The sequence below is a fragment of the Hyalella azteca genome, unplaced genomic scaffold (genome assembly GCF_000764305.2).
Source record: "Hyalella azteca isolate HAZT.00-mixed unplaced genomic scaffold, Hazt_2.0.2 contig4353, whole genome shotgun sequence".
NCBI lineage: Eukaryota > Metazoa > Arthropoda > Malacostraca > Amphipoda > Hyalellidae > Hyalella > Hyalella azteca.
In genome coordinates this window covers 244,764-484,155 of record NW_025934572.1, presented here as the reverse complement: position 1 = coordinate 484,155, position 239,392 = coordinate 244,764, and the positions used below count along the sequence as shown (strand labels likewise).

The 239,392-nt window shown below is 37.9% G+C and overlaps 14 protein-coding genes across 23 annotated transcripts; 8 read left to right on the top strand and 6 right to left on the bottom strand.

Moving 5' to 3' along the window:
• The first annotated feature begins 5,080 nt into the window (after window positions 1–5,080).
• LOC108682183 (protein spinster homolog 2) lies at window positions 5,081–20,141 on the top strand. The gene is made up of 12 exons (XM_018171311.2): window positions 5,081–5,245; window positions 8,575–8,778; window positions 9,636–9,797; window positions 12,883–12,993; window positions 13,738–13,792; window positions 15,001–15,108; window positions 16,243–16,402; window positions 16,747–16,935; window positions 17,681–17,874; window positions 18,727–18,811; window positions 19,176–19,373; window positions 19,629–20,141. The coding sequence occupies exons 1-12, from the start codon at window positions 5,226–5,228 to the stop codon at window positions 19,712–19,714; spliced, it is 1,572 nt and encodes a 523-aa protein (XP_018026800.1). The 5' UTR covers window positions 5,081–5,225; the 3' UTR covers window positions 19,715–20,141.
• A 1,505-nt stretch (window positions 20,142–21,646) lies between these two features.
• LOC108682174 (CYFIP-related Rac1 interactor B) lies at window positions 21,647–42,531 on the bottom strand. 2 transcript variants are annotated; one of them, XM_018171296.2, is made up of 8 exons: window positions 42,375–42,531; window positions 35,629–35,726; window positions 29,008–29,129; window positions 27,132–27,234; window positions 26,372–26,508; window positions 25,904–26,128; window positions 24,872–25,149; window positions 21,647–24,060 (listed from the first exon to the last, which is right to left on the bottom strand). In XM_018171296.2, exons 2-8 carry the CDS (start codon window positions 35,711–35,713, stop codon window positions 23,994–23,996), a joined length of 1,017 nt encoding a protein of 338 aa, XP_018026785.1. In that variant the 5' UTR covers window positions 35,714–35,726; window positions 42,375–42,531; the 3' UTR covers window positions 21,647–23,993. The 2 variants fall into 2 exon arrangements, with proteins under 2 accessions (XP_018026785.1, XP_018026786.1); XM_018171297.2 differs by lacking the exon at window positions 42,375–42,531 and adding an exon at window positions 41,199–41,329.
• A 4,317-nt stretch (window positions 42,532–46,848) lies between these two features.
• On the bottom strand, window positions 46,849–54,573 carry LOC108682175 (merlin). The gene is made up of 10 exons (XM_018171298.2): window positions 54,337–54,573; window positions 53,998–54,120; window positions 53,302–53,459; window positions 52,433–52,611; window positions 51,774–52,069; window positions 50,965–51,092; window positions 49,961–50,383; window positions 49,086–49,590; window positions 48,419–48,531; window positions 46,849–47,804 (listed from the first exon to the last, which is right to left on the bottom strand). Exons 1-10 carry the CDS (start codon window positions 54,559–54,561, stop codon window positions 47,774–47,776), a joined length of 2,181 nt encoding a protein of 726 aa, XP_018026787.1. The 5' UTR covers window positions 54,562–54,573; the 3' UTR covers window positions 46,849–47,773.
• Window positions 54,574–59,860: 5,287 nt separating this feature from the next.
• LOC108682147 lies at window positions 59,861–73,854 on the top strand. The gene is made up of 4 exons (XM_018171264.2): window positions 59,861–60,012; window positions 67,904–70,889; window positions 71,168–72,253; window positions 73,067–73,854. The coding sequence occupies exons 2-4, from the start codon at window positions 68,036–68,038 to the stop codon at window positions 73,786–73,788; spliced, it is 4,662 nt and encodes a 1,553-aa protein (XP_018026753.1). The 5' UTR covers window positions 59,861–60,012; window positions 67,904–68,035; the 3' UTR covers window positions 73,789–73,854.
• Window positions 73,855–79,405: 5,551 nt separating this feature from the next.
• On the top strand, window positions 79,406–118,000 carry LOC108682145 (gamma-1-syntrophin). Its single transcript, XM_047879985.1, has 11 exons — window positions 79,406–79,538; window positions 80,416–80,469; window positions 103,410–103,553; window positions 106,515–106,674; window positions 106,894–107,022; window positions 108,206–108,526; window positions 111,554–111,738; window positions 112,194–112,352; window positions 114,322–114,546; window positions 115,082–115,282; window positions 115,747–118,000. The coding sequence occupies exons 1-11, from the start codon at window positions 79,446–79,448 to the stop codon at window positions 115,867–115,869; spliced, it is 1,794 nt and encodes a 597-aa protein (XP_047735941.1). The 5' UTR covers window positions 79,406–79,445; the 3' UTR covers window positions 115,870–118,000.
• A 3,999-nt stretch (window positions 118,001–121,999) lies between these two features.
• Window positions 122,000–124,093, top strand: LOC108682157. Its single transcript, XM_018171277.2, has 4 exons — window positions 122,000–122,096; window positions 122,472–122,629; window positions 122,897–123,152; window positions 123,493–124,093. The coding sequence occupies exons 2-4, from the start codon at window positions 122,473–122,475 to the stop codon at window positions 123,683–123,685; spliced, it is 606 nt and encodes a 201-aa protein (XP_018026766.1). The 5' UTR covers window positions 122,000–122,096; window position 122,472; the 3' UTR covers window positions 123,686–124,093.
• A 2,136-nt stretch (window positions 124,094–126,229) lies between these two features.
• Window positions 126,230–128,442, bottom strand: LOC108682158 (amyloid protein A). The gene is made up of 4 exons (XM_047879980.1): window positions 128,388–128,442; window positions 127,319–127,452; window positions 127,092–127,202; window positions 126,230–126,641 (listed from the first exon to the last, which is right to left on the bottom strand). Exons 2-4 carry the CDS (start codon window positions 127,429–127,431, stop codon window positions 126,497–126,499), a joined length of 369 nt encoding a protein of 122 aa, XP_047735936.1. The 5' UTR covers window positions 127,432–127,452; window positions 128,388–128,442; the 3' UTR covers window positions 126,230–126,496.
• A 6,584-nt stretch (window positions 128,443–135,026) lies between these two features.
• Window positions 135,027–136,854, bottom strand: LOC108682153 (integumentary mucin C.1-like). The gene is made up of 3 exons (XM_018171269.1): window positions 136,719–136,854; window positions 135,929–136,075; window positions 135,027–135,598 (listed from the first exon to the last, which is right to left on the bottom strand). Exons 1-3 carry the CDS (start codon window positions 136,852–136,854, stop codon window positions 135,027–135,029), a joined length of 855 nt encoding a protein of 284 aa, XP_018026758.1.
• Window positions 136,855–140,361: 3,507 nt separating this feature from the next.
• LOC108682152 (glutamate receptor ionotropic, delta-1) lies at window positions 140,362–147,156 on the top strand. Its single transcript, XM_047879984.1, has 9 exons — window positions 140,362–140,405; window positions 140,668–140,826; window positions 141,144–141,226; window positions 141,933–142,006; window positions 143,136–143,356; window positions 143,640–143,798; window positions 144,430–144,533; window positions 145,251–145,417; window positions 146,583–147,156. The coding sequence occupies exons 1-9, from the start codon at window positions 140,382–140,384 to the stop codon at window positions 146,675–146,677; spliced, it is 1,086 nt and encodes a 361-aa protein (XP_047735940.1). The 5' UTR covers window positions 140,362–140,381; the 3' UTR covers window positions 146,678–147,156.
• LOC108682146 (serum amyloid A-5 protein) lies at window positions 147,152–151,831 on the bottom strand. Of its 2 annotated transcripts, XM_018171263.2 has the most exons (4): window positions 151,749–151,831; window positions 151,005–151,139; window positions 150,430–150,540; window positions 147,152–148,217 (listed from the first exon to the last, which is right to left on the bottom strand). In XM_018171263.2, the coding sequence occupies exons 2-4, from the start codon at window positions 151,133–151,135 to the stop codon at window positions 148,076–148,078; spliced, it is 384 nt and encodes a 127-aa protein (XP_018026752.1). In that variant the 5' UTR covers window positions 151,136–151,139; window positions 151,749–151,831; the 3' UTR covers window positions 147,152–148,075. The 2 variants fall into 2 exon arrangements, with proteins under 2 accessions (XP_018026752.1, XP_047735939.1); XM_047879983.1 differs by lacking the exons at window positions 151,005–151,139; window positions 151,749–151,831 and adding an exon at window positions 150,909–150,998.
• Window positions 151,832–155,401: 3,570 nt separating this feature from the next.
• On the top strand, window positions 155,402–182,857 carry LOC108682163 (ATPase family AAA domain-containing protein 2). Of its 4 annotated transcripts, none has more exons than XM_047879969.1 (28): window positions 155,402–155,661; window positions 159,861–159,963; window positions 160,659–160,724; window positions 161,300–161,413; window positions 161,819–162,214; window positions 162,496–162,607; window positions 166,708–166,757; window positions 167,075–167,620; window positions 167,885–168,075; window positions 168,628–168,772; window positions 169,120–169,208; window positions 169,371–169,525; window positions 169,762–169,964; window positions 170,266–170,414; window positions 172,520–172,768; window positions 173,239–173,451; window positions 173,946–174,092; window positions 174,366–174,593; window positions 174,861–175,046; window positions 175,331–175,450; window positions 175,920–176,089; window positions 176,358–176,554; window positions 177,098–177,282; window positions 177,480–177,737; window positions 178,089–178,224; window positions 178,660–178,734; window positions 178,839–179,047; window positions 180,971–182,857. In XM_047879969.1, exons 1-28 carry the CDS (start codon window positions 155,551–155,553, stop codon window positions 181,025–181,027), a joined length of 4,860 nt encoding a protein of 1,619 aa, XP_047735925.1. In that variant the 5' UTR covers window positions 155,402–155,550; the 3' UTR covers window positions 181,028–182,857. The 4 variants fall into 4 exon arrangements, with proteins under 4 accessions (XP_047735925.1, XP_047735924.1, XP_047735926.1 ...); XM_047879968.1 differs by having other exon boundaries at window positions 161,816–162,214; XM_047879970.1 differs by lacking the exon at window positions 161,300–161,413 and having other exon boundaries at window positions 155,403–155,661.
• Window positions 182,858–184,601: 1,744 nt separating this feature from the next.
• On the top strand, window positions 184,602–190,284 carry LOC108682168 (peptidyl-prolyl cis-trans isomerase FKBP1B). The gene is made up of 4 exons (XM_018171292.2): window positions 184,602–184,750; window positions 188,239–188,286; window positions 189,085–189,197; window positions 189,390–190,284. The coding sequence occupies exons 1-4, from the start codon at window positions 184,714–184,716 to the stop codon at window positions 189,516–189,518; spliced, it is 327 nt and encodes a 108-aa protein (XP_018026781.1). The 5' UTR covers window positions 184,602–184,713; the 3' UTR covers window positions 189,519–190,284.
• A 1,894-nt stretch (window positions 190,285–192,178) lies between these two features.
• LOC108682167 (mpv17-like protein 2) lies at window positions 192,179–199,355 on the top strand. Of its 5 annotated transcripts, none has more exons than XM_018171289.2 (4): window positions 192,179–192,312; window positions 196,581–197,088; window positions 197,735–197,876; window positions 198,381–199,355. In XM_018171289.2, exons 2-4 carry the CDS (start codon window positions 196,938–196,940, stop codon window positions 198,955–198,957), a joined length of 870 nt encoding a protein of 289 aa, XP_018026778.1. In that variant the 5' UTR covers window positions 192,179–192,312; window positions 196,581–196,937; the 3' UTR covers window positions 198,958–199,355. The 5 variants fall into 5 exon arrangements, with proteins under 5 accessions (XP_018026778.1, XP_018026777.1, XP_018026779.1 ...); XM_018171288.2 differs by lacking the exon at window positions 192,179–192,312 and adding an exon at window positions 192,489–192,542; XM_018171290.2 differs by lacking the exon at window positions 192,179–192,312 and adding an exon at window positions 192,968–192,986.
• A 30,530-nt stretch (window positions 199,356–229,885) lies between these two features.
• Window positions 229,886–234,204, bottom strand: LOC108682179. Its single transcript, XM_018171303.2, has 4 exons — window positions 234,123–234,204; window positions 232,739–233,239; window positions 231,897–232,215; window positions 229,886–231,758 (listed from the first exon to the last, which is right to left on the bottom strand). Exons 2-4 carry the CDS (start codon window positions 233,228–233,230, stop codon window positions 231,403–231,405), a joined length of 1,167 nt encoding a protein of 388 aa, XP_018026792.1. The 5' UTR covers window positions 233,231–233,239; window positions 234,123–234,204; the 3' UTR covers window positions 229,886–231,402.
• Window positions 234,205–239,392: the final 5,188 nt, after the last annotated feature.

The window sequence follows — 239,392 nt, the reverse complement described above, 5'->3', positions numbered from 1 at the left end:
TAAGAAGTTTTGACAACTATTATAGATCCATGAAGTGGGTAGACAAGATACCAATACAGCATAAGAATTTATTTTAATAACGGCATTATACAATAGAATAGTAGGGTCTATGAGACAATTAGGAGATTATCCATGGCTTTCGAAAAATTTGACACCAAGTCTCACACGCTTTGCTGAAAAAGATGCTTATAAAAGGGGTTCATCTGTATTCGCTTCAACTTACAAGAGATCGTGGAGAACATGACATCCTATTCAAAAATCAACTTCCCGGTGTGAAAATGATAAGAATCTAAAAATGATTCGAGACTTTGTTACAAACAAGGAAACCAATTTGCAATCAATCTTCTAAAACCAAGAAGAATCGGACGTACGCTTCGATGACGAGCCGCTTGTGGAACTGCAGATGAGATTTCGAGGTCCCGAAGAAGAATTAATTGTCCAAGAACAGATGAAAGTGCGTCTATCCGATATACCGTAACTAAATATTTCTGTTAGGTAAGTTGAAGTTCAGATTTTGTCACTCAGAAAGGCCGAAGTTAAAATTCAAGTATGGAACTCTTCTAGGCCAAAAATTAAATCCACCAAAACTTTATCATGGAAAACTGGAGCGCCCAAAGAATATGTAATCGAGAGTTTATACCTCAAAGTGTCACTCATGGTGCTTTCATTTGCAGATGGTTTGGAAGATCTGGAAAGATTGACGAAGTTGAAATTGAAATCACTTGCTTGGCCAGATCCAGTTTGTATCGCATCATGCAATTAACGCCCAGTGAAATAGAACCCGGAGGAACGATTCGTTGAGGCTGTGCCAGAGAATTTTGAACAGCCACACTATTTTAATTGTACCTTTGACAGTCCGCGTAGTAATTCGTAGTCTTGCGATTATTTCCGTTCATCGTTTGCTTCTATATCTTCAGCATCCTCCTCGAACTAAGTGTAGATGCATCACAAGAATAAACGCTTTAGAAATGTAGAACATCGAGTGTCTCATCAAATGAAATTTTGCGTATAACGTAACAGCTTAGAAAATGAGCCCGAGGACTGCGCGACTTCGGCATTTGAGGACCACCGGGATCATGATCCTTATGAACCGAACTTCCACCAAGGTTATTTTTCTAAAATCAAATAACGTTAATAATCTACTCTAAGTAGCAATGAAGATGACGCCTGTTCTGCAATGAGTGGTAATCACAAGAACAAAAATAATAACTTTTTTCGGCGCACGGAGAAATGCCAGCACGATAGGAAATAGAAAGGCAAATGTAGAAACCAGGCGGTTTATTATCGACATGGTTGTACCATGCATGAACCAAGCAAGAAATAGTCGAATTAGTAGATTGCTTCAAAAGTTTTCGAGAAAAACAAAGGAATAAATATTCATTGCGGTCCGTAAAAGGACAACAGAAATAATTGTGAAAGTAATCAAATCGATTCAGGAATCATCTATGAAGAAAAAATACCCAGTTAGAAAAAAATTGGTTCATATGAACCAGTGGTGAGCTTGACCAGTATTCCTTCATTGCAAAGATACAAGGTCACCAGCAACCCAAGATTAGATTAACGATGTCTTCACAACAGCGGCGGCAGTGACTTGACTGCTGCAGGTGCTGCTGAATCAGCAAGCGGGTTGGCTGATGAAGCGGAATCTGACCGTAACTTGTCGTTGCCTGCTCTGCTCGATACCGTCTTGAAACTCAACGCGATGAAGTGAAACTTTGAATATTCATGACGTACAGTGATAAGTATGAGCCTCAAATAACTGAAAATAGTGAGAGATATGCGTCTTTAGATTGGATTTTCAGTTTTTTTTCTCTCGGTAGAAAGTCGGCAAAGTGACAAAATTACCGGCCAATTTGGTCTCGTTCATTAAAAAATACCGAGCTGTTCATTGATTTGAGTAAAATTCTGACCTTCTCGTTGATAAATCTGGGCATCTCTATATTGAAATGAACTTTTCTCTGGTTTTAAGTGACTTTGGAAGCCATGTTGCCTTGTAAATTATTCTATTCATAAGCAATGAACAAACTAAGCAATGTGGTGTTCATCTAAAAGTGTCACGGTTGTTGTGAATTTCATAATACACTTTTGATGCAAGCCTACCTTAAAATTTACGAATGCTAAGACTTTCCAATTAAATTCAGTTTCAAATGTGTTTAATTTATTACCGAATCTCGTATGAGTGGCCTTCATTATCGATTTGGCAATTTAAAATTTCAGCGTATGCTACTTAGATTTTTACCACTAATCACAATTATGCCATCCTCATGAATTGTTAATACGTGTAGAAAAAGGTTTAACTTAGGAATAAATTTTTTATCATAAACGAAGTTTTTCGGGTTTTCACCCGAAGAATTGGACTTTAAAGAAGCACTGTTTATCTGACATTGATTGATCATTATCTGGCATTAATTGATTATCATTGATTATTATCTCTGACATTGATTTCTTACTGTTGCCAGTCAACTTCCATCATGTCAGGTCCTTGCATACTCCTCTTAAATCAAGAAGTACACTAACTTAATACTCTAATTAGCAGCGCATTTAGTACTATATATTGCAAAAATTGTACACAGCATTAGTAGTATGATGAGATACCTGATATATCAAGCGCCGTCTGTTCTGTATCTCAAAGTAGTACTCGAACACAAAAAGTTTGAGAACCACTGTCCACTGCCATGGACGCTTCTTATTGATTTAGCCTTATAGGGAGTACATGAATGAGTGAAGCATTAAATTACTTCCTATTGATTGAAAACAGCCTCATGAAAAAGGTACTGTTGGTACTGTTTCTTGTAATTCCGTCGAAAAAGTGATAATTCTTATTATAATAAATAACAATGAAATTAGTGTAAAATGGTTACAAGAAAAACGGCTGCAGTCGGCACTGCAACCGTCTGTGTTCTGTGAGACTGTGACGTTGTCAGTACTCAGAGTCTCAGTCCGTCAGTCGTGCGCTGACTGCCATGCTGTCAGCAGGTGAGTTTTGTTATCTGTGCAATGCGAGAAACTTGTCCCATTTCCTCCCTGGCTGACGTTGCAATGAATGCCTGTGAATGGGCGAAGTAAATAAACCAGGAGAATAGAAGCTTCTTTGACTTGAGCCTCAAGGTTGCTGATACTAGGAAAGTGCATGTTATGTTAAATCAATATTTGGTAATGAAGTTAGCATGACGGTATGTGAATTGAGTTCCATTATTCTGTGGTTCGAATTGCGGAGGAAATAAACGCAAATTTGATTGCGGCGACCGTAATTGAATCGAAGGTATGAGATTTTGCTCTGTATCTGATATTGTTCAGCTTTAGTTGGCTTTGAATCAGTTTCCATTTGGTAGCCCGTAGCCGTAGGTAGCTGTAATGAAGCTCAGGAAGCTGCGTTGACGAATCATGCTGACCAAAATACATCATTAAATTCACCCCGTAATGGTTTTTTATGTATCCTTTACTCTTACATGAGACTATAATAACTACATTATGAGCATTTTTTATTATTCAATTTCAATCATAGGAAGATTTTCATTTAAAAAATCCTTTAACCTTTCATTTGACATTGAGCAAGAAAAAATCCGGGCAATGTGCATATCTTATGAAATGAATTACTACTGTGGTAAAGATACACAGGCTTTCAAACTAAAACATAACAAATTGAAAATCCATATCAGCGACGAGCAACGTTTCCTGAGTCTGCCATAGCTTCTGAGCCTTATTAAAAATTAGAGACAGTCTGCCGATAATGGCCATAGTAGACAGACAGTCGACTTGAGTCGATCATCCCTTCACCGGAAGGCTCAGTTTGCCGGTTATAGAAAACACGACCGCTACCAAATAACAAGGCTCATTCAGTCATTGCAACTGCAACAACGACGGCATCGTGATTATTGTTTGTTATACAATATTTCCGTACAAAGTATTGACGGATCACAGGAAGCGCCAGATTCAATGCTTGCTTATGAGGATCCACAGCTAAGTAATTACCTACTGGTGTTATTTCGCTCTTCGTTAATTAAATGATTTTCCTCCCAACATGCATCACGAGTCAGATTCTCAATGTCAGTGGATGACAAACTATTTCTGTCGAGACAGCTGTACTATAAAGAATATTATGCCAGTTTTATGGACGATAGAGAATCTCCGCCGATATGGCGACTAATGTTCCTAATTACGTAAGTCTAGCCACGCTTGTTGCCAGACAATGCCAGTCAAAAGACTCACGCACTCACACGAGCTGGCGGTCCAATGTGGAGCATGGATCATTTGTTCGGCATAGTCAATATGAGCTCAGGCCGTCTCATTTATCAGCCTCAGCTTAATTGTCTTTAGATGATTCCATGAACACAAGTTTGTTTGATGTTTGTTCGTACATCATATCTCTTGTTTGTTCATAATATCTACGTGGACAAGACTATAATTTTAGAAGGGTTGAAAATTCCAAGATGCTGCCAGGATGGACGTCCGAGTTCGAGGTCGCATGACATCTTACGTACTTACGTAACCTCGGATACGCATGATTACATTGCACATTGTTTAATGAGCGATACGCCTTTGTTACGCATCACTATCTTTGCACTTGGTTGGAATTTCCAAATTTCGTTACAAATATATGTGAAGAGCGAACGAAAAATATCAATACATACGTTGTGAGATTTTGCAAAAAATATTCAGAACATATAGTATGAATGAAAATGCTGCTAATGCCCGTTATTCAGCTGTACGATTCTTGAAACTAGTTCATCATCTTCTCGTGTAAAGTTAAGTATCTAATTGTAGTCTGTGCATCATTGCATACGTTGCAGATCACCTCGAAAAAGTAGTATCAAAACTATGTACATGCCTCACATTGTCAGAGAACGCTCAAGGTCGACGTGCTTGTTTTAAATAGAAAAACCTGCACCAGTGAAGTTGTTACCCGTACCCTGTGCATGACTCGCCCAAACTGCAGCGCATGTTTGTAAGCTTTGCCGAGGACGTAGCGCTTCTTCCAGTATTTTTGCCTCTAATTTATGAAATCATTTTAATTAGAGTACGGCGCACCGTGAATGTATTATAATGTTCACTAATTGTTGTCCTCATTATCTCATTTTTCTCAGCGTGTATTTTCATTGCAGTGCTGAGGTAAATCATTTGTATATTCCAACCAGGCGGTGTCTGCAAAAATTATGTGAATAGCTAAATACTGAATATATACAAATACACCTGATTTTTTTAAGAATCGCCAACGACTCCCAGACATGTTTCCGCGCCCTGCCAGGTAAGAAAACAATGATATTTGAAAAAAAAGTTAAGCATTACCGACAGATTTTTGTAGTAACATATAGATATATATACATATATTTTCAGACGCTGTGTTGTTGATCTTCAAGCCATTTTTATGACACTGCTGTTTTCTAAGTGAATGATGTTTTTTTATTACCAGCAATATGTATGCTAAGACTCCAACAGAAAACATTGCGAACCAATTGATATTTACACGTATTGATGTACACAGCAGTGTCAACATCGATGCTCAAAGTACATCTTCGAAATAAATACAAGTATTGCTTACTGATCTATAGCATGCAATTTTTCCCCCTAAGGACCTGCCATCCTATTTTGTATAATCATTTAGTTCTATTGTGTTCATACAAGTTGTTGTATATATTTTATACAAGTATGTAAAATTCTGTGTTAAATTAATAGCCCGGGTAAAGCTATTCTGTTGTGTATACTCATCCGTGGTCACGCCTGTTCAACAATTATATGATAATGATGCACTCGATTACTTCTAAATTATTTTAGAATCATCTGAAGAATTAACGTTTTCGACAATCGATTATAAATTTATTTTCGTTTGAAGTATATTCTTTCTCGTTCTCGGCTCTCTCTTGTACAATGAACTGTGTTTAGGTAACTTAATTTTTCTTCACCTCATTTGGAAATGAATCTTTGGTTGTCAGCTGTGTTTTTCTCTTCTGTAGATGGTCGAAAATTTTAACGTAGGAAAATAGCTCGACTGCACGGCCAGCTGCACTGATGTCTTATCCATTTTATCAATTAACTGTTCGTTATCGCGGTGAATTTTCTCCGATGTTGTGTGCATGCGACCAATCTAGATATCCTCTTAAAGTTTGTCTCAATTTCATATTGAAACTGCGTGTTATGAAAAACATCTTGAAAATAATTTCCAGTAAATCATTTTACGGGGTTTATTCGCGTTCATATTTCAGGTTATTTTGCACTTTTTCTTGTCTTATATTGTCGCTTGTCTTCAACTGTAACGAGACTTACTTTACATGTCAAATTTTACAAAAGTTCTCTTTAAAATATCATACTGAAATATTTACACATTATGAAAACAGATAATTCATTCAAATGTTAACAATTCAATAATCGTCTCTATTAGCCAATAGTCAAAAGTAATCTTTTCTAAAATATTCTATAGGATTGTTAATCTTATATATAGTAAATAATTTATTCGACACCGTAAACTTCATTTCTTCGCATCGAGAACCAACCTTGAGCCTCGCAGACTTCTTTGTCCTCCGGCCGACTCCTGTAATAATTAACAATATCGATCGTCTGGCCATGCAGGTTGGCCCAGTTTTTGCACTTAAGAGTGCATCTGTTTGATACTGACACCATCCGTTGTGGCAACAACTTCATTATCTGTTGATAAGTGAAGATAAAGGGCATCTATACTCGCGTTAAGCATCATGATCTTCTAATGTATTTTTACTGCCTCTGTAATTTTTTTATTAATTTGATGCGTTTTTATAGTTATCTTTCAGTAGGCATCCTAACCTTTTTATAAGGATCACTTGATCCCTGACTCCGTCATAATCTTTGTAATGAACATGAGCAATAATTTAGCGACTATTTTGAATCCAATTGCGATATCAAAGGCAAAAGCTCACTTCAAGATTTTCTCGAAAGAAAAGAAATTAAGTTAACCATCAGTTTGTTCCGAAAAATTATTAGGTACTCGATAGGAATATTGCAAATATCATCGCTAAAACTTTTAGAAGAAGTAACCAAATGAAATCCCGGTCATTAAACAAATAATATAAAACAAATATTTTCGAATGAAGATATTTTTGTACAAATTTGTTGTTCTACATACAGGGAATACCTGCCATCTTTACCATGCAGCTATAAAATATCAAAGAGAAGAGTAGTTATTAGTAGGATACTGAAAAATCGAATTCACATGAATGGGTTCACTAATTCAATTATTAATCTACTGCATTACACATTCTTCGTTTTACGTTTTGTTTTCAAGGCCCATTTACAATGTGGGTGCACAGATATATTGCACACCCTACAAAATAAATTAAATGGGCCCCACATTCATTCCATGTGTTGTGATTAATTTGTCTATGTATAGGAACAATTACTGGCAGTCGTACGCATTGCATTCAAAACAGTCTTATGAATTGTGATAGGTTTTGTCTTAGAGTTCCCATTATTATTCAATGCTGCTACCGTCAGATGGCCAGAGAATAATAATGTGCTAGTTTTATTATCGTATTTTCAGACGGTTGCAATTATTATGTGCGCATTAAGAGTCAAATTAGGCGAAAATAGCCACACCCGTTCCTAGGAAATTTCGCTGCATTAGTATGCCATGCAAAGTACGTCCCATCACGCATGTGCTGATCATTATAAATTTGGAAACATACGTTTATATTGTATTATATTTGAATCCTCGCTTCTAGTTGAATGTCATTTTTTAATGCACGGCTAGTCAATATTTAGGGATGATTTAATTCGAATTCAGATTGATAGTTGTCTTCTCCACAATTGAAACCTAATTGAGTACAATCCTAGATGGAAGGTGGTTTTAACATAATCGTCTTCTAAATATTTATACGTTCATCGTTAAATTCTGCCACAATTTTTCAGTCGCTCTGTTACTCCACTAAATTCATTTTTCTTTTCTTCTTTCTTTTACAATTGGAAATCGGGAGATTCGGTCGGTTGAGGACTTGAAATATGGCTAAAATGATCCCCGAGCGATGTTTATTAAGATAATTGATTGGATAATTTTCTTACCTTTATTTTTGAAAAGATAATTGAGGTCAAAACTTACGCCCTCGTGACTACTTCCCATGCAATGTGACTTTCATGTTTAAAATTAATAACTTAGGAGTTTTTTAAGTATAGGTACTTTTTATATACCAACATCAATCGAGCTCGTAACTTTTAATCTCGAAACTATTTTTAAGCTTTGCGACATTACATGAGTTCAAACTTCCTTGTCTCTTTTGCATATTATTCGCTCAATTATGATAAATGAATAAATTAAAAAATACGTCGTAAGTATTTTGTTCAAGATTCGCGGTTTTATAACGTCTGTTTAGGACGTCGAAATGGGTGCAACTATGCTGAATAAATCTATTAAAAATTATAACTCAGTACTCACTGCAGTGAGTGACAGAGAGCGCATTTTCTCGTCGACGAAAACTTGAGGTCACGGACAGACGGACGGACGGACGGACGGCATGGCGAGCACAATAGTGCATTTTATTCATAAATGAGAAAATGCGCTAAAAACGTCGTAAGTATTTTTTTCATGATTCGCGGTTTCTTAACCTGGTTTAGGACATCGAAATGGGTGCAGCTGAGCTCGCTGTCGCTGCTGTACGTGGTGGGGGAGCTAGCGCACTTCCTGCTAGGCGTCGTGACGACACCCATGAGCCAGGAGCTGCATTACGGTGACCATGGCTGCCTCGTCAACCCAGACCTCGATACTGACGAAGACGTGCCCGACAACGTCTTCTGCTACCAAGGCAACTCTTCTGACGTGTGAGTTCTTGTAAACTCAACCTATTTTTTTTTGTTGAAGACATAATTACGTAGTTTGCTCAAGAAGTGTGACGGTGTGAACGGTAACTTTATTTTTCAGCATGTGCACCATTTCTTATTCACCGTGAAGGCCGTACAACGAATTTACGCCGTATATATGAATAAGTTTAATATGAATATATGATATACGTCCCTGCAGGTGTCGAGAAATTGTTCGGAGCAATGAAGTCTATTAAAGTAGAATATTTGTAGCATTGAACATTCTGCTATGAAAAATGTACTACTTCATCTCTAAAGTTGCGACCCGGACACAAAAATATTGGGTTTTACGAGGTGTCTGTAATGCATTTTCCCAGTAATTTAGGCTTGAAAGCGCAATTTAGTAATTAAATGCATAAAAAAGTATGGCCTGCCAATTATTAATATTCTTGGGAAAATAAAAATTGCAAGGTATCACTTTCCTAGCATTAACGTTTTTATTAAAATTCAAACAGTGAAGTATACGGTAATTAGGGTGTGCATCATAAATTGACCTAACTCATAACTACCAGTGGTGGGCACAGTCCCGCTAATCCACAAACCGCTAATTAGCGAAGCTGACGTTTTCCTTAGCCGGTGTGCCACACTCGTGGCTGACTACGTCAACCAATCACGTCTTGTGTAACCTATCACGTCTTTTCTTACACAAGACGTGATTGGTTGACGTACATATGTTGACGTAGTCGGCCATCGGTGTGACACACCAGCTAAGGTAAACGTAAGCTTCTCTAATTAGCGGTTAGCGGATTAGCGGACTGTGCCCACCACTGCTGATACTACGCATGCAAAGAAGCACTAATGAACAAAGTGCCCACCAGGTGCACCGAGATATGGGTGTCGAGCACGAGCAACGAGTCTGCCTGCGTGTGGGACTACAGCGGCCTGGGGATGCAATATCAGCTCCTGGCAGGCCCTTCCTTCGTGGCGGTCTTCACCATCTCAGGAGTCTTCATGGGCTTCGTGTCGGACCGAGTCAATAGGTTGGTTGATGGTCTGAGCCCGCAGCTGCGCAAATAGCTATTGGCTGCAATATTATTGACGGACAGCATAGAGCGGGCCTCAGACTCTGGCAAAGGTTGGTGGGAAGTACGAGGGGATCAAACGAGCGACAGAAAGACCAGTGTAAAAAAACGGCACTACTGAGGTCGGGCGAGCTGTTAACAAAGTCACGCAGGAAGCACTAGAGTTTAGACGCTATTAAGGACTTACCTGTCTTCGATGTTCTGGATGCTGAACCGTCAATCGATGAGCTAGACAAAGCCATCGACGCACTTTCCTGTAGGAAGGCGGCTGGTGAGGATGGAAAACCCCCAGAGGTCATCAAAAGTGGTAAGCAGGCCTTACTTGGCCCCCTTCACGAGCTTTTTTTGTATTTGCTAGAGAAAGGGCCAGGTACCGCAGGACATGCGTGGTGCCAAGATAATTACTCTATACAATAATAAAGGCGATCGCAGCAACTGCAACAACTACAGAGAGATATCAATGCTCAGCATTGTGGGCAAGGTCTTCGCCCGTGCGGGGCTCGGTCACCTACAAGCCCTTGCTGATCACGTTTATCCGGAATCCCAGTGTGGTTTCAGGGCCCAGAGTTCCAAAGCAGACATGGTTTTCTCCTTATGCCAATTGCAGGAGAAATATCGAGAGCAACAGAGGCCTTTGTACAATGCATTCATCGACCTGACAAAGGCTTTTGATCTTGTCAGCCGGAGAGGTCTGTTCTTGTTGCTGGGGAAGATAGGTTGCCCTCTCGTCTTCTTAACATCATCTCCTCCTTCCACGACGACATGCAACGCGTAGTCAGCTACGATGGCAATACCTCAGAGCCTTTTAGTATCAAAAGCGGAGTTAAGCAGGGCTGTATATTGGCCCCTACTCTCTTCGGCATCTTATTCTCATTGTTGTACAAATTTGCGTTTAGGGACTCCAACGAGAGCAACCATCTACATACCAGGAGCGATGGTAAACTTTTCAACTTGACTCGTTTGAGAGCAAGAACAAAGGTCCACACTGTCCTTATCAGAGAGTTGCTTTTTGCTGATGACGCAACTCTCTCTTCCTATATACTGAAGAGGATATTCAAAGAGGATCTTCTTCAGGGCTGCTTTGCCCACGCCTACAGAAAGTTCGGCCTGACTACCAGCATCTGGAAAACCAACGTCATGGGCCCGGACGTTTTAGCGCCCCCCTCTATTATCGTTGACGGTGAGCAACTCGAAGTCGCCGAGCATTTCACCTACTTGGGTTCCACTATCAGCAACAACCGTCCTTCGAAAGTGAGATTGACAGGAGGATTGCTAAAGCGGCAGGTGTGATGGCCAGACTGAACAAAAGGGTGTGGTCAAACAAGTGGGTGACGCTTCACACCAAGCTTAAAGTGTGCCAGGCGTGCGTCCTTAGTACCCTTCTGTACGGCAGCGAAATCTGGTCTACGTACGCATAACAGGAAAACCGCCTAGAGTGCGTCCACCTTCGCTGCTTTCGCCGCATCCTTAACATCACATGGGAAGACAGGGTAACAATACATCTGTTTGGAACAAGCCGGCACAATGAGCATGCATCTCCTCCTGTGCCAGCGCCGTTTGCTGTGTGGCTCGAGCACGTGCATCGCATGCAGGACGGTCGCATTCCTACGGACTTGCTCTACGGAGAACTAGCTACAGGCGCACCCCCGACCGGCCGCCCGACATTGTGTTTTAAAGATATCTGCAAGCGCAGCCTCGGAATTGCAAATATCGACCGCTCAAACCTGGGAGCGACTTGCCAACAACCGATGCGGTTGGCGACGGGCCGTTCTGCATGGAGTCCGGGTGCGAGGAGCTAGGTAATCGGAGGCTTGAAGACAAGCGTCGTCTTCGGAAAGCTAGACAGCAGGCACAAAACATCGTCGCATCATCTGACTTCATCTCCGCCAACTGCGGTCGTAACTGCCATGCCCAAATGGGCCTGGCGAGCGACTCGAAGCGCTGCCAGCAGTGAGTTGTGTGGTGACAGACGTGGCGCAACCATCAACTTTCGAGATGGATGCATGCCAATGATGATGATGGCCTTACCTAGTTTGATATTTATCTTTTGCCAAATCACTGTAGATTTCTCGTATTCTGGCAGCTACTTTTCACTTGCGAACATGGCTGAGTCAATTGGTTGGTTGTTTGTCTGGCCGATTTGATCGGTTGGTTACTGTTCTGGCAGACACCATAGGTTGGTTGAAAGGATTGCTGAGTTGATAGGTTGGTTGCTGATCTGGCAGAGCTTAGTCTGTTCTCATCCAAAGCCCATCAAAATAGAATATATATTAGGACGAGGATTGTTTTGTACTCATTGGAATACTTTGGTAACTTAGGTGTCCACTCCCTTCAAAAATCTGCATCTCATTAGTATACAATTTGGCTTCGCTCCTTCAATGCCTCCACGGAGGAGGTCTATATATTAAGAAACGCAGTGACAAGAGCGCAGAAATGCTCAAAGTTTTTTATCAGTTCCTCAGGAAATAGTTGCTTGTTCTTGACCGCAATGAGTTACGGTGTTGCAGACCTTCATTATGATCTGAGACTATCGTTGAGGCAGAATTCTCAACTTATGAGAAAGGCAAGGAAATCGAAGATCGTAGTCCAGAAGATCCATTCCCACACAGCGGTGCCATTCCGAGGACAAATTCTTGTGTTGAGACCAGGTACTAGTCTTGATTAATAACAGCACTCGGTACCATATCAACCCCCGCACAGAGCATCTTACATGATATACACTATACACTGTTAGAAAAATTACCGTTAACGGTATTACCGGCGTTTCAGTGGCCGGTCGGCACGTGAAAAGAAAAACGGGGCCGCCGTTTTTATTCTAATTTAACACTAGAAATCCGTAAAACATCTGATAAAAACGGCGAAACAGTTCATTTTCACGGGGCGACCGGCCACTAGAACGCCATTGGGACCGTTTTTTCATCGTTTTTTTTTCTAACAGTTTAGCTTCCTAAGATGAGTTCCCTCTTATTCACCTCGTTTCAACTATGGTGAAAGTTTTATGCTAGGTGCAGGTTATTAATCGCTCGTGCCGGTCTACGTGCAGGAAGAACGTGTTGGCGGCGTGCTTGGCGCTCATCACGCTCGCCACGCTCCTCATGGGCACGGCCACGCAGTACTGGCACCTCGTCGTGCTCAGGATGATGATTGGCGCGGGGTGAGCAAAAAAGGGCACGGGTGATTGGCGCGGGGTGAGCAAAAAAGGGCACGGGTGAGCAAAGAGAAGGGCGGGTTGAGCAAAGGGAATTGTGGGGTGAGCAAAGAGAGGGGCGGGTTGAGCAGAGGGAATTGTGGGTGAGCAACGAGAGGGGCGGGTTGAGCAGAGGGAGGCATGGGGTACGAGGAGGTTGCGGTGTGTACAGAGTTAAGAACGGGGCTGGTGGGTGAAGATGAAAGAGAAATTTTCTATAAGTAAGATGTGAAGGCAATGTGCAAGGACCGCAAAGAGGTTATAAAATGAATGAAAAAGCAATAGCTGGACGTTAATCGCCGTTTGCTTTGTATGGTATTAGTTGATTCAATGGGATAAAAGGGGTTGCATTCTGAGCTCGCTGTGAAGAGGAAGGCAATGTGCGTGAAGACTGAACTACAGCAGCTAGAGCAGAAGTGAAGGGTTAGAATTGGACAAATTTGTAATTTATTATTGAACTTTCATATTCGTTGATGTGTAGCCTCAAAGTTTTCTTCGTAACTTCGTGGTAATTTATATAACAAAGATTTCGGAGGCTAAATGTGCGACCAACTAAACGAACCGAAAAAAGTTTGTATATTTTTCAAAATAAAAGCAATATTGAATGATGATTAATGCTTACAAGTTTTTATTTTCTATGAAATTGCTATGAATGGTTTAAATATGAGTTAAGTACGCCTAGAAGTTGTTGACAAATTGTTTGCATTACAGAGAGTCATCGTTCGCTCCCTCAGCCAGTAGCATCATATCGGATTTGTTCACAGAGGTGACTAAGTTATGAAGAGATATAAGGAACACTCTGCGAGTTCGAATTCAAATTTTTGATAAGCTTCTTGAAATATTGTTTTATTCTATTCTATTTACAAATACGTCTGTTCTCTTTATTCTATGTTGCTTTATAAACCAGTTTATTATAAGCGTGCCATGATAGTTATTTTTTCAAATTTTAACAGTTATTAGTAACTAATTCGTGGAATCTCTTCTTGATTGTACAGTGTGATTCGCGGAAATTTCCTTTTTTGTATTTCGCGTTAATAGCCAGGTGTTGCAGGAATAGGGCGGAGAGTATTGCGCATGAAAGGCAACGTCATGAAGTTTTGTGTCCCACCTAGTCAGTTGCCACTATGCATTGGACAAGTGAGCAGCATGCGTTTGCTGTCGAGGCATACTTTTCTAATGGCCGTTCTATTATCACTACTCAACGAGCATTACATACTCGGTTCCGTATTCGTCCTTCAAGTATGCCCCATATTTCGCTCCTATTTCTTTAAGATAATCCCTTATTTTTTAAGGGATTATCTTAAATAAATACTTTACAATGACTGTCCAAGGACCCTACTTCATTTGAAGAATAACATACGCCTAGCATCGCCAACATATCCGGCAATTTGCTTCAGCGCGTTGAACAAAAATCGATTAACTGAATGCATTGACAATCGGGGCTGTCATTTGTTCGATATGATCTTAAAAAAATTGTACAAAAAGTCAGGTAATGTATTTTTTAATAAAGTTTAGATTGTAATAATATCTTTACAATTTCTTTCTATATTGAGATTTCGAATCAGGAAGTTTCAGTGAATCACCCTGTATATTCGCCTGTAATATTTTGATTGCACGAAGAGAAGTTGTCCCTTTATAAAGATCCTACTCGTGATGCCCCGCCTGAAATCTTCGTTGTAACAGAGCAGATTCGATGAAGGAGGCCAATCAATTCATTTGTAATTTTAGCATCTCAACTAATCAACTATCTGAATATAGCCACAATTGCCTTAAATGAATCTTAAATTAAATATTCTATCAAGAGAAATTTATAATATTATAAATTTTCATGCCTTTCGATGACAAAACGAGATCCTCAATCTTGCTTGCCAAGCAAAAAATTTCTCATTTTTAAAAAGAATAAGCAGCCGTGTTACAAAGCGGTGGTGCATTGTCAGTGTTGACAGTGTTATGACACAATGAGTGTTGTGACAGAGTGTGCGTGGGTTGGCATTGGGCATCTTCAATTGGGGCATCTACCTGGGCTACGGCCTCTCCTACATCATCGGCAACTACGTCACAGCCGCCGACATACTCGGCATGGTCAGTCCTGTGTAGAGAGCGAGCACAGATATCGCATATTAAATAGATCGTCATACTTGAAATACCAAGTGTACTGACGAATAGTTATTACAATAGCAATTACAATTGACAAAATTATCAACAAATGTAGGATAGATGGCATAAATGTAATTTAATTTTAATATATGTAATTAATTTCCAAATTTTATAATGAAAACGAACAAAAATAACGGATGTTAATTAGATATTACGGTAATTACAGCCAATTATTAGCTGACTGATACGATCAAAAATATAGACTAGACACTATAATACAATACATTTATTGTAATATAATAATACAATAAACCGAACTAAAAAGCGTCAATAGTTGCCAAGCATATATCGTATTTCTATAAATTAAATAACTTAGAAATCAAGTAGGGATAATGGTGACAAAAACTGCATTGGTTCTTTTTCTGGTGCCACAATAAAGGGAAAATGGAAACAGATTAAATGTGCTAATTCTATCACAAATTTCTCATAAGTATATCCTCATTTTATGGTAGCAAGATAAAATTGTGCAAGCATTCAGGAATATTTGAAAAATGCTACGATATAAGATTACACTGCTGAAAAATTAGAAAGGCCGCGACGTATTCACATTTAAACTGTACATTTGATGTTGAGTTATAATTAAATATATCCTTTGTTTCCCAACTCAGTAAGAACATTAGTAGGAATGAAATATTTATTTTGCGTTGCCTAATGTGGACACTTCCTAAAGTTTATAATCTAAGGAACCTGCTTCCGAAAGATAACCTGCTAATTATTTCTCATGTTCCGTTGCTAGGACAGGCATAATAATTACGATCGTCATGAACGTTTTAGCCGACATGATACTAACGGCCGTGACGGTTGTAGTACTAACGGTCGTGACGGTTGAAATACTAACGGCCGTGACGGTTGTAATACTAACGGCCGTGACGATTGTAATACTAACGGCCGTGACGGTTGCAATACTAACGGTCGTGACGGTTGTAATACTAACGGTCGTGACGGTTGTAATACTAACGGTCGTGACGGTTGTAATACTAACGGTCATGACGGTTGTAATACTAACGGCTGTGACGGTTGTAATACTAACGGCTGTGACGGTTGTAATGTTGTTGGTAGGGCTGGCGCTGGTCCTACTACATCTCAGGGATGCTGGGGGTGCTGGTGCTGGTGTACATGCTGGTGGTGCTGGAGGAACCTCCTCGGCTGGGGGGGCCTGATGATGACAAGCCTTCACCACACCCCGCACCACTCACCGACACCACATCCATTGATTCTGGTGTGGTGAACCAGGCGATACATAGACAAAAACCATGATATATATTTCGTCTTGAGTTTAATTTTGTATTTTTAATGTAACTATAGTCATCTATTTTTTCCTATCTCTCTTCTATTTCAATACTTTTTTGAATTGTTTGAAAGCACGTCAAAGCTCTTAGTCGGGTTATAATTTCACAGGTAGTTTCACAGCTACAAAATTGGGATCATATTAACCAATGTTGGAGCTAAAGATGACATTTTCTGGTCAAAAATTTCGTGCTCAAGCGAGCATTCTAGATTTGACTCGTTTTTAATTCGAACATTTTACCTAATTTTGCCGTTGACAAATGTAACACATCACAGACACGAGCTACGCCATGAGTGACATGCAGCTGCCACCACGCTCTCCCAGCGTCAAGGACCAGGCTGCTCAGACGAAGAGGCGCTCAGTCAGAGCAACTCTGAAGGCAGCGCTCAGCTCTGACTTTGTCTCTGCCATCATAAAGCCCTCGTACATCTTCCTCTGTCTTGCTGCCTCCATCCGCCATACAGGTTATATCATTACCATTTATTTCTCATTTACCATAGCATTTTCTCAATTATGGAAAAAGGCGCTATTGTGCTCGTCATGTCCGTCCGTCTGTCTGTCCGTCTGTCCGTCTGCCTGTCTGTCCGTCTGTCCGTGACTTCATGTTTTCGCCGACGAGAAAATGCGCTCTCTGTTACTCCCTGCAGTGAGTACTGAGTTGTATTTCTTCCTCTTATTCTTTTCATTGCTACGTGTGCGTAACTGCATTTTATTTCGTAGTTCGTATGTCGTTATTACATATCCACGTGTATTATGAATTCTACACTACTAATATATAGCTTATCTCTTTGACGTAGTTCGATATTTTCTGTACAGATACTATTTGAGTAAGGTTGGACGAAAAAATATATTTCAAGGCCATCTTTGACGTATTGTACTCGATGCACAACTAAAATTTATCTTTACTTCTAGAATAAACCTTACGTCCTGTTTGATTTATTTAATTTTTTATTTTACCCAGGAATTAGGTAAAAAATTAACGTTTTCTTTTTATATATAAATCTTAGCTGACGATTACAATTTTTAGCGCATTTTCTCATTTATGGAAAAAATGCACTATTGTGCTCGCCATGTCCGTCTTTCTGTCTGTCTGTCCGTCCGTGACCTCAAGTTTTCGTCGACGAGAAAATGCGCTCTCTGTCACTCACTGCAGTGGGTACTGAGTTATATTTTTTACAATTTTTACCTTTACATTTTTTTCACCCGCAGGAGGGTTCACCTGGGCATACAACACGCAGCTCTACTTCCAGACGTACTACCCTCACTTCAACGTAGGGGCGTGGGTGTCGTGGGTGAGCATCGTCGGGGGGACGGTGGGGGTGGCGGTGGGAGGCTTCGTGTCCGACAGACTCGTCAAGAAGCTGGGGGTTAAAGCCAGGCTCTACGTACTGGCCGCGAGCCAGGTGAACAAACATGCAATATCAGGGATAAATTATACAATGTTCTATCCTATCCAATTCTCCAATATAGCCAATGTATAAGAGGACTAGCCTAGAATGAGTAATATATATGTATATATTAATTGCACTTGTCCGGACTATGATTATTTTTGACCCAATGAACTAAGTAAAATTGCGAAAAAAAGTAAAAAGAACCTAACCTGGCTGGGCCCAACCTTAGTAGAAAAGTGTGCAGCAATGTAAAGAAGGGGTTTATACACACCTAACCCTAACTCTAACCCTAACCTAACGAGATTGGCGTTTTTTAGAATGTCCGGTAGTGTAGTTCATTTATTTTCGTGTATTCGGTTTTTAAGGATAGAATAACTTAAGAAACAAGTCATGTCGGAAAGAATATAAGTTGTAGTAGTAAATTCCCCAAGTCAGATTGATTTTAGAAGTCATTTGAATAAAATGAACTGCAGGTAGAACTAGAGTATTAATATAAAAAAGTCAGTTCTGACTTGGCTTGACGCGAAGGACAGTGAAAACGACCAAAAGCTGCTTCGTGAATGTGAATGTATGGCTTCTTGAATGCATGGTGTCGTGAGTGTATTACGCAATTTTTAATCAATATAGTGACTTGAAACCTGTAATGGGAAAGAATAGGCAATTGATAGAAATAAACTACAAGAGTGGAAGACATGTTTGATATTGTTCTAATAGCTTTGTGAGTGTATTACACAAATTTTAATCAATATAGTGACTTCTAAGCTGTAATGGGAAAGAATAGGTAATTAGGAAAAAAACTACAAGAGTGAAAGACATGTTTAATATTGTTCTATTATCGTCTGTTGGCCGTCGGCGCATGCGCAGTTCGCGGCGACGCCGTTCGCTGCCGGTGTGCTGTACCTCGCACCTCCTGCTGCCATGTACAGTCTGCTGTGTGCCTACTTCTTCGGTGGGTGACTCGTGCATTCATTTCTTGTACTGTCTTCGTCTCAAAAGTTTTTTATAGTTCTTTAGCACTTTTAAAAGGAATACAATAAAAATGGAAAGCCCGATATTATATTACGATTTCAATATTTTACTATGTAATGTTTATTGATGAATAATTTTTTTTGATCGTCAAGTAACATTTGAATAGTTTTCCAATGTATGAAATGAGCAACTATATCCGAACAATATTGAAATAAATAAACAAAAAATTAATAAAATTGTGTTCTATGGAACAATTAATAAATGGCTATTAAAATTCATATTTCATAATATCCAATTGAATCCATCATTGTACTAACAATTGCACCTCTTCGTGATGGTGGTAGCCGAGATGTGGTTCGGCATCCTATTTGCGGTGCTGCTGGACATCGTGCCTGGGACGGTTAAGGCGAGCTCGCTGGCTTTCTTCTTGTTCGTTATGAACAACATCGGGGGTAACGCTCCTGTACTGGTCGAGCCTCTACGTAATGCCTTCTCCTACAGGACTGCACTCTACATCATGTACCCTGGCTGCTTCCTACTCAGTGAGTTGACAGCTCATGTGCACTTCAAAATTATTACATACTCGCTATTACTTATTACATATTTAGACTCTCAGCTCGTCAGTCTATATAATGACATATATGAAACACATTAATTATGAATGGTTTTTCGTTTACACTAGTACAGTGCTTCTTTTTGTGAATATTTATCGCAATTTTTACTAATTATAACTTTAATATCCAATTCTAACCTCAACATTTTCGGTTTTCTCCGTCACGACGCGTGCGTTTGTTCAGGTAGCGGCGTGTTCCTGTTCACAAGCCTCTTCGTGCACGACAAAAAAGTCCATAAAGAATCCACCAGCGAGCTCAACCGTCAGTGAGGCGTACCTATGAGACGCTCTCAGCGTACCAATGAGACGTATCTTGCGTACCAAGGAGGCGCACTTCGAGTGTAAATGGAAGAATTAATCGACGATGATGAGGTAGCCCGCTACTTCGACAGTACTTAACGTAGACAAAAATTTAGCATATCAGGGTAATGTACCATAAACTTACAGGAGTATCTAGCCGTAATAAAAAAAACCCTCATACGCAAATATAATTTAATATACGCCTGTATGAGGACTGCAGCACCTACGATATAAATGTAAAACTTAATGTGACGACCGTAGAGTGTAAGCAACACGTTCTTCCTAAATGTTTTATACGTGTGGACCCTAAGACACCAATGATAACACATTGGTTGTGTCAATTTAGTCAATGTTTTTTAAGGTGCAACCCTTTACTTTATTTGGAATCGAAGTTTTTCATGAAAATGAAAAATGGACGCGTAAATTACGGTTGTATTTTGTTGTAAATACGTTTAACGTCATGAGACTGTATTTACGTCGTAACTTTTATCAAAGTAATGAACGAGTTGACAGTAAACATGAGAAAATCACTGATGTATTTTCGGTTTCATGTTGATTCATAGTATGTATCTACGTAATGAATGAAAGTTGGAATAGCTGAGCTCTTTAGTTATTTGTAAGTTTTTACTCTATTTTATTAGGTAATTAAGTGGCATCATAGATGCGTCTAGCATGTAAAATATTTTCTTAAGATTCTGTGATGTACAAACCTATAAAGGAATACTATGTTTAGTGTGTTTTAGCCTGTGTTTAATAATTTGATGCGTGTTTATCATGGTAGTTAAATACTAAATTTTCACAGGCACGTCCGAGACGCGAGTGTGTGAAAATCTTATAAACCGATAATAGATTTTATTCATGTTATTTCTTTATTTCTGGATACTATCACCAAGAATTTCATTTTCTACTGGCATACCCGCATAATATTTCTCACTTTTATCAATATATGCATCAATAAAAAGCCTCTCGAGTAGTTCCTTCTCAGACTTCGACTATCTCAAGCTAGACGTTCACCGTCGCAGTTGATAAATACAGCAACCGTTCTGAGAAGTCCCTCTACGGGGACGAGATCGCAATTGTTTTCTTGCTCTTCACCGGAGTCGAATCCAGCAAACAAACATTAAATTATTGTAGTTGGCGAGGGATTAGCTAAGATAACGCTTTCAGGGAAGGCTACTTTCGCCCATGTTAGCTAGATCAAACTTAATGATAGGCCATGAGAAAGGAAGAATTTGTTAATTTGTTACTAGCACCTCTACTGCTGCACGAGCACAACGCTAATCAGTAGGAGTTGATACCCGTCTCGCCGACAGACAGGTACTCATTTCTTGACCTTAACAAATATTATTTAGGGAATATCAAGGTGCGTGCGTTCAACATCTTTCGACTCGTGTCAGGCTAGTTCAAACCCATTGAAACAATGAGGTACGGTAGTCGTCTGCGATGAGTAGCATTCAAAGCGTCTGCCTGCAACCGCTGACATGCGCGTCTGAACACGCGAGTTGCGTCAAACTGTCGTGATTCGATCTACCAGGGCCATAACGACATAAGGTTCTAGACGTCTTAGCCTATGACACGCCTTCCCTCAACGGCATGGGCAGAGCGGAGAGATGGGTTTGCAAGCGCTTCAATCGGGTCGATCCTTCAAGATCTTAGCCATCTGCTACATAGCAACAGATCGAAACTTCAAATGGTCACTAAATTAGGGAAGAATCTTGAGAATAAAAATATCAGGATTAATGTTACATGTACGGGAGCGATCACTGTATGTAGTATATACAAAAGAGATGCGAACCGAGTTTCGAGATAAAAATTAAATTAATATCTTTGAACCAAATTAACTTGACATCGAAAACGCGAGTCTAGCATGCTGATGCTCGACGCGAAAAATAACAGACAGCAGGAGTTTCAGGAGTTTATTAACAAGTGCAGAGAATTAATCACTTTGGTTTCATGATCACGAATCACACAGCAAGACATCGACTTACTTTATACAACAAACTTATAGAAGGCGTCACCACATCAGAGATGAGCACCCCGCAGCACGGCCCACGCGGCATTATGAAATAAAAACCCTCAGTTTGACGCTAAACAATTTGTTAAAATGACTCTTCGATTGCAGCCATTTATTACATGCAAGTGATGGTCAGGCGTGCGACTGACTTCACTGAGAAATCGGGGCTCAAGTGCGCGTGCAGAGCAATAATAATACAAAATATTTTCAATAATTTCATAAAATGCTAATTGTCAATACTTGGTGATTATCGAGTACATTCTGTCACTTAGTGAGAGAAGTATAATTTAGTAAAATACTGAGCATATCTATGATTTTAATGTTTCTAGACAGATACAAGTAAAACTTACTTCTGGCGAAACAACGCCCGATAGAAAATATCCAGAGAAGTCGATTGCTTAATCGACCTCAAAAGGAACTTCTACAGAAGCCTAAAAATCTTAATGATAGACCATCTGGAAAGCTCGAACTAGGATAATGCGGCTTCAGCCACAAGATTTGAGACGCCAAAAAGTTGTGGTCACTTTACTACACTTCAGACACGGGACGATCGGACCTATTGTAAACCACACAGTCACCGGACACAACAGGGCTCAAATAAGGCAAAAAGAAAAACAGAGTGAGAAAGTTTTCTATGATAAGGCTCTGTCAAAACTCCATGCCATCAATAAGTAATAAAGCCTCCAAGACGCGATTGAATTACCTTCTGTACAAGCTGGTTTTTTGAACAGCATCTCGAAGTTCCCCACAACGGCAACCTTAGGCACATAGTGACTGGCATAATAACAGAACAAACAAGTAAAGCATTTTCATCAAATTTAAAGGTTGTCTCGAGTACAACGATCTCGGGCTTACATCTCTAAATGGTTACACGTAACTTCACACGTAAGGTACAGGGCCCATACATTTACGGGGTGGTATGTTTTCCACATATGGGCAGAACAGTAGGATGTATCGTAGATGATACAACCGTAGAAATAAATAGGAAATGACTAGTAAGATACAGAAGATAATGATATGAACTCGTCTGATTTGTCACGAGTCTCGAGGGTTTAAATAAAAGCTTAGGAAAAGTAAGCCAGGATGTACATGCAGGCAGAGAAGAGAATAAAATTCATGGTACTAAAATACAAGTCAGAGATCTGGTACCAACAGGAGCCGCTAGTGTCTATATAAAGTAGATACTCCACCTCATATCCCATGAATATTCCAATGAATCCCTTCCACTGTAAAAAGAAAACAATCGCAGTTAGACTCGGTGCGCCGATCGCGCTCAAATTAAAGTTTACAATGAACATTCTGAAAGAGTTATGAAGAAAAATTTAAAATAACTTGAACTACCAAGTGTATTGACGAATAGTTATTACAATAGCAATGACAATTGCCGAACTATAGCTTACACAAACATGGAACCCTGAAAAATCCACATAATTTTATTTTTTCCAGAAACGAATTTATAACGAGACAAATAAGAACCAACTTGGCAAAAGACATTTAATATTTGTTATAAAAGTAGGTAGTAACGAGTGCGTAGAAAGTAAAAAAAACAGTATATGCTAATTATGTGAAGACTCGGTAATATTGTTAATGTAATACGCAAGCCGCTTCATTCCAGTCAACCCTGCTAAGAAATAATAATATACTAAGCCAGAGGCGACATCGAAAATTGGAATACAGCTCAGCGATGAAAACATGCGCATGAATAATACAGACGAGGAAATTCATCGAGAAATTTTTCGTGGAAAGTAAAAGAATATCATATTAAAATAAGGATGGAATGATATGATGGCAGTGAAGCAGTTCGGACCCATTCAACAGACATCTAGTTCACTAAGCGGATATACCGTAGTATCGGTACTACGAGACACTATCTAGAGCATCAGCTTCGACATCTCATGGCCAGCCATCATCCAGTTGTCATTATTATCCACACTTCGATTTTCAATGATGAAATATACGAGTTTACCGACACAAAAAGCAGATATGCTATTCACATAAAAAAAACAGAAGCACTGTTTTCTTCAGCAGAAAAGCATTTCAATGAACTACAAATATGTGCACCCATTTTACAATTCCTATAAAAACTCATTACAACCTTCATCTTCTTACAACACCTAGCATCCCCATCAGGGCCCTGCAATATAAAAATTCAACTAAACGTAATGTACAAAATAAAATATGAATCAAAATGCAAGGGAATTATCACGCGACGGAATTGGACAAGGAAATGTTCCCTCAGACCGCCAGGAGAGTGCGGATGTGTTTAGGCGTCGAGTCGTCGTTGAGGTGCTTCGTGGTGTACCTGAAAATATCATCAACATTAGTGACGCTCATGGAAAAAGTGATCGTAGACGGGTAGATCATTCGGAGATGTTTAGCAGCGCAACCATGAAAACTGACTTCTTGTGCACCTCTTTTAACACTGAAAGCAGCCATATCTCTCAGCGTAACACCAGAAACAGTATACGGTAATATTCCATTAAATTACAGTTGAATAGTTTTCCTCTATTTGTCCATACTCAATTTCCCAGTAAACAGTATGCTGGTCTTGGTGATAATATATTGTATACATTGTAAATATTCAACAACTAATTTGACTTGTCAAAGAATCGATTAACATTTTGTCCACTGCCAACTATTATAATTTTTATGTAGATTAAAGCGAACTGAAAATGTTTGAAAACTTGAAATTTATCAAGAACCGACATTGCATTGAGTCTCATTCAGAACCTTGTCTTAAGGCATAAGTAATTCAATGACCAAGACTGCAACACGTTCTGCCTAATTAAATAAAGAACCGCAATTGTTAGGACTCCTTACTTCAAACGTCTCCATCCAAGAGGCATTATAACTTTCATCGAGTAATGAATGGAAGTAATTAATATTGTAATATCACTATCTAATAATTATTACTCTTAGTGTTGACTCCCTAATTATTTCACCTGATATAGCATACCTATGGACAATAATAAGAATCAGGACTCAGAGACAATTCAAATAGTTTATCTTATCTAATAGGTAATAAATTAATAAACGGATGTCATGAAAAAGACATGAGCCTGAATTAATTAAACCAGACAATTTCAAGAACCCGATAACTTTATACACCATACCTGAGAGCGTTAAGCAAGTTTTCTGAACTGGACGCGGGCTGCTCCTTGAGAACTTTGATGCATCCCTTGACGTCGACATGGCTGGTCTTGGCAAAGGCCCCCACAGGATGCACGTGGTCGTAGAGGATCACAAGAGCCACCATCACGCGCAGGATGAAGAGCTGCGTCTCTTCGTGCTTGAAGCGCGCGATCAGGTCCGGGTTCTCGAGCATCTTCTGGCACACCTTCGCCATCGTGCCCAGGGTCTCTGTCGTCTGCTCCAGGGGGATTTCTTTATGCTATTGAAAAAAATCATGAATTAATAAAGGCAACAAATGCATTTAACTCAGACAAATAGCCCAAACATTTGTTCAAAGACAAAAAAAAAACACCCCCAATTACCTTACATTAGAACTAAGTTACGTAGAGAAATGAAAGTTAGTGGACAAAAGATCAAGGGAGTAAACAACTGCTCTCATATGGTTCCTGGCGCGCAGCAAAAAAAGACAAAGAGTTATCATGTCAAGTGGAGCATTTATTAAGGGCGCTTCATTACGCATTCCGAAAGCGCAGGATAAAAATAAATTAACAGTTACGCAGAATCGAGGGATGATTCTTAGAGAGAAGGCAAAATTGAGGGCACGTAAGTGGAGAGAGTACAGGATTGACCGAGGTTTATAGAAAGAAAGGGCCGTATAGATTATTGGTCGTTAAAGGGACCGCGCGAGTAACTTCAAATTACAGAAAATTTACAGAAAGGTTCCAGCGAATCATGTGTAGGTTAATAGAGTGTTCGAGAATAATTTAAAGAAATATAGGAAATATGAAAGGTAAAGAGTAAAGAAGCCAAGAAGAGCGGGAGGTCATTAGACAGAGCACACGACTAACGGCAAGCGACTAGAAAAAGCCCAAGATAAATTGTAGGTTATCAAGTGCACATGAAATGAGCCGAGAAAGTAGATATGAAGTACCCAGCTTCCATCAGAAAAAAACATTAACTTCGTAGAGGGAGCAATCAACCACAATGTTTGTGGGGAGGAAAGCCAGACGAACCTCTGCTACAAATTTGGATGTGGCTTCGCTGATGACGCGCAGCATTGGCGTGGGGTAGGCGTAGAAGAGGCTCATCTTGTTGGCGGTCTGATGGTCGAGTTTTGAGATGTCCTCTTCAGAGTCACCATTACAGCCCAGGTCCTGGGGGGTGGTGTGGTCCAGACGCGTGCGCATCATCGTTCGTCTGTAGTAGCTAAAGTCGTTCTGGATAGCAGGTGTCGTCATCTGCCAATAAGAGGATTAATTAATCTTGACGATATCACTTGATTAAGAATACGCCAACAGTATTAGAAGCTATGTAGATAATGTACGTATTTAACGTGCATTATTATATTTAACGTGCATTATTAACAGAATATGCCAGCACTATTAAAAGGTATGGAAATATTGTATTCAACGAAGAATTTGCTTCGTATGAGAGAGCTTTAGGAGCACAAATTGGAATGAATAACGGTTGAAAAGACTTGCTTTAAGCTCGTCGAACTTGAGCGTGAACTCGAGAATATCGGCGAGTTGCTTGACGAGCGCCTGCTGCGTTTCGAGGTGTTGGACGGGAGGTATGGATGGAGAGCACAGCTCCAGCAGCACACGGGGCAGAATCTCCTCTGCACATGTGAAAATAAAATTTAAAAACAAAGAAAATTCCACATAAATTCATGTCTTTATAGCAAATGTGAAATTAAAATTTATAAACAAAAAAAAAAATCTGCAGAAATTCATGTCTTTATAGAATACGTGAAACGAATTTGTAGAAACCAGCGACAATTAAGTATAAATCAATGGTAGAAGTTAATTCAAGTAAATTCAGTCGAGACACCGGGCACTAGATACATGCATGTAGAATTTAATGATACGCTAAGATAGAAGGGCTCGTTGCTAGTTTAAAAAAAATAGGTTTGTCGAAATTCACCGCTGGCTTGGCCCTGAAGCGCCAAGAACTTTTAGAATTATTTGAATATAAAGTTTCTCGTATAAAATTATAGAAGCCCTCCAAGCGCGAAAATTTCTAATTACTACATACTGAAAGAATGTACATATTCGTGGACATGCATAACAGTTATATCAGAATGTATGTTCGTTTCCACGGAAATAACCCAGTAAATTCGTATTGAATAATAATGAGCCTTCCAGTCATTTCACGCAAGAAATAAGGAATATTGAAAGAAACGAGAATTTAATACGACAGGGAGATTGTGCTTACGTGGAGGATAGAAAAATCATGACTCACCGAGCTGGTGGGAGAACTGGTAGAAGTCGAAAAGTTTTTGAACTAAAGGTATGACGACCTCCCACGCCCGCCTCTGGCACTCTCCGCCGGAATCACTGATTGCCTGTACAGGCAATATTATCATCATAAATGATTGGGGAAATTAAGGGGGTTCGGAGATATAAAGGAACAACGAGGCATGTGGCTGAATAACTTGCGTACGTATCAAGGAAGGTGGAATTAAGAAAAATTAGCATTCACTGTGCAGTTGGTATAATGACATTAGTATAGATTTGCAGCAGAACTAGTAACACTGCGCTACTCGTTCTTAACAACTTGTACGACGTAATCTATACTACGTCAGTCTGTGTCTCGGCTTGTATCTTCTTGCTCATTTGAATAAACTACGAACTACTCTTTAATTCTTCAACTACTCTACTCTTCAATTCCAACCCCTACGGAATTAACATTCACCTAATTGAGATCTGAATTATGTTCTTTCATTGCATGTATCGATACATTGCAGTTGGGCGGTATGTGAATTTATATTGGTACGGTACCGTGGGTTCGACATTTTCCCGAATGAGTTATTACAAGTTCTTCACCTAGAGATCACATTTCTACATGGACAAAAAAGATAAAACGAGCAAAAAATACGATTTATCGCTTTTGTATAAGAGCAGCGTTTGCACGATACGGGAATTGTAGATGCACGGGAACATCACAATAGCCGTTTCTTGCAGAGGTTCAGCTTGTACGATCCGTTTGCGTCGTCGATAAATTTTGCTGATACCTTGCTGTCGATGTCTCGATACAGTTTCTTCCTCGGTATACCGGCGTTAAACCATCGTGCTGGAACACGGAGAGACTATGCCCGGCAGCGATACGTTACTGAAGTTGAACCGAACACTCGTACCTGCGATGAGAACTACAAAATACTTCGTAACACGCAATATGCTGTTTACGTCGTAGTCGCGTCCGTCATTCGGTGCGTTTAACTTTATTAAGGCGATTTGTCAGGGTTTACTCATTAGTAGCGAAAGTTTACACTTTCACTCTCACTTGTTCTACTACTGTCTTAAATGTGACACGTCCGCTACTCAACCGAGCCGTGGACTGCTCGCTCTAACGAAGCTCCGTCAAATGACCGGACTCGCTAAGCCAACACTTTTTATGTGAGCTTCTCAGACTCCAACCGCATACACGCGACGCTTCGTCTCGCTAAATCCTAAGTTGGGAAATTTAAAACTGGTTTACTTATTTCTTCCGAAAGTTCCATTTTGCATACCTAATCACGCAACCAATTCACAATAGGAGTATGAATAACATGGTGGAGCAAATTAATATACATCAGTGTTGGTATATCAAACCATTATATTGGTCGCAGATGCTTTCAGGTCTCAGAGCAAGAACATGAATATTGGTTGAATAAAAGTAAATGTTGGTGAGAATAAGTTATAAATTAAACTTTCCCAATTTTCATATAATTTCTCACGCTGGTAGCCTGGTACATACAAGAGCCACATGGATACATTGAAACTCGAGTCGTCATGTTATTTGATAACAGGAGGTTAATTTCCAAACATTTATTTAAAAATCCCTTCACAATATCATCTCAGTTTGAACGAAGCAAATTCATCGTCATATAACCAAATTGGTACGTTAATTGAAATTGTGACTAAGTCGTTGGCTCGGGTAGATCTTTTGATACTTGGTGAGTTCGGTGAAGGCCTGAACTTTGGCCTGTTCATCCGCCGTAGCGCGTTCAGGCTGTTGGGACTTATGCTTATTTGATTGTAGTTGGCGTAGCCTAGAAGGGTTCTTGGTCGTTCAAAGGACGACGCAATAATTGTCATTGTTTTTGCGCTAACGGATCCATTAAGCACTGGCTACTCACTTCTCTGATTTCTTTGGCGGCGCCCTTGTACTGCTGTAGATTTTTGAGGATGTCTCCTGAAGTCTCGAGCACCTGGCTTACCGCCAGGAACAGCGGCTCTTCGCTCTCCGACGGCACCGCATCTGCACAAAAAGTCATACCACTGAAGCGGGAGGAAATATGCCTGCAGGATTGAATATAAATTTACAATATCAATTCATCTTGTTTGTCTGGTGAATATAATGATGATCTGCTTTGTTTGCAAAGAAAAGTTCGGATTTTTGATACAACAATGAATTTTAATGTAAATGAAATAAACATTTACATCAAGCATTGAAGTAGAATTGGATTTGTACGAAGGCAAAATAATACTGATATAAAGTTACTGTTGAAGGTACGGAAAGTTGCATGGTTGATGGAATAGAAAGCAGCATGATAGATAAAAAGGAAGATTTCAGTAATAAAGAAATCAATGCATGAAACCATCATTTGAAATAGCCACTAACATGTTAGTCACAATGTAAATATACAAGTTACGTGGTAGAGTAACTAGAACTTCGAACTGTCGACAAGTTGGAAAGTTGCGTGACCAAAAAAATTCAACATTGCGTAGTTAATGAGCAGAAATTGAAATCCGGGGCAAACAGAAATTTATTTTGCTGATGAGACAGATCAAAACATTGTTGACTATATTGCAAGATTCCATTATAAAAAAGAAAAAGTACCTATAGTGACTGAAGCTAAACAGTGGATGAAACGTAAACGAGGAAAATTTATTTTTTCTTATTCTTGCATGCCTTAAATACAATTACCAAAAACGTACAAATGCTAGCACGCAAGCATAAATATTTCATCAGTTTTAATGAAAAATAGATCTAAACCAATTGGTACATTTAAAATTGAGAACGTCGGAATGCGTCGCAGCCAAAAGTTGTAAAAATAAATGCAGCCAAAAAGTTGAACAAATTTTCATCGTGCAAACTCGTATTTTTAGTGAAAAAATTACTATAATACTTCATTAATGGAATATTAATTATAATAAAGTAGCTTGTCATTCGATTGTACACCAAAAAGTGGCAGATATCGGACGCAGTCCACGTGGGCAACGCGTGTGCCCAGACGCAGCATAGCAGCAAGGCTAGAGGCGTCAATTGACGCTCGTAATGAAGGGTGATAGACCAACTCTAACTCGAGCATTTGAGTGTAGTCGGTAACGGGAGTTGTGATGCTACTTTAAACGCACTGTAAACAGGAGAAAGCAAGGGAGAGCGAGTGCGGTCAAAAGCAACGACATACATGAACGCTCCAGTTCAGATGGTCGTATAGAGCTTGAGAAAATCAGCAGTACCGAGACGGCAGTGAGCATTGATTTTCAACTCACAAGCCGTGTTAATACCGTGAAAAATCGGATAGTTATTTACCTGAAGCTTTATAGATAAGCTATTTGCGATATTAGAATGTTGCACAGCGCCGAAAATAAAGGAACTCTTCAATGGAACCCGTACTTTCGAAAACTTTTTTTTTGTTAATTCAAAGAGAGAACAATTCAAATTCATTTGAAATTTTCAAGACTAACACTCACGACGCAGTTAATACAGAATGAAGGAGGCATTTTTGGCCGTAGTATAATACTCGTAGTTACGAAGTTACCAATCACCTTCATCACAAACTAGGAATACCTTAAAGAATGATAAAATCAATCAGCATTAATTTCTCAAATTAAAATCATCACCTTCATCGCCAAATCAGAGGCAATTGAAATAGCGAACGCGCTGGAGCTGGCAAAATAAAGTCGTTAGCATCTCAGAGACTAAAACGGAGAAGTTATAGGCGGGCAGTAACAGCAAAACACTTGTAGGAGAGATCACTTCCACGAGACATTGACTGTCTGCACGACGAGACATTCGATCTAGTTCTAGTGCAAGGGCATCCTACGAGGATTAGCCAAGTTTCTACGTAAAAAATTTCCTTCACAATTGATACAAAGCAACCCATGCTGAAAATTTTGTTGTAATCGCTCTGCAAAAATGACCTTAGAAACGCGTTTTCACGTAAGTATAGGGTTAAAAGTAGAATTGCTAAAAAACAGCAAAACGATAATATCTCAAACATATACTCAAGAGAAGGAACTCACGCATTTTTCGTCATTTCTTACATAATTAACCGTGATATAACTAACGTTGGTCGGTTACTGGCGGCCACCATTTCCAAAATTAACGTTTCAAGATGAACAAGAGATATGCAGCATTGGGGCAGTTGAACTACAGTGATAACAGTGATATTCGCTTATGAAGGTCAGGTAAAAAGACAGAAGAAAGTTATCTTATGTCTACCGCGCCTACACGTAAGATTTCTTAAAGAGCGTGTTTAGCTGACGTCACTTTTAGTTTATTACAACTGTATTCACGTGTTTTAGGCTATATGGACCAATAGTTAAATGGTTTTTCGTTAAAACAAATGGATATTGCCACATGGACCTAACCAGAGTTTATGATTATCAAATTAGCGGTTAATTTTTTTTTCTTTCAACGAGAACAGTTCGTCATTAAGTTGATCGTTTAAATTGCGAATGACGTAGAAATCTAAAAAAGCACGACCAAAACGCCAGCGGAAAGGTTCCACATGAGTCAGTGTGAAAGGTTTCATCGAAATACAGCCGCAAGACTAGAACGAAAAGCGGAACTGTTCGGCTGGTTATTGCCAGCAAAGTATTTCCAACTGCTAACGAATATAAGTAACGAGTTCAATTTCTTAATCCCTCACCTGCACGTTTGGAAAGTTTTGTTTTTACTTCAATCGTTGCGGCACGTCTCATTTCATGTCCCTTGTAACTTCATAATGGGAAAATGTTTTCATAATCATGCGCTTCCTGTTCATCTTTCGTCTCGTTGAAATGATTTACTTCGATAAAATGGATCCAAGTCGTGAATGTTTTATTAATGAACTATGCTCACACAACGCAAACATTTCTCTCGGGATGTCGAGAATTCGAGGAAATGAGTCTCACACACGTCAGGAGCAGCCAGGAGAGGACGAGTCAGGCTTCCCCTGATAAGATTCATCGTCATTCATTAATGAGACCAAAATCAATTTGCCGGGGCAGATAGCAGTTTCCTTTCACACGAAGCGCCCATCGGCGGCCGCTTCAAGTAAATGAAACAGATTGCATGGCTTTTTAGGTATTCTTTTCTTAAACGAAATATAGTTATTGATATAAGTTTTCTAAAAAAATAGCATCGTCTTTGAATGAATGCCAGTTGCAAGCAAATGTTATTCCTATCGCGATAAATTTTCTAAATTCTCTAAGCTAAGCAATATTGTTCAGGCCCGCTTCTTTTTCACTCTACGGACCCAATGATCTTGAGCCATAGGGGTGAAACTTTAAAACCATTGAGCGACCTCTAAATATGAACCGATTTGAAAGATACTTTAGGGATATTATTTATGCATCTATAACGAACCGGTTTTTTGAGTTAGGAACTCATTGAAAAAATTTTTTTTAAGACCACCGACCACCTTACTAAGGCCAATTACATGGAATAACGGGCCAATTTATTTAAATGCACATAATGGGGAGTTATGATTTTCTAATTTAAGAAATTATCTTTAAACAACAACTTCTTAATTTACAATTTATCAAACAATTTATTCTACCAATAAGAAGGGGTTATTCAACTCCTTAATAAATCGACGCGACACTAATCAAAATAAAATTAGCGTGCAGCTGAAGTTTTTTAGCTGCTATATATATTTCTAGTTTACCATTCCTGGCATTATAAAAGACGCTTGATGACGTCGGCCCTGACGTCATCATTATCACGCTACGTTGAGCTGTTCTTAGAGCGACAATTGCGCAACATTATAGGAAGACAATCTTTCACGACGCTGCCTTGATTGACCCACCTAAAAACGCACGGCCAAGTTGAAAAAATTTACCTTAATCCATTCAGAATCCGTTTTCAGAATAATTTTTTACGACATACGTGAGAAGAATTGGCATTACTTTTCTTGGAAACTATTAGGTTAAATTGAAAACGTCGTTATTTCTATCTGAAGAACCTGATGGCATGAATGAAACGAATAACAATTGCTTTCGCGGAATCCGATAGCATGAATGGAGCGCGTAGAAATTACTTTCTGAGGAACCGAAAGGCATGAATGTAACACGTACTTATTACATCTGTGTAACCTAATGTCATACAAGCAAGACATTGTCATCACTTTCTACATAGGCTCATTTCGAAGCCGCAACCGTAGAGGCAGGCAAGCTCACCCAGCCCCGAAGTCAGCACAGCGGCGTGAAAAAGAGTATCGCATCCGGATGACAATATTGGAGGTCACAGGAAAAGCCAGTTACTTGCAGCATCGGGTAAGCGACACCAGAGCAAAGGATGCGCTATATATTGATTTTTATAAAAAAAAATATTGACATGCTAAAAATATTATTTTAAGTTAAATAACTGAGCGTATCATCAAGCTATACTGTCGTTAATAGGTCGATGTACTCAAAAGCACAAAATCTATTAATTAATAACACACCAAGTAAGCGTGTTTTGACCGTGCACTGTTACAGACATGAGGTTCAAAATTGCAAGATACTACCAAGAAACTGTCAGTATTGAGGTGAACTTGGGTGGAGGCCAATAACAATAAAGAAATATACGTCGCCAGCAAACTGTGAGGAATGACGCATGGAGGCCGTTATACGAAGCAGTGAAGCGGCATGGGGTCCAGATCGATATTACCAAGCCCGCACGGACGCTGAACCTAGCACGCTATACGATCGCTAACGGGAATACGAGTAACCTCAAAGAGAAGACTCTCGGAACAATAAAAACTTCTTTTCATGCGTCGACGGAGAATGATATTCCTATCGCGCAAGGTTACATTCAAGAGGTAATACTTGGTATTATTAATACCAAGTTAATTAATTAATTATTATTAGCATTAATTACTAGTGATAAGACTACGGTATTGCTAAAATCGTTATGGGCATAATCGTTTATTTATGGAGTTACTCGTATCGAAAGTTCGAAACACAATTAAAACCGTCACTTTTCCAAAACTGTTCAAAAGGGTTCATCAATGAAGATATTCTTGCGTTTGATGTTCGGTTTAGCGTTAAATAATGCGTACTAATTCAGCCTCCTTTAAGAGTATAGGGAAAATTCATTCGATATGTATTTCCTGTTTTACGAGTAGAGCTTCAATGGCCACATTTTGTGTTGAACAAAGGCACCAAGAAACTTTTACGGTGATTGTTCGACTCCTAATAAAAAATAAGAAAACCTAAGTCGCTTGCCGCAAATGAAAATGGACTCGTCACGAGGTGCAACAGTAACAGCACTAAAAATTACCCAACAAGAAGAAGCTTCTTAAAACTGAAAACACAGGAACTGAAAGGTGAAGGAAACTATGGAGAATAAGAACAGCTAAGAAGCACAGCGATGCTCAATACATTACCAATACCAATGCATTACCGATACCAATACATTACGATACCAATGCATTACCAATACCAATGCATTACCGATACCAATGCATTACCGATACCAATACATTACGATACCAATGCATTACCAATACCAATGCATTACCGATACCAATGCATTACCGATACCAATACATTACGATACCAATGCATTACCAATACCAATGCATTACCGATACCAATGCATTACCGACAATAATGCAATATCGACACTCGTGCATTACCGTCCATAACACTTGAAAAGTATTAGTTTTTTTAATGCAGTATTTTCTTGGTATTGGAAGAGTAATGCGATAACAAAAATAGAAAGTAACTCAAGCTGTAATATTTTTTTGTAAAATTTATCTCGACAAATACTAGTGCAAAAAAATGTTTTCATCAGTCAAGCATCAAATACCTCGACATTTGCAGTTGTAGCATTGTAAGTGCATAAAAAATACAACAGCAACGCCATGACATAAATCGGTACCGGTTACACAGGGCAGGTGATTCACGGAAACTTCCTGTTTTGTACTTCGCGCCAAGCGGCCAGATGCTGTAGGAAAACGGCGAGGAGTATTTCCAATGAAAGGCAAGGTCGTGAAGTCTTGTGTCCCACCTAGTCAGATGCAAAAGTCAATTGTTTACAATGACTGTCCAAGGACCCTACCTCATTCGAAGAACAACATACGCCAAGCCATCGTCAACATACCCGAAAATGTGCTTCAGCGAGTTGAACGGAACTTCAAAAATCGACTAACGGACTAACTGAATGCATTGACAATGGGGACGTCATTTGTCCGATGTCATCTTTAAGTTAAAACAAGAAAGTTATAAAAAATTCAGGTCTTTCTCAAAAAATTATGTGGTAATGATATATATACTAGTTAATTTTTATTAGGCTTTCAATTCAGGAAGTTTCCGTGAATCACCTGCGTTTTAGAATTGGCATTTACTAGTCTAGTATTTTAATCATGTCTATATTGCTGAAAATATGTCTCACTATAGGAATATTTTGATTCTGTGGTAAGTTTTTACACAACATTCAATCATCACGTGACCACAATCGACGTTTGTGCTATTAAACAAATATAAACTCTGTATAAACCGAGTCATATTACTAGGATATGAAGTCTGAAAGTGGGCAAAAACCTGTACCACACAAAACTCACTCTCAAAGTCGAGAAAGAAGTCGAACTTGTTATGGGAGCAGCAGCTGTTGTCCTCTCGGGAGAGCAGTCGGAGAAGGTTACCCATTACCTCTGCTAGCCTGCAACAAAAATTGTTACGACTTGAATTTCATGAAGCTAAAACGAGACATGGAGACATAACCAATTATAAAGTAAGACGATGCTGGAGAAAATTCTTGTCTCACTGCAGAGGAGACAATGCACAGTTGCATGAAAGACATAACTTCATAAGCAGAATCATAGCATTTATCAAGAGAACATGAAATTTTGAGTGGTAACAGGAGAATTTCATTAACATGATTTCAAAATTTGAAAATAATTGTCCACGATGTAAATTCCAAATGAAGCTCAAAATCATGCTGCTGCTCCCTGATGCAGTATTTTTAAATTAAGAATGGCAATCAAACGACAAGAAAACCAAAGAATATTCCTTAATTATTTTTTTTCATTATTAGGCGCATTTTTTAGCCGTTAAGTACCAACGTATGCTCGATAGTTTCGTAAGCGTACAGAAGAATGGCAGCGAAGCAAGAATGTGTTGGTGCAGATAAGGCAGCAGATAGCACGGAAATCTTTCTACTATCATGCCTGCCCTCATATGTGACACCATTAGCATGTGTCCTAACCAACACTGTAGACTTGCAACACTTTGCATACATTGTACGTCGACGGCAACGTTTCTTAATCCCTCTGTACAAGACGGAAATCCTATTTACCTGGATCCTCGATGCGAATAACACTGAGAACAATTAGGTTAGTGTATCCATAGATGATGGTCGAAATCGATTGCCAGGGTAGGTTTAAATTTGATCAGCACCGAAAAGAAACTGGATAATGCGTCAGCGTCGAGGCACAGACTTTTTAATGCTAAATGTTTCGTACCTGAAGTGTTGTGGGGTTGGTAGTGATATAAGCAAAGAAGGCAATTCACGAGGAGTGGAAGGATTGTTGAATGATTCTGGCTTGATCTTCAACAAGCGTGTAAGAGGTTATGTATATCCACAGTACTGCTCGAGTTCGTGGTAACAACTGAGTGTGCACAGAACCGCAGGTGCAGTAGGCACGCACTTTAGTGCAATAATGTGGTTTCCAGACACGGAAGTTTATAGGAGCGAGTTAAAAGTTTAGCGGCTTTAAAGCAGTCGTCTAAAGCTAAGTTTGGTAGCGCAACGTCGGAACAGGCGAGGCACGAGACCTAAATACTACACACTGCGTATGCATTCAATCGATGGAGCCGCGACGACGACTGGCGAAGTGCGGCACACGCAAGAAAGTTCACATCATTTGTTCTATGACAAAATAGTTCACCTTCTTTACTCTTTGAAGGCATGTAAGCCTAACACAAACCGGAATATGTTATTTTCGGTTCGGTGCTTAAGATTTTTGTAACAACAAACATTGATCACCGAACCCTCGAGCTTAGTGACTTCATCAGAAATAACTAAGTGTGCGGGTGATTAGAAGTCAGACGCCTTCGTACATGTCCTGAATTGTGATTAGTTTATGGGTAAACAGAACTTGCCTTCTCCTTCAACATATAACCAAGAGGTTAGAAAATACCTAAATGAACAAGTTAATCCCAGAACCAATACCGTAAATAACAAAAATGTACAATCCAATCCACGCGGCACTCCCAAACTAATATTGCCACTAAAATAATAATATTGCCACTAAAATAATAATATTGTCACTAAAATAATAATATTGCCACCAAAATAATGCGATTTCCTCCATGCATGTGGTTTGTGATACAATTGTGTTTACGCCGATGTTGAGATTAGTGTACCTTAATGTGCCTACTTTTTCAGTTGTAATATTTCACACGTTTGAAATTAACAAGTGCTGTCATTGGTAACTGATACGAAATATATTCCATACGGTTGTTCTTTTGTGTATTACTGTAAATGAATTTAAGGCCAATTTTTGCAACATTTACGAGCCAATTGATGTTTTCGATTTCGATTTCGATCGATGCCAATTTATATTTTGCACTTTACGATTTGAGTTGCATTTCAATTTAAAAATGATCATTCATTCACTTACTTATACGTATTGCTCGATAAGTATTACAACGTAAATTAGCAGCAGCTGATTACTAATTCAAGTTAAACTGTCTGTGCTTTGCTAGCATTTGCAATATTAAAGACTTGTTGAAACGGACCGATACTAATAGTGATTATTTTATTTACTAATTATGGTGCGTTCAATCATATAATAATTTCATGATTAAGAGGCACATGTAGAATTATTCAGACGCAATCTGTGTATTGGACAAATTTTCATTGTTAAATGTTTCTCTGATGTTGAAGGATAATTACTAATTCAATAATATATTCTCCATCTATAACAATGTGACATTCCTTCAATTTAAGATATATTATGCGTATAATCCAGTGATATAATTCAAAGTGCAGTGTTCTAACAGCATTTCCCCAAACCTGATGGGATCAGTGTGCAGTTGTAACGCGGGAAATTGTAGGAACAATTTTCTCTGGCGATGTGGGGGAAAGAGAGAATGATCTTAACCTTAATTAACAATCAACTGCTTTGATTGTGGCAAGATTTAATAATTTGATGTAGAACGTAGCGTTAAATACTAAAAGGTGTTTTTCTTGTATCCCCAGTTTGGATTTCTTTGGAATTGCTCTGAAGGTAGACTTGTTTGTTCAAAATGATCACCTTCCGGTTTCCATACTATGTATCAAGTGAAGGAAATTTATCCTTCTATATTGATCAATTATTTTTACGACTTTTTATCACAGTATCCTCAAGATATGAGATGTGATTTGAAGTAGAAGATCAGAATAAGATGTTCTCTTGATTTTATAAGCAAAGATGCAGATCGAGAACTGTGCCTCATCATCCTCTTAATCATTATCACATACCGAACCAACCTCAGGCCATTTATATGAATATTGAGAGAGAGGTGTGACAGGAAAAGCACTCGCATACAGTTATGATCTCCGCAAATTTTGATCGAGAATATAACTCCCGAGATGTAGTTCATCGGCACCAACTAAATTCCTGGCAGAAGAAATTCGTGAACGAAAGCCTTAGGAACGCGCTCGTTTTAAATAAATTTACGGTCATGTATTTCTATATGCCAATGCCTGAAAATAGTGGGCATCACGCAGAACATTACTCGAGTTTGTTTGTAATGTATTGCTGCATCTTGAGGCCATTAAAATGAAGCATTATTTAGGAGGAACCTTTACCGGTTTGAGTGCGCGGGAAGCGGCATAAATGAATTGACAGATTTAAATAAGATTATCTATTCAACGAAGTCCTAAAATCATCACACCCATCATCAAGTTGTATCAGGTTGTAGCATCAAAATCATCATCATCATCATCAAGTTGTAGCGTGTCGTTTGCATCTGAGACGATTATGTTGAACAATGTTGGTGGTAGCCTGACGGGATATGATTGATTACAATACGGTTGGTCGACTGCTATTCGATAACATGAATCCTCACACTCTTCGCTACAAAGTTTAAGCGGAGCCTATATGGAACATATTTTTGTTGGCGTCCAACAAACTTTCGCTATCATTAGCACTACCGTGAAAGAACTCGCTCTAGTGCGATGGGAATATTCACCAAAATAACGGTGGTGACAACTTATTCAAATTTTAAATATAGTTCACAACTCAAATCGCAGTTCGAATGATCATAGGTACTAAACAAATGTGTAGACTAAACAGTTAGGACTTGGGATCTTGTGATATTTTAGTAGTAATTGTACTGAATATGTAGTTACGAAGTAATGACAAACGGATTCATCAAGTACAGTGACACCCAATCCTACAAAAGTGAAATACATTTAGAAGCCGAGTGCAAAATTCATCCATCCTATAATCGGTCAGTTGTCTCCATTTTCACAAGGAGACGAATTGCAATCATCTATTCTAAAGAAAGAAGTATTTATATCATAGTGTGTGAATGTACAACATTCATAACAAGTAATGGATGAAGTGCAAAATGCAAAATTAAGGTCGTAAGCAAGTCCGAAGTCCACAAGCAAGTCTCAAGTAGAAAAATTCGAGAACGGGCAAAATAACCTCATGACTGGAAGGAATACGTTCTAAAATTGTGACCGTTTTCAAATATTGGCCGCTTTCTGTAAATTGATAAAAAAAACTATCAACAATGATCATAACATGATTTAAAATGAACTTTATAACACAAATTCTTCAAACTCGCCAATTGAAAAGCATAAAGGAAACGCGCACGGAATAACTGTTCACAGTCATATACAGTTACTGACATTATATGAACGGTCATTAAATTTCTGGATAGTGGACTACTTAATTTCTGGCTTTTAGACGTTGTGCGCACGGAATAGCTGTTCATAGTCATAGGCAGTTACTGATATTATATCAACGGTCATTACATTTCTGGATAGTAGACTACTCAATTTCATTTCTGGCTTTTAAACGTTGTGGTAAAGCATGTGACGCAGTGTCGTGGCAGAGCGAGAATCACGCGCAGTCCATGCAGCGACAAGTACAATATAAGATAGATGACTATTTAAAACGGCGACTCAGGCGCTAAAGTCAGAGGTGACAGTTCCGAAAACTGCAATCGTAGAAATCTTCCGACCACGAGTTCTCAAAACTTATCGTTGACACCTCGTGTTAGACAGAACAAATCTCATAGTCAATTCGCCAGGACAAATTACGGAGCACATTCTGCAACCAAATGCCAAATATTGTAGTTATCTAAAGTAACCACTAGAGCGACGGCTGGTCAATGGCCCTAGTCATTAAATTCCTCGTATCGATTGAGACAAATGTAAACCAAATACGTACATAACTTTACCAGTATGGTATCATTAAATATATTGTTCTTACACATTCAAAACATGTAAACATTTGATTCATGGTTGTTCGCACGCGGGCGCACAGTGCCTACAATACATGAACACGCAATGCTAATCTGCTATGAGCTGTTCTCGATTGTTTGTTACTGTGAAACAAGCGAAAATCGATCAAAGTACGATACTTAGGCTGCGCTGGGAGGAATGCAAGGATCCAGTGATTTCTTTGTTGTTTAGTTTTTCTAAGGTATATATAGCCATACATATCTTATCAATAACTATAAACGTTTCCGTTTGCAACTTACTCCTAGTGAAATCTTCTAGCTGGTAACCAACTATTTGCCGCTCCTCGTACGTGTTAGTGCGCGCAACTAGCTACCGCTGCTCCTAGTGCTGGCATCCAATCAGAAGCAGCTCCCAATACTTGCTTCCCACGCGCACACCTTTCCCAGTCATCTTAATGAGTCATCCCGTCCCCGTGCGCGTTATCAGCAACTGCAGGCTCATAACTACGGTGAACACCCGTCTGATTATACCAACGACTGTAAGTTTAAAGAAGAAAATTTGAAAGGTTCATAAAGCGTACGTAATAAGCAGGAGGAAAGCCTAAAGCAAATGAAGATGATAGAAAGCTCGATTATGAAAGTGGGTATATGTCGGAAGTTATTTATCGTAGTTATTTTTGATTGAACAACGGAATCTCGCGCCGCCTGTCTTTATTTCATATTATCTTACCCGTGGTCACCGGCGTTCGTTTGGCGGTGGTCGGCCTGGTAGTGTCTTATATGTATAAATTAGGACGACTAGCCTACCTCAAAGTCACAGTCTTCAATTACCTAATCATTTCAGGGCACTGTCTACGAATGATCAAATGAAGATTTTAAAGGATTTCCAATTCACAGTTACTAAATATAAGATGCAAATCGAAACTTTGCGTTAGATGTCATTAGGCTTTACGCTTTTTAATTTCATTTGCAACATATAATATTGATGACCGTTATAACTTCGTCAAATCACATCTATGCATCTCAAAGCCAAAGCACGTTCAGTTCAAATAACGCGTTGCATACCTTGTACGTACAGCATACCATGGCATGTAGCATGTACAATCACAGAATTATGTAATGACCCAAGTTCAACGCACTAAAATGAAGCGAAACCCAATACTTGGTTCGAGGTTTCAGTGGAGTAACGTTCATTCGTCACTGTAGTCTGTAGGACTACCACAACTTTCCCTTACTTGTACTAGACATTTCCTGACCTACTTACAGCAAATTCGTGATTCATTTTAACGTCAGAGCAGGATAGTGATGGGATCATAGACTGATGATAGACATGCAACTGATAAATATTACGAAACCCATATCGTACCTTATATAATTAAAAAAATGGACTTTCGACGAGTGATAATAAGCTAGGACTCACTCGGGATATCATTAATTATTTATACTCAGCTGATATCATTGCAACAAAAACAAACGGTGATTGTATGCCTCACACGCGTAGTTTCTTACGTGGTGGGATGAATTTGAACGTTTTACAGCCAGTAAACTTACGATGCTCAGCTCAGCGTATGCGTAATGGCGCCGTATATACGGTATATATAAATTCAGTTCCATGGTATTAAACACAATAAATTAGGGGAAGAATGTAGCAAAGAACTTATTAGTCTATCTTAGACTGTATGAGCATGAAGATTTCAAACTTTTCTCAATAGGCGAATTATCCGCGCATAACAGATTATAGTGCAATAAGGGATTGTGCTTTGTAGAGGAAAGCAATCATGACAAAACCTGACAGCACTAAACCCCTTATCTGTCACGTGAGCAACAGCATCCCTTTAGGTCCTTCACTGGCAAAGCCATACATATATACTAAAATTTCCATCAATAACTATTTCTTTATTATTACCTGATCTTATACGAAGTACGTAAGAATATTCAGTTCTTATTGTCGCAGTCATAAACACGTCTTTGACACAAGTCACAATAACGCAGATAACGGAACGCACAGCAACTGCACGCCACACAACCTTTCACCACCACAGCTGTAGCTGTACTGCGGCTGCGTTTCCGCTAACCGCTTTGCTTACAAAAATTATTCTTCTCCATCACGCATGGAATTATTGGGAGAAAAATGAAATAATTAATCAATAATTACATGCCGAACATTTATAATCAAAGAACGCTTCTATATAATTATTTATTTCATTCATTTCCATGGATAATTTTTTTCAATCTATCTCAATCAATCGACAGCAATGGACAAAGGCCGGATCCCTTGTGAATCAAGTTACGGAAAGTACAAGAATAGGCACATGCCATGGGCATATTTCTTCAGTGCCGACATTTCTATTTTATTCTATTCTAAGATTTGTAGCATTACCATTATATCATAGGATCCTTTGCCACTTATATACGGTAATGCCAGGAGGGCTAATAGATGTTCTTTTCTAAATAATGTGAAATATTGGCATATCTTTGATGAATACGTTTACAACGAGTAGGAATCTTTGTAACCTGAATCTGGAAGCAAGGAGGTTAGGAGTGAAGTGCTGAGTCTGCATGTCTCGAACGAATGTTCTGCATGTCTCACTATACCTGTAAAACCTCAAAATTTTGGGTGCTGCGTATTGTACTTATTCGTTATTCCACTATTTCAAATAGTGATCAAAATATAAAATCCCTAAGGATCAAAATACTGTTTATTTAGGAGAAATTTCTGCACAAAGTATAAGTTGATTAATCACGCAAAATATAGGAATAAATTATCAACAGATATGCAGATGACAGTCCGTTATAATGTGACGACCCGCCCGAGGGGCAAGAGAATGATGACATCAAACCTGTCACGAGACCGCAGTGCATCTATATGAGGCTCAAGTCAATGGTGTCAGTCTGAGAAACTGTCCACTTGAACTGAAGTTAAACATTAACCGCGGATCTTCAACGAGGAGAAATGCCTAAGAACGGACGGCTACGGTTGTCGCAACGTTAGCTGCAATTTCCTTGCATGCTATCTAGCATCGAATAACAAATTTGCTTTTTCTAACTAAAAATAAATAGTAGAACCGCAATAAAACTATTATAGTGCAACTAACTATTAACTAACTATTATTATTAACTAACTATTATTATTAACTAACTAACTATATAACTAACTATTATAAAATAGTAGAACCGCAACATAATAAGAATAGAATAGAATAGAAGTGTCGGCGCTGAAGAAATAGGCCCATGGCCTGTTGCCGATTCTTGAACTTTTCGTGACTTGATTCACAAGGGATCCGGCCTTTGGAACCCGATCTTTCCATAGCTGACTATTGATTGAGATAGCTGCTGGACTTATCGGCTTAGGTGTTCAAGGGAAGAGCTCGGCTAGGAAGAGGTAGGCGCGAGAACAAAGGCTTATTGTCCCGCGTGGGCCAGGGTGTGGGCGTTACCCTCGCGGCAACCCTCTACTGACTCAACAAGTCCGCGTTATTTAAAAATGAAAACACTTTCACTTGTTTGGCTTGTTCATTCAATTTGCACTCTCAATAAACGTTCTTTAAAATAATTATCAATAAACCGTGTTCTGCAAGGTAGACCAATTAAAATCATGTCGTTCAGCGGGTGCTAGAATGCGTTATATATAGGCGTCGCAGTCCATATGGCGGACATGAAGGAACAAACTACCAAACGCAGACGTCCGGCAAGGAAAGAAAATGTAACACTAAATTGTAAGATTTATTTTAAATACAAATGACTTGAAAATACTACACAAAGACGAGTATAGAACAATTTCGTACAAACACTAAGTTAAGATAGTACAAGGCACTATATACTTATACTGTTTAAATCATTATAGAAGTAAATATGTGAAGTGTAGACATAAATATGCAATGGTTTAAGGCCACGTAAACCGCGACACTGACTAATTCTGCTGGCGCCTCCCTCTAAATAACTTAAAACGAAAGCTTGTCAAGCGAGAAACTTTCCCGCTGATAGAAAAGAATAACATCTCAACAGTAATTAAGTCACAAGTATCGAATACATAAGCAGTTAGAACGGTGGTCCGTGTCAATAACGGTTAAGTTATACAAGAATTACCACACTAAATCACAGTGCCACAAAAAATAGCACTGCATCGCACCCGACAATAAGTTTTAGAATATTCGTTCGCCGCCGTGGCGATGCAGGAAGGCTGTAACTCGCATCCTTTACATTTTACGCCTAAGATCTACTCTAGATTAAACGAGGAAACCAATTTTGGTACCAAGATATTGACGTAACAATAAAATACTGACAGTTAAATGACATTAATAGAAATATTACCATAATAAAATAACCAATGCTGGAATACTGGCAGGTGACACATAGCGTGCATAGATAATTTTCTTGGCAAACATCCTAAAAACATTCCTATCACTACTGAACTAAAAAAACACAGTTACTGGGCATCGTAGGAAAAATATAACTCGGTACTCACTGCAGTGAGTGACAGAGAGCGCATTTTCTCGTTGACGAAAACTTGAAGTCACGGACGGACAGACGGACGGACATGGCGAGCACAATAGTGCATTTTTTCCATAAATGAGAAAATGCGCTAAAAAGGGTTCATAATTAACAAGCCCTGCTGTGCCATGATCTGAACGGCGTTAGATGATTCAATCACCTCCTTGCTTCAACATCACCATTTGTAAGAACTTGTAAGCAGAGTTTTCGAGGCAGTGTAAGTAACGGATCAGATCCAATTAGACGAGTATTATATTCAAGGAATTTGAATCGTTAATAAAATTAAACCCTCGCCATGTTAACCAAACATCAGTTTGTACCACATTAGAGTTTGTTCTGAAATTTGATTTGTTCCACAATTACTTCTGAGTCGTATTATTCCATCAAAAAATCAACAGAGCGATTATTTCACTACTGAGATGGTAATAACATGTCGCTATACTACAAATACTTTCACAGCTCTGCATCTTCTACATTTAACACATCACATAATATATAAAAAAAAAACATTTTAATTTTTTTATCTTGTTGATTGATTCATGCATTGTCTCCGATTTTATCTAAGGGTGCAAAATTTCAGATCAAATGGCCAGGTGTGTTATAGTGTGATCAAGAAAATAGAAGTGTGATGAAGAAAACAAAAAGCATGGTCGATTTTTTCGGAGACCAAATTTTCAGTGTGATCTCAATGACGCATCAAATTGAACTCCATGATTATCTCAACAAACCGACAAATGTCGCAAGCTTAACTTACCCTAACTTCCAGATAGAAACCGAATCCTCCCTGCATGCTCAAGAGTATACGAATATAGAGGTAGTTATTTTCTAAACTTCTTGAGTAAGAAGAGATCTACTAGCAGCACCAAGAGTGTTACACCTAGCATGCGAGACTCGACGTATGTTTATCACAGACAAATAGCTGCCACGCAACGAAACCCGCGATGGAAGAACTAATCTGAAGCATTTGTTTACTCAGTTTTTGCGACATCCGCCCTAAGCGTGAGTTAGTAATTTTAATATGCTCGTACAATCTTCAATAAAACCACTGAAATAAAATAAGCCACAAAAAAAGTAAAAGTGGAGGGAATATTCACTTTATACTAGAACCAAGTCTATGGAAGATCTCGGATACTTGGAATAATAGTACAATTAAAATAAAAATGTTGGTACTTATCAAGTTAAAATTCAAGTAGCAACATTCAATGCAGAAGAAAAGAAGTTCGCTAAATACGAACTTTCATACTTTACGACTGGTAGCAGGGAACAAGCATCAACATATGACAGACGGACGACACAAGTAAACTTAGAACTTACAAAATGCGTCCTTCCTTCGTGATAGGCGCAAAAAATTGTCAATTCATAATAAATCATGAAATTGCTACAGCCTTTTTTGAAAGAGAAATGCTCATTTTAATGATCCGTAGACGACATCTTCATCACGACCTTTTGAATTGGAGCAAGAATTTTCCACGACCTCCATGCGTGAGGCTTAAACACGATCTTGTTCAGACTTTCATAACAGCCTTGCTCTTGCATTAGTTCTAAAAAAACTCCAGTCAGCTCTGCACTAAATATAAGTATAAGCCATTGAATTCAGAAAACTAGAGCTAAAGGAAAACACATAAAGTTACATAAAACATTGGAAGGCAATGCAGAAGATCTTGAGATGTTCCATAGTGGAAAGTCATTCTTGTATGAGTTACATCTAATATTTACTTGGCCAGTAATTTTGTGTTTCCCTGATCTTGATGCTGACAGGCATGCAAGAAATTTTAATGAGTAACAAATTCTTTTCATCCATGGAAGAATTAAGTTTAGTACCGTTAAGTCTCGATGAACCGTTTTCCAAGTTTTTCTCTGGTGTGAGGGAAACTGTTACAAAAGTTTCATCACAATGTGTTTTTAAACCTTCTTAAACTTGTAACTATCGCGGTACCCATCCTGTATTCTAAAAATGACGCTTAAAGGAGAATGTAGCTTGGTTTTTGATCGCTGAAACTTGCAGGAAAAGTACACTTTTCCCGTTTCTACACGCATTACATATGCAGTAACACATAGCACTGGCTGAAACCACAGACTTATTACAAAAATAAAGCATCTTATAAGAATTTTTCCGCGCTTTCCAAAAAACATATACAATTAAAGAGAAAAATTCGTATCAATATAAATATTGAAGTCGCGTACTTCTCAATGGTAACATTAGTTTAAAAAGTAAAATTTGTCAGTCTCTTAACATTTAAAAGTTAACTGTATAAAAACCGAAATTTAACTTACAGCGTCAGATCCTGGAAGTTATTAATTCAATTCAACGCCTAATACAAAGCAAGTGATTCAGTAATTTGTGACTAATACAACAATTGTTAATTTGATCATTAGTTTGAAGGGAGCTCGAAAGGGACAATTGGTGTTCATTATGAAATTATAATTTCACTTCACTGTAAATTAATTAAGAAGCATGGACACTTAGATACTTTCTTTGATCTTTCACTTGAAGAAATGGTACAGGACGAAGCTCTGTTGTAAAAGCACCCAAATTGAGCGTAGTCATTATATGTAGTTGTTTGAAGGCACAACAGTGAAGTCTGCAATCGATGCAGCATTTGGAAGACCTTACGAAAGACAAAAATTTCAATTCTACCGAAGACGTTTCTCATGAAAACCATCGCTAATATCGGTTTCAATGGGCGTGTGTTGTGAAAGAATACTTAAAGCAATACCTATCTAATTGTCATGAGTATACAAGGTAAATTAATCAAGCTTATAGCTTCGATATTTGTGAAGGATTTGCAGTGATGAGGAGTTGTGCGTCAATTTCTACAGGTCCTCAAAGAAAGCAACGCGAGACCTGCAAAGTAGAGCTTAAGTGAAAGCCTGGCGTAGAAATATGATTAAACTTCACTTAAAAGTATGACAAATTTTAACGCAGTGGCGTTAGGATGTAATTAAAAAAATATCTTGGAAACCGATCATCAGCCAATCACTTTCTGTTAAACTAATCAGCAAATAGTTTGGGCGGAGATAAATCTAAAACCATGGTTCGTGACACAGGGTTTCAATTGGCCACGGAACATTTTTAATGAGGGGAATGGTTTTATAGCGGATGGTATAACCCGAGACAAAAAATGGCTTAAAAAAAGACCTTGTACGCTCCTTCTTATTTGTCTGAAAAGTACAGTCTTTAGGAAGAGAGTGACAAGGTGTAGCAATTTTCATTGTTTTAACAGTACTTTATCGTGATTAAAAGTGAAATCGTTTTTAATTTCCAGTATACCTTGTATTTTGTATACAAAGTTCTGAGCAAACTAACTAGCACTCAAATGATCTAAATAGGCCTGGTGCCCAGCGATGTTCATTGATCTATCCGTACTTTCTAGACACCTCATTAATTGTTTAGAAAAGTTTATCAATTCAGCGTTTTCACTTGTCAATTTCCCTTTATAAAGCAATAATATGACTCACTTGGTACAGCCAGACCGCGTGCGCTGCAGCGTTGAGTACTTGGTCTCTCCCGCCCGAAGCTGTTCTTCGTACACGCTGTCCAGGACACTCGACACGTCCTCCACTCTGAGCTCCTGCACAGGGCATGCGCTCATTAGGAAGATGTAGAGGGAGCATCAACAATGATGGTGGTCAGTGCTCATGCTTACCGTAGGGTTGACGTTACACTGATGCTATTATTGATAGTTTACATGCCTTGAAATCGATCACTGTCACGAATTCTTTTACGCCAATGCCGGAGAATAGGAACGACCACTCATGGAATCGGCAATGTTTAGTTATTAATGAGAAGTTAATAGTTGTGGCTCTTAGGTTATGATCTGCTGCCTATGTTAGCCATCGTTTTCCGGTAGTGGATAGGATTAATTGTGTTCGTGACTAAAATTTACTTTTACTGCTGATGTAAAAACGAGCATTTTATGAAAACAAAAATTTCCAATTGTAATTGCGACTGTGGTTTCAAATCCGATTTAAATCAGATGGAGTTGAATTTAATTGATCAATTGAATTGAGAATCTAAGGAACCTTAACGTAGAAGCTTCATTCATCGCAACCAAGAAGCATCCATAATAAATAAATAATAGCATCCAGAATAAAATTAAAATAAATGTTGGATTTCTAACCAGACCTGTATTTCATCCTTTAGTTCTTTAAGTTGAGACTGCAAAGTGCGAGACTTTTCAAGATAGTGAGCTCTCTCCTTTTCAATTTCCAGATTAAGATCTTCGACGTTCGTGTCGTTTAGAAGGTTAATGTCAGCCTGAAGAGCTGTAACGTCTATAGAAGACTTGTTCATGTGTGTGGTGTCTGCAGCAGTTCTGTTCAGCATAGTCGTGTCTGCAGTAGACTTTCCAAGGATTGATGCCTCCAAGTTTAAAGCGGTTTCCTCCAGTGCGCTAAGGTTAATGACAGGTGGGCTGACCATTTTGGAGCGGTCGTGCGTGTGGTTGACGCTCGAGTAATCCAGTAAATGGGAGTCGAGACTTTTTCTCAGCAAGTTAGACCGGTCGAAATTGTGTGAGTTTTTCAAGCGGGACTCGACGGGCGTTGACAGCACTTCATTAGATCCGTGACGGCCGGCGAGCAAACTGAAGTCCATTGAGGCGCTGTTTGCAGCATTCACGGCATTTAACCTTTAGGCGAGGGAAACAAAATTAAATGATGGGCGCAAAAAATTGATAAGCAAGGGTTACGATTTGCTTAAACGTGGAAACTTTAAAACGGTTTCATATGCCTGATGGACTATATCAGTCAATATTTACCCTTGACAACGCAATCCAAAAATAGTTTTCACTTTTATCCTGTAACGTTACGTTATAAAAAATAAAATATGTAGATTGTACATCCAAATAACAGCAAACATTGATTAAGGAAACAATGAAAATATGTGTGGCCAGTGGCCCACACTTTTCTGTCATTAAATGAGTAAATCAGAATGCAAATAACTCAAGTTGTCTCATTACGGAAACTGGTAGCTGGCCATACAAGCCAGGATGTACGTACCGTTCGTATGACTTATAGGACGGAGGGAGAATGTAGGGCGTTGATGAGTATAGTGACTGAGAACCAAAGCTGTTGACCCCAACACTGGAGTCGCTGCGCTGAATGGAGCTGTTAAAAGTTTCAACAAACTCGAGAAGTTTTTCCTTGGCTTGTTTCTCTGCAATACGAGAGCCAATCAAATAATTCTTCAGGCGTTCGGATTCATCAGATCGCTTCTCTCCTTCCTTGAGTAGCTTCGAGACCAGCAACTCCGTCTCCTTAACTTGCTGCTCAAGCATGAGCTTCTCTTCTTGGGTCTTGGCTGACAATAACTTCATTTGCTGGAGTTCTTTTTCAGCCTCGAGAGCCTTTTGCGTCAGCAAGCGCGACTCCTCGTCGGCTATATGCGTCTTCTCAAGCAGGAGCTCACTGGACTCTTCAGATCTGTAATGCACAGAAAATCAGCACGCAACGAACATTCTCTAACGAAGCAACAGTTTCTTGACACTTCCAAAAATTCTTTCCATTTCGATTATTTCTGGCCACTCTCTAAAATGCGGTGAGTACTAATTAAAATTATTCAAAGGTTCACATTTGGGACACTTTTTTCCGAGCAAAGAGGACTAAACCGAGGACAACAGAGGCTTGTTCACCTCACTATCTCCGATGGCTTCCGAGGAAGTGTGGCTCTCGCGCCTACCTCGCGTCTCACAAGTTTACAGTGAGACACTCACCAACTGGGCCGCTGCCCGCGTATGCATGACTCCCGACGCAGGAAACACTGCCAGCTCAACTACATACAAAGCCGTACTGAAACCTAATCTCACTTATTTCAAATGACAAGATTTCTCACAGCAGAAGGTATATTGAAAAGTTTACTGATACATAGAGGTACCTATGCCATAGTATTGATCGGTGTTGTGAAGCCGCACAAATACTTTTATGAATGTCATTTGACTCCAGAAATGTACGCCCATGCCATGCTGGAATTTCATATAAAGTTAATTGGAATATCATAACATTACCTTTTGAGAGCCTCATTAGCGACCCTCATCTCCTCCTGGTATTGGTAGAGGCGGCGCTCGAGCTCCGCCTTCTGCCGTTCGGCCTCTTCCCTTAGCACCTTTTCTCTTGCCAGCTTGTCTTTTTCTACCTGGTATTGTAAGACCATAATTGTATGAACAAGATTATATCATCCATGTAAAGGTGACTCAGAGTGCATTTAGCTTCAAAGGCCAAGGACACAAGGCGAAAAACAGCCACACAATCATCTCGAAATGAGACATACTAGCGCGTAATTTTAAAATTGTATTCCAAAAACCTACGATAAACAATATACCTGTAGCTATTTTTAATTAAACAAAAAAAAAAACCTTCAAAGCAACAAATTTACTCCAGATTATGCCCAAACTCAATTGAAGGACACATAATCTCAGAATATTTATCTATGTCGTGCTGCAGGCTCAACATCATCTCAGATACAGCGCAGTCATTTAATCAATACCGTAAGCCTGGAGATGCTCACCTATGATCTAAAGGTGTCGCCTGATCTAAAAATCGATTCTTCAGACGAGTTTCAAATTATTAGCATTAACAATGCCTATAAAAATAAGATAGCTAGGGAAACTGAACATTGTCAAGTTTCTCAAGTTGACTGTAATAATTATACTATGAAGCCTGCCTAAGCTATACAAAACATGAAATACAAGAATACATATAACACTTGAATTCTAAATTAAAAATTAGGACAGTAAATCTAAGCTGACAATAAATAATAAATAAAATAACAACTGATATGAGTTGAAATTATTCCACAATAATATTGGAAGCATACTTGTCTCCTGGCTTTCTCTTCCCTCGCAACAGCCTTCATTTGTTGGACTTCTATGGAGTCGGGCTTCCGCCGCCGTTTGAATAGATCGTGGTTGCCTATGCTCAGGTCGAGAATTAGTTTGTTCATTCGGTTGTTCTTGGAGAAAAATACGAAGTTGGTTGCAGATTTGTCCGTAGGGCGGATATTGAACTTCTTGTCATCAACGCTGATGTTGCGAATGTCAGACCAAGGGAAGCTCACTTTGGGCTCCAGTTTGTTGTCATGCTCATACACGTTCAGACCAAGAGCAGTAACACCTAAAAAAACAATTACTTTTACAGGAGAAAACAATACCGAAAACATTAAATTTTTATTGATGTCTGAACTTGGACAGAGGACACAGGCTAAAAAAATAGCAAGGTATTGTATGTTTTACACTGACTTTTGAAAGAGTCTTGTGAAGTCAAAAGCCAATACTAGGTACCTGCATCAATGCTAGGCAATGATGGAAAAAGTGTCAGCACTTTTATTCGAATGATTCATTTTGCATTTCACAGAAATCTCCTGGGAATACATGGATCAGGGCATATTTCTGACAGAAATCTAGATTACTTGCATAATGTTTGCAGAACAAAATGATATAAACGAAAAACTCCCATTCATAAGTTTACTGAACTTACCAAGCCATAAATGAGTGCCTTTTTTATTAGTGATGCTGAAGTAATTGACACCATACATGCCAAGGTCCTGGGTGATTTTAAGGTACTCCATCTCAGCTTCATCTCTGGTCATGCCAGCATGGTCGGCATACCAGACTCCAATGCGCTCCTGCCACATCTCTGGCGTCATTTGATACTGGCTGTGAACAGAATGATGGTCAGTCTTTTGGTGGTCAATTGTGTTGTGCTACTACTACTCGTACTTGAAATGAAACTTAGCAAAAAACACATTCAAGATAGGGGCATTGTACTTTAATAATTATAGAACATGGATGATGTGAAATCAACTAAGAAACATCAATGTTAGGTGACAGGACCCTACTGGTGTGAATAATTGAATGTCTCCTCTCTTTTCTGTTAGTATTTTAATTTAATAAAGCTACTATTTCAGCTAAACATTGTTTGACACCTACAGCCAACAAGAGGTTAATTTAATAGGAACATATTTTAAAATATAACAGCATGGTGATACATAACAACGTTTTTTAAATGAAAAACTTCTCTGCGGGAATAATTTCCCATATACAACTATATATAATATATAGAATATATATCAACACTAAGACTTTTGAACAAGGAATGAGTACCGATGAGTATCAATAACATATAATAGCATCTAATAACGTATAACTCCACTCAATTGCAGAATGTTTTCTAATCTTTACATGATTGATACAGTCCTACAAATTTTAAATGGTGTTAATAATTAATGATCCCTACAAAAGTACCGTAAATTGAAAAAAATCATTATGTATCATCCATTATCATCACTGTGCTGTTGGTAGCTATAGACATTATTAGCCATAAAGAAACAATGCACTGTAACACACTTGATGACTCTCTGAGGCAGGAGCTCGTCCATCACTAGAGGGTTGGCATCTGAGTGCGGGTCGTGGTCGCCATAGCGCGCCTGCACTGCATATGAAGCTAGTAGAACTGACATCTCCGGGGGGCAGTAGATGTCCATGTTTAGGATTGCTTGTTTCACCTGAAATGTATGAAAGTATGTATAGATGACATTGCAAAAAGACATATTTTGTAATGAAGTAAGAATTTCATAGATTTTATTATAAAAAATATAGTTAATAAGCAGAAAAAGTAATAAATTCAGAATTGGTGCTTTAAATGATTTACCTAATAGGTGGTGAATAGAAAATATTCTCATGGCAAGGTAATGAATTGCTGACATCCAAGTCATACTTTACCTTGTCTACCATAAGCTATGAACATTCAGGATTATCCTTGATAGCAAATACTACGGTACCTCAAGCGTAAAAAGCTTAATACATCTTACGTTAGCTTCCTATGTTATACATTTGCAATCATTTTTGGGCGACAACTTCATTTCTAATTTCAACAATAAAAGTTTTTTAGCACATAACTACTGGAAGGAAATACCTATATCTTTACACTCTTGCTTTAGTGTTTATGTGTTCCACACAATGTTCTGAACATTTATATAAATAATTAAGATCATTCTTCATGAACAACCTTAGGGCAGAAGTTGACATAAATATTAAACAGACCTGCAAGAAGAAGAGGTGTTGTGTCACTTCTTGCACCAGCTCCTCACTCACATCTTCTGGGTAGAATTTTGCCAGCAAAAAGAAAGGCATTGGGTTGTGGCCTGGTACATCTTGATCAAGAACCTATGGAAATTTCGGTCAAAAGTGTTAAGATTATCAAGGTAAAAATAAAACAAAAACAGCTACATTTAATTAAAAAATCTCTACTAGCAACTGAAGAAAAGGTTAATCATCAAGTTTTTAATGGTATAAACATGGACAATGGCAACTAAGATTTTAAATTACAGGAAGAAAATTCTTCAAACAAACAAACAACATAGCCTAACTGCACACATTTACCTTTTTCTCCATTTTGAGCCATGTTACCAAACCTTTGGTATCAATGAATTGTAATCCAAAGTACCAGGTTTCTCTGAGTCCTATAGTCCGGCAAACAAGATCAAATAAGTCCCGACCAGTTGCCTTACAAGGAAGGCTAAATTCAAGCTCAGCATCAAGAGTGGAAATTTTAACAGGGAATACTTTTGGCGAAGCTTTGCTTCGAAATAATTTTTTGAGGGGCATGTCTTAAACATCTGCAAAGAAATTCAAAGATTAATTGATGAACAGTTAGGCACAAATCAAAATTTAATAAAGAAATCAAACTATGATATTCATGGATATTTCAATACCTTTTGATGAATTTTATATTCATGTGATTATGATTCCTGATGAATGCAGCAAAGGTATTATGTTTCTGAATGAAAGGTGAATTCCCACCTTTCCCACATGAAAGGTGTTCTACCACAAGGTGAATTCCCACTTGGGATTGGGATTTTTTCCAACTTGCATTGGAGATGGACTTCTTTTTTTCTAAGAGTGCCATACTCCTGTTTTTTAATGCTGTGAAGGAACTATATCCTTATATATCAATCAATTACAATACAACCTTCATTACTGAATATTTAACACTTTGACTGCAATTGCTTCATCTCATACTATTATTTCATTTGTTGTACTATTATGAAACAAGATTGCCAGACAGTCTTTTTTTCTGGACAAATTCCGCAATTTAGTTTTTTGTCAATTGTGTTTGCCGGCTAAAATTTATGATAGGGGTACTTCCTATTTAAATTTAAATAAGAGGGAATTGGAATTTTTACACCAGAACCTAAAAACGTACTAGTATATATTGAGTTATAGACATTTTTTGGTGTTTTAGGTTTGCAGACTTGGCCATATTTTAGGCCAGCTGGCAACCCTGAATTATGCACCACTACATCCTGAAGAAATACATTTCAAAGTACACATATGGCCCAATACATGGGGAACGTGTTAAGGTATGAGATACAATCTGACCAGAGGTTTTGAACAAGATGTTTTTTGATTTTGTGTTCATATGATCAGGACAATCTTTCCGGGAAGAGGGGAATAGGAGATCTGAAAATGCAACTAATATTTATTTAACAGGAAGACAGTCGAGAACCGTGCCTCTGGCAACTGAACAAGGTAGCTGCGACCGTTAGTCAGGGCTGCGAGTGGAGTCAAAACGATCCAGTACGTGGTTAAGTGGTTTGACAACAAGCTCTCGACTCCTGACTCCCGTGTTGTGAAGTGTTATTATGATATTTGCTTGCAAATTATAGATTCGATTGTGACGTTGTGCATATTTTTGATTGTGATATTATCAAAATTCTTTTCAACGGTGGTATGAACCGTAAAGCTTGAAAGGGACGGACCTCAATCATCTCATGCTGGGAAGGGAGCCTGGGCCCTGAAAGATGACTCGCCGACTCAGCAACCGATGAAAGTAAGTAATTGTCATTTTTTCAATCATTGATGGAATTTGGCAACCGATGAAAGTCATTAAGCAAGTTTACAGTTCAAATCTTATTTTTTATTGCTGCTGCTGCTTGCTGCTGCTGCTTGCTGTTGCTTGCTGCTGCTGCTTGCTGTTGCTTGCTGCTGCTGCTTGCTGCTGCTGCTGCAGACAGTGAGTGCTGCTGCTTGCTGCTGCTACTTGCTGCTGCTGCTTGCTGCTGCTGCTGCTGCTTGCTGCTGCTGCTTGCTGTTGCTGCTGCTACTTGCTACTTGCTGCTGCTGCTACTTGCTGTTGCTGCTGCTACTTGCTGCTGCTGCTTGCTGCTGCTGCTGCTTCTTGCTGCTGCTGCCTGATCTCCTGTAACAAAAGCTTCAAAATTGCAGATGATTTGCGGAACGGGAGGTGCCCCCCCGGTCTTCAGTACCTGCCTGGGTTGGAAACGGACCTTCCCCCCCTGCCGGAGCCCCCCCTCCCACCCGGAGCGCCATAAGTACCTCTCTTGTCAGAATTCCACCATGGCTGACACAGCAAACGGAATTTGAACACGTGGATGACGGCATTACGTATCAGTAGAATTTGAAGCGCGGACGGAATACGCCTCAGTGCCTCACCACGTGCTGAATATTGCCACACACAGTGACGGAATATAGGGATTTGGTAGGTTTCCATTCTAAAGGCTTTTAAATAAATATGGCAACATTATGTGACGTTTCGTTGTTGCTGACACGTAGTGCGGTGTGTTAAGAGTCACATAAAGCAAACAGAACTTGAGTAACGCATACGGTTATTTTTTTATAGTTTTTCATTTCTCGATGCGTCCTTAATGCCACACTCAGGATGATGTATGTTTTCGGTGAATTTTCCCGTGCATTTTCACTTTTTTAAAGCTATTGCTGTGCACAGTTGGCGCAATGTAATGAAAATTGATTAGGGTAAACGCGGTATATTTGGACACATTAAGGACGCATCGAGAAATGAAAAACTATAAAAAAACGTATGCGTTACGTAAGTTCTGTTGCCTTCACATGACTCTCAAAACACTTCACTACGCGTCAGCAACAATGAAACGTCACAAAATGTTGCCATATTTATTAAAAAGCCTTTAGAATGGAAACCTACCAAATCCCTTTTGACATGACCGCAACTATGCGCGATCTTCAACAAACGTTTTGTTTATTTGTTTACATTACGATGTTTATGTTTTTTCTGCAAGATATTTTTGGCAGAAACGGTAAAGCAATGCGGATTGCGGAAGTTGAAAATTTTATGAAATGACATGTTTGCAGTTTGCGAAGTGCAAACCGCAATTTTTTAATCAAACAAAAATTTATGACATTCGAGCCACGAGATTTCATACCTACTGAAATTATATGATATTACTTTATTAGAGCTGCGATATTTCAGACAAAAATAGGACTTTTCCAGACTAGGCGGCTATTATACATACAAAATGTAAACAGATGGTGTTCAGTGTTGCCAATGACAATCCAGCATTATCATATAAAATATATAGGTTTAAATCTTGAGTAGAAGTAGATGAGGAAATTAAAAATGAACTGATCCTAAGACCTAAAATAAATATCCCTGCCCTTCTTCCAACCCAACTTGTGACCCAAGTTTGTATTTTATCCCTAGACACTGAATAGTAATTATAGTAATACTAAATACAGTCTTGAAATAGATCATAAAATTCAAATTAAACAATAAGTATCAAGTACAAGTTTTCATTTGCGCCTAGGCTAGTTGCTTTGCTGACATCTGTCAGGCCTGAGGCTGAGGGCTGAGACTACCGAGCAATCCGCTGACTCCTCACTCCAGAATGTTGTACAAAACAAAGAGTCAAACCGCAACGGCCACATTCCACACATACTTTCCGTTTCGGTAAAGATTTCCTTCCCGCAATTTGATGGCCTTCCTTTCCATTTTTTCATTTACATCAGACAAAAAATTGAACTAAATATATCAGGTGGAGTTTGTAAATTCCTAATTATTATTCGAATTATAACTGATTTAATTCTAATTTTCTTTCTCTTTGATTAAATTTCTTTAAAAACTTGTTTGCACAATCATACCTGTAAGAAATTAAAGTTCAATCTCTCATTAATAATGAATTTCAACAACTATAAAATAATTTTGAGCACACAATTCTGCGTATTTTTCTATAGTCACTCGATAATGCAATAATATGAACTTCACAGATACTAATTTTTTCAAAATTTGTCAAAATAGCTGTGCATCCGGTTCGATAAGGTTGGATTGATCGGCTATACGACATCCTGAAATTTTGATTGCAACCAATCCATTTAAGAACAATATTCAAGCCAGGAAATTCATTCAGCCAATTTTAAGTAATTTAGTTCGTTTGTCAAGTATAATTATTTGTGCGAAATAGACTACATGTGAACCGACAAAAAATACTAAGAAAACCTTTCCGGCCGCGGGTCCGGCCGTAAATTTGTCCGAGACCTCAAAAAATGATAGGTCAACCTGTTCCCAACTGGACCTACCCTGAGAGGTTTTCGTTTCCGATTCGACACTTCAGCGAACTCGCCTGCGAACTCTTAATTGGCTAGTTTTTTCTAATTTTGGAGTCCGGCGGCCGCGAGACCGGCCGCGGGTCCGGCCGTAAATTTGTCCGAGACGTATAAGTGATCAACGATTTGTGATGCTCAGCTCCTAGAATCATATCATATATTGCGACGAAACCATATTCGACGGTTACAGCCAAATGGTCTTATTATTATTTTTTCTTAGCATTATCGTGTATATATTATGTGATGATGATTAATTAATGATAAACGGAGATAGTCGTGCTCTAATTTGAAAGTAAACTTGGTTCTCAATCGGAATGTTTAATTTTTAAAACTAAGATGTAGCAGCGTTATTTTGGGATAAATTTCATTTTATTTGTTTTCAGAAGTGACAGAAAATATTTGCAGCGGAAATTAATCGTTTCTAACATTGGAAATATTAAAAGTTGTCTGCCTCATGCGAAATTGACTACCGTTTATCAACTCCAGTATTGCGGATCATTGGCCTCTTGTTTCTAAGGACATGCGTGAATAATGTACAACATCGATTGTACGTGATTAAATTGAACTAGCTTGAAGTTATCCATCATTTGCGGAATCATAAGGAATACTGGAATAGGGCTTCGTTCCCCTTAATGAGTGCAATCATGCTTACGGAGTAGGTAATGCTTCTGTATCTTCGTCAAAGCAATTTCGTTCGCCAATCTCTATCCTTCCTGCGTCCATAAGTCGAATATGATTTACTATAGTCGGAACAATTGCTTCACACGAGTTTGCGAATCCTTTGTCTGATTGTGGGTTTTGAGAGCGTCTGTTTATCGGCAAGATGATCAATATGTTGGCTCAAATTGTTTTAATGTGATTGCTTTGTAGATTAAAGATGTGAGCAGTTGTAGGCAAAATTAATATAAATTATTAACAACTTGTCTCCATGGGCATAAATTTCCATTGCCGCCGCTCTGCTGCATGCATAGTCTGCTAACGGATGCAGTTGTATGCTGTATGTTGTTTGAGTCGTACTTCCTGGGTGTCTCGGACTCTCAACGTAGAGTTTCACTCGTAACGATAATGACATTGTTATGCATCTTATGAGCTTTTTTCGGCTTCATTTGGACATTCATGAAAATCATTTCATATGCACCGGAGAATAATGGATGGGCAATGATGTTCATATTACAACCACTCATAAAATGTTAAGATTGAATTGGAATTCAACACTTGGGCTAAAACCTACGTTTTAAAACATCTCGACTTAATAAGTTGCCAGCTATCCAGAATTTTGAAAGCAAATGCCATCGAGCAAAACTTTAGAATAATGTGATGAGCTCCCAGGCAGCGAATGTTTCAAAGGTAGACTACGAGGTCGCATGTAAGACTGATAAGCAATACCTAGTAATTGTTTCTATGATAAGACATGATAAGAGACAAGATAAGAGAGCCAGGGTCTTCGTTATCATCAAGTTACATGTTCATCAACAGCCTCTGTTAAGTCCGGCACCACATCATGACTTATTCAGAGTTTGTTGGGACAAGTGTTAGCACAACGAGTTGGCTTTGTGAGCTCTGAAATTACATCAATTATTCGATTTTCATTTGGCTCGGCCAAGGCGCTTCCTATGGACTAAGGAGGACACTCGGCCCATGGAGCGTCTAGAGGTGTCTTTGTCCGTCGTAGCATCGTAGGTGAGTGTCGTTTTTGAAGCCGAAAAACGCCCTGTAAAAAGTTATTTATTTTGCAGGTGAATTTCAGGTATTTATCGGTGCAGTTGTTGTGTACATCTATTTCAAATAGAAAATCTGTATTTATCTAGGTCAAGTATACAGGTTCTTTCTCTTTCGAAAAATTTCGAACGGAGAAGTTTCCATTGAAAGGAAGTTAGACTGTCAAGAAAATAAGTTGCAAAAATGTAAAAGATTCCATGCAGGAAACAAATTTTCCTTGTTTATAATCAAAAACACATTAAATCTTTCGAAACTCGAGGCAATATTTATTTAAATAATAACAGATGTGGCATTTTTAAGCTGTTAACATACGATAGCTGACAACTTTTGTAAGCTATGTAAATTATGACTAACGACAGCGTAACGCATTTTTAAACTGTTAACGTATGATTGGTGACGACTTATGTCAACTGACAATTATTAGGACTCCATGTCACAACTTACGACATCGTCTCTGGAGAGGATTGACGTGTACGACGTCTGTCGATGCATGACGTACGACATGTTCAACTGTCACTTATCCACAATAAAACATCTTTGCGCCCGCGATTAGTAGAGTGTCACGTAAATTATTGCGGCAACATTTCGAGGAGATGGGCTATGGGCGAATAGACGCAGCCCGCCAGTTTATCATAGAGAGTCGGAGACTAATGTTGATACGTCGATGCTTCACTGCATCGCCTATGTGTCCGAATTACTGCTGTGAGTGTTTTATTACTAGAATCCTTTCATATTAATTCTGTGTACACTTTTTACGTTCAAATACCTGCTGAATGCGTCACAATTTTCTTTTATGATTACCCACAATGAACCTAGTCGAGAATATTGGCGCAACATTTGTGTTAGTTGCGGTGTTCAATGATACGCAACCTGTCAGCATCTCCACGCAAACATTCCTATTTCTCACTCATGCAGCTCACAAGAACAATGAAGGAAAGAAAAACCAAAGTTCGCTTGCTCTTGATGCCCAAAGGGCTTCATGAAAAGGCTGTGCCGCGAAGGCAGTTAACAGACGAACTTCGGTTTTTTCTTTCCTTTATTGTTCTTGCAAGCTGCAAGAGTAAGAAATAGGAAACTAACACAAATGTTGCGCCAATATTCAAGACTCGGTTCTTTGTGGGTAATCATAAAATAAAATTGTGACGCATTCAGCAGGTATTTGAACGTAAAAAGTGTACACAGAATTAATATGAAAGGATTCTAAAGGAATTTAAAAGCAAAGAAAACGCCAAGAAAATTCACCATATCGATATTGAAAACGTTTCGGAGTCCAGCTCCATCATCAGTTCGACTAAACTAAGAATGAATAAAATCACTTTAAAAGTCAAAATTCAAAGACGGACATAAAACCTAAACAAGACCTAACATTATAACATTATTTAGGTTTTATGTCCGTCATTGAATTTTGACTTTTAAAGTGATTTTATTCCTTCTTAGTTTGCCGAACTGATGGAGCTGGACTCCGAAACGTTTTCAATATCGATATGGTGAATTTTCTTGGCGTTTTCTTTGCTTTTAAATTCCTTGTGAACTTGCGATATAAACAGACTAATAATATAAGTACTTATATACGATCTGAAAGGATTCTAGTAATGAAACACTCACAGCAGTAATTCGGACACAGCCGATGCAGTGAAGCGTCGACGTATCAACATTAGTCGGCGACTCTACACGGTAAACTGGCGGGCTGCATCTATTCGCCCGTAGCGTCTCCGCGAAATGTTGCCGCAATAATTGACGTGGCACTCTACTAACCGTGGGCGCTAAAATATTTTATTGTGGATAAGTGACAGCAACGATTGTTGACAAGTTGATATATTCAAATGAGAATATCTGTCAAACGGTAGTGGTTGACGTGTGACATGTGTTTATGCATATGAGAGACTTGTTCAATAATGAAAATTTAAGCTGTAAATTTTTTGCTCAGAAGCTTCCGGTAAATTCATGCATGGTAGATGAATATAATATACATTGTACGATCTCCTTGAGTCAAATGGCTTCCTTATAAATGAGGGCATATTGTTTTTGCAAACAATTTGCGGCAAATTTTAACCGAATAGGGATATTTTTCGTCCAATGATACTAAATATGAATTGTAAATAAATTTGTTCAGGCCTATAAAAGTTTAGTTGGTTATTTACAAGCGAAATCCATTGGCCATATATGGGTATTGCAGAGTCAAGTCTGTATGGTAGTTACATAAGAAACCATCGTGCCCAGTATGTGGTTCTGATCAACCCTTTCCCAGCCACACATAATGTAAATTTGTTATAAATACTTTGTTTAAATCCGCATTTCTGCTTCGATATTAATTATCGGCCTCATTAACAATTTAATACCAATAATTATGGCCACGATTCTCTTACCGAAACACTCCTTGATATTGCACGAAAGACCGTAAAGTTCGTGAATTGATCGCGAGGTCTGCCCCACTTTTTACCTTATAAGGGTATTATATAAATATCAAATTGCTTCTATATTCAATTCATGATTAAATATAACAAGTTTTATTAATTCTTAGCCGGAGACCTGTTGATACCAATGAACGAGCTGCATATCACCGATCGTTCGAGCTAGAGAGTGTCTGCGTGGTGTGGCAGGTCAGGCTGGTGCCGAGCTAGTATAGTTCAGTAGGCGCTGGAGTCGAGTGCACCCGTCGTGCTAGCTCACAGTTGTCAGTGAGTAAGCAAGAGGGCAAGGATGCTTCACTGTCTTCCTGAGATAACACGTTTCCTTCGAGATAAGAACATCCTTTGCAGCTGTGTAAGACAGGGTCAGTTGCCGTGGGTCCGGTAAAATGGTGTAGCATGAAGAGAAGAGTGGTCACTCAATTATTCAAAGACTAGGGATCTTCGTGAGCTCGATGACTGCATATCTATTGCATTTATTGTGTGTGGTTTGTAAAGTGACGTTATTTTTCATGAAAAATTCGCTAGTTTTTTTTAAAAGTTTTCTAGTGGAAATGCCTAGAACGCGCAGTGCAAAGCATTTTGAAACGCTCACCGAACGTCGCCAGCGTTCCAGAGTATCGGGACTATAGCCAGGCCTGGGAAGACGTGTTGGAATAGGATCCACCGACCTGCAGTAATTTTAATTATTTCGGAGGATCCAAGACTACGATCTCGAACATTATTGAGGTGCTCAGTAAAAGTGCTACGGTGATTGAGTTTAGTAGGATAATGAATGCTTTTGTTGGAAGGAATTAGTTGATGAGTGGAAATAGTTGCTTTTTAATTCATGCGGTGTTTTGGACTTCACAGTGATCATAAATTCGGTTTCAGGGGATTGACTGAAGGTTCCAGCAAGTGCTGGTATTTTAGAGCGTCAATATTAATGACTCAAGTGTTTTTCCTAATAAGCTCGGGATCGTAAATACGAATGAAACAAATCTACGCGGTGTATATGCATTTCTTCCTCTCGCTTATGTAATTAAGAGGTGATTTTCTTGAGCCCCGGAATCGTGAAAATTTATTCGTCATAATATCAATCCCGCACGATTTTAAGGCGATCGACGAAATAACGTAAGCTTGCTATTAGATACGACTTGCTATTATTAAATATCCATAATTATCGGTGGTCTTCAGTAAAATTAGTTGACGTAGATGAAATGCCGATTAATGATGTAAATTAGTCTACTGTCCGATGAGTTTTTTATTTGTAGCATATTTTAAAATTCTTTGAAATGTGTTTGCTATCGTGAATTTTTGTTCTTAGGAGAAAGCGTAACTTACAAAATCGGTGCCACATAAAGAGGACTAATGCATGGGTATGGATGTGAGTTTACCAGCTCGAATTAGTCTGTATTCTGTCACTATTGGGCACAAACTGATGCATCGCTATAGGAAAAATTCGATTACTTCGTTAAGTGCTTCCATACCACATATATTTCACGTGAGTGAAGGCAATCAAATAAAAACAGGAAAAAATTCAATTAAAAGCGAGCAAACGCATACAAGTGAGTAACTGATCTGAGAAGAAGGCTCTGAATACATGCAACAATGCATGTTGCACTGAAAATAAAATAAAATTTCTTGATAAATGATACGTTCCAAACTACATGATAATATTAATTTCACTTAATAATAAAATGCTTGACCATATTTCTTAAAATGTAATGATAGAAAACAAAAACCAATTCTTCGCTGGCCCCAATGAAGTGAAGTACAGCCAAAAGTCGGATTGCAAGTACAAAAAGATATAACTCAGGACTCACTGCAGTGAGTGGCAGAGAGCGCATTTTCTCGTCGACGAAAACGTGAAGTCACGGACGGACGGACAGACAGACAGACGGACGGACGGACAGACGGACATGGCGAGCACAATAGTGCATTTTTTTCCATAAACGAGAAAATGCGCTAAAAAGTATGAAGGGTAAAATTTTGCACGGGTGCACCTCTCCACAAGAACAGGGAATTTCTTCACCAAAAGCAAAGGTGAAGAGCTGAGCCCTCGCAGGCTTCTCCTGGGCATCTATGTAGACTGGCACCTGCCACGGCCGTCTAGCGCGATCGAGCCGAGCTTGTCACACTCATTGATTATCGACTGCATCGCGAATTGACGCGAGAAAGAAGCAGGTCATCAACGTGACTAATGACCACAAGTCTATGAAAAATTTAGGCCACAAATGGAGCAACTTCCTTGTTGCCGCGCATGTATATAAATAGAAATAAGTTAGGGTAAAAATTATATGTCGGTAAATATAACTTTGAAGGGGGAAACTTCATTTTTGTAGGGAAATAGAAAGATCAGTGGGAATGATTGAAATTAAGATTTAGAAATCGCAAAGCATATATGTATGATTTATATAACGTATTATATTATCTCGGCCAAATGTGGTAAAATTACCAAATAGCTCCATAACCCCTCGTTGTTATCGGTTCCGCAATTTTAGACGATAAGTAAGTTTTCATGCCCGGCACTACCAATTTCACGCAGAATAAATGAGTACGTACTCATTAATCAGCAACTTATTATTGTCAGATAAACCATAAATCATATACTTAAAGGCCGTCACGGAACACATTAGCGTAGAAATTTAACGACTGAATATTAACTTTAGCCTAGTGGTATTAAGTCATTAGTTTAAAAATTAATGGCATTTGTGGTGTTCTACTCGCCTGTTTTATAGTGTCTTTGTGACCTTTTTAGCGCCAGTATTAATGCATGCTCGGAGCTGAGTGGTCGGGCCTCCATGGCGACCACCGCATACACACTCGTCGCCCTGCAGCACCTCGAGCAGCAGACAGGCTAACAAGGCTGCGAAACATCTTCACTGTGATTAATATGAGGTCGATACTCGCATGTGATATCAATTATATACCTTGACGACTAATATGAGGTTCTATACTCGGATGATAGATGAATGATCTCACTCAGTGACCAAAATGAGGTCCGATACTCGCATGGTATAGCAATGATCTCACTCAGCCACATATATGAGGTACGATACTCGCATGGTACATCAATGATCTCACTCAGCCACATATATGAGGTACGATACTCGCATGGTACATCAATGATCTCACTCAGCCACATATATGAGGTCCGATACTCGCATGGTATAGCAATGATCTCACTCAGCCACATATATGAGGTCCGATACTCGCATGGTATAGCAATGATCTCACTCAGTGACTAATATGAGGTCCGATACTCGCATGATATATCTATTATCTACCTTGACGACTAATATAAGGTTCGATACTACTTGAAGACTAATATGAGGTACGATAAGACACCATCATGTAATAACAATGATATACTTTGTCCGCAAATATAAGGTCGTAAATTGCATGCTATGATAAAGCTCGTTCGATTATGAATGTTACGTCAGTGTGACGGACTTGCTTCGTAAATATTCTTCGGCAGTTTGCATTCCAGCCGGCGATACCATGGTCACTTCGTCCGCCACGTCTGCGAATCATTATATCTACGCCCAACCGACCTATACATCAGCCCTTAATTAAGTAGCAGTACCGACGTACACAGCAGCAGTTGTGTAACGTCACCGACGTGCACCGCAGCAGTTGTGTAACGTCACCGACGTGCACCGCAGCAGTTATGTAACGTCACCGACGTGCACCGCAGCAGTTGTGTAACGTCACCGACGTGCACCGCAGCAGTTTGCCGTGCACCGCAGCAGTTATGTAACGTCACCGACGTGCACCGCAGCAGTTGTGTAACGTCACCGACGTGCACCGCAGCAGTTGTGTAACGTCACGTCGACGTCCGTTGCCAAGATCGAGGAGCTGTGAGGCTGGCAAGCGTCGGCGCTGCGGACAACACGCTGTGATGTTGATAAATACGCGCCGGGCTTCTGCTCACACTTCTGGAACGTCGAACACTCAACCTGTGCTCATTTCCTGGAGCTATCCAATGAAATTTTAGAGATTGATTTTATTCAGTTAAGGTTTATTCTTTGAAAAAATAACACTGTGAATGCAAGTCAATAAAAATGTCCCAAAGAAATGACATTCTCATGAATTCACAATAAATTAAAATAAGTCCTGTATCAAGAGATAACAGAGATAAGAAAGATTTATCTTGCAAAGCGGTTTACAAATAAGAAAGATTTATCTTTCTTATCACACAAAGTTTACAATTTTAGTTGAAGAGACGTACGTCGATGCTTTAAAAGCTCAAAGTTAAATCATTCAACGAGCACTCATGTACCTGGTTAGGCAATAATTCGGAGTGCATTCACGCGGCAATGAAATAGCGATTTGATGAATTACTAATCAAACAATTACTGTGCGGCAAACAACTTTCTTTGTTCTGCTAACTGATGCACTAACTGTTGAAAAGTAAAGCCAACTATGCGACGACAGTGAGTCGGCCACCCCTCAGACACCAGTAATGTCGAATAGGGAACTACTGTGGCTTATATATTAGACTACTGGGTATTATGTTTGGGCTTGCAGTCTTTCACCATTGAATCGATGAGAGCCTAAGTAATTTGAAGATGTTCTATTTGTTGTACCGGCCAAAGGCGAAACAAAGAAGTGCTTCAGCCTGAGGCGTTATTACCGTAATAAGCGTTTAACGAATTACTTGGTCATTAGATGGTCATTTCATAGCAGCACACCGCAGAGCAGCAATAAGCATTCCAAATATCAATATTTTCTATGATGAGCAATTGTAAAAATTTGTTCATTTACACTGGGAAAGTTAATCAACTTCCTTACTACTTTTATTATTAAAAGATGGTAGGAATATATGATCATGGAAATATTTGTCAATCTAGCTAACTATTCGATGGTGAATCATTGTTTGTCATGATAGTGCTGTTTGCGACACGCCTGGAAGAATGTTCACGTAACTTGAGTTCGCTGCTCATCGATCGCATTTTCCTACGAAGTCTTAGTCGTCAGTAACTGCGTATGGCTTCTCTATGTATAGTTGCTCTCCTTGTTATTTTGTCTCTGACAAGTGAACACTGCCTCCCATTTATGACTCGTTAATTTTTTTTCTGATAAATGCCAGTTTATTGATACCGAATGTAGCCAGATTTTGACCGCTTTGTAGATATATTGTTTTGCTTCCAGGAAATTGATACTTTATTTAATAGATTTCGGCAAATTATTTCGCTGATTGAATTATCATATATGGCAACTTCCTTTGAGTCGAGTCATTCATAGTTGATTTCATAACCAAAAAAATGATTTAAGAGATGGAAATGAATGTGTTTAATCTTGGGGTTCATTACTTGACTGATGTGAATTTATGTGAATTGAGATTATATCAGGCCGAAGAGGTAAATTCAGAGTATATTTTTAGATTTAGTGATTATATTTAAGGCAAAAACTTTTTTTATATTATCGGAATTACGAAAGTATTTTTCTTTTCTTTCCAGGGAGTCGGTGAGGGCACTGAATAACGACAATGAAACATAACAAGAAGTTAAAATAGACAGTGATATAACTTCACTCTAAAATTTCAATCAAATAAACTTTATTTGAAATAGTTCGTGTAACCCTTACCCAAAATGTCTGGTGAAGAGGCACCGGATATTTTGGCGGCTGCCTGCTCTGCCGTCGGTATTGACGAACTTGGCGATTACATGAGCTCTTCAGACCAAGTTGAAAGCGCCCCTCCGGCGTCATCGATGGCAGCAAATCAATTGGTAACGACACAGCAACCGCGAACATATGCAACGGAACCAAGAAAAGAGAGCATCGTCGTAGGAAGACCTAATGCAGTACAACGTTCAGTGCCTCCTTATGCATATCCAGTGCCTTATCATAGCCAGCAAATCCAAGGCTGGGGACCCAGAATGCCTCCGCCGTTCGACCGTCGGCGAGAAGGTCACATAGTCTTGCACGATCCAACTCGGCCTCAGTACAGAGCAGTCAAAACAAAAAATGGCTACACCGAATACCACGCTGCTGGGTATTTAGTCGGCAATTCAGCTCCTCATCTACATTCGAATTATATAAATGGTCACCCGAACTCTGTTCACGCTGGTCCTCCTCAATATTCACTTCACAATACTGACCGAAGATATGATCACAGCACAGGACCACAACCAATTAATGAAACCAATCCTCCAAGCCAAAATTCCTCCTCCCCTTCTGCCAAGACTTTCAACACAGCAGTTTCTAATCATCCGACACCAGCACCTGCTCATCAAATCCAGCCCATGTACGCAAGACATCCCCACAATCCTGTTTATCAATATCCACCGTATGACGCTAAGTACCATCAGCCTCTACAACCAACATCCCCTAATATGCCTTCTTCAAAACAGCATCTCACAGCACCTCACCCATATGCGCTAGCTGAGCGCATGACAGGTAGAATGGTATTCCATCCTTCCACTGAACCAGCAAGGCCCATGACCGCAGAGGGAGTGCCTGGCTCTGCAGCTCATGATCGGGCCAAAATGCTGCCTCGAGTGCCACAACAAAGAGTTCATTACAGAGCAGTATATCCACAAAAGGAAATTGTCCAGCCACCAGTACCAATGTATGCCATAGAATCTCAACATCGGCTTCCGAACCACGGGTTACATAACGGAGTCATACGTCAGTACATACGAATACCTATTGAAAATAACTTTCGTTCTCAAAATACGATCACGCGAATTCCAAATCCAAACTACCCATATTTTATGCAACACTCAAATGTCATTAGACCTGAATCTAAAACTATGAAAGTCCCAAGTATTGCAAGTTTACCCTCCGAGCACCCTAGCGTGGGTGATCAAGTCCAAATGAACCAAACCAAGTTACTTCCGAATAATATAAACAATAAAAATGAATTAGATTCACAAGTCCCTAACTCAATGCAGAATGTGCCGTCGCACATAACTAACAATGCCACCAATAAGGCGGTTGGTCCACAAGAGCGTTTTACATTTGATCATACAGCTGATGGCATGCGGACAAGCAGAACATGCACCGCTAACGCCTTCTACTCCAAACCTGAACCTTATTACACAACCGCTCCTCATCAGGCGAATAATGTTAATAATAATCACATTCCCCGGCCCAGATTACACGATGCTGTAAATATTTCCCAGCTTCCGTACCACGCGGATCCCGTTAATTCTACTGTCTCGTTTCAAGCGTCAAATCCGACTGCTTATAATCGAGAAACTTCATCAAAACAAGTGCTGGCACAACAATCCTCAATCCTTCCTCAGGTTCATAGTGATAAAAAAACACTCAGTACGAGACATGATACGGACTCCATTCAGACTCATTGGCAGAGCGGCGCTGAACGGGTCGAAAGTAATCACCTGCCAGCTTCAAGATATTCTGGACAATTTCAGAGTAGCCATTCTGTACAACAATACAACCGACCACAGCAGCAATTGTCCCACAATGCTTTATCTGAGGCTTCCATGGGTAAACATTATGGGATCCGTGAAAGATGCTCCAATGTCTTTGACCCTCAACAGCAAAGAATTTCCGAACTCGCTACGCATCATCACAGTTACAACTATCCCTCTCATATGGACGTGGATCATCCCTCAATGGTAGAGAAAAGGCACCAATATTCGAATATTTCTACTGGCGCACCCACGAAAGACTTTCAAACTTCACAGGGGCAGTTGACACGACCTCTCTCAAATGACACTGGTGCTCAAGCTACCGTTTCTAGTGACAGAGCTTACCTCAGTAATCCCTCGTTTTCTCCAAATGCAGTGCAATCGTCTGAATTTCATTCACTTGATACACGCGCTCATCCAAAGAACACTGCAACTGGTCTTTCTACACCAATTACTGCCTATGAGAGGACATTGGGTTATAATACTTCTGTCTCCCACGTCACTAGTTTTCCAAACCAGCACTGTCATAACCCATCTGAGCCTCAACGAGCTCCACTATCTCAGCATTCAGCTTCATCAGCAGACGCATTGGAAGTAGGAAACAGTAAAGAAATTTCGTTGCCTTCCGGTGCTCACAGACCTCCTGAATATAGTTCTGAATTTAATCCCAATAGTTTAAACTCTACCTTGGGCTGTACAGAAAATCCCACTACAAGCTCAGGTTCAGCTTTTCAACATAAAAATATCGAAATTCTGAAGCGGAAAGATTGCAATGGCCGGAGAGAGTATGGAATGTCACCAAAAGCTATAATATTCGAACGAATGAAAGACGCTGCATTGATGCAAAGTCGCGAGCAGCCTACCACCATTGAAAATAATCCTCAGTCACCTCGTGCTGCCAACGAATGCATGAACTTAACGAATTCTCCACAATTTTCTAAAGATACTTCGTTTCCTAAAAAACGGAAGTTTTCAGATGAACGTGCGAATGCTGCCTTCTTGAATGCTCCCGAAATTTCTAGAAACTATAAGAAGCAGCTACGAACTCAGTACAGCGCTGATTCAGGTACGTCGACGCATTGATTAAAATATCGATACTTCGTTTGAACGAGATTTTTAACCTGTGCGATTATCGTGATATTTATGATTGATCAGCAAAGTATAATGTCTGACCGCGGGGATGATAGATACTTATGCATTTGTACTTCAGAACTGCACATTATTTAGAACTTTACCTACCACACATCCAACTATGCATTATAAATTGTTCATGCAACTTTGTAATCTATCTGAAGCATTCGATTTATGCATGCATGATATAATGAGCCTTTGTCTCATTTACAGGATCTCCACAAGAAGCTTCTCGCTTAGGGCATTTCGTGCGGGTATCTCCTGATTCAAACACAACCTGTGTGCCATCATCGCCGGGAAACAACTATACGGTAACTAGAAGTGTTGAGAAGCAGACTGAGAATTCTTCTCGTTGCAGCATTGACCATATCTCTCCGGATACGTCTGGTGTTTACCATACCGGCTTCCAGACCACTTCGGACTCGGTGTGCAGCTCTCCCGCAAACAGCGCAGTTCCAAATTCCTCGTCTTTCGAAAGCTTACCTCGTCCGTTCAGTAATTGCTCCAAATTGGAGAGTCCAGCCAAAGACCCACAACTTTCTTCTAGAAGTGTTCGGAGACTATCGATAGATGACAACGTTACTCTTGATAAGCCCAACCAAAGTTTGTATGCTCGGGAATCCGAGAAAGCCATATTTTCGGCGCCAGTCAGTCATACTTCTTTTGACTGGCCGTCGTGTTCTTACCAATCAAAAACCCCTTATTCTTTGACTAAAAAAGACAAATATAATGATAAGGAAGATGAACTTTTTGCTTCGACTGCTCGAGCGGAAACCCCACCACCTTTTGTACCTAATACCAAGTCGTATTCAGTTGAAAGTGGTCTGCTTGAAGTGCAGAATATCCGTGAAATTCAGGTTTATGAAGAGGTGACCCCACAGAATTGTTTGGTGGACGTAGAGAAAGGCGAACTTTCTGGAAAACCTGTAGAAAAGGTCGTCCAAAGTCCAGGATCCCCTCAAAAAGAAAAAGTCGAGACATCTACACTAAATTTGTCCACGGAGAAAGAGACAACAGGTGACCGATTCACAACCTTGCTTCGTCCTGTACTCACAACGTTGTTGAGTGTTCCAGAGGCTGAATCTCTGCGACCGTTGCTGGATGAACCGGGCAAATTACTAGAGGAAATGGTAAAAAAGGGAGGAGGCGAACCTTCGTCTGATCCAGACCATTTTCAGCGAATGAAGATGAATTTCAAACTATTCTTGAAACAGTTTATTAACCCAGAAACTCGATCGGAATGGGGATGGGAGGATTGCTCCATAGAAGACATCCTGGAGCTGCTCAGCGCCCAAGCAGGTTAGTTTAGAGCTTTATAGTTTTGAGTTTAGCTACATTTTTCTAACAAGAAAGTGTTTTGATTTGCGAAATTCATATCAAGCCTTTAAAAGTTCATTGCGATAACTAGGTTCCATAACCGGAATTGAAACTTTCTTTTGAAGTTTACCACTTTACTTCTCAAATAATTGGTCAAATTTCTCTTAGAAATGTTGAAATTATCCCCAGATAAAGATTATATACCACGGAATATAAGTAAATTCCACGTATAGATTATATCATTTTCGATGTATTCACTTGGTTCAAGTCCTTTCCTAGGACATGAATTCATCTGAATTTATATATTTGTTTATACTGAAAAGCATCGAGTAAGCCATAGCAATGAAGGCCATATATGCTGTATTGTTTCGAAGCAAATTTATTTAAATGAATTCTGTTTTGGAGGACGACCCTCCCAATGTAATAGGAAATAAGCGGTAATAACGTGAGCGCTTCATGTGACAGAAAAAAATACACGAAGAAAATTTACGAGCATTATTACACTCTCTGACGTTTTCGGGTTTATCGCGCCTTATTGCCGGTGAAATTTTTTGCTGTCAAAATCATACATGTATTAAAATATGAAACAGAATTTCTATTTTGATAAAAATAATTGTTTGTCAATTATTATTAATACCTTCCATGTTTAACGCGATTTTTTTCATTTACTCTTGAATTAGGACAATTTCGATATGATAATCAATTTATATTAAAATGTTATTTACTTTCGAGCCTAAACAAATCTTCTACTATAAAACCAAGCTTTTTTATCTAATCTAAATTTATTTTTAATAGGGTCTGCCCGCGATGCATTACGTGGAAACGAATCAACAGCATCCGAAGTCGAGATGACCTTACCGTCGTCAAGAGTCCCTCAGGACTGCGTGACAGAAAATGCTCTGTCTGAATCTAATGATCGTGAGTCTAAAGCTAACGAAGATAAATCACCGCAAACTTCCTTGGCGTCTCCTGACTCAAGGAATTGTGAACAGGATTTATTAAAATCGAACGATAGGTTGACACCAAACGAGACAATATTTGGTTCCGAGCAACCTGTGGTGACGACAAGTTCCGAAACCAAAGACCAAGTCAGTTCTCCAGACTCACTAGCCAAAGAAAAGCATACACAGTCAACAAATGTTTATTGCATAACTTCCTCCAATCAAAATTTACTTGAAGAACATCTCTCCAACGACGAAGAAAACGGTTCAAAATCCGAATCCGGAAACATTATGATAGGCAGGAAAAGCACTATTGTGCGATCGTACGCCACATCAACGACGGATCCACTATCCCCTCTATCGTCTGGGTCTAATCCCGGCAGCAACTCTTCCTTGGATCCTATCGTCAATACTGGGGGATCCTGCATACCTCGTTTTCCTACCGTTGACACGTCCCCCAGTGAAATAAACCATACCGAGGCGCAACTTCAGCAAACGTCTGACGTTGACATGAACTCGTCGACTGATCACGTCTCCAGTGCCACCGATTCTTCTGCGAAAATTTTGACTGCGTAGATTGTGCAGGGCTCGCGATTTACATCTGAAAAATTTACCATTTCTTAGTACGTTTCTATCGCAATTGTTATCAAAAATTTTAAATGAAACTACATTCGTGATTTAAAAAATTTTTGATCGATAACATGGTCAATAAAGTTAAATGCTTGAAAACCTTCGTCACTTCTACCAATGTAAATTTATCTTATTCGCGATGAATAACTTTGTCCTGACTAAGTTTGTTATTTAATTTTGAAAAACTGGTTATTTTATTTGCCGCAGAAGTCATATACGTCTTGCAGGAAAATTTCTATGTTGCCAGTTTAGGTGTAATGTAACTAGTCAGGAATTTACATTTATACGCTTAAGTGCAATATTGTTATTTTATTTGAAATCATAATTGAAGTGTCGGAAAAGTTGTTCGCTTTTTTAAAGTGTACGAGCACATAAGTGTAATGGTATATTATATAAATGCGTTAGAATTCTATCATAAATGTTTCCATTGTTGCCGTTGTTTTAATGGTTGTTGTTATTCGAATGAACGTTATTTTATCGTTCGCTGTTACTATAATTCTACGATTTTGTGCAAAAAAGAGTGTTAGTATAAGAGTTTCAGTACATTCTTAATCCTTATAGGGTAATTTTTACTTCCTTTGTCATGCAGATGATTTCCTAGCTCACGTTTCAAGTAAATAAAAAAATGTGTTCGCACGTCGACCTTTCCAGGATTGCATGGGCATTAAGATGTATAATTATATTTGAGAGATACTCTAGAGGTATATTTGAACATCTTTTAATCGTTTAATCAGTTGATGGATTATATTTGGAAGTCATTTTTAGGCAGTGCGCAACAGACAATAAAAAATGTAATTAATGAAACAATTTTGATAACGGTCACGTACTCTTGTTAAACGCCGTATGTATGGATACCTCCAAAACGTAATATCTTCCAAAATATCTGGAAATTTCTAATGAATGTAAGCTACTGCCAATGTTACGAAATATTGCTGTCAGTTAGAAAATACTCTTTCGACTTAAATTGGAATTAAGTAAAAAAAGTAAGCAGGAATTAGAGTGATAAACCATTATATATTTCCATGGGATATGGCTTGAGGAAATTCCCAGAAAATATTGACAACGTCTATTGAGGATTAAAGGACTCAAAATTTCTGATCTGCGTAGCTGTTTAACTTACGAACCGAATGATATGTGTCTCGATGTTGTAGGATGATATTTGTAGGAGGAGATAGATTTTCTAAAGTACCCCTTTTTAGCCGTTTTCTATGAATTTCACGTTTTCTAACAATTTTTTCAAAAAATTTATAGGAGCAAAATGTTATTTTTTTACATTTTACGTATGTATGTGAAGTTTCATCATGATCGGATAATAACTAGAAGTTTTTCCGGAGGGTAGTCGGTCCCCTTAAGTATCGCTCGAGGAATCAGTGTATACTCGTTAGTCACTCTTACGTCGTCGCATTTTTATAGAATTTTTTTAGTTTTTTCAGGCAAAAACTTGAATAATTAAATTTACTTGGCATGTTTTCTTCAACTTTTGGAAATGAGACTTGCATTTTTCCCTTCCTTAGTACTCAACGCGGCTCTTAAATTATTTTCAAAGAGATGAAATAAAAAGTTCCTCTTTATATTTAGACAATACAATCTTTCACTTAGTTCATTTGTTACTTACAACCTAACATTGGTCATAGTTAGGAAGCCATTCGTAAAAGTACGTGATGATAAACAGGAAAATTAGGTGCGTGTTTTATAGTTCAACTTCCTGTTTTATTATCAGAACTTAACGATATATTGTTCTGTATAATAAAACCATCAGCTTCGATCAGTAAGAGGCTGATTATTGCATGTAATATGATTTTTCGTTTTGTATATCATAGAATTAAGTTACTTATTGTGATTATTCATCAAGAAATAAAGTACGATTTTTTCACCAAAATATACAAGCCAAATTAAAGGGCATTGCAATAGTTTTATCATAGGAGAAGTTAACTGGCTTCCCTCACGAGAATTGGATAGGAAGATCCTACGTTCAGGGGATTGTAAAGGACCTTTGATTCCGTGACCCACAGAGCAGGGCCTATACTTTAAAAAAAATTAAGAGATTGTAAGTTCATCAGCCAATCATTGACGGCCTTTCAAGCAAAATCCACCAATTTTAGACAAGAAAATAGAGCGTAAGTACTTACGTTCACTAAGCGAGTTTTGAACGTATGGCCCCAGGTGTCAAGCGTCCGTCAGCTGCGCGGTATCTAGGATTCGGAATCCTATCTGAGATTCGATCCTCATCTGAAGCTAGCCCGAGGCCGGGCTCTCGCTCGACCCCGAAGCTCAGTGACAAACCAGCAGCTGTGGATTGTGTACCGTGTCGCTCCATGAACCCATGCCACCGTTTACGATCTTGCTGAATATTTTTTACGCGATTTTCTGCAAGAGACTTTTGTGCTATTAAATGTTTTCGTAAATAGAAAAAAATGGAAACTTAACTAAACTCGAAACAGGAACAAAAAATATTTTTCGCTCACTTTTTTATCTTCTCTATTGTTCTTTGATCACGGTTTTCTGACTAGAAACTACTTAAATCTCTCCGGGGCAAGCATACATGTGTATTTGAGGTCTCCGTTTTCCATTATCCTATTCTCCAAGTTAGTTAACAAAAATCCGAGCAGATGTGCTCGAGTACACCTAGAGACACCTGTGAGTTTAGCACCTCTTTCCCTTCATCGCTGAATGTTCCCCTTTAACAACAGTCCTCACATGTTGAATGGCAGAGGTTTTCATGAGAGAATTCGAACATTTGTATTGGTACATCCAATACTAAATGTGGCTCACACAGCGACTTGATAACTAACTATCTTGTTTGACTATATCAAAATATACGAAAAATGAGGCAGGGAAATTTAAGTTGAATATCTCCAGAAGATTGTATATCTGATAATATAATGAGCAGAAATGACTGAATACCGTTTTAATCACTCAATGTGTGCATCTTACTCAGGAGTTTATTATGGGGGATTTATATCAAACCTATTAATGTGTGAATTTTTGATCTTAACAAACACGCAAAAGCTTGCAACCGTTCCAAATGTACTCATCCATGTACAGCGAAAAATGACTCATCAATGCCAGATGCCTTATAAAATTCTATCGCCACTTCTTTAATGGCAAACTGAATTAATTGATGCGATAGCATGAGCAATTTTAGCTAATTCAAATTAAGGGGAGAATATGATATTAAATTTGTCAAATTCGATTTTTTGATGAAGCCACTGAATTAATTGAAGAAGTGGACATGTTTAACTTTTCTACTTGCGTTAGTGACTGACTTGACTGCTCATTTAGTGTCAGGTGAAACAATTCTAACACATGAATATTAAAAAATCACAAAAGTGTACAATTTTCTGACATATTAACCATGAATCATTTCTTAACCCAACACTTTCACTCTTAGCAGCTTTAAATCTTTTATCCATCGCTGTTTTTAAAAGGATAAGGGCCTCAAAACTCAATTCCTGTGATTTCAGCAAGCAATTTTTTATGTAGAAGCCTAACAAAAATAGGCTGTGAGGCGCTTCCGACACCACAAGTCTTCAACACAATTGTATAGGAAAACTAACCTAAATAATGAGCAAGAAGCCAAGAAAAGATTCTAGGCCACCATTGATCCCCATGACCTCCAGAAAACAACACAATAACCTAAGTACTCCATTCGTCGCCTGCGCTCCAAGTCTTGCCAAGTTTAGGCTTGGTCCCAGCCGGAATTTCAGGAAGATAATTTTAGATTGATATACGGTAAATCGACATGCAACATCTCTGAAATTGCATATCGGCTGATAAGTTTTATCAATAATCTTCTTATATCGCAAGTTCACCAAAAATTTAAGAGCATCGCAAACGCCAAATATATACACCACATCTCCATATACGTTCAAAATGCACAGGATAGTTCAAATTAAACGATATTCATTGGCGTCATCTCACTGTTGATGGCAAAATCGGAGCAATCCTTGCATCGAAGATTCTTAAACACTATTTGAGTATTCAGTAAATTCCACAGTGGGCAGCATTACAAGATCCTCACCTTAAATTATTTTATTTCAAATAAAAACAAAATGTTAGTACGGATCTCACTCAAAGCGACTCCGGCTCCTGAGATGAAGATTGAGCCGTAGCGGTGTGAGAGCTTGAGGCAGCAGGACGACTTTAACTCTGAAGCGCAGAGCAGCGACTCGAGGCCGCTGTAAGAAATTTTCCAAATGCCTTCTTCCTTTCCCCGCTGTTGTGTGGGAGTATATACCTTCACAAAAACTCAATCTTCACTAGGATCCGAAAATCAATAAGAACGTGATTACTGATTCGTAAAATATTCATGTTTTGCTTTTTTACCTCAATTTTATGATACTCAAAATTTCATACTATTTAAATTTCAAACTAGATGTCTAATATCAATGTGGAAACTGATAAATTTTTAATGAATATATTTTTTTCACATTACTTAAAGGTATAAACGTTGAAAAGATTTCTGACACTCCTAAGAATTGTAGCATTATTTGAAGCATCCACTCACAGTGAATGAACTTTATTAGGATACTAAGCTAGATTTCCGCAAATTTACCATTCATGCACATACGATCAGACATTGGATAGTATACAAAAAATACGAATTCGTTAAATGAGATCTTTTGAAGGATGAATACCCAATTATTTGGAGGATTTACAAACTTTTGTAGATGTATCTTACGAGAAACAGACAATCTTCAACGACATATCATGCTAAAATTAAAAGAATTTTAGTTAAGCTGCCTATTGAAAATTCTGACTGCTTTCCATTATTTATTTTCTCACAACCTAATAAATTTATAAACTTTTTCCCTTTTACGGTATTCCGGGGTCAATATCTACCATATGGACGACATCTGTTCTAAACGATGCATAAAAACGGCGTGAAATCTTAACCTAAAATATGAATAGCGAGACTGGGATATAAAAATGGCGTTATTCTAGGCTTTTACATAACACAACATTGCAGGACACACAATAACTAAAATAGGATTGCAATCAACTTTTATTATGCGTATTTTGAATTTATTTAATTTGTTGGCAAGAAACTGTTGCTTTTTACTGAGATTTTCAAATAACTTTAATTTTAATTATTCAAGAATGGTTTTGATAATTTTTCGTTGTGGTTTGTGGGAAAGAGTTCTGAGTCGGAGTTTTTGTCCCGAGACTTAGGGCGTTATACTTAAAGGTTTAAACTTTGTTGTTTTGTTTGCAAAGCTTTTTCATTTGGCACGAGATTAAGATACTTTCGTGCACAATCTCTCACTTTGTTGTAAATTTTTGGGGGATTATTGTTGAATAAGTCACAGATCCGTTTTCCAGCATACCAGCATAATAATAATAAACTGCCAATGATTAAGGCCAAGCTCAACAATTGCGTGCTGTAACATCCGTGCTCGAAGTGATATTAATGTCGATTATAAAATGCTACACGCACCTATGATATAATAACGAATGAACGGGAGTATCATCAAGCTACAGACTGAGCTTTAAATTATTTAACTATAAAAGCATGTGCAATAAATCAAACTGAAAGAAAATTGAAAAAGTTTTAGAAGTTGAATTGTAGAATTGGGCATTTGTGAAAATCAAGCCAACCCATCATGTCAGACGAGTTGGGTGATTTTCATTCGAGGAGCAACTCGACGAGAAGCACGCGTACTCTGCGCAGCAGCGGACTGGACGAGAGGCATCAGGTAAACAGAATTAAATAGCTTGAGATCTCTTTGCTTTCTTGAAATTTGCATGAATTGAACTGCAATATATTATATTCTAATTGAGGATCCTGAACATACTATAAACTGCTGAAATAACAAAATACAGTTTTTGCCCGCACATTTTCATATTGTAAAAAATTAGATCTAAAACATACTTAAATATTTGTTCGAATTTCCGTGGACTAAATAGCGTATATTAAACACTGGATACTGAAGTCCGTAGACTTCCCTTTTTCTGCAATCTCTTGCCGAGATCACAATCCATGCTAAGTTCTCCTGAACTTAAAATTTAATCATGTAAAAAACAAATTGAAAGCATATCATCTAGACTTTGAATGCAAGTACCATTTTTCTTACTGTCCTGCATACAAGAAATACGGCAGTCTGAATGAATTTAAAAGAGTTCTGTTCCTTTCTTGTGCTCCCAGATGCCTGGTGCAGAGTTTAATGTCCCCCCTGCATCTTTGCTTTGCTAAGTTTCGACATAAAACTCATCTAGCATCTCAGAGAATACGAACGTTTCTTGACGTTTATGAACCTATTATCTTTTATGATTGTTCCTTTTGCGCAATAGTTATATGAAGAAAATTTCTGGGCATTTGTCAATGATACAGGTTACCAAAATAAACACTACGGTCTGAGGTTGATTTACAAACTTATTTCATTTTAATTTATGGCGAATTGCGTAATAAGATTTCAGAACATCCAGCTGCATGAACTACTGATACTTTATGTTAATAATACTGAAATATTGTTCTATACGCGCAAATGATATGTAGATTTTAAAAATTTAAATCGTCTGATGTTTATTCAAGAGAATCATGTGGTTTGACGGTTTTCTCGTTCCTTGTGCAAGGATTCTATTATCCCGCAACTCCAGGTACCAACTTCTCCCTCGAGTATCAAACCGGTGAGTAATGTAAAGATTTCATCAACGTTGCCATGGCCCATTTATAGAGAAGTTCTTAGTCTACAAATTAGACGGGATCTTCGTGTTTAGAAAAGTACAGCGAGTTTAATTAAAGTAGTTAGCCTTGTGAAAAGAGCATGTCATATGAGGAATGTTGATTGAAACTTAGAAAATTATTACAGCTGCAAACCGTAGTTGCAATCGTTGAACGTTAGGTTCAACTGATCAGACCAATGCAGTTCCGTTTGTTAATAGCCACGCATGTTGACGCTTATTAGAAACACCCGAGTGTTAACAGTCAAACTCGGTACCACTTATTTGAATACAAATAATATAAGAATACCACTTTTTAGATTTAGTTTCACATCAGCATTGCTATGTAACTAAAAATTAATTGACGCAACTTTGCTGGAAAGTATATCTAAACTTATTTGATCTTTCAACGTCAAATGCCTACATCTTACAAATAAATACAGGAGTCATGATCTATGAAATGTATAATAAAATAATAATGTTGGGGCCCAATTTAGTTAGCTGCTTTAGTTAGTGTTCCTATTAAAAATGTCAAAGAAATTTCGAAATTTTTTGCATCGTAATTAAAAAAAATCACACTGAATTCCTTTGGTTAAATTCACGATTCGAGTCAAAATATTTCAACGATCAGGCACAGAACATTCCAGCTACTTTGGTACGAATTTTACTTATACAAAAGATGGAACAAATTTCATCTGTTACTGAAGATAGTATAGCGGTGTCAGCGTTGAACAGGCCGTTAGAGCTGTCACAGGTTCTGATCTTCATAAAATATTCGTAGCTTGTTTTTGGGTCTCGAACACGCAACTCACATGCTTTAACTGTGCGTTGCTTAACTGCCCGGCCACCTTGACGAGTTGACCAGAACTGTCACAGGTATCTGGGATCGAACCCAGGGTTTACTGCTGCAATTCTAGTGCTCTGAACTGTAATCGCTGGGCTACCCTGCCAAGAAGATGAATACTTATAGGCTATTATTTAAGTAGGAAATAAGGGAGTAAAATTAATAATAATCAAAAAGTTAACTTGTACGTAGTTCATGTACGTTTTATAACGATCTATGAATTTAATTCAAATTAGAAGTTTGATACAAATTATTTTTGTAACAAAATTCATTTAGTCAAATAGTATAATACGTGAAAAACTTGTCATTGCAAGAGAAAATAAATTACGAAATAACCGTTCCGAAACATAACATAACATAACATAGTGATGTCGGCTCTGAAGTGTAGGCCTGATGTGGCCTGTCGCTGATTCTTTTCCTTTTCGTGCCTTGTTCATAGAATCTAAACTCGTGTCATTTGACCGGATCTTTTCATGACTGGCGATAGTTTGAAGAAGCTACTAGACTTCCACCGGGTTCGATAAGGAGCTAGGCATTTCAAATCTGAACATATATTTTTCCATAGCTTTATCTAGTCTGTTCTTGAACGCGTTCATACTTGGAGCGCCAACGATGTAATCGGGAAGGCTGTTCCACATGTCGGTGATTCGAAGCGAGAAGAAATTTTGTCGCGTGGAGAAGTTGCAGCGCAATTTTTTTAGCTTATAGCCGTGGCCCCTGGTGTTGGTTCTTGTTTCAAATTCTAGTAACCCTTCAGGGACCTTGTATAGACCATGAGCATACTTGTATACTTCAATGAGGTCCCCACGCAGACGTCGATAACTGAGGCTTGGAAGCTTCATAATCTTCAATCTTTCTTCATAGGACTTGCCCTTCAAGCCTGGAATTATCCTTGTTGCACGTCTTTGAACATTCTCTATTAAATTTCTGTCCTTGTTCTGTCTGAACAAGTGTTCAGAAATAATTTTATATTATTTTTTCCCTTAATATTAAATTCTAAGATAAAATAAAAAGTAATGACAACTCGGCTAAGTTCAGGCAAAAAAAAAAGTTAATTTCACCGCAGTCGACCAGACTTTCCTTCACTCGAGCCTGGGGGAACATTGACAGTAGAAAGTTTCAGTCTCCCCTGCAACGACATATCGACCAGCCGATGCACCGTTTTCTGTTTGACCGTGACAGCAGCGCCTGCTGCAGCTGCTCCCACTCCTCCCTCAGTGTCACTGCTATCAGTCAATACTTTAAAAACAGATATGCCCAAACCCGCCACGATACAATAGTGACCAGAGTATTTATTTTCCCAATTTTCATTACGCTTATTTCCTTATAATTCATAATTCACACCTTATGAATTATATTCGTAAGGTTACCAACCTTATTATATATAATTCATAGATTGGATGAAGTAATAAAATGTCTCTATAGCAAAAGCGAACAATTCCATGAAATCAAATTTAAACGAAAGGCTGGCTAAGAATAGGTCTGAAAACTCCGAATATTGAGAATAGCTTATGCATATAATTTAAGTAAAGATTCTCAATAAATCATAAACTATTGAAAATTCAATTACGGGAATCAGAAAAACTAGTAAATTGTGCTTCTAAGCAATATACATTTTATTTATTACTACAACAAACACTTGAAAATTTGGAAATAATTCGATGAATAGCATTGAGTAAAAGCATAGCTATCGCACGACTATTTGCGTTATGAAAGTAAAACTATCGCTATACTTTTACCTTCGTAATCTAGTGACTAACAATCTAATGAACAGACTAGTCATCTAAAACGCGCGCGTTCATCAATGCTGGCATTACAGAAAGGATGAATTCACAAGAAGAAGTGCAGAATAAAGGTAGCTTTGCAGTGAGAACAGCAGAAGACGTCTGTAATCGTGAAAAATTTTGACTGTGTTACGTCACTGAAGAGATACATTAATAGTTATAGCTGTCCTCGACCACTTGAGAGATAGGCCCTCGTGTTTCAAACACAAAATTTCGAATTATTAAAATTCGTGGAAAAGCAGCTACCTCATGCATGACATGACCCTTGCTATTTGATGACATTACTTCTTCAGCTGGTTTTATATGGCTTACTTCTTCTATTACTTCTTCAGCTGGTTTATGTAGCAATCTATTCAAGTTTCACACTTACACAATGAGGGTGATATATACAACATATTAACACAACATATTAAATTTATTATATACAAGTAATAATACAACATATTAACACAACATATTAAATCATTTATATATATAACGCATTACAACATATTAAATCGAATTAAAATCAAACTTTATAAGGAATATATTTTTCAGTCGTAGCAACGCATTTTTCCCAACTCTCAAAAAAAAACTTAAATCAAGCCAAAGTTAAGCCAGAAAATTCAACAGATGTGCATGATTTATGAACATTAATGAAATTTAACGTGCATACAGTGCTCATTGTATTGAAATGACCATAACATGAGAGTCCCTTCCATCACAAATTTTTTTTGTATTCTACAATTAAGCTAAAATTGAGCCGTTTTCATCTTTCCATCATTCCATGACGTCAGTTATGAGTGTGTGGGCGCGATGCCGAGCCACCATCGAACAGAGTGACTTCCACGACTGCATTCCCTGCAACGATCTAGTCTGTCTGGCGCCGAAGACGATCCACAAGACGTTTTTTTCACTGCAGATAACAACATTTTGGTGCTTTGCAGTGGTCACTGCAAGCCAGCTTCTTCAGACTCCGCTATCGAGCCGCGCACGAGTCTACTGGGAGACATGGGTTTATCTGATTAGACTTACAGGCAGAATATCCAATCCAGAGTTTCCCGCTAAAAGATTCTAACTTCGTCTGGCCAAAGTTTGGGCTATTCCCCAGTGAAAATTCAAGTGTCAGGTTACGGAAATATATGGTGAGGAGATTAGTAATGTGGTTAGTAGGCCGAAATATATGAGATTTGCGAAAATATTAATTTTTGATGCTTCATCGGTCAAAAAATTGCTAGGAAAGATCATCCAATGTAAAATGTTTATGTGGCTCAACTCTCAGGATTCATTTCGTACTTTCAAGCAGTTTTACGAAGAGAGAAATCTCACACCGACTACTATTCGAACAGATATTATTATGTATTATATTATTTGTAAACCAAGCAAGAAGAAACCATATCAAGGAAAATCATGACGGTGGGTGCTTTATTTAAATTCGCGGGTATTTTGTACTGAAAATATGCGAAACTTTGAATTCAACATGCATGTGTGCAAATAATTCAGCTGAAAATATATTGTTGCTGTCAACACATAAATGTAATTGGACAGAGAATAACTGTGATCGAGAAACTCTGCACCCTCAACAGAGCCGAGCACACGACAGACATGCGCCGGCGCAGCACAGCTGGACGAACGAACGCACTCTCCACCTAACCGTTCATTGCGAGTTCCGAAGCCTGGTTGGGTGGTGATGCGATGTCTGTGTTCCGAGGACCTTCCCGAGATTTCCTAGAGAAAATTGATCACTGCTCTATTGATTAGTTAGCTACACTTTTCTCTTTAGACTACATGTGAATTAATTTATATATGCAAGGTTCTCAGTCTGCCTCAAAAGCAGAGATATTTTTCATCGAGAACTTGACCACAAGCTGGAGTAGAAGTTAGACGAGGGCAGACACCCTTCATCGGGTGAAGGGCGGCGACACCTGCGACAAGCTGTTGATGTCTGACGTGAAGTGTGGATCTGATCCGTCTTGTACCTGAGAGTTCCGGCCAGTAATTTTAATTTCACTGACGACTTGATCGAAGTATTTCGTGTGCGATTTGTTTTGGACGATATCATTGATCGTCACAAATTCCTACGTATCTACTGTCAAACTACCAGTGCTGCATGTTGGCCAGAAAATATATCATTGAAAATATTTTAGCGAATAAATGTGTTGAAACATTCAAAAATAACGCTTGTAAATGTGTTTTGTATATATTGTATAACCTAAGTGCAGCATAAATAGGTGGGACCTGTAACGGGCTAGCAGTTTATTTGTAGCAAATATGCCGACTGTCTTCCAACTATTAGAAATATATTAATGATAAAGACATACTATCTCCTCATCATCAATTACAGTATTTCAAATGATTGACTTATCACAAAACCGATTGCCTTTGCAATCGCACTATTTTACTCCATTCTCGATTGCTCAAAATTATTTTATTTCGAACAAAAAGACGTACCAATAATGCTTAAGGGTATTGCCTGCTGCTTTAACGAGCCTCACACATTCATTGTCCGAGACACAATGATCGTTTCTTTTGGTCTATGAACTTTACTAATCGACGTAATAATTCGCTGTATTTAAAAAGTACAGTGGAAACAGTTCGCAATTTAAGATGAAATCTCGCTCTCTCGTTACAGTTCGCAATTTAAGATGAAATCTCGCAATCTCGCTACACTTCACCATTTAAGATGAAATCTCGATTAACGGCTACGACCATTGATGGCCTGGTGTGGCGTATGTGCGAAAGTAATCAAGGAGAGTGAAACTTTTTACTCTTTCGCTTTAACCCTTTCGCTCGCATGGAATTAGGCAGAAATTGAAATTTCTGGTATCATTACAGGACAGTATGAACAATTATAAAACATATTTACTCGTATGCATTGTTCGAAATTTCGCATATTGGAGGAATAAATCGTACTAGGAGAATTTATTATGTGCAGTTATTACACTAGAAAAAAAATCAAATTTAAATTTCATCAAGCTAGCTTTAATAATTTAATTGATATTGCTTTTTCTGTCTTATACTGAAATGTTTAAAGAGCGTCGATTTCGTTGGCCGAGTCAATATTTTCATTTAACCGCTCATCTTCCAATTATGAGTCACGGTGGGAGGCAATGAACGATGGTACGGAACGATGGATGGCCAGATGATAGGCAAATGGCAGAGGCGTGATAACGCCACCTCAAACGCAAACCGGCCACGTTGGGTCTACTTGTGAGACGAATTTAAGTGGCCATGTATGGTAACTTAAGAGGACTAATTCAAGCCGAGAATGTACTACCATTTTATTTACATATCAAAATTGAGCGAAAAGCTTAATACTCGTATTTTCACTTGACTTTTGTCCTCGTAACTTTCCGTTTGCCGTAAAAAATTTATTAAGCTAACATTGGATTCTTGGAAGTGGCGCAATCAACGTTATATTCAAATTAGGACTACAAAAGAAATGCCTGCAATGCACTGTCTAGTACCGAAGTACTGCTAGTTAATTGTGTTCCCAAAGAATGTACGTCTTTCTTCCAACGAAAAAAAGTTCTTGTTTTCGAGGAGAAAACTTAAGCCGTCGCTTTGCTCGAACTTTGATAGCTTCCTCAATGAACTCCTTGGGGTGACCAACGCGAAGCACGTGGCCATTTGGTCTGACCTTTTCCGGAGCAACTCCAAATGGAAGTCTTTTAGAAGTATTTGATGTTTTTCCTATTCCGATACGAATCCCTACTGCAAATAGTCACAGAGTTATTGGAGGAGATGCGAGATCAAGCGTAACTGACCAGTCTGAGAGTATCGAGCTTTTCGAAGACCCAGTCTGAGCGGCCAAGAAAGGTCGCCATGTGCATTATTGAGGAAGATGATACAGCCTCTTTCCTTCAAAGCCCTATAGGTTCCACTCTGCCTGATATGAAGCTAGCGGGAAGTTGTATAGCACAAGACGCACGTTATGTGTCCATCGATCTCTGTATAGCACAGGACGCACGTTATGTGTCCATCGATCTCTGTATAGCACAAGACACACGTTATGTGTCCATCGATCTCATTGTTGAATTACTTGTTAGTTAAAAAAATAATGAGAGGAAGGGCATCTTTAATGCTACTGATATTGTTACTCATTTTTTATCAGCTATAAAATAATTATAAACCATATGGTATCGTTTTTGAACATTAAATAGATTTAAGTGTAACTATCTTCACCAGACACAGCAATTAATTTGTCTATAATTCAGTTCAATTTTTACCAACTGATATCGCAATAAATTTCCCCTAAAGGTAAATTTGAATTAAACAAACCATTATCGCTATAATCTCCGGCATTAGCTTGTATTCGAAAATGGTCATGAACAGGACTATATCATTTTTTATTCTTCAATTGATAGTTCATTATTAATTTGCACTGACGAACATATCTCATGTTTAATTATAAAGAAAAGCTCCAACAGATTATAGGTTGTCGATCTATTCTCTTCGTTGAATTTTTCAAATATTGTGCAAAAACCAAACATGGTGATGGAGACAGCCATCCATATATTGTACTATATAGGAAGTTTATGGTCCTAATGATTGCAAACCTGTCATTGAAATTTTCTATTTTTTTCTTCCCTTTCGCATACTCTATTCCACTTTTCTTTCAATTATTATAGAAATTTTCCATTGATTATATGTTTGATTTTCATTCGGTTTTCCAACTATTCGCAAATTTTATTTTCTCTAGAATTTGAGCCGTAAACTGTCATTTTCATCGTCAACAGATTTCATTAAACGGTCATAAATGTTAGCCTTCAAATCTGATGATGAAGCAGCCCTACGATTCAGCCTACAGTCGATCCTCAGAAGCCGAAAAAACTGACAAATGATCTGCGGTACAGCCTATTATTGCCAGTTACCTCGATCTTTTTATACTCTAGCTTCTAACTTTTTCTGCTTAATGACAATCTACGGGGAAATAGCTCCTTCCAAAAGCTTTATTGCCGTGTGAAATAATATGAAACTGCAGAAACGCATCTTCCTAATTTTACTTCATCAGAAATTTCGAAAAACTTTTTGTCGGAAATATCCTTATTTCTCACTGAAGAACACAAAGTTTGTAAGCGAGCAAAATCCCATTGAGAAAAGTATCCGATCGCTTTTAGTTGCCCTGATCCGATCATCACCGATGAACAACGTGTACTCTGAAAAAACAAAAGCTAGTGAAAAAATTCAAAATCATGCTGTAACCTAAACTTCACCTTTATGATTCTGCTTTCAGCAAATCTTGATCAATGAGTTCTTAAGGAAGACGAAACTCGACACCATAACAGCCAAGGCCCAGCGACTGTCAACGCTTCAATTATCTGTGGATTCTTGCGTCAGTTTAGCTTTGCGTTATCTCCATCAATTACCGAGGAGCTGACATGATGGATTGATGGGGACCAAGATGTGATTCCCATCGAATTCCAACGTACTCAATTAAGGCTCAATAAGACAGCGTTAAAAGGGGTATTAAATAAACCTAGTTTTCCTTTATTAACGAAGCGCGATAAGACTTCCGGTTGAATTAATTGCCAAGTTTTGATAAAGTTTCTGAAAGATCCGTGTAACTTGAGTCTCATCTCTCGAGGGATCATATTAGGGCTTTTTTCTCCGACGCTTTGTTATCAGTCGTATAGAGTTCGATCAAGCGTCTAAGTGTTTGTTGAATGTCTGATCACCTGTCTGCTGAATTCATTATAATGCAGTATGATTTTGTTGAATAGTTCGGCTTTTAAGATGACTGTGGTAACATAAAAAATTCGAATGGTAGGAAAATCCCGACTAATGCACTCCTTCAAACATCCATCAGTATCCTCACAGCGGTGACGACTTTAACTTCTTGCACGACGCGACTCATATCTATATGTTTTACCAGAAGCAGTGGCGTCATTACGCCTATTTTAGAGGGACTGAAGACCTTATAAAATTTTCTTCATTGTCTTAAATGATTTTATGTTTATTTACTAAAATTATTATTTAAAAGAAAACGCCGAAAAATTTGATTACGTGGGGCCTGCATATGACTCCAAAAAAATAATCATGCAACCATTCATTTACTTAAAGGTTTTAGTGCTCCCCCCTTCTGTCTTTAAAACCTATTGATGCCCCTAACCGGATGACAGGGAATTCTTTATGACTCCTTCTAGAATTTTCTCCAAAAGGCAGTCTCAAGTTGGGCAGTTTTCAAATTACGCCAATTGAAGTGGTGGCTGAAGTTGTAAAAGCTGCCTGTCTCATTCTTAGCTCGTTCTCCCCACTAATCGCGAGACTGAGACATTCCTAGATTCCCACTAATGCTCGGTAATTGTTGCTTATTCGTGATATGAAACTTCATGAAGAAGAGTGACATATGAAAAATTGCCACAAGTTTAAAACGACACGAGGCCGCATTCGCATTAGCTTCAATTTAAAAGGAACTCGGAGTTGTGAATTGAAAAGCAGATACGTATAACTAAGCCGGTAATATAAATGGAAAGGCTCTGATTTCCTCAACCTCTGCACATTCGTAGCCTCTTTCGAGTCCGTGAACAAACACTGCAAAAACTCTAGCAGATTCAGGTCGACATGCACTTCGCACATCTGACTGCCCCTGTATATAGTTACGGCGTAAGTGGCGCTGAATGGAATTTCTCACACCGTTATGCTCTCGGTTATCATGAATTGCGTGATGAATGCTGTTGAAAAAGTAATGTTTACAATATTCAGCAAAATCCCGGTACATTGCAGGAAGTACCGATAGTTTTATGCGGGATTAAGGTTTTTCGCATTACAATATTAATCCTGAATCTCAACACATGAATTCATTCTAACTATCGGATAAAAGAAATACCTATAGCATGCCCCATGTCGAAATATAAAAACTTTTCAATACGAAAACAATATCTCGAACTTATTTCGAGATATGAGAATTTTCAATCAAGTACATCAGTTCGCATTGCTGTTGATCTGCCATTCGACTGTGATCGTTGGTCGTGATGCATGCACTGCAGACGAAAACGATGGTTGTGAGCCGCGCATTCTGGGTGCTCACTGCTTAACACAAGCTTATTCATTTCTCTGAGCTTTTGTTTAACGTTAGTCACGAATTATAACTTCAGGAGCATACGTTGAAGAGTATCGGAGCTGTTAGTCTGAAATTGCAACTGCCTTTGGCTTTTATTAAGCATATGCTCGCTCTAGTGCTTAATGATATTACCCAGTGAATAGGGAAGCAAATCTTCATTGCTGAGATCTGAGGTTTGATAGCTATGTGTTGAACGTATGCAAGATGAACAGAAAAAAGATTCGAAATTTTTAATTTCTAATTCTAAGTTTATACTTCAGCAGTTGCCTTGGTCGTTGGAAATACATGGTTCGTTGAACTTACGATTTGCGATAGAATTTACAGCAGAATCAACCACCAGCACATGAACTGATATATGATTTATTGTGTCGCCTTTAATTGTCGCCTGGAAGATTACAAATCTATTTATATCTTAGACTGGAATCCAGCATTACAAACGAATACCTGTCTATCGTACGAATGCGCTGCAATAGTTATCAGTCTCATGGTAAGATTAAGATTAAAAAAATAATAATGATTCCATTAAGTGGGATAATTAATTCTTCAGCACGGGCAATCTAGAACCCAAAGAAAAACAACTCTAAATTTTAGCCGAATATTATAGCTTAAGTGAGCTGACAACATCGTTACTAAGTGCCACTCTCAACTGATGGGTCCAAATGTTAAGGAAATGTTTCACGAAATATAAGCATGGGTGTGCCAAATACTTTACCAATTCTGTGCTGACCGTCTATCATCCGCCGATAACACGCCCTTTAAATTTCACTCTCGAATTGGAGAGGAAACGAAAGCAGGAAGGTACAAATATATTTTTAGAAGCAATTCATAACTTTAACTTTATTAACTTTATGAATAATTAACTTTAACTTTATTCAGAAGATAACTTAGGCCTGCAAATAGGAACCACTCATAATTGCTAATATTAAAAAAAATATTGCTGCCTCAAACAGCGTCTGGAGTGTTTAACTTAGAAGAATCTCACGTTCAAAATTAAGTTTTCATCCAATTTTAGAAGAGGTTGTGCAGTGCTGTGAAGCTATATTAGTTTTATGCAGCTACATTCGTGTTTTCAAATAATCCTGTCGCCTCGATTTCAAAGCATTATATTATTTAACGAAAATAGGCAGTGACTGACAATAACATATTGTTCTTTAGAAGTTCTGACTTACGGTCATACTGTATGTCAATTTATATTCATCTCTTTTTCATTTGTTTGTTTCCATGGTAAATATTTTCCGAAAAAATATATTTTAGTGCAAATAAATTGTTGAAAAATCAAATAAATGTAAGAAAAACCTTAGCCTTGCGTTCAATGCCTCAGGTTGTGCAAGTTCTCATCGCGGAAAATGAGTTCTGCAATCCACGGTCCAGCTGATTTGTGAGAAGGCCTGCATGTAGCATAGCATCCTTGTGGTGGTCAGCCAAACTCGACAAAAACTCTTACAATTTTCTTTGATGTGCGAGGCCATTTTTCTTGAGACAAATTGCCGGGTTTCATCGGCGACAGGCAGTCTGGCAGGCCCGTTACGAGACTTGTTTGCCTCGCATGTCCAAGGTCCTCGAGAACTCGAGCGTCATGTCCTGAAATGTTCGTCATGCGAGAGCCTCGGAAACGGAGAACATTCAATTGCAGTTGTCGAGATCTCGAGAGCACTTAGATCACTTGTGTGACTCAATGACCAAATTTTGTGATACAATTTCCGGCTGATTGGATCATAGTGAATAGTTTACTTGAATTATTTGGTTGTATCTGATTGCAGTTCAAAGGTTTAGAATCGGTCTTGAATGTATTAATCAATTAGTTCAATCAATCTATATATTTCAAGAATTACACCCCTTGCATTTTCTTAAAGTACACTAAATTTACTGCAATCCTTTCTTACTTTACATTTTACTCTGTTTTTCCATTCCTTTTATTTTTTTCTTCTTACCTCTCAAGTTAAAAAGTTAAATTGCTCTACCCATAATAACTAAAATGGGTTTCAGCGGAGTACATTTAGCATTCAAGCTTCTTCGCTGAGTATAAACTCATCCATCTTCCGTGTGCTGTTTCAAAAAGCTCTTTAAATTATTATTTACTGCGCCAGGGGCAATATGAGCAAGTGGCCCTGGGAAGGTTTTTTCTTTTAAACACTTGGTCTGGCCTCTTGCTCTCACACGTTAAATGGGACGTTCTCGGCTCTGGTGCGTCAGCCCTTGCCACCGTGAGTGCTCGTCGAGTCTTTGAGCCGACAATTGCCCAGTAAACATCAAAGAACCTCGCAGTTTGTGCTTGGGTCTCTTGAAAAGCTAAGGGTTTTTGCTATTATATGGTGCGGAAGTGGCGCCTGCGTAATGCGAACTGAAATGCGCATAGAAGTTATTATTTTTACTTCAAAACTGAGTTCATGTTCGACTCTTTCTAGAGCCGGGGTTGCATAACAAATTTCTAATCTCACAAACATATATAAATCCAATGAAATAGAATAGACGATATAAAATCTGTTGCGCTCACGTTCGCATCAAAGGTATCTGTAAACGAATTTAGAAAATAAATGACACTCGCCCGTCTTGCTAGTGCAAAACGATGATTGTCAAAAGAAAGCGTCAAGGAATTCGAAAGCAAGTGATTATCGGAGTTCGATATCCTATAATTATAGGATATCAAAGATATCCTATAGTTATAGGATATAAAAGACGTGATAACTCATGCTTAAAGTAATTCCCGCAAGTAAACCTTTCATGTCAACCATTCCATATTTATTTGAAGCGGTTAAAACGCGCTTAAGATGAGCGCACACGAAAATCTCAGTGTCGTCGCTCATATATTGTCTGTAAGATATTACTTTCACAGGCGTTACATTGGTTTTGGAAGCGAAGCGCAAATCCAGTGCCATTATCCAAGCTTGCCTTAAAAATGTTATTAGAACTATTGAAAAAATTCTTGAAATGATTCTTTCAAGATCTTCTATCTTGAGCTCATGGCTTTAGGCGGATTTTCAGTTCGTCTGGCCAGTGCATTCCAACGCACGCAGTCTATATGATAATTAAGAAAACTTGTTTTCGCTCCTATGAATAAAATTAAATGAATGCCATTTCCACTAAAAGTAACTAAAACATTCCGTACAAATTTAGAAGACTTCTTATCAATTCATCTCCACTTTTCACGAAGCCGGTACTTCACAATGAAACTAGTTAACATGTGCAGAAAGTGTTATTTTCGATTCAGTCTCTGATCCTTATCTTAATTCCAAATGTAACAATATTGGCTAATCTCATCTCACGTCTATCCCCTAGCACTGAGCAAATGCAACAGTGCTCAATTCTAAGATATTTCATGAATATCTGCATAAATATCTGCATAAATATCTGCTTTGCAATTAAATACAATTCATCCATACAGTTTTATTCAAGGCAACAGTGAAATATTCTCATGAGATTTTAGTCCATCATACAAAAAGATTTATGCTGCAACTAATCGCAATTCATCAATATCACGATGATCATTCGAAGGGAGAAGCAATCATATTCTTAATTAAGAAAGTTTTGCAGGGTGCCATCGGTCCGTAACAAGCTCTATTCTCGCCATTGTTCTCTAACTTCATCTTGGATAAGTATGCGTGTGAGCAGCATTTCATTGCAACCCCAATCCTATCCATCTTACGAGCTGCTCTCTTCCCATTCACGTGTAACTTTGGCGATGAAGTTTTTCAATTTTAAGTCGTCGCTGCAGTGTTAAGCGGCCTCTTTATATTCGAGTTACCGTTGAGTCCCTCCATCAGAAGGCTTTGGCTTCTGCTCTGAGCACTCAACATTCAAATGAAACGCGTTGATAACCCTGCTTAATGCGCACTGCATGACTTTGAACGTCATTGCACGACAACTTGAAAGTTACAAGTGAAAAGACTCTCTGAGAATTTATTTTTTAATGACCAAGAAATTAAGCTTCATATTTCTAATTTGGTCAACATGATATGGGTTCTGAAGATTTAGACTTTTGACGCGTTCCAATTCCAGAGCTTTCAAGACAAATAGACGCCTGACTCACCGAGTTTTCAAGTCTATCGATTTTGGTCGTCTAGACTGTAAAATGCGTCCCCGGAAAATATCGAGTCTTTTAAAATGCGTCCGTGATTAATGACGGCGCCGGCCATGATAAAGCCACTGTGAATTATGGCTGAATCCTCCTCACATTATCTTTGCGTATGCTTTTCAGCAAGAGGCTGACTTCGGGACGCTTCATTTTCTGTACATATATCGCTCTCATTTGTTTTGTTGATGATATACGAATAACTTTATTGAAACTCTCACTTTATGTAGTATATTCAGAAAACATTTATTGAACATCGAAAACCAAATCAATAGAAGTACGGTGACAAATTTGAAGTATATGCGATGATTTAGCCACGATCTTTATTATTGCTTGGCGTTATTGGAAAACTTGGGATCGTGAACTTTGTAATTGGACGAAGTTGATTACAGACGTTTTGAACTTCTGTTTGATTGATAAGTCTTCTCATTAGATGAACAAACAGATCAGGTTACTGATTAGAAATCTGAAATTAATCCGTTTCTAATTTGATTTCTTGTACTTGAGGAATGTGTTTTTAATTTGATGCGAAAGGTAATTTCCTTCGAACTTCATTCAATTTGGTTGTACGCAGTTGTATTTGGTTGTAAAATTATGTTAAATTGTTTCCTGTTATGATTGTTCATTACTATAACTAATTTAACAGATGGAAAAGAAATAAATCGTATGTATTAAGAAAAGCACGAATACTTGAAACGAAATTTATGGTATGGACTGTGGATACTGTAAAATAGATGAATGTTGAAGTGTTTTCTTAATTTTCTCTCTGTCGTATTTTGAAGTCTTATATTCGAGAACACTTTACGTTATTCTACTCTTCCGGGTGGACGATGTTTTCCTGAAATTCTGCGAGAAAATATTTCTCCAGCTGTCAAAACCGTGGCTGCCACTTCGACTGAGCGAAAATAATTCCAAGTGCCATTAATTTTCATCCGTTAAAATTTTATTTTTGTTTTCAGGTGATTGAAGAAGTGAAGAAAATATGATATGAAATAAATTTCCAAGACTGATTTTAAATAGAGGGTATGGTTCGAATGTAAACTTTAGTTATTTTCTTATTTTGAACAATAAAATACGTCATCACGTCCCAAATTACAGAACTTTACGTCACTTCTGAAAATCGTCAAGCCCCTCCAGCAACCATCCAAACCACCGAGCTGCATAAGTGTCGTCATTTTCAGGCCTTTCCTCCTCTTCGAACATCTATCACTTCCCTACCAAACCAATTCATTACAAGTCAAATTATAAATTTCATCTCAACTCAGCTACCTGATCCCAAAAACTTCCATCACCCACAGATCAACGACCGCATCCTGTTGTATAGTCACCCTTCGTCAATTTGTTCTCCTCTAGTTTATTCTGGCCACGCTTGTCGGCAGTCGTATAACTCCAGGACACATTTTTCTCATAGCTACAACCGTAGTGGCTGCATCCACAGGACTCTCTCTTTAGATGGTAATTTATCGCACGATCACCCCCGTCATCGATGTTCATCTGTATTTAGGCACCCCGTGGCCCATGGAACGCCACCTGCAAGCAGGTGCGCTGACGCATGTGTCGCTGTAAATAACATAAACGTATCAAAAAGTTGGCCTTGCAACAGACGTGTTTCTGACTCTCCAACGGAATCTCCGGTTTTCGTTTGTGGTAATGGAAGTCATATTTTGGGCACTACAAACGAGATACGTCATCAGCGCCATCAGCCTGGACCTAGATGCCCTCTCGCCGACTCGCATCACAATGACCGGCGTGAACACAAGGCGTTGCATTCATTTGATTCTTGTCCCTCGATTCTTTTGAGGAAAGACGTTTTGGAAAATTCTGAGAATCTACGAGAAAAGGATATTGGTATAGCTGGCAATCTCCACCAATCCCCATGTTTGAGTTCTAATTCCAAACATCTCACCAGCGTTTCTTACTCGGAAGCAAGAAAGTGTGCAGATGGTGCTGAAATTTTGATCTATCCCGAAGATTCCAAAGGAAGCTGGAAAAAGGAACGATGCTCATTTTTTCGTTCTCGCCCAAGAAATCGCATTACTTCAGATATTTCCAATGATAACTGGGTTTTCTCTGCCACCCAATCAAAAGTTTTCACTCTCCCTGACGTCAAGAGTAGTGATACTTCAAGAAAACTTATTCCCCATAGCTATTTATCGAAAGAACTTCGCAAACATCGAGTGACAAACGAAGCAACAAGCTCTCAAAGAAAAGGAATTTTTGCGTCCGTTTCGCCTTTGAACTCATCTGTGCCAATTTTAGCTCCAACAACCACTCTTGAAGACCATAATTTGACCACTTATCCAATAAAGGGAACTTATGACACAGCTCCAGTGCTGTTCCACAATCGTCAGCCCTGCCAAATAGCGTCATGTAATTGTAGCCTTGCATTACAGGCTCTTCATATACGTTTTATATCGAGTTTTAACGTGCCCTCTAATCCTGGAATAAACGTGAAACCTAATTTTCTATCTACCAAACTATCATCAATCTACCAGCCACTGATTACTTCGCCGAGGACTGCACGCTCCGGATTTCCGAGTAGTCTACCAAACGATGCATCTGATGTGTTTGTCGAAACCCTTGGCCACCGAAAATTGAAAATTCGTGGAAGCGAACACAAGCAATCAAATATTCGGAAAAATCCCTTTCTCTTCCACTTGAGGCCAAAGTGCCTGCCGTTATAAATAACTACCAGCCATTTGATTCGCTGATGGGTGTTTCTTATGATACTTCAACCATGCTGTGTGAACGGCCACCAGAGCTCATCTCCCCTCCCAATGTCATAATTACAGAAACTAAAACGTGTACGAACGTCAAACTGACTGGAAGTCAAATGGTCAACTCGTCTCGACAGAGCATGAAAGTTAGACTTGTTGAGGTGAGTATTAATATTTCTGAGTATTTCTTGACGTTTTGTTGAAATTTAACACCAATAAATTAGAAATCTCTCTACTTTTTTTCGAGAACACATCTTATTGATAATTTGGCTGATAATATTCTTCTTCTTTTTCTGCCGTTGTTTTTGTGACTTCTTAAATAACTTTTAGCGGCCTTAGACAGAGAAACTCTGTGAAGGAAAAAAACTATTGCGCAAAACTATTGATGTAATACCAACTGTCCTACCCTGCGGCTACTGAATTTAAACACAGATGTACGTATTGAATGCATACACAAGCTATAAATAAAACAGAATTATTTTACGACAAATACTTATATATTATCTATGGGATCTCAGCGCTAGTCTATTACACAGAGAAAGGCAATTTAAACAAGGGGCGTGAAAATTATTCAAGTGGGTTAGAAAAGTTTTTGTTGGTATTTCTTGTGGCCTAATTGCTTGTAAAGGGTTACAGGACTACTGCCCTACGTATGATTTCTTTCAATACGCTCAATTCCTTCCGCCTTCCAAGGATATGAAGTGTATTGTTCTCTATGAGCTAACGAAATTTGCTTTATTCCTGGTGCAGCTGTTCGGAGTCGAGCTATGTTACTGAGCCATTCCATTGAATAGTTTATTTGTAACGTGATGTTCAGTCCATGTAGTCCAGACTACTGGGATAACCTGGCAGCTTTAGGAAGGCGGCTGTGATCTGAAACAAAATTGTTGCCTGCATGCTGCGATAATGCACGAGTTCCAATACCTGACTTCCTACTGCAACCCTTTCCATGTTCACATGAACATGGATGGGCTAAGATATTTTTAATATTTTTTAGCTTAATCCCGGGTGCATTTGCTCTGGGTCTAACCTTATGATGCTCTGGGTCTAACCTTAGATGAGATTTTACATACTCACCTATTAATGTTTGCGGTTTAAACTTTCCCAATTGTTCATGACAACAAATTTCTAGAGGTCGGCTGCTGATTTAAAAGAAAAATGCGTCTTTTCCTGTTTCAAGAATGTATTTTTAAAACAATAGTTCATCTTCCAAATAATTATTCTTCCAATGATGTACGTCACATCTTTCTACTTAGGAGCGAAATAATTAGAACGCGATTCCAGACTAATGCTGATTATTTTAATAATGACAGACGTGTAGAGTGTTTCAGTGGCCTTGCAAGTTGCACCCCTCATTAGCAGAGGCATCTCCTGCATGGGTCTCAACTTGCACGACGCACCTCGAGTTGTGCTCGCTACAATGCACAATTTCTGGGGCTTATTAACTGAACGATCAAATAATGAGCTACACTCCGCTGCTTGTGTTGTTGTGTGACAGTGTGTGTGTGTGTGCGTTGCTTGTGTTACAGGATTTGCCACTTCGTAACTGTATTTTTCTGCATGTTGAATTTTGTGTTGATACAGACGCAGTAATTTTAAGCTACAGTGATTCCACTCATATGTTGGGAACCATCGACTGCTTTACCGTTTTTACCTCGTTTACATCAATTCGTTTTGACTGGAAAACTCTGTCGATCAATAAAACTACAGTCCATAGCAAACTGAAGCAACAAAAAGTCGTACTTTTCAATGTTTGTTAAAAAAAGTCGTTACAGTGTTTGTTATATACAGTGTTACAGTTTTTGTTTGTTACAGTATATACAGTGTTATAGTGTTTGTTTGTTACAGTGTTTTTTAACGGTGGTAGTGTAACGCAATTTGTGGTACGTGTTACAATTTTTGTTTGTTGTTAATTGTAACCACGGATGCAATTTATATCACACTAAATGGCGACGTCGGAACACAACTTGGTTTATCAGCGACTCACTGTGGCGGAAAAGGAGGTTCCTTGTCAAGATTAATGTTCGTGCCTTCTGGGCAATTTTTGCCTGTACTTTCTACCATTTTGCGGTAGATTTTTTCTGTAAAATAATCAGTCTCCTCTGGCTGGAAATCTTCAGGAGCTGAATTTTTGTACCGGATTTCGGTTTAATTAGTCAACTTTTTCGCGAATCAATAAAAGTGATCATTGCCAATTGTTAACTGTCAGTGTAACGGTAGTTTATCCTTATGCACGGCAAGCAAATCTCGACTACTGGTGTGCATTTTACTCATCTTCACTTCCTCGCATCGAAAAAATATGAGGGAAAAGAGAAGACGATGAGAGAAGTAAAAAAAAAAAATTCAGATAGAAAATAATTCCTATTCATTATCCATTAAGTTAACCGCGAACTGAATATTGAAGATGGATTCACTAAGTGAGTAAAGTATGTCTCGCCAATTTTATTGCAAAACAACCTTTCAAAGAAGGATTAGGGTAATGCAAAAAATAAAGAAATATCGTTGAAACGGAGCAAGTAAACAGCAATGACGACATGATAGTATATAATAATAATCAATTTAGAATTAAAAGCACAATAAAACTGTGCATTAAAAATGTACATGGGGAAAATTAAAAAAAAGTAATACAAGTAGCTTAAGCTTGGGATTCAGCTATCCGTTTGAGCCTCCTCAATGCCGGTGCCTGCAGATGCAGTTGTTTTTAAGAAGCGCACAGACGCTTCCTAATAAGATTAGGCACACGAGTCACTTTAGTGGCTTCATGGTGGAGTCATGACCTGCTCTGACGCAGAGACATTAAAATTAACGCACTTCTTCCGGCTCTTCGTGGAGCATCGACCTGAATAATAAGACGGGCAGGAGTGTTGTGCAATGTATTCAACATCTTGCAGATGACCCGGAATTTGCTGCTCATTGAATTTTTTTCGGCGGAATGTTTCATGATCATCAGACCAAAGACTCTTGATCCGGGCATAGCGAAACTTTTAATTGAATAAAAAAGCCTCGTTTAATTTATAGAACTTATAACCGTTAAATTACGCTTGTTTAACTATCATTGTTACAATTACAATGTGTAGCGTGAGCAAGCACCCTAAACGAGATCCATTAATTCACCTTACCATTCGTTCAATCATATACGGCGTGAACTCTAATAGCGAGGCATTTCAGAAAGTCCATCAAGTCGTCGGAAATAATAAAAAGCAAATATATTTGAGCTTGACCCACGGTTTGGCTGCTGCATATTTGATCAATAATGATTCAAGGAAATACGCGTCATGTCGTCTGCACACAGCTCGCTGTCGTTCCAGAACTGACTTGAAAGTTCAAATTACTTTAGTTAGTTTGCATTATTAATAAGCTGATCAGTTGCCACCGAACATGCCAATTCATGGTTTCAGTAGACAAGTACAGCAAATTTCCCTAAATTTAGCACTGTGTTTTGTACACGATAATGCTTAGTAGAAAGATAATAACAGGAATTTTCATAATAGCTTCACTTCACTTCACTTGCGAGCAACTGCAAGTATGTCTCCGATGCTGTAATTCCAATCAAAGTTGCCCGATTAGCAACTTCCCGCAGCAAGTTTGCTTGCCGAGAAATAGTGTGTCGCATTTTGTTTTATTGCTTCTTCAAGTCTGTGAGAAGGTTATAAAAAGTTTTTTACGATGAATCTACTGTATTACAGGATTCAAAAGACATGATTTGACTCCCTTAATTGGTTTTGTAGTATTTGCCATCATTTTATAGGATTTACATTGCATTTAAAAGTTTTAAAAGCAATATAATTATGCGGAAAACTCGCCAATAAAATTCTGTGCGTCGAAATTTACCGAAAACTTTGATTGATATTTGACCGCTCTCATCTCCTGGCCAGACGATGCCATGTGGTGCTCGCTCAACGCCCTTCCTCCCTGACAATTTGTTGTCCGTGCTGGGAGATCTGAAACGCAAAACCGCAATCATTATTTTTTACGAGCTTGGGGCAATATTTCTATTTGAGAAACTCACGCATTTCTTTTTCAACGTTGACTCGAATGCATTCCCTCGGGCTCCAAAAAATTTGATACCCTCTGTCGTGAATTATTCATCTTTTAAATTTTATTTGAATTGAATTTTTCTCAAGTTTACATGTCGACGCTCGCAATTTTATTCCCAGCCCGACAAATGTTTCATTTTTACACCAAATTTGACAATCGTCAAAACATATAATAAGTCGTGCCCAGCTTTTAGTATTGTTAAATTCTATAAATAAAAATCAATATCTTAAAGTTCGCTCATTAGAGTTCAGAGTCCGTTTTGTCCCGCAAACCTGTACAATCCCTTAAATTAAAATATTATTAAAAACAGTTGTTTTCAGTATTAAAACAGTTGTTTTCTGCCTTAGATAGCGAACAATTTTCAAAGTTTTTATTGATTATTTCATCTGCTTTGACTTTGACATTTTGCCAAGGAAATGCATCGTTAATGCTATTATCGTTCATATTGAACAAGTTCTTAAATAATTAAATAATTTATGCCCTTAATGACTAATAGAAATTTTCCTATTGAACTCCCATTAATAGTTTGACTAAAAATAGCTGATGGAAGTTCGCTTAATACCGCCAGAGTAATTTGATCTCGAGTTTTCCAAACAAATTTATCAAGGGCGGACAATGGTCCGGATTCGTAATGCAAGACAATTTTTCAAGTTTTAATGAATTAAAGGTGCGATTCTAATGGAAATTATCTGACATTTTCCCATGATTCAATGAGACGAGCATGTGAGCTGACAAAATATTTATGCTTTAAATTTTCAGCAATGGCACACACGCGCACGAAACGCATTATACGTATTCTCATTAGTAAATATTATTAAACGTATGATTGGCGGGTGATCAAGCGGAAAAAATATGTTGAATGAGAGTCCTCACTAATGCAAATATTGGAAAATTTCAGTGCAACCCTTGTTGAACTTTAGATAATAACGATTTTTAAGTTGTTAAAAAATGGCTCCGATGCAATTCTCTACAATAAAAAAAGTGTCAAGTCCCAATTACATTTAACTAAGTTTATTTATATTCATACTTGGCGTTATTTCCGCGTGACGCTCAAGCTTCAAGAGTATTTATTGTTTGACGGCGATGCACCGACGTCGCAAGTTGATGATGGTTTTACGGACATGGAGCGCTTATACGATGCCGGAGTATGCATGAAGTCTGCGGTAATACAGACTCTGTTTACGGCCCAGCGTAACTTTCCGTATTCACGCTGAATATCCCATCTTTCTTAGTCCCCATCGAATATCCGATCTTTCTGAGTCCCTATCGAATATCCGATCTTTCTGAGTCCCTATCGAATATCCGATCTTTCTGAGTCCCTATCGAATATCCGATATTTCTGAATCCCTATCGAACATCCATTTTTTCTGAATCCCTATCGAATATCCCATCTTTCTGAATCCCTATCGAATATCCCATCTTTCTGAATCCCTATCTAATATCCAATCTTTCTGAGTCCCTATCGAATATCCAAATTTTCTGAATCACAATCGAATTTCCCATCTTTCTGAGTCTCCATCAAATATCCCATTACCCTGATTCGTCATCTTCTTTTGATTGTCTGATTTAATTGCCTGACGCTGCAATGTGTCGTTTGGTCAGTGTTATTTTTTGGTCAGCAATATTTTTTATTAAATTTTCATGCATCTCTCAGAACGCTTGATGCAAGGCTTGGTTAGAAGATATAAATATAACGCTGTAAGAACACTTCGCTGGTTGCTGGTGATTCGGTTGTGCTTCACAATTCGATCTGCTTGCGCCATAGTGATGATCGCTTACTGAAACGGAAATAATGTTCGTTACTGAAATATTCTACCTCGCAGTTGACTAATCTACTCTGCAGAAATGTATTTATTATTCTTATTGGTAAGAATGACTGTCCCAGTAAAATTAATTATACGGCATGGCTTCGGAGTCACGCGCCACAACGCTACAATGCCCACGAATTTTTACCGCAATTAACCATGTCGGTTTCTTCCTTGACTCACAAATTGTTTTCTACGTACTGCTTCTTTGGAATTTTCGTACTCGTAATTTTCTTGCAAAAAAATTATCTTAGTTGGGCATCACCCTATCTCTGTGACACCACACAGAAATTGTGTCTGAATTCCCTGTCTTTGTGTCTGAATTCATAGTCACCAAATTATTTCCAAGGCACCTACTTGCAGATTTAGTTCATCTCATTTTTACTAATTTTTTTAAAAGTTCACAATCCTTCAAAATTGCGGAATACATGTTGATTTCACTGTTGCCTCACCAGCTGTTGCTTACTACGCCGCCCCTTTCTTCATAATTTCCGCTATTTTCATTCACAGTTCACCACATCAATGTTACTAATGCCACTCTTCTTGGAACATTTTTCCCACTCTAATTGCAACTCCTGCTAATTTTTTCTAACTCTCCGATGCGGCAGATGCACGCGGGCCTGGTGAGCGTGAGCGATGGCAAGTCTCGGCCGCAGCAGCGTAAGCTCATCCTCACGTCGGACTCCCTCATCCTGCAGCGCGAGACAACCGTCATGGCCGGGCGCGACCCTAACGACGGTCCAGATGGAAGGGTCAGTCATTCAATTGTTGTAATCTGCAATATTATCATTATTAGTTATGCTATTGCTGGGTTCTGCTTTCATGGTGAAAATTCGTGAGGAAAACTGTATTACTGTGTGCCGTTAGCATTTGACTGATTGCTCTTAGGATCGGACAAATTACTTTAGGATCGGACAAATTGCTTTGTCTTTATGGTTTTGAGTTTATAATGAGAGTGGGACAATGGGAGACAGGTAATGCATGCTGACCAGTTATGTGTGCACCAGTATAACATGTGATTCACTTGTGTGTGCACCAATAGCGTGCATGTGCACGTTACATATGTGACTCAGATGTGTATGCCAGTATCGTGTGTGGCAATAAAATTTTAATTGTTGGACTTGAATTTCCATTATATTTGCGGACAAATTGACCGGCAGGACGGGAGATGTTAAGCAGCACTTTTTATTTTCAATTTTAATATATCCCAGAATAAATAATGATTCTCTGCTGGTCAGATAGATTATACTTCTTGACACGATCAACGAAATTAAAACTTGTGTACTGTAAATAAAAACTGAACCCAAATCGTGCATTTAACATGAAACCACTGATGCTTTATCAAACTTCCGTAAATTACGCCCACAGATCTACATAGCTACCATCTAGATTATGTACCATCTAGCTTCATAATTTTATTTGAATCACCATAAATTTCAACCAATGACGCACTAACCAACTGCCATGAGTAATCACCCCTAATGCCACAACCATAACTTCTTATAGCAACTTTCCGTTGTTCCTCCAATGCTGATGCCGGTACATACCGAGATGAATAAAGCACATCACTGAGATGAAGAAGCAATTTATTACTCAGCACGTACGCTGCATGGAGGACGTATCTTTTTATGGACCATGATTACTTGAGCTGTAGGGGATCTTAGCAGAATTTTAAGAGGCCATTCAATAGGCGTCTGTTGGATGATGATATACCCGCGTTAACGTGCAGCTATGGCACGAAAAGCGCTATCATTAGAGCCTTCTAAAAAATTATAGCTGAATAAATATGAGCTCGTGAGCCTTTTATAGAGCGGCTCTAGATTTTATCATTTGGTTTTGAATTTACCGATAAATGCTGCTATATAGCAATGCTGCTATATAGCAATGCTGCTATATAGTAATGCTGCTATAGAATAATGCTGCCATATAGTAATGCTGCTATATAGTAATGCTGTTATACAGCAATGCTGCTATATAGTAAGGATGCTATATAGTAATGCTGATATATAGTAATGCTGCTATATAGTAATGCTGTTATATAGCAATACTGCTATATAGTAATGCTGTTATATAGCAATGCTGCTATATAGTAAGGATGCTATATAGTAAAGATGCTATATGGTAATACTGCTATTTAGTAAAGATGCTATATGGTAATGCTGCTATACAGCAATACTGCTGTATAGTAATATTGCTATATAGTAATGCTGCTGTATAGTAATATTGCTATACAGTAATGCTGCTATATAGTAATGATGTTGTATAGTAATGCTGCTATATAGTAATACTGCTATATAGAAAATATGCTATATGGCAATGCTGCTATATTGTAATGCTGCTATACAGTAAAGATGCTATATGGTAATGCTGCTATTTAATAAAGATGCTCTATGGTAATGCTGCTATACAGCAATACTGCTGTATAGTAATATTACTATATAGTAATGCTGCTGTATAGTAAAGATGCTATATAGTAATGCTGCTGTATAGTAATGTTGACGTATTGTAAAGATGCTATATAGTAATGCTGCTGTATAGTAAAGATGCTATATAGTAATGCTGCTGTATAGTAAAGATGCTATATAGTAATACTGCTGTATAGTAAAGATGCTATATAGTAATGCTGCTGTATAGTAAAGATGCTATATAGTAATGCTGCTGTATAGTAAAGATGCTATATAGTAATGCTGCTGTATAGTAATTTTGTCACAGTGGGGCTACAGACTAAACGACGAGTCGTTTTCTATTATTTCTCCTCCACTCGGATTACTTCAATTAGAGTAATCGAGGTCAATGTAATTGGGTATAAGTTGTAAAATTTAAAGTGGTGCAAATATAATATTAAATTTGAATGCATGCATAATTTTAAAATTTAACTATAACTGCAGTTGAAAATTGTTGGCAGAAAATATTGTGCCGATTAGAACTAACGTAACTTTATTGCAGTTTTACCAAAATTTTGAACGTATTTGCGCAATTCTGAAAAAGATAAGGTGTAGATACTCTATAGAGCATAGCTGTAATAACATCGGTATTGCGTATATCAAACTATATAATAATAACAGGGCGCCTAGGCTAACATGACGCGCGTTAACTCCAGCAAAATTAGGTCGTGGATCTCCCCGTCTGTCGTCTCGCAGGTCAAGTCTCCGCTAATTGCTGCTCAATAGCTGGCTAATTGATCTAATTTTCTTCAATAGAATGAACTGATGGAAATTACCGACTTGAACGAACAGCTTTTAATTAAGATTGAACGAGACTTGCTTACATTTGGTTCGCTATAAAGTTTTGGATTTTTCGTTTAAGCTTTAGCCATCATTCTTTGACAGAAATGAGACTTGAAACTCAACTTATTCGATGTCATCACTGTATCAACTCGATGTGTCTGAGTTCTAAGATCCGCAGTGACCAGTAGTATGTTTTTCCTGAAGTAATTAAACTTTTGTTACCAAGAGTAATTAGACCCACAGTGATCTTGAAACTCCACTTGAAAAATCCAGTTCGATTCTTCAACCTCTTGATCTTTTACAAATTAAATTCTACAGATTCGTGGATTAAACTCTTTTCTGGGCCAAAGAAGCGGTCTTCCTTTTACGAGTTGCGGCAGACTGAGCTGTCAAATTTCCTTCACTTCCAGCACCCGGAGCCTCATTGGAATTCCAGTCTTCCTGCCACTAATGCCTCGTTCAAAGTCTTTATTATTCCAATTCCAGATCCGGAGAGTTCGCGTCGTTCGTCAGAGAAACTCCGGACTTGGACTGAGTATAAAAGGCGGAGCAGAACACAAATTGCCTATTCTCATATCAAGGATATTCAAAGACCAGGCGGCAGACTTGACTGCCAGGCTCTTTGTCGGTGACGCCATCTTGAAAGGTGAATCTTGGCTATGCAACATTTTTCTGGTTTATGTTTACCAGTGAACTAAATTCGAATAGAATTTCAAAAATTTCGTTATTTGATTATTCGCTGACCAGTGAACATTAAACACTGTTTACTGACGAGTGATAACGTTGTTGGTAATATCTACTGATGATGTGCATACTGAAAACCGTATTCGCATTATTGCGTTATCAATAATAACTTTGTGTGCAGTGAACAACAAGACGCTGCTACGCTGTACTCATGACGAGGCCGCGGACGAGCTGAGACGTGCTGGAGAAGAGGTGACGCTCACCGTCCGCCACTACAAGGCTGCCACGCCCTTCCTCAACAAGGCTGCTGGTGCGTTGTTATAAGTCACACTTGAATGAATAACGAAATTCGAAAAACCTCGGATTTCGAAAAAAATTTAACCTTCCGATTGAATGGATTACCAAATTAAAAAAAAACCTCGGATTTTTAAAAAAAATTAACCTTCCGATCGAATGAATCACCAAATACGAAAAACCTCGGATTTTGAAAAAATTAACCTTCCGATCGAATGAATCACCAAATTCGAAAAACCTCGGATTTTGAAAAAAATTATCCTTCCGATGGAATGAATCACCAAATTCGAAAAACCTCGGATTTTGAAAAAAAAAATTTAACCTTCCGATCGAATGAACCGCCAAATTCGAAAAACCTCGGATTTTGATAAAAAATTCTTAACTTTTTTTCTGAGGTCCAAAAACACCGTTAAGTGCCTCACGCGGCTGGGAGTAGTTCCCATAATGTTTTGATGCATACAAATGGGAACGCAAATAATGCAAAACTTACTAATTAGACTAACCCCAATTTCTCTATTTACCTGAAGCTGCGTTCGTTGTTTTAAATTCTGAAGACGATTCTCTCTGGTCCTTCCCTCATGCTCATTTAGATTGCGCTGAATTCTCTAGGGGAGAACTGAACCTTTGAGCATATGAATTCTATTTGGCAAATTAAATAAATTCTTTTATGGCGTTGTTGACAATAAATTGAGTCAACGGTGGAACTCGAAATACGCAATGACAAAGAATGAGAAAATGTGTGAGTTTTCTTGAAATTTCTCAAGAAATGAGTAGCAATAGTATTTGATCATTATTATTTTCGCGTTCAATTTTAAGGATAATAGAGGCATTGATATTAATTTTAACCAAATTTATCTTGACCAACGTTGGCTCAAAGACATTTCCAATAAAAAATATAACTCAGTACTCACTGCAGTGAGTGACAGGGAGTACATTTTCTCAAAATCGACGAAAACGTGAAGTCACAGACAGACAGACAGACAGACCGACGGACGGACGGATGGACGGCCATGACGAGCACAATAGCGCCTTTTTTCCATTAATGAGAAATGCGCTTATAATACCAATTTAACAAAATAAAGCTTCACTTGAATCTTTTTCGTTATGCAATTACAAGCTATGGTATTCAAACTAAAATTTCATCTCATTTCATTAATAATTCAACTAGATTTCAAGTGCTGTAATTTCTTCCGGAACAGATTCGAACTCGGATCTTTCGAACCAGACTCAGCTGCAGCCAGATTCCGGCTGGCGCTCGCCATCTAACCCGAACTCACCGACGTCAGACACCACCAAAACTGCATCCTCCACCACATCTCCAAGCAACGAACCCTTAACCAATAAACTATCCTTAGATTCCAATAAAGCATCACCGAACACCACTAACCTCAATAAAGTGAACTGCTCTCGGCATAACAGCGTTACTGGCTCGAGTTTGCACAGCGAGGTCACGGCTTCCATGTCCGATGCTCTCTGCAATGGCGGGCAGATGGAGAAGCAGTGGATCGACGTAGTCACGGGTGAGATATGCAACGCCCAGTAACAATAAAATTATTGTATTGCTCCGTAAATTATTCCAATTGTTTTTATTATGATGAATCTCTTGCAAGATGGGGTTAGTCGCTAGAAGCTCTCCATATTTTTTTCGGTATTAATGACTACCTGGTAATTTATGGTCCCATTCATGTGTGAATTTTTAATTTATTCGATTTTCAACTTACGAAAATATAATCGAGTAAATAATTACTACAATATTTTAAAGCAGTCAGTACAATAAAACGTGTATTTGCTTCGTAGATTTACTCTGCAATTGTAGATCAATATTTCGTTCACAATTAAAATCTACTATCAATAGCATGCTTGCAGGTCCATCCGCACATTCATTCTATAGCAATTAACAATTAGGACCATATCCATTTTTCGCGCGTCCTACAACCTGATACTGTGTGACCTCGGAAATCAACGTTGATTTGTTCCAGGAGCGTCGACTTCTACAAAGGTCGACCATTTAATAAAACTTGACTTGTAGCGCAAAAATCCATTTAAAATACTTGAAAGAAACAGCCGAGTCAGAAAAATTTCTTACAATAAATGAGTAACACGCTGACTAACGATGAATGAGCGAAGATGGGCAGCTGTTGTTAATGAAATTCGTGTAGATCTCGTCAACTTCAGTTATGATTTCACTAAACTTTTGCGTTGACTTTCGATATGTTGATTTCCAATGCGGCAGACTTCCACTGTAGTAAATTTCTGCTCTAAACGCATACCAGAAATTGTATCAGGCGTTCCTAATGGACTGGCCGAATAGTTAAGATGAGTTCGAAATCGTATGTTCGAACGCTTCACGTTCGGTCAAAAGAATGCGACTTTTTTCGAAATTCTGGCTTAAAATGACGACCAGAAACAAAATTTTGGGATACGCATAGAAATGGAATAGTTTTCATTTTGTTTGCTGTAATCCAAAACTAATTTTAATTGTGTCCGAACTCGGTCAAACATCGCAATAGCAAAATGGTCACTCAAGATTCGACGTAACCCACATGATTTTTAAATGCAAATACCGCTCAGTTTCGCTCATCAGTCACTATTTGACGAAATTCTGCCTTTAGGATAAGAGCGATGTTAGACTCAGCTGCACTATCTCGGCAAATTCACTCGCTTCAAAGTAACCTGATTCTGAAGTTGACCGTTTCAAAACTCAACGTTCCTCCAGGACTCCCTTTTAAAACTTGGCACTGTGTAAATTTGACATCCGGGCTTCGTCCAGAAAATCAAAGTTTCTTACTTTTTTCTTATACATATTCTTCATGCGATATCCCCAACTTGTGAATCGATTTATATGTTTTAATTCTAACAATTTTTGGCAGCACAAATTCTTTGCACAAGTTATCACAAATCTGGTTTTTCATCTTTTCAATGCCACAACATTCCTGACTTTCCCCTGAAAGAACTTCACTGATAGAAAGAATCTATCCGTCAAATTACTTAAGAGAAAACAAATCTCGTCTTACCACAACATCGCAGCACCTTGGCAGTTTTATTGCCTCGATAAAAGTCTCCGGAGTTTTCACGGGTATTCGATATATTCCCCTGCGTGTTTGCTGTCTGTTGTTGAACAGAGAGCATTGCAAGTAAAAACTGAAGATCTATTGGATTATTTTGTTAACGAGTGTAAATGGTTTTCCAGGCAAAATGACTGAAGAGCTTTTATGTGGGATCACGGCGGAGCAAAAAGCAATGCTCATATCAGTTCGAGCTCAGCTCTCTTCGTTATCAGTATTGAACCGCGTTAAAGCTATCTAAATTGGACCGGTCCTACAGTTATTGTGCTGGGAATAGTCGAATTTCAGCTAAAGGAAAACACAGAGCGGTCCTAATTGCTTTCTGAATTTGAAGGCCAATTTTGTAGTTGAAACTCGCTTCATATTGCATTGCATTCGCTCCCACTGTCAGTGTTTGAATCTGCCGTGTAAATATCAAAGTTCAATAACCCTTCATGCGAATATTCATTGATGTTAATTTATTCAAAATAAAATAAACAGTCATTCACCGTAAATTAGAAATAGATTAACTAGATTAAGACCGGATATATAATTTATTTGTATCTTGAAAGTAATATATAGTAAACTTTCGCCGCAAAATCACCAGACAGGCCTCATAGCTCAGCACTTTAATTAGATAACAACATCACATGGCGACAAATTCAAGTTCCTGCACTAAAGTTTCTTATCGGACTTTTCCTCCATGAAGTCTCAAGCTTCCAAGGGTCCTCTTAGGACAAAAGCTGGTGCAATTTCCTGAGCCTTGTACCAAAAAAAAGTCATGCTAGGTCAAGATTCATGCAAACTTTAGTGAACAGTTTAGCAAGTGCAGCTTGAACTCGCTTGTTGTGCATGCATCGCTGCAGCTCTGTTTTTGGTCCTTTTTGAGGGCTTCATGTTGAAATTATATTTCAAAAGACAGAATTCGTGTAGGTTTGAATGCGAACTCTTACTTTTTACCGGTGGTTACAAGCTACAACGTTACAATATTTATATATTTTCATGCAATTGGAATCACGAATTTAGAAATCTTTGACTTAAAAGTATGGTTTTGTGGTTATATGTAAATTCCTTTAACTGAGGGCCACTGAAAATTTGAACCTCCAGCATCCTTGCTGAAAATTATCATACATTTTTCAACATCATGAATCTCTCAACATTTGTTAACATCATGACAACTTCATTATTTGTTAATATCGTGACGTTGATTCAAATTGATTAAAATTCTTACACAGATTACTAGTTTGTGCTGACAGTTCCGCTGATGAGAGCCTCTTTGAGTATCGCTGACCCTGACTTAAGCTGTTTGGAATGACATTGCCGATGATTAAATTTTTTTTAGTATAGCTTACACTGACTTAAACTGTTTGGAATGACAGGTCCGATGATTGAAGCTTATTTTAGTATAGCTGACACTGACTTAAGCTGCTTGGAATGACATTGCCGATGATTAAAGCTTATTTTAGTATAGCTGACCCTGACTTAAGCTGTTTGGTCCGACAGTACCGCTGATGATGGCGTACATCACGCGCTACATCTTCGGCACGGACAAGCTCAGGCCTCACGCGTTTGAGGTGCGGGGCATCGGCGGGGGCAGCACTGGGGTGGTGCACTGCGCTGACGCGGCGGTCATGTCTCAGTGGATCAAACACATCACGAACAACATCATCGGGCTCACCAATCTACAGGTGATCAAATGCAAAATTACCAGCTTGGTTTAATACTTTTAATATAATAAATACCTTGGTTTAACACCTTTTTAAAAATAAATAATAACATTTTTTAATAATAATGTTATCATGTATGCAGTTTCCTGAAATAATTGGCGTTAGTTTCATTAATAGCTACGTCGTTAAAAGCATCTAGAATGATCAAGCTTGTTGAAAGCACAGTAGATCCCCAATACGTACATACTGGGTACAGTATAGCACCCTGAATGTGTTTCGAAACAATTGTTTTTTTTTTATTTTGAGGAAGCATCTTCAACACTGAAGTTCAAGTTGAATTATATTTGAGTTTCAATAACATAATAACAATGTTATACTTCTATTATTTAATGAATAAAATTTACCCTCGTCCAGAAAGTAGTTGTGGGATTTACAATTTCGATTAATATTTAAATTTCTATAACTTTTTCCTCCAGATGAAGCTTTACAACTCCAGTTTCCCTGCGAACGAACACGTACTGTACATGGGCTGGGTGTGCGAGGGAGTGATCAACCACAACCTCCCCTGGCAGAGCTGGAAACCTAAATTCATCGCTCTTAAGGGCACCGACATTTATATGTTCGACAACCCACCCGTGAGATACCAGCAATTTCTTTATATGATTATTTTTCACATTTAATTAGACTTTTGACCACATACTTGTGAGTATGTCCTGACTTATTTACAAGGTTTGTTACACAAAAAAGCATAATGAAGAATTTTTTTAGCTCCATTTGCATAATTTGCGATCACTGTGCGCTATTGTGATTGAAAAACCATTTTGAATTGTTTTTATTAAAAATTTTTATGTTATTTTTTTTGTCTGTATAACTACAGCTGCAACAAATTGCACTCTAGATTCCTCCTATTGAATTACAATTTTTTCTAAGCATATTTTCTGAAACGTTGCAGAACAAGCGGGCACATTAATTATGTACAATGTGGCACATCAAACTCTAAAACCTTGTATTCAATAATGCTTTAAAATTTTGATTCTATTATAAAATTGCTGAAAGCAGTTATAACACAACGGTTTATTTCCCGTATTTAACACAAAAAATAAGTGCGCTGTACTCTGCATACTTTTAATTTTGTTGTTCTATCTCATTAGCGCCGCTGTGCTCCGCGTTCGCTGCGTCTTGTTAAGCTATCTCATTAGCGCCGCTGTGCTCCGCGTTCGCTGTGTCTTATTAAGCTATCTCATTATCGCCACTGCGTATTGTTAAGCTATCTCATTAGCGCCGCTGTGCTCCGCGTTCGCTGTGTCTTGTTAAGCTATCTCATTATCGCCACTGCGTATTGTTAAGCTATCTCATTAACGCCGCTGTGCTCCGCGTTCGCTGCGTCTTGTTAAGCTATCTCATTAGCGCCGCTACGTCTGTGAAGTCAAGTGGCCTTGATGGTCAAGCTTCTCAGCTTTAAGCTGTTTAGTTTGGTGACGTCATGGTGGCTGTTTACTGACATGCCAGTGACGTAATTTACTGAAGTCATAGTCGCTACTTTCTGATTTACTGACGTCTTCGATGGTATTTAGCGATCAGTGTCTTTACTTACCGACGCGCGATAGTAAAAATACAGGCGTATATATTAGGATGGTATTAATTAGAATCCATATTGTTATTTACTAATACTTGTATCTAGACGTCTAAATAAGGTAAAATGTTCGTCAATATTTACAGCATCGTCATTTGCGTCCGTTTTTAACGGTAACATCTACACACATTGACACTGTTGAATCAGTTTGGCCATTTTAGTTCATGAACCACTTTTCGGATCTTATCCTGTCATTCGATCTTTGTCACTTTGTCGCTGCAGAAACATCCGGGTTCCACATAAATGTCTGTAAGCATTGCAACATTATTCTTATTAATTATTTCCACGTCGTCTCTTCAACACGAGACGCTCGTCTTTAGATGCTTACGTCATCAATTAATGCCATCGAGTTCCATATACACTGCATTAAACAACTGTCTGTTGAATGAATTTGTACCGCTCATAGATTAAATGTCTATATGTAGCTAACATTTGCAATTAATGTTTAAAGTATCCCAATTGCGGAATCAGAAATGAAGGAAAATTTAGTCTGCCTGAATCACTTTCTTGCTTTCTTTCTTAAGCTCTTTGACTATTAATTCCTCATAAAACGCAAATGTGACCCGCTGGGGTGTGATAGTTTTGTACCAATCCAATTAGTCCGCATGCAAATTAAATGCGTTCCGCTGAAGTGCTAACGTAGATAGCCGGGAAACATTCACAAAATGTAATTTACCAGATCCATCATTTGGACTCACTAATTTCCATGAGACAATGTACTGCGAATTGTACGTAATTATCTTGGCTACTGTAGTAACAAAACAAATTTTAGTTTGTTTAATAAATTGCAATAGTGATAGTAATCATTAACTGATCTATTAGAGGTATCAACACGTTCTTAAGTAGCATACGCTGTATTTTTATTGCTTCTGTAAATACACATAATACAATTAAACCCCCTAACTATACTGATGATTTCTTATCGACCAGCTGAACACTCACAACTATACTGATGGTTTATTATCGACCAGCTGAACACTCACGACTGGGTGGAGAACGCGTCGGTATGGGCAGTTCACCAGACGATGTTCCGCATCATCAAAGAGAGCGAGTACGTGGATGAGCGGCAGCACTGCTTCCTGATACAGACGGCGCTACAGGAGAGCAAATACCTCAGCGTAGAGACCAGGCAGGATCTTCTCCGTATCGAGAACGCCTGGCATCGCGCCGTATACAACGCAGTCACACGCCTCGGCGTATGTGAAACGTTTATATGAAATTCCGTATGACTGCAGCTAGGAAGTGGCCATTGCGGCTGAATATTTTTTTTATTCTCGTCTAAAAAATCTATGCAGTTTATTTTTCCGAGAGAGAGAGGCTAAATGCATATATTAGGTCATAAGTTTTAGAGGCTGAAATCAACCGATGTAAGGCGTCTGCACACGTCAAGACTTGCTGAGTTTAATCTATTCTATGTTCTACCTTTTCTTTATTACTTTCAATTTTTCTCGTATTTTACACGCTGAAAACTGTGACTCTATCCTGAAATTCTTCTTATATTCATCCAACTACTATTGTACAATAGTTAGCTTTTCTTCATGTGCAATAAATTGGCAATTCTCGCCCCGCGCCCCTATTTCAATAGTTTTATTTCTATACATTTTACTCTTCCAAAATACTCGTATATAATAAAATACTGAACATATAATAAATCCAAAAAAAATCCAGCCAGTCTTAGCGTCTTGCTTATTAAATAATAATAGACATATTATCATAAAATGTTGTTGACAGAGCAAGACATTCGCGGTAACGCAGCGAGGTCGGTCGTCAGGCTTAACGCTGGACTGGGCGCAAGGGTTTGCCCTGTACGACACCGAGAGCAGAGAGTATCACTGGCGCTACAAGTTCTCGCAACTGAAAGGCTCCTCCGACGACAGCAAAACCAAACTAAAACTTCACTTCCAGAACGACGACAAGCAAATTGAGACAAAGGTATAACTTAGAGTAGCTAAAACTTCATTAAAAGTTGTATCTATTCGGTGATCTCAATGGTGCCCGATAGCTTACGAATTCGGAATAGTCATTATATGAACGTTTCGAATTTGGTACTTCCACTTGGGTATAGAACAGTTACCATCTTCAGCAAACAATAGGACATGTATGAGTATAGCACTGTTTAATATCTGTAAATGACATGTGTCTATCATAAGAATTTCACTCACTCTACTTACCGTACCTGTATAAAATCAATGAACGATTTTTATAAACTCTTAATGATTGTGTGGCAGCAAACTCTTCATGAATGTATACATGGCAGAGGCTACGAGCCCCTGAAATGGCATAGGATATCACAGCGTGTAGTGTGAGAAGGAACTCTGCCTTATAATCACGTTAAAATTAGTGTAGGTAGAAAAAAATTAATGAAAAACTGATATTGATTATTATTTCGTGTCCAGGAGCTGGAGTGCGCGACCAACCTGCAGAACCTGCTCTTCTGCATGCACGCCTTCCTCACAGCCAAGGTCGCCGCCGTCGACCCAAGCTTCCTGAAGGGGAAACCAAAGACGCCGGCGTCTTAAGACGAAGAAACCAAAGACGCCGGGGTCTTAAGACGAAGAAACCAAAGACGCCGGGGTCTTAAGACGAAGAAACCAAAGACGCCGGGGTCTTAAGACGAAGAAACCAAAGACGCCGGCGTCTTCAAGTCCTCTGCATGAGGCAGCATCCACAAACGTTCGCCTGACGCTCGTACGTCTGCGATGGTCGTATTTTCGCGTGTTTTGTTGGCTGTGGTAATTTCACTAATTGGTTTATATCTGATAAAGAATATAAGATTTCTGAAATCTACAAGCCGGTCGTTGAAAAATTGTTGTTTAAAGTACTTCCTAATATTTTAGCTCCACGAGTAAAAAAATTTGTATTATAAGATGTCATTCGATCGCGAAAATATTATTTGAAGATGGTCATCTGAGAGAGAAATTAGTGACAGCTCTTCTGTCAAACGGCACTAGAAAAGTATTCAACTGCATTTAACAAATTTAATGCAAGAACAGGTAATATTTGTACAGTAAATCTTGTTTATTGCCAATGCTTTGTTTTTGGTTTTGTAACATGGATGAATGAGATTAGCTTGTGGATAGTGAAATACTTTCTCAGAAAAACATTCAGTAGCGATTTTTAAGGCAAAAATCAATTATATAATGCTTGAATTTTTTGTATGTGCTTCCCAATTTATTTTGACTCTCAGAATCTCAGGCTATTTTCCTATAGAAATAAGATCCACTAAATTGAGCACAGTCTTTTTCCTAATGATTTGTTTTTTGGCACTTGATGTTGATGGTCGGTGAGCACAATTCTCCTCCCACCCTTGCCCTCATTAACATAAAAGATCTCATAGCTTTAAGGTAACCTTGTGAAAATAGTATTGACGATCCGTTGTCGTTAGGAATGTTAAAGAGATTTACTCGTCCAGCGCGCACCGTAGCTATTTAAATGGTCATAACAGTTCTTGTTGTGCATCGTGAAGCGAGATCCGTTAAGAATGTTGTATATGAATTAATAAATGCTTCGGTCGGATACCTTTACGGTATAGTAAAAGAATTGTTATTGAATTGAAATTATTCTGAACGAAAATATTGTTGGCGGAAAAGCTTACGGTTTGTTATGATTTCTTAGAACGAAAGTGGCAACGTGCTAGCTCATCCCTTACATACGCTGCAGTCCACGATAAACGCCAAAGGGTTTTCAGTAACATTTCTGAATTATGTTGAAAATTATCCTTTTTTATGATGAAAACCAAGAGGAAAACGTAGGTTTCCACTGAATCTGAAGCTCTGAAAAAATACTGTTGTAGAAAAACATTGTCGGAATGTTATACGCATCTAGTTTCATGAGAGAACGTTGCATATCAAGCGACCTAAAGAAATATGGCGGCTGTTGTTTTGTTGAATTTTCAATGTCTTCCTTTGGCTACAATGACGAATGCGTTTATTCCTTCATTGTTGAATTTTGAGAAGTGAACAGAATTTCGGTATCATCACCAAGCTAACGAACTTTTAAAAACTCAGTCGTTATCTCGTTGATACGAAATTTATTACCTTTGGTGAAAATAGCTGACATATTTCAACAATATATAGTCATGAATTTTTCTTTTCAATCCATAATCAATGAATCTTCTTAAAACTATTCAAATACTTACTTAGTAACTTTGTAGAGTTAACCCTCCCATTGTGAGTCACGTGTTCGTGTTCGTGAAACTGTTAATTGCGTTGCTAAATTTTTGTGTTGAAATTTTTATACGAAGTTCATCGGTTGCGATTTTTCATGTTTCGATTTCGGTTAACTAATTAAAAAATTTTGTCTAAAAATAATTGAAACAATCTACCTTTGTTGGTTCTTCGCTCTGCATGTCTCGTGAGATGCGACTCAGTAATCATCAATTGCTTCTGACTCTAATTTCACTATAACTTTTAAAACCAAAGGGAAATTGAATTTTGTTTCGTTGTTAAATTCTAAAAATTACACACTAAGCATATTAGTTTACGGTTTTGTGTCATTGCTGTTACATGACAGCGCCTAACTTGTTCGTGACATGTTTTCTTTCGTCACTCAAACTTGATCCGTCGTGCATAATTCGATCATTCCGATGAGCCGAATTCAGTTATTTATGTTTATTCATTGGTCGATCTTACATTATAATATGAATTTTAATGAGACAGTTTTGAGTTATTTTAATAATTAACTGAAACATTTGGGAACGAATTTTTAATTAATTAAATTAAATATTTTACAACGATTTTTGATTAAGTAAATGATACATTTTTCAACGCTTTTATTATTAAGAAAATGAGACATTTTTAAACGAATTTTTAATTGAGTAAGTGAGTTATTTTTAAACGATTTTTTACTTTTTAATAGAGGAAATGAGACATTTTTAAACGATTTTTTAATTAAGCAAATGAGACATTTATAAACGATTTATTAATTAATTAAATGAGACATTTTTCAGCGATTTTTTAATTAATTAAATAACATGTCTTTTAGCAATTCCTTAATTAAGTGAATGAGACTTTTTAAATTAATGTTTGTTCTCCGTTTAAGTGTTTCCAGCGCTGCAGGTTGCGTTTTGACAATCGAATGTGGAAGAAAAACGTAAAAGAAAATTTGATGTCGATTCTTTTTGAATTTTGTGATGATGTTTAGAAAATTGGAATCAATGTTTATATTGGATCTTCGGCAAAATTTTTTTCATATACCTCTGATTTAAATTTATAAAAATCGTTTGAATCGGGAAAAACGAAATATTTATACATCAATTTATGATATTAGGCGATTGAAATTCTATTCGTACAATGAACTATTTCTGATTAGGTTTGTCTTGTTAATCAGAACCTGTGATAGATTATTGAATTTCATTGAGAAGATAAAATATATTTAAACGGTATAGTTGCACGACACAACAAATCTTATTTTTTAATTTCTGCAATATTAATTAATTGACGGAGAGTCACTGCAGCATCGGTAGCCACGTCAATGAGTCATGCTCATCGTATTGCATTGTTTAAATTTTATGACGTCATCGATGAGTCATGCTAATCGTATTGCATCGTTTAAATTTTATGACGTCATCGATGAGTCATGCTCATCGTATTGCATTGTTTAAATTTTATGACGTCATCGATGAGTCATGCTCATCGTATTGCATCGTTAAAATGTTTTGACGTTATCGATGAGTCATGCTCATCGTATTGCATCGTTTAAATTTTATGACGTCATCGATGAGTCATGCTCATCGTATTGCATCGTTTAAATTTTATGACGTCATCGATGAGTCATGCTCATCGTATTGCATCGTTTAAACTTTAATTTTTTTGACGTCATCGGGTGCCGGGAAAATGTTCTCTGGCGTCACGGTTCCTTGCTGGTAGTGTTTGTTGTTGATGCGTTATCTTGACATTTATCAACAAAAGAACTGTTCTCTAATTCAATATGAATTATTGTTATCCTGTTAATAAAATTTATTAATCTATTAGGCATAAGGAAAAGTTTATCAGTACAGGGAATATATCATTAATCTAGTATTGAGATTTATTCTGACATTTTGTTTGTGATTTCTTTGTCTTATTATGGAAATTAATTTTAATCCATATCTCATGATTCCTTTGTATAGTATAACAGTACATTACTAGATGTCCTGTCAAAATTCTATAAATTATATTGAGCGTGCAAGAAAACACGACTTGGTACCAGTATTTTTATTTAAAACAGGTAGAACACTTCTATGTAGAACAGATAGAAGACTTTTATTTTGAAAAAATAAAACACTTTTATTTAGAACAGAGAACCCTTTTATTTAGAACAGATAGTACACTTTTATTTAAAACAGTAGACACTGAGGTGTCGCTAATACATTTCGTCAATAACTTTTCTTTTAACTGACCATAGTTTTTGTTCTGCCCACAATTTCAAGCCTTCTAACTTACGCTATGGATAGAATATTGTATAAAATTACACTGATAGATTAAAATTTATGCTAATGAACATGAAGTTTTAGGCTGAAGATTAGAAATTCAACCAGTTTGAGATGGGATTATTCAATAACTAATTTTTTTGCGAGAAATTTCAAATGTAAAAGCTGATGTTAGTGAGACTGATTGCACGGTTATTTCCCAATTTCTTCTTGTTTATTTTATTTTTTAAATGAAATTGTGAAAGTAGAAAACTGCGATGTTGCGGTTTTTAGAGGTCGGCTTTTGTTTCCAAGGTTGTTCGATGGTTTGCGGTTTTAACCTTACCGGTCGTTACAGGAGACTTGCTAATGACTTGCAATTGTTAGACAACGCTTTACAGATGCATAGTTAACTCAATTTGTTAAGAAAGAGTCAACCGAGTTTTACTCTTAGTGAAATCGCATGGTATCTTCCTATTATTGATTGGGACTGGAAATTTATTAATAAGTTTTGACATTTTGTTGTGATTGTGTTCATGGCTAATAGCAATTCAATACGTTTCGTCTGAGGTTTACGAATGAAGTTATTCCTTCCCAAAAGGTGATAGGTTTTATCATTCAAATTAGGCAAATAATTCTAAACCAAACCCTATTTGTGGTTAGGCTCGTTTACTTATAATTCAGAGGACGAACGTGATCAATTAAACAAACAACGATTATGTCGATTGTTCCCGAATTATCAGTATCCATTTTTACGATAATTGACAACGATCGAATGGTTCAATGAATTCTATCTCTCAATCCCGGTCTATTCGATGACCGACAGGATTTTCAGTTGATAAGAAGAATTAAATAACGACCGGTCAATTCGATCAGCCTCAAGAACAAAAGCCGTTTACAAAAATCGATCATTCACACAACCCTCGTTACTTCAGCTTTCGATAACAGTGTCATATACTTATCATCGATAGTATATTTTATGATAATTGTATCATTAAATATACTATCGAGTACATTTTTGTTAATAATTGCGACTTTAAAATCATGGATCCGCAAAGCCTTACCTTCAAATGGAATCAAGAAAAATTTGTGTTCACAGGATTTTTGCCTTCGTATTATTTGTCGTATTTATTAAAGTGTATGCGCCTCTCTATATCATAGTCAACTTTCCCAGACAATAATAGCTTTCATTGGAAAGTGTAGTCATAACGAAAAATTTGTTGCGGTTTCTGTTCTGATGACAAATTTCTTCGTCTCTAATAATACTGTTACTATTCAATAAAAATTATGGTAAGATTGAGTGTGTTTCAATTATTCGTGCTGACGGTACAAAAATTTTCTCGGGCGATATAAGTTTATCGCTTATGGTTAAAATTATTATTATAAGTTAATTTGTGTATATTGGCACCTAATAATTTTTTCATTCCTAATTTCTATCCTAAAGAGTGAATAATATTCAATGAGTAGCTTCAATTTGCCAGCTTTCGCATTTTGGTAGTAAGACTTGTACATTTTTGATAGGTACTGCCTCCAATTAAATTCACTTACATTTTAATTGTATTTTGATGAAAGTCATTTTTTTACTAGATAGAAATTCAAGTGCGGAACAAACCTGGAACTAAGCTGCGATGTGCGCGAACGACTGTTGTTGTGCAGAGAATTGCAAGTTTCTCCAAACATGTATTGCTCATGTTCATGCTAAGCACAAAAAAAACATCAGAAGCAAATGGTAATATCTCATCACCAGAAATATCTTGATTTTAAATTTTTTGACGCACATGGCGCTACTTAGCATAATATGGTATTACCAAGAACATATTTAATTCTTGTTAGAAGATATTTGTTACTGCCACTTCATTGATTCTGTGGAAAACTATTCATTCAGAATACAACCGCAATAAAAAATTAAAAAAATTTCTACACTCCACAATATTGTCAGTTTGAAATTCATCAAAAAACAACAGATTTAACTAGATATTCGCACAACACCGAAATTTCATCCAGAACCTATTACAGGCGAGTAGCAACATCGCCACTAACGTTCAAAGAGTTCAAAGTCAATAGTCTTTGAACTTTACGGCCTCATTGATGGTTGTTATTCACTGAAGGTAAAGAGCTGAAGACTGAAGGTGAAGAGCTCCATTAGCGCTCTTTAATCACCCATTGCGCAAGCAGGTAACCACACACTCACCCTCGCGCAGTAATAGCTCGGTAACTCGATATTTGCATGCCGAGCTTTGCCTATAAAGTCAACGAGAATTAGTTTTCTGTCAATCGACATCGAACTCTTCGAACGAACGGATCTTCCCTCCGAACCTCTCCTTCCTCACGCGTGTTCATACTCGTCAAACCTGACAGGTAAAATTTATTTACATACGAACTAATTGTGAGTGTTAAAAACCTAAACGTGCTCCTAAATTCCTAATGAAAAATTAAATACCTCATTGACCGACCTCATTCGTGTTGGGTCAAATTTTTTTAACTTCAACAAAGCCCCAAATTTCTATCGAGAGGTGGAAGATGTTCTGCTGGATTACCGATCAGCTTTTTTTGAATAGTGGATATTAAATCGGAATGCGACTCATTCATTATTCAATTACATCATTTCAAATGAAAATGAAACTCAAAAAAATAAAGACAAAGAAAAATCGAATCAATGAACGACTCTTGCAGTTAATCAAACATTTTTTTTGTGGGATAAAATTTTGAGATCTCTTTATATTCCTGGCCTAGAATGGGAGTCTCAGCGATGGTAGTGCTGGTACTGGCGGTCGCTGGTACAGCTTTCGGCACCGGAGTGATCAGCACCACCGCGGGCGTCTCAGCTGCTACTATCGGCTTTGGTGTAACTTCAGCATCGTCTGCTACGGCTGCTACTGCGGCTACTGCTGGTATATGTGCCATCTTTATGTTCAATACGAAATTAAGTTTAGCTATAGATTGTGATTATGATATTGATTAATACATTCGTTACGCGTACATTAGTCATTTAACAGCATAAAAGCAGAAAAAACGAGTCGTCAAGAGTGAGAGAACAATGCAATTTCCATGATCTTCACACTTGCTTAACACTGCAATCTAAGAGCAAAAAAAGCTGACCCACGATCATTTCAATCCTGTCTTTTTCACTCCCTTAACTAACACTTTTTTCATTTCAGCTCTTGGAGTAGCAGGCGTTGGCACTGCAGCAGTTGTAGGGGCGCTAGCGGCAACAGCCATCGCCCGCAACGTCAGGAATGGGCGCCTGAGGAGGGACGTGTCTTGCGCGGCGGGCGTCGGCAACCCTCAACTCTTGTTAGCCCTCGCAGCCAGCGCCGACCAGCTCGGCTGTGGCCAGAGACTCGTCTGCGAACTCCAGGCTACAGACGACCAGCAGCTCACGCCTACTGAGCTCCAGATCTTGGAAATTTTTGGGTGACTAGTGTGAAATTTAATTCTAAAAATATGCAGTTTAAGGTGATCATAATATAGGATTGTGATATAGAAAATATAAGTGATAATTTGCTTAACGTATCTGGTTTATATGCGCATTTTCATTCATATATTTGCCGTTTAGTTACGGGAATGCTAAGTTAAAGCTTAAGCATTGCATCTTTTAAAAAATTAATTAAATAATCTAGAAGCATTCACCAAGCGGAAAACATTTATTTCAGCAAACAAATATCTTTTATCACCGAAACCATACATTATTTACTCACAGCGCCATGAAGATTTACTAACATAATAATCTATATAAACATTATCTTGTGTACAGAAGAGATGTGCGTCCGTTGAAGGCGTCACAGATGCAGAAGCCTGCGTCACTGTACCACTACGCAGCGCAGGTTGGCAGCAAGGCCGCCTCTACCGACGTCTGTGCCGAGACTTTTGACTTGTGTCCCCTCGACAGGGCTGCTATCATGGACGCCTACCAGCGATATTCCGGCGCCATGGCTCTTGATTTGTAATTGTTAGACTGCGCTGACGCAAAGATTTGAATTCCACTCTCTAATCCAGTAGGAGGTGCATAACTAATTTAAATAAATCCAAATTTTAGAGAGGGCTTTCAAATAGACTAGCAAAGAAGTTCCCCGTTAATCAAAATCAAGCGCGATATAAATTAGTTCAGACTCATTGTTTGGCTTATGTTTCTCTGATATAGAAAATGATTTTTTTTCAATTTTGTGATGTTCGTCCTTTTGCCATTTTCTTGATAACGCGCGACGCGATTGCTTATAATAAATAATTAAATTCAAATACAACACATCTTATTAAGTGGAAATAAACGATGCCTTTCAATAATTATGTTGAAAAAGTTCAGGTGCAGCACTGTTTGTTAAAATAGTTAAAAAGTTCCTTATTTTCTTCAAAATAAAAAAAATAAACTAAAGCGCCTTTTATTTTTCATCAAATATTCGATAGTTATATGAGTTGTCATGTTGTAGAGATTGCCAGTGAAAGTAGTTTAGTATAATGTCGCTAGTGGTTGAAGAGTTCATATTCTGCAGTCTGGACTTTCGCAAGAGAATCAGTACATTGATAAATGAAAAAAAATATAACTCAGTACTCACTGCAGTGAGTGACAGAGAGCGCATTTTCTTGTCGACGAAAACTTGAGGTCACGGACGGACAGACAGACAGACGGACATGGCGAGCACAATAGTGCATTTTTTCCATAAATGAGAAAATTCTCTAAAAAATCGACTGATCAAGTCATCAGATATTTTATTTTTGAAACCTAAATGATATGATAAAAATCGAGGCCAAAGATAAATTCGTGGTTGCAGAAATCACTGCAAAATTTATTCTCCAATTAATTAGTAAGCGATAAATCTCTGAAAATTTGGTCCTTTGTCGTGTTTAGCGGCACAGGCTAGTGTTGACATCCAGAGGTAATTAGTGTTTACTTTCGCTTGTCGCAATATTTGCGAAATTGTCTCAACAAAGTTGAAATTCCGAGACGATTATGTCTCGGCCGTCGCAGGCGCTCGGCACATAGCAGTAGCACCTCGTGTGTCAAGGGTTAAATCATCGTAATTAGAGCTCTTTCGTGAATCACTTCTTCATGACATCACGTGTTCCAGTACAAATAAGTTTCGGTACGCTTTAGTTGTCAATTTGCATAGCCGATAAACATATACCATTATTTTTACATTTTTCTACATCTTACCCGCGTGAACATTCGTATTTTATTTAGGAAGAAGAGCCTGCAAAAGACCATCATAAAGAACGCAAATTTCAGAGAAAATTAGTAGTCACTGACTGAACAATAATCGTGTGAAAATCTCAATTATGAGAATATCAGTAAGTATTTAAGAAATCAACTAAGAAATTTGGATGCAGAAGAAATTCTGTTAACAAATGAAAATACAAAACAATCTAGTGCCGAAGATTTTTCCGAATTGTAAAAGATTTTGCTGCCTGCTCAAACTGAGTTTGATAATATATAACGAGGTCTTTTCCCGTAAATTCATTCCACCCTTAGTATCCTGTTGTTACGATGACACCAATAATAATTCCCAACTTTTTCTTTATGTTATAAATTGATAATATACCCAAAAGCCGAGAATCTTTTTCAAATGCATGCTTTGTAATTTGCAAATGTAGAGTGCACCTGAATTTTAATGTAACGTGTTACTCACTCAGACCGCCAGCCGAGGCATGCGGGTATGCAGATAAAGTAATAGGAACAAAATTCATCAGTGACGCGGAAAAGCTAGGGAAAGTCAGAGTAGTTATGAAATTTCTTTTTGCTTCTGACAGTTGAGGTCGTGTTCAAATTCACTGAATCAGAGTCAAAATGTCATTAATTTTTTTGATAAATCTGAAACACTAAAATCCTTTCATACTTTCTCGCGAAGTTAAAGCATTCTGATCATCGTTATACTCAGGCTTTACGTTTAAAGTAACTCCTAACAACTCCTATGCTCTCGTCAGAAAGACAGACAAATTTCGATCAAAATTATTTTAATCGTTAAAATGAAAAATTATGGATGAAATCATGATGCAATAAGTTTAAAATTTGAAGCATTATTATTATTCATAATTTTTTGACACTTAATCTACGTCTTTTCGGGAATGGCAATGAATAAGATATTGACTGAAATGTTTTCAATTGAAATTTTTTGATGAAAACGAGGAAAGGGAAGCTCATCGTCGTTGAGTAAGAATTTTTACCTTATCACGGTATATTTTACTATATCTTTTTTACATGACAGGTTGTTCCTGTTATAGCCTATAATTTTAAGAGGTCGATTTATTTCTCAATTGAACCCTATCACTTCTACAGCAAAACCTGCTCCTTTTGGCCCTTATCTTTTTACATGACGACTCGTTCCTCTCTCGATAATGCAATGTGTACTGAACATTGAATCAGTTACCCTTTGACAAGCCGAAGACAAGTGTGAATTCAATTGAATGAGTGGCATTAGAGGAAAAAAAACTAGTAATGTTAGACATGATGTGATATAATATGATAAATCACACTTGATATATAATATTATATTCCATTGTATTATATGTATATATATATCATACGATTGAAGCACTTTTTGGAAAAACTATTTTGGAGTGCACCTTTAGCAACTTATTTCTGGCTTTTCAATGTAATATTCAATATTGTAATAAGTCCCCAAATATCCTTCAAATAGAGAATAGAGTCCACTCAATTTCGTTTAAACTGAACCGAATTCATACTTGTTCTTGATTCATTGGTAAGGATAAACTAAAATTTAGTTGCAAGTAATCATCGGATACAAAAATCAAGTCCACATCTACATTCAGTCATCTGTAGGCTCATCCATGCCCGGGGGCAAGAGTACGCTGATGTCTCCACCATCGCGGCCGAGGCGGTTGGCTTCTTGATCCATTTCAGAGTCAGCGGCGGGATCACCTCTGATCTGGTCAAACCACTCTTTGGCGTCACTGCAGGCAAGATTATCACGCATGTTTGTAAAAGATTTGAAGTCGCGAAATTTTTCTAGAATTAATTGTATGGAAAAGTTATTTGATTTTCAAGTAAAAAGGTAGAAGTTCATGGGTAAAAGTTAGTACCTGCAATATGGCCTGCATCAAGAGATCATTCATAATATTGAAAAAATAATCTAATTGAAAACAAATTGAAGGGCCCACAAAAATGAAGACATGAAACACTACAATTTTAGTCAAGTAAATTAAAGAGCATGTTCAAAATACATCAAGTGTTGGCATATAGATTTTCGATCAACTTCACACAATAAAACATCATCCCGATATTTCATTATAAGTTTTCCACGATAAACTATTCTTAAAACCCTGTGGTTTGGTATTAAATCTAGACGCAAGAAATGCAGATACATTTTTAACAAATGGAAAATGACAAATCTGCCAACTTACCTAATTTTTTCAGCCGCCCATCTGCCCCCAGGCCCTCGGCTTGCGGCGTCCCGGTTGCCTCGGGCGTGGAAGTATTTGTCCGCGCCCACATAGTCCGCTTGATGCATGTCCCTGTATGGAAAAAAAACAAGTGAGGGATAATTAATAATAATTTTTTAAAATATTTGTTGTTATAGTTTATACAATATATCTATGAGCACAGTATATACGCTCGGCGCATCACTCACTGGTACGCGTCAATCATATCCATTGCCCCCCCCATCGCTTCACCGACATGGTTGCACGCTTCCGTTTGAAGCAGAAGTGCGACCAGCACCAAGGACGCGAGGATCAAGCGCATGGTTCTGCAGCTGGAACGAAACTAGTCCCAGGGAAATTAGTATTTATTCAAGTACTTAGATCGGAATTTGTCAATCTATCCAACATTTTTGAAATAGTAAACACATGTTTAAAGAAATTAACTATGGGCAAGAAATATTCCAATAGCGCATGAAAACTAAATAAATAATGTATAAATTTTTGTCGCGAAACCCATTATCATTAATGTCCGTCGGAAGCCTTCGCCTTGGCTCGCAAAGACATCGGTATATCACATTAGATTATTCTTTTCAACTTGATGATAGAAGTCATCGACTACTTAAAAATTGGTTTATTATTGACTTTCACTTGCCAAGCTAACCTCTCACATAACTGCAGGGATCGCCCTGTTAGTCTTTCATTTCATAACCACTGATGGGCTGTCAAGTAAACAATCTTACAGTTGCAAGGTACCAAAATCGCGAGTTATATTACTTGGAATAAATTATAGATTTTTATCGAATTGGCAGACCGCTTCAGAAATTTAGGGCGCATTTACATTAAAACAAAATTTTCAAGTTGATCTTTGCAGTAGGTTAGTTCAGCTCATTGTCATTCGAATTGGCATCTTTGTAATTTTCAAGATAACTCTCATATTATATTATTCATATCTTAAACAACAATTATTGACAATATTTACTTCACAAAAGGTCCCTACGTTGAAAATGGTATTTTTATTTCAATACTCGTACGTTTTAACATCTAACTTATTCGAAGTGACAATAACTAGTCAATAAAACATCTTTGATCATGTTCATTTGATTTCGACCCTTATGTTCCTCTCATACCACGCTCTATGAGGGTAAGGACTGGCACTTACCCTACACATTCACCCACTTTACCAGCGCCAGTATCTTAGCTGCATTTACGATCTAATCTTGAACTTTCCGCTATTTCTCGAAGCGCTGCCTCAACTTTTACGTCTTGCAGCAAACTCACCTTGCTTCCTTCAAAACGACGAAGGGTTCAGAGATTATCCCAAATATGAATGAGGATGCCATGTTGAAGTGTCGACATTATATACCCGTTTAACCGTGCTCTAGTTAGCTTTCGAAGATGCTCAGTCATGTGCCTTGTGGATTCGGTTACGTTATTCAGAAAAGCTTTTGCTTGCATCGTCCTTCGCATCCCTCTGCTATAAGCATACCCACGTTTGCCCGTGCTCATAGTTAGCTATCGAAAATGCTCAGTCATGGGCCTTGTGGATTCGGTTACGTTATTCAGAAAAGCTTTTGTTTAAATCTTCCTTCTTCTCCCTCTGCTATACGTATACCCACGTTTGCCCGTGCTCATAGTTAACTTTCGAAGATGCTCAGTCATGTGCCTTGTGGATCCGGTTACGCTATTCAGAAAAGCTTTTGCTTGAATCGTCCTTCTACTCCCTCTGATCGATAAGCATATCCACGCATGCACCTATCTCGCTTCTGAGAACTGTGATCAAAACAGAAGTTTATGCGTAAATATTTCGAATGATGAGCATTCTGCACGTTTACTAATCGCAATTTTGCGGATGAAGCTCACCGCGATTTTTCCGAAGTGTTATAAAAGCGAAGCCATTCTTGGGAAAATTAATTCTTGACGAAGTCTTTTCTGTTTAGTTACACATGAAAATTACACTTTGTTACAATACATTAAAAGCAGAAGCGTAATGGCGGCAGGCATCGAAAAACAGAGAAAAATTCGCAAAGTATACACTGTATACGTTCCTAGCCTGCTAGGTGTATTTTTCCTAATGTATTATTCTGTGTTAGGCTTGAATCCCAAAAATATTAAACAAATTCAAATTATATTCGATAATTCCATCCAGGAAGCCTATGAAGCAAAAAATAGAGTTTTTGGAGCGAGCGTCCCCGTTGACTAAGAAATGTTCAATAAAGCTTAGACGCTGACATCAGTGCAGTTCGTATTAATCCAGTAAACTGGAGAAAAAAAAACGAACAAATCGTGATGCGTCTTAAACGAACTCACTTCGTTGAAGTAGTTACAACCCCTTACGCCCCCATCTTAAATTTGTTGGCGACTAACCTGTAATTTGAGAGGCAATTTATAGGCCATATAACTTGGGGGAACGCGTGTAAGACGATCGGAAAGGCAGACTATGACCATTTGACTTGTAAATTAAGCACTGAAAAGAATTTTTTTAATAAATTTAAGAGTATATAATAACGCGGTTGATTAACATTGAAGTTAAGGTGTCACGGTCATTGATAGCAAGGCTCAATGAATTACTTTCTTGTTAGCCCCCACCTAATTAAAGGAGCAAACATGTAATTCTAACCGAAATAAATACAACGAAAAATTAAAATGATAATTGAAATATAGGTAATTTGAGATTTTCTAATAATAGTAATTATTGTTAAACGTGAACAAGTTTCTCTTAAATTATTTGCAATTAGTGGTTATTTCATAGTAGTTATTTAGCTCCAGAATTCCAGAACCTATGGATCAGAGAATCTTGGACTTTTATTACAAATCTAGAAACTCAAACATCGTAATCGTAATATTCATAACCATCAATTTCAACTACAAGTTGAAGTTAACCAGTAATGACAAAATATTTTCAATGAGTTTGATAACAGTCATGAAGACGCTTACTTTGCTAATAAGATAAAATGTATATTATGTATATAAAATGTGTACGAATGTAACGCTATATTGTTACAAGTAGCGCTCTGAGCCCATATAGCAGTTGACGAGCCCCATTGTTTTTACTAACTCATATATTATATGACAACTTTTCGTAGCATTTACTGCTCATCTTACTTTAATTTACAGCTTAAACTATCCATTGACTAGTTCGTCATACGAATTTTTAGTTCAAAGAGAAAATCCATTAATATTGTAACTGGTATCCTGCGTTTTCTCCATTGCTCTACATTATTCAGCGTTTTTAGAATAATGTGATTGTGGATTTGAAAAGCTTTCTTTAACGTAAATTAGAAGCCTGCCACTGTGTCACAGCTTGCAATAGATAAATTTTAAGTAAAGAAATCCAATATACTAAGAAGTGATTAAATTTGTGGCATCATCCAATGCGGGCTGGTTGTGTATATAAAAAGTTAAATCAAGGTTCGCTTCATATGACTCGCATTTTTACATTCGAAACTAAAACTTATCGAGAATCTCATGTCTGTCAAGACATGAGAACCTCATGTCTGTCAAGACATGAGAACCTCATGTTTGTCAAACATGAGAACCTCATGTTTGTTATCAAACGCTGTGGCTGCTTGGATGAATGTAGATCGTTCGATCGCTCTAATGTCCTCTCTATTGAAGCAGGCAGCTGACAGCGGAAATAAAATTCAGCAATGCATCTTTTTGCGTTTATTTAGAATCATAAATGCCTTGGGGACTGAAAATATACTAGAATGGGTTTCTTAACAATTCTTTCAACTGACGAATGCCATACCATCTAAGACTGTTATGTTCTTGCCAGGTAGTTCTCATGATATTATTGCCTTACATGCGGTGACATGATAGCCATTATTCACGTTCAGGTATACTTTGTCGTAAGATAGGTAATGTTTAATTTCATGAAACTATATTTTGACACACTAATGGCTTTGACAACATTCGTCTAGTAGTTGATATTGAAAAAACTTCTCAGACAAATTGGGGTCAATATCTGGCCCAAATTTGTTCTACCTAAAGCCAACATTAGGAGTAAATAAGACCAAACCAGCAGTACACCACGTATAAATTGAATACTTGCAAACCTGTGACTTGCCTAACAATTAAACTGGTCCGCAGTGCAAAGTAACTGCCGTTAACATGAAACCAAAGCCTTTAATAGCATGGTGATTGCAAGGTCACATTTACAATCAAGAGTAATCACAAGATGAGTTGAATGCAAACAGCAACGAAAGAGTGCTGACGCAGAGGTTACAGCTGAATGTCATCTACTCAAGGAACGATCCCTGGAACTTGAGATTATGACACAAAGACGAAGATGCCCAGATTTGATAGTGCCCTGTAAAGCAGAAACCTAAAAGGCCTCAGTGCTGCAACGGTGCGTTACCCGACAATACAATACAATAAACCACACGTGAATCGTCACAGCTCTAATCGTAGCAGAAATTATTTAATCACTCCTAGCGACAGCGACGACCATTTCAGCGTTAGAAATGGCTGCTTGAGGATGGACCTCTCTTAGCTGGGCGTCGGAAACCCTCAACATACGTACGCCCATACTTCAATTAATACATGTATTAATAATTCAACCATGCGTACGTCCTCATCGACAGCGCCTATACCAGCTCGGCTGTGGCCAGAGACTCCTATAGCTTAGTTACATATGTCCAGGTTACTGGCGATCAGTAATTTTCGTCTACCGAAATCAAAATCAACCAATATTTCTTGCGTTTAGACATTTTACTTGTTTCTGTTCCGAAAGTCTTATTTAAAGAATGAATTTATTTATTATGCAATGAACTGCAGTCATATAATTTATAACATAAGTTGTTCTTTCCGCCAACAATTTTAATTAGAAAATAAAAGAAAATACACAGAAAAAATTCTTCCTTGGTAGTTTGTCAGAAATTTTTAGTCTGGTTACTTGCCATTACGTAAACGTTCTGTGATTAGTCTTCGTTACAAAAAACTTATGCTTGCACAACGAATCGATATATATTTTCAACGATATTTAACATAGGTTTTGTAGCATATTCCTCGCTCAAGCTCTCTCTTCAAAGAGTTTAAAAAGTCTTAGTAGTTTGTGCAAATTTGTCTCTGTTTATTTGTGCAAAAAGTCTGTGTTTGTGCAAATTCATCAAGTAGATTTTCATTGTTGCTTTTGAACTGCAATTATCTTACCGAAACTTATAAGCCATCTATTGGACTGGACGCGACCGATACCGTTTTACTCTCCTTTTTTCCTGTCCATAATTTTAGCAGTTTGTACAGTAAAAACTATTCTCAATTGAGACTGGAAAACGATGTAGATACGCGGCAATCTGCGATTAACTTTCGAATTTTTTCATCTTCCACTTGTAGAAACTTGTTATCGGCCACTTTAGAAGATAGCGGTACAATTCGTAGATGAGTATTCGTATTGCAGACATATAAGATTGTATGCGAAATATTAGGTAAAGAAAATAATGCTAACGCAACCAACTTCAATGTTCTTCTAACCTCGATTTAGGTTTGAACTTGAAGCCTGTAAGTTTAGTGCCTCTCGTGTAAAAACTGTTTCACAATTAATACGTATCTGGAGCGATGCAAGGTGTTATTGATAGCAGCTGATTAAATAGGAAAAAAAATATAATAAAAGAGACAGACGTTGCGTTACTTAGCTTCTCATATATCTTAAAGTTGGAGACTCGGAGTGATTACTCCACCAATTTCACGTTACGATCAGGTTCAGGTTCAAGATACCGGTATTCATTACTTATCGTTTTGTCAGGTGGTTGCCGAGTGGCACTTGATTTGGCACGATGATATACGGTTCTCTTTTTGGACAGGTTCGGCAAAATATAGTACAGAGAGAGGGTGTAATGAAACACTGATACATTTCATATTAAATTGAGAAATTTAAGTTCACATCCTATGTTAACAACAAATCTCTAGTACATGAAACAGGCGAGCTGAACACAAAGTCCAAAATCTATCAGTTAAATCATCATCATGTAAAATCATCTAATTTTACCGGAAAAAAAGCGTGTGATCCGTTGCAGTTCTGTTGAGCAGTACGACTGTTGTAAACGACCGTAACTTGCGCACATTTTTACGGCTGTACGTTCCGCGACCGTACCGCGGATGTCCCCGCGCATCGCAGCCGTATTTCAAGTGGCCGTACTGCAGCTGTACCGCAAGCGTCTCTCTTCACAGTTGCTCTTTCTTCATAGCTGTCGTATTTCGTTGATATAGATGCCACACGGCCAGTCTGGCCGTAGGTTGTTTACAACGACCGTACTTCAGAATAGTGGCGTAGTCTTTATCGTCGATGATGTTACTTCGGCTCAATGCGGTGCTTCGGCGGTTGAAGATGAATACAATCGTACCGCTTCTTCTTGATGGAAATCGTGACCATATCGTACTGATGATTCTTGGTGTAGAGCTCGAAACTTGGATCTTCTGATGACGTGCGTTATTATCGTTGTACATCTCGTGGTTTCTCTTAGTATAGTATAGTATAATATAGTATAGTATAGTATAGTATAGTATAGTATAGTATAGTATAGTATAGTATAGTATAGTATAGTATAGTATAGTATAGTAAATGAGACTACGCTGGTTTTAGACGTCGCAGAATTTTCACAGATAGCGAGATCCCGCTCCCGCTACTCCTTTCTCCAATACAACCCGGCCTAGGCGTTATATCTAGCAATAGAACTCTCGTAATTAAGAGCAAATTAATTTATATATTAATTTCCGTAATTTTTCTCCGGAATGACACATTTATGCCAGTATTGTCTGTGATGTTGCTACAAACTATAATTCCATGCAAGAGGCGACTTACGCATCACCCTATGCAATTTTTGAACACAACACCGGAAAGCCATTCTCCCCCGGAACGCAAACAGTGGTATGAGGGATCAGGCTACCACCTTGGTTCAAAACTGCAGACGGAGCTATATTTGTAAACAAAAGTAAGTCCGTTGAGCTGAAGACACAGTCCGTGACAGCCGAACCATCGAGCCATGTAACTTCGCTGTTGCTGAAGTGCGCAGTCACCCAAGCACATTTGCCTAGCACCAGATTTAAATGAAAGAGATCCACTTGCTGGGCTGTTGAATTAAACAACAATTCAAAATTAATCATGTAAGTGACGAAATAATATTTTTAGATGCCTAGTAGTTCAAATCAACAAATTTATAGGCTCGATTGATGATTCTCAATTTGGAGCGAAGAAATTCACGCAGCAACTCGGACTTGCTGAAACCCATTCTGTTGAAATCTTCGCACAGAGATTGTGTAGGTATGAAAAAATATACATAAAGCTATTATATCCTTTTTTGATTACAAATGTGTTCAATAACGATTGACGATCATTTATTTCAATGCATTTTCTGTTATACATCAAGCATTTTTCAGGCCATGTGCCCATCTTTTCTGCTTTGCTTTACTAGTAGCTTTAAAAATAATTGTACAACAAAATGTTAGGATGAATGCTGCTTTAATTTATTATACGTTTATATATTTAAGGAAACTTATCAATTCATAGTACTATTCATTCAGTTGTAGCTCAGTATAATTATTTCATAACACTTTCTGAGCCTCTTCTGTATATCTGCTACTTTCAGTGGTTATTTTAATTTCTTAAACAAAAGTACGGTAAAATACTATCATAAATCAATTTGAAACTACGTTTAAAAGTTCAGAGATGAAACGATACTATTGGTTTCATTATAGTTCGATTCAGGCATCATCTAGCCTAACATAGCATTAAATTTTTTTTATATTATAACATCTTCCGGTAATTTATCAGGTTTAAAACTATAAAGACAGTATATATAGATTTCAGTTGTGGACAATATTATTCAATTTTCAACAGCAAAAGCGTCTCGAAATGTTGCTCACCTTTTAATAGAATAGATTTGCAATATAATTTGATTAAATATGTGCATATATCACCATAGCTTATTCCGTAACCTCACCTCCAACGCGGGCCGCTGCAGCTGATCTCTGTTCTTTCGTCTTGATGATGAGCGGCACTCCGCCCTCCTGGGCACACATGTTCATCTGAGCTGCCACTGAGCCGTCACAAGTCACCGCCGTGGTTACGAAGATGGAACCGGTTCCCGAATTCGTGAGACATGGAGACACTGGTATGGTGGTCATGGTGGTGGTGGTGATGATGGAAGGAGTCGTACCGGTGTTGGTCATGGCGGTCGTGGTGGTGGTAAGAGTTGAGTAGGTGTTGTTCATGACGGTCGTGGTGGTGGCGGTGGTGGTAGGAGTCGTGTCGGTGTTGGTCATAGTGGTCTTGGTGGTGGAAGGAGTCATGCCGGTGTTGGTCATAGTGGTCTTGGTGGTGGAAGGAGTCATGCCGGTGTTGGTCATGGCGGTCGTGGCACTGGTGGTAGGAGTCGTGTCGGTGTTGGCCATGGTGGTCGTGGTGGTGGTGGTAGGAGAAGGTGTCTGGGTAGCATCAGAGGTCGTTGCGGTATCTCCATCTTCAACAGCCGCCACATTGATGGCAGCAGGCGGGTCTGCCGTTTTTTTTTTTTTTTTTTTTGTAGCAAAGAAAACGAAATTACATTCGTGCTTAGAAGGTGTTTTATTAAGCTATTTCATTTCAATCAGCTGCGCCACAAAAGACGGCTCTACAGATTTGGTTTTGATTATTTATTTTAAATTATTTATATTGACATAATTTTTCTATTGACTAATGTATTGAGAGCGTTCTCTTCATTCAAGAAGTTTTAATTGCCTCACAGACAGCAATGAATTTTCAATAAACAATTTCTGCATATTCACATTTATTTGGATTTTTCTGATGCAAAAAAAATAGTATCGAAACATATGGGAAAGGGACTCACTGAACTTGACGAGCGTCACTGCTTGCGTATGGTCACGCAGCGCAAGGGCTGTTGTTGCGTTCTGTGTTATGTTGCACTGCGATGAGTTGACGTAGTACGTCGCCGCCGTACAGTTGACCAGTACAAAGCAGATCGATTTGCACTTGCCTTCAGAAATTGAGAACAAATGAGATGGAAGGAAGGGAGCATATTGCGCTTTACTTCAGTTCCCTGCATTTGCTATCGCCCTTCCAATTATCGAAAATAAGCGCAAACTAATTATACGTCGGCCATACACAGCTTCAGAACCTTGTTTTGTCAGCACGCATGTATCCATGATTAACTTTATATTAAACTTTTTTCATGGCACGAACGCTGAGACGTTTTACTGTGAATTAACTGTGTTCGTTGACACAATACATCAGCAGTAAATAAATATATATATACTTATATACATGCAGATTAGAGAGATTCATCGAATGTGGTGGATGCAAATTAGAACAAGTGCTCTATTACACACAACGTTACATGACTATTCCTGCGTGTGAAATATGAGTACAATAATCACAAAATATCGTCTTAAATTAACAACATTCATTGTTAATAATACAACTTTTTGAGGGTATTGATGTATCTATATTATTGAACACTTCTGAACAGCGATACCATCTGAACCTCAAATTGGTTAATCGAATATATACATATTCGCACGGAAGATATGAAAAAATATACTATATCAGTTAAAAAATATTATATATGCATCAGTAAGGGTGAAAGATTTACAAAAACAATTATAATATAGTTAACTCACAGAGAGACTCAGCCTGCATGGACAGCACCGAGTCAACGAGCTCCTGGCCCTGCAGTACATTAATGTACACAGCGGCGCCTGCAGCAGCAAGCATCAGCAGCAACATGAGCTGCAGTGCTCTACAACTCAAAGACATTTTACTGCGGTGGTTTATGCAACCTGAAAGTGAAGCAAATTACGTAAAGAATTTATTTATTCCGCCTGAATGTTCCAGTCAACTTTCAAACTAAACGTGCTGACATATTGAAAATGCTCAAAAAATGCTGTTGAATGGCTTTGTTGTAAAGTAAATAAAAGGAAACTTTATCAATCAAAATACAATGGAGGGGAATTTCGTTACAACGTCACTGCATGAAAGGAAGAAGACAACGTCAGAGGACGTGCTCCTACAGACCAGTGCCCTGCTGCTCCGCATCTAGGGCCGTACGATCCAAAATAGTTACAAGTTCGTAACTCCGTCAGCCATTCACTGATGGATTTTTTTGCCAATCAAGACGAGAAATCGGACGCTACATGTACTTAGGTCACGACATGTACTTATGCGAGTTTTGATATTACGGCCTCTGAACCTTTACGAGACTTGCAGTTGCGATTTTCTGCGCCTCGAACTTGTTGGCTACGGCATCTCTCATCAGCGAAAAGTTATGTTCCAAAACGCCATGGAATAATTCCCGTACATGACTGTGATTCAACCATGGAACGCTAATGATATAGTGGAGGTAACAAGGGGATCACAAAAAGTCGTGAGTTGTACAGAGTCGCACATTCTAGTGCGTGGTACATAGCTCATGAGCGACCAATAATTTGCGATCCATGTAAAAATATGAAGCTTTTCAACAAAGACCAACATGAACTCTCGGTACATCTCGTTCGATATATTGACATATTTTCTGGAGACATGCAATGTCCGTCGCTCGGCCACAGATAATTGCAGCAAAATACAATTAAGAGGAGCATAATGATTATCAAACTCTTGCAAACGCGCATGATCCATGCATGAAAATCGCAATGTTGGGGAAGCGTTAATGATTAGCATGGATTTTTATATGAAAGGATAGAATCCGCAAACCAAAAAACCTGGATCTGATACCAAAAAAATACTAAATATTTCAGTAATGGTCGTTTATCCACTAATATTTCATCCTATCTACTTAAACGTCGTTATCCGTTTCAACGAGTAACCATCAATTTTTGATCTTTCAAAATAATTGAAACTATATAAGCTTTTATATGGCTATGATAAAAATTATGACAGAGGTGAGGTTTTCGTTCAGGCATTTCGTAATGTCGTTCGAACGGCATTTCGTTCAGGCATTTTGAAATATCGAAAAATTAAACAAGGATTTTTCTGTTCTATCATAGGAGCAGAAAAAGCAATTGAACTTTCCTCCATCAGGCGAGAAAGGTTTCAGGTCGCTCGTGGCATGGAAAAAATGGTTAGAACTATGAATATTAAATCGAGAATATCGTTACGACTGAGACTACATTGTCGATAATTCTTGTATCATACTAATTTATTTCCATTTTTCGTTTGGTTCCACGAAGAATATATAGATATAAACGAACAAAAAATTCATCTTCATTTAATCAGGATCTTTTGATGCTTTTCAATTTTTAAACGAGCATGAGGATGAACTTTGCGGTCTGTGAAGGAAAAATCTGTATTTTAAGTACAAGTAATTATGCCCTGACATATGAGCAGCGTACGTCGAAGGTACTTATATAGTGGATGCGCGCGCGGATAAGAAACGGTTATGCTTGTAGGTTCTATCAGGTGAGCAATGGGCGGTAAACCGGTCAATTTTGGATGGAACTTTTTTACTTTAAAAAAAAATTTCTTTAATTGTGTACATTCGTAACCTAAATTTGTAAATGTATTAGATGCTCGTTTCTAACACGACCAATCTCTTTTAAAAATAGGCAAATGTATGAGTATAAGCTAATTCTATTGAAATTAATATTAAGTAACAGTCCTCCACTAGATAATATATCTACAGTTTATTTGACAATGAATGTCAAGTACAGTAATATTGTTCCTGTCCTCGATAGGATGAAGGCTGTCAGCAACGAGGTGTTGCTGAAGCGCTGCTACAAGGCCATCTTTCTGCCAGTGAGTTTGTCATAAAGCTAACATTTACTGTATCATTTACCAAAAATATGTTTTTGTTATTGTGAATTTATTGAGAGTATTGGGTAAATATGTTCGTGAATATTTTAATTCTAACGATCGAGATCTCCAGCAATATGTGTGGGTGAAGTTTTACTAGCTAATATGATTGAAAAGGATTTTAAGGGAAATGTAGCAGTGTTTATTGCTGCTGTTAATTACTACTTGTTAGTCTGCGATTAAGACAATTTATTTATTTCAATAAGGTGTATTGAGAATGTCTGAGGTTTAATGAACTTTAACCTATTGAATCTTTCAATGAAATTCTAGCTGAAGTAGTTCTATGAGTAACTTCACTTGGGAACATATTTGACAGAATATTCGAGAGAATATTGGAGGGAATCTTTGAGGGAATCTTCGAGGGAATATTAGAGAGAATATTCGAGGGAATATTCGAGGGAATAGTTGGAGGAATATTCGAAGGAATATTCAAGAGAATATACCAATAAACACTCCATCAATAATTTAAAATTTAATAAAAACAATGTTTATTCACCAAAATTGAGACACACTGACAACATTTTATTGAGAACATGATGAATTTATTAAACAACATTTTTACTTTCAAATTCTGCTTTCATTTGCACTTCGAGCAAACCGAATGTTAATTAATTTCTGATTTATGTACATGAATCATTCATGTACTGCAAGGCATTGCGCACCGCCATTTGTAAAGTATTTATAAATTAAAATACATCTAAATCATGTTACTGCAGCGGTGTTGGCGATGGCACATCAACTTTACTATTGATTTATTTTAAAGCCAACATCACGCAATCAGAGACACCGTCAATCTTCACTCAGAGAAATAAGGGAGACTTTGTTTAGCTCTACAAGAGCTACATGCAGAAAGTGAGCCAGTATTTGGACAGTTTTGCTTATTTGAATGTTATTTATTTACAGTTTCCCGGCTATTTCACCGTCACTCCAGGCAACCCCCCACGTTTCGGGGGCGCCATGTTCCGGGTGTTCGATCAAATTTTTCGCAGACTTGGAATTTGGTGCGTCAAATATTAATTGAAATAAATGTCTCCAAAATAATTTTTAATGGTTGATGAAATTCTTGACTTTGTATTTTCTGTCTGTCATCTGTCGGATATCGCTTTTTCAATATGCAATAGTACGATAAAGATGATGTGACTGTACAATTATTGCCTAAAGTTTCTATGCAAACATTTGTCAAAAAATAAGCTGGCGGAGCTATATATAAATTTACGTCAATTTTTTTCAAATGCAATTTTTTTTGTGGTGGCACTCGTAATTGTGCCGAAAATAATTTTTTCGTCTTCTTTATTTCTATCAAATAATAGCCTGTGATCGTGAAGGTTAATGCAAATTAACATCTTGAAATCGAAACTGATTGTGAAATTGTGGACATTTTGACAATAAATGATATTACAATTTTTGAAACAATAAAATTTTTCTGTTGCAGCTACCAACCCTTTAGTTCCGAAGGAGGTTCCGGTGTAAAGCTTCCAAATGGATCGTGGACTGGAATGTTTGGAAAACTTCAGAATGGGGTTAACAGCCAGCATCAATGTCACTAAATTACCTACTCACTCATTCTTTAATTGCCAGCAGCGAATAAATTTGTGTTTAATCTTCAAAGTCAAGTTGAAGTTGACTACCAATAAGTCCAAAGTTATGATAGAAGACTCATCGTGTATTTCACGTTTTATCATGCAACTTCTAAAGTTTTAATGCATAATTAGTCAGCTTTATCACAATTTTTTAAAATCGTATATTAAATCACAGTTCACATATGATTTACTCATGCAACAGGAGGCTGATGTTTGCGGGTCATCCGCTATTGTGACACCAGAACGCAAAGAGGTCGTAGACTTCTCTGAATACGTCTACATCGACCACTTCAGTACTGCCTACAGGGAACCAACGATCGAACCGAACGTTTTTGGGTTTATTCAGCCCTTTACTCATCAAGTTAGTTTCAATTTGTATACTACACATTTAAAATATGGGTCGAGTACAGTGGTTAGTCAGAATATTCACTTAAAAAATAAGCAATTAATTAGGATTTGAAAATTATGAACATTTTTTTAATAGTATTAATTTTTGGTTGAAACTGGTTTGGACGAGATAAAAAGAGCTTCGGGAAAAATCACGGGTTCATGTTTCGAAAATTAAACATAGAAATAATTGGAGCTCAAAAATTGCATTAAATGTGGATTATATTCGAATATTTGAATAACATCAATCCTTATTATGCATGTACCAAATTGTTTCAACTTTGCCATCAGGTCTGGATCATCCTTTTTGCTGCGACGCTCCTATTCGCTGTGAGCGTACACGCAGCGCATAAGATTATACATGCATTGAAAAAGTTGAGTGAAAAATAAGAATGTAATCAGACAAATATGCTAGTCAAAAAATATTCATCAACATGAGTTTATATCACAAATCATTATTTTGATTAGCAGCATTAGGAAAATGATGTATTTTCTAGTGTATCGACTGAAGAAGGCAAATCATTAACAAATTTTCGAAATTCACTAAGTTTCGGATCTCGAAAATTTTTTAAAACATTTACCGGATTTTTTTTTTCATTTTATTTATGTCAAACAGAGACCAGGGGCGTCTCTAGGTTTCGAGGACAGGGGCTTTCACCCCATAAAATTTATGATCATATTATACTTAACAGTGAGTGATTGTATGAACATTTAATTAAACTTATAATCGGGCCACATTAAATTGAATTCATCGGCACAGTTGTAAAAAACTAAAAGCAATTATAATTAATGAACATAACCTTATTCAAAAGAGTTTAAAAACATTTTAGGGGTACCTAAGCTCCTTTAAAATAGGCGCCACTCTTAGTAAAAATTTTAAAATTGCTTGAATAGAATAAAATAGAAGTGTCGGCATTGAAGAAATAGGCCCATGATGATAGGCTTGTTTACCGTGCAAGTTAATACTTTACAATGATATTTAATGAATTTACTATTAGTCATTGATGGGCGACATAATCTTCGTCGATATCACGATATATTCTTCGCATAACTAGCCTCAAAAAAATCATCTCATCCCAGACGAGATCGCGGACATGCCGTGCCATCCTTGTCCAACGATGTCTTCCTGGTGATGCGACATCTGCTCGGGCAAGGTGAACAAAAAATAACTGGCCCGAGCAATTATTTAGATGAAAATTCGAATGAATTTGAATAGTTTGTTCATTTGTATCAAAAATTATGTATATATTTGGAGTTTGCTAACGAGACTTGTAGCAAACATGGTACTGTCCAGATCATACTTGTAGCAAACTTGTACTGTCCAGATCAGACTTGTTGCAAACATGTACTGTCCAGATCAGACTTGTAGCAAACTTGTACTGTCCAGATCAGACTTGTTGCAAACATGTACTGTCCAGATCAGACTTGTACTATCCAGATTAGACTTGTTACAAACTTGTACCGTCCAGATCAGACTTGTTGCAAACATGTACTGTCCAGATCAGATTTGTAGCAAACATGTACTGTCTAGATCAGACTTGTAGCAAACTTGTAATGTCCAGATCAGATTTGTAGCAAACTTGTACTGTCCAGATCAGACTTGTAGCAAACTTGTACCGTCCAGATCAGACTTGTTGCAAACACGTACTGTCTAGATCAGACTTGTAGCAAACATGTACTGTTCAGATCAGACTTGTAGCAAACTTGTACTGTCCAGATCAGACTTGTAGCAAACTTGTACTTAACGTACAATGAGGGCTTGGGAATAAAGGATTCACAAACATTCATCAGAGGCATCCACATTTTCCAAAAGCACTCACATATTCCGGTTAACAAAGAAACGAATGTGGTGGATCTGCGAGTGTGTCAAACGTGCGAGATTTTTTTGCTTATTCTAAAGATATCTCATACAATTTAATATCAACAGATTAATCAATGATTTTAGATTTTTCTCCATAGCAACAAGTTTGTATTAAATCCTAAAAGAAATATGATATAACTCGCTAAACCTTGCCAAATCTCATCCTAGGAATTTCTTAACTTACTATTCATTTATCATTCAGCACGGCTATTCATTTCCTGACGTTTCGTTGAATAGAATTTACCTTATTTTACTCTCACTTACCGTGAACTCCCGACTAACAACGTAAACGATACTATTGTCGTAAAATGAAAGTAACTAAAAAATATTAATTCCTGAAAACTCAAACCCAAATACGAATATAATTAATAATATGAAGCTTTAAGAGTAACTAATTTTTTGGTTACGATCATTCCCGGCAGCTGAAAAAAGCAAAGGGCTCGAGGCAGGGTCAGGCCTGCTCCTCGTTATCACGTGGCTCTTCGCCACGTTCATCGTGTGCACCGTGTATCAGTCCAACCTGGTCGCCATGCTCGTCATCCCTCAAGTGAAAATACCTTTCGACTCCATCGAAGAAATGCTAAATCAGGACAAATTACCTTTTCGTGTCACCGGCAACTCTTTCATAGATGATGCAATGAAGGTTTGAGGCAATATGCAATGTTTGTAAGGCTTTAAAGAAGACTTTTCTCGTTTGATTATTTCGAAAGGATAATTTGGCAGCTATTCGGTCACAGCGTTTTGTGGATCTCTGAAATTGTGAAAATTGCATATAATGTAGGATATAAGAGTATATATTGTAAATTTTGAATATTAGTTGTGATGCATTGATTTTATTATCACCAAAAAGCGCTTGCAATATGGTGTTGGTATATATTAAGCTGAAAACGTTATTAAATATTCAACGCCTCCCACTTTTTCATCAGGAATCAGAGCCGGGCACTCAGCTGCATCGGATGTACGAGAAGCATGACGGCTACGGGTACAGGCTAGACGAAGTCATCACCAACCTCCTCACGGGGCGCTATGCTTTTGTAACCAACCGCAACGTCGTCCTCGCTGTCATGGCAAACTTTTTCTCCAAGGTAGAGTAAGAAAAGAGTACGTTCAACTGGCTTACTCGGTATGCAGCGTAGGAAATACCTTACACTGGTACTTCATTAATTACAAATTTCTTTACTTGTGAGAATTATTTATTTAGTAAATGCCATTAGTCCAAAAAGTAAATAGTTGAGATGTTATGGAAGGCACACAACTATACTAATAAAACCAAAGTCTAGGCCATCATCGCGTTGAAACCTAAATGTAGGATTTTCATCAATTCTCTACAAGATTTATCAGGAAACCAAAGAAGAAGACGATTTAAATTAATCAAAATAGGTTAAGAAAATACCGACGATTTCCGAATCGCGAATATTTACAAAGTTCTTTGAATATTTACAGTAGTTTTAAAATTTGTCGAGTGAACATACCTGTAGGCTTATTATTTCAATTCTCTCACCCACGTGTAACGTATTTATTCTAAAGCAGTAGGCCTTGATTAATGACTTGTTCTGCTTGACTAATATCGATTTGATTTGATGTATTAATGGTTCGATTTAAGGTATGGATATTTTGTGTACATACTATTCTCTAGGTATGGATCTTTTGTAGGCAAGATAGTATTATTGAAAATCAAGAAAAGCATATTTCTCGAAGCGCATTTTGCTTCCACAGACCGCCAGGTGCGGCATACAGGTCACCACGGAAGCCATCCTGGACGTGCAGTTCGCGTTTGTGTTCTCGAAGACCTTCCCTTGGCAGAAGGAGATTGACAACGTGTACGGTTAATGATAATTTAGTTAAAAATAATATTAACTCATGCAAACCTCTTAACTAATACGACATACAGCAATTGAATGCAAAAATCTGAAATAAAAATTAATCTTCGATGTTATTATTTCCTAAACTTGTTTGTTGTGTTCTAGTTGAGATTGAGGTTGAGTCAAAATCTAAGCGCTTTGTACAGTTTAAAAGACAGAATGAATTATTTTCCTTCTTCCTCGTAATGCTATTGCATTGAAATCTTTACATTTTTAAACAGAAACCTGGTTTAAATGCAGCCTTCAGCTCCTATCCCCTTGAAATTGTAAATAGATAGGCCTGTCTCCTTATGTGTATTTGTTCTTATTTTGTCAATTTATGTTTATATCTTCGATGTGAATTTAGTTTTCTAATTGATTCTTATTTTCTCATAGGTTTTGAACTTTTGAACTGACGATGGAGCTGGACTCCGAAACGTTTTCATTCTTAAGAAATGGTTAATATTCTGTCTGTTTTCTTTGCTTTTAAATTCCTGATTGAAATCTTCATTTCATACTATTTCGTGTATTATTTGAAGAGATGTCGAGTTTTTATATAAAATTTCAAGGATGAGCATATTTCTACCCAACATGCAAGCAACTAACACGACTTCCCAGTGAAATTTTACAGACGCGGCAGCTTCTGATTTGGGTTACCAGAAGCTGGGGCGACTCTAAATTCTGTTGGGGTTGCAGGCTTGTGCGGTGGCGGGAAGCTGGCGTGCTGGACAAGATGCTGGCAGAAGAGCTAGGCAGGAACGTGTCGGCGTGCATCATACCAGGCGCTAGGATCAGGAAAGAGATCTCCCTCAGGCCGCTCGAGATCGCTGACTTCTACGGCGTGTTTGCCCTATTCCTACTAGGTTAGTTTGAACACATTTATTATAGCTCGCGTATTGTATTGAACTTAAATGTTGTATTGTAGTGCATGTATTATTTTGAGCTAATGAGTTGTATTAAACTCATGCATTATATTGAGCTGGTTTATTTTACTGAGCTCATGTACGGTATTGAGCTCATGTAGCCTCGAGCCCTCAGGCCGCTCGAGATCGCGAACTTCTACGGTGTTTTTGCCCTATTCCTACTCAGTTAGTTTGAACCCATGTATTCGTAAAGCTAACTTAACATTCAAGGTCGGCATTAACTTAACTTTCTCCCTTCTCATTTCCATTCGCACATTCCGAAATAAATCAACATGGCTCATATGTGTTTCCAAGATTCAAATGGAGCCAAGACATTTCAACTAACTTATTTTTATGAAGACAAATCGCTAATTTTCATTTGTTATTATCTTATTAATATGAGAATTAATTACACTGTAATTACTGTACACTGGACTGTAAATTACAAATATGAAATATTCCCTGTGAATTCCTTATATATATATTCATAGCCGCGATATCCAGATTAGATAAGTTGACATGATGAGTGCAATCTATTGTTCCTCCAGATAAACTTTCAGGCAGACTAAAATTTAAATATTCCAAGATATTTACAATTTAAATTGCAATTGGAGAAATGAAACGAGAGCCTTGAGCAAAAAGTGTTGGTTTCAGAACAATTTATCAGTAGCGTAATAAATTCTCTTTAAATATTAATAGTTAAGATGTTCGTAGTTCAAGTCCCCATATCATCACAATGTTCATTTGGCATATCTTTTATCTATTTGAACGTGAGTCGACTCACTATAAATAATGATTAATGAACTATAAATGCACTACTTGCATGAAACTATTTCTATCTTCCATGAGTCGAGAAATCTTTTCAGTCTGGAAAAACACAGGCTTCAGACCGCTTTGAATTATGTTCAACATTCAGAGCATGAAAAGGCAGAACTAACTTCAGCCTATGAAGGGCTGAACTTCAGTGTATCAGTAGACTCAACTAACAGCTGATATCCCCAACTAATGACTCACATATCTAAAAAAACATAATAAAGCTTCAATGGCTACAGTGTGCATATGTCACCTTGTGGGGGTGACTGCAGTGGATCGCGTATAACGATAATCATGTCTGCTGTTTGTGCAGGAATAACGATTTCGGCGACTGTGTTCGGCTTTGAGATCCTGGTTAATCGCTTATGTAAAAAGACGTTCGTCGCCACCGCTTCGCTATCAGAGTGAAAAAGATTTGGCAGAAAAATCCAGCTCTCTTGAACAAATGCCAACGACCTGAATTTCTGATTTGGACCTTATAGCTACTGGCACGAACATACAACACAACGGACGAATTTAATCAATTGAAAATTCTGATGGATCATGTATCGTCTATATATACAATTCTGAGGGATCAAAATTTAAGAAAATTTTCAAAGGAGAGGTCTTCATGGCGTCACATTAAAGAGCGCGACTGAGTATACATTGTCTTCACTCGCTGTCGACTCGTGCCCGAGCAGGGACCTCTGTTTCTGCGCTAATATTTGCCATTAATGTTCTGATTGAATGAATTCTAAAGTAAAACTCGACTGCAATCTTTAGGGTAGCTTACACGAAATTCGGCCTGAGAATAAAACCTACCTTTGAAATTTGAGCGGACTTAACTCCGCTTGAAGATCTTCATGCTTGCGTGGTTTTCAAAGATGACAATAAACCTTTAAAGATGCTTTATATCGTCTATATTTTTTTCCATCTTACATCATGCTTGAATCCATACGTTCCAAAAAATTAGTGCAGGGAAACAATTTATTTTCATATCTGAATTCGTGTTAATTTAAGTCACATTCACATTTACATTTATGAATCAACTCCAATATTATTCAAATCTGATTTGTTTGAAATTCGCAAATAAATTGTGACATTACACATTACTACAAAATTGATTCGTCCAAAAAGGGAATAATATTCCCAATTTGTGCCTTCATTTCTATTAATTAGAGAATAATCTTCCAGGTAACGTAACACTGTGAGCTAAACTCCAAAATATTCGGAGAAATAAAACTTGCAATTTTTAGATTTTTTACTTGCGGAGAAGCAAAAACTCAATTACACGCATCTCTACAGATTTTGATACCGAAATTTAGTGTTTGGTTAATATCTCAATAACGTATTATAAAATTTATATCTTATTTAGCGCTAGAATTAGCAGTACAATGTCGAAGCAACATAAGGAATCAATCTTAATTAAAATGCTATAAAGTACAAATCATTAAACGTTCTCCGGAAAATCAATTAGGTACATTCCATCGGCCTAAGAAAACCAAATAAGGTTCGAATCGTCGTTTCAGTTTCAGAAAAATATTTAGCTAAATAATTTAACTAATTCCAAATTTATTAAATATTCTCTCCACTTAGGCTGTGTTATACGAGTCAAATGAATGAAGCATTCGTGGGCAGCCTTCAAAAGATAGCCGGCGATTCATTTAGACGCAAAATTTTCATGATTCAAGCCATCAGTCAAAGCAGTTCAATATTGAATAAAAATTCCGCTCAATTTCTCAAAAGACAGGACTTGACATCAAAACATAACCCACATCCTGTAATAAGACTGAACCAAGATTCAGTGTCAATATACTAGTCCATTTTTCAGTATTTTGAAGGCAGTCCCGCAGGTCTGTACTTGTTGAGGTCGCCACCGTTGCGGCCCCAGCGGTTGGCCTCTTGGTCTCTCGCCGAGTCAGCAGCTGAGTCGCCTTTCACCCGCTGGTCAAACCACTCACGGGCGTTACTGTTGAATAAATTTTAATGTCTTAAAATTCATATATTAAACAATTCCTATTTCTCCAAGAATTCCATAAATGGAATAAAAATTAAACATTCCAAATTGGAGTATAATGTTTTTGTTTCATACAATTTTTTTGCTTATGTGCGCAAATTTACGATAGTCCAATTTATGACCAAAGAATGCATTAAAATTTTGTGGGAGTTGAACAATTCTTGAGATGACGTTGGTAGATCAAAAAGCAAGTCTAGCAAGTAATAATAATATCTTAACGACGTTTCGAATGTAACAACATTCATTTTCAAGTTAAAAATAACATTGAATAATAAAAATTTGTTGGACATGAGCACATAATACAAGTAAAAAGGAAACAACACAAAAATTTCAAGCCAGAAAGTCCCCCCGTAAACTGTCACAAAGTTTAGACGAATTGGGCAGTTTTGAAATAGATAGCTGGGGTCCAATCCAAAATGACGAGGGCTCCAGCAATCTTTGGTCGGTTAATGTTGTGCACCTCTGCATGATGACGATGCTGGTGGGTTTCTTCAGCACGGTGCGAGCGAAGGTCTTGTAAGTTTGTCTCAAGGGGTTATCTCTGCCCTCCAGACTGAAGATGGCAGGTGAGGCGGTCTCAATGGCGTGATTGTTTGCCCAATTACTCCAATGTAGTCTAAATGATGAAGAAGCTTAAAACCTTCTTTGATGCAAAATTTATAGACTACACCGTCCTCTTGGAGAACTTTCGCTTTTTGGATGGGGCTATTGTTACGTACAGTCCAAAGTTAATTAGAAGTTGTTGTCAAGGGTATCACCAAGAATATTGAATTCTTCAATGATCTTGAGAAAGTCGCTTGTTTGTAATACTCAATGTGGTAATTGTTAGTCCAATTGCTTCAATGTAGTCGAAATGATGAAGGAGTCTAAAACCTTCTTTGAAGTCTACAAGCTCTTCTTTTGGAATAATTTGGCTAACAACCACAACATCGAGACCGTCTCACCTGCCACCTACAGTCTGGAGGGCAGAGGAACTCCCCTGAGACAAACTCACAAGACCTTCGCTCGCACCGTGCTGGAGGAACCCAACAGCAATGTCGTCATGCAGGGGTGCACAATATTAACCTACCAACGATTGCTGGAACCCTCGTCATTTTGGATTGGACCCCAGCTATCTATTTCCAAACTACCGGATTTGTCTATAATTAGAGATTGTTTGCGGAGGGACTTTCTGGCTCGAAATTTTTGTGTTGTATCCTATTTACGTGCATTATGCACTTGTGTTTAACAAAATTTCATTATTCAATGTTTCTCTTTACTTGTAAATGAATGTTGTTACATTCGAAACGTTAAAATAAAATTATAACTGCTAAGCTTGTCTTTTGATCTACCAACGTCATCTCAAGAATTGTTCGACTTCCTGAAAATTGTAATGCATTCTTTGGTCATAAATTGGACGCGTTTAAACAAGAAAATTCTGCCAACTAATACTAATTTTAACGATAGTTTAAACAAATTATTACGTATAAAAGACTGAAATGTGTTTATGTGTAACGAACTCATTCGGAAAATACAAGAGCATGAGGCATCAGTTTTTCTCATTACCTTAAACATGGTATCGTCGAAAGAATGTCATAGGCAAAAGTGTTTTCAACTATCATTCACTCAGTCAACATACAATGGCATGCGAGTGCGTGACTTCGTTCACTCAGTCAACATACAATGACATGCGAGTGCGTGACTTCGTTCACTCAGTCAACATATACAATGGAATGCAAGCACGTGACTTCGTTCACTCAGTCAACATGCAATGGAATGCGAGTGCGTGACTTCGTTCTCTCAGTCAACATACAATGACATGCGAGTGCGTGACTTCGTTCACTCAGTCAACATATACAATGGAATGCGAGCACGTGACTTCGTTCACTCAGTCAACATGCAATGGCATGCGAGCACGTGACTTCGTTCTCTCAGTCAACATACAATGGAATGCAAGCACGTGACTTCGTTCACTCAGTCAACATGCAATGGAATGCAAGCACGTGACTTCGTTCACTCAGTCAACATACAATGGCATGCGAGCACGTGACTTCGTTCACTCAGTCAACATACAATGGCATGCGAGTACGTGACTTCGTTCACTCAGTCAACATACAATGGTCCATAACATTACCATTGCGTTGAATGTGTCGCTGTAAGCCACACAAAACATTCCCCCGTTCACCTGATTTTCTCGGCCGCCCATCTGCCCCCGGGCCCTCGGTTGGCAGCGTCTTGGTTGCCTCGGGAGTGGAAGTAGCGGTCCGAGTTCTTCCAGTTCGCCTCCCTCATGTCACTGGGTCAAAAAAAGGAAAGAATATAAAAATTTTAATGATTTTCCAATATAATTAATTAAAAAAATTATTGCCTACTTATACATTATGTATAAGTAAGTTTAAGTAGTATTCAGTATGAATACATACGATACAAATATGTGTACAATATGTATACATAAAATATAAGGTAGAATTTAAAAATAAAGAAACTAAACTTTCTAGACTAGAAAAAGTAAATACTTATACATACCGTATTATTGAGAAGTAATAGCACCCACGGTACATGTCATACCTGTACCCACGGTACATGTCATACCTGTACCCACGGTACATGCCTCACCTGTACGCACGGTACATGCCCCACCTGTACGCACGGTTCATGCCCCACCTGTACGCACGGTACATGCCCCACCTGTACGCACGGTACATGCCCCACCTGTACGCACGGTTCATGCCCCACCTGTACGCACGGTACAAGCCCCACCTGTACGCACGGTACATGTCGTACGCACCCCCGATGGCCTCGCCCGGTCGTCTGTACCACTGCGCCTGCGCCGGCAGGGCGACGGCGAGCACGAGAGCGACCAGCGCGCAGAGCACAACCGTGACGCGCATGTTCCTGTAGCACATGTCATGTTATATGAGACATGACAGTATCATATCATAGGTGTGATAATGACATGATCTCTTGATTGAGTCATAATGATGCCACACTTTATATGAGTCGCAATGACATGTAATTTCATAGGAGTTAAAATGATATACACATTATATGAGACGTAATGACATAAAACATCGTATGAGACATAATGACAGAGAAGATTATATGAGATATAATGACGAAGACATCATGAGTCATTATGACTTATCATATCAAAAGATAAATAACGGCATTGAAATTACAAAATATGCAGCTCATTATATATATGGTGCGTCTTTCCACAGATGCACTTTCTGGCAACCAACATCCACACTTCTGAAAAGTGTTATTTAGTCCAGAAGTATTGTTGAGAAGTAACTTTAATAGTTATTGGTGCGAATGTTTCTAAGGACGTGTTGCGCAGAAGTACTAATGATTAATGATATGAATATTTTACGGATAAGGATATCAAGGATAACTCAGTTGGCAACCTCCAGCCTCTAAAATGCATTCAATCAAGAATCTTATTTTCCCAACCCATCCTCATTCGTCAGTACCGGTTCAATCCAAATAGCATTGTAAACTCACCTTGAAAGTTTGCTATGAAGTTCACTAAGTCAAGGACTAGCTAGGAGTGATGATGCCATACTCCTATACCGACATTATATAGTAGTCACCCCCCGTGCGCAGTTAGCTCTAGAGATGCTCAGTCATGCGCGCCAATAATAAGCTGCCTATATTCCACGAAAAAACTTTGCTGAGCAGATCGTTCTGCACTGCCATGGGGAGGGGCAATGATATGCTTCCTAGAAATTTGACGAACCAGGAAAATTACACGCATGATATTGTGGGTTGAAGGTCAGTGAGTGTCGCTGCATGTTACGGATGGAGGGCAGTGAGTGTCACTGCATGTTACGGATGGAGGGCAGTGAGTGTCACTGCATGTTACGGATGGAGGGCAGTGAGTGTCACTGCATGTTACGGATGGGAGGCAATGTGTTGCAAAGACTGTGGTGCTTATAACATAAAGATAGTATATATATTATCAGTTGGTGTCGGCGTATTATAATGTTATTTCTACCAGCATAGCGATGGAGAGGAAACTTCAAGTAAACACAATACTAGCATCATACCGTTCATCCTTACACAGTCGAACGTTAACTGAGATAGGATATTGAATTTTCCGTACTGTTGTTGATAATTAATTCATCAATAATAATTAAGTTATGAGCTTACATTTTTAGCCTCATTAGCCGGGTGTGCAGGCATCGCACAAAAATTAATTGAAAACTGTTTGAAATTTCAACACATAGAGTGAGATTTGGTTTCAAGCATTGCTTATTGCAACCACTGGTAATCTTTAGATTAACTTCAATGAGCAGCATTTAAGACTCGACATAGCTTGTGCTTGCTTAACTAATAACCCCATCTTGTATGCTTGCATTACTAATGACTAATTTAATTAGACTTCGTTCTCAGCATAACTAATGATCCCATCGTTAGCTCTATGTCCTAATACATATCTCGACATAACAATGTAGATGAGCGACGATATACTAATCGATTTTGCTGAACTCTGCCGGCCTGCACCCACAGACATGCATTAGTCATCACTGGCTAGCAACATCCTGCGGGTCGTCGTCACATTGCCAGAACGTTTGTTCGTGTGGGTGTGACGGGAAGCTGGCGTGCGATTATCTGTAATTTGTTAGCACGCAAACGGACGGTCGCACGGTTTATATCACGAAACGTGAAGTTTAAAAAATATTTATGCCCTACCAAATTTTTATTCCATCTAGAATTAAGTTTTCGGTCTCTTATTAAAATTATTTTTGAGCGTAGTTTTCATTTTACTGCAAAACAGACTAACAGATTTGGAGTTTGCATGTACAAGTGCAAGCTAATGGGATAGTCGCCGGTCAGTTGAGACAATTGTTGCAGAAGCGACTCGGTGACTTTAGAATGTTAGATTTAAAATATTCCATTATTTCCTGATATTCAGGTTTATTTTTTCTGAGCTTAAATAGTCAATTTATTTCACGATACGCTATTGACGTATCGATGTTCAAAATTTGCAGCTGGTCTCAAAGGTCATGAAGTACATCAGATACTGTGGAGGCTCCAGTAATTTTTTTATTAGACCTAATAAAAGATGTTTACTCGAGTTAATGCAGGAAATCTATGATTAATAGCCATTCACTAAGAGTTATTGGCAAGTCGGAATATATTTGATGGTTTAAGACGACAATTGCTGCGGATCGCTAGCAAATCGGACTAGCACGTCGAATTGAGACTCCTAATAATGCCAGAGCCTGCATTCTATTAGAGTTTAGATCCATACCAACCTTTTAGGCCAGGAAACTGAGACACATGTTGCAGCAGGTTATATTTGGGCAGCTGAAATCAAGGCGTGCTAATAGGGTTTTCATTAGAGGATTTATTGCAATTTGCATGTGCAAGTTGATATGCAATCGAGGAATAAATTGTTTGCATGCGATTAAGTTCGAGCCAATCAACCTTAATTAGGCCTTCAATGTTTCTACCAAAGTCTCGTAAGAAATGGGATCGGCGTGCACTTGTTATTCGTTCACTAGAGGTTGTTTTTGAGCTGCTGTGTTAATCTTGGCGGTGATCCATAGTTGACCTTCCCTTTCCTAAATGTATCCGTATCTTTCCATCAATCAATTCCATTAATAAAACTTTCTATCAATCACCATCAAGCCTCGCTTCAATCTTCATTGAAGCTTGAAGCGTCAATGAAGCTTGTAAGTTTTTTAATTGCATTGAGTCAATCACGCGTGCGTTCAATGATTGACTTGAGCTCTTGATCGTTTGATTGACGGTCCAGAGCAGAGCCAAGAAGAGGTGTATCTTCTCCAGCATCTTGCAGGCTTGCAGCGGATGCCATTTGGTCTTGCTATGGTATTGTTATTACACTGCCGAAATCTAGTGCTTGTGCGCGGTGGGGTGTTCTGACTTAAAGTCTAGACTCTAGATGCTGTAGTTCATGCAAGGATACGAGGGCTAGGTATTAGGCGAGAGTTGAATCTCCGGCTTCTAATATCCGCGAAAATACAGACATCAGAGGAGCCAGTACCGTTGCCTACAGCTGCTGTTAACGTCTGCCATCGGCTAGCCGTTTACACTCTCACATGGCTGGGTGTAGTTTGCTTCCCGAAACCTTCCGGATGTGTCGACATATTTTTGACATGAAGGGGGATGGAAGTTTTCGAGTTCAGGGATGAAACGCAAGACTCTTTTCGGGCTGCGTGCTCGAGGCACTGGACCAATGCTCTGACTATTTTATTAATTTCTATGCAATTTCACCAACAATGTTGCAACTGCTTTGGAAATGGTGCAAGGTTCATTTAACTTCCCGGTAGGAGCGGGATCAGTCATCATTAGACACGTTGGCGGACTGTTCCACATTTAGAGCGTGCAATTCTCATGACATTTGTGAAGTATTGACCTTCTTGTAAACAGACCAATCGTCGCAAGTCCCTGCAAGTGTGGCAGTGCCCTGAGTGTCTCCTAGTCGGCTATCCTTCTGATACAGCCGGCCTAGTAGGGTAATGTCGTAATGAGTGGGCGTATCTCTACATCTACATCGAGAAGTGATCGCTATCAAATGTGTTGTTTAACGCCGTCCATTTGCTGATAATTAGTTATGTTCTGAATTTTGTGCAGATCCGTTCAGAATGGAGGTACTTTTGAGCTGTTCGGTTGTGCAAAAGTTGCGTTTTGCGTTTGAGGCCGCTGACGAGTTTACGGATAAGCTCGGAGGAATGTCGATCCAGATACACCACTGATTGATGACAGTGTTAAACTTCACTTCAAGGTTAAACTATATCGTCAATCTATGGTTATACTATATACTAGTTCAACCATGTATCACTTTTTGGTATCACACCATGCCGTAAAATACTGAACGCTCGAAACTCTAAAGTCTTGCCAAATCATTGAATTCAATAAAAGTCTTTTTTTTTTATAAATCATAGAAGCAACAATATTTTTTAATACTGATAGCTTTATCAATAAGTGCAAGAGACTCAATTCAACTCAGTGTTGCAAGAATAGAGTTAAAATTTATGACACAGATTGTAATGATTTGAACTCGCAACGCAAAGACTGAAAAGCTGAAGACTGCTGCCATATTGGCGGGCATCGCTTGTTTTGGTTCGCTGTTATTACTTCAACTTTTCAATAACAATTGTCAGTATTATTTTGAAAATGTCTAATATTATTTTGCAAATTTCGGGAATTTTGTGGCATTGTTTCTCATGTTATATCCTATGGTATTTCAGACAGAATTTAGCGATGGCTGACTCTCAGTGTTCAACATCGAGTTTACAACTTTTACGTCATATAAGATGTTAAATTTACGATAAAAATGGTAGGTAATCGGAAGAATAGAGACGTAGGAGGTATTGAGCAGTCTGCATTATCCCCAAGAATTTCTCGTAAGGGTTCCCGAGGAGCGCTTGAAGAACCTGAAGATGAGGTCAGTACGCAATCAGCATCTCTGATCCTTTGCTTTAGTTTACTAATAGACGATTAATTAATTTCATTCCTAAATAAATGAATTGGAAATAAAAAATGAACTTTAAAACTGCATTTGCTTTTGTATATACCTACCTAACTCTGTTCCTGCCTCTAACTTTAGTGACTTCACAAATCACAATCACATGAATGACATGATTTCAGATTTAGAATTCAGATTTCAGGCAGTCAAGGGTGGAATTGGAAATTGGATTAGCTATGAAATTAGCCTATATATCTAATATAGGTATAGGTACCTACTACTAGTCTTGCAGTGAATTTGGTTAGGTTTAGGTATGCTCAAAAATATTTTATTTTATAAATCAATACCGTAAAATGGGGTAACTTAGTCTTAGACCACTTTTATTTTTATAAATGATGCCATTTTTTTACTAGCTAAATTAAACTTGAATTGAAACATGCAAAATACAGGTCTATACTCTAGCTTCACTTTTATTTCTTTTATTTGAAGAATTTTCTTTTTTACCATTGAATTTTAGGTTTGAGAAAGAGTCTGATTTACGGAACAAAACTTTAGTTATATTTCGTTTGAAATTTGTATGAAACTATTTTTTTGAATAGTTATGCTAATAAATAAATAAATTACAACACTTGTTTTGATAATTCATTCTTCTGGCCATGAAAAACGAGTGAAAAAGAAATTTGAAATTAAATTTGTAAATGATCCACCGGTGGTACATATGGCGTTCATTGACAGCTTGTTTTGTGCCACCAGTGGTACATGTGGCGGTTAACGTGTTAATAACCTGGAATATGGTGTGTTTACCCTATTTATGAAGTCCATGCACATGTTACTTTGAATCTCTAATTTTACCCTAAAACAGTCAAATGGCAACAATAACATTTGTCTTTACTGTAAGCTCACTAAGCTAAACACAGGATAGAAAATTCCCTGCTTGTTTCAGAAATCTTGCGGCTCCAATGTGGCAAATTTTTAATACATTTGGAATCTCACGGCCTGATCGTGCAGTTTTGTTAACAATTAGATAGAAGGTAATTCATCTGGAAGAAATCTTGCGGTTCCAGAAATGGGGGGAAAGCTCTAGTTGCGGCCCTAATGGTAGAAGTTTTCCATTCTTGGCTAAACATGTGTTAATGCAGTCTGACTGCTTTGATGTGACCGCAACTATACGCGATCTTCAACAAAACGTTTAGGTTGACTGGTTTTTATTACAATGATTACATTCTGCAGGATATTTTGGTAGGAATGGTAGAGCAATGCTGATAGCAGAAGTTGTAAATTTCATAAAATGACATGTTTGTGAAGTGCAAACCATGATATTTTCAGTCAAACAAAAATTTATGACATTTGAGTGGTAAGATTTCATACCTACTGAAGTTAAATGATATTAGAGCAGCAATATTTCAGAAAAAAATAGAACCATAGGTTGGTAGTAGTGCGCTACATGTAGCGGCCACTACATTTTCAGTAGCAGTAGCGGTATCGGCACTACATTTAAGCAATTATAGCGGTAGCGCCCGCTACATATTCAAGTAGCAATACGAGGGTTTTGCTGCTACAGCGCTATCGCTACATTTATAGATAAAGCCTTTAGATTTTACTTAATAGTATTAAATATTATTTAAAAACCAGCATGATACATACATGATATAAATTATAGAATAAAACTGTACAAAAGATTTCAGTGTAATGTTGTCAACCTCAGCCTGTTACTAGTGTCAACATGTTAGTTGTTACTTGTCAAGTTTTTACCAGTTACCACTTGGTCTTGTTCCATGCCAGCTGCCACCACATGTCCACATCCACATCACGGACATCTGCCTCCTAACTTCAGTTTGCTTACAGTTATTTTTAACACATTTTCTTTTACTCAGCTTCGCGTTTGTCTGTTGTTAACATTGACAACAAAAATTAGCCCACTTCTGATTGCTCTAGATATCTGAAATTTGGCATGCAGGCTATTTTTGCCTAACAATTTCAGATACAATCATAAAAAGTAGCAATTAGAGACCTAAATTAGCTTAATTTAGTAAAGTATATGTATATAGTACTGTCAAATGGGGTAATTTAGACTCCCGGGGTAACTTAGACCACTTTTTGTTTTTTTAACAAAAACCCCCAAAACTCAAAAACTATTTGAAATAGAAAAATTTTGTCAATGAGCATTAAAGGCCTAATACTGAGGCTACATAACACAATAGAAAGATTTAAAAAGTTTGCATATCTAATTGGTTAAAAAATTAAAAATGTGACCCACAAAAAAAAGCTATTATGTATTTAAAGCCTGTCAGAGTACCCCCTCCAATTTTTTTATTTTTTTTTTGTAAAATAACTCCAGGTTTTGATGCATTGTAGTAGAACTCTTCTAGTTACATATGCAAATGACAAATTTTAGGAAAGTGTCATAGTTTGCAAATGGGGGGCGCTGCCCCCAAATGGGGGATCTTAGACCACCTAATGTCAGCCCTGATGGGGTAACTTAGACCGGCTTGGAAGTTGATATAAAATTACCATATATAACATAATTTATGTTCGACAACCTATTAATGTTTTTCTTTGTTTCAGACTCTACAGAATCTCATAAATGGTAATTTTAACTTAATTTCCAAGCCAGTCAATATTACCCCTGGATACCCCATCAGGGCTGCCATTTGGTAGTCACATTTCCCCCATTATGGGGTGGCGCCCCCATTTGCAAACTATGACACTTTCCTCAAGTTTGTCATTTGCATATGTAACTAGAAGAGTTCTACTACAATGCACCAAAACCTGGAGTTATTTTACAAAAAAATATCATTGATTTTACCACCCAGTCTAAGATACCCCAAGAGCTGGGGTAACAAAGACCATCACTTTTTTTTAATTGCATAAAAACTATGAGAGGCAGGAGCCAGCAATTTATGGTGAATGAAGCTAGAGTATAGACCTGTATTTTGCATGTTTCAATTCAAGTTTAATTTAGCTAGTAAAAAAATGGCATCATTTAAAAAAAAGGGGTCTAAGTTACCCCATTTTACGGTATATAAATATAGTATGACGTGCGGGCGCTGATGTTATAGACGAGCAGGCGCTGACGCTGCGTATCATCGATACGTACGTCAAGTCAAGTAAATTGGCTCGCAACTCCGTTTTTCATGTGTAGCAACGGACTAAAAAGGAGAAAATAAAATACTTGAAAAAAAAAACTTTTTAAAAAACACGTTTTTCTTGTGGTCTAAAAAGTAGAAAATAAATTATGGCTCACCCCAAAAAACGTGTGTCGGGCAGATTTATGATTAAAGCAAAAAGCACACAACACACGAATTTTGGAAATTTGATGGCGAACGTACAGCAAAACCCACGTTTTTTGGGGCGAGCCATAATTTATTTTCTACATTTTAGTCCACAAGAAAAACGCGTTTTTTAAACGTTTTTTTGAAAGTATTTTATTACAGTTATTTTTATGGTTCACCTTCCCTACATGGATGTCTACTTTAATCTACCAATCTCAAAAATTATCCACATATATATATATACAGGTTTGGTTGAAGACCAGAGAGTACTTTTTATTTACGATTTTCTTATTGTTCTTTTCGATAAGCCGAACGAAATTTCTAGCTGGAGCTTGGAGATCAAAAAGTAGATTACCGAATGACATTTTATTGCAGTGCGACGTTTCGAATATATCAATATTCATTATCAAGNAGAGCTTTCCAGCAAATCACTTGAGAGGTTAGGGACTAGGGAGCGTGGGACAGCAATTTATACAGCACCACACTTTAGAATAGTTTTTGGCATAAATTTATGTAATCAATTACTGATCTAAACCTGACCTGAAAAGAATGAGAATTATTTTAGTTGAATTTATAAAATAGTTAAACACTTCAATATAAACACACAGTAACACACATAAGAGGGAAAAATGGGACAACATATAAGAGGAACAAGAGGGTGTGCTGCAAAGTAGCCTAAACCACCCCCGCCAACAACGTAGCATGTTGCTTGATTTTACCCCAAACAACCCAATTTCTTCCTATGAACAAGAACAACCTTTTTGCCCTATATCTTGCTATTTGCATTCTCTCACAAATCACATCCTAACTAACAGTCGTAATTCCTACTCTTATTTTGTTTGTAGTTCACAATTTTTTGATGAAAATTTTTGGTATTCGAGTTTAAAATAATTTTTTTCTTTTCAGATATACTGGGACAGTGATGAGGTGAAAGAAGATTGCTCAAGATTATCAGATGCTGCTTCTTTTAAAACACTTCCTACTTCTTCTGAAATGAAGCGTATCAAAGGTTAGCTCTCGAGTTCAGTGTATGATCATTCTGGGTTGGGAAGTGTCTTTACTGTGGAACCTGTGTTGCATCTGTAACCTAGCCTCTGGGCCTTCATGATAGTTTTTGTTCATTTTAATTCTTTCTAGCTCTGTTTTATGATTATTATGATCAGTTGGGAGCAAGTTCCTCTCTAGGCCAAGTAATAATTTCTGAAGTATATAGAAACTCCCGATAGTTACCTGGATTGTCCCTTGAGAGTAAATTAATCATAAATAACTTTAAGATCAATGTTGCTAGTGAGTTTTATTTTCTTTTGTAAGGGACATCTTGCTTGTTCCATCAAGCTACTAATGCTAAAACCTGTAATTTGTTCACCTTGTATTTCCATCAGTCATGCTCAAACAAACCTCCCTTGACTTACTTGCAACCAGTGTTCTGGTGGTTTGGCATATAAATGTGATCACCAATTTCACCATACTTAATATACTGAGCTTTAAAATTTATTATATCATCAAAACCTGTAAGTTCACTTAAATAGACTTGTATATCACTTTGAAGATACGAATTTATTTATACTTCTCAGTCTCCATACATCATTGAAAATTTTCAATCATTTTTCTTGTATCATCCAGAGATTGTTATCTTAAGTACCTGAAATGATTCTTATGATGAAGTGAAGCCATAGGTATAAACATTTTTTATATTACCAACAGGAAAAGGAGCTACTAGCTCCAGCAAATGTTCCCCAACATCCACCAATGTAACGGCATTAGATCAAGGTAAGCTGTATGAGTTGTTGTATGGGAATGTCCAAGTTTATGTTCATCACCATTTGTAGCGTCTCTGATAAAGAATTTTTTTTGTGTTTGAATGTTTATTATGTGGTGTCACTCCATGAGTACAGAACACTTGTTTTTGAGATATTTAAAGTCAAGTTTTTATCTTAAAGTCAAGTTTTATCAAGCGCCTTAAACTCTTGACAAGTCCCAATCTTGTTTGAAACTTACCTACCTTATATACTGTCTGAAATAGACTTCACACTAAATGGGATAGGATTAATAAATACAAAACTTGCCGTAAGGATTGTTTTAGTACAAAGTTTTTTGATAAGGAGCATTGCAAACTGCTCTGGTGAAATAATTTATTCTATTGATTATAGAAAATTTCTTGATGCCGTAGATTGATACTGATTATATATAAATAGATTGTCTGGAGGTAGTAGGGATAATGCTAGGATCCATACATTCTATTTCACTTATTTGTAGATTCTTAGAAATATGCATGTCCAGTAACCAGACTCGAGGATTGGTTAAAACAGTGGCTGTTTAATTTCATGCTCACCTGGACCCATCAGTTGTACGTGAGTTACGCACTCGAGAGTTTAGTGTTTGGGTGCCTCGTGTTAGTAGCAAGAGAATTTGCAAGCCTGTGTGGCCTTTACGTGACCGTCTCTTCTATGCACGTTCAGGTATTTTGTCCCAATCATTTGCTTTTTCTTTTTTAAGAAGGATTGTTGGTCACAAAATTTGATCAATGATGGCAAGAATACTGTCATCAATATTATCATAACTTATGTTACTGAATAGTTTTTACTTAAAATGCATAATTTTTCATATGTTGTCACTTCACTCTCCTGTATTTCAGCATACAGTTATCATGCTATTTGAGTAGTATCTCTTAACCTGTCCTATCATTTTTTTTAGATCCTTCATGGAACTGTTTTCATGATTCCACAAATTTAGTTCCAAAAAACACTTAGTCACCCTTTTGCTTGCTCCTTCTATCTCAATCACGTCAGGAACATATTGAGTGGAACAACATTCCAGAGAATTTCTCGCTGGCAAAGCCTTGTAATTCTTCCTCCCAACAGAAGACAGCTCTTCTAATGAAGGTGAAGAGCGTAGGCCCAGGAAACATAAGGGAAATATCATGAAGAAGTTGCCAAAGAAACACCAGATTAAAAAAGAAGAACATAGCATCGAGACTGTTGATTACGAGCTTCAAAAACCCCAGAAGATGAAGTCTAAAGCAAAAAAACGCATGGTTGAAGCTGATGATATGCGTAATGAATACTCGGCCTCACATGAGCAGACAACCACTGCTGGTGAAGCGTCGGAGGTCACGTTTGAAAGAATGGAGATAGATTTTCAGGTTAAGAAAGAATTGAGAGATTTCATTGCTGCTCAAGACACAGAAATGGAGTCAACAAGGAGCTTGGTGGCTCCCGCTGAAAATGATTCACCACATGTTGATGTTGATGACTCGCCACGTGAGTGCATTGCTAAAATCTCCGCAAATTTATTGATGTTTTTTACTGATTTTTAGAGAATTTACTGATGTGTTTTTATACCCATGTGATTGTTTGTTTGTTTCACAGTGTTTGTGAAACAATCATGTGATTGTTTGTTTCACAAAACAAACAATCATGTGATTGTTTGTTTGTTTCACAGTGTTAAATTTCTAACCTGAATAGACAACATGAACTTATGCACTTCTAACCTGAATAGATAACTAATGCAAAGTATTAGCTAATTTGGTTTGTGCGTGCAGAAGTGCGGGGTGTAAAGCGTGAACGACGGCGACGCAAATCTTGGCTGGAGGAGCGGCGTCGAGCGCGAGGACTGCCGTCCGCAGCGTCCGTCAAGGCGGATAAAAAGGAGATGTACGTAATTATTATGGACATTTAGGGTAAATAATTGTGGTAACGAGGGCAGGAACTTTCTCACGCTGCATGTATGCATTGGAGAATAACATAATAAAAGAATGAAGAGAATGGGAAGAATTTTGAAATTTTTGAAGCGTGATCATACTGCACTTGAGGACCAGGGTTTGTGATTTTTTTTATTTAAAAAAAAATCAAAAAAATCAAAAATCAATGATTTTTTGATTTTTTCATGATTTTTTTGATTTATTTGATTTTTTTTATTTTTTTCAGCTTTTTTGTCTTTTTTGAAGTGTTATTTTTTATGTTGCAATTAGCCTACTAACAATAACAGTATATGGGTCATAATGGATGGCTAAAAAGGGCACTTATTGCCTTCAATAATGGCCAAGGTGGTGTTTACCACTTAGGGATTTTTGGGTAAACAATTATTGATAAGTCTATTCATTAGCTTTGTAAAGTTTGTATGGAGCAAGGTAACGAGCTAAATATTGACCATTTAACTGGCTTCACTATACAACAACACTTCGGGAATGCAGATCTTCTAAACATTGAAGAGTCACATAACAGATAGGTAGCTGATAGCACAGTGCACAGCACTATCAATAGATCTACTAGTTTTATGTCCTATAAATCTACCAGACTCTACCTTCTATATACTTTATACTTTACCCTCTCTATATATATTTTATATATAGTCTTATAGTTGTAATTGTTTTGTTTCTAGTTTTAAATTCACATATTTAAAGATTGAAATAAAATATTTTAATTAGAATACTCGTATTAGGGTGAAAAATCATTCTAATTGCCTAAAAGGTCAATACAATCTCAACCTCTCAATATACAGGGTGGGGCAGAATCGATTGAGCAGTTTTGAGGTAAAATAAAAGAGTAATGAAGGTACATAAAGAAGAAAGTTTATTTTCCTAGAGGTCAGCATAACATACCATTGAGAATACTTATGTTTTGAAAACAATATCTGGAAGATGGGGGCCGTTAGCTGCAACACACTTTGGAGTCATTCTCAGAGGAGGGAGTAACCGTAACAGTGAATTCTGATCGCTATGCTGCAATGTTGCAAAATTTCTTGCAGCCCATGATGGAAAACATTGTTGAAAATGAAACATTGGGAGACGTGTGGTTCCAGCAGGATGGGGCTACAGCTCACACAGCCCGAATGTCACTCAATGTTTTGAAACACATGTTCCCAGACTCTGAGGGGTGATTTACAGTGGCCTGCGAGGTCACCTGATTTGAGCATTTGCGATTTCTTTCTTTGGGGACATCTAAAAGAAAGGGGTTAAGCAGTCGCCCTCACACCCTACCACAGCTAAGGCTGTGAATTTGCTGTAGAAAACTTCCGAGAACGACTCCAACAGTGTGTTGCAGCTAACGGACACATCTTCCTGATATTGTTTTCAACACATAAGTATTTTATATATATATGGTATGCTATGCTAATCTTGAGGAAAATAAACTTTCTTCTTCGTGTACCTCCATTTCTCTTTTATTTCGCCTCAAAACTGTTTAATCAGTTCTGCCCCACCCTGTATAATAAGCTAGCTAACACATTTAAATTGTATATTGTAATCAATATATAACAAGTAGTCAAATAGTTAAAGACCGCTTATAGCCTTATAAGAATTAGCTAAGCTGCTAGCTACGTACAATGTATTGCACACTTGATGCCTCTGTACCAAAAACATTGAATTTATTGGAACCTAATACACACTAAAGGCAACAAGTTTATATACCAATTTGTCACTCATAGTACATTTATACTAAACCATGAATAACAATATCTCAATATAAATTAAAGACTGCCACTCAATATATTTAAATATATGAAAAAATAAAAAAAAAATCGAAAAAATAAAAAAAATCATGATTTTTTTATAAAAAAATCAAGTGATTTAATCACATGATTTAATCATTTTGATTTAATCATTGCCAACCTTGTTGAGGACCCTAGTGACGTAAATATATTGAAGATAAGAAGCAGAATCGAACCAAACTTCTTATTTCGTTGACCGATGAATATAACTATTTGTACTGGTGAAAACCTCACGTTCTGATTTAAATAGTTTTTGAAGGTAATGGAAGTTGTAATTCTCACCTTAACACGAGTGCAATAATCAGAGTGTGGAGTTTAGATCAGCTTGTGGAACCACGTGGTCATGAGCAAAAATTCCAATGCTTTTATGGAATTATTGGATTTTACCTAACTACGATGTAGAAAGGTTTGAACTTTCCTTTGGTAGCTATTTTATGGCTTAAAGCTTTAAAGGCCCTTACTTAATTCACGCGGTATCCGAGATACTTGAATGGTATTTACGCCCACTGAGCTCCAGCTCTGCTTTCATTTAGTGATCAGATGTGTTGAGCATTGTTGCGTATAAGGATATAACATTATAAGCTCAATCTAACATACTGTAAACTTGATCGTGCGCCGGATTCGCATTCTGCAACGAATGCAACGACCATACGTTATCAGATCTTTCACATGTGCTTCCCACCAAAAGAGGTAAAAACTGCAACCAGCTACAGTATACCGGTAATTGTGCTTGTGAACCAAGTTACTGCTCATGCCTTACTGACCTCGTCATGTTATGCTTATCTAAAGGCTAAACGATACCGTGGTGATGGCGTTTCTTCCCGGTGCTTCCTCTCTCTGTAGGATCTCGTGTTGTCAACTTTCTCCCGCATGCCTGATCATCGGAGACTTTTGCGCCAATAATAAATGATGAACACTTCACCGAGGTTGTGGAACTGCATCCAATGAGGAGAATGTTGCTGGATCTGCCGCTGTGTTGCTTTCTTTCTTTCTATTCGGTTCATCTGCTTTGCCCTGGATCTACAGCCCAGTGGATGCTGGTACAATCATCAACTCTCTTAGTGCCGTACTATTAATTCATTATTGAACGTAACTCAACCCCTTATTCAAGTTATTGCGGTCATGCACGTACGGAACTTTCCGCTAGCCAAAGATTTTTAATTTTAACTGGATTACTAAGGAGGGGATTCTCATATAGCTGGCAACGACGTTATTAATGAGTACACAACGCTGGAATAATTGCACCGTCACCGAGATCTTTACTCTGTTTATGCAGGAAACTTCTTAATGAGTGGAAAGAAAAATAGAAGTAACTAGTTTTGAAAGTAAAGAAGGGGTATCACCGAACCTTGTCACTACGAACGACTTATGGAGGGGTCTCTCAATCGCTACTCTATTAGATAACCATTTTCGTCCATGTTAATCGAGCCAGCTCCTCAAAGCATGGACTTTTAAGTGCTTCTCTATTAATACCTGTATTTTTTGTAATGCTCTCTTCAAGTATTTGCTACTACCTTGTACATCCTTTGAGCTAAGCTTACTAAGGCGCACACCGTAGGACTAGTATCTTTACTTAGCCAGAAAATGGTGCTTATGACATTGACTTTCTTTATGACGCTCGAGTGTGATAAATGTATTCGACGGTGTTTGACCCTTTGAGCACCGCATGCTCGTGATATTTTGATCAGTACACCGCTGTGCCAACGCGACATTTGACGTGAGATAGCTCAATCTAAAGTGCTATTAATTGCGGCCAATGAACTAACTATCCCAACATTCGACAGCACGGAGATCAAGAGGAATAATTCAAATTAACTGTGTAAATTCAATTATGTGTGCATAATTAAATTATGCACGAGATCGTGCATGGAAAAGTAGTGCTGGGCAGGAACACTGTCACCGCGGTAGCGTTTAGGCTTCGGATGAGGATAATACCTGCAGTTACGAACCAGTCCCAACTCCACACTCTAAATATTGAACTCGTATTCCAACTAACATGATTATTAAAATTTTCTTGCGTCTTCTAACTTACCGTACCCAAGCAAGAGGTCACGTTTTCACTACTGTCTATGTTTATTTGTGGTCCTTAACGAGATGCCTATTTAAGGGATACTTCCTAACTCTTGTACATTGTCGGTAATAGAATCCTAAAAATTATCTAGATTGGAAAATAGGTATGTATGATAGGATGAGATGTTCGACCATAATATACCGTTAATAGAGTGGAAACAGGTTCAGTAACTCATCTTGCTTCCATTTGTTTCAGGTACGAAAGTGAAGACGACGGAAGTGACCGAATTAATTTTGGGGTTCCAGGTAATTTATTTAATAATACCAATTTTGAATCATTCGTATTTTTGACAATAATGAGTATTAGTCTCGTGTGTCAATGATGATGTATCTTAAGTATTAGTGTTAAGCCATTGATATGTGAAATAGTTTTGTTTTAACCACCACTGGTTTATGTAAGAATTTCTCATTTGCTGCATGATGTGTTGTTTTTTCGTAACTGACTTACCAATAATTTTCTCGGCTATAGTTATTTTTGTACAAGAATGTCTCCTCTAAACATTTTTATTCAAGATCCCAGTTGTAAGGTTTATTATATTGATGACGTAATGAATTATTTACAGGTAGCCGCAGACGCCGTCCTATAACGATGCCTCTTCGTTATCAAGAAGATACTGAAGAGGAGGAGGAAATAAGCCGGGGCGCTGGCAGACCTCGTGGCAATAAAGGCAAATGTCGTCTTTCTGCCGCCACTGGGAAGACGTCCAAGAGCCCACGACAAGCCAAGCGACGTATTTCCCATGCCACGAACTTCGACAGCCCGCGAAGGCTGAGACCCAAACCAATGATGGCAGTGCGCAGGAAAACCTCTATCTTGAGCTGTGAAGAAAACGAGGATGATGAAGAGGAAGAAATCGTCATGAGTGGACGTGGGGGTAAAAGACGTAGCCGCACTGAGGCGATGATGAGTGATGATGAAGATGAATATGATCCCCATCGAGTTTCTAAGAAAAAGAAAGCTACCATAGTTCTGAATGCTGCTCAACGTAGTAAACATAGAAAACAAGGCAAACAGGAGGGTAGTAAATGCAAGCCTCCGCCTCCAAACGAAGAAGGCGATGATAATGAAGAACTGGAGCTGGAGGAACCTGGCTCGGATGCCAAGCGAGGTAATATTACCATAATATGCCTGATGCCAGGTTATCGTTGAAATGAAAACGATTAATCTTATAACTATGCGATAAAAGGAGCTGTGCCTAATATAAAAAATCCAGTATTATGTTCTGTTTGCTTAGTATTTTATTTGATATTGGCATATGAATCATTTCCATCTTCATATTTTCTATGATGTTTTGGTTGAATATGTTGTAAGTACATTACTATATTTATGTGTCAGATTAAATCGAATCTCACGTACAAATTTATTTTCGTAGAAGAAGACCACGCCGAGGCTTCTAAGAGCGTCTCGCCGAGACGCCTGCGCCATCAGCCTACGGCTTGCATCGCCACGGCTCCCGAGTCTGAGGACAAGGAGGAGGAGGACAGTGAAGAAGTCCTACCACGCCGCCGCCCTGCATCATCACGTCGCCTCAGGGGGTCTGACTCCGTCCGGATAAACAAGAACGTGAGAACTGCCTACATTCTTCTTGTGCATGTGATAGCGTCAAATTTTATTAGGTCCTGCTGGCTTGTCGCCGATTCTAAACAAAATTCGCTAGTTGCGTGTTTCAAAACTCCAACTCACTACTCCCTTATTGGTGATGTTGAACACTCGGGCCTCTCGAGCGGCCTGTATTTGTTTTAAATGTCAAGTTAAGTCTAACATTCCTAAGCTTTAACTTAGATTTGCAAATAATTAGAGTGAAAAAAAATGTCATGAGAAAAGTTGATTTCAGCGTAATTAGAATAGGAAACTTGGCCATCATGAAGAAAACATTGTTAAGCAGGATATTTTTCTGCTCGATTATCCCATAAATGTAATGAATATTTTCGGCGTCCATTCATGATTCATCATTATTTACTATAACTACAGTGCCTCTTCCTCGAAACTCTGTTTCTATATTTGTCACTAATTTGTTGTAGCCATTCGTATGTTGCAGCCGAGTTATTTATTTGTATCGGTACACGTGTCATAGTGATGAAGTTTAGTGCACAACTTTTCATTCCCGTGTTTCAGAGCGTTGGCAAGAAGCGCCGTTCTCTCTCCAAGAACAAATCCTCGTCATCTGAATCGTCGTCGTCGTCGTCGTCTGAGGCCGATGATGATGACTATGAGGAGAAAAAATATGCCTTGAGAAAACGCATCCACAAGAAGAATCGAGGTTGGAGTTAATATAAGAACCGCATGCCTCAGTTGGTGCCCACACTAGGGAATTAGTTCGTTAGCTGTAGCAGGGATTATTTGTTTGCTTAATTTCAATTCAACTCATAGTTAGTAGGTAAAATGTGTTTACTGAAAGCTGATCTTAACCCTCCGATGTTTAAACTGTGACTTTGATCACTTATTCAGCAATTTACAGGAAATTCTATTTGATCTTTTCCAATGCGATCAGTTTGATATTAACAAATTCATGTAACTGGTCTTGATTGATTTAGTAATTACAATTATTCGCTAATCCATGTTTTAATATTTTGGTATCATTTTTTTATACTTGCTATATGTGTGCAGTTTTACGGGAGCGTGGTGCCCGTCATAGGTCTCGAGTGTCAGCTTTCATGGGATCGCCAGCCCGCAAACCTGTCGCCTTCAAACACAAGGTCAACTCCTCATCACACAGTTTTCTTGATATTAAAGTTTGACATTTAGACCGGTATATCCGTATTAGGTAAATATTTTTCATGGTGAATCAATTTTCACAGTGATAATAATATAATAAAATACATGTAATTCTCAATGTAACCGTGCGTTTTTTACTTCAGACTACGCACAACAAGAGCTCGACTAGCAAGAGCAACAGCAGCAGTGATGACGAGCACAGGTTTGAGGAGCGTCGTGCCAGGAGCAACGCTAAGGCGCGCAGCACTCTCTTGCCCATGAACATGAATGAGGAAGACATGCAGCGCGGGGTTATTAGGTTAGATTCTTGACTCGTCATTCCAACGCGTTTGACTTTACATTTGTCTTTAAAAATATACTTAAACGTTATGAATAACTATCATCATGAATATTAATTGACGTTTTGAGATGCGTTTTCGTTATTTGTTAATTTTTCTTTTATGCATGTTTATTATGTATACTCTGTGTGCCAGAACTTATTCAGTAATATTATCGGCAGTGTTCTTCATATTTCACGTGTTTTTAATATTTCAGGGAGCGTTCGAAGATCGGCTCGAGCTTGGCGGATGTGGAGCCGATGTCCATTGATCGGGACATTACCTTCAGTAATGTTGGTGGCTTGAACCATCACTTGCGCCAGTTACGAGAGATGGTTGTCCTGCCTCTGCTCTACCCTGAAATTTTTGAGAGATTTGGAATGACGGCCCCAAGAGGTGTTCTCTTCTATGGCCCTCCAGGTGATATAGACAGCTAGGTATATTTTTATTTCATCTCATGAAATTATTATTGAAACGAAGTATTTACCAATATGTTTTTTTTTCACTAAGCAGTGAAGTGAATCTCGTCGACTATACATTAAAACATATCAAAAACCCTTGGTATTTCGCTTCTTTAATGATTTAGTATCGGATCATCAGACACCACCCTTAGGTGGTCTTCCAAAGGGTTCATTACATTAAGCTAGTATATGTATGCTTGGCTCGTCTCGGATTGATTTAAATTACATCATGCTTATTAATTGACGTACTAATGTTTCAGGGACTGGAAAAACATTGATGGCTCGAGCTCTCGCAAACGAATGCAGTATTGGAGAGAGAAAGGTTGCTTTCTTCATGCGAAAAGGGGCGGACTGCCTCAGCAAGTGGGTGGGCGAGTCCGAGAGACAGCTTCGACTTCTCTTCGATCAGGTTTGTACTGATTTAGCTGCAAAATTTCCTTTTGCTTGATGATACACCACTTTTAGTATGAATTTTTGTTCTCGCTGGTAACGGAGATGTCGCCAAATTAGAAAGACTTAGAGAACATTGGATCAATTGTGAACTATTTTACCATGAAAGTTTTTATACGATATGCATAAATTGTGTACAATTTTCGTGAATAAACTATATATTCTACCATACATTTTCCACTTTAAGAAATTTCCAGCCTTTTTATTGAAATCGTTTCAAAATGTATACCGTCAAACGGGGTAAAAAGGGACGATTTTGAGCGTTTTTTATTAATAACTTCTTACCATGAAACATTCCTAAACAAGTTTGGGCTCATTTTAAAGGTCTTTGCAAGGGCTCTCGTATGGCATCTCCAAAAAAATTCCATATGCTATTTATAAGGTGCTAGACGCATTATAAAAGGCTCCTGAATTAATCTGGAAATGGGGTAAAAAGGAACACTTGAAATAAAACTCAATTTTAAACATCTGAAGCATGCAGAGTGTACTCATCTATTACTAACAGTACTCTGTAGTCCTTCTCTTCCTTTGTAGATGATGTAAATGTAGAATAAATGAAATTTTCTGCGATTTTTACTTGGTTTTTCTTCATTGATATAATATTACCTTATCCATACATTACCATATTATTAATGTGATATTACTGTCTCCATGGACATGCCATTGAGCATTAACAACGACCTTGTCTACTGCAAGCTTCATATCAGCAGCCATGTAGCATTTTTTCTGTATCTGTAAGCTTACAGGATGGTTTGTAATTTCGCACAATTTTAATCGAGTCAAGTGATTTCACTATAACAAAAAAGATTGTAAAACATACCTGAAACGGGAAGGAATATTTTAGTGACAACCATCATATTTTTTGGAGAAATAAATCATAGTTTAGGTTAATTACTTTTCATTCTTTGTTGCCCAGTGCGGCAGTGCTCAATTCTATCTTTGACATTCTATGCACAATTTTGTCATGACTGATGCAGTAATTTTGTATTAAGTGAAATTTTTTTCACTGAGCGAGGTAAATATCATTAACTGGAGCCTTTGCTTACCAAGGTTCTACTGAAAATCCAATTTTAGGGGTGTCCCTTATTACCCCGTTTTGCGGAAATGGCTGCCATTTTCTCTTAGAATGAGATATGCAAATTCTTTCAATAACGTTTTTAAGCCAACACTAGTGTGCAACTTTTCTGTAAGTAAAATTTTTCAATACTACAAATATTTTTTCTGCTACAGACCTTAGCGGAGGTACTTTTCCAAAATCTCACTTTTCACACTTTTTTTCAGGGATTTTTTAGAGGTGATAAATGTATGATTTCTCAACTTGCTTTATGCTGCATAGATTTTGTTTTTAATTGATTTTTTCATTAACTGGAGCCTTTGCTAATCAAATTTCTACTGTAAATGCAATTTTAGGGGTGTCCCTTATTACCCCAGGTGGGTGTCCCTTATTACCCCGTTTTGCGGAAATGGCCACCATTTTTTCTTAGAATGAGATATGCAAATTCTGTCAATCACGTTTTTAAGCCAACACTAGTGTGCAACTTTTATGTAAGTAAAATTTTTCAATACAACAAATATTTTTTCTGCTACAGACCTTAGCAGAGGTACTTTTCCAAAATCTCACTTTTTGCACTTTTTTCAGGGATTTTTTAGAGGTAATAAATCAACTTGCTCTATGCTGCATAGATACCGGTAGTAAAAATGTTAAACTTTACACCACTCTTTTTAGTTTTGCAATATTTTTATTAGTTTAGCTGCTACTACATTTCTACAAAATGTGGGAGGACTGTCCCTTTTTACCCCGTCCGTCCCTTTTTACCCCGCCCGTCCCTTTTTTATTAGTTTAGCTGCTACTACATTTCTACAAAATGTGGGAGGACTGTCCCTTTTTACCCCGTCCGTCCTTTTTTACCCCGCCCGTCCCTTTTTTACCCCGCCCGTCCCTTTTTTACCCCGCCCGTCCCTTTTTTACCCCGCCCGTCCCTTTTTTACCCCGCCCGTCCCTTTTTACCCCGTTTGACGGTAACTTCTCGTACTGTGTTTATACAGCGTTCAATTTGTTACCAGGCGTACCAGCTGCGTCCGTCCGTGATCTTTTTTGACGAGATAGACGGTCTCGCTCCCGTGAGATCGTCTCGACAAGACCAAATACACTCGAGCATCGTGTCCACATTGCTGGCCCTGATGGATGGCCTGGACTCGCGGGGGGAGATAATCGTCATCGGTGCTACCAACAGGATTGAGGCTATCGACCCAGCACTCAGGAGGCCTGGGAGGTTTGATCGAGAACTCTGCTTCCCTTTGCCGTCTCTCCAGGCAAGTCTGAGAAATTGCGGTACATAAAGTGTAATATTACGTTTTATAAATCTAGTATTTCGTGTGGGTTATCAAAAGAAGGGATTAACTGTATAACATAATTCGTTCTCTTAGTTGGATAGATTTGTAAAAATGTTTAAGTGGGGCAGTTTATTTACTGGATTCAAATAAAGGCTAAGTTGTATTTATGGATTGATGTTCAAACTAGATATGCACTAATTTGTAATATATACGTTCACCAGATGATAAAATTTCTTTGTGTTGAAAATTCTCAATCTAGGTAGTGCTCGAATCAAGAGAAATTTCTGTATTTTTGTAAGGAAATGCCGGAGTACATTATTTTGTTGAGGAAAAGTTTTTTTTTATGTTTTCATGTATTTCACCCCTAAAGTTGAAAATATGTTATAATTATTTTTCATCTGAATTGTCACTCAATTCATTTGCATTATCATATTGCAAATCATTTGCAGGCTCGCAAGCACATTTTATCCCTGCACACGAGCAAGTGGCAACCTCCGCCGACCGATAAGCTGCTGAATTACCTAGCGGATCAGACATCGGGGTACTGCGGAGCTGACCTCAAGAGTATGTGCTGCGAGGCCGTCCTTGCCAGTCTTCGTGAACGTTACCCGCAAGTCTACGAGTCCACCGTCAAACTTCAGCTTGATGTCAATTCTATCAACGTAAGTGGCCTTTACGAAACTGAAGTGTCTGCCACTTCATTTTTTTAAATTATATTTTAAACTATTTTTATGCTGAGCTACTGTACCTTGATGCCAAGTATAATTGAATTTATTAATACGGCATTTCATAGTATAAAAGACCAAACATTGTGTCTTGGAAATTTTTTTTACACCATCTATTTGGATGATATGATCATCAACATCATTTTTGTATGTGCCTCTATCCCCATGTAACAGTGTTAGGATATCATTTAGAAATATTAACTTAACGTCTTTCCTAAGTGAGACAGTTCGTAATCTTTCTTGGCAGTTTATTCTGTTATGAATGTTGTGCCCTTCAACTCCCATACTTAAAGATTTTCTAACCCTATTATCCGTGTTGAAAAACTTCATTTTTCCTGTACAGTAATTCTGTTTCAAAATTTTTCCTGTACAGTAATTCTGTTTCAAAATTTTTCCTGTACAGTAATTCTGTTTCAATTTTGATGCTTCAGGTGCGACTCCATCACTTCCGCAGCGCTCTGGGCCGCATCGTGCCCGCGGCGCAGAGATCGCGAGGCAACGTCGGGGAACGACTTCGACCTGAAGTTCGGCCACTATTCCAGGCGACGTTGCAAAAAATATTGCACCACTTATCTCAAGTACGTCAAGTGTATTTTTTAGCAAATAGTTTTATTGCACTATAATTTATTTCTTTTGATATTTAGGTATATTGCGAATGATCTCATAAAGTATGAAACTGACCTGGCCTTAGGATTCAAGGACCAGCATTATTTTTTAATAATATTTTGTTCCTTTAACTCTATATTGTGATCATTATAATCTATAACACATTTCAAAACCGCTGAACCAAAGTGAAAGTTTTTTTACTTTTAATTGGGAGGGCGACGGCATGACTTGAGTTTTCCTTGCAGAGTTTCCCACATGGCCTGACTCCAAACAACAGCGGTCATCGTCGCGTGCTCTACTCGAGCTTGACTTACAGACCACGCCTGTTGATATCAGGCAACGGTGATCAGGGGCAGAGCAGTGATTTGGGCCCGGCTATCATACACGCCATGGAACGCGTGCCTGCACACGTACTCGACCTTGCATCGCTCTATGTTAACTCCTCTCGAACTCCTGAGGAGGCTGTCACGCAAGTACGGTTTATTGATGTCACTTAGTGAGCTTGTTGTCTAGCCGCATGCATATTTCTTTATCGGCGATTATGCATTGTTGTCCGTTTAAACAAATGAAACTGAAGTGTTCACTTAATCATTTTGGATAAAAAAGGGATACCGGTACTCTTCAATTCCTTAATTATAGTAAATTTTATTCGATATTCCATTTGATGTGCTCACTCCATCTTAGTTAGGATCTAAACTCGTTTCTTATTATATATCTCATGAAGGTTTTTTTGTCAACAGATATTCCACGAAGCGAGTTCACGTCCTCCATCAATAATTTTTATGCCTCGCGTGGATTGCTGGTTTGAGTCAACGGGCGAGTCCATCCGGGCGACCTTCCTGTCACTTCTGGAACACCTGAAACCCTCCACTCCGGTGCTGCTTCTGGCGACCACTCACAGACCTCTGGCTGAAGTCGATCCTAGAGTGAGAACTTTTACTTGAGATTTACCTTATCATTTTTCTTTTTTTGCGTGTTAGTTTGTTTTCTTAGATTCCTATGTTAGGAGACCAAACAGAAGAACATTTTACTTTATTATTTAACTTCATTATTTCTTCTGGCATTATTTATGTTGGTGCAAAATTTGTTATTTATCTTTGCGAGCTTTTGTCTCAGTTAGTCTTCATATTTTGCGTTAATTGAAATTCAGTTTGCATAGTGGATGTGCTGTATTTGAAACTTAGCTAATTCATTGATTCTAAATTTCTAGGCCTCGGAGCTTTTCAACACATACAACGGAGAGGTGATAGCATTAGGCAACCCAACCCGAGAAGAGCGTGAAGAATTCTTCAGACCGCTCTTCTACAATCACATGGTCAAACATAAGAAGGTAAGATCGCATTCAGGTTTATTTTCCTTCGAAACTATTTAATTTCTTGTCGGACGAAATTAGTTTTTCTCGCCAAACTCAATAATTCCATTGGATATTATACCATATGTAATAAATTGCACTACTGACATAAACTCGATTTAATCACATATCAGCTGTTGCTTATTAATTTTGAAGGAAACTAACAAGCTAATATTCACTTATCAATAGCATTTCATGCTGGTTTTCAGTTTGTGGAGAAAGCTCTCCTTTCAATACAAAATTTTTCGTCATTGCCTCTTTGTGTTAACTTTTTCGAGGTAGCGTAGCGATATTTAGCGCATTTTCTCATCAATGGTAAAAATGTCCTATTATGCTCGTCATGTCCGTCCGTCTGTTCGTGACTTCATGTTTTCGTCGACGAGAAAATGCCCTTTCTGTCACTCACTGCAGTGAGTACTGAGTTCTATTTTATCATGTTTTGCTTCAGGCGGTAGTACGGAAGCGTGTGCTAGAGACGCTACCGATCGCTCAAGTAGCTGTGTCGAGGGAGCTGAGCGAGAAAGAGCTTCAACGTCTCATTGAACTGGAGGAATCCAAGCTCCGAGAACTCAGGATATTCCTGAGACAAATTTGCGCCAAGCTTGCGCGAAACCGACAGTGAGTTAATCACAATTTTATGGTAATTTCATTTGAATGTTGGTATAATTAATTCCTTGATTAGCTGCTGAATTAGTTAAGAGTTTGTGTGAACGGCAATTTGAAACCGTTGCGATTTCCTTTCTCGTATTTTTGTAACTTTATCATTATAATAAGTTTAGTTGCGGATTTTGCTCACAAAAATGAACCCTAACTCACAATAAAACTTGCCAAAGTTTTTGGGCGGTCTTTTCCAAATTATTAATTTGATTCGTTACCCAAATTCCAGATTCATCACATTCACGGAGCCTGTAGATGTAGAAGAGTTTCCTGACTACCGATCCATCATCACTAAACCCATGGACCTGGAGACGATGATGTCCAAGATAGACAGGCATGAGTACACGTGTGCGCAGGACTTCCTTAATGACATCGAGCTCATCTGTAGCAATGCTTTAGAATACAACCGAAGGTTCTCGGCAGATGGTGTGTATATTTTTTACAACACTTCTCTTTAATTTCACTTCTTGTTGTTTGTCTGCTACAAATCTTATAATCGATATTTAACACAATTCTGATTGTCCAATTGATCTGAAATTTTGCACACTTGGGTAAAGGCGGTGACAATGCTAGAACAAATTGACAATGAATAATTTACAAAATTGAAAAAAGCTAAATAATTTATTGTAATACTCAAAAATAAAATTATAAATTCATTGCACATGTGTAACATCGGAAACACTGGTCTCTTTAGAAGTGTTGTCTTTAAAAAGTATTTTTTTTAAACGCATATTAATTACAACTGTTCTTGGAGGTTTGGAAAATGTGCTAGATAGGTTTTTTCCATGTAAATTATTTTAGGTTTCTTTGACAGGTAAGTCAATTTATTGTTTTAATAGCATGATTAAATCATTTTTTAATGATTAGCACTTTCTAAATATGCGCGGCAACTGTTTTCCCGCTGCGTGTCAAGTTCTGTATTATATCTTGATTTCTCACTCTGAATTTATACTTTCATTCTGACCTCAGGGAAACATATTCGGCATTCTGCTTGCGCTCTCGTCGACACAGCCCATACTCTCATCAAGACTGAGATGGATACAGACTTTGAAGATGAATGCCAAAAAATAAGAGAATCAAGGAAGAAACGGAAAACTCAAGTTTCTCATTTGATTCCCGAGTTTGTGTACACAGATCCACCTGTGCCCGCCCAGGTTAGGAATAGCGCTTAATAGTTATTATTGCGCTGCTTAATTCTCAGTGTTCTACATTGATATATCCGTGTTTCCTATTCTATAGTTGTTGTAATTTACTATGTCGACAGTGTAAAACCTACATTGCTTTGTTTAGCTCTTAATGTCATATATTTATTGTGCATGATCAAGTAGCTGTAATGAAGCTTGTATTCCAGGTTGCTGGTAATGAAACCAGCACCAACGGCAGTTCCAGTGGAAACGGTGACAAATCGATCATTTTTCAACATCCTACTCCTAAGAGAAAGAAACGGCGATATAAGTGGTCTCGCGGCACGCTTCCAGCTTTGAAGAAAAGGATTAGTTCAGACAAATCACTCGAGTCGACAAAGAATGAAGAAAATAGTGCCGAAGTGACACCTGAGGTTGATGAATCAGTGAGGAGTGTGGACTCCACTTGCTCAAACGACTTTTCTGTTAGTACATCTTCCAATACTTACCGTTTTGTTTGAGGTTACTCAAAAGAAGAGACCTATTTATTTTGTAATATCTTGCAGCTTGGTTTATTTATTATCCCTTAAACTCGATATTGCAAACACGTATGCATCAAGCATAACCCAACTGCAACTTGATGGGTCAGTTGTCCATGTGTATAATATGATTCAAGTTTACTTCCACGCTTGTGATTGTGACATTCTAGATAATAATTGTAGTATTGTCGATCGCAATTTTTAGTGTTGTCATTGAAGTTTGATATTTATTCCTTAATATTGATTATATTGAAGTGAATTAACAACGGAGTCCCAAATGTTCTTTTGTACGTGCAGGCGCCTGAAAAGTGTGCAATGCAGCTGTGCAACGGCGAGCTGAGTGATGACGTCGAGGCCTCCGCCTCCGTCCCTGTGCAATCTACTCTCGCTTCATCCACCACGACGGGCGCCGCTGACACACCCTCTGCGCAAGGTATGGTTCATTATATTACAACGCTGTGGTGGCTGCAATTTGTCATGGTCTATTGAATGCAAAGTAACAGGTTTCTTTGCTTCCTGTTCTAGCTTGGACTTAACTTGAGTTCATGAACATGAACTCTAGCAACACTTACCCATGTTGCTGCTGTTATGAAATACTTTGTCATGTATGAAACATTCATCTAGCTGAATTCATTGTGGTGCTGTATTACTACCGATTGTGAATTTTAATGAGAAGTCTCTGGTTCTTGACGTTGGTTACGCTTTTCTTATGAACTATTCTGTAGATCTTGCTTGCATCATCCCGAATGACGTATTTGTATCTTCCATTATCCTCATGTTAATTTTGAGTGGAATTTGTTTACTATAACTGGCTTCCATTGCCTGAAATTACTGGATGTAAAAATTAAAAACTCGTTTACTTTTTCAGTTGCTTCCACTTCTGCTGCAGTTGCATCTACCTCCAGAAATTTCACGCTGGATCTGGAGCATGAGCAGGACACAGGTTGGATTTCGTTTTATTTTTATCACGTATAACAATGTTAACTTGACAATTGCTAAATGCATGTATCGAAATAATTTACTCTGACTCACTTTGATGATCTTCAGATGATCCTCTAGTTTCATCAAGCGAGCGCGACGAGGAGAGCAGTGCTAGCAATGGTGTGATCGACTATTCTCATCTTGATGCCGTTTTCGAAAGCTGCGTCTCAGCTTCCGCAGAAGCGGACGTCAGTCAACTCCGCCAGTTGTACACCAACATCTTCAGGCTGTGTCAGAAGCATGCTTCCGTCAGTGACAAAGCCCAGCTATTGTTGGTAAGTCTTACCAGTCATGCCTTTTAGTAAGATCATTTTCTTGGTGTTAGTTCCCTATGTAGCGTCATTTCATTTCATTTTTAACTTGATAACTCCAAACTATGATATATTTTCCCGACGAATGCCCGCCTTTCGATGATGCACTGGAATATGTGAGAGCGATTAATACAAATGCTATGATATGCTTTGAACACTTTATTTATCAGCTTTCGAAGCCCGACATGATATTGGGCGCGAGATAGCTTCATCTGAAGCTCTAGTACTTGAGACTAGTGAACGAAGTCGATTGTTTCTTCATCTCATTTTTCTATAGTTATGTATGTACAAATACAGGGGTTGGACAAAATAAAGGAAACGCCTCAAAGATTGATATCGTAATTTTTTAATACATTACAAAAATGAAAACATTACATATTTTTATGATTTGTTGATTATTGTTGCTACTAATTGATATTTTATCCATGCACAAATACTATTAGTATATATTTTTGGTGTCTATAGCCTAACCTATAATGGTAAACCTTTAGGACTTTCAAAGTGGTAAAATTAAAATTGTTGGTGCCCAGATGGCAGGTGCTAGTATGACAGAAACTTTCCGAATGATTGACGTTTCTAGATGTACTTTCTCAAAATTAATTATTGCATTTGAAAGAGAAGGTAAAACGTCCTCAGCCAAGCACAGGTCTGGCCGAAAGTCGGAGTTATCTGAGAGAGACCTTCGTTACCTAAATCGAGCTGTGAGAGACAATCAAAATATCACGGCTGTTGAAATTACTGCCGACCTCAATGGACACCTACAGAACCCAGTTTCCGTAAAGACTGTCCGCCGAGAGCTGAATAGATCTCGATTCTATGGACGAACTGTAATTAGAAAACGTTAGGTTTCAAATACAAATAAATGCTCCAAAGCGTTTAAATTGGTGTAAAACCTCCAGAATTGGTTCCCGAGCAGTGGAAAAATGTGATTTCCTCTGACGAATCATCGTTTACCTTATTTCCAATTTTCGGCCGAGTTTATGTTTGGAGACAGCCAAAAGAGTCATTTAACCCCAACTGCCTCCTCCCAACCGGAAAACATGACGAAAATGAATATGTGATGATCTAGGGGGCTATTTCGGAAATGAATATGTGATGATCTAGGGGGCTATTTCGTAAAAATCCGGCGGACCAATGATTTTTCTCCATGAAAGAATCAACAGCCGTGACTATTTAGGAATTTTGGAGGACCAAGTTCATTTAAGAAGAGTGGAGGAACACTATCTTTCGCGGTTTCGCCCCCTATCCATACAGCTGAAATTGTTGAGAATTGGCACGAGAGAAATTTTAATGGAGTTGAGCGCCTCATTGGGCCACCACAATCACCATACCTGAATATTATCGAGTATTTTGGTTGATTTTACAGATGTAAATCAGAATTCGATTCTCGCTGCCATCGTCTTGAAAAGAGCTGGAGGGAGTTTTAACTGAAAAATGAGTTGAAAATCCTTTGGAAAAATTCACATTTTTAATGAATCAATACCTCGGAGATTTAAGGCTGTAATTGCCGCAAAAGCTCGATCTACACCTTACTAGAATATATTTTGTGGATTTCTCAGGTGTTTCCCTTATTTTGTCTAACCCCTGTATTCTCATCAATGATTCTTTTCAATAGTTATGGAATTTTATCTTTTTTTACGTTTAACTTACAATTTTAAGCATATTTTTTGCGCTCAAAAGATTACATAATATTTAACCCTACTGTTTTTCCGTAATTTTCTGACTTTTGTACCATAGAAACGCTTGGCTTAAAATGATGCTATCATCATTAACTATTTAAATCGAGTCCGAATCTGGGTCATGATGACCCAGAACTATGGATCACCCTTTCATTTTGTATATAAACAAATATTTGTCATTTTTAGTAAATGTTTTCTGTCTGTGCAGGAAACGGAGGCTGAGATTCGCAAGTTTGTCCAGTTCAAGAAAACGCCACGGCAATGAAAAACGCTACTACCAACAGATAACGTTCTTGGCCCCTTGGGATATAAATGTTTCTAATGAAAAAATCACATTTAGCTAATTTCTGTCCCGTGGTTTGTTTAGTGAGATACCGATAGCTAAACTTTGCTTGTCATGCTAAAACTTTGTTTGAGCTTAACTATCATTACATTTCTTATGGGTTATGGCCAGATATTCTTTGGAATAAACAACTTTTTTAGTTTAATTTCAGCTGCTTTTTGGAGTAGGTACCGTGTTTTGTGACTTAGTGCATTGAGCATAATTAATTATATTTCTGAAGAATAGATTTTGTACTTAAGATGTGTCCAGCCGTACGAACCCAGAAACCGTTTCTGGCGAGCTTAGAGAGAAATATGGTTAGTTCGTATGCTCTTTGTTGATTCAAGACTAATATTTAACTTGATGTAAGATTCCAGGCTGTATAGCTGTCACTGCCGGTGTCTCCGTTGCATAGTATAAGGAAAAGTGTACCTGTGTCTTGGCACGGCGTCTGTGTGTGACAGTTTCTATCTCTGAGCTATTTTATTACGTACGTTGTAAGCGTTGCGGTAAGTTACGCTTATTTATTTCGGTTCCACTTATAATGTGGCTTGATCAGCATATGATTCGGTATTAAATATATTGTATGTTGATGCATGTGCAAGAGATATGTTCCAGAACTTCATTTCACTTTCGTTATATTCAACTTTGCGGCGTTCTCATTCTGACATTTCAGGAATTTCGTGCCTAATGAAATCACTGGATCGAATAGTTTTCACATTTTTTTTCTTTTAGATTAAGAGTATACCGACATCTCGTTCCTATAAGGTATTTAGAAGTCTACCAACGGTCGAATACTCGAGTTGGTTGGTTATTACGTGTCTGTTAACTTCTGATAATACTTCCATTTTGTTGCCAAAGATCAAAGCTTTCCCTTGCGTTTTCCCGAAAAGTCATAAATCGCCATGTGTTGTACCTCATATGTGAATTTTGTCCATTTATCTTAAGATTTAAAACCTGATCAACACCTTTGCTCATATAGGAAATAGCACCATGCCATTCACCTTGAAGTTCGCTATTTCTCTCGTGTCTTCCTTATTTTCCGCCATTCACGAATGATCTCTTAAGCTACATTCATCCTTGCAGCATCGCTTGAATATCTCTGCTCTTCATATCCTAATTTACGTGCGTTAATCAATGGATTTGTGTTTTTTGCTCAAAGCTTATTGTTTGTAGACGGAATTTGCTGGGTTATTTTAGGTTTAATTTATATTGTAGGAAGTAAAGATGTTATTTTGACTATTTTGTGACTATGCGTGCCGGCAACCTTTGTTTATTCCACTCGCAGAGGGTTAGAAGACTACAGCCTCGTATTTTTTTTGAAGAGCCTTGTTTGTCGGTTCCTTCGGATTCTCCTGACTGGTACACCTAACAGTTCTTCATTTTTTTATCGCCTTAGTTATTATTTTTTTTAGGGAATGCTTTTTTACTTGTATTGTTTTGCTAGCTAGAATTTCAGCTCCTGACTTATTTTGGACTTGATTGCGTTACTTATCTTGAGATTGCATGTACTGGTTAGATTTATTTCAATAAAAACTTATTTTTTATAGTAAAAGTTGACCTATGAGTATCCGTATATGTAATTAACCAATACTAGAAATTTGGTTTCATTCATCTTGAACTTTCAAAATTTATACAATCTAAGATCTTGTAGCCAAAATTCTCGTACTTTTGAGCTACCGATATTATATATACCAGAAATGTTGTCTATTAAACTGTGTTCATCATCGACTGCCCAACTTTTTTACTTTCAAATAAAATATTAACGAATTATTGTTGTAATTCACACCCACTAATGCTTGCTCCAGTTTCTTTATAGCTGTACTTATTTTCCAATGTGTCAAAAAGTTTGATTCATATCTAGTAGGAAGAATGGTTAATTCTCTTGAACATCGGGGAAAATTTTCGTGATTCATTTCATGTCAAATGGCAGGCGACGTTTGTTGCACTTGTGGTTAGAAGAAAGAATGAAGTAAATAACATATTAAACCGAATTTATTCAAGATAAATGCTGACAAAAATCTGTCTTGGTACCTCTATAATAGCGGTTTCAGCGTTTATTAGGCCGTAGGCCTGTCACTGATTCTTAACATCGCAGAACAGCCACAGCTTGTTGCGGGCTTGAACTCGCAACGCACTGCTACAATTCTGCTGTGCTTAACCGCCCGGCCTCCTCGTCGATTCTGACCAGAAACTGGCGCACAGAGCCGGGATCGAACCCGCGCCTCTCTGCTCCAATCCTAGTACTCTGAACTGTAACCACGGGGCCACCCTGCCTGCGTCATTGTGAAATGAACGTTTGTTTTCATTTCGGTTATTTGGATTTTTTTTTACTTATGACTTGTTTTCATTGAACATGAGGTAACCATATGCTGTGGACTAGTTGACGAAGGCGACCACAGGTCTTGGCCCAGCTCAATTGACCGCTACCACTATCGGTCGTGCAGTCAATTTCAGAAACCATTATATTTATCTTGAGTTCCTGCGCAAATTTTAATTAAACATCGCACAAGAAGGTCCGAGAACCTTCTGCTTGTGTTGAAGTCGTGTGATTTCATTACTCTGTTCACATGTTTAACTGGGATGCGGCTCATATTCAGGATGTCAAAGAAATATCTCTCAATTGACGTATTAGATTTCATTGAGACATTTTTTCATTAACGCAAGATCAAATTCCGCTAATTTGACGGTCGTTTTTATATATATATATGATTCAATCTACCAGTTATACGATGATACTGGACTCAATATGGATAATTCTTATTTCAGAAATGGAAAGACCAATTTGCGGCAAATAACCATGAAAAATTGGTTATTATAATTTAATCACGGTATAGTGTCAAGATGATAACCACTCGACTACCTCCCACCTGTACTGCCGTAATCAAAAACCTTGGAAAATTATAGGTAAAAAATTCAACTCTCCACAAGTTGACTCTTTCACGAACTTCTGAAGCTTCGCTCCGGGAGTTGTGTGGAGTGGTGAGATATGCCATCAGCTAGATCGATTCGACACAATTACGAAATCGCCCAGTCATAACTCCTACAATACTGAACGGATTTCATTCAATTTTGAAACATGATGGAGTTACGACTGGGCAAGTTGAGCGTTATTGCGTTAAGTTTTGCGTTCGAGTGCGCAGGCGAGTTGGTAAAAGTGTCGAATCGGTTCATGCTCATCAGAACACTCTAATACCGTAGCTGATTTTAAAACGGTTATAAGCATTTGTAATCCTTATATGAACTTTTGTTGCATAATTTAAAATTCATATCCATTCATCGTCGATATTTCATGTGTGATTTACTGAATATTGCATTCGTTTAAAGTTGGTATTTATAATTCCGATATAGGTAACTGTTTGTGAATCATTTTAAATACTAATCACATAGAGAAAAAAGATTAAATTTTATCGTTCAATATATTTATTGTAACTTTTAAAAAATATGAGACCAATTATTCATTGAAACTACCGCTAATTTTATATATATTCTATATACCTCACAAGAAGAAATGTTGGTACGCTTGATTCAGCGTAAATGTGATTCGGCGTTCGCTGTGTTCTCCGTAGTCCGTACTCCCTCGAGACAAATAGTACAAAAATTAAAAATCACGAATACTTCAAGAAGTCATGGGTGTTGAGGTTCAAACAATTAAGCCAGGAAATGGTAAGAAATTTCAATTGTCTGTAGCGATTCTATTGACTCTTGATTTTCTTTGACCAAATTGTGATATTTGGACTTGAAACTTGGTGGCAACTGACTGAACTGGCAGTGGCAGATACCTAGGTGTCTGCCGGCCGGTTGAGATGCTAAATAGTAAAATACTAGGTAGAGTATAGAAATATTGAAAATTCGTGATTAACGAGCTGCAAATGCATAGAACATAGTAATGAGTAGTAATTTTTCAATTTTTGTTGCAGTCCTGTGAGGCTGTGAGACTGTATTATAGTTAGGGTAAATGCGGTATATTCCGACATCGTAGGTAATTCCGTCACTTCTCTAGTTTTTCCTTTATATTAAGCTTTGTTTTAGTTCCATGCATTCATTGATGGTTGAAATGGTGACGTCATACATTTGCATGTCGAAATACTGCAAAAACACTAGGTCTTGGCCATCTAGTGGGAAAATATTGAGATCCAAAGAGAGACAATGCATGCCACGTGGTGAGATCATCGAAAAATGTGTCAAATTTGACAGTTGACATGGCTCTACCAAATAGTGAATAACTGTTTTTATAGGAAGAATATTATGGTTTGAGACTTTTAAATAAGTCTGTGAATATATTAGGAATCCTTTAAGTATACTTGTAGTCATAGTGGCAAACCAGTGATTTTTTAGAATCAGTTCATTTTTAATTTCCTCATTTACTCAAGATTTTAACAGATTTCTTATGTATGATAATTCTGGTATCCAAGATACTTTACTGGTCTACTTATAGGACTCAAAAATGAACTTAAGGAAGAGTCTAAAAAACTCTCTGCTTTGCCACTATGCTTGTAGTTGCCGATTTCTAGTCGTAAATAAATTAATAGATGATTAAGTTAAGAGACGGTTATAGACACATAAAAACTAATTCCGACACAGCTTGGAATTAGGCACACACAGCTTGTTCCAAGCTGTGTGCAAAAACTAAAATTTTCTTGATTAAAAGCTTAATAGCTCTTAATTAATAGCCTGAAGAAGTAGTGTTCAATATTCAATACCATAGTGTTCTAATTCCAAGCTGTGTCATATTCCAATACAGCTCACACAGTGATCGGAATTTGAACATGAGAGTGTCACAATTACAAATTAGTAGAGTTTCAAGCGCGTCCGGAATTAGTCTCACAAAATGCCGAATTCAGTCACACACAGTGTTGCACTGTGTCGGAATATATGGATTTGGCAGGTTTGCATTCTAAAGGCTTTTAAATAAATATGCCAACATTTTGTGATGTTTCATTGTTGCTGGTGCATAGTGCGGTGTTTGGAGAGTGACGTAAAGCAAACAGAACTCGAGTTGTGCGTACAGTTTTTTATAGCTATTCATTTTTTGCTACGTCCTTGAAGTGTCGGAATTAACCGCGTTTATCCTACCCAAGTTTTTTCATCCAATAATTCCAAATTTTCCAATTTCGACTTTGCCATGTGTTCTGGAACTGGACTTCTGGTGTCATTACCAAACCTTGAAGTTTATAATATAAGCCCTTAATGATTGCAGTCTCTGGCTCTCTGCATCTGCCAAGCCAGTTAGGAGACCAACAATCTTTAGTCTATTAAACTTCAGAGAGGAAGTTTTTTTTTTGCAACCTACAAATGTTTTTTTTTTTTATTCAAATTTGCATTTTTATGCTTGCACCATACTCTCTGAGCCTCTGACTGAGGTCTGAGCTGCAGCTGGATTTTTGGAGATGTGAATTTGGGGATTTTCTAGCCATGAATCCATCATAAAAATATAACTGGGTACTCACTGCAGTGAGTGACAGCACGCATTTCATTTCAAGAGCAATTCATGGATCATGATGATGGATGGGCAGACAAAAGGACGGACGGACATGGCAAGCACAATAGGGTAAACACACCATATTCTGACACCTTAAAAACGTAGCAAGAAATGAATGGCTATAAATAGAGCACTGTATGCGCAACTCAAGTTCTGATTGCTTTATGTCGCTCTCAAAACACCACACACACACACTAGGGTAAAGACACCATATTCCAACACTTTGAGGATGTAGCAAGAAATTAATGGCTATAAAAGGATCACCTTATGCACAACTCTAGTTCTGATTGCGTTACGTCACTCTCAAAACACCACACTATGCGCCAGCAATGATGAAACGTCACAAACTGTTGCCATATTTATTTAAAAGCCTTTAGAATTCAAATCTACAAAATCACCGAATTCCAACGCTGTGTGTGACTAAATTCGGTATATTGTAAGACTAATTCCAAAAGCACATCAAACTTGTGATTCGTAATTCCGACGCCCTGTGTTGGAATTCCGATGCCCTGTGTGAGCTGTATTGGAATACGACACAGCTCGGAATGAGCTGTGTGTGTCTAATTACGAGCTGTGTCAGAATTAGTTTTTATGTGTCTAAAACAGTCTCTTAACTTTATTTATCATCTATTAATTTATTTACCACTTAAAATCAGCAAATACAATTATACTTAGGATTCCTAATATATTCACAGACTTATTTAAAAGTCTTGAACCATAATATTCGTTCTACACAAACAGTTCATCACTATTTGGTAGAGCAAAGTCAACTATCAACTTTGACACGTGTTTTGATGTTCTCACTGGGTGACGTGGAGTTTTGCTCTGCAGATCTTAACATTTTCCTGCCAGACCTAGTGTTTTGCAGAAATATTGTGCACAATAGTATGACGTCACTATTTCAACCATCTACGCATGCGTGGAACTAAGACAAAGCATAATATAAAGGAAAAAGTTGAGAGGTGTCAGAATTACCCACAGTGTCAGAATATGGCGCGTGTACCCTAATGCATTTTTTCCATAAATGAGAAAATGAGATAAAAATGCCAAATAGTGGATTGTGGAAAGCCACTTTGAGACCGCAAACTCATTGGCCATTGTATGAATCCACATTACATCAAGTCTCTTGTTTAACCCTCAAAAAACATGCAACAAAAACATTTTATCTTCACTTTAAATGCAATTTTGCCCCAGACCTGAAAGCAAATTGTTGCTATATAGGAATATTCTTTTCCTTCCAGGCATAATTAAATTTGGCACTTTTAATATAGAAAGTCAAGAAGAATAAATTAATTTCACAATAAAAATGTTATCAGTTACTTGATTGTCTCAAAAAGGATGAGGATGGTTGTTCATGTGTGATAACATTGAATATTTTCCTGTGGCTTGTGCTCAACTTATTTTAGATGTCTGTGAAAATGAATAAATTTGCAATTCAAAATGTCTAGCTGAAAGTTTCAAAGTATGATATATAGATAGGATTCATACCTATTATAATCACATCATAATGAAAGTGAATCTTTTACTATAGCCATAGGTAATCTATTGTTAACTTGTTGAACATGAACTTGGTCTGGCTAAGCAGTGCCATTCAATTCTTCTGAACTATCCCCATTGATGTGATTATATTATTTTGTTGCAGTAAATTTACTAATTTTTTTCAATTTTCTAGGTGGAGCTGGCCCCAAGAAGGGCCAAACAGTGACTGTACATTACACTGGTGAGTGGGGGGCAACACTTTCACTGGTGATTATTGATGCAGAGTGAAATACTGAACTGATTTCTTCATAAGATCTTTCCCTAAATTTCACTAGAGTCAAATGTGGTTGTTAGTGTAGTTTGATTCCAGTACAGAATATGCTGGTTTCACAGCAAGTGTGCTACAAATTTGTACCAGAGCATTTGGCCTGTGCAGGATATTGTGGCAGTAAACTCTAAAACTTGGTATAAACCAACATCTTCCTAATCGCAGTTCCAGTGCTGATGGTGCATTATACTGACTATGATCCTGTGTTAGTAGGCAGATTTTAATGTTTTTGTATCTATTTTTTAAGTACAAAACTGTGTACGGGAGATTTCAGCAGCATTATTATGAAATTTGTTTTGTAAATTTGAAAATCCTTGTAGTGTAAATACTTATGTAGGTCATTTTGACTGAAAATATTTTTCATAGAAATCCATTTTAACATCACTTTACATAGCATTTAAAGTAAAGCCAATACTGAGTATTTGCTTGTGTTTTAGTTTGTGATTGTCCATTACTATTAAGTCCTTTTTCTAAAGAACGCATTTGGAATTTAATTGAACAAAAGCCTGCAAATGTTGAAAATTTTGTCTGGTGGCTGCAGTGAATTCCTTCTCCCCAAGTATTTTTTAATACCAATTTGATGAGTCTCAAATTTCTTATGGTTATTATGGATTATTTCTGTTATTGGTATCAAAGTTGATGTGTTATCTGGTTGTATGAGTTGATATTTTTGCATTATTGCTAAGAAATAATTTCCTATCTTGTGTCCAGGTACATTAACTGATGGCAAGAAATTTGATTCGTCACGTGACAGAGGCAAGCCATTTAAATTCCGAATTGGAGAGGGAGAAGTTATCAAGGGCTGGGATGAAGGAGTTGCCAAGGTATAAGGCGAGAGTTAGATTGTCAATGCCTAAATTTTGAATGCTTTGTTGCAATTGCCTAGGTTTTGCACAAATTTTGAGTTAAGAACTGAATAAATATGCAGAAATTACTTAAACACTGCACGCCGCTGTAAATCACCAGAAATATTTTTATCGATTGCTTGTCTGATTTGATATTCGCATCATTTTCAGATGACCATTGGAGAGCAAGCTAAGCTGACATGCACACCCGACTATGGGTATGGTGCTCGTGGCTATCCAGGAGTCATACCAGCCAATGCAACCCTCATCTTTGATGTGGAGCTTCTCGCCATCAACTAGTTCACGCACCTTTCTGCTGCGTTGCTGATGCCTCTGCGTCTTCTTATTGAATATTTTAATTCCTGGAACTTGCAAGTCATCAGTATCAACCAAAACCGTCCATGGGCTCTATGACGTGCAAGTAGTGTAGAGAAACACCATTTAGAGGGTTCTTTGTTGACTATTCCTGCGACTTGAAATTATTTATTATTATTTTTTTGATGCTGTATACGTGTGTAAATCTTTCCTAAGTAATCAGTATTACCATATGCTTTACTCGTGGTTCGCTTCTACTTTGAAAATTGTTAATGCATGGATTATGAGTGGTGCAATTTAATATTAATTAATTTGTATCATATTTAACATCATTCATAGTTCAATCCTAGTTTCAACAACGTATGGGTCATCAGCAGCCACGCAGTTTGGATGAACTGGAGCGTTACTAACATCTTATTACTAGACTAGCCCTAAGTTTGCACATCCTCCCTCGGAGACCAGCTGCTGCGCACTGGTCCCAGGCCTCGTCTGACGCACTCTGGAACTGTTGACTTGTTTTAGAGTCAATTTATCGTTTTTCTAAGCTCGTGAATTTTTAAGTCACTTTTTAAAAGTTCAAATATAAAAAGTTGATAAATTTGTGGCAATTTTCGTGACGCATTTAAACTGATGCTAGTTAATTTTGTTGTATGTTATTTAGTTCTCTTAAATTCTTTGCAGAATTGTTTCTTCTTGTAAACAATGCCTCTGTCGTAAAATAACACATGTAGCAAATCTTTTGCCCTCGAAATGTTCGTTTCATTACCTATTTAGTTTGCGTTTAGGAAAGCTTCGTTATTCATGACGGATATCAAATTAAATTAACTCTATCTACTGATCCTGATATCACCAAAATCGTTTTGCGTACGAGTATTCCCAGCACATTTATGTTAGAGAAGAGTTTCAGATATACTTAATCTCCGCAACTGACAATCTTATGACCTCAAGAGGAGACTGAACCTTTGTGAAAAATATCGATGTTGGGCAAAATTGAGCATTTACAGACTAATGTTGTAGGTTGGTAGAAACTGAAGCTATGGTTTTTAAATGAAAAGATTCATGATAGGTTTCAGACATTGTGGTGAGCGCAGACGTATGTCATTTGCTTTGAGCAAGCAACGAGATCGCTGAGTGCAGTTACGAAGCATCGAGCTACAAAACTGTTGAAAAAATTCATGGTTTGCTAAGAAAATGTTAGTCGTAATTTGATTTTGAGACACTTGTTGTCATCTGCACTTGCGAAAGGCAGGAAACTTCATTGAAGAGAGAATTTGACAGCGCAGAAAAATTTCGAGTACTTTGCGCGTACGTAATTCCTGAGAATTTACGGATCTCGTTTGAATACATGTTTTTAGGTTCTAGTGAAACCAGAATATGTTCACGTTACAGAATAGATGTTTTAGTTGGAGCCACTAGAGATGTACTCAGGGGTATCTCTGAAGATACTGAAATTCTTTCTCATTGTGAATAAATCGGATGACATAACGAGGCACCAGCAATGCATCTCCGAATTTACTGCCTTGCTCACTTCGAATAACGCTCGGTAGTTAGAGATTTGGTAATAGCACCAGTCATATTTCGCTATTACTAAAATCTTTGGACTCTATCATGGCAGAAACCTCATATGCAATTATGTATATATCGCACAAGTTTAAAAGATTCTGCGCTGCAATAATCCACCGTTGAGTCATTTTCCATCGAATGCGATCCCTAATTTAGTACAGTATTCAGAACAACTTTTCATTATATTTTAATAAGCTGTTTCTCAAGTTGATATACTGTCACTTATTTAGTCGTGTAATTTTCAAGTCCTCTTTATTACTTGATTTACACAACCACATAATTACATTTTTGCAATGTTATGAGTATTTGTACATGAAATATTTTTAAAATACGCAAAGCAGCTCTGCCAACCTGCCATCTTACTAGCTTTGTAAAGGGGAGCGTCTGGCCAAAATTTTATCTCGGCTATTTACAGACGGATCACTTTAAAACTTGGTACACATATGCAAAACCGAAAAATAGACTGCTTTTATTCATGTTAATTTTTTTTGAAAAATGAAAGAAAACATGAAATTCTTAGAAAACGGCCAAAAAAGGGGTACTGTGGAAATCTATCTCCTCCTGGAGTTTTGAAGTTACAGCGATGAGACATATACCATGCGATTCTCAATTAAAATATCTATCGATTCATCGTACCTTCTTTTGAATTTCGAATTTTTGTGGATGTGGGAGCAGTTTTCCCAAAATTTTCCTATTTTTCCCCAATTTTCCTTTTTTCAAAATATTTTCAAAACGAACGAAATTCAAAAAAAACTACAACGAATCGATAGATATTTTAATTGCGAATCGAATGGTATATGTCTCATTGCTGTAGCTTCAAAACTCTAGGAAGAGATAGGTTTGCCGTGACAATAAGTTAACTTTTCAGGAGACCGCAACAAAGTCCCGCGCGAATCGGAATAGGCACTTGTGGGGGTTTTCTTTTACCACTCCACATTAAATTATTTAACTCCTATCAGAGAACTGAATGGCCTGGCTAGTTGACCTGAATTGTTTACCAATGCACGGACAGAAACATAGATATCGGCAGGACGAATTTGGTTGGGAGAAATGAACACACAATAAATTGTTAGGTTATTGACCAGCTGTAGTAAAAATTACACCCTGCTCTGAACAAAGCACCTATGTCCAAGAAGACTGGTGCTTAAAGATAAATCAAGATAAATCAAGAAGTTGTAGCCGGTTATTTCACTGAAGCAACTCCTGCACCTGTGAGGTTGTGAGCCTGTGGCTCAGTAGAAACTATTTAACACCTCATTTTTTAATGTACCAAATTTCAATTATACTACTGTCTAAGCTCAAATGTTAGATAAACTAGCTGACTGTACTCACTGTAGCACAGTAGCAGTAGGTACTCATATAATTATAATTCATTATAAATAATAATTCATAGTGATAGTGTCAAAGCAGAAACATTTCTAGAGCTCAAGATCCTGGACGCTGGACGTATGTTGTATTGATTCTAATTTCTATTGAATACATTATACCTACATGTATGATGTATGTTGCCCAGCAGGGCCAGCAATTGTCTTCTCATACTCATAGCATTATAGCATAGCCTATAGGCATACTAAGCATAGGGGCTAATCAGAGGTTTTTTAGAATCAGTTCCTTTTTACGTACCGTAAAATGGGGTAACTTAGACCGGCGGGGTAACTTAGAGTCTTAGACCACTTTTCGTTTTTTTAACAAAAACCCCCACAACTCAAAAACTATTTGACATAGAAAAATTTTGTCAATGGGCATTAAAGGCCTAATACCAGTCTCTTATACACATCTAGATGTGTATAAGAGACAGGTCTAAGTTACCCCAAGAGCTGGGGTAACAAAGACCATCACTTTTTTTGAAATTACATAAAGACTATGAGAGGCAGGAGCCAGCAATTTATGGTGAGTGAAGCTAGAGTATAGACCTGTATTTTGCATGTTTCAATTCAAGTTTAATTTAGCTAGTAAAAAAATGGCATCATTTATAAAAAAAAAAGTGGTCTAAGTTACCCCATTTTACGGTACAACACTTCTCTTTAACAGTTTAACTTCACTTCTTGTTTATTTGCCTGTCTGTCTGCTACAAATCTGATGATCAAAATTTAACACACTTCTACTTATTCTATTTCTATCAATCTGAAATTTTGCACACTTGCATAAAGTTGGAGACAATGCAAGAATCAAATGACAAAATAAATTGTTTTAAAATTGAAAATTAATTTTTCTATATTAAAAAAATTGAAAAAATTAGGGTAAATGCAGTATATTCCAACATCGTTGGTAATTCTGACTCTTCTCAACTTTTTACCTTTATATTAAGCTATTCTTTAGTTCCATCTTCCATGCATTCCTTGATGGTTGAAATAGTGACGTCATACTTTTGCACACCATACTATTGCCAAAACACTAGGTCTGGGCTGTCTGTTGGGAAAATGTTGAGATCCAATCATCCAAAGAGAGACAGTGTGCATCACCCAGTGAGAACATCAAAAAATGTGTCAAAGTTGATAGTTGACCTTGCTCTACCAAATAGTGATAAACTGTTTGTGTAGAAAGAATATTATGGTTGGAGACTTTTAAATATGTCTGTAAATATATTAGGAATCCTTTAAGTATACTTGTATTTGCTGATTTCAAGTGGTAATAAAATTAATAGATGATTAAGTTAAGAGACAGTTTTAGACACATAAAAACTAATTCCAACACAGCTTGGAATTAGACACAGACAGCTCATTCCAAGCTGTCTGCAAAAATTAAAATTTTCTTAATTAAAAGCTTAATACCATCAACCAGGGGCGGGGCTACTCAGGACAGGCGGGGTAACTTGAGACAGCCCTCTGACACGGCCTAAAACTGTTTTAGTAGCAAAACTAATTGGAATATTGCAAAACTAAATATAGTGGCATAAACGTCAACATTTTTCCTATCTATGTAGTATAAAGGAAGTTCAAAAATACTACATTTACTAGCTTTGAAAAATTCCTGAAAAAATGGTGAAAAACAATATTTTGAAAAGTTACTTCTGCTAAGGTCTGTACTCTGTAGTAAAAGAATAATTTGCCATATTAAAAAATTTTGCTTAGAAAAAAGTGGCAGACAAGTGTCAGTATGAAAACTTTATTTGCGGAATTTACATACCTCAATCCAAAAAAAATTGCGGCCATTTCTGCACGGCGGGGCTACTTGGGACACCCCTCGGGGCTATTTGGGACACCCGCAAAAATGCATTTACAGTAGAACCTCAGTTTGCAAAGGCTCCAGTTGAGAAAAAAATTGATTAAAAACAAAGAATATATATTACATTTATCTTGCTCAGCAAAAAAAATTCACTTATCAAAAAATTAGTGCATCGTTGGTCATCACAAAATTGTGCATAGAATGTCATATATAGAATTGTGCACCAGGCACCATAGAATGAAAAGTAATTGACCTAAACTATGATTTATTTCTCCAAAACATATGATGGTTGTCACTAAAACATTCCTTTCTGTTTCAGGTATGTTTTTCACTAATTTTTTCACTAATTTTTTCATAGTGAATTCACTTGACCCAATTGGAATGGTGTGAAATTACAAGCTGTCCTGTAAGCTTACAGATACAGAAAAAATGCTATAAGGCTGCTAATATGAAGCTTGCAGTGGACAAGGTAGTTGAAATGCTCAATGGCCTGTTCATAGATACGGTAATATTGCATCAATAATACGGTAATTAATGTATATGGTAATATCATATCAATAAAGGAAAAACAAGTAAAAATCACAGAAAATCTCATTTATTCTACCTCTACATCATCTACAATGAAAGAGGAGGACTTCAGAGTACTGTAGTAATGGATGAGTACACTCTGCATGCTTCAAATGTTTTAAAATTAAGTTTTATTTCAAGTGTCGTGAGTAGCCCTGTTCAATGGGGCTACTCGGGCCACTCTTATTTTTTTGCTTCTGGCACCTTACAAATAGCATATATAGTCAGATGGGGTAAGACAGGACCGAAATCACTAACAAGCCTGTAGCATCTATACCATGAATAACTAAAAAACCCTAAACCTATCACAAGGTGTAATTATGCAATAGGCTTCTAAGCTACAACTCAGACATTTTGCATCAAACATAATTTTCTGTACAGATTAAAAAAAGTGAGCTGGTCCCATCTTACCCCACTGGGGTAAGATGGGACCAGGCATGTGGTAAGACAGGACCAACTGGCAATTCTTATGTTACGAGGTTTTTAATAAAAGTACAAATCTGATATTCAATATTATGCATCTAGAAACACATTATTTGATTAATCAACCACTTGTTACTGTTTTGTTTTGCTGGAAGACAACTCTTACTTATATCAGTCACATTGAAGTTTTTGTCACTACACAATAATATATTAATTTAAAAACTATTTTTGATAAACTGTAGGGTAATAGAGGACCATTTGTGGGGTAAGACAGGACCATTTGTGGGGTAAGATAGGACCACTTGTGTGGTAAAACAGGATCATTTAGTGGTCCTGTCTTACCCCATGTCCGGTCCTTTTTTACCCCATTTTAGAATACATGTCAAGCAGTGATGGTAGGTAGCAAGCAGGAATGCCTAGTATGTCTAAAAAGTTGCCTATTACTTGAGGTTACCTGCCTACATCTACAAACCCGGCCAAAAAATTTTTTGTCATTAGATAGAGCTTATTTCCCAAACAGGGTTATATAACTATTTTGTGACCCTTCTTTACATAGGTTTTCTTTAAAAATTAGCCAGAAATTCATTATTTGCAGAAGAGGGTTGCCACAAACACTGAAGTGACAGGCAATGATTGCTCTAACATCTTCTTTTGTCAAATTGAATTCAGTGCAATTAGAATGCACGCCATGGGCTGGTCCTTTCTTACCCCATGAAGGCTGCGGTCCTGTCTTACCCCATTTGACTATATAGAATTTTTTTGGAGAAGCCATGCGATAGCCCTTGCAAAGAGCTTTGAAATGAGCCTAAACTTGTTTATGAAATGTTTCATGGTAAGAACTTATGAATGAAAAACGTTCAAAATCGTCCCGTGTAGCCGCAGTTGATGGTATACATGTGTAACATTGGAGACACTGGCCTCTTTGGAGTGTTGTCTTTAAAAATTTATTTTTAAACACAATATTTTCTTTTCTGCTTAATATTTCAATCAATGTCTTATACAGTATATGATAATGCTGGTATCCAATATACTCACTGGTACTGGTTTACTTGTAGAACTCAAAAATTAACTTCCGTGAGCCTGTGTTTCCTCCCTGTGTGGGAGGGCAAAGCTGGACCTTCAGTAGTGTATACAAACAAACTCATGTGAGGCACCCCAAGGAATATGTAGGGCATGCTGGTGTCTGCGAACTTGGGATTAAATATGTTTTTTATGTATATGAATAGTTTTATAAAATATTACTATCAAACATATTTCAACTCACAATTCATGAACATAATATTTCTGTTGAGCCACCACAGTTTTTAACAATTGTCTGCCTGCCTGCAGCTGTGGAGCAACTGCCTGGCATCATCCAGTCCTGAGGCTGTAGGCAAATTTTCAAGGCTCTTCTAGACTGTCTGCAGAACAAAGATCACACTGTGGCAACTAGACCACTCCATTCTGACTTGAGGTCACATTGGACAAGTCTCCCACTAATTGTCAATAGAAAAAATAAAGGTTGAGCTGTGATTCAATTTCATACGTTGTGAATACTTCACAAACGAGAAAAAAGTCTTAAACATGCATCAAGACTAAGATTGTGGTTGCTGGTTGATTGTATGTTTATTTTGATTAAGAAAATTGTTGAACTCCTGAATTAACTTATTAGTTTGAACTTTGACCTAATTTGACTCAAGTTCAAAAATGGGAAAGCTCAAATCCTTGCAACTGTTTTTACCAACTATAGAAAATGTTGTGAAGCTGCGTTCTGTTCTTCAGACTAAAACCTATATCAATAATGCCTTTACTAAGTACCTCTTGGTCACCAATGTTTCAATTTCCATGGCTTTGTCAGGTGAGTCACTAGCGTCAACCACCAATAGGTAGATACCAATATTATAATTAAGATATTAAATATAATTTTGAACCAGATCAGGGAATTAAAAATGAAATGGTTTCTTTGAAATATCATCTTGTTAGTGTCAACTGTCAATGTGCGAATGAGGCAAACTGCCCATGCTTCTAGTAAATTTCACCTGTTTTATGCCCCTTCCATAATTTCTATCATTAAAGATAAGATCAGCGCCACATTTCTGCCTGCCTTATTTGAAAATCAACTGTATTTTTTTTAATACTAGCTTGTTTATGTCAGCAATTTTTAAAATTGAATATAAAAAAAATCCTACCTATTTACCCTTGATTTTTGGGAAATATGGGATGCTATTCCTGATTTGTGCCAAGTCAGAAAACCTTTTGGAATTGTTACATACTTGATTGGCTCACTGAGTAAAATATGTTGTTGCTGATTTATTGAGTCATTTTTTTAGTCCCAATTATCTGGTGATTTGATTAAAAACATTAATAAATCATTTCAATCCTAATTTCTTAACTGCGAATGAATTTGAAAAATTGTACACCCTTGCAATTTGGGCCCAACTTAAAAATAACATTCAGTGGAAATACCTCGGCAGGATTTCTAAAAAAAATTCTTTACATTGCAGGTTGTGGAGACCTGTTGCAGCAACATTACAAGCTCTCAAGCAAGCCAGCTGTTGTAGCTGCTGGAGTTCACCCCTATGATGTTGTCCGCACAGTTAATATGACTGCGAGTGGTGCTTCTGTGGGAATGCTCTGCCATTACTGGCAAGTTCATTTTATTGCAAAAGTTTTCAACGGGCATAATTCTATTTTTAATTATTTTCAGGATTGATATACGTAGTGTTATTTACTTATTCAATTATTTGAGCATTAATATGACAGAAAATCTTGTGTGCGAGTCAATTTTTAGCGCATTTTTTCTTAATAGAAAAAATGCACTATTGTGCACGCCATGTCCGTATGTCCGTCTGTCTGTCTGTCTGTCCGTCCGTGACTTCACGTTTTCGTCGATTTTAAGAAGCAGGCATGCCTGTATCAAAGATCGACATCTCTAGCTCTAATGCACTGCATTAATCGCAATGAAAACTGATTAATGCACGAGAAAATGCGATCTCTGTCACTCACTGCCGTGAGTACTGAGTTACATTTTTTTTATGGTTGTGACAAAAATTTTTCATTCTATGTAGTTCATGGCTGCCTGTCACACATCCTGTTTGATTTCCAAGTGTTGTCTTTAGCGTTTTACTAATTATTTTTATGTCTCTACAGGTACCAATTCTTGGATCGTGCCCTTCCCGGTCGTTCATTACGAGTGATAATGAAAAAACTTGCGGTTGACCAAATACTTTTCTCGCCCGTTTGCTTGTGTGTATTTTTCGGCTCTTTGGCTGTCTCTCGGAAATGCATTGCTGCTTTTACTGATCATGTGACTGAAAACTCTGCTAAGGTCTCTTCTCAAAAAGATACGTCACACTCCATATCGTCTCAGTTATCTAACTTCACGGAAGATCTTCGACACAAGGGCGCGCTGATGTACGTGTCAGAGTGGATAGTTTGGCCTCCTGCACAACTCGTTAACTTTTATTTCTTACCAACTCGCTTTAGAGTTCTTTATGATAATACCATAAGCTTGATATACGATGTGTTTGCTTCACACATTTATAATGACATGGCGATCGAGGACGTTCAGCTGCTGGCTTCGAGAGCCAGTAGTCTGATAACAGGTACAGACAATTCAAGCGATGAAAAACTCTTGAATAATGAGAACTCCTCTGACAAGAAATTGGATTCCTCGTTGTCCTCATTAGCTAATTCTCACTCTCTGATGAGCCACAAAAATAGATGAAATATGTTTGCATATGCTATGGTGAATTACTGTTTGTTTTGGGGACCTCTTATCGGACTATGTGCAGAGCAGTCGTATAATACATACTGTAGGCTCTAAATCTAGTTTTTTTTGTCGAAGATATTTTATGTACTGCTTATCTTCCAGATAAATTTTTCTCATTTTTTGCCAGGAATCGATTCAGGGAATACCTATCAGCTACCATTAAGAAGTAGTATTGCTTATTCATCTGCAAAAGTATTTGCTTGTTTGGCGATTGAGGATCGAAACTTCATTCATGGTGTTGAATCATTTATAAAAATAACTTTTTCTTGTGTTCGTAAACAATAATTCTACGCATTGGATTATTGTTCCAAGCCCAACACAATCAATAAAATAAACTGTACTATTGAAGAGTTTGTTATTCCCTTATTGTCATGCGTTAAGTCTTCCGCAGTAAATTTTGTAGTTCAACATAAGCTCAAGTAGCCAATTATCTATTACACTCGAAATGGATCTAATACCGGTACCGTATTAACGCAAATTAACCTTGCTGGCAATTTTATGATACTAACAATGCTCGAGTTGAATATTTTTAGTACTCGTTTCATGATACAGGGCAGAGGCTTGAACCATTCATTATATTCTGATTTACGAGAGTGAATTTAAAGCGGTTCTACACTCGTGTATAAGAAAGGGAATTAAGTACGTGTCACTTTGTTCCTGGATAACTGAATATTCCCAGAGAAATTATCTTTATAATGTTGCGTGACTTTGGCGCAAACCTAATGCCTACTCCATTGAGACGTCGGACATTCGACAGGGTGTGATACAATTCCCAGAGCAATATGTAAGCAGAGTTAATATTATTGAACGTCATGGCAATTGGTGTAAAGTATTCTTCATAAGATCTTCAGCAGAAATAAATTTTGAAGCACGGTAGCAAACTGCACTCATGGAATCATGCAGTGACCTTACCTCACACGGCCGCTAGCACCGAGATATTTTCTCTTGCCAGCAACCAGGCTCGAGAAGCTTCAGAGACTTCACTACCGATACTCTTGGTAAGGTACTGCGCAACGAGCGGAGCGATCGGCCGTTCGTCTCTGCGATTTTACTCTTTTGTATGATTAAGGATAACAAACATCGAATTGCATATTAAAAACTGGTAGAAGCATGACCAGAAGCAGTTGCGTCCATAACTGCTTTCGCCAAGTTACAGGAAACCGAATTGTCGCGTGCGCACGGTAGGAATTTCGATCGCTGAAACTGGGGATGTACATTGCTCAGCGAAATTGACGTCTCCTCAACGACAAAAGTATTTAATGCAACTTCGAATTTGTAGTAATGAGAAAACCGTAGCAGATTTTTTTATGCAGTGTTATATTCTTGGTTATCGCTAGGACGAGCTTCCTGAGTTATACGCCAAAATGTATCGTTATCGGCGTCGGTTGTGTTCACTGCTAGAGAATAAATTAACATTATTGGAAAAAAATACCCATTAGTGTCGAATGCTACTCTTTAATTATCTGCCGGACATATGATAGTCTGGCGTGGCATATGTTTGGTACTTCGATATAACTTTTTGTTCATTTTACTCGTTAATTTTAACGAAGTCGTGATGCATACTCGAATCTCCTTAGGCGACGCCCGCCATGAATATTCGTGCAGGGCGATGTTATCTTGCGCGGGTCACTGACGATCAGAGAAAACCCGTAAATACATCATGATTCCTTATCCTTTTCGAATTTAACGTAGCTGTAACTAATTACGATATATAATTTTTTAAAAGCTAAGCTATCACATTAAACTGGCATCTTGCACTTATAAATTCATTTGATACATTGTTCATCCATGTACGAAATAATTTTTTGTTGAATTTGAGTTAGAAATTCACGGGTGGAGGAATTTCCTTTAAACAATTTCTTCATTCCTATGATGAGATTCCTAAACCAATGGATGAAAGTAAAGTTTTCACAGACATTTTAGATTTCTTGCTCGAATTATTCACTGTATAATTTTGTTTCAAGTGGCTCAATTATTTAGCGAGAATGCCTTTCAATGTCGTTCAATTTAGAAATTCGGGTAAAATTTGTAATCTAATAAATCGCTAACAAAGGAATCGTAATTGTGATCTCAGTTACATCAAAAAAGCATTTCACATAAACCCTTTTGAAACATTCACTGGAGGATGATCAGTAAACTGAATTTACTCAGATCCATCATGATTATGTTGCACCCTCACCCTATACTTGCCGGAATTTTGCTTTCCAATGTGTAACGCAGACGTTTTCTAAATGCTATGTGTGACCCCCACCTCAACTGAAGAAACCCGTTCACTCACACCTTCCTGGCGGTCAGTGAAAGCCAACCGGTCGAGCAGCTGTTATCATAGCGCTATTAAATGTTGAATCATGTTAACATAAATCTGTCATTTGATGCATGTGAAGCAAACCAATTTACTGTAGATAACATGGAGATTTAAAAAACATTACAATTAAAAAGTTCAATTATTTAAATAAATCACTGTTTTCTCCCATTGAGATTCGACATGATCTGTCAATAGGGTACAAAACGTATTGATTATTAGCTGAAGAACTGAAGGCATCAAATTTTGCCTTTGATGCTGGACGCTGAATTTCAACCTGACCGTTTGATCTCAGTGACGACACAGAGCTGCACTAAATAACGCGCAAAGCTTAGAATATTGTAAAGTTTTTTGTAAAACATCCAAGTAGTAGTTTCTGTTCATAGTAAAAATTCCTGTTTTACGCGGAATGTATAATCAAACGTTTTCATCAAACCATAATAATGCAAGAATCTGCTGCGGTCCTCGGGATTCTCTCTACTCATAGGTCCTCTCGGATCTAAAATATGCTGTTATTTGGCACAAGCCCTCGGTCAAATATTTCAAGGGATTAACTCATGCACTCATCGTAAAACACGCCGCCAAACACTTTTTTTCGGATCAGCAACTGTACTAAATTTTCTTTTCCGATATGCCATGCAGGTAAAGTTTTGTTCCCGCTCTGCGAAATAGGTTCATATAGCGTGTAAAATGAGTTTCTTTTCTTCTCATCAGCAAATTTTGTGCAATTCTTTGATGGGATAAAAAATTTGTGATTCGCTCATGACAGAAACTTCAAGCATCTATATTGTCAATTATATAATTCACGTTAAAAACTAATAGTATAAATATCAAAGGTGAAAAGTGAATTTGCGATGTTGAATTTGCAATCATCTGAGGATAGTTTTAGTGCCTATCTTCATGGCTTGTTTCCTACCGTTTTTCCGCTACCTGCAACACAGGAAGCGGCTTAGCCTGTAGCCGTCACAAGCTGACAGACTAACCGTATGCAGTTTGAGTATGGGCAAGACTGATTGATTAAATTTCATTAATGTCTTCTAATCTCTAAAGTCAGTCCAGATTTAGACATCGAGAGATACTGGTAACAAAATTTCACATAATCGTGATTTTTTTTGCAGCACTTAATGTTTTTATATTACAACAGCAACATGGAAAATCATGGCGTAACGATGTTGTGGACTGGCAATGCAGTCTTGCACGAAGCCCCCAACAATGCATGCCAATATATTCCTTCTCTATAAATGAACGGGCACAAGTCACAAAAACTTGGTGCCAAATCCGACTCTGAAAAAGTGGCCCATGGCGGCCTTGCCCCACGTGCGTCGGTTTTCAAGCAACGCACGCATGAAAAAGTGACCTCTGGCTGGTCCGCCATTCATCCCTTGACCGTGAGCGAGTCGAATGGATTTGCATAGCAAATTAATAATATATGAAAAACAACGCCATAGAATCCTATTTATACATGTACCTCACAATTTAATTCTAACGAATGACGTTGAAAAATTTTCCCTGGTTAGTGCTGAGGTATCGTTGTATAACATTATTTACTGTCATCTGAAAAATTTGATGAATGAATTATATCTGTTCACGACTTCTTAATTTTATATAGACACATATGTAATGTTACTTAATTACAAACTAATTTTCTTGTAATCTCGAATAATATAAATTTGAATATTCATGATTACAAATGTTTATTAGCTAACTACTGATTTTAAATCGATGGTTTTGAAGAATAATAAAAAATGTAATAGTTGAAACATCACCGTAAGTCTTCGAACAATTAATATCTTCAACTCTAAAAATATTTTCAAGGCAGATTTAAAGTAAGGCGTTCATTCCGAAGTAAATTTAGAAAATTATTCTAACTTTTATCTACTGCTAAAACAAAAATTTTAAACAGAGCTTTAGCCGTCAAGTGAGGCTGGCACTCACTCATCTAAGATCAAATCTTTAGGATAAAATTTCTTCAACATTCAGAACACGCTCGAAAGTTTAACACGTCGAATTGCACTTTCAGATATAAATCTTTAAGAATATCATGCTCTGTTAACTATGCTCTCAGTGCCAACCGACGCTTGTAGGTTTAGAGTAGCTGGGCAGCGCTTTCTAAAATTCCCTCAGAGGCTGCAGGCTTCGTGGCAAGCTATAATTTTGTCATCGTAGATCGTCTCTGAATAGGCTGAGCGTCTCTAATTTCGGGAGATGTATTGCCTACGGCGCGTTCCTTTGCATCCATAAGCCTAGGTTTTGCAGGGCGGTCGGTTTTCTAGAACAGCTTGTGCAAAAGAAAGCTAGATTTTCATTCGTGGCTTTTTCAAACTGAAATAAGTTACGGTTGTCCGGTTAAACGAAAAAGTATCCCAGAATTCCATGTCGGCAAGTCTACTACTTCTCTTTCTTTTTACAATGAAAGTTTGTGGCGTTCTAAAAAGTCGTTTGAGGATCCGTTGCATAACCGGAAAAGTGCGAAACGTAAGAAAATTTAAAATATATTATTTCGATGCCCCCTACTTGTTATCTTGTTAGATCATTTCTATGAGTTCCTATGAAGAGATCATATTAAAAAGTGAAGATATAAAAGAGTAAGACTTATGACTTGCAATTATACGGACAACGGATACTTGCAGATAATTTGAAGCTCAATGCAATGTTCCGTGGTTAATGAGGTGCTGACAGCCGCTCATCATTAGCGCACAGCTAATGAAAGCTGCCCCGGCAACTTACATTAGCGCGGTCGAAAAATGTAATCTTCAATTTAACGGGGCACGTTCTTTTGGCGCAAATGCCACTTGGTTTTGATTTATATATGATTCTCACCCCTTCGTTGGTGAAAATTTGTTAACACCAATTCGTTAAACAGTTTCGAATTCTTTTTTTTTAGTCGAGCGTGAATTTGCTTGCGCAGGAAAGCGTGTTATGCTTTGATTCATGACATATTTGATTTAAAATAATGCATGTAGGTTCATGACTCGAAATTGGTTCGAGCAATCGCCTCATTTAAATTAAAAAGGGGAAGAAACTCTACCTTGAATGCTTCGAGAAGCTGTCTTAGAATATTTTATGAGTGTTTTTGAAATCATTCCCCTCTTCAGGCAATAATATTCAGTACAACTGAATAGCATGGGACTCCGATGAATGAAACGCCAGGTAAGCACGCAATAAATCAGCAGCTTTTCTTTCCTATGCGCCTTACGCTCACCTTGAAATAGAAACTCGCTCGTATTTCACTTTCTTCCATATATGCACTCTTCATTCCACTAAAAAACGCTGAAATATTGCCTGGAAGCGCAGCACCCCAGGTTTGCAAACAAGCGTTACTTTCGTCGGCAATGCTATACGAAAGCTGCCGAACATCCGCTTTTCTCGCCCTAGGAGCGCTCCCGCTTTCGCGTTTAACTCGTCTACTCCACAGGCGCCGCCACGGTGCACCGGACTATAACCGTAATTCTTCTAAATTACAGAACAAGCCTGGTCGTAAACAGCCGCTGGACAGGATAGACGGAAGCAGTGAAAGCTTTGTACCCCGAGGAGGAAAGCTGTGTGTGGTGTGGCTGCGGTAACATTGAACATACTATGCTCTGAATCATAAAAATTTACAGCAGCGCCGCTGTGGCTGCAATTGTGTCATTAATCGGAAGAAACTCCGCTATAAGCCATATGGACTTTGTTGATCCACTGCTTCAATGTTACAGAACACAAGCCCTAGTGAACACTATTCTCAATTTTCTGGGAGTGCAATGGTTGTAATTTCTCGATTAAATAGATATCCGTAAGAATATGCGAGTCGTACCAGATGGTAAATTTCATCGTGGCTCAATCGCGACGCGCTAATGGAGGTTATGTCTGGGTGGATTTATGCGGTGCAATTAATATATTCAAGTAGAATTAGTGTAGTCCAGTTCTTGGAGTCTGTTTGAAGTATGATTTTGAAGATTTGCGCAATCGACAAATCAATTACCTTTGCAATTCGGGGAATTAGAGTGATCGTCGAATTAATTGCTTTCGTCAATTGAGATCGATGATAAGATCGATGTAACATCATGACTTTTTGTGTCCATTATGTAATTGGGTATCAAATTGTTCAATTTGATTGCCACTAGGAAATTCGGCTTCTGGGCTTACAAATTCTCACGAGTTAGTCGTCAGGTCTATACTATTCGAGCTCCAAGTCTAGCAGGCATCACCTGAGCTTAGGATTTTCATACCGTTGCGGCTCGATGTAAGAAATCGTTGAGTAGCAAAGATGGAGGACGAGAAAATTGCATCCATACTCTGCAAGAAGGTGAAAGTGTTGTGATGAGAAATATCTTCGTCTTGTCGCTCGCTAAAAGTCTTCTGATAAAGAACTGAAGAGGACACCTATGTTCCTTGCCAGACTAAGTGACTAACCAATCAAGCTACTGATTGCATAGTTAAAAGAACACTGCAAAAATTTCATGCGAAGCATTGTTATTCAACTTAGATGACGCTGTGAAGATTGCGTTTGTACAGTTCGCTTCTTCGATATACTTATAAAAACAAAACTCGGATGATATTCGAGATCGTTCACTGCATTAATGCCTCGAAAATTAGAAGCAAGTAGAAAGTCTGTTGGTTTAAATGGTGAGCTAAAATTTACTTTACAAACAAATTTATAGACTGCAGCCCAGCCCGAATGGTGTCAAGATTGCTCGTTGCGATTGACTTCTTTGACATCATGATCGACCTCGTACTGCAACAGCTTTCAATTTAGCGCTTGCTGCTCACGCACTAAAGCTTCATGCTTTCTTCGATGGAAAGCTTAACAAGCGATAAACGAGGTACAGTATAATGCATGTGAAAGCCGCCTATGACCCTAGTTTAGAGATTAGGCTTCTTACAAAGCATTTATTCTCTCATTGAAGTGATAAACACGATTAGTGGAAGATTCATGTTCGCTTTGCTAAACTAAAGAAGATTTCCGAGGTTATCTGTTAGGTTATCTGCTTTTATTGTTAGACGATAATAAAAATTATCGATTCAGATAGTTTACGAGACTTAAATACACTCAAGTATTTATTAGATTCACAAGTTCTGTCCCGAGATGATATTGATTAGACACCAGCTGCAGTATGTTCCTCATCACCCGACATAAGCTTCACGTCTGGTAAACTCTATACACATATCTTGCCTGCCCAACGAAAAATTCACCTCGACCTATTATAGCCTTTGCCGCACATTGGCCATGCCTGGAAACAGCCTGTGATTTTCATCGGAGACGATCGGTCTTCCCATGGCACAAATCATTCTGGCAAAGACTCGCAAATGAAAGACGTTCCAGCACAATATTAGATAGTATAACTTACAGCTTGAAGGCACGCAAGTCTGCGAGAGAAACTTTCGCTGCTTTTCGAACGATGTTGCAATGAACAAGCAAAAGCACCACCGATGCAGGACTAGGAAACGAAAGTTGCATAATACTGAAAATCTTCGCTGCATTCAAGAAAAAGCAAATACATTTCTGAAGTCACAGAATTTGCTTGTGATGAAAAACGTGCTGCAATAAAACTGTAGCGTTCAAAGTAAAATGCATACGAACAGTTTGTAGTTGCATTCAAATAGTAATTTGAAGAGCAATGTGATATGCGCGAAATTTCGTTGCTTTTTCTTCAAATAGAATAGAATAGAATAGAATAGAATAGAATAGAAGTGTCGGCGTTGAAGAAATAGGCCCATGGCCTGTTGCCGAAAATGTTGATCCATGAAATGAAGCCATCGCTTAAATTAACTTGGTACGTAATATGAAATGCGGCAGCCAAACTGAATAAATATAAACGAACGTTCTCAGGACAAATAAAAATCAGAATAAATAGATATTTGCGTCAGTCGTGATCAAAACAACTCATGATCTTGAGAAAAAAGCACCATGAAAACATCGCAATATGAACGAATCCCCCCAAAAAATTATTTGAAGATGGGATTTCGACTGCTTCTGAAATTGAGTCATGTGAGCTTCTGCGAAGATGCTCTTCACGGTGAAATACCGGCACAAATCAACATATTTCTTAAAATATTGTCCGTTTTACTTTTTGTTTGGTATGGCATTCACTCATAATGACTAATTTGTATCTAGAGTTGATAGAAAAATGCGATCACGAATCATTTCTAATATCACATCATTCCAATAACTTGCGCTGGGCAGAAACCGTACATGGACTCAGCGTCTGCAGTTCTTTTGCATGGTAGTTTCAGGTCCGTGCATGTATGACTTTCAATATATTTTCATGGAGGGAATTTTTTCATGAGTTTCTAAGCGGAGATGTTCAGAAAATTAGTAGATGCATGACGGCTACAGCAGCTTGGCGCGTGTACGACCAGGCACGACTAATTAAGCAAAAATTTCAGTGTCTCATCCATCGCGGGACGGAGTTGTTAAAAACTAGATTTTTAAATTTCGGTTGAGGAGTTACTTTTTATTTAAGACGTCAATAAATTGCAGTCCATGCCTAATAAGTGCAGTTTTTTGTGTACACAAAGATTAAAAAAAAACAACCGAGGTTCGTCCGAAGAAAAAAACCCGAGGTTCAAAACCGGGAAGGTTTCGTCCGTTTTGAGCGCCAGCTGTGCATCCTCCTCGGCAACACACCTGCGAATGCCATAGCCGTCGCACTTAAATGGACCCTAAGATTTACGCACGATCCTCGATCACGAATGCTGCGCCTCACGACATGCAATGACCGTCCGTTGTGTTTGCTGACATCTGGTGTTCTCATGTACTGCTGTATTTGTCGTGTTCGCTGGTGTCTGGTGTTCTCATGTTCTGCTGTATTTGTCGTGTTCGCTGGTGTCTGGTGTTCTCATGTACTGCTGTATTTGTCGTGTTCGCTGGTGTCTGGTATTCTCAGTACTGCTGTATTTGTCGTGTTCGCTGAGGTCTGGTGTTCTCATTTACTGCTGTATTTGTCGTTTTCGCTGGTGCCCGGTGTTCTCATGTAATGCTGTATTTGTCGTGCTCGCTGGTGTCTGGTGTTCTAATTTACTGCTGTAGTTGTTGTGTTCGCTGGTGTCTGGTGTTCTCATGTACTGCTGTATTTGTCGTGTTCGCTGGTGTCTGGGGTTCTCACTGCTGTAGTTGTTGTGTTCGCTGGTGTCGTGTTCGCTGGTGTCTGGTGTTCTCATTTACTGCTGTAGTTGTTGTGTTCGCTGGTGTGGTGTTCTCATGTACTGCTGTATTTGTCGTGTTCGCTGGTGTCTGGTGTTCTCATGTACTGCTGTATTTGTCGTGTTCGCTGTTGGATTGATGGTTCTCTCGGACGTCTGGTTTTATACGCTTTGCTGGATTTATTTTCACTGACATCTAGTGCTCCTATGAATATGTAAGCTTGGTGGAACTGCAAAATCTGTAGCCTGAAACGTAAATGCGCAGTCAAAACAAAATAAATATAGCAAATTTATAATGAACTGAGCTAAGAATTAAATTAGTTAAACCTTTAAATATTATCTTGTCCGTAGACGACAGCTGAAGTTTACTCCGTAGCTTTAGATGTATTGGGCTCATTACGTTGTTTCTGAATAAATTTCTCAATAAACACGCGTAAATTATTTGCGGCTAGTGTTTATCAAAAGTAGAATAAAAGAACAATATTTTCGAAGTCGTTGTAATTGTTCGCAGAAATGTTAGGCACGACTGCGGATGCAAGTGGGTAATTTTTACGCCAATCCTATGCACAGCAATCGCTGTCTGTATAGTGTCTAACCTGATTATTGATATCAGGCCATCAAGCAACCATTGTTGGGTTCGTAACTAATCCTTTTTCAGCCATAACGCTCTAACAGTTCATCGTTAGTAGGCCAATAAATCTTTTTACGAATAACTGAATAGTATTTTACTGAACGTCTTGAAATCAATGTTTTTTTTAATCAAGCTCGTTTAATGAAAAGTTGTGCTTTGCTTCTACTTTTGACTACTAAGTTTGACAACACTATGGAATAAATTATTTACTGATTTTACAATTTTTTTCCTGGCAAAGAATTGCAACAAGCAGAAGAATACAAAAGAAGTGGTTCTCGATTCTTCAGGAGAAACTAAAAAGTCATTATCCTTCTCTCAAATACTTTCACTGTTATTTTTTTGCCCACGATAGGAATTACTGGATGAATTCAGTGCAAGACTTTCCTCCACTTGGCAGCTGAAGAACATTAGATAGTGGAAGTTTTTATTTTAAGAGAGCAGCAGCCGCGTGAAGCGGTAGGATAAGAGCGATAAGTGAAAAGTTTCAATGGGAATGTTAGATATTTTCTCAACTCTGCAATGCCCATATCCGTGTACAACTTTCAATCGTCGACAGTGAGCTAGATAAATGCTTAGTATTGGAGCGCGGCTCTATAAAACGTGCAACCGACAACTTTTCAATTTAAATTGTTATTGCAAATGTAATCTGAAACGGGTTTATGCTGGGAACGACTTTCTAACTCGTATTTAATTTCAAGCTTCAAAAGTTGGCTGAACAAATATCGGTAGCTATGTTTTAGTTACTGTGCACTAAGTAAATGATCTTTTTTTCGAATTTAATACAGGAATTTCACTTGAAGACATGCAAGGTGACTAAATTTAGACCGCAATTTGGCACCTTATCGTTCAATGCATATCGAATGAAATTTAAAACGGGACGAGTTTTGAATCCTCATTCAACTTTCGCAAAATCGTTACGATTTTTGCTTCTCCATTTGTTTTCTCGTCCGCAACTGAATCGCCATCACTGTATTTCAAGAGGAGATGACAACCGTAACGATTCTTACACGCGAGTTTCATGCCTCGGTCAAAACAATATAGACTTGTTGCAACGAGATGCCTTGGTAAAGTTCAGAAGAAAGAAAAAACATTTATTATCTGCACTCGAGAAGGCAGCTCATTTACTGCGGGTAATTGAGGGGAGAAAAACCCGGCTCTGTGCTTTTCAAGTTGGCTTCTCAATGACCAACATAAACCTTGTCGCGAAAGAATAGACAATTTGCTGGCTGATGTTGGTGCTTTGGAAGGTGGCAAGCGTATGATGGATGGGGCTGTGGTGCAAGAAATGCTCTCTTTGTTACCGCGAGTGCGTCTCGTGCCTGGTCAACCGAAAAGAAATCCAGCAAAAACATCCGGCCCGAATTTATAAAAGCCTTTTCAAGATGAACGTGAACGTGGAAGATGCTGAGACAATTGAGACTCGTTAGATTTTTAGGCGTGACATTTCTTTTAATGTTGGGAGTTGTTTACAATTATTGTGCAAAAACAGCAACACTTTAGCTGTTTCAACAGTTAGTTACTGTAGGTAGATTTCTCTCAGGGATGACTCTATGAGTTTTGCGAATAATTTTTTATTAAAACTATACGTGCATAAGATGTTACAATTAATTTTTTCCTTTGTTATTATATATAAGTTAATAGATGACAATATATCATCAGCGCTACCTTGCGATGGCACGATCACCTGTCATATTTTTCTAATAATGCCAAAATGAACAGCAAATCAAACTCTCACTTACCAAAACCGAGCAAACCACACTTTTTCTTTCATCAAAGTCTATTACACGTCTTGTGATTGTGTGCCTTTCTTTTTTCCAGCGACCCACCCTGCATGATACCTCAGCATTTGCTGGACTCGTGAAGGAGAGAGTTGTTCTTCATTTCATTGTTCATGAACAATAACTCGTTCTCTGTGTGATGAGTTTAGTTCCGTAGTGGGCAGAGCTGTGCAACCCGACGATCTTACAACACGAGCTATAACTCAATTCATACTCTACGATGCAACGATCAACGATCATAATTCAGCTCATACTCATTACAATTCAGCTCACATTTTGTACTGCATTCAATAAATCATACGAGATTTATTTTATAATTGATGCAAATTTTACCACAGCTCAAAATATTGCACAACCTCGCCCAATCCAGAAAATTTACGAGCCCCACATTAGAAAATACGAGTATGTTTTGCGAAAGCTGGTCTCGTTACCTGTAGGTGTAAGACACGCAAGCAAGAACCTGAATTTGTGAAGAGTTCAACGAAACTGATCTCTCCAACGTCACTGCCATTAATACTTACCAGTTGGGAGCGAAAAAAGAAAATGTTTCCACTCGATTACAGGATTTTGTAAAGGAAATATTGGTCGGAACTTTACGGACAATTTATCTCATTATTATACCTTCAATGATCTTCACTGTCACTTTTTTAGCCTTGTGTGAATCATTCAGGTAAAATCATCCCTAGAATATAATTGCAATGAAACATGTCTGTGTGTTAAAAATGCATCACTGCTGAATAACTTATCGGATGAACCATTGTTTTTCTTTCATAGTTCTTTCATCTTCGTTCCTTATTATTTAAATCGTAGACGAAATGTTAAATAAATTATAAACACTTTCAACACCCCTTAAATCAGATGAACAAAATGTACATGTCCATCTAATGAGTCGGTTTAAAATATTTAAGAAAAAACTTAAAAATGTGTAATTAGGCATAAGATTTCTATAATTCATTCCTCAGGGCAAGGCATGATTATAAAAGAGAAAAATTTGTACATAGTTCATAATCGATAGCTTTAAGACTCCTTTGAGATCTTTAAAAAAATAAACCGGTTTCTAAAGTCGATTCGTTCCGGCTTTCTAAAGTCGAATCATGCTATAGTAATTGCAAGCAAGCATTATGAGAAGGCTTCATGCCAAACTGAGACGATGCTTTTAAAAGCAAAAAAAAAAAAAATGTCCGCTACAAAACCGGACACTGTACGAATTCCGACAAGTCTTCGGGCATATATGCTTGACGCCCATTAAGACTTCTTGTCTGTCAAGGGAAATTTCATAAAGTTTACCTAAAAAAGTAAATCTCGAGAAAAATTAAATGAATAAAATCATTATAAATCATAAAATCTTCATAAAAGTAATGTGAATTGGAAAATATGGGATTAGACGTCTGACAGATGTAGTAACATATTATTTTCTAGAACCAATACAGTAAAAGAAAAAGCGAAATTATACTCAAACTTATTAGCAGAGGATGTCGAATATTCACCGACATCTGAGAGAAACTGAGAAAAAACTTGGTTGCGATGCAGACTCGATAATTGCCCTCCAAAATTAATCCTCCGTTCATGTTACCTTCACTCTGCTTAAGCCTCCCCGTTAACAAATATTCTTTTAATACAGGAGCTTCAAATTATCTGGTCACGTAGAGTCCTGATAATAATTCAACAAATGCATCTTCACTTTCAGTATTTGGATGCACGCTAAACAAATGCGCATTTCATAACCATGCAAACTTTATTATTTCGGTTAAAAGGCTAATGTCCGCTTAATGTCACAGAACACATAAAATGAATTCGCCTCTCGTGCCCAAATTTTTAGTGATGGAACCCAAAGTTTAGCGGAATGACTTCTTAACTGAATGTGCTAATTGATGCTACTATATACAGCACTTTAGAAAGATTATTCCTGTGATTAGGACAAGCGTAAAATCACCAACCCTGAACAAATACTGGGTTGCTTGCGAGACTACAACCTTAAAGCACAATAGAAGTTCGACTATAAGAGGCAGTACTGCAATCCCGAAGAACTAGGCGGGAAATTTTATCATCGTAAAAGGGTATAAAAATCTAACTCAACCGACTAAACGACGCTAGAGCTCAATTTCTAAAGGCATTAGCAGCGCTACCCATGTCTGGTTTACGGCTGATCAAGAGCCTACGACACTCGGATCGAACCGATTTTCCCTCCGCGTGGGGAAAATCTAGGAGGGAAATTTCGTACGAAGCTTCTTTTTACGCCGAGGTTTATCGATTGGCATCTCAGTAACTAGCATCTTTTAGCTTGCAGTTATTGCTCTAACATGTCAGCGGAATGCAATGTCCGAGAATTAAAGGAAGCGACGCCGGCATATAGAAAGTTCTTCCCTTTATGAGCCATTACTCTGCTCCTTAGATATTTATTGCGGGTTGGTAAAATTAACATTAGAGTGGATTTCTTAGATGCACTGAGGTGCGAAAGAGAGCTAGAAATCATGCATATGCAAATCAGCGTTAAAAAAAACCGCCAACAACAATAACAATGAAATTTACTAAAAACACAATTCATTTTTAATTAGTTGATATGGAGGAAGGAATCTTACCAAAAATTGTGATTTTCAATTCTAGAACCTTTATAAACGAAAATACATTCATAAAAGCTGAGCTTTAATATTTCAAATTAGGGTTAAGTCGCGCGCCCTTCGCTGTGAAATAAATCCACCCATGTCCGATGACCACCGGGGTTATGGCAGCCAAATTCTATTGGGGGTCCTTCCCGAAAAAAAATTGATGCGTGAAACTCTTTAATGAAAAGAGATATTGAAATCAGTTGATAATCGAATCAAGATGATGTTATTGCTTGAGTATCATTCAAATGTCAGACCGAATCGATCCTATTAAGAGATCGTTAAGCCACTTAAGCGCACATTTCAGTTTTTAGTATTTCAGGACAGAGATCAATCTCAGTGTTTAATTTTATTATTAATTATCCAAATTAATTATATTTATTACGCAATCATGTTACTCACATGTCCGACACACTAAAACAGGCATTCTTCTTAATTTGGCCACTTTTAACATCGATTGCGGTTCATCTCTATGACAATCAACCGTACACTACATGAGTACCAGGAACACCAGTCACGATTTTAACGCTCGGTATCCGCAAGACAAGATTGAGGCGCAGTGATGATGGCAAGTCGCCGGGGTTGCGAAAAGCATTGAGTGCCAAATATGCGCTGCGTAAAACGTCGTTTTATCTGCGGGGCATTCTTCAAAATTCAGCACTCAATAAGTGTCATCTATTCGAAGATATAAAGTCTCAACAGTACGCAAGCTTTCTCCTGACGCTAGGATCCGAATTTCATAAAGGATTTTCTGAAGTTATGAAGTTATGAAGTTAAAAAGTTATGAATGAAGTTATGTTATAGTTTAATTATTTACTTTACTGAATTTTAATTGAATATTTCCCTCTATCCGTAGTCTATCGTGTCATTCAACTGCTATCAGGCATGTACTCGTGCAGAAAGTGCTATTACACTCATATTCTTTACAACCGCTTTGCATCCAGAAATTGGATATAAGTTCCAATATAGTCGCGATAAAGGAACCAAAACTGACACGGCGAAAAATACATTAATAATAGGAATAACATTTTTACCTGAATATCTTAAAATATTTATCTCACCATTACCAATACAACGATTTAAAGATTTTTTAACCTCGATGGATCGGTGTCCTAGAAATCCACCTTCGGTGGATTCCTAGTCAAGAAAATACGTTAACTAATGAAAAGTAGTACGTAAGAAAACGCTGTGGCGTTTTTACTGAGGAATTACGGTGACTCGGGGACACGTTTTGGGCGAACAAACATCGGAAATGTTGCAATTAGTTAATAAGGCCCCTATACCTTAACTTCGGGCCGGTGATGAATGGACTTGCAGCAGAAATTGACTGTAACCAGCAGAGTGATAAGATCTGCATAATTTGATTCCGTCGAGCTTTGTTCATACCAGCATGCAACAGTAAACGCAGCAGCAAAGAAAAACCATGACGTGAGGGACGAAACTTGTGAAACTGAATAGAAAGTTACGCAAGGAAGAAGTGACCACAATAGTTATTGCTGTTTGATGATGCTTACCTTGATTGGATCCTTGGTTAAGCTCAGTGAAAATTTCGTATGAAGCTACATCATGAATAGGAAGTATTTTAAAGCTGCACGATGTCCGCAACCGAAGAGATTGACGACACACCCGAGCTGACTATGAAAGCGTCTGTAAGTGCGCACATTGCATTGCTACGGAGTTAAAAACTTGTACGAGAGTTTTCAGCTGTTAGCAGCTAGCGATGGTCTGACATATTTTCCTTATCTAAATTTGAGTTATAGTGCTTATAGCAGTGAAACATTTATCGAATTCTTAAATTTTTATATATATTAAAACCTCGGTTCTATTATCTTTTGTTATTCAAGTCACTTCCTTTAAAACCTCTGATGATATATTGTATTTAGCTATCTAGTACCATGAATGTTTCTATGGGAACTCATATTTAATGTATTGATGGTTGAATAATAGAATTTATTTCCATTTTGATCCGCTGAAGTATGCGTCCATAGATCAGGTATATGTTGTTTTAACCGTCGCCGCACAAGAGGTTAGGAAGATTGAGGTCTCAAGTTTGACTTCCTTGACTGGCATCTCATGAGGCGCAGCAGGCTTCCGAGGATCAGGAGGTGTATGCAGTGCCAGTTCGCGTAGTCGCGGATCAGTTCTCCGCCGCACAAGAAGATATTTGGAAGCTTGAACTGTCAAGTTTGACTTCCTTGACTGGCATCTCGAGGGATGCAGCAGGTTATCGAGGATCATAATTAAGGCGTATGCAGTGCCAATTAGTGCAGTCGCGGATCGGCTCTCCGCCGCACAAGAAGATATTTGGAAGCTTGAACTGTCAAGTTTGACTTCCTTGACTGACATCTCGAGGGATGCAGCAAGTTATCGAGGATCTGAAGGCGTATGCAGTGCCAATTAGTGCAGTCGCGGATCGGCTCTCCGCCGCACAAGAAGACATTTGGAAGCTTGAACTGTCAAGTTTGACTTCCTTGACTGGCATCTCGAGGGATGCAGCAGGTTTCCGAGGATCTGAAGGTGTATGCAGTGTCAGTTCGCGTAGTTGCGGATCAGTTCTCCGCCGAACAAGAAGATATTTGGAAGCTTTAACTCTCAAGCTTGACTTTGACTGGTGCCTCGATCATTGGCCGGAGTTCGTTTGGTCGTGGAGCAGACAGAGTTCGTGTGGTGCCCATCTCACGAAAGTACGAAATTCGATGTAGATTCACTAAGATCTTTACGTTGATTATGGTTCCAGGAGTGTAGAACAAGGCCTATCCAAAGAGCAGAGTGGCTACGAGCAAACCTGTTCCTCATCGATTATTCAGTGGCTTTTGTATTGCATGATCATTATTTTTTCTACTAGTACAACGAATGTACAATTTTTATTAGTACAACGATTGGCTTGCTGGCACATGAGCGTTAATTACAATTTCTGAATAATTACGTCCTCCAGTTAGCCCATCAATAACGGAACACTATGTAAAAACTTCTTTCTTCATTATCAGTAAATCTGAATATTTTTTAAGAAAGCTGGACATTTTCTCATATTCGTGACAATGTCCAACAAACCTGTGTGCCTTGATTTAAGAATGTAGAACTGGGATCTAATTATACAGCTAAGGTTACCTCTCTGACCTGCGCTGTATAGCCACGCTTGAGTAGCATGATGAAGGCAATCAGCTCGGAACTGATGGACCATATCACGAGCTGTATTAGCATGTGGGTGAAAATGTTCAGAGGCGAGTGCATTTCTCTGCTAAGCGTGGTAGACGTTTCTGTTATTTTTTAGGAGGGTTAGGAGTTCAGTTATTCCGAGAAGTGCATGGGGCGTATAATCCACGTTCTCTTAACGTTAAATCTGCACGAGCATGCAAAAGAGTTAGTGAGAAATTTGTCTTGAAAGTTCTATATGATAAGTAAAATTTAAATTAATTCTCAGGCATTTTGAATGACGACTAGTCGACCGTTCCTTTTTGTATTTAATTATTAGAATAATGGATGTTACTGTCACGAAAAAAGTGTGTGTTGAGTTAAGATTAAGTTGAATGGCGAATTTTTCAGTGATATAATGCTTGATTTACAACAGTATATGTTGTTTATTCACACAATAATATCAACATAAAATTTTAATCGAGCGGGTTTGGTTTCTAACTTTATTTTCTTTACATACGATCTTGCCTGCATTGCTTTAGTTCCGTCTCTATTTTGGTAAATAAGTTAACGTGGCTGCCTTGAAGGACACCCGGCCAGCGCCGCTGCACTTGCATCTTATTCATGGCTACCGCAACTCACCATTACTTATCGAAGCCTTGTATCGCGACTGTGTGGTCAACGCACCGCTCTAATATTTAACCACCTGTTAAAAAGTGTTGGATCGAAGCCATTTATCTAAAACCACAACGCATGGTGATTTAATATTTTTTAGTATTTTTTTATTCTCCTTTTAGTAAATTTCGGCACGCTGGTAATTTTTTTTATTAATAAGCAATACCGCAGCAGTTTTCCAGGACCGAGATGGAAAAGATGGTCAGCAGCTGTGGCAAGATTCATGTCACTATAAAATTAGTTCCCAATAATGGCATGACATCAATCAGAGTCTTGTAATAAATATATTCCGTAAACACGTTCACGTAAATAAAATGTTTTTCCATCCAACTGACGAGTCAATCGTGACAGGCCTTTCATATCCGCTACTGAACAAGAACTGCAATTGAGAATCTTTTCGCCTTCCCAGCCAGCAAGGTTTCTCTTTCATTCCACGCATTGAGTTTTTGTGATGAAATACTTTCGTCAGTAGCTAGGCGGCGTAGAGCAGCGATGATTGACCATAAAAACAACGTAAACGATCGAGTGATATCACGATCGTCACGATAACAACAGACTAGAATTAAAAAGAAATGCTAATTGCATCTTTTGAGTGTGGGAATGCATGGCGCAGAAAATCTCACATGCTAGCCATGTCCGCAAGGCAATCCTTGCTTCTAAGAGAAACGGAGACACGCTATAATGTTCGAGATCTGGAATGTTTGGTGGAAATTTTATAGGTAGTTAGTAACTTTTTAAAGGACTGGTTCGAGAAAAATTGTTGCGCCTAACGTTTTTATATGGATTTAGACATTTGATATGAAAATTGAAATCATTTATAAAGATTTTTGGATAAATTCAATCTTGCACATCTTCTCATACCACAAGTACGTGTCTTGGAATTTTCTCATTGCTCCGTGTCGTACTTATACTTGCATCAGTTAACGAAGGTAGCTCGATAGAAACTTAGCGCCCATATGCAGTCGGTTTCAGCCACCACAATAAAGTTCAGCATTTTTTTGGCAACCAATAAGAACATATAAAATGTTGGTGGAGTTTACAAGTGAAGGTGGGATTAAGGAGATGATGAAGGGATGGGATCAACAGCGCGATCATTTGCCTTCTGTGTTAGTTTAGGACTTTGGGTATTAAAATGCAAAAGCCTAACACCTTAATAATGACGAATTTTAACGGTGCGCCGGCAGTCTGTAACAGTCGTTACTTACGTTCTCACTGGCTGCCGTGGAAAATTATCAAAGAAACATTTGTAATATAATTAATTAATTTAGGCAGCTACAGTCATCTTTTACTTAATCTTACGATAGGCATCAAATCAATAGACTATATATTACTTCGAAATATTTCATGTAACTCTTTGTAACCAACAAAAAAATGTACTGGTACGTTTACTGTTATACAAGTTCGCCATGCCGTATATGTGACAGCAGTTCTTTCTCACGCGATAAGGACAAATAAATCAATACCTGTGTAGGAGGCAGCCAAATTTTACGTATCTTCAAAAAACTCTCTCGCATTCTTCGCGCTGTCCTCTTGACCTGGACGGAGATACGCACCTGAAAATAAAAGTCCAGAGGGGACAGAAACGTGAGGAAAATTTCTTCCACGTGCGACTTCGAGCTACACGAAGATGGTCCGGGAAAACCTTTGTGATCCACCGCACGAGACCAAGTTGTTTGACCTAGAAAATGGCTATTTTGGGGGAAGGTTTGGAAGCCGGTGACCGAAAAGACTCACGATACACTGAGGGCTCTGTGAATTCAAAAGAAGAGAGTCGTCTTCTTATGGGGAAAGGGAGAGTTCATCTTGAGGTTCGTGGGTTTCGAAAGCTGATAAGCATGCGCAACTTATTTCGGCACTGAAATGGGGGGTTTCAGCAGTGAGCGAAAGTCTGGCTTTTCTTTTTTCATTTCGGGAAGGCTACGCTGGCTTGCACATGTTTCAGTAGAACGATGTAGGAACACGGACGACCAGCTCATTACTACGCAGCACTCATCATTGCAGCGAACTTGCATCCGCATTCCGGATACGATAGGCTGGATCTTTGCAATGCTGATACGATGGGCTGAATCTTCAAACAAGAGGTTTGCAATGCCGCTACATAGTGGGCAAGTGATAATCAATTCTCTGCTTAAAATTTAGCCTAACACCTAATCTACAGCAACATTTTATTTATGAGTGTTCAGTTGCTGAGTTAAGATTTGTCGGTTGATATTCAAAGTGAATAAAAAATCGGATCACTGTGTTTAACTATTTCTAAAATATTTGATGCAATATCATCTGTGTAGATTATTTAAGATTTATTTATAAAAAGAAATTAGACAAAATTTCGCAACAAGATAGAAGATAAATTAACTCCCTGAATTGATTCAAGCCTCAAAATGACAAAATTGTGCACGCCGTTTAATTCAGTGATTTGTTCTGCTTCATTTTGATGGGGGTTATGCGTTAGAGCCAAAGTTTCGGTCTGTCAATTATTTGTTGTGTTTATGTTTGATACGAACTTCCTTCATCGGGGTTCAAATTCCAGGGGCTACGTCAGTATACCGACCATTGGCATCATTGTCGCAGACGCTCCTCAAAATAAAAACTCACAAATTTACGTTCGATAAAATTGCTCATAAGTAGTCGAGAGTGGAGTAATGATCAAATTTACTGTAATGTCTTATGAAAATAAACCTACCTAAGTTGTTTTTATCACTAATTATATTAGTATTTTGCGTATATGTATAAAATTAAAAACAAACACACCTTTTTCGGGGAACATGAATTCCAAGAAATAAATTTACAAGCAATCGCCACAGAATCAGGCGACAAAACGAGTGTTCGCTTGATTAGGGCAAGACATTACAGCACGCCCCTGGCACATGCCTGACATGGAGATACAGTAGCTGACGAAGTACCGAGCTAATGACATATACTGGATCCCATTCTCTCTAATGATTGCCGCCATATAGACTTATGAAGCTCGTTGCTTTGCTCGACAAACTCTTTGCTTCAGGGACAAGCCTTTTACGAGGAGCAAAAACATCACTTGACGCACGCACATTACTCACAAGCGTACTTGAAAGATCACTCATGATAGGAGCAATATATAGCCCTCAATAATCCTTAACTGCTATATGAGTGGCACATTAAGTTTCCATTATAATTGAGAAAATTACTTGAGAGCTTACTGTGTACTTCATTATCCAATTTTTGAGATTAAAAAGTTGCAATTTAAAAGAAAGTAAGGATCAAATTCCTTTCCTAATTTCCTCACATTTTCTTGTGCCGCCGTATTCCGTGTGCACGACAAAAGTGTCTCTTCCGAGAATTCCGTCTAATGTATAAGAATCGACCGCACGAGACTCCTTCTTCATAATTTATAAGCAGCGTAATAAATGGTGAATAATAAAGTGTCGAATTTTTTTGGAATATTGGATGCTATTCTTCTTTTTTTTTGTCTACAGCGCTAATAATTTGACATGTCGGCTATCCGGTGATAAATCATTTTACTTATATTTCAAGTGTCCCAAAATTTTTTAATTGAGGTAAAAGATAAATTAAATCTTTAAAATTTTCTGTGAATCTTGTGAGCGGGATTAATAGTTCAGTTTTAATCAATTCCGTTGAGTGACTCATTAATAAAACGAATCAAAATTTCTTTATATTGATCTCAGAATCTCCGCATTCAATTTTAAAATCCTTCCTTCCTCAGCCATTGAATATTCCACATCTTGGAAACATCCATTTCCATATAATTTATGCGCCTATTCCTCCATAAGATGGGCATTGTCCCAGCACGGCTTACAGCTTTCTATATTAAAATTAATTCTAAGCATAGTTCAAACAAAAATCAACCGTCTTAGTGAAGGCGAAATCCAAGCCGATGTTTAGCATGGGAAAAGTAAGTTGTGATTGGCTGGAGAACTTATTATAAATCATGAGAATCTTTTCTTAGGAGCAACGGTGCACACATTTTCGGTCCCACTGGTCTGGACAAAGCCTCGGTTTATCTTCCATGGTGACGTGTTCATTCATAAAATACTTTGACAGCGTCGCGTGTTGGTCGAAGAAAGTAACATTCCACGTGGAAAATATTCGTAGGGATTTCTAATTGGCATCGAGTTACCGCTCGACGGCCTACGAAAACGCAACTAAAATTGTCGAGGTTGATTTCCTATCGTCATTATGGAAGCCGTTGCCATCTTTAGGGCCGTGTCGCGCATTCATCATGCAGGCTCAGATAATCTTCATAAACAAGTACTGGAACTTTCAAGATTATTTTGTGAGACAATAATTAATTATTAAATCATTACAAATTTACCGTCATATACACACACTTTTTGGGATAAGGGAACCATATTCTTAGACATAATTATTCGTTTTTTGGTATACTATCCTAATAATTAATTGCCTAACTTCCATGTGTGCGCTGGGAAATAAATTTATTTGAATTATACTTTAGTCTGAAGTTTCAAAACTCTACTCAACTGTACTCTTTGCAAATATGAAATGCAGAATATATACGCTAACATCATGGGGTTTAGCAATAACAATATCGGGAATCCATTGTTTTAAAATCAAGTCATTTGCAGTATTTTTCCGAATTAAATAATTAAAAGTCTCACAAATATTTTCTGCTGATGGTATTTAGTTTACTGCACATTTAATCAGGCGTTCTCGACGGTTGAAACAAGCGAGTGCAATCAAGGCTCGCTGTGTACTCATATTAGTCGTAGCCGCAAGACAGACTGTCCTCTGAAAATGAAAAGAAATATTGCATCTAAGCAGCAGGGTCAGGCCAGCGTAGCCAGGCTTTCTCTTTTTGGGATCATTGTTTCTTATGGCACACTTAGCGACCGGCCATCTGCCAATGCATTTAGGCGGCCTCTCGCTTCCACACCTGACTTACAAAACTAATTTGGCTTGTGTCTCGAGCCAACCTCCCACCTACAGCGTCAGTATAGGACATATATTTTGAGCTAACACTAGACCTGCAGCGTCGGTAGGACTTGTCTCTAGCGCTAACACTAGACCTACAGCGTTGTTATGACTTGTCTCTAGTGCTAACACTAGACCTACAGCGTCAGTAGGACATATATTTTCAGACAACAGCAGACCTACCTCGTCGGTAGGACTTTTCTCCAGCACTAACACCAGACCTACCGCGTCGGTAGGACTTATTTCTAGCACTAACACCAGACCTACAGCGCCGGTAGGACTTATCTCTATCACCAACACCAGACCTACAGAGTCGGTAGGACTTATCTCTATCACTAAAACCAGACCTACAGCGTCGGTAGGACTTATCTCTATCACTAACACCAGACCTACAGAGTCGGTAGGACTTATCTCTATCACTAACACCAGACCTACAGAGTCGGTAGGACTTATCTCTATCACTAACATCAGACCCACAGCGTCGGTAGGACCTGCATCATGAGCTAAAATAAGACATACAGAGTCGTAAGTAAATTTCTTCTCTTGCGTCGACGCCAGACTTACAGTGCGTATAAAGACTTGTTTTTTGAGGTCACCTGTTCACATTTTCAAAGTTACTGTGGTCTTGCGATTCCTTGGTAAAAATTTGACATAGTTTCGGTTTCCAAAGAAACCTTACCAAGAATAAAAATAAATCCGATCTGAGCGCCAGTTTCGACTGGATAGATCAACAATATTGTTAATTTTTATCAGATCTCGATGAAAAATTAAATTCAGTTGTTACTACTTGCACCACGCCAGGCTTGAACCAGGTTCTTCAGAAAATAAGAATGGATAAACAATCAATAAGAATTGTTCACATGCACTTACACTCTTGCATACATCTGTCAGATTTGGAAGAACTTGCCGGGGTTGGAAAAATTTCTCTGTAGCTGAGAAAGTCTTGCGTTCAAAGGACCTCTTTGAATTAATGAGCTGGACGAACCAGCTTACGCAGCACAAAATCAGAAAAATTAGGTCAGATTTCCAATTTAATCTCAGAAGATATTTGATGGCCGTCGGAATAATTTATTGCTTATTTATGCTAGTGAGCTCAGATGGAAATATGTGTCGCCTATAATAGTAAAAGCAACGTCTCATGCCACTTGCGAGAAAATTTAAGAAGCAGTTATCCACGCATCTTGCAGATATTTCTTCTTGCATTTCATTCAGAGAAATATTTATGAAGACAAACTCTCAGCTGTGAGTATTCTGAGAAAAACGAAATTAGTAAACTTCTTAACATTCATGTGATCCGAACAAATCGTTCGTAGAAGTGTAGATTGTTTGTAGTTTCGCGCCGTTTATTGTGAGTCAGCATTTAAGAACCATGCATCATCTTATTTCTACGAATAATATTAATAATTTGTTCAGCTGCGCAATAATTATAACATTTAAAGTCAGATATTTAATTTTCATCAACGCATGCTTCGGCTATAGCTTCCTATTTAAGCAATGATGGCATTAGCATATCCATTCAGTGAGCGCATCTCGGATGCCATTTCTTAGCAGTACAATCGGGTCAACTTTCTCGCTTATTCAAATGAATCTTCAGGTCCACAGTGCTGCGAGTGATGAACAGCGAGGCTTTTCGAAAGAAAACCCACACAGAATTTAACTTTAAAAACCTTAGTTTTTGGCCGACGTTGTGTCGATGCGGTTAGCATATATACTATAACTGGCTATAGGATAAGCGTTCATTATAATGATATTAAATAACTAATCGGAAATACGACGGTATTCTATATGATGTCTGCCTACGAATGAACCGCCTATGGAATAGGGTATGTTATGGAAGCCACTACGACAGCAGCCATAATGAAATATCTGTTTCTACATGAAAAAAAAAAATAACCCAAAGCAATAGCTACAATGGCGAATGAAAATGTGCTGAAATCAACATGGATGACTTGCAGCCTTGGAGACCATCAGAAGACAAGTATCCCTAAATGGCTGTCCAGATGATGCATGCGTTTTTAATCTTGCCCACAAGCACTTTTTGTTTAGGTGCTCCGGCTCCGAAGTGTCTTTTGTGTTCAAGCTTGGAAGTAACTTTTGTTTCGGTGCTGGATATCTGAGCAGCTATTGTGGCCGGATTTCAGCTACAAAATTACTTGTATATTGGCGAAGGAGCATAGATGGAACTTTTGTTTTTGTGTAGGAGCTGAGAGCAGCTTTTGTGACTCAGCAGCAAACATTTGATCGGTCATTACACAGGTTGATCACATATGCTCAGGACGGTTATTCGTGATTTCAAGACGGTTTTAAAAGGGATAAATCTTTTAAGTGTGATAAAAATATAGAGTGTTTTTAATTAAATGAATGTTGTTGTAACGAAAACTTTGAGATACTTTCAGTTGAAAGGAAATGGTTTTTAATTTAGAACCCAGATGGAAAAGTTATATTATGCATCACAATTCATATGCGACGTTGGCTGAGAGTTCGTTCGGGTGACCCTGAGGAGTGATGCCAAGTTGCCAGAATTGAGCAGCTGAGTTTCGTGACTTTTTGTTACAAATGATTTTTTTATAAAAAATATGCACGAAACAACCGGTAAATTCATAAAAGTTGTTAAATGAGTAATTTTCAGAATTTGAAACATTCAGTACCACGGCTAAAAATATCTAAAACTTATATTGGGACCAAACTACAAAACAATGTAATTGCTATCACCAGTTTCGTATCAAAGTTTTTAGTAATCGTGAAATATCTTCAAATGAAAATTAAAACTTAGCAGAGAATTGAGCTTAAAGCTCAACGTTTTCTTACAATTTCGATTGGTACGCGTGAGAAGAACATAACTGAGGCATTACTTTTCTTGTTGAATGTTCAATTCTGACGAGTTTTTCACTATAAGCTATTCAGTCTCTGGCCGATTTAACGGCTTGGGCCTACGGAAAAACCAGCGAGGTTCATCACTGTCAGGGAGAGGGAATTAGATGAGGTATTTTAGATAAATTAACCATACAACAAGCAATAATTAGGTCAGGCAAAGCGACCACAAAATCGTATTGGACACCTTATGCAAAGAATTCCATATTACTAAAAGGAATATGAAACAGACAATTATAGTCCAATAATGTATGGTAGCACTAAATATTTCCTATAAATATGATAGCTAAAATAAAATATTGTTAGCATAATGAAAAAGGAAATTTTCAAATCTTCATTCGTTCTATCGCTTTCTTTTTTTGCGTATGAGATTGATATCATTCTGTAAAAGGTTATATGGAAAAGCGGAAATCTTTGAAAGGTTTTATGAAATTTCATGTCTCAGGCGGTAAACTTTCCTGTTTACAAAACCAGTTTGTGTTTAGGTCGGTTGACGTCGTGACTGTTCAGGGAAAGTGGCTCGCAGGAAAGTCAATCAACGAGTCAGATCAATCAACTTAATAATAACCTTAATATTAACCTTTAATATTATCCTTAATATTAACCTTGTTATTAATCTTTAACATTAAACCTTAATATTAACTTTAACATCATCCCATAATATTAGCCTTATTAATAATCACAATTTATCAACCCTAATTTCATACCTTGTATACTTTCCTGCTGAACGAGCCCCTCTAAATAAGAAATTCAGAATGTTAAGATAATTTTTATTTGTGGTATTAAACCGTAGCTTCTAAAATCTAATTTGTAATTTATTTATCTTGAAATTTTCTCTTAAAAAATGGAGCATGGGGCAAAGAGACGCTTGGGAGCACACAGTCAGCAACTCGGCCAAGCTCAATAGTTTTTGCTCTGAGCAACAAAACAAGGCAATTAAGTGAAAAGCCACCGGTCTTGGTGCATGCACGCGAAAATTAGAGAGAAAGAGAGAGAAAAAAGCGTGGCAATTTCCAGGAGGAACTTGTGAGAAGGAAAATGCCCGTCAACATATACAAAGGCTTGTTTCCTCAGCAATTCCGCTAAATTTGTCGTGATGGTTGATAATGAAGGAACTATAATCAATAAATAGTTATCGTAGTTCATTATGATACTAGGAATAGTGATGATGTTCCTTTTTCATTTCATAAGAAATGTTGTTATCAATATTTTTTCACAAAATTTTCCGATGTACGCGTACTTTCAAAACACGGGTTACTAGCATTAATTTGGCAAATAATTAACCTAACCTGACCTAAGATAACCTAACCTACTCTTACAGTTCGTCACAATGCCGCTGCATTACCTGCATAGAGTTACAATGCTGGATTTGTAAAAAATCGCAAAAAAATCATTTAAGTTTAAAATATGAATTACAATCAAAATCGAATTTTTATGAAGTTCAAAACAATTTGATAATTGGGACAATTACGTCACGGCAACGAAGGAAATAATTATGAATGACGATAAACTTCATTTGTCACTTCAATAGTGTTTGGTATATATTATACTATATACATATTATATCCAACCTCTTAGTAATTACACTGCGTAATTACTGGCCAGTACTGGGGTCACTTACGCCGAATGTTGCACCTGCCCTCCGTGTCCTATAGCCATCATTGTTTCTCTTAGAAAAGATATCCGAATGAGTGATTGGCAGCGGAAAGATATTAGGAATGTGTATTAATACTAAAAATTAAGCTTTCAAAATCTACAATTATGCTACTTAAAGCCGAGCTTCTATATTCCCTGTGAGCAAACACTTGGTGTTTGCTCACTCAGTTCTCAAAAGCTGCCGACATCATCATTAGTAGCAACAGCTCAAGAAACGCCTAGTCATTGTTAGCATCAGTCAACATTGATCCGAAGAGTGAGCCCGAGCCTGTAACAAAAAATGGACGTAATCTGCCAAATTGGTTTACTGCGATCTTGATCTATGGTTGCAGACTTGGCATTATGATTTTGCTTCAATTCATTCAAGTCTAGCGGATATTTTACGTGTTGTATGTATATAGATTATTATTAAACTATGTCATTTTTTATCGCTTAATTCTTGTTGCATGAATTACTTACATGTACAGAGCTATGAACCTTTGAATAATCAACCTTATTTTTTATGTTTTAAACGATTTCCAAAAGCAGATGCTACTTATAACTCTCAACTGATAATGAGGTTGGCTGTCCTCGCGCTCTCTGATGAGGTGTCTTACTTCTGGTAAAAGCGGCACATTCACAGCGAACTTGAAAGGAAATTTGTCGTGGGAAGTGTGCAGAAATGACAGCTGTTGCTGACGAAGAGTATTGCAGTATTGCAGTTGGTGACCTACTGCCGAAAAATCATTCAATAATTACGGCTGTCTGGCGCTCTCGAGGCCCTAGCCTTTACCTACAATCGGCAAGCTGAGACCCAGCAATGGGAAAGAACATGAACAATTGCAGATCGCGTTTCTCGCAGACTCGCCAACACTTTTTACTGATCAACATCATATTGACTAAAGTATCGTTTGAGTCGTTTCACAGAGACGATTAATCTTCGAATAGTTGTAATAAATTCAACTAATTCAACTAAGTACTAGGAAAAATTAAAAACCAAATTCCGAATTTATTGACTTAAATTTTGGTACAGATAACTTTGGATTGCTGTATCTTGTTACACAGCGTACAATATGTCCATGAATCAGGTTGCAAAACATTCGAAGTAGCAATAGGATGAACAGTGAAAGCAAATATTTGCTCCATGTAAAGATTGACTGATTATTTACTAATAATTTATGATACTAATCCATCCATCACCTCTATTTTCATTTCTATTTTTATTCTGATTTATTATATTGGTAAACAGTGGGATTTATTTATTACACGTGTTTGGTTATCCGGTTTCTCTTAGCCGCCTTGTGCAGGATAATAAGCAGCCAGCGCAAGAGACAAACTTCCAAACCTCCAGTTAATTTAAACTGAAGATGCGCACACAAAGGAATCGAATTAGTCAGGACTCATGTTATACTTGGAAGTTCTCATTTACTTTCTAAAAACCACTTTCTTTCCTTGTTTGGCAAAGACGGTGCCGGACGTCGGACGCTACAGTGACCATCACTTAAGAAAATTACGAAGAAGGCGCGTCTCGTCGTTTGCTAAACTGGAGCGCACGGCTTGAAATAGCCTTTACTTACGCGTGGAATAAGAGCACAGAAGTCGTTATCCTTGCCTCACCACCACAAACATGAAGGAAAAGCAGGAACCTACTATACACAATAGGCCTTATGTTCTCACGGTCCCAAAGAAACAATTGGACCAGAGCAACCGAAAATATGCTCCAAGCTATGAAAGTTACCCCAAATGTTAGCACGCTCTGAAATTTTGTCTAGATGCCAGAGCTATTGTGTTTATTCAATTTAGTCTAGAAGCATTGTGTAGTAAAATCCTGGAAATTAGTCTTGGGGTATACCTTCAGGTCAATAGGTTATGAACGCGCGTACTGATTATATTATGCGTATTGATCCTGATTGTATTCTCAATGAAACTGCTTGCACTCGCTTATTAAGGGCGTCGAAAAGAACCAACTGTGCTAATTTCATTTTTTGTTATTTATATCCATTATATTCATTCTCTAACGACCTGTTGAACAAAACGTTCCACGAATAATAAATTTCCCTTGAAAGAGCTGTAGATTTTCTACCAAGAGCGATTGCCATTAAAAAGGGAGAAGACTATTTTATTCTTCAACGAAGATTTTCCTAGTTTTGGAGAAATACACGAGCAGCTCATACTTTGAGCTGTTTTCCAAATTTTTTATATTGTGATTTGCTCAATATTTTTTTTTATTGCGATGAGTACAATAATTTTAAATGAAAGTTAGAAGGTAGAAAGTTTTTTGTTGGCACTCAAGTAGTGTATGTTATTGAAATATTTAAAGTAAAGCTGCACTTTCGGGAGTGCCTTCGAGTCTAAGGCATATGAAATGAATTTTCCAAATTTGCCGAGTAAATGTTATACATCACTAAAAATGCTTTTTGAGCGGAATTAACGCATCTGATTGTCCCTTGAAGTTTCAGTTTCTTATTTATATACAAATTTGATGATATTTTATTCAAATAATGATTCAAAAATAACTTGTAATTACAGTCGTTAGTACTAGCAAAATAATTTTCTGAATTTTATTCATAAAAATCAGATTATTTATAATCCGTGTCTGCTGCAAGAATTTGCACCAACGACAACATAAATTCTAACTCTTTACTGTATACATTAGGCCATTATTAGCTAACGTGAGCTGAAGTTTTGACTTTTAAACATTGAATGTAAACTGCCTGTCCATTATTCTTTGGTCGATTTACCGGCTTGTCGTTTAATATTGGAAAGTTTTTCTTTATCGTGCATCCTAGAGGAAATGCACGTAATTTGCACGCGTATTGCGAAAAAGAGAAGCGTTGAAAATATTATGTTGAATCTTCAGTCTCGAAGCGTTTCTGGGCAGTCTCTTCTGCCTGGAACTGAATTTTTGATAGAATTTGTTGCACGGCAGGGCTATGTTTAACCATCGATATCATTCGTGACAGGTTTCTACGACAACTCTTTGAGAGGCTATATAGTATAAATACATCATTCTGAGGTATTTCGCAAAAAAGGCCAATGGTTGTCACAGACGACATTTTGTAGTTCATTTTTTAAAATTGATTGCAAGGAGCGCTTGTATTCAACAAGCAATACACTGTTGAAACCATACAGGAGTTCATAGCGAACCAAAACATTTTTTGCACTAGAATGCATATTCAGATTCATAGGGAGAACTCAATAAACAAACTCATTGAAAAAGTCAGTTTTGTATTCATCATAAAAAGTGTTATTAGCACTATGTTCCGTCACTGCCTATATTTTCTCTGTCTTTGAGCGTCCAGCATATCGCTATAGATTATAAGTATGTACATATGTACAAGTGAGCAACTAGATTATTTTCGTACATATATACATACACACACAAATACACATTATACCGCATTGGCTTTATGTACAAAGAACGCGTTCAATGCTTCACTGTAGACATGATCAACAGAAGCGCTTAAAATTATGTCAGGTACGTAACAAATGTCACACGTCACGGCCATAAAATGTCATCGTTGTAATATTCGGTACCTATTCGTGCTATTTATAGTCATGCCGAACAAAAATATTACAGTCAAGCAACTTTTGAATCATCAGTTGAATATAAAGTCGTGGCTAGCGCCATTGTCCCGTTTCATTTAGTACAGCCCAAGTCTCGCCAAATCCTGGTCCAGAGTTAACATTAGCAAATTAATATCATAGTCCTGTCAAAGTCTCGTATGGTAGAGTCAATGTATAGTTGAGTCATGGCATAATCAAGTCACTGCATAGTCATGCCACAGTCAAATATTTTGGTATATTATAATAGAAATAGCAACTTCCTCGTCAAGCGATGGGCAAAAACAAAGTCAAGTAACTTCTGAATCATTGCCAAATCACAGTAAATAAGTCTTTGAATATTAATGGTTGTGGAATTCCGAGTCGGCGTCACTATCAGTTTTTCACCGTTTTCCAGTCGTCTTGTTTTCAGCTGTAAGTCATATGTCACCTGTCCTATGGAATAAGCATTATTGTCAATAAGAGATGCAAGTCATGAAGGTTGCTTCTTTAGCCATCTTGTCAAGTTGAAGAGTCCGCTAGTCAATCGACGAAGTTGGCAGAAAGTCTTTTGTCTATTTAAAAAATTAAATAACAGAAATAAATAGTAAAAAATAGATAGGGCAGCACTGCTCCATATAACGTTAGCATCAAATAGATTATAAATGGAACTAATGTATACTAAAAATATAGATGCGCACGAAAAATTTTACGTAGTACAATTTAGGGCGTCCAAGTAATGGATAAGCAGAGTATCGAACTTAAAAGTAGCTAACAAATATTTGGTGCTACCGAAAATTTACACTTGTGAAAGCGTATTGGATCAACAACTTCTATGCACTGATAGTAAGTCATGCTAAAAATTCCACTCTATCACCAAACTAACAACTTGTTTAAACTGAATATCTAGACCTTTTTTAGCTGATGTGTGAGAAACTTTCCGTATTTGATGGTAACAAATATTTCAAGTAAATGAAATACATTAAATTTTATATAAATAAAATAATTAATAATCAATTAATTAATGATAAATTACTATTAATGAAAGTGTTGAGACTGGATGTGTTCTCAACATTGTTTTCAATAATAGTAACTGGCTTCAGCGTCTGGTCGATCTAAGACCATTTGAAATAAGACTAAATAACTCATCAGATTTCTTCATGTCAGTAAATAAAAGAAAGGAATTTACTCCTCCTCGTCATCACCATACATGTTTGAGTAAGTGTGAACGGCATCTGAGACTACCTTGGCGACTCTGTTTATCATGGGGGTGAGCCCGAATGAGCGGCCTATTGTAGAAGCTTTGAAAGGTTCCACTCCATCGATGGTATTGTCAGCCATAAGATCAGAGAAGGCGTCGACAGGCTTGTCTGCTCGTCGGTAGTCGGAGTAGCTGCTGTACCCCGTAGTGTCTCCAGCACTCACTAAACCTGGGCCTGCGTCGTAGCCGTAGCCGGAGCTGAGGCCGTAGCCAGTTCCGGTGTCCGCGAAGCCGTATCCAGTTTCTTCAACCTCCTCCTCCTTATCTTCCACGACATAAGCTGCAAAGAAAAATCGATAATAATCAGTAATTAAGTCGAACAGATAATAGTGATAAACTTCGAAGATATGGCATTATTAAGTCAAAATAGCATTTTAAAAGTAAATAATATAAAACACGAATAAGTGTCTGAACTGACCAATGAGGAGGGAGATCGCGATGATCGCGAGAATTTGATTGGCAATTTGGAGAGCTGGCACCGCGAGGGCGATGAGAGCAGCTAGGCCCGCTCCTACTGCAGCAGCCACCGTCAAAATACCCGCCAGTACTCCGGGTAGGCCGGCTAAGTTTCCGAAATCAGGCAGTCCTGCTAACCCGGCAGCGAAGTTTCCCCCAAAAAACGTACCAAGGAAGTCCGGAAATGTGATCGTTGCAAAGTTTGTGGCTCCACCAGCCGTGGTGGGGAAAAGGGTACCGAGAGCTCCGAGGTCTCCGATTGTGATACCAGTGTTACCAACCTTCAAGTTAAAAGATTAAATTAATTTTTATAAATGTATTACAGTTGTATTCTAGAAAGAAAATCCAATGAGTCAATTTCGCCATTTAACACAACAGTCCGCTTCATGTAAGTAAAAAGATATTAGATGCTACATTAATTGAAAATCAGTGATCCTTCTTAATAGACGAGAAATTTATTCTCTAATATTAATAAATTAGCTGCGTGACATCGTATTATAATTGCATTTTACAATGTTGCGAGTTCATCGTCAACTGCAGCTGAGATTTCACTACAAATTTTATTTTATTGATAATTCAGAGCCAGTTGATAAACAACGCGAAATTAAAACAAATCTGAGCGGCGATACCCATAAACAAATGTATTTTTATAATTCAAGTTCGTCCTTAACTGGTGATAGTTTCACTCAATTATATTTTATAATCGTAATATAATATGTATGGTATATAATAACACTTCGGTTGCTAAATTAGATAAATATCCTCCTTGTTAACTAGTGACTGAAACGTTCATGATCAACTTACGGTGATAGACTTGAGTTCCTTGTCGAGATTCTCAGACGATATATTGAGCAGTTGAGAGAGTGCGGCGCGTGTCAACACGAGTGGTATTGAATCCTTGTCTGTTATGTCAACGTCAACAACTTCCGTGGTGTCAATATTCTCAATAAACGGAATCTTGAAATCTGCGTCAGTAGCAATGTCAGCTTGTTTTACCGCAGCAGATTCTAAAGTATTTGCAACATTCGGTTTGGTGGATTTCACAACTGAAATGTCAACTTTGGGATCCACTGATAAGTCTAAGCGTTGAGTGGCCTTTGTATCTTCGTCGTTCTTCCCTGCGATTGCTTTCTTCACAGTTGCTACGTCAGAGGAGAGTTTTTTGTTAAGTTCAGATTCATTTAAGCTGAGTTTTTTATTTATCTCTTTTTTAATTTCGGGCTTCTTAGGTGTGAAGTTACGGGCCGACACCGCGGCCGATATCGCCCACAGCGCGACTAGCCACAGCACGCGCATGTTTGAAGTCTGCAGTAAATTAAATTTATATTAAAATAATTAATGAAAAATTAATTTTCATATATAATTTCTTCGTTCATTATCTGAGAAATTACTGTCGAGTACATGCCGACGATGCCCATTCTTAACTAAGACAACTTTTTCAAAATTTGTGCGGTAAAATAAAATCTATTATTGTTTTTTTTATGCCATCACACATGGTTTGATTTCATGTCTCACCACTATTCAAATGAAATAAAAGGAAATTTATCTGATAGCATTTGTCAATTATATAAATTGAAATTATTAATTCCGTCTTCTGAAATTACATCATGTGAAATTACAAAAAAAATTTCTCCTGTAACTCAATAATTCGCCGAAATGAAAACAATTTTCATGCAAATAGATTAAAATCTTCTAAAAAGTCTCGTCGTTCTATAATATATTGTATATTAGAATCAGTATTGGTATCGTATATTGTTAATAATTATTAGTTTTTACGTTTCAAAAAGCCAAGCTGCAAAAAAAACTAGAAGAAACCTTGTTAGTTTTTGAGAAAATAACTCAGTTTTGCTCCAGGAAACAAATTTTATATTTTTCAGCTATTTAAAAACAAACTTTAGACAAATAAATTTGTTAGAATTTATTAATTATTTCATGAAAATGTTTGTAGAAGCACACGAAAAATATATCAACATTTACTCTATGATACGACCAGGTACGACGAAGTTAGAGACTTCAACGCTCATAAACTACTAATCCTTGCAGTTTTGAAAATCTTTGCTTAGAAAAATCTAACAAATCACGCAATAAATTATTCAGTCCTAATCGTCATTCCATTTTTATATTGAGCTGAAAATAAGAAAAACTGCATCGCATTTCCATACTACATAAATCGTAATGCAGGACTCACCCTCGTGTTCAGTGGCCGCAGAGCTCAAGCACAACACACACAGCCTTCCCGACGGCCGAGCGCGGACTGATGACTCGCCCCGGCAGTCACCCCGTAATATAGGCTCAAAGGTGAAGACCCGTGGCTGAAGAACAACGCGCGCTTTGCGGTGAAGAAGCTCCATAATATGAACGTGGCTTGCGGTTGCGTTCTTTGCGCCAGGTTGACGGACTCGGACGCGCTACAATCTCTACGCGTTCAACTTACCAAGGCGGAACTAACTCACGCCACGTGATTAACCTACATAGAAGGTCAACACTTCACTCTGTTTCATTCATTTGCTATGAATTACTGTTTCTAGAGGCCAAGATAAACATTTTGCAAAGTAGGAAAATAGTATGCCATCAATGTGCATCAGACTTTCTATAGAATCAAACTTTAAATTGTCATTCACTTCCAAGCCTTCGTAAATTTTATTATCGAGAAAAAAGTAACACGTCTTGATTTTCACGTAAATATTTTGCAGAAGGTTCTAATAAATATTGATCTTTCAAAATCAACAACGCTCGTCATTTTATTTATTAATTTTTTGTTAAAACGTTTTCACGATACATACCGATAATACTTAGATAATACTTCCAATCCTGTATGGTTACACCACGATTTATTATACCTATAACTGTGAGTAGTTAGACCGAGCACCGCATTGGGGTCGCGGACGTTTAGCTGTAGGGAGAGCCTCCTGAGGATATTCTTGCCCGGGGCCAGGAGAGGAGAAAGTGGCCGCGGTCGCTATCCTTAAAGAGAAAATTCTCTTGTAACTTTGTCACGATTATCAACAGTTAAATGTTTTTAAGATTCATGTGTTCTTATTTTTAAAGTTTAAATGATAACAGATTTTTTTAGAAATTATAAGAGCATTTAGATGTTTTCAATATTTAAGCTTTCGTCACCTCAAAATTGCAAAACGTTAAAGTTGAGAGAGTTTCTTCAATCAATAAAGTTTCTTCTCATCAATGAGAAGAAACGTAAATCCTCTTGTTGTTGTCGTTGTTGTCGTGTTGTAATGCGAAACTTAAATTCTATGATCTCCTGAAAGCTAATAAATACTTTGAACGCCTCACTATTGTGAATATTCATTGCTGTGGACGTCTCACTTCAGTGCATGCGAAGTCGTAAGTTTTTAACAACTCAGCTCAACTGGCAACATCGGTCCGATGTAGCCTGCTGATGCCGGTTCGTCACGCGTCCGGGAAGCCCGGCCCCGTAGGTAGAGTTGAAAAAAAATTCGCACGTAGATATCGTTGCTTAACAAACCAAATAAATAAAAAATGAGAAGGAAAAGATTTTAATGATAAGAAGAAGTAAATGGCCATGTGGGATGAACATAAGAATTGAACATACCTCAGGAGAACATGTTACCGCTTGCATTCCTTGCTAAGCTATCCGCTAAATGACTTGCTAATGATCAGAGTTTCTGATAACCCTGAGCTCGAAGAGATCAAGTCCTCGTCCACAACTCAGCGAAGTCGTTGCTCCACATGCTTTTAAAGATGGCATTGTTTTATGATAAGGACTTTTACTGAAACTTTCATGAAGTCATGGAAGTTTTATGGATTTACCCTTTAATAATGCGACTTTCTTATAATTTTATGATACTCCCCTAGGGAAACAATGTAATCTTGGTGGAGGATTATAGGTTGACATGGTCAAAAGACAGTCGTCTGAAACTTTTTTCTCATTTTCCTTGTCACGTGTTCGCACCTTTCTGCAGTAAAGCTTTACCTGTTTTTTTTCTATAAACATAGCTTAAGGTAAGTCTTTATATTTTAAACTTTCCGGATTTTAGTGATTTAAATCGGTTTACGGTTTTCCTCGAGATAAACTCACAATATGAATGATGTTCGCATGTCAACCACTATCGGAAATTGATTTAATGCACCTAGACTGCTAGACCTATCTCAAAAAATAGATCAGTACTCACTGCAGTGAGTGACAGAGAGCGCATTTTCACGTTGCCGAGTATCATGAATACTCGACAACGTGAAGTCACAGACAGACAGACAGACAGACGGACGGACGGACATGACGAGCACAATAGCGCCTTTTTTCAATAAAGAGAAAATGCGCTAAAAAGACAAGCATGCGGCATTATACGCCCCTACTGAATTTAAACAACCGGCCAATCACAGACCAGAGCTGGCACTGTTTGGTAACTTGAAAGAGAGTATGTTGAGCAGGGACTTCAGGTGACGTCTTCACGCCACGCACAGACGTGTTTAAGACAGGAAGTGTCGGGTCAGGAAGATCGAGACCATCGGTCAGTAGTCGCCCTATTATGGACTTGACGCCTGAATACGTGGAGCGCGAGTGTCATTTTCCGTCATCCATTCGATTTCTTACCGCTCATACATAAATGTCATCTTTATATTATGCTTAAAACTCTGCGAAAGTTTCTTCCATAAATTAAACTTAAAAAATCCGGAATTTTCAAGACTGCAAACGATTAAACACTTACTGTAATTCTAGTTTAAAGTCTTTCAAACAGAATGGGAAGTTGTCATTGGTAAGATAAATTTATCAAATATCAATATGTTCGGTTTGCCAGTCTTATTATTCCTGAGCTGTAACGACACGAAGAAGCTCACACGTTTTATGTTGAACAATGCACGAGGAATTTTTAGAGCGAACGCCAGCGTTTCCAGGGCATTCTTAGGAAGAAAGCAGACGCTGCGCCGCCTCTGCATGTGTATCTCTTCTGCCAAGCTTCCTGTCATCTCGTGGCTGCAGATGATAATCCTTTTCGATCACTTGCCCGTAACCCAGTTCTATCGAGTGACATTTGTTTTGTAAATGGTGTTTTGTTATATAATATTTGTTTGATGAAAATAAACAAATGATTGAGGTTTCCTCACAAAGAAAATGAATAACTAGCAATCCATTATGGAATTTGCAAGCTAAAGATCAAGTAATCAAATTATTATTTGTTTGTAGTAGTTAATATATTTTCGTATCACCGCACTCGCCGCCACCAAAATTATCAGCAATTAGGTCGGAAAACATTGTAGTTGTTTATTATCTGATCCTGTTCGTCATGTTCAGCAACTTTTCCTTCACTGAAGATGAGCAAATGAGACCGCCACGCTTCTGTCAATGCATCAACCCAGCGCCCGCTAACCTTAGCGAAAGTTCGACTTTTCGCGCGCGATAATTTCGGCGTCAATCGAGGGATGATTTGCAGACGCAGATCTCGGAGAGAATTTCTCCAAGTGTCACGACATTAGGCGTCATAAAACCAGCTGCAAGGCGGCACACAATGACACACTGCGTCTAACATCGTCACGAAATTAAATTTCGAATCTCAAGGATGTGATTATAAATGGACATTAGTGTTACTATACAACCCAGCCGCAATTATATGCAGTATCATTAAAGTGGCTACAAACATTCTTAATTAAATCAATACAATGATAAATCGTTAGCTTGAATTTCAGGTCCGGATTGCGAGAATATTTGTCACTAGATCATGCCATTCAGCGCGTGACGCTGCTTCTTAATATAATCAATTAACACTTTCATGAAGTTCACAATGGCACCTGATGATTTTCATTAGCAACGCCACTTCAAATCCCAGAAAGCAGCGGCGATCACAATCGTTGAGTTTCGACGCACCCGCTGCGAGCGCTGTATTCTAGCAGATTGGCACTCGTCTTCAAAATTTCTTATTTCGGTTTAATTTTGTTTAATTAATTCTGCAATTTGAATACATCACCCCAAGTTATTAGGAATGAATTTCTTTTCGAATAAAGGCTCAAGCGAATCGGAATGTTGACGGTGACATTCCGACTCCAATTCAATCTTTGTCATCAATGCATTAATTTCTCGCGTTTGAATGTCCAATTAACGCATCCATTCTGATGATTCGAATACGGTTTTGCTCTCACCACATTTCAAAATTCAATTGGCAGAAAAAGTTCACGTTCAATAATACTATTTGTTCAAGATTCGGATGTAATTACATGAAAATAATTGATAAAATTGAAATGTAGTTCAAAAGAATTCCTGAACTCTTTCGAATGAAGACAAAAAAGCAGCTGAGGCAATCAGCCTTCAGCGCTCGATAATCTCAGGATGTGCGCAGATGCCTCCGGCCTAACAAGCATCTACTGCGGCGTTCTGACTTCTCCTTGAAAGTGAAATCTAGCAATTTCGAAATAGAAATGGATGTAAAATGCATACAATATACTAAATAAAAATTAATTGGCACCTAAAAATTCGTTCGTATTAAACTTCCAACGTCATAAACCGAAATTAATTTCGCAATGAAACTGTAAGTCATGAATTTCGAATATCGAAAACCGACACTAATTCTTATCTATCAAACAAAAAGAATTAATGTCACAGAATTATACTGTATCATTCAGAGAGCAATTAAGTGAAGCAGGAAGTTAATTTCCCCATTATTCGGTTTAGAGAAATTTATTCGAAGTCGCTAGTCATTTTTGCGGCTCCTGTCATTCAACTTTGATTATTTTCTACCTCACGTAAATTTTCAATCGCGGCGAACTGTATCGATTGATTTTCAGGATTGGAAGTAGAATTCCATTCATTCCCCTGATTTATTCTAGTTCGCTCATACATTATACAGTATGCTCATACAGTGCTTCAACAGTGTACAGTTTGCTCTAAATGTGCTCCTAAATCCAGAATTGTGTTCATTATTAAGTGCCCTTCATGCATGCTCACTCAGCACACATCGAATATCAAAACATGCCGACGTCCCATGCTTCATCAAAGGAAGGCTGTGCACCTGATGAAACGCATCCTCTTCCATCTATGATGCAGTGGCAATCAGAAATACAGGTAGGAAGATGGTTTCACTGCAGACATAATTTGCTGACAGCTTTCATCTGAAGAAAGGAAGTTCAAGAAGATTATACAGCCCCGGCCACCGAAGCAGCTACGGGAAATCGTTGGGCGGTGCAGCAGTTCTATCTGTGACCCGAACTTTCTAATTAGTGAGAGGATCACAAGATGAACACAATCACAGGATGTCAAGAATGCTGATACAAAGAGAAAACCACACGTCCTCGATTATTCTCCCCTCGTCTGCCCGTCAATCAAAGAGGCCAGGCTACGTGATTGGGAAATTACGCAAAACCCCTGCGTGACCAGGCGCCGTATGTATAGGCCATTTTAGGAAAGTTATTAATGAGTATTTATTAATTCTCATGCAACCTCTACTTGGGAAAATATTCGTGAGAACCAGCCTACACGGTCAGCCAGCTGCA

Excerpts from the sequence above, each read along its gene's own strand:
- LOC108682183 (XM_018171311.2), top strand. The coding sequence starts at position 5,226 with ATGTTTCCGCGCCCTGCCAG. Across the intron at positions 12,994-13,737 it reads AGGATGATGATTGGCGCGGG|AGAGTCATCGTTCGCTCCCT; the intron begins GTGAGCAAAAAA and ends TTTGCATTACAG. Across the intron at positions 13,793-15,000 it reads TATCGGATTTGTTCACAGAG|AGTGTGCGTGGGTTGGCATT; the intron begins GTGACTAAGTTA and ends GTGTTGTGACAG.
- LOC108682174 (XM_018171296.2), bottom strand. The coding sequence starts at position 35,713 with ATGGGTAACCTTCTCCGACTGCTCTCCCGAGAGGACAACAGCTGCTGC. Across the intron at positions 29,130-35,628 it reads CTTCTTTCTCGACTTTGAGA|ATGCGGTGCCGTCGGAGAGC; the intron begins GTGAGTTTTGTG and ends CTTTTTGTGCAG. Across the intron at positions 24,061-24,871 it reads AACTTGCTTAACGCTCTCAG|GTACACCACGAAGCACCTCA; the intron begins GTATGGTGTATA and ends TGATATTTTCAG.
- LOC108682175 (XM_018171298.2), bottom strand. The coding sequence starts at position 54,561 with ATGCCCCTCAAAAAATTATTTCGAAGCAAAGCTTCGCCAAAAGTATTC. Across the intron at positions 53,460-53,997 it reads AACACCTCTTCTTCTTGCAG|GTGAAACAAGCAATCCTAAA; the intron begins GTCTGTTTAATA and ends CATACATTTCAG. Across the intron at positions 48,532-49,085 it reads AACTAAAGGATGAAATACAG|GAGCTCAGAGTGGAGGACGT; the intron begins GTCTGGTTAGAA and ends TGCCCTGTGCAG.
- LOC108682147 (XM_018171264.2), top strand. The coding sequence starts at position 68,036 with ATGTCTGGTGAAGAGGCACCGGATATTTTGGCGGCTGCCTGCTCTGCC. Across the intron at positions 70,890-71,167 it reads TCAGTACAGCGCTGATTCAG|GATCTCCACAAGAAGCTTCT; the intron begins GTACGTCGACGC and ends TCTCATTTACAG. Across the intron at positions 72,254-73,066 it reads GCTGCTCAGCGCCCAAGCAG|GGTCTGCCCGCGATGCATTA; the intron begins GTTAGTTTAGAG and ends TATTTTTAATAG.
- LOC108682145 (XM_047879985.1), top strand. The coding sequence starts at position 79,446 with ATGTCAGACGAGTTGGGTGATTTTCATTCGAGGAGCAACTCGACGAGA. Across the intron at positions 107,023-108,205 it reads CTTCCTCAACAAGGCTGCTG|ATTCGAACTCGGATCTTTCG; the intron begins GTGCGTTGTTAT and ends CTTCCGGAACAG. Across the intron at positions 114,547-115,081 it reads ACGCAGTCACACGCCTCGGC|AGCAAGACATTCGCGGTAAC; the intron begins GTATGTGAAACG and ends TGTTGTTGACAG.
- LOC108682157 (XM_018171277.2), top strand. The coding sequence starts at position 122,473 with ATGGGAGTCTCAGCGATGGTAGTGCTGGTACTGGCGGTCGCTGGTACA. Across the intron at positions 122,630-122,896 it reads TGCTACTGCGGCTACTGCTG|CTCTTGGAGTAGCAGGCGTT; the intron begins GTATATGTGCCA and ends TTTTCATTTCAG. Across the intron at positions 123,153-123,492 it reads CAGATCTTGGAAATTTTTGG|AAGAGATGTGCGTCCGTTGA; the intron begins GTGACTAGTGTG and ends TCTTGTGTACAG.
- LOC108682158 (XM_047879980.1), bottom strand. The coding sequence starts at position 127,431 with ATGCGCTTGATCCTCGCGTCCTTGGTGCTGGTCGCACTTCTGCTTCAA. Across the intron at positions 127,203-127,318 it reads GATATGATTGACGCGTACCA|GGACATGCATCAAGCGGACT; the intron begins GTGAGTGATGCG and ends TTTTCCATACAG. Across the intron at positions 126,642-127,091 it reads TGGGCGGCTGAAAAAATTAG|TGACGCCAAAGAGTGGTTTG; the intron begins GTAAGTTGGCAG and ends TCTTGCCTGCAG.
- LOC108682153 (XM_018171269.1), bottom strand. The coding sequence starts at position 136,854 with ATGTCTTTGAGTTGTAGAGCACTGCAGCTCATGTTGCTGCTGATGCTT. Across the intron at positions 136,076-136,718 it reads CATGCAGGCTGAGTCTCTCT|GCAAGTGCAAATCGATCTGC; the intron begins GTGAGTTAACTA and ends CAATTTCTGAAG. Across the intron at positions 135,599-135,928 it reads AGTGACGCTCGTCAAGTTCA|ACCCGCCTGCTGCCATCAAT; the intron begins GTGAGTCCCTTT and ends AAAAAACGGCAG.
- LOC108682152 (XM_047879984.1), top strand. The coding sequence starts at position 140,382 with ATGTTTGGAAAACTTCAGAATGGG. Across the intron at positions 140,827-141,143 it reads TTCAGCCCTTTACTCATCAA|GTCTGGATCATCCTTTTTGC; the intron begins GTTAGTTTCAAT and ends CTTTGCCATCAG. Across the intron at positions 143,357-143,639 it reads TCATAGATGATGCAATGAAG|GAATCAGAGCCGGGCACTCA; the intron begins GTTTGAGGCAAT and ends CTTTTTCATCAG.
- LOC108682146 (XM_018171263.2), bottom strand. The coding sequence starts at position 151,135 with ATGCGCGTCACGGTTGTGCTCTGCGCGCTGGTCGCTCTCGTGCTCGCC. Across the intron at positions 150,541-151,004 it reads GACATGTACCGTGCGTACAG|TGACATGAGGGAGGCGAACT; the intron begins GTGGGGCTTGTA and ends TTTTTGACCCAG. Across the intron at positions 148,218-150,429 it reads TGGGCGGCCGAGAAAATCAG|TAACGCCCGTGAGTGGTTTG; the intron begins GTGAACGGGGGA and ends TTTATTCAACAG.
- LOC108682163 (XM_047879968.1), top strand. The coding sequence starts at position 155,551 with ATGGTAGGTAATCGGAAGAATAGAGACGTAGGAGGTATTGAGCAGTCT. Across the intron at positions 170,415-172,519 it reads TTCGACTTCTCTTCGATCAG|GCGTACCAGCTGCGTCCGTC; the intron begins GTTTGTACTGAT and ends ATTTGTTACCAG. Across the intron at positions 173,452-173,945 it reads TTGATGTCAATTCTATCAAC|GTGCGACTCCATCACTTCCG; the intron begins GTAAGTGGCCTT and ends TTGATGCTTCAG.
- LOC108682168 (XM_018171292.2), top strand. The coding sequence starts at position 184,714 with ATGGGTGTTGAGGTTCAAACAATTAAGCCAGGAAATG. Across the intron at positions 184,751-188,238 it reads AACAATTAAGCCAGGAAATG|GTGGAGCTGGCCCCAAGAAG; the intron begins GTAAGAAATTTC and ends TCAATTTTCTAG. Across the intron at positions 189,198-189,389 it reads GGGATGAAGGAGTTGCCAAG|ATGACCATTGGAGAGCAAGC; the intron begins GTATAAGGCGAG and ends CATCATTTTCAG.
- LOC108682167 (XM_018171289.2), top strand. The coding sequence starts at position 196,938 with ATGGGAAAGCTCAAATCCTTGCAACTGTTTTTACCAACTATAGAAAAT. Across the intron at positions 197,089-197,734 it reads AATTTCCATGGCTTTGTCAG|GTTGTGGAGACCTGTTGCAG; the intron begins GTGAGTCACTAG and ends TTTACATTGCAG. Across the intron at positions 197,877-198,380 it reads GGAATGCTCTGCCATTACTG|GTACCAATTCTTGGATCGTG; the intron begins GCAAGTTCATTT and ends ATGTCTCTACAG.
- LOC108682179 (XM_018171303.2), bottom strand. The coding sequence starts at position 233,230 with ATGCGCGTGCTGTGGCTAGTCGCGCTGTGGGCGATATCGGCCGCGGTG. Across the intron at positions 232,216-232,738 it reads AGGAACTCAAGTCTATCACC|GTTGGTAACACTGGTATCAC; the intron begins GTAAGTTGATCA and ends TTTAACTTGAAG. Across the intron at positions 231,759-231,896 it reads CGCGATCTCCCTCCTCATTG|CTTATGTCGTGGAAGATAAG; the intron begins GTCAGTTCAGAC and ends TTTTCTTTGCAG.